Source organism: Schistocerca nitens, chromosome 3 (assembly GCF_023898315.1).
Source record: "Schistocerca nitens isolate TAMUIC-IGC-003100 chromosome 3, iqSchNite1.1, whole genome shotgun sequence".
NCBI lineage: Eukaryota > Metazoa > Arthropoda > Insecta > Orthoptera > Acrididae > Schistocerca > Schistocerca nitens.
In genome coordinates, this window is record NC_064616.1 from 616833706 (window position 1) to 617122063 (window position 288358).

General features: G+C 41.9%; 1 protein-coding gene and 2 non-coding genes across 3 annotated transcripts; 1 reads left to right on the forward strand and 2 right to left on the reverse strand.

The window, feature by feature from the left end:
• Positions 1-63893: 63893 nt before the first annotated feature.
• Positions 63894-63968, reverse strand: Trnat-ugu (transfer RNA threonine (anticodon UGU)). The gene has a single exon. It is a non-coding gene; the product is annotated as a tRNA-Thr (tRNA).
• Positions 63969-64334: 366 nt separating this feature from the next.
• Positions 64335-64409, reverse strand: Trnat-ugu (transfer RNA threonine (anticodon UGU)). The gene has a single exon. It is a non-coding gene; the product is annotated as a tRNA-Thr (tRNA).
• Positions 64410-84510: 20101 nt separating this feature from the next.
• Positions 84511-190829, forward strand: LOC126248552 (uncharacterized). Its single transcript, XM_049949628.1, has 4 exons — positions 84511-84706; positions 152603-152643; positions 160022-160261; positions 190150-190829. Exons 1-4 carry the CDS (start codon positions 84703-84705, stop codon positions 190222-190224), a joined length of 360 nt encoding a protein of 119 aa, XP_049805585.1. The 5' UTR covers positions 84511-84702; the 3' UTR covers positions 190225-190829.
• Positions 190830-288358: the final 97529 nt, after the last annotated feature.

Here is a 288358-nt window from a genome sequence, read left to right on the forward strand (position 1 = left end):
CTACACTGAATATATATCAGCTGAAATTTATAAACGTTCCAAAAATATAACAGTATTATTTTTGTACCATCTTACACTAATATCATGTGAAAATTTATTCTTAAAACCACAAAGTGTTTATGCGACACCTTGCTTACTTAATATGACACAAAATTTTTGCTTCGGAACTTTGACTTTTTCATCAGACGTTTAAGAACTCAATTAAATGCACGACTTGTGAACCATTTTGGCCAATCTTGAAAATTTTAACATGTGAGAACTACGCATATGTAAATAATTTAAAATGAACGAACAAATTGTGAACCACTTTGAAACCTTTTGAAAATTTATCAGTAAATAATCGGTTAAGGAAAAGAACAACTCGTGAAGCATTTGGTTAGCAAGTTAAGTATTGGCTCATTTCTAACTAATCACGCAATCAGATACCTTAGACCCTTAAAAAAATAACATATCATGGAACTGAAGATAATTGTTTTTCTCATTTCTCCCAGAATAAAGTTAGGTAACAGCTTGTAAACCCTTTTGGCCACATTACGGTTGGAATGCAAAAAGGAGAAATTATATCAGGTAAATACTAATACCACACAGTTAACTGTACTTTAGGTTTCTCACCAGCAGCAAAATCTAATTCTAAGAACTTATATGTATCCCTCCAAAATTCTCGACAAACTGTTAATGACGGATTTTTTTTTTTTTTGTTTTTTCTCTTCCGCACATTTGTCAAATTCTAAATTACGATTGATATTCCCCTACACTATCTCATAATTCGGTATGTTTCCTAACAACTATTTAAACTTCATAAGGTCTTGTGTTTGCTGAGCTTTACTTGTGTTTCGCTACAAGCAGATATTTTTAAAAATTTATGCCTCAGGACCTGATATATACAACACGAGTCTGTTTCACTCTCATGGTTCTCAGCCTAACAAATTATCTTATCTACTAAGGGAAGACTTCTTTAATCTCCGCAGTCCTTCACAGTTACCATACTTATTGTTAGGAGAGGAATTTATTTATCTCTGGAGTCCTTTACAGTTAAATTTCTTAACTATTAAGAGAGAAACTTACCCGTCTCTGCAGTTCATTTTCCAGGTATATTTCTTAGCTGCTAAGGGAGAAACTTATTCATTTTCGTAGTTCATTTTTCAAGGGCTCCTAAACCAACTAAAGTGTAAATATTCCTGATATGAAATTTTTCACTTCCCCAACATACACTTACATTTACTCTGACACTAGTTAAATCATCTATACTTCTCATTTACAGACATTTATTCTTCATCAAATTCAAACTGTACTTCCAGTTCTTATCATACATTTCACGAAAGTTTTTGTGCACATCCAACTTATTAATCCAATAGTCTACCATAACTGTGCAATCATCTCTAAGATTAAAATTAGTTATATGCTTGACCATAATATTCATATAAGCTCTTTCTTGCGCTATTCAGTTACAGGGTGATAAAATGATTCATTGACTAACACTTCCCTTGTTCACTTACCTTGAATGTAATAGTCACAGCTTTCATCTATTTGCAAAGCTCCATTGAAACACGTTTGGCTTCCAGGACTTACTGAGTGAATTAAAAAAAACTGTTCTTGCTAGATGAATTTTACTGGATTGCATTGGTATACGCCCCTAACTTTCCCTATCAATGAATAGCAAGGCGTTCCCATTCCTAATTTTATCTGGTGATATGTGCCTGTCTCAGATTACTTATCCCATACCTCCTTATGTCGACGATTTATTTCGCTCCAAGCCATTTCGTAATTACAGTTGATGATTTATTTCGTCTGCAAGAGCTGTTTCATCATTAGAGTTCCCTAAACAGTCCTTCCTTCCTCTATATCCTCACTTTACTCCATTAGTACTATACATTTATTTCTAAATTTTCTCTTATTCTTAGTTGTTACTAACATCAGTCTGCTTACGTTTACGCCGTATCACCTTTTTCTTTTGGGTCATTGTACTCTGGTCTTTTACAGTTTAACCTCTCTTGCTCTGGTGACTGGCATAATACATTCACTTTAAATCAAAGCAGTTCATCTCTCCTCATCAGATCATTATTTCTTACACTTCGCCTCCGTTGTATTAAACCATTTTTTCTCACACCACATTTCACACATATACTAGGATAACTTTACATAGGTATATTAAATACCTGAAACTTCTATATTCTGACCAACCTCAACCAAGAAAAACGCACATACTGTTACTGTTCACATGCCACGAAAGTACTGCTTCTTGACCTACTAATCTCCTACGTTCCTGATTGTTGTAATACAGAATTATGAATCTGCTGCTGTAGCACAGCAGTACTCTGGTTACGGGGTAAGGGTAGAAGAGTGGGAGACGAATGGTTGTGACAGGTGAAGAAAACCATCTGACAGCTGGGACACATGGGAGCCAAACCATGTATCAGTCACGGATCGATCGATCCCCTACGTATTTATTGCTGTAAACTGAAGTACGAAATCCCTGCTACTTCGTAGCAGTACTATAGTTATGGGGTAATGGTAGAACAGTGGGGGAGAACAATGGTTACGATGGACGAAGAAAACTATTCGACAGCTTGCGATGCACGGCCACCATACTTTGTATGTCACAGAAAAACTGATACCTTTCGTATTTAATTCTTGCTACTTTAACTCCACGATGTTCCTAGTACCAAATATATTTTTATATCTCGGATAAATTAACCGATAAACATTTTCAGGGAGGCATGTTCCACTGAGAAAGGACCGTGACATGCTAAACGAAACTTTTTAATTTCATTGCAAATCTTCTTTGATCCCTATTTTGTCTTCACTGGGACAACAACACCTTTCTTAGGTATTGCAGCCTTAGCTCTTCCATTATGCCTTGTCTTCCTCTCTTGGGCCTTCTTTTCGCCCTACCCATAACTAATACTTCTGTTTCACCTTTCCTCAACACTTGCGTCATAGGGAAATCCGCATCCTCTGTAACTATATTAGTCGGCTTTTGTCCCAGCATTAACTTACAGGGCCCGAATCCGATTGCGTCATGCCACAAGTTATTGATCATCCCTTCAAAATGAGATATGAAGTTTTTCCAGGCTGAGTTTTTCTGATGGAAGAAAGTGCGGCAGAATCTATTCATCTCCTTCATAACTCTTTCACTAGGGTTACCCTGAGGAAAATGTGATACTCACGTGCTCTACTCTTTCAGGTTCCAGGAAGCACTTGAAAACTTCGCTGACAAACTGATGACCTGGAGACAAAACAACTGTTGGCTTATCAAACGTTTCGAAGAAAAACTGTAACTTCTATTCCAAATTCCTACCTGTTGCCTTTTTGATGGGGGAAAAAGTTTGCAAATTTACTAAATACGTCGAGTGCTACAAAAATATACACGATATCGCCTCTTGATTTAGGTGAAGCCCTGAATAAATCTACAGTCAAAAGTTTAAAAAAAATTCTGGGGTAGGGTACTTTGCCTCAGTCCCTGAATGGAACCTGCAGCAGCTTGCACTTCCTGACACTCGTCACATGCTTCTACTAACTTTTTCACTCATGTCCACATGTTATCAGAATCACTTTATGCTGCAGCTTTTCGATCCACTCGCATACACTTTAGTGCCCATAACTGTTATGTATCAGTTCTACTAATTTATTTACGTGTTGCTCAGGGAAGAATAATTTCCATCCTTCTAAATTGGCCTTTCTCATCCCAGACAGCATCAAATTATGAAGCTTGTAGAACGTCTTCACCTTTGGATGTTCATTGGAATTCAAAATTTGCTTCACATATTTCTCTGGGCATCGTTATTCTATTCCCTGCATAATTCCCTATATATTTTTCTAATGGCCACCTCCTTCTTAGTTCTCCTCACATATAAAATCCTGAGGCCATCTGATGAAGTTACTTGCCTCTCTTCTTGTTCTAATTTAGACATTCTGGACAAAGCATCCACAATGAAGTTCTCTTCACCATTAGCGTATCTTATTTCTATGTCAAACTGCTAATTTGGATGCTTCTGACGACAGCATTTTATGAAGTTGAAGGCCTTCGGTCAGTTAGCAATATAGTTTTGTTCCCCAAAAAGTATCCTGCAAACTTTAGGACCCCAAATACGATTGTCAAGGCTTCCTGTTCAGCTAGACAATAATTATATTCAGCTACTTTAATGGTTCTGCCGGCAAAAGCCATAGTATGGTGACCACTCGGACCTTCCTCTTCTGCTTCCTGAAAAATCTCAACACCAATTCCATGACGACATGCATCAGTTGACATAAAAATTTTTTTCCTAAAATCAGAGTGGTACAATATTCTGCAGCTGGATAATTCTGTTTTCAAGTGCTGGAAGGCTTCCTCAACTCTTCCGTCCATACTCTTACTCTTGAGTAAATGCTTGCTTCGAAACAAATTTGATTTAAAATCTGAATAAACCAAACAGGGATCTTAACTGCTTCTTATTCTTAGAGTTGGGGAGCTGTTGTATGGCTTCTAGTTTAGCTTCCTCTGACCTCATACCCTGATCATTAATAATGTGCCCTAATAACTTTATTTCCGTTTTGAAAAACTCTGTGTTGCTCAGCATTAATTTCATTCCCACTTTTATAAAACCGCTCAATAGTACGGTTAATAATTTTCAATTCTCTTCCCAAGCGGAAGTCGCTACTCGAATATCGTACACATAGACCGCCAATCGTTCCATTATCAGGACCAAAAACCTGTCTCATGGCCCTAACAAACGCAAGCCCAAATTGCTCTACTCAAAACTGTTAATAAGTACCCTCCTGTAGAAATGCTGTGTATTTGCTAGACTCAAGAGCCAGTCTTAAATTCCAATCCATGTGGCATCCAACGAGGATAGAAATTTAGCACTATGAAACTTTTGAAACAACAGAGCCACTTGCACTGTTCGTCACTGTCTCCTTCTACTATGTCACAGAGCTTCCTTGTGTCTAAAACTAAGCGTACACTTCCATCTCGTTTAGAAACAATTACAAATGGATTGATGTACTCACCCCTAGCTTGCTCAATACCTACCCAAAATAATATCCTATCTAATTCTCTTCTTACTGTTTTTCTCTTTGTGTGAAGAAAAACGTATACCTTTGCCACAAATTTGTCATGTGGCTTTATAGTTAATCGTCATTCAAAGTCCTTAACTTCCCCTGGGGGCCGAACCGCACAATAACCCTGGGTTCGGTGTGGGGCGGCGATGGAGTGAGTGGACTGCTGTAGCCTTTTGTGTAGTTGTGAACCACTGAGGGCTGTGGCGGGGTCGAAGCCTTTCCGTCGTTTCTAGGTCCCCAGTTCCATACAATACAATACAATGTAGAACTACTTGTCGAATGTGCCCTCGACATCACACGTTGCAGGATGTTATTTGTCACACAGACATGGAAAACATAAATTGAAACTTCGTGGAAACACACGTGATTTTTTTCATTATGTTACGCCTCAAATTTCACACAAATTAAATAAAGGAACCAATGATAAAAAAATATAGATTAAAAAATTTATGTCTCGTCCCCGACCCTTTTGCCATGCGCGATCGTTAATCAATAGACCACAAGGAATTCTTGCTACCGGCACCTTTGCACAGACACATTGTTGACATAATAAACGCGTAGAACTCCTCTTTGATTTTCTCGGAACTGCCAGGGTAGTGCACCTTATTTCTTTCACATTACGTTGTTTTAATGGCCTACTAAAGGTGTACAAAGTTTGAAGTAAATCCGTGATCCCAACGTCGTGGCCTCCCCTTGTGAGTTCGACTACATTGCCAGTACAATTGCCTGCTTCACTCTTGGGCTGTGCACGATTTCTTGGGACCTTAGAAAATATGTCTTCTTTCTAGTCGATCCTGCACTGAGACATTCCGTATTTTAACTACATGTCATGTGTAGAACTGTCATTAAAATTGTAATTACGCACGGGCAGTTGCCAGCGAGGTCCGCGGCCACTCTCTGTGCGTCCTGCATGCGAGCATCCTGTTTACCTGCCTAGGTGACTCCCACGACGGCTGCCGATCTCGTAGGCTTCTGTTCTGCATCTGTAAACGCTCTACCCGAACAGCCGGCCGGAGTGGCCGAGCGGTTCTGGGCGCAACAGTCTGGAACCGCTCGACCACTACGGTCGCAGGTTCGGATCCTGCCTCGGGCACGGATGTGTTTGATGTCCTTAGGTTAGTTAGGTTTACGTAGTTCTAAGTTCTAGGGGATTGATGACCTCAGAAGTTAAGTCCCATAGTGCTCAGAGCCATTTGAACCATTTTCTACCCGAACTAGATAACGCAGATGATTCTCATACGTGTCTCGCGGTGATAACAGCATAGCTTCTTGCACGGCGTGAGGCGGAAGTCGCTCCAAATTACAACTGAACAACTTGACATCCATGCCGGTCTCTATTAACTTTACTTTTTCCCACCGATGTTCACAGAAAGAAACTGATGACACTTACCTTGACTGATAAGGCTCTACGTTAAATAAATCTCTAACCAATTATTCCTGGAGATTTTCTAATTCATTACTTCTGCAAAACCTTCTCCTGAAATACCTCTACAGATGTACAAGCATTTGTGACACCGTTCGCCTGTAGAACGGCATCTTCCCGCAATAATAAAGGATATTTGCTCGTCTACTGCCCAAGATTTTGGCAAAATATTATCAAATATATGAATGAATACTTTTGGGTGCAAGTTTCCCTTAGGAACAAAATAGTGAAATTTACTACATCTAACTAGTGTCACATCTGCGGATCCAGAAGTTGAACTACGCCCAACGTTACGAGAGAGTCTACTATTTTCCTCAGAAAGACCCGAGATTTGTTGCCCTACCATAACGTTGTGAGCAATCTGTGTGATCTGAAACGATTCCCGGGTGTGGTGTTCTTCTCCAAACATGCGATTCATCTCAGACATTGCCCCCTTAAGCATTTCAGTATTTCTTTTGACACTTAAGTATGCAAAGTAACTAATTTACCCTCAACAGCCTGCTCATGCGCAACCTGTTCAGACATAACTAATTGTTGAAATTCATCACATTATTTTTTATGCGTATCGAAATCTTTCAGTTCTGCAGATGTAGAAGTTGTAACCAACTGTTCACATTCATTACGAACCACTTTTATCCCTCCCCGCAATTTCTCCCCTGTATCGGTAAATTCTGACCCCCATTCTTTTTCCATTTGTTTAGGATGTTCCGCAAAACGTTTATCTAATTCGATTCTTAAATAAACCGTTTGACTGAAGTTTGCTTTCTTCCTTCTTCAACTCTGTTTTTACCGAGACTTTTACAGATTCCACTTTTGAATCTACATTTGAATTTACAGATTTCTGACTCTGCACTGGACTTCACAAAACTTCTCTGAGTGCTCATCGTACTCAAAAACAACATAATTTGGGTATTTCCATACCCAGAAAGGATCTGTTCCTAGTACTTTCAGCATGATAATGGGTTGAATAATCTATTGTTCATTCCTCAATTTCTTGCTTCTTAATCTGTACACTGTGGTGACTAAAGTAATGGGATAGCGATAAACACATATACAGATGGCGGTAGAATGGCAGTGCATTGAAGGCGCTATCCTTTCTAGTCAGGTGATTCATGTGGAAAGGTTCCTGACGTGATTATGGCCGTACGACGGGAATTAAAAGTCTTTGTACGCGGAATGGTAGTCAGGCTAGATGCATGGATCACTCCATTACGTAAATCGTTCGTGAATTCAATATCCCGAGATGTGCCGATAATACCAAATATCACACATTACCTCTCACCGCGGGCAACACAGTGGCTGACGTCCCTCACTTAACGACCGAGAGCAGCGGCGTTTGACTTGTAACACCCCACCCGTCACTTAGCTGGTTTTGGCGTGTGTTCATCCCAACTAATTGTCTAACAGATCAACAGAGAGTGCAAAACTGCAGCAATATCAGATAACGCAAAAAAGTAATATGGCCCTGTGACTCCTGATCGAACTGCGGTGGCAGTGTTGACATTAATTTATTCAGAACTGATCACTTTTAATTAAAAAGGGGTGAACATTGATGTTATATTCAGCTATTGAACACCAGATGCGAATGTTGAACATAAAATTAATCAAGAAAGTGGCTTGGGATTTCAACTACTTGACTGAAAACAGATGCAGTCGATTAGCACAAATTTATTTTTTTACTCCCGACCTTAAATCATCACATTACAAGACTCTCCTATCAGACAGTGGTAATAAATTGCGTTTGCGTGGAGTAAAGCGTGATAACTCAAAAGTAATTCCTATCGACTGACCCAGGCGTAATGCAAAGTGCGAGAAGAATTATACAATACACGGCCCATGAAATCCTCATGGAAACTTTGCCGACGTGATCCAACAAATTAATCAGTGGCCGGAGCGTGCGTAATATCACTGAATACAGCGTGGCGGAGTGGCGTTGTTGTGTGGACGTCGGCCGACCTCGTGGTGCTGCAAGGCTGCACTCGTCTATTCACTCCTAGCTATCTTGCTCAGTACATAGCTGAACCAAAACTTTCTATCTCCAAGCTCAATCGTTCCATTTGCTAAATCCTTAACTGCAGAGATGCTCACTCTTTCTCAGGCAAGCTGAGTAAAGAACGCCACGTCCGCACTCTAGGCAAGCTGGGAACAGAAGACCTCCTCGGAGACTTCTCACAGTCCGCTCTTCGCCTCGGTTTCCCCTCCAGCAAAATCACTTACGCCAATTGCAGTGCAAGTCGCGTTAATTATGCGTTGCTTCCCAGCGCCGAACAGTGCCTGCTCTGGGAAGTGAACAAATTCCCACAAAATTTTCCTTTCTCTCAACTTCTGTTATTTAGCTCCGCCCAGGGCACCCATCAAGGTTAGCGTCTGCACAAACACCAATTTTTCCGGAATTCTGACTCCCAGGAGAGTACTTCAAATTCCTCGGTCCTACGTTCCCATCGGAGGCCGGCGTATTTCATTCTGTTGCTCTTCACCTGATTTACTTCAGACTCTGCGGACCGTGAATTCAGCGTGAAGTTGCTATAGTCACGAACACGCACATTTTGACCTCTGTTGACCGCTCCCCGATAGCTTTGCGCGGCTTTCTCGCATGTTTCCCTGAAAACGGGATGACGGACATTTATCAACAGGCGTACAAGTTCTCTGTCTGCTTCCCGGTGCATCAGCATGGGGTCGGGGTCAACCACCCATGCTGTCACTCATCTTAAGGCGGCTGGAGGCCGCGCCGCGTTACCGCTTTCTAAGAGCTTGAGCCGCCCTAAGCTGCATATTGTCGCTTCCCTTCGCCATTCCACAGCCGGCCACGGTCAACTCTAAATACTTCCCTGTGGCAAACTGGCGTCCAGTAAATCGACTCATTTCCACAAAGTTTTCATGTCGTGTGAATTACTTTAAAACCATCACCCAACATTAATTATTCCAATACGTCCATACTATACCCTCTACAAGATGCATTGTGCCTTGTCAGTCATTTTGTTCAGCCCTACTGTTCGCGAATTAGGTGATCTTTAATGACTTCATGTAAGGGGCATAGTTCTTGCCATCTTACAGACTATAGTTGTCAGTGCTAACAGACAAGCAACACTGCGTGAAATGACTGCAGAAGTCAGTGGGGGACATGCTGCGAACGTATTCGTTAGGACAGTCCGGCGAAATCTGGCGTTAATTGGTTACGGCAGCAGACGACCGACGGCAGTGCCTTTGCTAACACCGCGACATTACCTGCAGTGCCTCTCCTTGGCTCGTGAAGATATTGGCTGGACCCTAGACGACTGGAAAATCGTGGCGTGGTAAGATGAGCCCCGATTTCAGTTGACAAGAGCTGATGGTAGGTTTCGAGTGTGGCGCAGACTTCCATGAAGTTGTGGATTCAAGTTGTCAACAAGGCACTGTACAAACTGGTGGTGGCTCCATAATGGAGTCCGCAGCTCGTGGTCGTGCGGTAGCGTTCTCGCTTCCCGCGCCCGGGTTCCCGGGTTCGATTCCCGGCGGGGTCAGTGATTTTCTCTGCCTCGTGATGACTGGGTGTTGTGTGATGTCCTTAGGTTAGTTAGGTTTAAGTAGTTCTAAGTTCTAGGGGACTGATGACCATAGATGTTAAGTCCCATAGTGCTCAGAGCCATTTGAACCATCCATAATGGATCGGGGTGTGGTAACATGGAATGGGCTGGGTCCTCTGATACACCTGAACCAATCATTGACTGGAAATGGCTATTCCGTAACCTGGAGACCATTTGCAACCATTCATGGACTTCCTGTCCTCAAATTACGATGGAATTTTTACGGAGGACAATGTTCAGTGACACTGGGCCATAACTGTTCACGATAGGTTTGAAGAACATTCTGGACAATTCGAACGAATGATTTCGCCATCCATCGAATGTTTATGAGACACAATCGAGAGGTCAATTCACGTACAAAATCCTGGACCGGCAACGCTTTCGCAATTATGGACGGCTATAGAGGCAGAATAGCTCAATATCTCTGCAAAGGACTTCCAATGACTTGTTCTGTCCATGCAACGTCCAGTTGGTGCACTGCACTGGGCCAAGGGAGGTTCGACTCGATATTCGGAGATATCCCATGACTTTTGTCACCTTAGTGTATATTGGGGTCTACTAAATGTACACTCTCCATTTCACCGCCTGCCGCGCCCACACTACTATCAAGCGGCTCCTGTTTAATCTTAATATTGCTATCATAAAACTACTGGAGGATTCACTCATCATGAGGTGGAAACATACGCTTCTCTACTTTCTCAGCCATTTTTTTGCTCATTCCTTAAGACACTTCACAGCAAACAAAACTCTTTTCTAACACTTAGCTTTTTGTTGAGTCGTCTCGCAGCGATGTCGCGCCTCGCAGCTATGTCGTCACGTTGACACGCGCAGCTGGCCCCACTCGACGTATTCCGTGACTCAGCCTGCTGACTGCTCCGCTGCTGCTTTCCGCCGGTGACTTGCGAAGAATTGCTGGCCGTCTGTTTCCACGTCGAACTCTCGTGGCTGTTGTGCCTCGCCTTCTGCTGGTCGCCGCTGACGTACTCCGCTCTCGGCGCGCGATCGATCTTTTGACGCAGTCGGCTGCTGCTCAATATTCTGTCACACTATACGATAATAATTCAACGTATTGTCTCGCACTGACGAATTCTGATGTTTCTCTTTGCTGATTCCTAATAATTACTCACAACTTTTTTCTGACTAACGTTAACCTACCTTTCTCGTATTTGATTATACAATATGGGCTCTACTTTCTGTAAATTGGTTTCTCGACCCAGATGCATTCTTTAGCAAGTTATTTGACATACAGTCGTAGCATTTTCGAGCGTTTTCCCAGAATAATGCATCATTTCGAAACTTGGCTCGCACAGTGGAGGATTATAAAATCTACTAATCAAATCGCCTTGACTATCTCGGTAACTGGTAGAATGATAATTGTAATTTCACAACCTAAACGTAGATGTGTTTGAATCGTATTTGTTGGATGCTAAGTGACCAGTTATTTGAGTACAAAGGCGACGCTTTCCTCATTAACCATGGTTGGCAGCATACAAACGACCATATCACGTTTCTGAAAAAGTGCTCTGCGATTTGATATGGCCGATAAGCAATGACGTCACGGCAGTTGAAAGATTCGAGTCCTGCCACTTTATTGACTTTATTAGAATTACATATTAATACCTTCACTGCTGACGGGCGTTGACAGGTGAAAATATGTGCCCCGACCGGGACTCGAACCCGTGATCTCCTGCTTACATGGCAGACGATCAGGGCCCTGAGGGCGCAGAGGATGGTGCGACTGAGGGGACTATCTCACCCACATTAGCACCTTATATGTCCACACACTACATGCGTAGTGTCCCTACACAACACACTCATTACTCGTGGAAGACGTTCTTACCAAGTCCCGTAAGAGGTCGGGTAATATGTGTGCATCTGCACAGAAGAAGGAGGTCCTGGCCGGTATTGCCCGAACTTCAAAATGGTTCAAATGGCTCTGAGCACTATGGGACTTAACATCTGAGGTCATCAGTCCCCTAGAACTTAGAACTACTTAAACCTAACTAACCTAAGGACATCACACACATCCACGCCCGAGGAAGGATTCGAACCTGCGACCGTAGCAGTCGCGCGGTTCCGGACTGCAGCGCCTAGAACCGCGTGGCCACCGCGGTCAACTATTGCCCGAACTATATACTAATATGGATATGCTGTCTGTTCTTTGGGACAAGCTGAAGGTTTTAATATATAATTCTAATTTCGTTCCCGTCTGCTGCAGCTCATCAATGGCGTCTCTTCTTTCGGACATGTCCGAAAGAACAGACAGCATATCCATATAAGTTATCGACTGTAGGTCCTTGAACGAGGGCTACGGTTACCTAGCCATTACCTTGCTGATTAGTGTCATTGTTGCTAAGGGTAAAGTTCAAAACTCCATCACAGAAAACTGGTGGACCATGCAGAACGACTTGGGTGACTACATAGTTCTCGGTATTAATAACAATATTGTCTATGCCTTTTACACCGTAGGGTGGGTACGCCTTCTTCTCCTAATATAACGTGGCATCTTCTGTGTGAGTGATCGATGCTGCTGCACGAAGACTGACGCCTCTTTAACAAGGTCATTACTTATATAGATAAAGCTGTTGCATCCTTGAGCCCCCGGTTCGCGATGTACGACTACCGGTTCTCGGCTGACGCTAGCGGTCAGAAATTTTCAAAGTCCAACGTCTGGGTGTTATGCCGTACGCGTGCTATAGTCACTTTAGCAGCACTCGTCCCCGTGGCTTGTTTATAAACACAGAGCGATAAGCTGTTGCGTAATCACTGAGGTCAACGCTCACACAGAATGCATTACGCACAGTAATTAAGTAAGAATTGTGTAGTTTTTTTTTAGTAAGGATAAAGGAAGGGAAAGAATTTATTAATTTCTATGATAGCGAGTGAGATCACCCGCGAGTTCATTTTTTTAAAGTAGTCATCACCTTTAACCCACACTGACACAGATTCAGATTCATTTGTTTTACGATGATTCCTGGTCCTCAGAACCATATCCGTCGTCTATACCTTTGGTTCTGGCAGGACGTCATTGCTTATCGGACATTTCAGATCGCAGAGGTCTATAGTAGAGATATGGGTAAATCATATTACGTGTCGTCTATGCCTTTGCTTCTGAGGACCAGGAATCATCGTAAAACAAATGAATCTGAATCTGTGTCAGTGTGGGTTAAAGGTGTTGACAACAGTAAAAAAATTAAACTCGTGGGTGATCTCACACACTATTATAGAAATTAATAAATTCTTTCCTTTCGTTTATCCTTACTAAAAATACTACACAATTCTTACTTAATTACTGTGCGTATTGCATCAGCCACATTGGATGCACTCTGTGTGAGCGTTGATCTAAAAAAAAAAAAAGGTTCAAATGGCTCTGAGCACTATGGGACTTAACATCTGTGGTCATAGTCCCCTAGAACTTAGAACTACTTAAACCTAACTAACCTAAGGACATCACACACATCCATGCCCGAGGCAGGATTCGAACCTGCGACCGTAGCAGTCCCGCGGTTCCGGACTGAGCGCCTAGAACCGCTAGACCACCGCGGCCGGCGTTGATCTCAGTGATTACGGGACCGGTTATAACTCTGTGTATACAAATAAGCCACCGAGGACGCCACCGCTATTTCACCCATCTCGTCGAAAACGCACTCAAGGATAGCAATGATAATCTGCTTTCGTAGGTACGCACAGCAATTAGCTAAATCATAATTATACTGAGGTGGCCTGGGAAGTAGGATTGGTTAGCCATGAATAAAAATAACAAAACCATAGTTCAAGACGCGAGCACACGAAAGACGGCGGTATCAGACGAATGTCTTCCCTTACGTGCCTTGTATGATACCTCCATCAGTCACGTTAAATACAATTCTTCTCACAAATTATGTTCTATGAATAGAATCTTTACTCGCGTTAGCTATTTCTAGTACTCCAGAAAACAACCTCAAGAATTTGGTGCTTTAACATAGTTACCACACGGAAAAATAATATGTAAAGACACTTTCCCATGCATTAATCACTTTTGCACTGCCACATAGGTCCTTCAATGATTCTAAACTATACTTTTTTTTCTTGTGCACATAACAAACGGAAAAAAGGATCGAGAGTCTATACTTCTATCACGTGACCAGTCAGCCATCTGCGTGTTTAAAAGTCTGAAGACGCATCCATCAGAAATTTCGCAAGTGACAACCCATGCGCCGAAATCATTTACTCATCATGTTGAGACAGCAGTAGTTTGCAAATGATATACACATTCGAAGTCACTTCCTACACGTTCACACGACTTCATGTAATATTTGCGGGATAACAAGTCGCTCCGCCGGCCGGTGTGGCCCAGATGCTGTTTCAGACACTCGCAACAGCGTCCGAAGAGCGATAGTACTCTGAAAGTACTATGTTACATCACAAAATGAACATTTTTGCCGAGCGTTCATCTACGTGACCTACCACTCAGGCAGCCCTATAGCGACTTAATCTTCCGAGCGCGCAAACACCTTATCTGGCCCCCCTTTCGCTGAACACATGCTTCCACGCTTGTGAGTCATAGAAGATAACGCCTTTGAAAATGAATGAAAACACATGAACTGCAATAGAGGAATCTGACCAATTAGGTAATGTCTTCAATTACCGTCTTAGTTCACAGTTGAAACAAATGGATCTGGTTGGCTCAAATGGCTCTGAGCACTATGCGACTTAACTTCTGAGGTCATCAGTCGCCTAGAACTTAGAACTAAGTAAACCTAACTAACCTAAGGACATCACACACATCCATGCCCGAGGCAGGATTCGAACCTGCGACCGTAGCGGTCGCTCGGCTCCAGACTGTAGCGCCTAGAACCGCACGGCCACTCAGGCCGGCCAAATGGATCTAACCCGATGGATTTGATGTCTTTGTGCGATATCTAGATCTCTTGCATAGCAGACCAGTACGGGGAATTCCCTTTGGTATTGCCGTTCCGCGCGGCTTTAAGTTGACCGAAAGTTTTATCTACGCGAATATCGTTCTAGAATTTTTGAGATCCTTTCCGTGTTCCTGCGCTAACGACACGCCCATACAACTTCCGACTACTTCGCTCTCGCCTTCCGGCTCTAAGCTACTCACCGTTTTCTTTATGTAACGTCCAGTCTCCACCTGCCTAGTGTCATTTCACATGTTCCCTCTTATTTTAATTGGAGTACAAATTAAACAGTTTATTTCGCCTCGCTTTATCGATGGTGTGAAATTTTGCTCCTCAAATGTTGGTGAAGTCTTTAGTTATTACTATTATTGTCAAATGTAAGTAAAAAGAAAATTTGGGGATATGTTTATACATTACTATGTAACGTAGTTGCTACGTTACACACTGGTGCTCGTGTTTCAACCCTACGTCGGAATACTAGTACCGACGCCTAAGGAAAATCATGTCATTAACACTACTAACAACGCAAATTCTGCTGCACACAGTCTGAACATCATTCCTGTAAAGTTGGTTACTCATGCGGTAAATCGTTTTCTTCTACAGCGGGTCAGTTAGCGAAAATCTAATTATAGCCACCCATTATTGGCCCACCAATGTTTTCACAGGCTGGCACTCATTGTCACGTAGGGCAGGGAGGACCCCAATGGCGGGCCAGGTCGTATTGTAAACCCTTCGGCGTTACTACAGGCTGATTTGCCACATAGCGGGTGATCAAAAAGTCAGTATAAACCTGAAAACTTAATGAACCACGGAATAATGTAGATAGTGAGATAAAAATTGACACACATGCTTGGAATGACATGGGATTTTATTAGAAAAAAAAAAAACACCCCATACTGCTAGACGCATGAAAGATCTCTTGCGCGCGTCGTTTGGTGATGATCGTGTGCTCAGCCGCCACTTTCGTCATGCTTGGCCTCCCAGGTCCCCAGACCCCGGTCCGTGCGATTATTGGCTTTTGGGTTACCTGAAGTCGCAAGTTTATCGTGATCGACCGACATCTCTAGGGATGCTGAAAGACAATATCCGACGCCAATGCCTCACCATAACTCCGGACATGCTTTACAGCGCTGTTCACAACATTATTCCTCGACTACAGCTATTGTTGAGGAATGATGGTGGACATATTGAGCATATCCTGTAAAGAACATCAGCTTTGCTTTGTCTTACTTTGCCATGCTAATTATTGCTATACTGATCAGATGAAGCACCATCTGTCGGACATTTTTTGAACGTTTGTATTTTTTTGGTTCTAATAAAACCCCATGTCATTCCAAGCCTGTGTGTCAATTTGTACCTCTCTATCTACATTATTCGGTGATTTATTCAGATTTCAAATTTATACTGACTTTTTGATCACCCGGTACTTGCACTGTGGCAGCGGTGTTAGACCTAGACGTGTGCTAACTTTGCGTACGGCATGGCCTGGACAGCTGCTCTTGCTGTATCAGCTCTGATGCTTCTTGCCAATGAAAGCCTTGGCCGGCCTCTCCCTGTCATGCTTCCCTAACGCTTCTTGCGTCAAGCGGTGAGGACGTCTCTCGTTAACCCAGCCTCGCCCAGCCGTTGTACAACACCAAAGCAAGTATAACGCCTGTAAATAACTGTACACGAAGTACATTGATATTATTACTAACCACAGAACTTGAAGTCTGTGAAGCTGTACAAAGCCGGTCGGGGTGGCCGAGCGGTTCTAGGTGCTACAGTCTGGAACCGCGCGACAGCTACGGTCGCAGGTTCGAATCCTGCCTCGGGCATGGATGTGTGTGATGTCCTTATGTTAGTTAGGTTTAAGTAGTTCTAAGTTCTAGGGGACTGATGACCTTAGAAGTTAAGTCCCATACTGCTCAGAGCCATTTTAAGCTGTACAAAACTTAAAAATAAACAGGCATAGACGAAGTACCGTAATGTGTGTTGAAAGAATCTCTTTTGACAGACATGATTACAGAGTCATTCGCATAAAGGGAGTTTCCTGACAGATCTTTGTGCCTAATGCCGTGAGCCGGGGGCTGCTACAGCAGTGCCTCATTCCTGATGTCATGGTCAGGCCTAGTGGTGAAATATTAATCCGTCACTATGCGCATCACAGTCAACGTGTTAAAACAGACAAACTTTGTGTCTCTGATAAAAAAGGTAATGTACTGATCAGAAAACTACAGGCCCGTTTTCCTGCTGCAATAATTTTTAAAAAAACATAATAGAATCAGTTATGAAAGACACATTAACAAATTACATGAAGAAATACAACGATCTAAGTGAATGACAGTCTGGATTCCGAAGAGAGAGATCTCCGGAATCTGCCCCGGTAGGATTCATAAAACTGGTACTAGATGCACTTAACAAGGATCAACATGTCGCAGTCATATTATTAGATCTATCTTGTACCGTTGCCCATAAGATTCTACTACATAAGCTAGAGCCACTCGGAATAGGAGGTGAACCTGATGAGTGATTCCATTCAAACAGAGAAGACAGGGTACAAAATGTGGTAAAAACACAAACTTCGAATGAAGCACTCTTTGTGAAACACTTATCAGGGCAAAGATACATTAATATACGTTAATATATTAGTTCCTCAGGGTAGCATATTATGTGCGACCAATGCTGTTCTTCATAAACGTTAAGAACTTCCCAGTAATATTAGTTATGGGGAAAAATTCTCTTTACTGAAGACAGCAATATTTCAGTCAGTTATAAAACAAGAGAACTCCTTGCAGGGAACGAAAATAAAACTCTCAAGCAAGCTTACAACTGGTCACATTACAATAAAGTTACATCGAACATAAACTAAACCAGTACTATGAATTTCAGTCTGAAGAGGCAAAATTACACCGTTACACTAAATATAGATGGTACATCTTAACAAACACGAGGTTTCTATTAATGAATTTTGATCTGGTAGAAAATGCAACAGAAGTATACTGAAGCGCCAAAGAAACTTGCATAGGCATTCGTATCCAAATACAGAGGTATACAGTATAAACAGGCAGAATACGGCGCTGCGGTCGGTAACGCCTATATGTGACAAGTGTCTGGCGCAGTTGTTAGATCGGTTGCTGTTGGTGTAATGGCAGGTTATGAAGATTTCAGTGAGTTTGAACGTGGTGTTATAGTCGGTGCACGAGCGATGGTTCACAGCATCTCCGAGGCAGCGATGAAGTGGGGATTTTCCCGTACGACCATTTCACGAGCGTACCGTGAATATCAGGAATCCGGCAAAACATCAAATCTCTAACATCACTGCGGCGGGAAAAAGATCCTGCAAGAACGGTACCAAAGACGACTAAAGAGAATCGTTCAACGTGACAGAAGGGCAACCCTTCCGCAAATTACTGCAGATTTCAATGCTGGGCCATCAATAAGTGCCAGCGTGCGAACCTTTCAACGAAAATCATCGATATGGGCTTTCGGAGCCGTAGGCCCACCCGTGTATCCTTGACGACTGCACGACAAAAAGCTTCACTCCTCTCCTGGGTCCGTCAACACGGACATTGGACTGTTGATAACTGGAAACATGTTGCCTGGTCGGGCGACTCTCGTTTCAAATTGTATCAAATGTTCCAATGTGTGTGAACTCCTAAGGGACCACACTGCTGAGGTCATCGGTACCTAGGTTTACACACTACTGAAACTAGCTTAAACTAAATTACGCTAAGAACAACACACACACCCATTCCAGATGGGGACTCGAACCTCCTGCGGGAGGGGCCGCGCAATCCGTGACATGTCACCTCAAACCGCGCGGCCATTCCGCGCGGCCCAAATTGTATCGAGCGGATGGACGTGTACGTGTATGGAGACAACTTCATGAATCCATGTCACCAGGGGACTATTCAAGCTGGTAGAGGCGCTTTAATGGTGTGGGGCGTGTGCAGTTGGGGTGATATGGGACCCCTGATACGTCTAGACACGACTCTGACGGGTGACGCGTACGTAAGCATCCTATCAATCACCTGCATCCATTCATGTCCATTGTGCATTCCGACGGACCTGGGCCATCCCAGCAGGACAATGCGACACCCCACACGTCCAGAATTGCTGCAGATTGGCTCCAGGAACAGTCTTCTGAGTTTAAACACTTCAAACTCCCTGGACATGAACATTATTGAGCTTCTCTGGGATGTCTTGCAACGTGCTGTTCAGAACAGATTGCTACCCCTTCGTACTCTTACGTATTTGTGGACAGTCCTGCAGGATTCATGGTGTCAATTCCCTCCAGCACTACTTCAGACATTAGTCGAGTCCATGCCACGTCGTGTTGCGGGACTTCTGCGTACTCGCGAGGGCCCTACGCGATTTTAGGCAGGTGTACCAGTTTCTGTGGCTCTTCAGTACAGCTGATAATAATAATAATAATAATAATGAAACGTCTGTCTTTTACTCGACACTCTTGTTTTACAATGTTTTTTACTGAAAAATCTAACTCTGACACTCTCCAATGAGTAATACTAATTTTACCATTTTTCTGATCTCAAAATCCCGCTCAGTGTTGAAGAACGCTGACTCAGCGTATAGGTCAAGCAAATAGGAAGCTTTGGTACACAAAACGGAATCCAAACATCATCACCATGATCCTGATATCAGCAGTTCGGCGAACTGCTGTAAGTACCGCCTGTTGTAGCCTTCTATAGTTCCATGCAGCACACGTTCTGTGTAATGTAATATCCAAACATCTGATCACATCCACTTGAACCCTCCTGGAAGCAAAGACTGGCAGAGACTCTACCTCCTGGAAGCACCTTCCAATATGCAACGCCACCGATTTGGTTACATTTATATGGTTTCTCGCTGCCAATCGATATCGCTTGATCCATTGAAGCACGGAGCGCATCTCGTCACCTGATCGAACCAGTAGTAGAAAGTCATCAGCACATGCTCTGGAGTGGAAGGCGTGACCCATCAACGTAATCCCCGAGAGTCTGCGTTTCAGCCATTCTATGAGCGGTTCTAGTGTGATCACGTAAAGAATCATGGTTAGTGGAAATCTTTGCGAACCGAACGTCGGATCGGCAAGGGGTCCGCTGTATGTCCATTTGCCAGTATACAGAATGATTCTCCGCGTAAGAGGCGCGAAACTACGTCTAGGAAGTTGTGTGGGAATCCAGGGGGAGGGGGGGGGGGCAGAACTGACGTGAGAAACTTGTAGTGCATTCAATCGAAAGCGTGGTCGACGTCAGTTGAGATCACAGCAGCTGAAGGTGACAGTATGAGGTGATAGCTATCAAATCCCTACATTCACCGGTGGTCGTTTGCATGTGTTGAATGTGTTTGCCGTGTGTCGTTTGTTCCATTGAAAGGAATCGCGGAAGGACCTCGTTTATGAGCGCCGCCAGAAGCAGGGCGAACATACTCCGAATTTAACACTGTAGTCGGGGGGTGGCCCTCGATCGTCCGACATGTGAAGGCTTGCATATCGGCAAGAGTAGTCCATTGACGAAGGCAGGTGGTACGAAAAATCTGAGTGACGTCAATTCTCGTTACACAGCGATCCGAGTTGGCATCATCAGGATGCGGGAAGTCCGATAGAATTCGAGCGGCAGTCCGTCTGGCCCGGGCGACTTGTTAAACGCAGCGCTGTCTAGGGCGTCCTCAACATCGTCCTGCGTAATCTCCGCTAAATGCGAAGATGCTGCTATGTTGTCGAGAATGTTCTGCAAAATGTCGTTATCGTCCCACTACTCTCTATTGTCCTCCCGGTAAAATCGTCGATAATGGCCTGTAAAGGCTTCCACAATGGCCGTTTGAGTCGTTCAGCATCGACCATCCGATAAAGTGAGGTGGATGATTAATTGTCGTCGACGTCGAGCACGATGTGGAGAGGTGAGATATCGCCGCTCGCTCGGTCTTCACGTCGCGACCACACGACGACCTCTTTAAATTTTTGCCGTGTAAGACACAATATTTTGGTTTAAATCCGGCGGCTTGCCAAATGTCGGTCTGGTGACGGTGGTTGGGACACGAGTTCGCGAAGCAGGGTATAATAAAAGCCCAAAACATGACGATGCTATGCAGTGATGTCCTTTCCATGTTGTATTAGAACCCGCCGGAACACTGGTTGTGCACATTCCATCCACCATGCCAACGTGGAACGGTATCTTCGAAGACGTCTTTCGCAGCCCGCCCATGTGGGAGCAATAATCTGACGGCATCCCGGGTTGTCGAGGTGTGCCGAGTACATCTTCCAGATGCTACGGTTGTGCCATACCAATTGTCGCTGGAGGGTGACAGTGCATATGAAGGTGATGTGGTCTGAGAAGGCAAGTGACCATCGTTCGGGGTTCAACATTGTGTTATATACAGACGCGATTAAGACAACTGGTCGAGTGAGTGGTAAGATATATGTGTCCGACAGCAATGGAGATACTATCGAAGACAGTGCTGCCAAAGCAGAGTTACTAAACACAGCCTTCCGAAATGCCTTCACAAAAAATACCAAGTAAATATTCCAGAATTCGAATAGAGAACAGCTGCCAACATGAGTAACGTAGAAGTAAATATCCTCGGAGTAGTGAAGCAACTTAAATCACTTAATAAAAGCAAGTCTTCTGGTCCAGATTGTATACCAGTTAGGTTCCCTTCGGAGTATGCTGATGCATTAGCTCCATACTTAACAATTATATACAACCGTTCGCTGGACGAAAGATCCGTACCTAAAGACTGGAAAGTTGCACAGGTCACACCAATATTCAAGAAAGGTAGTAGGAGTAATCCACTAAATTACAGGCCCATATCGTTAACGACGATATGCAGCAGGACTTTGGAACATATATTGTGTTCGAACATTATGAATTACCTCGAAGAAAACGGTCTATTGATACACAGTCAACATGGGTTTAGAAAACATCGTTCCTGTGAAACACAACTAGCTCTTTACTCACATGAAGTGTTGAGTGCTATTGACAAGGGATTTCAGATCGATTCCATATTTCTGGATTTCCGGAAGGCTTTTGACACTGTACCGCACAAGCTGCTCGTAGTGAAATTGCGTGCTTATGGAATATCGTCTCAGTTGTGTGACTGGATTTGTGATTTCCTGTCAGAGAGGTCACAGTTCGTAGTAAATGACAGAAAGTCATCGAGTAAAACAAAAGTGAATTCTGGCGTTCCCCAAGGTAGTGTTATAGGCTCTTTGCTGTTCCTTATCTATATAAACGATTTGGGAGACAATCTGAGCAGCTGTCTTCGGTTATTTGCAGATGACGCTGTCGTTTATCGACTAATAAAGTCATCAGAAGATCAAAACAAACTGCAAAACGACTTAGAAAAGATATCTGAATGGTGCGAAAACTAGCAGTTGACCCTAAATAACGAAAAGTGTGAGGTCATCCACATGAGTGCTAAAAGACTCGTTAAACTTCGGTTACGCATAAATCAATCTAATATAAAAGCCGTAAATTCAACTAAGTACCTAGGTATTACAATTACGAACAACTTAAATTGGAAGGAACACACAGAAAATGTTGTGGGGAAGGCTAACCAGCGACTGCGTTTTATTGGCAGGACATTTAGAAAATGTAACAGACCTCTTTTAGAATATTGCTGCGCGGTGTAGGATCCTTGCCGGCCGGTGTGGCCGTGCGGTTCTAGGCGCTTCAGTCTGGAACCGCGTGTCCGCTACGGTCGCAGGTTCGAATCCTGCCTCGGACATGGATGTGTGTGATGTCCTTAGGTTAGTTAGGTTTAAGTAGTTCTAAGTTCTAGGGGACTGATGACCACAGATGTTAAGTCCCATAGTGCTCAGAGCCATTTGAACCATTTTGTAGGATCCTTACCAGATAGGACTGACGGAGTACAACGAAAAAGTTCAAAGAAAGGCAGCACGTTTTGTATTATCACAAAATATGGGAGAAAGTTTCACAGAAATGATATAGGATTTGGGCTGGACATCATTAAAAGAAAGGGGTTTTTCGTTGCGACGGAATCTTCTCACGAAATTCAAATCACCAACTTCCTTCTCCGAATGCGAAAATATTTTGTTGACACCGATCTACATAGGGAGGAACGATCACCACGGTAAAATAAGAGAAATCAGAGCTCGTACGGAAAGGTATAGGTGTTCATTCTTTCCGCACTTTATACGAGATTGGAATAATAGAGAACTGTGAAGGTGCTTCGATGAACCCTCTGCCAGGCACTTAAATGTGATTTGCAATACTTCTGTTTTTGAAATCTTTAAAAAGTGATTAGCGGAGCGACAGAGAACAGCAGTGTGTTCTGCTCTATTACTGAATACAAGTACGACTCACTGCGACCTATGGTAGAAAAAGAGTTCAGACACGCGCTTTACGTACCGCCGAGCGACAGCCCTCTTTGTGATCGGACGCTGGGTGAGAGAGGAACGAAGGAATGTTGCCCGTCGGCAGGTAAGCAGAGCCTTTTGGAGGGGGAAGCGTTCTGTGGAGAGGTCGGGCACATCCCTTAAAATGTGGATAAGAGGGGAAAGATGGAAGGGAGTGCGTGTATTCAGTTTCCGGCAGGGAGTGTGACTTGACGTCTTTGATGGTGTGCCGTGAGGGCACCGTACGGCTCTCTTCTACCGGCAACGACGCTTTCACACCTAGGTGTTGGGTACTACACACATTTTCCCTTAAGGCGTTGTCAGCTCTTGTTTTTAACTGTAGATGTTTATAATAATCTAAAATATGGTGTAGCGATTTGTTTCAAAAACTATGATAGTTTTTAGTGTTTTTATTTCAATTCGCAATTGTCAATGGAAGTAAATGTGACTGTGACACATTTGCTAGAAAAACCGTCTTCCACGAGAACTGTTTAGTTTCAGAGCATTAGGCCAAAAGATACATTAGTAATTTTTCTGTTTCGCAATATAACAACATCGATTGGTGGACGGGTGGTCCCAATTCAAATAAACTTTTCTGTTGAAGATCGTTGGCTGTTTTCCAGATAAAAATCAGCTTGGAATGAACGCGGTTTTTCTGATTTAAATCACCTGTCATTCGGTCAACAAAGGCATTTGAAATAAAAATATCACATTCAGTCATTTTTGTAGTCTAAAATGTTTGGAAATGGCAGAGTTGACAGCTTATGAAACGAGCAGTACCGCAGTAATATTAGCGAGCACAACGAACAAGTTGAAAGGAACAGGGAAAATCTGAAAAGACTCACTGATGCAATGTAATATTTGGCTAAACAAGAACTCCCATTTAGAGGACATAATGAGTCAGATGCTGGTATTAACAAAGGAAATTTTCTAGAATTACTAAATGTTTTTAAAAATTATGACTCGTTGTTAGAGGTACACTTGGGTGCCTCTACAGTATTTCGAAGAACTCTCGCAACCGTAAAAAATGACATTATTCAAGTTATTTCTGAGGTAGTCAAGAAATCACTGAAACAGGAAATAAAATCTGCTGACTTTGTAGCCATTATGCTTGACGAAACTTCTGGCATACGTGTAAGTTTCAACTGTTAACAATTTTTCGTTATGTTCATAAAGCCAATGTGAACGAAATATTCGTTAGTTTTACTGATGTCAGTGCAGACAGAACGGCAATGGCTTGTTTGCTCATGTGGAACGCATAGTTGATGAATTCGCCATTAAGAGAGGAGTTGGTTGGCCAGACGTATGATGGAGCATCAGTAATGAGTGGTCGGTCATGTTAAGGGCCTATAGAATAACCTTCTGTCAAGATATCCGAAGGCTCTCTTCACTCACTGCTACATCTATGTATTAAATATGGTTTGCAACAAAGCATATGGAATATTAGTAAATGAAAAAGATTTCTGCGAACTCTAAGTGGTATTTCTTCATTTTTTCCGTGTTCTAAAAGAAACTGTGCATTACAGGAATTTGTTCAAAGTTGCTATCACTTGCCTCACCTAGGTGGAACTTCTCAACCAGACTGGTCCTCATAATTAATTAAAGATCACAGAGTAGAACTACCACAATTCTTTGACAGTGTTTTGGATATCGGTGATAACTGGGACACCGATGCACTGGTGAAGTCTCAGAGTAATTTGGTTTTTATGAACAATTATCAGCCAGTTTCCTCACTGTAAATATTTTCTAAACTGTTCAGTTACACTGTTGTCTTATGTAACATACTGCAAACGAAAAATTGTAATTCCAGAACAGCTGCCATTTGACAGCAGACAAACTTTAAATATTTTCTGGAAATCGTCTGTGACTCAAAACCGTGATATAAATTGTAAACAGAGTGTTAAGAGGCTGCGTTCAGATGAAGTAGAAATGGACATTTATCGTCGTCTGTATTTTGAAATAACTGGTCATAGTTGTGGGATAGAGCAAAGGTTCTCTTCTTTCGATATGATGGAATTCGTTCTCCTGCTTTACATTCAGATCGACGAAATTAACCAACTAAAATTTCCTGACCATATTTTACATAAACGGTCGTCAATTTATGGACCACTCTTAGACTATGTTGCTTTGAAGTATGAAGTCATGCTGCTATACAGTTCACCCAAGTTCTCTCCATAGAAAGTGTGTGAGGTACTTTCACTAATGAACGAGTATGGCTCGATATCGGGGTTCAGTGAAGTGCGTAAATTATCAGGTTTGACACTGACATTTCAGTGATCTACATCTTCCGTGGAATGATATTTCTTGGCACTTAAAAATGGTTCAAATGTCTCTTAACACAATGGGACTTAACATCAGAGGTCATCAGTCCCCTAGAACTTAGAACTACTTAAACCTAAATAACCTAAGGACATCACACACATCCATGCCCGAGGGCAGGATTCGAACCTGCGATCGTAGCGGTCGCGCGGTTCCAGACTGAAGCGCCTAGAACCGCTCGGCCACACCGGCCGGCGGCACTTAAAAGAATCAACACATATCTAAGAAGCACACAGTCACAGGAAAGGCTGAATGACTTGCCAGTAAGTCTACTTTCCGTAAGTAAGTAAATTCTTATCACCCTGAAGAGCAAACCCCTGTCTTACGACAACGTCATGCTTTTTCCCGGAAAGAAGAATTGAACTGATGTGCAAGTGACGTTTTTGTACGTAAATCTACACATTTATAATTATTTCTCAACACTAATTCTGCAGTAGTAAAATTTTGCCACAAAGAGACTGAAAAATGTGTTGTTGATGTGGAAAGTATTTTAAAAATGGATGTTATGATTCACAACTTGTGCAGCATTCTGCATTATGGTGACTTCCTCAGCACTATTATTTTCAGTTTCAGACGCTGCTTGTGATCATCCCCGCAGTGTAGAGATGTAGCTGATCACTACTCTGCTTCTTTCCTGGTACCTCCAAAAGGTCTGAAAGATACTAACATGGATGCCCAAATGGTGCCGTGATTAGAAAGGTCTAAGATTGTAATTTTTCCGCTGTTCGTCTGTAATTTCCAGAAGAGTCTTATTCTTTAGCCACCAACGTTTAAAGTATTGTTGTTAAAACCTCACAAACTACGCAAACTATTATAACAATGTTCAAAAGTTCGTGATTACTTTTAAAAAAATGTGTGTCGCTTTTTAAAAGAATTACAAATGTGCTTCTACCTAATTTTGACTTCTCATCATGTTTTTACAACGTAGAAAATATTGTCAAATGTTTAAACACTATTTTCGGAAGTGTTATTGCAACAAGCTGAAAATGTCGATGTATAAATGACTAATTTTAAGAGTAGATGCCAATTTTCAAAGCGTGTCTTTTGTAATTTTTTCTGAACGGTGTTATTCGCTAAAAGAATTCACCATTCGGTTTTCTTATCGATTAAATGAACTAAAAATGTTTCGCAGTTTAAAAAAAATATTTAAAAAGAAGTTTGCTATAAAAATGTAATTACTCAATTTGAGTAATAAATTGCAGGAAAAAAGTGCTGATGGCTCAGTAGTAGCCAAACAGGCGGATATAGGTCCGAAGGCGCTTTTTGAAATGATTATTGAAAGCTGAAAAAACCACAAAACTGACTCATTGTCCGAAACATCGTTCGTTAAGCGAGACAGTGTTTTACAGTTTGTTCTACTCGTTGTAGTAGGTGATCGCTGAGCGAACTTTGTACTTCCGTGTCATATTTTTTACCATGCAGATGACCGTCACAAAACGCATGTTGTAAGTACCGTCGCAACTGATTCCCCTCTCAACACCGAAGTCTATGTGCTTCACCCCTCCGCCCTCCACCCACAATTTGACGCCACTGGTGTCCGGGGTGGTCATCTTGCAATTTCTACCAAGTATGGATGAAAAGCAGGCCTCATATCAAATACAAAGTTCTTGACAAGTCGAAAAATGGGGCACCTAGCCTTTGAGGTAAAGCATAAGTTAAAATCGCCGCCGCAGATATATTGATCGTACCCATCAAGGAAGTGGGGGGCGGAGGGGGGAGGGGGCGGCGGGGGACGTGATTTCTTTTAAGTGGAACTGTAATCTCTCGCGGCATTTGTCATTTAGTGATGGAACTTAAACGTTAATAATACGTGTGCCCAGCTCTATGATTAGCCTGCCCCCTGGCTGAGGAGATGTAAGTCACATCTTCGATTTCAGTACCGTCACGCAGCAGTACCGTCGTACTGCTGCCAGTCACGTCACCCGGTGTCATATATGCCACATAACCATAGAAGTCGGGAGGAGATGCTAAGCGCACTCCTTGCAGTAAAGCAAAGTCAATATCCAATGTACAAAGAACCTCTCGCAGCAGATGGAGCTTCACCGTTGTTCCAAACGTGTTGAGGTTAATTGTGGCGATAAGATAAGCCTGTCGTTGAACTGCGGGTGCCAAGTTATTCATTATGTCGGAAATACCTATTAAGCATCAAGTTGCATTGTCACCGCAGGCCTCTCCCTGCAGCTCGGCCGGAATAATTCCTAAGTGCCGCCGCCACCGTCGTAGGCCCTGCCCGTTAACTAAACCCCCCTTGAATGCAGAGCACCGTCTCCTCAGGCCACGGGATGGGTGCTCGCTCTCCGGCATGACGGGGCAGCAGCCGCAATGCGTATCGATGTCTGATCGCTCAGTTGAGGGTACGTACGAAACTTCCTCAGTCCCATTCCGTGTTCGCACGCTGCAGCCGGCGGCGGCTGCCTCTGTGGGACCATCGTCCGGGCGGGTGGAGTCCTCGTCCTCCAGCTGCTGGTCTTCAACCTGTTCTGAAGTTGCCCTCCGTCTCAACTTACCGTGCTTTGGCGATCGTTGCTTTCGGGTGTGTCCTTCTGCGCTAGACGAAGGCAGCGATTCAACATGTTCTGGCACAAAGACCGCAGTTAGCACGATCAGAAAGTCTGTCACCATTCTATCGTCATCTGCCGATGGGGGCAACGCTGTCGGAGTGGAGTCTGCGACACGGAGAATGGGCCTTTCATCTTCCCGCCGCATTGGAGGGTCCAGCGTTGGGTCATCAGAGCGTGTTGGATGCCGTGGGGAAGAAGCAGCGGACGTGAAGGCGACAACGTTAAGTCATGGGAAGCAGCGACGGCTACGGCGGCGGAGCCACGTCCGCCAGCAATAGTTGCGTGATGAGGCGGTGGATGCATTCGGACTGGAGGTGCCCCTCCTTCCCACATCTGGAGCAGGGTTTTGGTTGTCCGTCGTCAATGACGATGGCACGCCAGTCTCTGATAGATATATATGATGGAACATGTCTTCTACACTGAAGAGTCAAAGAAACTGGTACATCTGCCTAATATCGTGTAGGGCCCCCTCGAGCACGCGGAAGTGCCGCAACACGACGTGGCATGGACTCGACTAACGTCTGAAGTAGTGCTGAAGGGAACTGACACCATGAATCCTGCAGAGCTGTCCATAAATCCGTAAGAGTACGAGGGGGTGGAATTCTCTCCTGAACAGCACGTTGCAAGGCATGCCAGATATGCTCAATAATGTTCATGTCTAGGGTGTTTAAACTCGGAAAACTGTTCCTTGAGCCACTCTAGCAATTCTGGACGTGTGGGGTGTCGCATTGTCCTGTTGTCCGTCGGAATGCACAATGGACATGAATGGATGCAGGTGATCGGACAGGATGCTTACGTACGCGTCACATGTCAGAGTCGTATCTAGACGTATCAGGGGTCCCATATCACTCCAAATGCACATGCCCCACACAATTACAGAGCCTCCACCATCATGCACAGTCCCCTGCTGACATGCAGGGTCCATGGATTCATGGGGTTGTCTCCATATCCGTACATGTCCATCCGCTCGATACAATTTGAAACGAGACTCGTTCGACCACGCAAGATGTTTCCAGTCATCAACAGTCCAATGTCGGTGTTGACGGGCCCAGGCGAGGCGTTAAGCTTCGTGTCCTGCAGTCATCAAGGGTACACGAGGGGGACTACGGCTTCGAAAGACCATATCGATGACGTTTCGTTGAATGATTCGCACGATGACACTTGTTGATGGCCCAGCACTGAACTCTGCAGCAGTTTGAGGAAGGGTTGCACTTCTGCCACGCTGAACGATTCTCTTCAGTCGTCGTTAGTCCCGTTCTGACAGGATCTATTTCCGGCCGCAGCAATGTCGGAGATTTTATGTTTTACCCGGATTCCTGATATTCACGGTACACTCGTACAATGATCGTACGGAAAAATCCCCACTTCATCGCTACCTCGGAGATGCGGTGTCCCATCACTCATGCGCCGGCTTTACACCGCGTTCAAACTCACTTAAATCTTGATAACCTGCCATTGTAGCAGCCGTAACCGATCTAACAACTGCGCCAGACACTTGTCACATGTAGGCGTTACCGACCGCAGCGCCGTTTTGTGCCTATTTACATATTTCTATATTTGAATACACATACCTATACCTGTTTATTTGGCGCTTCAGTGTAAGTTCAATTCGAACCTGTCGGTTTCTGTTCAGGATATGTTCAGAATTGCGTCCATCTTTCCGCAACATTGGCTATACACCGTGACATAGTGGCAAACTGCCGACTCGACTTCTTATGCTGAGAGTTCAAATGGAAATTCAAATATCCTGGTTGTACAGAGTCCCAAACCAGAATAATCGACGTCCACAGTCCCCAGATTGCCATGAACGTGGCAAGAGCGGAGGTCCTGTTTCGTGGCCCACAGGATCTGTTTGCATGTTGCGTTGTCAGTGAGCAGTAGATAGATTATACTGTTCACGATGGATAAATGTATCTGGATGATGCCGACTGCTGTGGTTTTGACTTCTCCTAAAAATCATTCCATTTCGAGTGCTTTTGGTCGTGCAAATTCGGAAGCTAAACTTGAGCGTCGGTATTCTGTACCGGTTCGCTATTCTGATCGGTGTGTTTAAGCCGGCGCGAACGAAACAGCCGAGTAGTGAGTAAACAATACAAGCGATCACTCCACGGGGAGGACACAAACAGCACACCCACACCGCTGCACTGCCAAAGGCAAATTTTCGCCTCTGCCATCCGAGCACGCCTCCCATCCATCCCAAATTCCCACATTCCACACATTACAGATGTTACAGGTGTAGTGTCCTCCGTCTATTATCCCCTATTTGCTCGCGGCTATTCAGCTGAGTCCCGCAGTGGTTCGGACGAGTGAGTTCATCCACACAGAAGCTATAATTTCTTTGTCAAGGAGTATTTGTGCACATATTTATACGTGTCATATCTATTTTTTCAGCTACGTACGGTATGCCATTAAATGCAATGGCGACATGTGAAAATTTGTGCTGGACTCGAACTCAGATGCTCTGCTTCTCTGGAGCGTTTGCCTTAGCCGCCTCTGCTATCCGAGCATGCCTCTCATCCAGCCCAAATTCCCACATTCCGCACACTACAGATGTAGTGTCCTCCGTACAGTACTCCATGCTTGCTCGCAGCTTTTCAGCTGAGTCCCAAAAGCGTTCGGGCGTGTGAGAGTTTGTTCTTTGGACGTGTCCAAAAGGACAGACACCACGCATTTAAATATATAAATATATTCGCCCTTGACGGCGAAATGCCATCTTCTGTGTGGATGCACTCACTCGTCCAAACCGTTTCGTGGCGCAGCTGAATAGCTTCGAGAAAATAGGGGATAATGGACGGAGGGTGGAATTTGGGGTGGATGGGAGGCGTACTTGGATGGCCGACGCTGTAATTTAACCGTTCTATAGAAGCAGGGCATCTGCGTTCGCGTCTCAATCCGGTACAAATTTTCATATGTTGCCGTTGCATTTAATGCAATGCCCATATGGAGCTAAGATCTGAAAATTTCTCTTTTATCCTACATATGCAGCCGCTGAATCGTGCAAATGGTGTTGAAATGTCTGTTAGATTCGATTCACACTATTTAACTTGTATTTCGTGCTATCACGCTGAATCATTTGTAATTTAGTTATTTACTTCATCTTTGTCCCCATTCAGTGGTACACAATTGCATTAAAGTATCTGTTTTTCCAGTAAGCACCTAATCCTATGTATATTATCTACATTTTGTGCTCCAAAATTACCTTTCTCTTTGTATGATCTGTATGAATGAGTGAGTGAGTATGTTTGTTGAATTTGCCTTTTATATTGTAGCAGTACAGTATCAGGCTACCTGCTGTAGTAGCAACAGTGTAGTCAACGAAGCTTTCTCAGTCAAGGCGAAGATATTTGTAATTTTAAAATTCGGAAGTTAAATCCTTATATTTTTCAGACTGTACTCAAGAGTATATTTTCTGTATTTAGTAAGTTTTTCCTGTCCTTACTTTGTGTAATCAGAACACGTGGTGTAGGAAGTTCGTTACTCGAGCACAGGTTTTAAAATTCAGTTGCCTGACTTCTCGTTTAACTGGAAAGTATGTGTGAACTTTTCTCGTATGTGTGTGTTTTTTATTTCTTCTACTTTTCATTTCATTTTAATTTTAGGATTGTGAAGCTTTCTTCATCCCACGTGGTGGTGATTTCATCGTGTGTGATTTCAGTACCATGTTGAATAAGTTTTATTCTTAATTCTGCGTGATATTTTATTGCTATTTGTGCCCATACGGTTTACATTTGTGTTCCTGAAGTTTTCACAAGACTTAGTAATTTGCATTGTTCATAAATATTCACGACATTTGCAGGTGTTTCACGCCAGTGTGTCTTAGTTTCTCGTGCAAGTTGATGCAGATAAATTTTTTTTGTCTTAAAGTATTCCATAGTATTCGTATTCAGAATAATCCATTCATAGGGATAGGGATGAACCTCTGAGCCTTTGACTTATTGCAATGACATAGTTCTTTTTATCTCTATTCTTGTGTGTATGAATCGTGTATGTTTGTGTGAACTTTTCCCATGCGTGTCTAAGATTTCCTGTTCGTTTATCACCGCAATGCACCTCAGCACTAAATATTATATTATAAGCGAGTTAATTAATTAAACAACAGGCAACGGCAGATCATAGTTTAGAATTACTTTGCGAAATTTTAATATGAAGTTTTATTTTAGTAAACTACTGTATGTTAAACTGTGATGGCTGTTTCACAGACAAATCCGTCTCCTTTTGTAAGATTATTTTTAATACATCGCACCTGGCGTTTCTGAAGCTCAAAAGATAGGTCATATATTTCAATACTTTTATCTGATCATCTTTTTATTGTTGAGGCTAAAGTTTCTGCTTGCTCTGAATTATTTGATTTACCGTTTGTGCTTAAATTGTTCCCATATGTTCATTATATATATTCACTTGGACTTTTTTATTAATCTTAATACCAATTTTAATTAAACTAGGTGGCGACCCAGCAAAATTATATGGCACACGAAACTTATAGTAGTCTGCAGAGTTCCACAGTGACTAACTTCCCCCAATTTCTGTTTGCAAATCACTTTCTAGATAACCATTCACCCACTAATAACCATTTAATGTCTGTGTGTGATGTCTGCAAGAACAGACACCTCACATAAAATTATGTACATCTTTATTTTTCCCACCCAGTACATTATGAAATAATGCGTGTGTAGCGTGTGCAGTGCCGCTATTAGGAAAAGAACGAACAGCCTAACATAAACTTTTTGCATAACTAAGTGCAAAAACCTATAGGCAAAATAGTATTGTACACTAAGGATGAACCAAATGAGGGAGTACTTTTTTAAACAGAGTGGCATTATATTTGGGGCGTGGAACGCTCTAATATTGATATGGCCATATAGATTTAGGTTTTCTATGGTTCCCCTAAATTACTTCAGGGAAATGCTGCAATTGTTATTAATATGAGACCAACTACCTGTCCCATCCTTGTCAAACTATACCCAGAAGCATGTAATAAAATCTAGATATGGAACATGTTTACTTTTGTAATTCCCCGTCATGTCCAACATCCGTGTAAACGTGAGCTGAAGGTGAATAAAATTCCGACCTTCTCTCTCTCTCGCTCTCTCTCTCTCCCTCTCTCTCTCTCTCTCTCTCTCTCTCTCTCTCACGCACTCATCCACCCAGCCACACACACACACACACAACAAAAACGACAGATAAACACGCAGTGACAGTTGACAATACTACACAGCGAAAACACACACATGTCGAACACAAAATGCGAAGTGCAAATGATGTACGCGATGTGTTGAATAAAATGTGGGTGAAAGAGCGTCGCAAATCGGCCAACTGGAGCATGAAGTCTAATGAACACATCTCCAGAACCACACGCATGAGCGTACAGCGGTGGAAATCGTAAGTAACACCGAACGAAAATTTCACATCACGAAATCTGTGCTACAAAAGTTAATTCTAACCTAGAAAACAAAAGAAAAATACGACGAAATGTAACATAGCAACATAATGTAATTAACACACAATACATTTATTATATGTATAAAAAGTAACATCTGTTACAGGCCACTGAAGATGCTTCGCAAATAAATGAAGTGAAACGCGTATGGCAGTAAACAAACTGTCTTGAATTAGTTGCGTAGACGGAACATACCTCCACTAATTTTAAAGCAACTACGGAACGACGGAAAACAGAAAAGATGACAATAAAAATTATTTATCATTGTAGTGTGAATTCCTGTGCGAAAATCTTCGCTAAACCAAATGAACACCGTCAAGTAACAAAAATGGTCTGACCATTGCCCATACAGCATACAACCTGAGGAATATCGTGGTATGTAATCTATCATTACGGTTAAAGTTCACCCCAAAATATGAGGTTAGCACATTATTCAATGCAGGATTAGTCGCTGCAGGGATGACAAAAGTTTCAATACAATTCACCATACCTGTCTATATCGATTTGTGTCTTCTGGACCTCACCAAACTTCACATCTATATAGCGTGCACCGCGGCTTTGCTGCTCGTTGGCGCGCAAGTTTCTATGAGTGTATTTATCAGTTGTAATTTTTTATTCGAAGTTCTGACATTTTTATTTCAGTTGTTGTTGTTGTGGTCTTCAGTCCTGAGACTGGTTTGATGCAGCTCTCCATGCTACTCTATCCTGTGCAAGCTTCTTCATCTCCCAGTACCTACTGCAACCTACATCCTTCTGAATCTGCTTAGTGTATTGATCTCTTGGTCTCCCTCTACGATTTTTACCCTCCACGCTGCCCTCCAATGCTAAATTTGTGATCCCTTGATGCCTCAAAACATGTCCTACCAACCGATCCCTTCTTCTAGTCAAGTTGTGCCACAAACTTCTCTTCTCCCCAATCCTATTCAATACCTCCTCATTAGTTACGTGATCTACCCACCTTATCTTCAGCATTCTTCTGTAGCACCACATTTCGAAAGCTTCTATTCTCTTCTTGTCAAAACCGGTTATCGTCCATGTTTCACTTCCATACATGGCTACACTCCATACAAATACTTTCAGAAACGACTTCCTGACACTTAAATCTATACTCGATGTTAACAAATTTCTCTTCTTCAGAAACGATTTCCTTGCCATTGCCAGTCTACATTTTATATCCTCTCTTCTTCGACCATCATCAGTTATTTTACTCCCTAAATAGCAAAACTCCTTTACTACTTTAAGTGTCTCATTTCCTAATCTAATCCCCTCAGCATCACTCGATTTAATTTGACTACATTCCATTATCCTCGTTTTGCTTTTGTTGATGTTCATCTTATATCCTCCTTTCAAGACACTGTCCATTCCGTTCAACTGCTCTTCCAAGTCCTTTGCTGTCTCTGACAGAATTACAATGTCATCGGCGAACCTCAAAGTTTTTACTTCTTCTCCATGAATTTTAATACCTACTCCGAATTTTTCTTTTGTTTCCTTTACTGCTTGCTCAATATACAGATTGAATAACATCGGGGATAGGCTACAACCCTGTCTCACTCCCTTCCCAACCATTGCTTCCCTTTCATGCCCCTCGACTCTTATAACTGCCATCTGGTTTCTGTACAAATTGTAAATAGCCTTTCGCTCCCTGTATTTTACCCCTGCCACCTTCAGAATGTGAAAGAGAGTATTCCAGTTAACGTTGTCAAAAGCTTTCTCTAAGTCTACAAATGTTAGAAACGTAGGTTTGCCTTTCCTTAATCTTTCTTCTAAGATAAGTCGTAAGGTTAGTATTGCCTCACCTGTTCTAACATTTCTACGGAATCCAAACTGATCTTCCCCGAGGTCCGCTACTACCAGTTTTTCCATTCGTCTGTAAAGAATTCGCGGTAGTATTTTGCAGCTGTGACTTATTAAACTGATAGTTCGGTAATTTTCACATCTGTCAACACCTGCTTTCTTTGGGATTGGAATTATTATATTCTTCTTGAAGTCTGAGGGTATTTCGCTTGTCTCATACATCTTGCTCACCAGTTGGTAGAGTTTTGTCAGGACTGGCTCTCCCAAGGCCGTCAGTAGTTCTAATGGAATGTTGTCTACTCCGGGGGCCTTGTTTCGACTCAGGTCTTTCAGTGCTCTGTCAAACTCTTCACGCAGTATCATATCTCCCATTTCATCTTCATCTACATTCTCTTCCATTTCCAAAATATTGTTCTCAAGTACATCGCCCTTGTATAGACCCTCTATATGCTCCTTCCACCTTTCTGCTTTCCCTTCTTTGCTTAGAACTGGGTTTCCATCTGAGCTCTTAATATTCATACAAGTGGTTCTCTTTTCTCCAAAGGTCTCTTTAATTTTCCTGTAGTCAGTATCTATCTTACCCCTAGTCAGATAAACCTCTACATCCTTACATTTATCCTCTAGCCGTCCCTACTTAGCCATTTCGCACTTCCTGTCGATATCATTTTTGAGACGTTTGTATTCCTTTTTGCCTGCTTCATTTACTGCATTTTTATATTTTCTCCTTTCATCAATTAAATTCAATATTTCTTCTGTTACCCAAGGATTTCTACTAGCCCTCGTCTTTTTACCTACTTGATCCTCTGCTGCCTTCACTACTTCGTCCCTCAGAGCTACCCATTCTTCTTCTACTGTATTTCTTTCCCCCATTCCTGTCAATTGTTCCCTTATGCTCTCCCTGAAACTCTCTACAACCTCTGGTTTAGTCAGTTTATCCAGGTCCCATCTCCTTAAATTCCCACCTTTTTGCAGTTTCTTCAGCTTCAATCTGCAGTTCATAACCAATAGATTGTGGTCAGGATCCACATCTGCCCCTGGAAATGTCTTACAATTTAAAACCTGGTTCCTAAATCTCTGTCTTACCATTATATAATCTATATGATACCTTTTAGTATCTCCAGGATTCTTCCAGGTATACAACCTTCTTTTATGATTCTTGAACCAAGTGTTAGCTATGATTAAGTTATGCTCTGTGCAAAATTCTACAAGGCGGCTTCCTCTTTCATTTCTTCCCCCCAATCCATATTCACCTACTATGTTTCCTTCTCTCCCTTTTCCTACTGACGAATTCCAGTCACCCATGACTATTAAATTTTCGTCTCCCTTCACTACCTGAATAATTTCTTTTATCTCGTCATACACTTCATCAATTTCTTCATCATCTGCAGAGCTAGTTGGCATATATTGCAGTTATATATATATGATTTTAAAAATTCAAAGTTATGTGTGCTGTTTAACATTAGAAAATTGAGTGTCAGGTGGAAAAAGTCTAGCATTTAAGACATATTGTTCGCTATATGTTTAATAAATGGACGAAGGGATCAGAGGCATTTGCAGTCAATCGACCATGTTTGTTGGTGATGAATTTCCCTTTCACGTTTATCTGTTTTGTTCAATAAAGTAACGAAAAACATTATAAGACTTACAATGTACCAACATGTAAAAATTAATAACAACTTGTCATAATAACCTTGAGATGGAAATCCATTATAAAGAAACGAAACGTACCCTTGAAACGAGCCTGCTCGTACTTCGCGAAATAGTGAGATATTGCGCACTCTTGATCTCGAAACGGTCTGTCTACGTGCTGCCCTGTGTCATACTGAAGTATCGGTTCACACTGTAGATTGCCATACTTTAGGGACAGTCTTGAAATTATACTTGAGTAAGGTACAGAACTCCACGTAGGGACTGACCATTTAGATGTCAAAATTTCGTAATATTTTACTAATTCGTGAAATTTTGGTAGGCTCGTGGTACGAATACGCTTTATTCATTAAAATAAACTTTTGTTGGAAGATCTTCATGATAATTTGTAATTCATTTTTATTACTATACTGCGTATTGTTCTTCGTTTTACGTTACTTAGGTGAAAATAAGAGGGAAAATAATCGCCGACAAAATATTCTCTTACTTTATCTACAGAAGTCTGACAACGCTTTGGTACTTTTAGATTATACTTTTGTAGAAATCTACTGTTTTAAGAGTTAGATGTGTTGTCAAGCCATGTTGGTCGTTCAATAACGAGCGAGAAACGTAAAAGCTCGAGAGCAGAAGATCAGGAGAAGAAATGCAGTTGGGGATAATTTCTGAACAAGCTCGTGGATAGCTATTTCTATCATACCAGCAGAATGCAGTGCTTGAAGCAATCTTGTTGGTCGTTTTCTTGCACTGCAACCCATAGACGTCCTACTTGTTAGCAAAGGCCAGCTGCGATTTACACACCCGTAGGAAGCAGTTTGTAATACACAACGCCCTGTTAGTAACACCAGATGCATAAAATTATCTTTAATTTTCTGTTGGGACTAGGCCTTTAAATACTTTGTATACCATATCTCGTCACTTGTAAAGGTTTCTTGAAGTAAGTCATTCTCCTGCATATGCTGTTATTTTACTTCGAAATAAACACTTCATTTCAAAATTTAGAAACTAGCTAATTTTTCTGTTGAGTATTATCGAGCTACACCACAGTAAAAACTGTTGTGTATATAACAAGATATATTCCACATGTTCATGTGGTGGAGCCACCATTTCTTTTGCTTTGTTGTTATTGTATTGTTCTCGTCCCAAATGGTCAGAGTGTTTGTTGTCAGCAGTACACAACATTACGCTCTTCAGTCAAAAACTTAAAAATATAAATAAAGACGAAATAAAATGAGTGCAAGGTGAAAATTTTGCACACGTTTTTTAAATCTACAGAAGGATGACTTCTGTTAGTGTTTACATAGTATTAAAAGTGTTGATTTCCTTTTTTTAATTAGCAAATGGAAGGAAAAAAGATTAAGAAAAAACAAAATAATATATATTTACGGAATCTATAAAGTACTTTTAAAAAGGAGCATTGTACTTTTTCTGTAAAGCTGATGGACCAGCACTTGGAAAGAAGGATTCTGGGAGGGGAATATGTGCTCTATTGGTTTGAAGAATGTAGATATAAATACGGCGGTCCGTTCGGTAGTACCTATATATTTGCGGAATCGATAACGTGCTTTTAAAAAGGAGCATTGTACTTTTACTGTAAAGCTGATGGACCTGCACTTGGAAAGAAGAATTCTGGGAGGGGAATATGTGCTCTATTGGTTTGAAGAATGTAGATATAAATACAGGGGTCCGTTCGGTAGTACCTATGCAGACAAAGGTCAGTGTTGGGATGGATAGTGGGAAGACACAAAGTGACGAGGCACTACGGTCAGGGCTGTGATATCAAGAGGAGACAGGATGAGGAAATATGGATAGGGAAGATGGACGGAGCAGCGCTGATAAGTGGAATAAATTGGAAACAGCTATAGTTATAAGGAAGGATAAATATCGAGGTGGATTTCTTTGTCTCGGAGAGGAAGTCTGTTGAAGGAGAAATATTTTTTCCGTCATTGTTATTTCGGGCCCCTCGCCCCATATGGGCAGGAATTGGCTGTCAGCGGTACAATCAGTCCACTCATCAGCCAAGGGAGATGTACACAAAGGCAAAAAACAATAAATTAAAAGGTGAGATATTTGCAAGTCATTTTAAATTTTTGTTAAGATAAATTTATTGAAGATTTTGTATAAAAGAAACTTGATATTTGAAGTGTTCCTGGCTCGGCCCACTCCGAAAAGAAAACGTGAGAATGAAGTTCTATCTCCATCTGGCAACAAAATGCTTTTCCTCAACTTAACACAAAAGATCTTCTTAAACCGATACTGAACTCAACACAGACCAAGTGCAAAAATGTCAGTAACGTGGAAGGAAATCTTACACTAATTGGTAAGTTCATTGAATGTTTGATAACACAATCCTTTTATTACTGGAACACCCAAAAATATTCTCTATGATACGGTACAGTCCCCACTCTTGACTGAATGCTTGAACTCTTAGTCCACGCTACCACTGGGAGGCGTTAAGTCTGAACAGAGTAAAACTTAAGTTTCCGTCAACACCGGTATAATTTCATAGTACCTTCAATCCCGCCGGAAGAGTCTGATGGCAACTAACGATACAAATAGTTCCCGCGAGCAAGTCGCCGAACTTAGAGTTTTCCACTGGAGGAGAAGGCAGCGTGCGGTCGGAAGCAGTGCGGGGTCCGTACCAGAAGACATCTGTTAACTGGCTGGGACAGAACTGCCTAAATACTCACATGGTGGAGGTAAACTTGCACGTAACACGGCGGATGCACCAAAAGGTCCCCAGCAGGAGCAACCCCTGTTGCAGTTGTGCGCATCACCTGTTGTCATGTCTGGTGTTAGCGAAGGCCCTCTGCAGGTCGAGCTGCAAATTTCTTGGCTCGCTGGACAGTACAGTCGTTGAGCTGCAGGGGTTGTGCTTGCTGCAGCCCGCCTGGCAGAGGTGTGTTGCAGAGTGGCGTCGGTTCCTAATGACATCCGCAACACGCCAGTATTATTTGTTTTTAATTAAATACAGGAAAACGAAAACAACAAGAATACGTTTAAAACATTTAAAAGAAGGTGTAGAACACTGATCCTAAGAATGCGTTACTGCAGTATAACTATAAGTTGAAGAATCTTCCCTGGGAAAGAACATCTGCTGCTGGAGGGGGAAAAGTAGTTAGGGATGTCAGTAAGCCAATAACATGAAGGTGAAAACAGGGATTGGGAAAGGTGGGGAGGGAAAGGAAAGGAAGTTTGAGCCTTGATAAGGTAGATGGGTGTAGTGGAATTATAGTTGGTATGAAAGGTACATATAGGGACAGAGTTCATGGTCTGGGAAAGGGATACGGTTGCAATTTCGTTGGGAGCGAATATGGAGAATGTGGAGGGTGTACAGGGGCAGAGTCGGTGGAATGTGTGTATAGGCGCGGCAACAAACTAAGATTGAAAATTAGAGGGGAGGCTATAGAATTACTGGAGTCGAGATTACAGATGATGTTGGCTGTACAAAAGTGTTCAATGTGAGTGAGGAGATGAGGGAAGTTGATGAGATGGTATAAGATCCATGTCATGGAAGGTAAACAGATGCAAGAAAGGAAGATGGAATGCATGAAATTCAAGGATTTGGAGGGTCTGATAGAACTTAAGAGGAGCAGAAACCCATACAACATTGGTGTAAGAGATGATGGATCGAATTAATGTTTTGTTGGTGTGGAGAACAGTGGAGGGAGAGTGCGACCAGTTAATAGTTTTAGTCTATTGTGAGCTTTCTGCTGAATGGTTAGTAGATGAGGTTTCCAGGTTGAGAGTTAGTCCAATGTAATTTAGTGAGTTAGTTCGCAGGTTAGGGAGAGTGCAAATGGTGTGGTAGTAGTCCCTGAGTCGGAAGCTGCAGGTGGTTCCTCCTATAATTATTGTCATGGTTTTGTAAGGGGGGATCTTGAGGAGGTAAACTGATTAAGATAGATTTGGAGGCATCTTTGGGATTTCTGGACGTATAGTTGAAAGCGAGGAAAGCGGTGTCATCAGCATACTGAAGAAGGTGGACTAGTGGTGGTGGTTTGAGCCTATTGGCAGTATAGAGGAGATAAAGGTGAGGAGAGAGGATGGTACCTTGGGGCACACCTGCAGTGGGATACAATGTATGAAAATCGGTGTTAATACTAGTAACATGGGATGAGCAATTAGATAGTAATGATACAATAAGGTAGACATAGTTAACTGGAAGTACGTAGGTTTCGAGTCTGAAAAGAAACCAGAATGCCATGGAGGATCATAGGCATTCCCTATGTAGAGGGATAAACAAATATTGGATTGGTCGTTTTTGAGGTGGTGTGACAGGAGGTGAGTGAGTACAGGAGTTGGTCATCAGAGGAGAAGTTGGGATGGAAGCCACACTGGTTAATAGAGAGGAGGTGTTGCTGGTTCACGGGATGGATTTGAACACCTTGCTAAACAATGAGGTTCTGAAAGGTACCGACAGTGATGTGGAGCCATACGACTCCGGTGATGTGCTAGGTTTGTCGGTTGAGAGTCCACGGTGAGTACAGCCTGAGCGAGATGGTCCCACAGATTCTCAGTTAGGTTTAAATCGGGGGAGGGTGGCCAGGGGAGTACAGTAAACTCATCCTGATGATCTGGGAAACACTCACATACACTGCAAGCCGTTTGACACGCTGAATTGCCCTGAGGCAGATGGCAACACGCCGAGGAAAAACAAACTGCACGTAGGGGTATACATGGTCCTCAAGGACAGACGAATATTTGTGTTGATCAATTGTGCCTTACAGAATGACGAGATCACCCAGAGAATTCCACGAAAACATTCCCCATATCATAAGGCTTCCTGCTGCAACCCGGAACACTTTCCGACGGTTGTTGCAGGGTGTGTGCTTTAAGGCGTTTCGCACCGTACATGCCAACGGCTTGACTCATCTCAAAAGTCGATCTTTCACCACTCAGTGGACGTTCACCTACGGAATTGGCCGATGAATAACAGTCAGCATGGATGCATGAATCAGGCGCTTGCTGTGGAGGCCCATCCTCAGCAATGTTTATCGAACGGTCGTTGAGGAGATACTGCGGGTATCTGGGTGGTCAGATGCTCCACAGTCGCACGTCTGTTCGCCTGTACACATCTCTGCAACTGTGTTCACCCTGTCACCCATGACATGTGAAGAACCACAGTAGCCTCGGCACCGGTTTCGGATAACGCCATTTTGCCATGCACGGTATACTTCAACAACGGCGGCACGCGAACGCTTTATAAACTTAGCCGTTCCGGAAAATGCTACCATCCCTGGATTGAAAGTCAATGATCGTACCCATTTGGACGTCAGATAAATCATTTAGTTTTCACATTACGAAAAAGACTACTGGTTTTCGCGTCCACCCCCCACCCTCTCCAACACGCTTTATATAGCCTCCACTACTAGTGCTGACACGAGTCGTCAGTGATTGGTTACTGCACGTGGACGTCGAACATGGGCGGTGGTCACATTAACACCACAACATCTAGAGCGATAGACAACACTTCCTCTTCGAAACGTGAAGACCATTTTTGGCGTATATCACTAGTCTCGCATACTAAACAAATTTTTCGAGCTCGTCCACTGCCTTCAACCCTCCATTCAATCAAAAGCGAACGATACGCCGTAAATGTTTGACTTTTCTCTACTTGACACTCCAATTTCTATCAGTAAAAAGTGATAACAATAAAAAATACAAAATTCAATATGTAACTGCAATAAAAATATTAGATCTTCTAAAGCCGGCTGCAGACGCCGAGCGGTTCTGGGCGCTTCGGTCTGGAACCGCGCGACCGCTACGATCGCAGGTTCGAATCGTGCCTCGGGCATGGATGTGTGTGATGTCCTTAGGTTAGTTAGGTTTAAGTAGTTCTAAGTTCTAGGGGACTGATGACCTCAGATGTTAAGTCCCATAGTGCTCAGAGCCATTTAGATCTTCTAATAAAAAATTGCGACTGATAAAATACACTCTTAGTAGCATGTCAACCAAAATGCCAAACAAAAACGACGTGAACTTATGCGCAACACGTACTATATAGATCACAGGAGGAGTATGACGGGTCACAGTCATGTGGCATCCAGTGACCGGCATCCGATGACGGTTTCCGCTGCAGCGAGAGCAAACTCGTTGCTAGGGGAGTGGGTGTTTGTATTGACCTTATCATCTGATCTCATCTTCACCACAAAAACGCCCAAGTCGCCGAAGCGGTGTCATATAAAGACTTGTACCAGGAAACGAAATAACTCCAACGGAGTCTCTCAGCCAATAGTGCCTTACGGTCATTTCATTTCTGTAGGTGAAAGTATTCTGAGCTGGGCGGACAGCCACGAGCTCTTTCACGATTATGGGAGGTTTTACTTTTCCTGGAGTGTCAGAAAGCTTGTGCTTCCAGCAGAGGGGTGCTTCTAACATACAGACGAAATGCGGTTTAAAAGGACCTCATGATAACTGGGCTCGAACGTACTCGAACGATAGGCATTACTTCCTCCAGAAACACACACATCCTATAATGTTTCTAGGAGAGGAATATAGTATCCAGTTTCTGTTAATGTTAATATATTGGTAGTAGAGGCCAGAAGTGTGCACTGAGAATCCTTAGGGATCTGTCTAGCGTATGTTGAGAATTACTGCTCGATTTAGTAATGATAATTTCTGTGCATCAAAAAGTTTTGAGATTTGATGATCCTATTTTTTTGTTTCATGCCTCTGTTTGTTTTCTAGTGATGCTACAAATGTTTAATTCAATCCTATCTAATGACCCTCTTATTCCTGTCACGCGAAGGCTGAACACAGAGTGAGGTAAAACATGCAGTATGGGAAGAAAATCTTCTGCCAGCAAACTGTCAGCTCAAAAAGCAGTACAGTAATTTGAATGACGTTATAAAGACCTTGCAGGGGCTAAGTTAATATCTGCTTTGCTCTTTCCTCTAGTGGCTCCTCTAATGCACGGCAGGTTACGCTATCTGTATTTAACTTCTGATTCTCGGTGCAACTTTAACGGACGTTTCATTCTACCTTGCGAAGTGTATTAATTTTGTCAGATTTGTGAGGCAAGAATTAGAAAGATTTGATTGTTAATATAGGTTTGACTGCATACTTATCTTGATGGGGTGTGACATCCCATTCCGTAAGTCGAGTAGCAGCTACTTGCAGTGGCTTGGATGACGATAGGGCTTTTATTAAATTTATTTAGTATAGGAACCTGTATCTCAGAATCTTAGACAATTTGATTAGGATAGGGCAAAGAATCTGTTGGGGTAATTGGTACTTGAGTTCAGCTGGTGAAATTGTCGGCATGCATTAGATGAGACTGTTAACTCGTACAAGTCGTCACGTTTGAAGGTTGTGAATCGTTACGCAGCCTAGGGAATTGAGCTTGTAAATGATAGGTGTCTCCACATGGTGCGCAAGTGCGATGCCACCCGTCATAAATGACGAGGGCCGAGAAACCTACTACAGTCAGGTACGAGGGGATCCTAAATGGGTAGCGGGATAGGATTAGATTACTTTTACCTTTCGAGTGGGTTTACTTGGATACAAGGATCCTCGAGTAGAAGGCACTGAACTATTAGATTTCCAAACCTTTATTGTCACAACCCAAAATAACATAATAATAATTATTTTTACCGAAAACAAAAAAATATTCTTGTAACACATACAGTATCACGAAGAATTCATGTCTATGAACCAACCCTTTTTAATAACAATAATAGTTTCAAGAACAGAGATGATGGAACTAGGTAAATGACGCAAGTAAGCATTATACTTCTTCGATTAGCGAGCTTTAAATAGCCCTTAGGGATATCGTTAGCACTAGTGTGGTATACTGTACTCAATAAATCAAATTTGACAGCAAACAGTATGTTTTTGCATTTACACATAACATCGAACACTATCTCAGACTAACAGGCTAAATGTACCGTCCCACATAATTTAGCAACCAATAGGCGCTTTTTAAACATTAATCATTAATCAGTGAAATGGCGGGCATAGTTTGCCGCAAATAATCAGGCCGAATAGTCAGTAAACACAACGGCACGTGGCTCTAGGAAAATACAAATGGATACTCCAGCTAAGAGCACTAGCCCAATAAAATTCACAATTGAAAGTCATATAAGAGGGCTTGCTCGCATGAATTAACAAATTTAAAAGGTAATTTTTAAAGCAGTAACTTTCAATCAATAGACTCACAGACCTACTCCGCCTCAATTAATGAGGGATGAAACAGCTAACAGATTTGCTGCTACTAAAGAAAGCGTCAGAAAATAGTAAAATCTTTAAACTGACAACTGAAAATAACTTCTTTTTAAAAGTAACAGTAATCTTAAATCAATAGGAGGAGCTCGCGTAAATTAACGAATTCAAAAGGCAATTTTTAAAAAGTAGCATCTAACCCACATAACAGTGCATGTGGGCCTTAACCAATCTGAGAGGTAACTCTAACCTGTTTTGTGATAGAAAGATTTTTAAACAGTTTCTCAGACCAAGGGCGCTTGCCCACTCAAATTAAAAAACTTAAATGACAATTTTTTTCTTTTTAAACAGTGACAATAGGTTAGTCACTGACGGACTTAGTACTGTACAACCACTTTATAGCAAATAAATATTGCAATAAACATATTCTTGACGTACCGAGGACTCTTAGGAGGGATGTATCATTTCTTATTTCTGCAAGTACACTCAACTTACAGCTTACTGTACCATCAAATTGTTCAAATGGCTCTGAGCACTATGGGACTAAACATCTATGGTCATCAGTCCCCTAGAACTTAGAACTACTTAAACATAACTAACCTAAGGACATCACACAACACCCAGTCATCACGAGGCAGAGAAAATCCCTGACCCCGCCGGGAATCGAACCCGGGAACCCGGGCGTGGGAAGCGAGAACGCTCGACCACGAGCTGCGGACACTGTACCATCAGCCATGTCGAGCGGCGGAAATAATTAACGGCCGTTAGATAAACATTCTGCCATCGGCAGAGCAATAAGTGGCGTGAGCATGTATTTAGCAAGAATATGATACGGTAGCTAGTACGCCACCACACTCACGTACAAAACTGATCTTACGCAGCACTTTGACCCACATGTTTCTGTAACAAAATAAAGCAGGTTCATTCGTTCACAGAATTAGAACAAGGTCCCAAAGTTCGGAAAGCACGCTCTGTACAAGGTAATTCAAAGACAACCAAATCAACCATCGAGAACCAATTCGCACACAATGAGATGCAATGGTATTACTCAAAGCATGAAACTGTTACTAAGAAACTCTGCTCATAGTCATTTCCCACAACAGGCTCCGTCCAATTGTGCCCAAATACCCGACTTCACGCTGTCGCTAGACCGGGCGCAATGCAAAGAAGACAAAGTACAAACAATTCCTGGAAAAATAGCTCTGGACGGATGTGTACACAGCACTTGATTCCGATTAGAGCACTGTCTACAGGAGCCACATCTCCCATCCACGTCCGCACGCCAACTGTCTGCCGACTCGCACCGCCTAAAATCTTTTTCCTCTCGCGGCGCGCTGCCTCTGGGTACCATCCGGCGCAGCAGCCTCTCTGGTAATCGGACGACGGAGCGGAGTCGATACACACCTATTAGATATATTTCGTCACCACCACTCGTAACACACGAATCCCTTTTTCAATGTTAAAGTGGCGCCTGAGTTTCCAACATTCTTGATGAATCTGATATATCTGACCGTAGGTGATGAGCGACTGTTTAATAGTCTCATTCGAACTCCGTCCTATGTAGCTTAATAGATCTGAATCCTAATATTTAATAAGTGCGGTAACGTAACCTACTTATTTCGTCCTTAGATGAAACAAAATCTGCCTCTTCGTTAAACCGAGGGACAATACACATGCAAACACCATCGCTCAACTCCTTAACGTAAATCGTGTTCCTAAAGAAATAGCTATTTTGCCATGATTATTTGGAAAATCATGGTACGAAGTAGTTGGAAGAAACCCATCAGCCGGGTGGTGTGGCCGAGCGGTTCTAGGCGCTTCAGTCTGGAACCGCGCGACCGCTATGGTCGCAGGTTCGAATTCTGCTTCGGGCAGGGGGGTGTGTGATGTCCTTAGGTTAGTTAGGTTTAAGTAGTTCTAAGTGCTAGGGGACTGATGACCTCAGATGTTAAGTCCCATAGTGCTCAGAGCCATTTGAACCATTCGAATTTGAAGAAACCCATCAATGTGTGCAACTATGATGAACGTCTCAAATTTCTCACTGAATCCAAGTTATATATACTTACGCTGAAAATGAAAAGCGCTGAGAAACTGATCACTCACTCGAACAGGAGAACTGGATTTGTTACCGAGCGAGGTGGCGCAGTGGTTAGCACACTGGACTCGCATTCGGGAGGACGACGGTTCAATCCCGCGTCCGGCCATCCTGATTTGGGTTTTCCGTGATTTCCCTAAATCGCTCCAGGCAAACTCCGGGATGGTTCCTTTGAAAGGGCACGGCCGATTTCCTTCCCTGTCCTTCCCCAATCCGATGAGACCGATGACCTCGCTGTTTGGTCTCTTCCCCCAAACAATCCAATCCAACTGGATTTGCTGCCATCCTAGATCGTGTCTGAAATTTACTGTATCATCATTAGAAAGTTGTAGAAGATTATATTTCTGGTGTAGTTGTTACAATAACCTGTCTGCAAGGCAATTTCTGTAAGTGTAAAAGAAGGTTCTTATAAAATATGAGCTGAGAGAATCTAGAAAACACTATTGTATTGAACTTGAGTACGTACAAATCTTAACAGTCTCAAGACGTTTCCCGCGAGTGGTGTGTATCAGTTTGACTACGAACGGAAGCCGGCCGGAGTGGCCGTACGGTTCTAGGCGCTACAGTCTGGAACCGAGTCGCAGATTCGAATCCTGCCTCGGGTATGGATGTGTGTGATGTTATTAGGTTAGTTAGGTTTAATTAGTTCTAAGTTCTAGGCGACTTATGACCTCAGAAGTTAAGTCGCATAGTTGGTTGGTTGGTTTTTGGGGGAGGAGACCAGACAGCGAGGTCATCGGTCTCATTAGATTAGGGGCGGATGGGGAAGAAAGTCGGCCGTGCCCTTTGAAAGGAACCATCCCGGCATTTGCCTGGAGCGATTTAGGGAAATCACGGAAAACCTAAATCAGGATGGCCGGACGCGGGATTGAACCGTCGTCCTCCCGAATGCGAGTCCAGTGTGCTAACCACTAAGTCGCATAGTGCTCAGAGCCATTTGAACCATACAAACGGAATGTTTATGGTTCAAATGGCTCTGAGCACTATGGGACTTAACATCGGAGGTCATCAGTCCCCTAGAACTTAGAACTACTTAAACCTAACTAACCTGACATCACACACATCCATGCCCGAGGCAGGATTCGAACCTACGACCGTAGCGGTCTCGCGGTTCCAGACTGTAGCGCCTAGAACCGTACGGCCACCCCGGCCGGCTTGTGCCGAGGAAAAACCAATTGCATGTAAGGGTGGACATGATCCCCAAGAATAGTGTTAATGAGTTTGCGTCCCAGAATACGAGATCACTCAGGAAATACCACGATAACATTTCTCAGACAATAACGCTCCCTCCTCCAGGCTGGAACCTTCCGACAGTTGTTGGAGGGTCTTTGCTTTCAGACGTTCCGACCGTACACGCCAACGACCTTCAGCCCGTTGGAGAATGAAACGTGACTCACCTGAAAAAACCACCTGTCACTACTAAGTGGACGTTCAGATGCGGTACTGGCACACAAATTACAGCTTTCGTCGCCAATGAACAGCAATCAGCTTGAGTGCATGAACCTGGCGCCTGCTGCACAGACCCATGTGCGGCAACGTTCGCTGAAAGGTTGTTGAGGTTGGTTCATCTGGGTGGTCAGTTGCACAATAATTTCACGTCTTTTCGCTCGAACACATCTTCGCAGCAGTCATTCAACCTTGTCATTCGTGGCCCTTGGTACACCACGGTTTTATATTGCACCATTTATCCATGCACGGTACACTTGGTACGCGAACGGTTTACAAACTTAGCCCGTTCGGAAATGCTTACACCCTTGTCAATGAGCACGCCTTATTGGAAGTAAGATAAATCGCTGCGTTTCCGCATTACGACAACGACTGCACTCCTTTTCCGCGTCCCCCAACTCTCTTTATATACCCTCCATTGCTAGTACTGCCATCTGCCGTCTGTGAGAGGTTATTGCAGGCTTACATCGAACGTAGGCGGTGGTCACATTAATGTGACTGGGATGTGCACTACCGCTTCATACGGTAAGTCACTAAATGCATGAAACCATTGCCACCAGTTCAGGGTGCACTAGATAATGTAGTGTACATTGTTTGACGAGTTATAATTTTCAAGACATTCACCATTGTGGAATAAATGGTAATACGTGGATATAATGGCCGCCTGTAATGCGAACAAATGTTTTTTTCGTAGAAAATCCAAACATTTCTCAGCACCTCTGTGCCGCCGTCAGAGGGTATTCTTTATTCAGTTCTTGATTTTTACTTTATTGTGTTACGTAGGAACTGTTGTACGATATTGAATGTTAGTTGTTTGTCGTAGTCAGCGTTCGAAAATCCTTTCTCATCTGCATTCTCGTGTGTTGCTGATAGGCGCACACACAAAAATACTACACATATTCTGCTGACGTCACTCGTAAATAACACTGTTCCACTCTGCAAAACACAGTGATTAACACTACTGTGTGCCCAGTCCCTGTTCATAGATCACTAAATAGACAATATGTGTTCCAAAGACCGTATTTATTCAAGTCATATTGTTCTCCTATTCAAACAACAAAATAATTTTAAGACTTTGAAGACAGACCTCATCAGTCTATTTCAAACCGTCAGATGCATTTCAAAAGATTATTTCTCTGGAATAGCAAAACAAATACCTCGTATTTTTTGAAAATAAATGTCTAGACATTTGATTATAGATTTATATTTAAGATTTGTTGTATCTTACCAAATGAAAACAGATAATGCCGGATTAAAACTGTGTGCCGGACCGAGACTCGTGCTCTACCAACTAAGCTACCCAAGCACGACTCACACCCCGTCCTCACAGCTTTACTGCTGCCAGTACCTCGTCTCCTACCTTCCAAACTTTACAGAAGCTCTTCTGCGTTGGTAGAGCACTTGCCCGCGAAAGGCAAAGGTCCCGAGTTCGAGTCTCGGTCCGGCACACAGTTTTAATCTGCCAGGAAGTTTCATATCAGCGCACACTCCGCTGCAGAGTGAAAATCTCATTCTAGATAATGACGGTTGAAAAATGCAGTGTTGATGTCATCTAATAAAACTCATCCTCACAGTTTTAACATAGTCGATTGGGGCATGTTGATGATCTCGTCATCTATTGCGCACTGTTTGTTTCAAAGCAGCGACAGCCGGTACTGCTGTTAATGGCTTCAAGAAATGTGAGATCGCAACTTAAGAGCCCCTTGTGTTTTGTGAGCATCGTTTTTCTTAGGCAAAAATCACTGCTAGTATTCTTGTTATTGACGACACAGATAGAGGAAACTCCTGCTCAGGTTGCAGCTCCTAACGGCCAACCAACAAGAACTCTTAATTAATCGTACTTATTTTCCTGGATGATTTTTGTCTCCCATAACTTTTTTTTGCATAGTCGAGGACGAGCTGAATAGTAATAGCTTCGAATTTTTATTCTGTTCTCAATACCGGTTGAGGTATTACATGTTATTTATATTACTATGTCGATTTTCTCGCTTCGCTGACGCAAGTTGTACCCCTCTACCGCTAGAGGCAGTGTGTAACGTAACGATGGCGATGAGTGAGAAACAGCGTGCTGTAATCGAGTTTCTACCCACAGAAACCATGCTTCAAATTTAAATCTGTAGAAGAATAAAAGCTTTGTATGGCGGTGATTATGGCAGATGATGAACGCTAGGTTCACCATTCTGACCCAGAAAACAAGAGAGCATCAATGGCGTCCATCCACAGAGGATCGCCGACGCCCGAAAATTTCAAGACTGAACCTGGAAGTACGAATTTTAAGAGTTCGCCCCCACATGGTGCACCCTCTCCTCACCAAGTCAATGCCAGACGAGCGCTGTGAGATCTGCAGCAATCCGACGCCTTGGGTTCACCGTCATCGATTATCCTCCATGCAGTCCCGACTTGGTCCTATCCGATTTTGATTTATTTCCATAATTTAAAGAACACCTTCAAGGACTTCACTTTGATAGTGATGAAGCGGTGCAAGCAGAGGTGAGACTGTGGCACCGTTAACGAAGTCGAACATGGTACAGTGACGGTATCAACAAACTAATCTCTCGTTGGGAAAAATGCGTTCGTCGCTCGGGTGACTAAATTAAAAAATAAATATGCAGACACGAAGAATAAAGCTGTAAAAGTCAATAAAATTTGTTTTGTTTAAAAAGCTTAGAGATTTTTCACATAAAAATTTCGGAGGCATTAATTTTCAGCCCACCCTCGTAAAAGTACATACCGTTATCGTAATACAATGTCTAAAACATGATTTAGATAATGATCTAAAACACTGAAGTCTATCACAAAAATGCTTTTTTCCTCAAACATTTTAAACTCTCTTCTATCAGATATCAAAGTTCACATTAATATGTTGACTATATTTAAATATAAATTAAGAAAATACCTTCTTTAAAAGTACTTCTATTCTCTTTATGAGCACTTGTAGGGAAACCAGTGATTCTTTAGTATATTTTGTTTGCCATTACTACACTGTCTGACAAAAATTTGAAGCTCCCATAAGAGGAAGACTAAATGAAATGAAACTTTGTGTATTGAGAGTGTATGAGATGTTACTTCAGTCACAACAAAATCGAGTCAATTTTATAAAGGACTTTTCAATATGAGACCAATTATCAGTATAACGTTGCACTCCCTCTTGCCTGGATACATGCACAGTTTCAGTTCGAATGGGTGTCATAAAGCCGTTGTATCATTTACTGTAGCAAGCTGGCCCACAACTGTTGGAACTGGTCTTTGATATTCTGAATACTGGCTCTGGGATGGAATTGACGTCTAAGCTGGCCTAACACATCTTCTGTTGGGGACAGATATGGGGATCTTACTGGCCGAGGAGTACTTCAGCATCACGCAGCCTGTTCACAGAGACAAGAGCCATGTGTAGACGAGTATTGTCCTGTTGAAAAATAGCACCATAACACTTTTGGATGAGACGTGACATATGAGTACGCAGGATGTTCGTGATGTACCATAGTGCCATCAGAGCTCCCTCAGTCACTACGAACTGTGACGTGATGTCATACCCAATGGGTCTCTCACGGCGATGCCGGAAATAACATTGCTACCGCTTTGCAAAACATTGGAATAATGTGACCTCTCTCCAGGTAACCATCATACCAGTCGATGACGGTCGTCTAGGTTAGTTCGGAACCACTATTCCTCACTGAACACTGTGCGATGCAATTCATCAGCAGTCCATGCTTCCTGGTCATGACACAACTGCAAAAGCAGTTGTTTGTGTTGTAGTGTTAAAGATAACCTGTGCGTGGGATGGTAATTCCCAAGCCTGGCTACTGGCCAATGGTGCAAGATGGCAGAAAACATTGCAGGGAATCAATTACTTGTTCTCCCATGGCCGTCGCAGATGGGAAAGGGTACAAAGTGCTTGGTGCACAATACGGTGATCCTTCCATCTACATCTACATTTATACTCCGCAAGCCACCCAACGGTGTGTGGCGGAGGGCACTTTACGTGCCACTGTCATTACCTCCCTTTCCTGTTCCAGTCGCGTATGGTTCGCGGGAAGAACGACTGTCTGAAAGCCTCCGTGCGCGCTCTAATCTCTCTAATTTTACGTTCGTGATCTCCTCGGGAGGTATAAGTAGGGGGAAGCAATATATTCGATACCTCATCCAGAAACGCACCCTCTCGAAACCTGGACAGCAAGCTACACCGCGATGCAGAGCGCCTCTCTTGCAGAGTCTGCCACTTGAGTGTATTAAACATCTCCGTAACGCTGTCACGGTTACCACATAACCCTGTGACGAAACGCGCCGCTCTTCTTTGGATCTTCTCTATCTCCTCCGTCAACCCGATCTGGTACGGATCCCACACTGATGAGCAATACTCAAGTATAGGTCGAACGAGTGTTTTGTAAGCCACCTCCTTTGTTGATGGACTACATTTTCTAAGCACTCTCCCAATGAATCTCAACCTGGTACCCGCCTTACCAACAATTAATTTTATATGATCATTCCACTTCAAATCGTTCCGCACGCATACTCCCAGATATTTTACAGAAGTAACTGCTACCAGTGTTTGTTCCGCTATCATATACTCATACAATAAAGGATCCTTCTTTCTATGTATTCGCAATACATTACATTTGTCTATGTTAAGGGACAGTTGCCACTCCCTGCACCAAGTGCCTATCCGCTGCAGATCTTCCTGCATTTCGCTACAATTTTCTAACGCTGCAACTTCTCTGTATACTACAGCATCATCCGCGAAAAGCCGCATGGAACTTCCGACACTATCTACTAGGTCATTTATATATGTTGTGAAAAGCAATGGTCCCATAACACTCCCCTGTGGCACGCCAGAGGTTACTTTAACGTCTGTAGACGTCTCTCCATTGATAACAACATGCTGTGTTCTGTTTGCTAAAAACCCTTCAATCCAGCCACACAGCTAGTCTGATATTCCGTAGGCTATTACTTTGTTTATCAGGCGACAGTGCGGAACTGTATCGAACGCCTTCCGGAAGTCATGAAAAATAGCACCTACCTGGGAGCCGGTATCTAATATTTTCTGGGTCTCGCGAACAAATAAAGCGAGTTGGGTCTCACACGATCGCTGTTTACGGAATCCATGTTGATTCCTACAGAGTAGAATCTGGGTTTCCAAAAACGACATGGGGTTAGATGTGTTTGGCCAGATACTTCACAAGGGTGCCTGCCCTCACATTTCCGTGCAGTCCAACATCAAGCCCTGTAACATTCGAACGCCACACAAATCTGTGGATTCCATGATTCTACCACTCGGTCAAATGGGTACCCACAAAGAAGCCTATTAAACTCTGTCAGGTGCTGATAACAGGGTCTCACACGAGTGCACAGCATTTCTGAGTCCTTCACAGTGGTCACTCAACATCAAAGTCTTCGCACTCCTTATATACTCTGCCACGCCTCGTAACAACAATAGACAAAAACTACGCTAATATACTCTGGTGGCATTTCTACCTGTCACAGAGAGTTTACGTTTTAGTCACATACCCATTGATGGTGTGTACGTGTACAAAGCTAAGTTGACATTCAGCCATTTCTTCTGGGTGCTCCACTGTTTTGCTAGGTAGTTTATTTTATGTCAATGGCCTTGCCGCAGTGGTAACACCGGTTCCCGTCAGATCACCGACGCTGTCGGACTTGGCTAATGCTTGGATGCGTGACCATCTACTCTGCCGAATGCTGCTGTTGGCAAGCGGGGTGTACTCACTCCTTGTGAGGCAAACTGAGGAGCTACTTGTTTGAGCTCCGGTCACGAAAAGTGACAACGGCCGGGAGAGCGGTATGCTGACCTCACGCCCCTCCATATCCGTATCCATTGATGCTTACACTCTGAGGAAGACACGGTGGTCGGTCAGTACCGTTAGGGTCCTTCGAGACCTGCTCGGATGGATCATAGTTTAGTTATAGTGTATTTTATGCTTTGAGACTTTCTGTTTTTGATCTGTTAGCCAAAATTCGTTTTACTTGTGTATATTGGCGCTTGAGCCTAATGAAAGAGGGCTCGTTGCCATAGGCAGCCACTTTCTGCAATCTGCTGGTGCGGCATTAAGTCACGGCACCCATCTAGGCGCCACTGTCAACCTGTCGGTTGGTTACCGTTGTGTTACTGAAACGAAGGAGACATTAGCACATGACTTAATGACATTTGTGGCAGCTACACTACAAGGAATTACCTTTGGCGTGTATAATTACTGGCAAGCTGGCCTGGCTGTCAGCAGGATTGAACTGGAATGTCATCAAGTCAGCGTCCGCCGTAGTGCTGGCTTGAGTCATGAGGCCGCTATCACTCCACTGTCACCCTGACAGGACATTCTTCCAGGGTTCCAACTACAACACTGTTGGGTGGAGGTTCGTACTAAGGCCCTCTTGGCCACTTAATCACTGGGCGTCTGACAGTGCCAGATGCCAAACCGACATTTTCACGCCTGATACATACGTTGCCACTACTTCCCATAGCTGGGGTAGGTGGCCAGTGCATCCTGTACTTTGCCGCGTATGCCAGTTCACCACATTCGCCCTTGAGGACAGGAATTTATTGTGGTCATCACAGTCAAAGGCTTAAGCATAAACAATAAAGCAAAGATACATATCATGCTGGAATTCTCTTGCCTCCCCTATAATCACTCCGATGTTGGCACTTTGATCTCTGATCCCTTACGAAATCCAAATTGTTCTTCAGGTACCTCTCGGTCTATATATTGCGCGGCATACTGGTGAAAAGAGTGGAATGAATGAGGAAAGCCGGCCGGGGTGGCCGAGCGGTTCTAGGCGCTGCAGTCTGGAACCGCGCGATCGCTATAGTCGCAGGTTCGAATCCTGCCTCGGGTATGGATGTGTGTGATATCCTTAGGTTAGTTAGGTTTAAGTAGTTCTAAGTCTAGGGGACTGATGACCTCAGAAGTTAAGTCCCATAGTGCTCAGAGCCATTTGAACCATTTTTTTTTTAATGAGGAAAACTTAGATCGCATTTGAATATCTTGGAAGAAACAAACCTTTTGCTACTTACCGAGAAAGAATATGATGAAGACCGGAATTGGGCAATGTGTGGCTCAGATTAGATATTTGGCTCACTATTGTTATAGAGGCTGAGCCCCCATATCAGCTTTAACGCTCTGCAGTAGCTTGGCTGCGTAATAGACATCAATTGCAAGTGAGCTTACAGCCTAATTTACAGACATTAACTAGACATTGACAATAACAAATAACATGAAGTACAACTGGTTGCAGTAAATAAAATAAGTGGTAACAGGTGATGTCACAATTAAATGATGTAGTCGACCAAGAAGGTTTTAACTGAAATGATTGATTTATTCATTCAGTAGCTCTTTGGAATAATTAAAAGTAGTGGACCTATAAAATTATTTAAATAATTAATAATGAAATAAATCCCTCAGTGAATTTTACTATAGTCCATTAATGTGAAAATGTATCAGATTCCCCAATCCTAACTGTTCGTACAGCTCAATTCTAAGTTCCACATCACACGCATATTTTAAGTCCCGACAGTTGTTCAAGTATCTAATGCGATCGCATACCGCCTAAGTTAAATCATCACTTGAAAACTGTTTTAAGACTCCCCGAACGTAACTGCTTCTTCGCTCGTGTAACACTAACTCTCTTCTCCACATTGTTCGCTGGCTACTAGCTGGCTTCCGGCACCCCACTACCACTACTCAGCGCCAGTGAGGCGCGAGACCACATAAAACTCCTTTACAACTTAACAGTCTTTCTTTTTATAAAATGGAATACTTAATAAAATGGAATGCTTAAAAAAATGGACCATCATACTTTGTCTTATAGTGTTTCAATTTAAGTATTTACATTATACAAAAGTTCATTTGTTTCTGGTTCAGATGGTACGTGACAACATATATTACATTCAATAAATTCATATAAATAATTAATAATGCACTTCCACACAGTGCGGTATTAAAGAAATAATTAATAACTAGAATGCATGACTGATTGATGACGAACGTATTATGCTGGATTCACGATTGTGTTCATTTGGAGGGCGCGATATTCTGATCCTGGTATGCATTAACTCTACGTTATAACTTAACTATAGACTGCTAATGGCTAAGTAGCGTACACGACCAATAGCTGGAGAGCAATTCTACTGTCCGATATAATGTCTGTCTAGATCGTGCGTAATGCTTGCTCGTGATTAAATTTTATACAATTATTAATTGATTTGCTTGCATTCAAAAGCTAACTTCTGTATTACTAGAGACATCACAGATATCAGTATTTCAATAGAAGTGTTATGACTGCTTGGTGATTTCGGTGTACTCAACTTAGTTGTACGAAGTGAATTTGAATTACTATTGGGTCTTTAATATTTTGATATTCCTTCACTTTTAAAAGTAACAGAAATCTCAGTTTTTAGCGCTGGCCAAGCATCCTAAAAATAGCTCTGAGCACTATTGGACTTAACAGCTGAGGTCATCAGTCCCCTAGAACTTAGAACTACTTAAACCTAACTAGCGTAAGGACATCACACACATCCATGCCCGAGGCAGGATTCGAACCTGCGGCCGTAGCGGTCGCGCGATTCCAGACTGAAGCGCCTGGAACCGCTCGGCCACTCCGGCCGGCAAGCATCCTATCCGTCGCTGTCCCTTTAACGAGGATGTAATTGCCCGGTGCTAACTAGTCCTTTGTATCAACTCGCTAACAGCCGCTGGGTTAAGAATTTCCCCGCCACTCAAACTGGTAGACGGACCGTCGCCGCCGCGGCTGAATGATGTTTTCGTGCTCTCCAGATTTTAAAATCGTAATTTAGCTGGCTGTGCCTTCTCCAACATATGTGTTATGTTACAACTGGCGGAGTAAGCTATTTAAGATTATAAAGCATGGTTTTTCTAGCATGTGAGGTAACTGCGATTACTCGGTGATTCGAACATTCTTTACAGAATACCGTCTTTGAAATTGAGATGACTATTGAACTTTTCCAGTATATTCGCCACTGCTTGATTCTCCATATTAGCTGAAATACTGAATAAAACACTTTCACTGCATTCTCTCCAGTGATTCTGAACAATTCTGTGGTAAATTCATCATGTCCACTAACCTAGTTTTTAGCAATATTTTCCAGTGCCCATTTGACTTCAGTTTCTAAAATGTTTGGTTTTGGTTCTAAGCCACTTTAATTTCATCATGACCAGTACGCAATTCTTTCCTATATAGATCTTACACACATTCCGGCCATATTACTTTAAGGACCTATGCTTGAATTTTGCTTTCCTTCGTCCTTCTGCAACTTGAAATACACCCGGCCCTGCTTTTTTCTGCTGCCTCCTTTTTTTTAAATTCAGTTTATTGACTTTCGGGATGTGACCGTTCAACCATCGCGGTAGCAGAATGTCAGTGATGATACAAGTGTAAAGACAACACCACATCCAGTCCACAAGCAGAGGAAGTCTCTGACTCGGCTCGGAATCGATCCCAGTCCCCTTCACTTGACAAGCTGCCGCACTGACTCTGGAGCTACTGCCTCCTTGACAGCACAGGATATTTCTGTCCACAGCTCTTCTGGGTTTTTGTCTTCTAAATCTGATACATCAAATACGAGCCTGACTTCTACTGTATAATCAGAAGACACACTCTTAAGGCGGTATTTATAAGACAGAACTTGCTTTAACTACTTTCGTTAGGTTTAGCAGGAATTTTGTAGTTAAGAGCTCATAAACTGAGGTTCAGTCAGCTTCAGATATTGTTGTAGTTGACTGGGTAGCACTCATACACCTCTGATTTCAAAGTATGAATACTTGCCATCCCAAACCGGTCGTCAGTAAGTTATATCGTGCAAGTGAGACTGTATACTACGTACTATGTTCTGGCCACTTGCTGTTGTTCCTTGCCATCATGGCAATACACTTTCTGAGAAAAAGTACGGAGCAGCGGGAAGAGAAGGACGAAACGAAATGAAACTTCACGAGCTGAGAGGGTATGTAAAGTTATTTCAGTGATTAAAACAACGAGTCAAATATTTACAAATAAATTGCGGGTATGAGCCCACTTACTAGTATGACTTTGTACTTCCTCTGGTCAGGACGTAAGGGTACCCTTAAGCCACTGTACCCTCTCCTGACGCAAGCTGGTCCGTCATATCCAGGTTACTGGCACTAGGCCGGAGTTGATAACCGAGCTGGTGCCACACATTCTTCCGGGGTGAGATCTGGAGATCTTATTGACCACAGTGGTACCTCAACATTACGCAAACAGTTAATAGAGACACTCGCCATGTGGGAACGAGCGTTGTCGTGTTGAGAAATGACACCACTGTAGCATGGGAGGTAACGCATGAGGACACAGGATGTCCGTGACATAGCGTTGTGCCATAAAAATACCCTCTGTTGTTACCAGTTGTAATGTGAAGTCATACCAAATGGCAAACCACACCACGGCGCACTGAGTGACAAACACTGCTGCGCCTCCCTAAAACATTTGAAGAATGGGATATCTCCCCAGGTCGCCAACACCCTCAACGACGGTAGTCATCCAGTGCGACGCCATGTATCAGCAGTCCATACTTCCCGATCATGGCACTACGCCAAACGAAGCCGATTGTGTTGTGGTATTAACAGCAACCTTTGCATGGGACGGTAGTTCCCTAGTCCGGCATCGTTCTCGGATGGCAGGCGCGGATGTGAAGGGGTTACGACGTGCTTGGACAAATAGTCGTCGACAAATAGACCTGGACAAATAGTACTGGACAAATAGTGAGTATCGTGATGAATACAGGGATTAGCGACCACAAGGCAGTAGCTGCTAGGCTGAATACCGTAACTCCTACAACCATAAAAAAGAAACGCAAACTATATCTATTTAAAAAAAGCTGATAAAAATGCTCTTAACGCCTTTTTAAGAGACAGTCTGCACTCCTTCCGATCTGATCATGTGTTGTTGTTGTTGTGGTCTTCAGTCCTGAGACTGGTATGATGCAGCTCTCCATGCTATTCTATCCTGTGCAAGCTTCTTCATCTCCCAGTACCTACTGCAACCTACATCCTTCTGAATCTGCTTAGTGTATTCATCTCTTGGTCTCCCTCTACGATTTTTACCGTCCACGCTGCCCTCCAATACTAAACAGGTGATCCCTTAATGCCTCAGAACATGTCCTACCAACCGATCCCTTCTTCTAGTCAAGTTGTGCCACAAATTTCTCTTCTCCCCAATCCTATTCAACACTTCCTCATTACTTATGTGATCTACCCATCTAATCTTCAACATTCTTCTGTAGCACCACATTTAGAAAGCTTCTATTCTCTTCTTGTCCAAACTAGTTATCGTCCATGTTTCACTTCCATACATGGCTACACTCCACACGAATACTTTAGAAACGACTTCCTGACACTTAAATCTATACTCGATGTTAACAAATTTCTCTTCTTCAGAAACGCTTTCCTTGCCATTGCCAGTCTACATTTTATATCCTCTCTACTTGGACCATCATCAGTTATTTTGCTCCACAAATAGCAAAACTCCTTTACTACTTTAAGTGTCTCATTTCCTAATCTAATTCCCTCAGCATCACCCGACTTAATTCGACTACATTCCATTATCCTCATTTTGCTTTTGTTGATGTTCATCTTATATCCTCCTTTCAACACACTATCCATTCCGTTCAACGGCTCTTCCAAGTCCTTTGCTGTCTCTGACAGAATTACAATGTCATCGGCGAACCTCAGAGTTTTTATTTCTTCTCCATGGATTTTAAGTCCTACTCCAAATTTTTCTTTTGTTTCCTTCACTGCTTGCTCAATATAGAGATTGAATAACATCGGGGAGACGCTACAACCCTGTCTCACTCCCGTCCCAACCACTGCTTCCCTTTCAAGTCCCTCGACTCTTATAACTGCCATCTGCTTTCTGTACAAATTGTAAATAGCTTTTCGATCCCTGTATTTTACCCCTGCCGCCTTCAGAATTTGAAAGAGGGTATTCCAGTCAACATTGTCAAAAGCTTTCTCTAAGTCTACAAATGCTAGAAACGTAGGTTTGCCTTTCCTTAATCTTTCTTCTAAGATAATCGTTGGGTTAGTATTGCCTCACGTGTTCCAACATTTCTACGGAATCCAAACTGATCTTCCCCGAGGTCGGCTTCTATCAGTTTTTCCACTCGTTTGTAAAGAATTCGCGTTAGTATTTTGCAGCTGTGACTTATTAAACTGATAGTTCGGTAATTTTTACATCTGTCAACACTTGCTTTCTTTGGGATTGGAATTACTATATTCTTCTTGAAGTCTGAGGGTATTTAGCCTGTCTCATACATCTTGCTCACCAGATGGTAGAGTTTTGTCAGGACTGGCTCACCCAAGGCCGTCAGTAGTTCTAATGGAATGTTGTCTACTCCGGGGGCCTTGTTTCGACTCAGGTCTTTCAGTGCTCTGTCAAACTCTTCACGCAGTATCATATCTCCCATTTCATCTTCATCTACATTCTCTTCTATTTCCAAAAAATTGTCCTCAAGTACATCGCCCTTGTATAGACCCTCTATATGCTCCTTCCACCTTTCTGCTTTCCCTTCTTTGCTTAGAACTGGGTTTCCATCTGAGCTCTTGATATTCATACAAGTGGTTCTCTTTTCTTTCAAAGGTCTCTTTAATTTTCCTGTAGGCAGTATCTATCTTACCCCTAGTCAGATAAACCTCTACATCCTTACATTTATTCTCTAGCCGTCCCTGCTTAGCCATTTTGGACTTCCTGTCGATATCATTTTTGAGACGTTTGTATTCCTTTTTGCCTGCTTCATTTACTGCATTTTTATATTTTCTCCTTTCATCAATTAAATTCAATATTTCTTCTGTTACCCAAGGATTTCTACTAGCCCTCGTCTTTTTACCTACTTGATCCTCTGCTGCCTTCACTACTTCATCCCTCAAAGCTACCCATTCTTCTTCTACTGTATTTCTTTCCCCCATTCCTGTCATTTGTTTCCTTACGCTCTCCCTGAAACTCTGTACAACCTCTGGTTTAGTCAGTTTTTCCAGGTCCCATCTCCTTAAATTCCCACCTTTTTGCAGTCTCTTCAGTTTTAATCTACAGATCGTAGCCAATAGATTGTGGTCAGAGTCCACATCTGCCCCTGGAAGTGTCTTACAATTTAAAACCTGGTTCCTAAATCTCTGTCTTACCATTATATAATCTATCTGAAACCTGTCAGTATCTCCAGGCTTCTTCCATGTATACAACCTTCTTTTATGATTCTTGAACCAAGTGTTAGCTATGATTAAGTTGTGCTCTGTGCAAAATTCTACCAGGCGGCTTCCTCTTTCGTTTCTTACCCCCACTCCATATTCACCTACTACGTTTCCTTCTCTCCCTTTTCCTACTGACGAATTCCAGTCACCCATGACTATTAAATTTTCATCTCCCTTCACTATCTGAATAATTTCTTTTATTTCATCATACATTTCTTCAATTTCTTCGTCATCTGCAGAGCTAGTTGGCAATAAACTTATACTACTGTGGTAGGCGTGGGCTTCGGGTCTATCTTGGCCACAATAATGCGTTCACTATGCTGTTTGTAGTAGCTTACCCGCATTCCTATTTTCGTATTCATTATTAAACCTACTCCTGCATTACCCCTATTTGATTTTGTGTTTATAACCCTGTAGTCACCTGACCAGAAGTCTTGTTCCTCCTGCCACCGAACTTCACTAATTCCCACTATATCTAACTTTAACCTATCCATTTCCCTTTTTAAATTTTCTAACCTACCTCCCCGATTAAGGGATCTGACATTCCACGCTCCGATCCGTAGAACGCCAGTTTTCTTTCTCCCGATAACGACATCCTCTTGAGTAGTCCCCGGCCGGAGATCCGAATGGGGGACTATTTTACCTCCGGAATATTTTACCCAAGAGGACGCCATCATCATTTAACCATACAGTAAAGCTGCATGCCCTCAGGAAGAATTACGACCGTAGTTTCCCCTTGCTTTCAGCCGTTCGCAGTACCACAAAAGCAAGGCCGTTTTGGTTAGTGTTACAAGGCCAGATCAGTCAATCATCCAGACTGTTGCCCCTGCAACTACTGAAAAGGCTGCTGCCCTCATCAGGAACCACACGTTTGTCTGGCCTTTCAACAGATACCCCTCCGTTGTGGTTGCACCTACGGTACGGCTATCTGTATCGCTGAGGCACACAAGCCTCCCCACCAACGGCAAGGTCCACGGTTCGTGGGAGGGGGGGGGGGGAGGGGGGGCTGATCATGTAAGCGTAGAAAAGTAGTGGAATGATTTGAAAGAGATAGTATCCACCGCAATCGAGAGATATATACCACATAATTAATAAGTGTTGGTACTGATCTCCCATGGTACACAAAACGGGTCAGATCGCTGTTGCAGAAGCAGCGAAAAAAGCATGCAAATTTTAAAACAACGCCAAATCGCGAAGACTGGCAAAGTTTTGCAGAAGTTCGAAATACAGCGCGTATTTCAATGCGAGATGCTTTCAATAATTTGCACAACGAAACTGTCTCGAAATCTGGTAGAAAACCCAAAGAGATTCTGGTCATACATAAAGCACACCAGTGGCAAGACGCAATCAATACTTCACTGCGCGATAACAACGGTGAAGTCATTGATGACAGTGCCACTAAAGCAGTTATTAACACAATTTTCTGAAACTCCTTCCCCAAAGAAGACGAAGTAAATATTCCTGAATTCCAATCAAGAACAACTGCCAAGATGAGAAACATAGAAATTGATATCCTCGGTGTCGCAAAGCAGCTTAAATTACTTAATAAAAGCAAGGATTCCGGTCCAGATTGTATACCTCTCAGGTGCCTCTCACAGTATGCTGATATAATAGCTCCATATTTAGCAATAATTTACAACCGATCGCTCAAAAAAGATCCGTATTTAAAGACTAGAAAATTGCTTAAGTCACACCAATGCCCAAAAAAGGAGATAGGAGTAATCCGTTGAATTACAGGCCCATATCACTAACGTCGATTTGCAGTAGGGTTTTGGAACATATACTGTATTCTAACATTATGAAGTACTATATATGACGGTAGTATCTGTTCCCGAAAGAACAGTTACCGTCAATGACCATGCAGCTTTGCTAGAAATGAAATGATAATTAAATAGACACCCTAGCTGCAAGCAGACGTTGATACACTTCATTGGGGACATGTTGAAAATGTGTGCCCCGACCGGGACTCGAACCCGGGATCTCCTGCTTACATGGCAGACGCTCTATCCATCTGAGCCACCGCGGGCACATAGGATAGTGCGTCTGCAGGGAGTTATCCCTTGCACGCTCCCCGTCAGATCCACATTCCCAACATGTCCACAACACTACATTCGTAGTGCGCCTAATAGATGTTTGCCCATCATACTTAGTACTCGTGGCAGATTAATCTACCAAGTCCCGTACGAGTTCGGGCATAGCGTGTGCGTTCACACAAGAAGGTCAAAGGCCGTGAACCCATATTTTTAACTATATATGACGGTAGAGTCTGTTCCCGAAAGAACAGTTACCGTCAATGACCATGCAGCTTTGCTAGAAATGAAATGATAATTAAATAGACACCCTAGCTGCAAGCAGACGTTGATACACTTCATTGGGGACATGTTGAAAATGTGTGCCCCGACCGGGACTCGAACCCGGGATCTCCTGCTTACATGGCAGACGCTCTATCCATCTGAGCCACCGCGGGCACAGAGGATAGTGCGTCTGCAGGGAGTTATCCCTTGCACGCTCCCCGTGAGATCCACATTCCCAACATGTCCACAACACTACATTCGTAGTGCGCCTAATAATGATGGGCTACAACACCAGCGCTAGCTCAACATCTCCTGCAGGTCATCATCGTTACCTTGGCGTTAATCATAGTGTTCCAATAGTACTGTTTCGGGGCATGGACTAGTGAAATTACAAATTCTGCCAATATAATTTGTAAGTAGGCTGTTTAGGTTTTTTTATTGGTAACGCCACCTCTGTATGAAAACCACTGGCTGTGCTGTGTGCAGTCTGTGGCTGGTTTGCATTGTTGTAATACTCGCCATTGTAGTGTTAGGCAGCTGGCTGTGAACAGCGCGTAGCGTTGCGCAGTTGGAGGTGAGCCGCCAGCAGTGGTGGATATGGGGAGAGAGATGGCGGAGTTTTGTAATTTGTCATGAACTGCTATATATACACTCCTGGAAATGGAAAAAAGAACACATTGACACCGGTGTGTCAGACCCACCATACTTGCTCCGGACACTGCGAGAGGGCTGTACAAGCAATGATCACACGCACGGCACAGCGGACACACCAGGAACCGCGGTGTTGGCCGTCGAATGGCGCTAGCTGCGCAGCATTTGTGCACCGCCGCCGTCAGTGTCAGCCAGTTTGCCGTGGCATACGGAGCTCCATCGCAGTCTTTAACACTGGTAGCATGCCGCGACAGCGTGGACGTGAACCGTATGTGCAGTTGACGGACTTTGAGCGAGGGCGTATAGTGGGCATGCGGGAGGCCGGGTGGACGTACCGCCGAATTGCTCAACACGTGGGGCGTGAGGTCTCCACAGTACATCGATGTTGTCGCCAGTGGTCGGCGGAAGGTGCACGTGCCCGTCGACCTGGGACCGGACCGCAGCGACGCACGGATGCACGCCAAGACCGTAGGATCCTACGCAGTGCCGTAGGGGACCGCACCGCCACTTCCCAGCAAATTAGGGACACTGTTGCTCCTGGGGTATCGGCGAGGACCATTCGCAACCGTCTCCATGAAGCTGGGCTACGGTCCCGCACACCGTTAGGCCGTCTTCCGCTCACGCCCCAACATCGTGCAGCCCGCCTCCAGTGGTGTCGCGACAGGCGTGAATGGAGGGACGAATGGAGACGTGTCGTCTTCAGCGATGAGAGTCGCTTCTGCCTTGGCGTGTTTGGCGCCGTGCAGGTGAGCGCCACAATCAGGACTGCATACGACCGAGGCACATAGGGCCAACACCCGGCATCATGGTGTGGGGAGCGATCTCCTACACTGGCCGTACACCACTGGTGATCGTCGAGGGGACACTGAATAGTGCACGGTACATCCAAACCGTCATCGAACCCATCGTTCTACCATTCCTAGACCGGCAAGGGAACTTGCTGTTCCAACAGGACAATGCACGTCCGCGTGTATCCCGTGCCACCCAACGTGCTCTAGAAGGTGTAACTCAACTACCCTGGCCAGCAAGATCACCGGATCTGTCCCCCATTGAGCATGTTTGGGACTGGATGAAGCGTCGTCTCACGCGGTCTGCACGTCCAGCACGAACGCTGGTCCAACTGAGGCGCCAGGTGGAAATGGCATGGCAAGCCGTTCCACAGGACTACATCCAACATCTCTACGATCGTCTCCATGGGAGAATAGCAGCCTGCATTGCTGCGAAAGGTGGATATACACTGTACTAGTGCCGACATTGTGCATGCTCTGTTGCCTGTGTCTATGTGCCTGTGGTTCTGTCAGTGTGATCATGTGATGTATCTGACCCCAGGAATGTGTCAATAAAGTTTCCCCTTCCTGGGACAATGAATTCACGGTGTTCTTATTTCAATTTCCAGGAGTGTATTATGACTATTAAGGTAAATACATTGTTTGTTCTCTATTAAAATCTTTCATTTGCTAACTATGCCTATCATTAGTTAGTGCCTTCCGTAGTTTGAATCTTTTATTTAGCTGGCAGTAGTGGCGCTCGCTGTATTGCAGTAGTTCGAGTAACCAAGATTTTTGTGAGGTAAGTGATTTGTGAAACGTATAGTTTAATGTTAGTCAGGGCCATTCATTTGTAGGGTTTTTGAAAGTCAGATTGCGTTGCGCTAAAAATATTGTACGTCAGTTTAAGCACAGTCATGTATAAATTGTTCTAAGGGGACGTTTCAAATTGCTTAACCGTAAATGTATAACGAACTTTCTTCATTCCGCAGCGTTGAATATATGTGGAATAGGTAGCTGTATGTTGTCCATAAGTAAACCGAATTCCGTATTAAAGACAGTTACATTACAAAATTGTAATTTAAAGATAGAGACAGCTGTCATTGCTGAATTTTGAAAAATGAAATTTGAATGCTATGCCACTCACAAATTTATTCCATTTCGACATACAAACTTTTGCTGTAATTTTGATGTTTTATTGTAAGTACTTTTATGAATAAAGCTGAAGCTGTTTCTTTGTGCTATATTGATGGAAACAGCGATATACCTGCATTGATACGTTTGTTCCTAAATGAGTGAAGTATGTATTCAGATATTAATAGATAAAGTTCATGAAAAGGTGTTCTTCTCTGAGATGGCAGACAACAAGCATTTTTAGAAGTATACATTGACTTGAGGTCACATAATTTGAGTTACAATAATAAAATTCTCTATTATTAATTAGTTTCTATCTATAGAAAGTCTTAGCTCCTTCGAAGTACAAGGTGACCCAAAAGTGCGTCATCATTAAAAATTCAATACTTTATGCAATAATGTAAGTAGAGAGCTAAAAATTGACACACATGCTTGAAATGACATGAGGTATTGTTGAAACCTAAAAAGAGTACACAAAATGACCAACAAATGGCATCTCATAATTAGCATTTGATAATAATAGCAACAGCAATATCAATAATTAGCAATTGATTTTTCGCAAGACGGCGTTCTTTATAACAAATGCTCAGCCTATTGGCCGTCATGCATCAACAATACCTGTAGTCGAGGGACAATGTTGTGAACAGCACTGTGTAGTATAAAATTAGGTATGGTGAGAAATTGCCGTCGGATGTTTTCTTTTAGCATTCCTAAGGAGGTCGGACGACCGTGGTAGGCTTGCAACTTCGGATAGCCCCACAACCAGTAATCACAAGGATTGATGTCTGGTGGACTGGGAGGCCAACCATGAAGGACGTAACGTCTCAGCACGCGATCCTGACCAAAATATGTGCACAAGATCTTCCAGCAGGTGTTTGTCAGCCACGTTAGCTATCATGCAATTCTCTAAAATGTAGGCGTACCTCGCACACGTCGCGCTGACAGTTCGAAAAACATCATCCCTTGTTTCCTCTAAGAGAAAGGGTCCAATCACGTTTGATGTGGTAAATCAAACGACACTGTGACTTTCTCGTCATGCAGTTTGGTTTTCACGACAGTTCTAGGATTTCCGTTGGCCCAAATTCTACACTTGTGGGTGTTGACATACCCTCGGAGTGTGAAATGGGCTTCGTCGTTCCACAACACGTTAGACTACCAATCGTTGTCTTCCCCTATTTTTTGAAGTACTCACACTGGACATGCTCGCCGCGTCACAAAATCAGTTTCTAAAAGTTTATGATGCGACTGGATTTTGTACGGAAAGCGGTGGAGGGTACGCCTTAAAGCTCTCCAATCAGTAGTGCGTGAAATGCCGGGGCGACTTGCGACCTCACGACCGTTGTCTTTATCATACGGAGAGGAACCCGCTGAAGTATCCATTTCTTCCTGAACTGTCCGGCCAACAGTAGCACTTGTGTCTGGTCGCCAACTACGTGGCCAATCGCCTAAACAGCCCGTGCCTTCGACTTACTTCGTGATCATTTTCTTCACAGCGACACTTGTCACATGACCTCCCGTTCGAATCCCCTTTTATGGCGACAGGAGTGTAAAACTGCAGCAGCGTATGTACACTGATCGCTGCATTGCTGACTCCAGCTGGCGTTTGGTGTGCAGTCCGCCGTTCTGGCACAGTAGAAAATTTTAAGGTGAATTGTTACCGCCCACAGTGAGCGCTTTCAAACAGCAACAGTCGCTGTCCAATTTGAATTTCATGGTAGCTTGCAGCTTTGCGGTTCACAGTCACTGTCAACGAATCAATTTCGGTCAGATCACGTTATCCATAGTTAATCTTGGAGTACGATTTAATTTTCCATCCACTCCATAACTTCGTCAACCATACATCGCTACACACAATTTATTTCATTGTACAAGGACTTGGATATAATGGATGTTGCTTATGTCAGTTCATGTCCAATCTCATTCTCTGTTAGTATTATAAAATTGTAGTTGCTTGAAATCTCATCTGTTATTTCAGAAAATATTGTTACCTTAGTCATTTACTGATTTCAGTCATTGATGTGGTACTTGATTGGAATTATTATGGAATATTATACGTAGTGTCAACTTCAGCTTCACTGCTAAGGGCAAAAAACAGTTATTTGCGTGTTGTGTAACATTCCACAGTAGTGTAACTGAAGGGTAGTTCTGTGCCGTAAGGTATTCTGAGGCAGAAGCTAAGTAGAGGTACCCCAACATACTTTCCTGTAAAATAGACACGTTGTAAAAGATAGGTCTAATTTTCTCACAATTTTATTTTGTTCATGTCCAATGAATAATATTTGCCTGGTGATCTCCAGCTTCTCCCCCTGGTGTACAGACGAATCTCGTTGCCAGCGGTTTCGACAATCTTCTTAGGGTACCGGCGAGGATGGTATTTCACGAAAATAAAATCATTTACATGGAATTCAGGGTGATCAGGATGCCCTTGACATGGTCGGGGATTCGTTGTTGGTCTTGTTCTTTGTGTACCGTTGGCATCTTTTTTAGGTTCTCCAGGATTGGGGGGAACTGTCGAAAGAGAACCGCCAATATCAGCGTCATCTAGACAGGAGGCTGAGGTGAGAGCTCTTCGCCGTAGAAGAAAATTCACATCGAAGTTTTCTGGGAAGTTTTTTCTTCTTCGACTTGTCAACCTTAGACGTGTCCCCCTTAGTGACTGTATATGGCTTTTTCTTCTTATTGGCCCTTTCAGCCACAATTCCATCTTCGTTGGGACTGTCTGTTCGAATAGCAATAAACCTTATTTTTCGGCCATGATTGTATTGCTGTCGTGGTCCAACTGTGCCAAAGGGCGAATTTCCGTTGAGGTAATGGATATTTATTCTTTTTTTTATTTTTACAGAAATTATTTCTTTTTCAAGGAAAAGTAATGGAGGCGTTAGTTGGCACAGGTGGGGGACGATTTGTCATAGGTATGGCAACGGACCTCATATTTAACTATGCCAACTTTGCCCATGACGGTATGAAAAACGAAATGGATACCACACGATCTCAAACATCAGAAACAAGAAACAAGCACCTGTACTGTAGGAGGATGACCATATCCCACAGACTATACTGTAAGTGGCAAAAGACGCTCCCTGTGGCCCTGTGTCGTTGTTTGAAACATTGTTTTTTTTTCTGCTCTAACACCCTTTGTAGACTGCCATACATTTTGTTTTTCGGCCACGATTTCGAGATCTGCGTCAGGTTCTAAACTGACATTAACATGTTCTGATGCATTGCCTCTGGCAGAAAATTAGACGTCACATGGTGTAAATCATGTTGTTACTATGTCTAACATAGCAAACCACACACACTGAATGATTTTAAATAAAAGACAGTTACAAAATAAGAAAACTGGAAGAGTTTGGCAGCGTTGTGGAGAGTTTCCAAACTGCAGTCCGAAAGTGATTGAAGACCTCTACATTTAAACTCATCTGTCACAGTGACGGAATAGCTGATGACTCCGTGTTCCGTTTCGACTGATTCTTCATATTGCAGTCATGTACACTTGACTGCAAAAAAAGTGGGTCACTGCCGAATGCAACCAACATAACGTAGCTATGTTGCAGGTCCTCTAAACACCAAAACCCCGTGGGGTACAAAAAATGGCTCTGAGCACTATGCGACTTAACTTCTGAGGTCATCAGCCGCCTCGTAGGGTACAGTCGTTTTGAAACCTACCCGTCTCCTCTATATCTCTTTTGTTACGCAACCTTCCCTTCTACAATAACCTATGAAACCTTTCCTTAGGATTTCTATCTCTTGCTTAGAAATAACAAATGAAATCTTCCCTCTGAAATTTATTCTCTTTCTCAATCTTCACATACAAATTTAATTGCTGCTTATTAAAAGTGATTTTCTGATTATTTCGACGAAACATCGAATGTGTCGTCGTCGTCGCCCTCAGTCGTTATCTGCAATAACCTAAAACTGTTCCTTACCTTTTTTACTGTTACTGGATCACCATCTGACTACTACATCGAACTGTGACATGCATATACTTACTCTGGTTTACTATACTCTGTTAACTGCTGGTGGGCTGTCATAATAAGTGCCTGTATTTATTACCAAAGCTGACGTTATTCTTTAATTAATTTGACTGAAGTTACGTAAATCATAGTTACACTTTTTCTTGACAACAATAAAATTTTTGCAAAGTTTTACGTTGATGGTTTTTGGGATGGATTATAATCAGTAATGCAACATTGCTGGCAAAAATTAATTATATTCTGAAAACGTTTCTTCAAACATTTACCGCTGGCAGTGAAATGATTTTACAAATGTTCAAATGGGACTTACTTTTTACAATAATCTTACAACCAGCATTGCGCAAACATACCTTCAGTAGTCTTGAGTTTCCCAAAGAAAATAATTCAATAATATTTAGTTCCTCTTATGATAATAGTTAGCTGATGTCTCTGTACATCCGTTTATAATCTCTTGTAAATCATAGCTGGTGGCTTGCAGGCACACTGCTCCTCTCAACCTCTCGCTTCAGACCTGCTATCAACTCGCTTCACATCTCGTTTACTACTGACTTCCTATGAACGCTAAAGTGCGGTCTCTCCTGCCAACAATGCTTTCTGGTGCAGACAGTCCCTGCTACCATTACAAAATGTATCAATGCGCAGTCTTTCTCGCTCTTTTCTTAAAATGTATCCATACGCGGTCTCTCCCGCCCTTTTTAAAACTATATCAATTTGCAGTCTCTCTTGCTTTGGTGCAGACATTCGGTGCTACCACAATTATTTCCAACATGACAAATATTAATTATTCCTACTTAATCCTATTAATAAAATATAAGCATCTTTCATAAATTGTGGTTTGACAATAGGCAATAGAAATATACACGTCTTACAGTTTGACTACACACAATGGGTACCGCAAGAGACTACTAGAGACCAAAGGTCTTTATGGCAGTCAGTCTAAGCGTCAACTAATATCGTCATACAAAACAGAAACACGTTCTTAGCGATGAGACACCCCATAACACTCATAAACTAACCTTAATTACAAGTGACATTCCAAAAGTTCTGAGAAAACGGATTATTTTACATATATCGTACAGTAATCCTTAGTCAGAATTAAATACTTGAGACAATATATGGAGTTACAAAGCTGTGCGGCAATTGGAAAAACGTTTTTCGCTCTCGAAAAGGTGCCATACCACGTGCTGAACGTCGCTCAACGGCGAGTGGCTATGGAAAAAAAAAGAAAAAAAAACGAGATTAACGGCAGCAAGCACTCTACGGAAATCTCAACATTAACAGCGAATCACCATTAATATCACTGTTCTCGTAACACATCAACAGCTACGTGTACACAAATTTGAACTTTAAATGACATGACCAACGTCGTCATTCTGCCCCTGGATTCAAACCCAGCAGCTATAGCCATTGCTAACTAAGCTAAGCTTTGTTTGTGCCTTATTGAGACTTGATCACTAGGCATAAAGAGACGTGAACTATAGACGTTTGCACCAGTATCAGTTATCAATTCAGATCCTGAAAATAAATGACGAAAATGTTTGTACTGAACTGGGAATCCTGTCATAACAGTTACCTTCCTGGGAACTACCCCCAACGACGTTTAATATGGTATCATTCACAAGGAACAAGGTATGCTCATGTTTAAAATTGAAATGCCATCATGTAAAGCTTGTGACAGGGATGCGAACCCAGCACCTAATCGGATTGTTAACGAAGTACGTAAAATCAGAAGTTAAATATCAAATGTTTTCACCAATAGCAAGCTGTTTGAACCTTAAATGACGATAGAATTGTTTTGTCTGACTGGGATTCGAACGCAGCATCTAGCACCGTCGTTTTCTAGCCAGGAACAGATGATAAATAGGTATTGTTGGTTCACCAGTAGCGAGATGTGCGCATGTTTAGCTAGATATCAGGCGACGGAAAGTTCTGTGCTGAATGGAATTCAAACCCCGCACACGTGGTCATGAAGACACTTTAACTATCAAATTCTTTTCCAACAATAGCTAGGAGTGGCATGTTTGTACTTTCAATGATGTGGTGGAAAATACTCAGCTGGCTGGAAGTTGAATCCACAACATATCGTCGTTGATGATCACAACGAACACAACGTCATACCCAAATCTGTTTTCGCCAATAGGATGGAGAGGAATGTTTGAACTTGAAAAGATGTAAGGAAACGTTTGATCTTGTAATGTTGTGATAAAAAGCTCATCAAGTGCCTGTGAGTTGAAACGAACACGTTACAGCTGACAACGCACGAAGAGACGTTGAAAATGCAACTATTTTTCACTAGTAGTTCGGAGTGCACATGCTATGGCTTGAAATGAAATAATGAATATTTTGTGCTGATCAAGATTCGAAACCAGATAGGTGCCTTTTGAGGAGGCCTAGAAGAGTTTGCAATCTTGAGGAGCACAGTGAAATCGAATTCGAATCCCAGTCCAGCACCACAATTTTCAACGTCTCAGTTTCAAATAAAGTAAGAGCCTTGTGAACTTACATGGCCATTGGTTCATTAAATGAAATACGTTTTCTAGTTTACGACGGCTTGCTGGTGACAGAGTCTCTGCCTTCCTGGGTTTCTCCATCTGTCACAGCTCAAACGAATTCCGCTCTGCCCCAGTCGGCAGCGAAGGGATGTTATCTTTATTGCTGATATTGAACTACGGAGCTTACTGGCGTTCTGCACTTGGCGTTACTAGGGATGAAGGAGAGTTACTTGGGTGTCTTAAAAATCTACGCCTGACGTGAGATGTGAACCTACACGTTTTACACATCAATACAAGATTAATCCACCAGACCACAGAACCCCTGGCCAAGCACATAATTATGAATTGCAGAGTATTCATTTAGATGTAGATGCAGATGTCAAGGGACGGGTAACAGGAAGGAGGGCGGGATCTGGGAATGGATAGAAGTGCAAAATATAAGCGTGAAATGCTTGCAGAGTATTGCTTACTTAGATGTGTGCCACAGTTCGTTTTATCTTAGGACCGAGAGATAAGGAAGGACTGTTTTCAGAACGAAGAATGGGTTATAGGGAAGGGGAGATCAAATAATACCGTTTCATAGGTGTTGAGAGGAATGATAGAGAGTAAAGACAGCAGCAATTAAAAGAGAAAATGTAGCGTCAATGGAAACCGCTAGATTTGTTTATAAAGTTTTGGGGGAATGGAATAGAAGGGCACTTGCGGCGATAGTGTCAGAGACAGAGAGGGTGTGAGAGAGAATAGAGGATATATTAACAACGAGTAAACATAATATGAAATCGTTTGCGTATTGTGTGGAGGACGGAGGGTGTATTCATGGATGGAGGGAAAGAGAGAGATGTATTTGAAATAACAAAAACTACTGTGACAGAATCCATCTACGCTGATTAGTTTGTAAGTACCTAGACAGGGTATAGATGAAATCAAAATAGAATATTTAACAAACTGTATATTCAAAATAAACCCACTTGAATTAAAAACGCAACTCAAGGGAAAACTAACTCATATTGTATCTTTTCTGTTGCCACCCGATCTTCCACTAGCTCCCAATGAGGAAAAATGACGAAAAAGAAGACATAACAAAACATTTTAAGGACTCTAATATTTTATCCAGAATCCTTCATTATTTTGTACTTCTATCATGCGTCTTGGCATACAATGCATAAGCCGTCGGAAGTAACAGCCTGAAGAAGCAACTTCCTCCCAGGCTTCCAGAACGCAGTCCCAAAGAGCGTCCGCAGTAGTTGGTTGATTTCGTGGCTAGTTCTCTGTTAATGTTCTGGCGACCTCAGCCCACATGTTTTCCATGGTGTTCATACCAGCCGTCCGTGGCGACCAGTCCATGACGTTGACGCCGATCGTGGAGAGCCGCTGCTGAACAAATGCAGACTTGTGAATGGGAGAATGGTCCTCTTGCAATGTGACTTCCCCTTCTGCGTACAGCATTCGCACTGACGGAAGCATCACATTTTCCATTGTGTGGGCATACTGCACGCTGTCCAGAGTTCCTTCTATCCTGTGAAGAATTCCCGCCCCTCTCGCAGAAATCCAACCCCAGCAGGCCACTTCTTCTCGTCGTGGTTACATATTCGCGTCGATGGTGAGTCCCTTGCGGCCTGTATACGATTCGTGGACCGACGTTACTGGTGGAAAACCCCTTCTCATCAGTGAAAATGACGTTGTCCCACGACGCCCTCAGATGGAGCTCCACAAATGCTAGCCGGTATAAAACGTTGTCTTCGCTGAGCTCTTGTTTCACGGCGGATCGTCGTGCATGCAGTCCAGCGTCCCTCAGCCTTCGGCGAATCGTGTCACTGGAGCCGGGGAAGTTGGTCTCCCGCCGCAACTGCTTCGCGTTCAGAAAGGGATTTTCTCTGCTCCTAGACACTAGGTCCCTGTCTCCCTGCTGTGGGCTCACTCTCTTCCTGCCTGAGCCAGGAGCCCTGCTGGTGGTGTCTCTTTCAAGGCAGACCCTCCACCATCTCGTTGCAGTGGTATGTGGTATGCCATACCGTCTGCCAGCTTCTCTGATGGAACATCCTCCATCTTCAATGAGAGCGACGACTCTATCTCGAATAGACCTCTCCCAGTGAGCCATTACGGCAGACAGCCTGATGTGTATTTCTGCTTGCCGCTGTTATACTGATGCCAGGAGAGGAGGTAAACATATTTACGTCAAACGGAGCGGCAGAGGCATACGCATGAGGCGCAGCCGTGCTGGCTCGTCCCGGGCTGTGTGTGTGAGTGAAATCTTATGGGACTTAACTGCTAAGGTCATAAGTCCCTAAGCTTACACACTACTTAACCTAAATTATCCTAAGGACAAACACACACACCCATGCCCGAAGGAGGACTCGAACCTCCGCCAGGACCAGCCGCACTCGTCCCGGGCTGTTGGCCCACCAACGCCACCGCCAGCTCGCTCACTTTCGTCTCTCCTCGGCCAGCCTGGCTGGCCCGTAGCTCGCGAGCCGCGGGTAGTACAGACCCGGGCCGCAAGGCCACGATCACCCCTTGAAGGATCAAAAGTTACACCTAACCTACCCAAGTCTGTAGTATAAACTAACGCAGCTACAGCTGTTATGCTATAACATGTGCAGGCACACCTACAGTTGACGATTCATTCAAATATTTGACGAACAATACGTTCAAAAATACATTCATTTTAAACGTAGCTATCACAAAAATATTTCACCTAGCTAGCATTAGCATGACGCAGGAAACTATTCTTTCTTGTAAGCGCTCTGCATTAGATGTAGCCTAAAGGAAACGTGTATTCAACCACGACAACTAAGCGGAATGCAAAAGTAAACAGGTTTAGCGGCGGCAGCTTCTCCAAATAATAGTACGTATATACGTAGTATATAATACACGTTTTGTGAACTTATAACATGTACTCAATATCTCTGAAACAATACGTGCTGCACGACGGAAATTACTTTCTGCTGAGGCACTTCATTTACATCTCAATGATACACGACTACTAGAGAACATTGCTCTTTACGACAGTCAATCCACTTGTAAATTAACACCATGATATCGCAGATATTAGGCAACACGTTACTGGGAATGAGAAAGGCCTTAAGGTTTGCAACTAAATATGCTACTCCTAGCAACTACTGAATAAGAATTTGATTGTTAATATGTCTTCATAACCATGTGTGCGGCGTTCGACTCTGTCAGCATAGAAGTTTTCGTCGCCTTATTTGTAGTTAAACGTGCGCACATCTCGCTAATGGTAGACCAACATTGGACATTTATCGTCTGTTCCTGATTAGATAACGACGGCGCTAGCCGCCGGGTTCGAATCCCGATCAGGCAATACAACTTCAGTCGTCATTTAAGGTTCCAACCTTACTACTGGTGACAAACTGTGATATCTACTTTCTGATTTTACGTACTTATTCAACAATCAGATTAGGTGCTGGGTTCGCATCCTTGTCACCAGCATTACATGATGACATTTCAATTTTAAACATGTGCATCCTTTGTTCCTTGACAATGCAACAATATACAACATCTTTCGAGGTTAATTACCAAGAAGGTAATTGTCATGTTAGGGTTACTGGTTTCGTACAAACATTATCGTCATTTACGTTCAAGTTGAGAACTGATAACTGATACTGGTGCAAACGTCAATATTTGACGTCTCTTTCTGCCTAGTGATCGAGTCTCGATAAGGCACAAAGCTTTGCTTGGTTAACAAATTACGTTCTGGGTTTGCATCCGGATCCAGAACGAAGACGTTGGTCATGTCATTTAAAGTACAACTTTGTGTAGAAGTAACTGTTGACGAGTAATGTGAACAATGATATTACTTGTGATTCGCTGTTAATGTTGGGATTTCTGTAGAATGCTTACCGCCGTTAATCGCATTTTCTTTTAACTGCTTAGTATTACATAAAGTTGATGTGAAACCACTCCCCGTTGAACGTTGAACAACATTCAGCATGTGTTGGGTAAACCTTGAAGACAGCAAAGAACTTGTTTCCAATTACCATACAACTTTATAAATCCATATACTGTCTCAAATATTTAATTGTGCCTAAGGATTAATGAACGATTTATGTGACAAAATTAGTTGTCCCATAACATTTGAAATGTCACTTACTGTAATTAAGTTTAGTTTACAAACGTTAAGTACTGTCTGATCTCTTCTGTACTATCGTGGTATTACTTTACATTTGGACGGACTGTCATAAAGACCAGTGTTCTCTAGTAGTCTCTAGCAGTACCCATTGTGTATCTTACAACAACTGTACTGTACAGGGTTGCAACGATGTGCAACACAGATATGCTATGTTGGTTGCATACATTCAGGTGCAGCCTACACGTTGGAATTCAGGCGTGACCCACTTTTTTTGCTGTCGAGTGTACATGATCACTGTTTTGGTGCTATCCGTTCCCACAAGGTGTTGCCCTCCACCAAAACTCTTTCTCCAACTCAAGCATCGCTTGTCATTATGGACAAATCGTAGTTCCTTTTATTCTGAAGAATGTTGGGTTATCCCAACTGAAACCTAGGTAAATCTAGGTAAACATTGCAACTGAGACTGTTGTTAATTTAAAATTAATATTTATACAGTTGCTAACAGAGCTGCGAAATGTTGAAAATATTAAAATCCCTACCTGCTGGAGTTTGCATGTTTCTGCACTGTGCACCGAAATTATTTTGGTAATTTAGGAGTTTTTTGTGTGTCTGCAGAGCATTATTTCGGTAATTTACGAGTAGTTTACAGGTCTGTATGCTGTGTGGAGTGACCCCAAGCATGTCAGAACGTGTGTTTTGTATCATTGTGATAAATATACCATCTAAAATCCATCCCTAAATAAATTGTTCCAAAATAAATAAAGAGCACTTCTTCCTCTCTGTAGCAGCTCAGCGCAGGCTGAGTCATTTTCCCCTCCACACAGCCATCTTGGTCTATATCACAGAATGGGCGACAGTGCTCTCTGGTGGCGGTACTGTGTACTAGTTCAGTTGGACTCTGGACCGCATGGCGAGTACACTGTTTCCTGCCATTTCCCTCCAGCTCAGACCGCCATCTTGGATTATATCACAGAATGGCTGACAGTGCCCTCTGGTTGCAGTACTGTGTACGACATCAGTTGGACTCGAGACCTCTGGTGAACACACTGGATGGAGGTACTGCCTCTAATAGTTTATATAAAGACTGCATGCAAACTAACAACTTATGTCCAGCACAGGTTGAGTCCTCTTCCCACCATTTTCTAGGAAGATTTTACAGTCAGATGACTTAGGTTAGTGAAGGTAGTCCAAGTGCCCTTTCTTTCCTGCCAATTTCTTAGGTTAGTAGAGATAGCCCAAGTGAGCTTTCTTTACCGCCAGGATTCAAATTTCCCTCCAATCCCTAGGAGGAGGTGGTGGTTGGATGACTTACGTTAGTGGAGGTAGCCCAAGTGAGCTATTTTCTCGCCACTTTCTTAGATTAGTAGAGGTAGCCATGGTGTGTTGCATTGTCCTGATGGAATTTGAACTTCCTACCATTTTCTGGGGAAGGGGAGGAGAGGGGAGTTAGGTTAGTGAAGGTAGCCTATCTTCCCGCCAAAATCAGCCATCTTGGATGATGTTATGTACTGTTGCCAAGTCTACAGGCCGCTATCTTGGATGACGTCATCGCCGCCATCTTGGATACATTTGGCCACAGTGGAGAGTGGTGTGGCACCCACCTTTTTCCACTACTTAAGTGCGTGTACTTAATATGGAACAATAATACTCATAATTATTTTAAAATGCGTTACATGACACAATCAGAAGCACTTAACAAATCTTTAAAATACGCCGGCCGCGGTGGCCGTGCGGTTCTAGGCGCTACAGTCAGAACCGCGCTACCGCTACGGTCGCAGGTTCGAATCCTGCCTCGGGCATGGGTGTGTGTGTGTCCTTAGGTTAGTTAGGTTTAAGTAGTTCTAAGTTCTAGGGGACTGATGACTTCAGAAGTTAAGTCCCATAGTGCTCAGAGCCATTTGAGCCATTTTAAAATACGTCCTTCCTTATACCAACAGCATTGTATTATAACAGCCATATTTACATTTGTATTTCTTGCTAAAAAGAAGTAGGTTTACAGATCTGAAGATGACCTGTATAATGCGCATTCACGAATCCATGTTATTTAAGTTTGTTATTCTTAATGTGGCAGCTGATCGATAAGAGACATGCACGCCTATGAGTTGTCAGCACTGGAAGACAAAGAAGAAAATTCTCTCGCTCACATCCCGTCGCTTGCAGCGGCAATCTGTTAATACCTATAAACAGCATAGAATGGCTAAGGCCCAGTCACATTTTATGTTGATGAAATACCTCCTTGCTATCTACCTTTCCTCTGCACTCTGCACGCCATGGAGGTAACAGGATCGGACAACTTTTAGTGTGCCAATTCATAAAGAATTATAAACGATATGACTATCGATAGTTGAAGCAGACTACCAATAGTGTCGCTAGTTTAGACATTATCAACTAATGGATAGTTTAATGATGTTTACGTAAAGCTAATTTAAAACTTCTTGCATTAGTGACTGAAAGTATGTACTGCAGTAGACGGTGGTCATTTCGAACACATTATTACCTAAATGGAATTTTAAGGAAGTTTTTATGACCACATTCTTCTGTGGTGGTAAGTTCTATGGGACCAAACTACTGAGGTAATCGATCCATAAGCTTACACACTACTCAATCTAACTTAATCTAACTTACGCTAAGGACAACATATAATACACCCATGCCCGGGGAAGGACTCGAACCTCCGACGGGGAGCCGCGCGAACCGTGACAAGGCGCCCAAGACCGCACGGCTACCCCGCACGGCCACATTCTTCTGTAATTTACTTTTTGTTGCTATCACTGGTTAATCTTGACGTTGAATACATGACGAAACAGGACAGCTTCCTTTCAAGGCTCAGAGAGAAACAACAGCAGAATTGTTACCATACTTAATGTTAACTGTTGAAACATACTTAGATGCCACGTCCTCCACCCTCCACTCCAGTTGGTGTGTTGGACCAGCCACATGCAGCCAAGTGTTATTAATATTAGTTTTGAATTAATTTTTTCTTCACTAATCACATTTGTATGTGGACTCTCTCAGCCGCGTCAAGCTGGAGCTTTACATCAGCTACAGTCTGGAGCCGAGCGACCGCTCCGGTCGTAGGTTCGAATCCTGCCTCGGGCATGGATGTGTGTGATGTCCTTAGGTTAGTTAGGTTTAATTAGTTCTAAGTTCTAGGCGACTGATGACCTCAGAAGTTAAGTCGCATAGTGCTCAGAGCCATTTGAACATTTTTTTTTTTTTTTTTTTTTTTTTTTTTACATCAGCGAAACGCAACAGTTCAGTATATCAGCAAGAACTTGAAGAGCAAAACGACGTTGAATCTGTTTCTTTTAGAACTACGATAAAAGCAGCAGAAATTTCCGTAGTTAGATTTGAAACAAAGAAGTTGCCACCGATATCTCCGTAATTATTACAGCTATGAAAAGAGACTATACGTCGTTTAATAAGGATTTACTCACAATTCCTTCGGGTGAAAAGGAAGTTACGGTATCTTAAATGGTTCAAGAAATATTTGAGGTGAACAGCTTAACTGAATCAAGACAGTCTTGAATATATAGGGTGGTCAGATGCAGTCTGAAAAGCTTGAAATGGTGTTGCAAGGTAGGTTCTGCTGAGAAATAACTGTTAGAATGAAATTCGTTATGATGTGCAGTTTGCGAGTTAATTAACATTGAAGTTAGCCGATCAGGACGTTGCCTGCGCGAATACAAGCTGCCTGACATACAATTATTGTCAGTTGCTCTCATAGCGTAAGTAATGGCGCGCGATACTGCTTAGCCTTTGACTCGGGTTCGATCCTTACTACCGTCCCATGTCCAATTTTTATATCGCTCTCTTGTTCGGTTTTAGCAAACCAAACGAACACGTTTGGCAACACCGTCTCTGGCGGGCCGCTTGACTTTATGCGCACAACGGCCTGATTGGCTAACTTCAATGTTAATTAACTGGGAAACGGCACTACGTACTGAAATTTTTTCTGAACAGTTATTTCTCAGCACATCCTACCTCCGCAACATCCTTACAAACTTTTCATACTGTTTTTGACCAACCTGTAACTGTGTGTTGCGTTGCCTTACCTCTGCCTGAAACGTGGATGATAAAGAGTGCAGACAAGAAGAGAAAAAAAGTTTTTGGAATTTGATGCTTCAGAAGAATTCTCAAAGTCAGATGGGTTGATCGGACAACTAACGAATAATTAGAAAACTACTGAACAGGTTCATTTGGTAACGGAGGGCGAAAATATTGTAGAGGACGCTCCTATTTGGCGCAGTAAACAGAAACAAACGGATGTAGGTCGCAGTAGTTATAGCTGCATTAACGTCTTCAGTTGCGGGTACACAAACTGTATGTATACTTAGAGTTTTCACTTAGTAAAATTATTAAACGGCTTTTACCAACTAGAGACCTGTATGAAACGTTCATGTAGGCTGAGTAGTTTCTGTTTGTCCTGCTAGATCGGGCCACACTCCGCGTCCGCGGCCACTTACGAAAATTTGAAAATGCAGCTCAGCAGAGTGGTTATCCACAGCGCGCGTTCTGGAGGTATTTCGAAGCAGTGCGTTACTCTATACCTTAGATTTAATTTATTTGTTGCTTTTAATATGTGAAAAGAGTCATTTATTTGACTGATTTTATATATGCTGGAATTATTTCGTATGCTGATTACAGCAGACGTCGAAATTCAAAGTACAAATTGTGTACTTCAAATTATATCCTCAAAGATTTTCTGTATTTCCTATACGGTGTAAATAGTAGCTTTTCTATTTTGAGTGAGGAAACCCTCACCATAATGAAATGCTTTGGCTATATGTAACTTGACTGTTAGGAAAAATTGTTGTAATGTCAACAATTACTTTAGGTTACTATTTTCACTTAGCAACGGTGAAGAAATACTTCGCATGCTGGAGGTGAGCGATTTCAGTCTGTTATTCTGTCGTCCTTTGCTGGAGGTGAGCAACAGGTACTTGTGAGTGTCAGTTGTGCGCTAAAAAGATGTAGCTCCAGTAGCAGGACAAAGAAAATAGCCAATTAGATTGTTTAATTATTTTACTGATGTAGTTGTTAATTGTTGTACTATGTACAAAAAAGTCTTCTACAAAGGGAGGAGTACCAAAATGTAACGAATTATCCCTAATAAATTTTAGACTCAATTTGGTTAGTGAGAGAAGTATCTATGGATGAATGAGAGTTCTCTGACAGTAATTGATCTGATGATAGTACACTTGAGAGAAGAAGTGTTGTCCCCCAGACGAGAAACCTAGGTCGATGTGACCAGGTTGATCACCTTCCCCTACACGCAGAGGCAACGAATGTCTCTAAACGTCGCCATGGAAGGTGCAGAACAGTGTGCAAGTAAGTGCAATATATGTGCGAACTTCAACGTAACTGATTTTTAAAAGTCTTCGAACAAAAATCCAATGTTAATTTTTTTTCGTCCACTAGTTAAGATCTAAAGTACACGTATGTGTAACTTAAATATTTTACAAAATATACAACCCTGTCTCACTCCCTTCCCAACCACTGCTGCCCTTTCATGCCTCTCGACTCTTATAACTGCCATCTGGTTTCTGTACAAATCGTAAATAGCCTTTCGCTTCCTGTATTTTACCCCTGCCACCTTCAGAATTTGAAAGAGAGTATTCCAGTCAACGTTGTCAAAAGCTTTCTCCAAGTCTACAAATGCTAGAAACGTAGGTTTGCCTTTCCTTATTCTAGCTTTTAAGATAAGTCGTAGGGTCAGTATTGCCTCACGCGTTCCAATATTTCTACGGAATCCAAACTGATCTTCCCCGACGTCGGCTTCTACAAGTTTTTCCATTCGTCTGTAAAGAATTCGCGTTATTATTTTGCATCCGTGGCTTATTAAACTGATTGTTCGGTAGCCTCTCCCCGATGTTATTCAATCTGTATACTGAGCAAGCAGTGAAGGAAAGAAAAATTCGGAGTAGGTATGAAAATCCATGGAGAAGAAATAAAAACTTTGAGGTTCGCCGATGACATTGTAATTCTGTCAGAGACAGCAAAGGACTTGGAAGAGCAGTTGAACGGAATGGATAGTGTGTTGAAAGGAGGATATAATATGAACAACAAAAGCAAAACGAGGATAATGGAATGTAGTCGAATTAAGTCGGGTGATGCTGAGGGAATTAGATTAGGAAATGAGACACTTAAAGTAGTAAAGGAGTTTTGCTATATGTGGGGCAAAATAACTGATGATGGTCCAAGTAGAGAGGATATAAAATGTAGACTGGCACTGACAAGGAAATCGTTTCGGAAGAAGAGAAATTTGTTAACATCGAGTATAGATTTAAGTGTCAGGAAGTCGTTTCTGAAAGTATTTGTATGGAGTGTAGCCATGTATGGAAGTGAAACATGGACGATACCTAGTTTGGACAAGAAGAGAATAGAAACTTTCGAAATGTGGTGCTACAGAAGAATGCTGAAGATTAGATGGGTAGATCATATAACTAATGATGAGGTATTGAATAGGATTGGGGAGAATAGAAGTTTGTAGCACAACTTGACTAGAGGAAGGGATCGGTTGGTAGGACATGTTCTGAGGGATCAAGGGATCACTAATTTAGTATTGGAGGGCAGCGTGGACGGTAAAAATCGTAGAGGGAGACCAAGAGATGAATACATTAAACAGATACAGAAGGATGTAGGTTGCAGTAAGTACTGGGAGATGAAGAAAAAAAAATGGTTCAAATGGCTCTGAGCACTATGGGACTCAACTGCTGTGGTCATAAGTCCCCTAGAACTTAGAACTACTTAAACCTAACTAACCTAAGGACAGCACACAACACCCAGCCATCACGAGGCAGAGAAAATCCCTGACCCCGCCGGGAGATGAAGAAGCTTGCACAGGATAGAGTAGCATGGAGAGCTGCATCAAACCAGTCTCAGGACTGAAGACCACAACAACAACAACAATATAAATACAAATCAAAACAATGTAATTTAGAATGCAACTGTGTGGAACCACAATAAAAGACACAATGAAAACATTTTTATTTGTTGATTTCATCACCGGGACTGAAGAGGATAAACTAATCTTTGGACTGAAGACTATACCAACAGAAGAGTCGCTGAGATGGCCCGGACTAGTCCGGTGACAAGGTAGTGGCGTGTTGCGGAGGACGCGGAGCAGAGTGTTGTGTCCTTCTGTTCGCCTGGTGCTGGCGCCAAGTGCGGACTGGGGAGTGGAGAGGCCGTTTGGCGGTGGCTGTGTTCCGCGTGCTCCCACCACCGCGCCGCACAGGTAACGGGTCGCGCGCCGATTGGAGGGGGTACCCTGCACCGTGCGGCTTGGCCGTGTGCACATCTTTGGGCAGTAGCGTCCAGTGTTCCCAGGACAGCCGACGAGCGCAGCACTGCATCATGAGTGAGTCACACTTCTCATTCCTTCTCATTATCTGTCCCTAACTCTTGTCTCCGTACTTCATAAACGTCACAGAATATGTCATTCTTCTTTGGTGCAGAGATCACACTGGCTACTTCTGTCACAGCTTACTTTTATGTACGTCGTTGGACTGACAGCTCCAATCCAATGCATCCATTGGCCAGTACAAGCTTCTAAACGTCTCAGTACACGCTAATGCCAATCAGTCCCTAATTATTCTCTTTAAATATTTATTTGCTACAAACTAACATTCGGGCCTCAACTGCTCCATCTTCATATGGTGGTATTTACAGTACATTACTTGAAAGAACCGAATATAGATTTAGATGTTTCTGAAGTATTTAGATAGAATCTGTCACTGGAATACGTGAGATTAAACAAAATCGTCATCATTGTTAGGTGTATAGATGTGTGATGGACAGAAGAAGCACTTGAGAGACTTCCATTATGCAGCAGTGAGGAAAAATAGTGTGTATTACAATTTAACATTAGCTATTGTAAATGCCACCCACCAACAAAGATCCAGCTGATGACTGGAAGTTAGGTTATGGGGAAAAATGCGTAGAAAAGTAAAACGCGACTGGATCTGGTTCTGCTGGAAATGATTTATTTTCACGCCACATTCAAAATACTCAACAGTGTTTACAACAGACAACATAACTTCCTGAAAATTTTGTTTCCGTGATGGATTAGATGTGTCTTCGATGTTGCGTCTCTTCATTACACTTACCCTTGAATACTCACTCACCTAAGTATAAGGTCACTAGTAGTACTCTACAACTATTTTAAAGACAAATACTACTGACCGCAAATCACAATGATTTGCACAATGTCACGGGATGCCGTAAATATTTAAGCCTAGTACGGTACGTGCAGATGTTTATTATACTTATGACAATTCCTGTCTGAGTTGAAAAAGTTATACTTTGGAGCGAAATGGTAAATTTTCTGAAGAATAATGATTATATCTCACAGTTACTCACAATTTTATACCAAATGACTAAAATTTGACTTCTGATGTTATATTCGTGGCAAAAAACATTACGTATCTTAGAACATAGAACTATATTTGTAACCCGATGTCTAGACATACGTAACTGATAAAATATATGTCATTTTCAGCACAGAATGGACTGCACAATACCTCTTATAAAAAATTTAATGGAAATGGGGAAAAAAACCTCTCGTTTGTTTCTTTCATGGTTTCTGTTATCACTGAGGAGGTAATTTACATAACAGAAGGCAACTTCCTGTAAGGATTCCCTTGCGGAACTTACCGTGAGAGGCGGTGTCGTATTTAATCGGGAGGAGCTGAATCAATCTCCTCCCTCTCGATCTACGTTTCCCATAATTTCCTCAAATTACTTGTGGTGAGTGCCATGATGGTTCCTTCGCATACGTCATGGCTCATATCCTCCGAAACCGTGTCCCACCGAACTAGTTCTACGTCACTAACCGTCGGTGATGACCTTATGTCTACAAGACATTCTAATTTTTTTTTCCTTTTCCGTCTTCTTTGTTCTTTGCTTTACTAAGAATGCAGTGGGTACGTTCGTGAGACAATATCTGTAGGCGGTAGAAATTGGCGAAGCGTCTGAGAATATATCGCATACGAGACTACAATGTAAGATCAGTTCTTCCTCCATCCTCGTAGATCCAGAAACGGGCGGCTGTGACCGCTCCAGACACTAGCATTTATATTTCTTTTGCAAAACCAACTGGCTGAATACATATGAACGTCCCATCGTATTAGTAGATACTATTTGTCATAAAGACTAAAAGCCGTGAATAGAAGTTACATAGTGGTTCAGGAGTTTTTAAATTTTTGAAAAACTTTCAGTTCACTACCACACTGATACTTGCTAAAGAAACTACTTTCATATGCGATATCTAGCCAGGTTTGCGTATGGATGGAGGACGTCTTGATAAGCAGGTCGTATGAGATTATCCGGGATGGACACTCAGTCATATACACCCAAGTAATTTCGAGAATGTACCAGCGAAATGTGATGGGGAAATAAATGTTCGTGTTATTTGTTAATGGTTCAGAGGACACTGTTGTGATGACAGATTTTTCGCAGACGTCTCAGTTATCTGAGATGATAAATGTAATATCCAGGCAGCATACCGACACGACGCAAAGACTGATATCTAGCTCTTATGTACAAAAAATTTTAAGTTACTCACTTCAACAAAAATAAAATTGCACATTTATGGAGTCGCAATTGTGGCCAAACAGGTAAACAAAGTGACAAGATTCAGTCCATTGATAAGATACGTGGATATTGTAATTCATCTATTACAGGAATTGCTTGTAAAACAGTAGTAGGGGCTGTAATGCAATACAGCTCAAATTTGTCGCGTCCATATTAACTGCGCTAACAGAGGACACTGAACATATACGAAAAAGAATTAATCAGTTGACTTGTTTGATTAGCGAGAGAGGGTAATAGGAAAGCTACAAAACTCAGAGCTGGTTGGCTCTTAATGAAAGACGACTAATGCCTTGCGAACGTACTCTTAAAACATAAAGTACCGATTTTTAGGACTACGAATTTTCTTTAATGGTAGGAATCCTTAACATAAGGACCAGAAAGAAGGAAATTTAAGGTTTAACGTCCCGTCGACGAAGAGGTGATCAGAGACGACGCTTAGCATAAGGTGAATGGAAAGTTCTGTCTGTCACCCGCCACTCACCACACTGAGTATAAATGTGAATTTATATTTATTGCTTTAAATTCGGAAATATTCTCAACTTGAAGGACGCCGCTGGGATGTTGCCTGCCGTTTCTTTTAGCCAGTGCGGACAGCGGACAAGATGGCCGCACTGTTGGTCAAGGCATGAGTCACCCGCCACCCACGGGCCGCCGCCCACCGCCGCCGCCCCCACACTGGCTCACTGCGGCCTTCCAGATCGCGCCGTCACCGCTACGTGAGCGGTTGCGCCAGCCACTGCCACACACCTTCAGAACAGGTGTTGCTGTCCCAAGACTGGAGGTGGCATCTTGAATCTGCGATGTGTGTGTATAGAACGTCCAGCTCAAAACTAAACCGCTGACAATCCCCGATTCGCCTTAGGGCACGTGAACGAAATATACTCCTGGCTCTACCTCACTTGAGTAGAAACGAAAAATCAGTCCCAAGCTGATAAATCTTAGTGGGAAGCTTTTATAAGTGAGTTATTCTAGTAATGAATGCAACAATATTTCGTTCTCGGAGCGAGCACTGGCATGATTCCTCTCTACCTGTTTTCACCAAATCCTTACTCACCATATGGGGCGAGGGAGATCAAACAACAATAAAGTAAAATCAGTGTTTACTTATTGCACCGACTTCTACCGGCTCAACAGCCTCACCTCAGTGTTTCTAAAGGTCTTGAATCTGCCCTCTTCGCGTGAAACCCAAAAGACCTAGAGGAAAACGTAACCCTTTCTGTCAAACAAACTGGTTTCCGTCCTATCTTCTCGTCCCCCGAACTGCTCTTGTGTTTTACCGACCTCCTATTTTACCATCTCAATAATTATAAATTTGCCATTTTTATGTTCCTTGACGCTGAAAAAGTCTAAGATCTATGTTATTCCAAACTCCTTTTCCAGTTCCAAATTATGCACTTCTAATAAACTACGACTGCCCTATTGAACCTTTCTTGTCCAACCACACATCCCATGTAACCAAAAATAGCACCAATGCCCGTGTCTACCGGCCCATAGCGAGTGTGTCAAAGGTTTTATTCATTAATCAGTGCTGTGGAGCCTCTACACTGCTGATATGTTTAAACCTCCCTACTCCTTAGCCCTATACCCCACCGTCTAGACATCCCAACAATTCCTTCAACTCAATCTCAGACAATTTATCTGCTAATGTAATCAGTGATTCCTTTAGATGAACACTTCCAAGACCCAGGCAATAACTGAAAGACGAACCATCTTCAACTTCCACCCCTATGACTTGGATCTCGCAATTTACAACCATGGTATTATATTAACTACTACACTGAAATACCTAGCGCTAAAACTTGCCGAAGGTTAATACCTATGAACCACAAAACAAAACGGTAGCGACAGACTAGAACTATTAACCGGTCGAACATGGGGAATACGTCCCTCCACTATAGCTCACTACTAAAAAACTGTAATCCTAGTTATCCTCTTTTGTGCTAATGTTGTTTGCATTTCTGATGCAAGAATATTTCACTCCCTCAAAATCCCCGAACGCCATGCACTCCGCTTCACCTTCCTTAACCGACTACTTTCCCAATTCGAATCCGGTAAGAACTTAATGCCTTCTCGTCCCATCTCCTCTCCCACGCTGAACACCTTCGGGTTTCTCTCACGTCACGCAAACATGTCACCAAGTAGCATCCAATCTTTTCATCCCTGATTATCAACCCTCGTACTCCGATTCGCATGCAGCACCACATCCCTTCTCCCCTCCCCTCGCCCCCCCTCCCTCCCCTCACACACTTACACGCTCTCCGTTTACTATCCCAACGAAAATTGAATCATTTCATCCTACCTGACCGTGAAATCCGCCCACAGTTCTGCACTTCCTTTCAGCTTTAACAGAATATTCCCTTCCTTCTCCATATCGCGACACCTCTTTTCCTGACTTTTCCTTCCCCCATTTACAGTCACCTTTATTTCTGTAGCACATATTTTCCAACATATTCGCCCAAGAAAGCCTCGTCAGATATTGCTCAGTTTTTTTCCTCACACTCAAAAAATCTCATTTAAACTCCCACTCCCTTTCTGTCCCAAAACCGTTAATCACCAACGATGTCAAACACTGAACACCGGTGGAAGACATCAGTTTCATTTATGTATCTATACAAATTCCTTTTACCTTTTAAGAAAAGCTCAAGGAAACCATCGACATTTTAACTTACAAACCTTATTTAATGAAACAAATGTTAATGTTTTTTAATCATTTTTACATATTTTTAGATCTCTCTGACGGAAGAGCGGATGTCTTACCCCTAAAATCCTCGTGCGGAGGTTCGAGTCCTCCCTCGGGCATGGGTGTGTGTGTTTGTCCTTAGGATAATTTAGGTTAAGTAGTGTGTAAGCTTAGGGACTGATAACCTTAGCAGTTAAGTCCCATAAAATTTCACACACATTTGAACATTTTTTTTTCCTCGTGCGGAGTAACGAGGATGAAAGGAAAATAAAGGCAGAAAACAAAACATTACCTACTTTTGTTAAACAGCTGCATGTTAAAAAAAAATCCCCAAATGAAAATCAGTCCAGTGTCTTTAGAATTAGACTATCGAGAGAGAGACATGACGCCGAACGCTGTGGCCGAACGGTTCTAGGCGCTTCACTCCGGAACCGCGCTGCTGCTACGGTCGCAGGTTCGAATCCTGCCTCAGGCATGGATGTGTGTGATGTCCTTAGGTTAGTTAGGTTTACGTCCCATAGTGCTTAGAGCCATTTGAACCATTTGAAGAGAGATATGAGAGACTAATATCCAGCAGAAGCGGTGTTGAAATTCCCATCCGAACAATTTCAGGTGAATGTCGGGATGTTTCCACAACAAGGCCATTGGCCATACTTTGCTGCATACTCGTCAAATCCGAGCCCATTCCCAGTCTGTAAAGACCTAGATATCGTCCCGACATTAAACTTCTGCCTTCCTGTGCGAATCTTCGTCTGCAGCGGAGTGCACAATGTAAAGAAATTTCCTGCAGGTTAAAATTGTTTGCCGGACCGGGGTCTGAACATGGACTCTTGAATTTCGCTCTCACCAGCTGAGTACTCACAGCGCGATGCAAAGCTCCATTCTGCTAGTATCTCACCCACAATTCCTGAACGCCGTAGAGGTTCTGTTCCAAATCTTCCTAGAATAGTTCCCCTGAGAGAGAGGTTATGATGGAGAGCGGTGAAGCCACAACCTATTGGTCTGCTCCACATCACTGTCACTTTGTCTTGAACCACAATAATCGTCACGAGGTCATATGTGCGATATGACTTCATTTGATTTTAGTTTACTTTTCCTACAATACAAATTACTGAGCGTATGCGCTCTGTTAAATACGTGGTAAATTGTTTGTTTTCTCAGTGTACGATAGTTACGAAGTGTTTGTTCTGTGATGTCTATCCTAAATCTACTGATTCTACATGTTTTCATGTCTGACTGTTGATATGTTTTTATCCCGAAATATGCACTTATGTTGATAAACAGAACATAGGATGTGACTTCTGAAATTTTCCCGGCGTATTTCTTCTTCTAATGTCGACGGGATCCGGCTGCATACCCGGAAATTATTAGAAGAACATAGGATGTCCTACCCCCAACGGTCCCGTATGGAGTACCGAAGACGAAATGAATATAAAAGCAAAAAAACAAAACTTGATTTTCTTTTGTTAAATAGTTGTGTGTTGAAATAATCCCCAAATAAAAGTCAGTTCAGTGTTCTTCGGATTAGAGTATCGAGAGAGACACGCGCGAAATTGGTATCCGGGGCCAGTGGCTTCAAGTTCCCATCAGGATAAACTGATTTAAACAAGAGGTTGAATGGACTGGAAACAACAGCTAATCAGTTCCAAAATACAGGTTTGTTTAACATTGACCATGGTTTCGACAGTTTTAAAACTTTGTAAACCATAGCCAAGATGTAAAAAACCTGTATTTTGTAACTGGTTTGCTGTTATTTCCAAGTTACTGAAGGTCTTCTATGCACAGTTACTGAAGAGGTGCTAAAGAGTGGCACTAGTATCGGCACTGAGGATGTAAATCAGGTTTACCTTAAATACACGCTGTAATGGTCGTGAGCGTTAGTTACCTTTGAGATTGGACGTTGTGAACTGACGATAGTCAAGAATGCTTTTAAGGTGAAAAAGACTCCATTATCAACACTTGAGTTTCAACGAGGTCGTATAATACGGCTACGAGAAACTAGTTGTTCCTCCCGCTATACTGCAGGAAGACTTGACAGGAATGTAGCCACTGTACATGACTGCTGGCAATGGTGGTCACGAGAATGTACGGTCAAAAGAAGACCGGGCTCTGAACGGCCACATGGTAATACCGAGAGGGAAGACCATCGTGTTCGGCTATGGCTCTGGTGCATCGTATTGCATCGTAGCAGCAATGTGAGCAACTGTTGGCACCAAAGTGACACAACAAATTGTTACAAATCAGTTATTTCAAGGATAGCTCTGAGCCAGATGCCCTGAACCGTGCGTTCCACTCACCCCAAATTATAGCCATTGGCGACTTCAGTGGTGTCAAGCGAGAGCTTATTGGAGGGCAGCGTGGAGGTTTGTTGTGTTTTTTGATGAAAGCTGTTTCTGCCTCGGTGACAGTGATGGCCGTGTGTTGGTTAGGAGGAGGCCAGTTAAGGGCCTGCAACCAACCGCTCTGCGTGCTAGACACACTGGACCTACAACTAGTGTTATGACCTGGGGTGCGATTTCATGACAGCAGGAGCACTCTGGTGGTTATTCCATGCACCCTGACTGCAAATTTGTACGTCAGTCTGGTGATTCGACCTGTTGTACTGCCATTCATGAACAACATTCCAGGGGGTGTTTTCCAGTAGGATAACGCTCTCCCACATACCGCTGTTGTATCCCAGCGTATTCTACAGAATGTCGACATGTTTTTTTAGCCTGTTCGATCACAAGGTCTGTCTCCAGTTGAGCACATATGGGACATCATTGGAAGACAACTCCAACGTCATCCACAAACAGTATTAACGGTCCCTGTATTGACCGACCAAGTGCAACGGGCATGGAACTCCATCTCACAAACTGACATCCGGCACCCTTAAAACACAATGCACGCACGTTTCCACGCTTGCATTCAACATTCTGGCGGGTAAACTGGTTATTTATGTACCAGCATTACACACTAGCAATGGCTTATCTCGCGCTAACATAACCTGTGATCTTGCAATGTTAATCACTGAAATATGTTACCTAGTTAAATATATTCCCGAAATTTGATTACTTTACATTAATAGTTTTTTGATGTGCGACTTTTTTTCCTCAGTGTAGTTTTGGTGTGAAAAAATCCTGAGTATATGACCGTTGTCGCCATAGAAAGAATGTTACGATTTAATGTCCCTTCAATGTCGAGAAGATACGAAAAGTAACGTGGATTGGACAGTGATGGTCAGGGAACTGTGCTGTGGCTGTGTGCATATAGCTAGTCCTATATTCACCTGAAGTGATTTAGGAACGTACGGGAACACTAATTCAAAGTGGTCGGAAGTGAGTATGAGTCTTGCTATTTCTGAAGAGAAGATGGAAGTTTTAGTTTGAATTAAAGTCCTGTCGACGACGAGGTCATTAGAAACTTGGGAAAAGTTCGGATTCGGGAAGGAAATTAACTGTCTCATTCTGAAAGGAACTCTCCCGACATGTGCCTCAAGCGATTTAGGGAAACCACGGGAAACCTAAATGTGGATGATCGAGGGGTGATGTGAATTCTACTCTTCCGGAAGAATCGTTCAGTGGCTTAGCTACAGAGTCTTGAAACTCGCCTTCCTACTGATTAGGCCCGTAAGTAACCAACGCTCGTGTTTGAAGGTCATATTGGTCACGTACGTATAAAGTGCTCGGTGAAGCAAAGCGGTTTGCTGAGGGCGGATCATACGCAGGCGGACTGGAACCCAGAGCAGCGGCGCGTGTGGGACGCGACTGGTACAGTTAGGCGCTAGTGCCGCTTAGGAAATCAGATTTCCCCCACTCAGAGCCCCATCGATATAGCTAATTACTGAACTGCTATTGGAATGCCAACCGGGATCATCCTTTATAAGAAGAAAGAGTATTTTATTCTTGACGACTGGTGAACGAAAAGGTATAACAAAAAGGTAAGTCCAAAGTTTCAGGACACATTCCTGTCACATAGGAGGAGGAAAATATGTTGTATGGAATTGAGTCCAGAAGCACATTATTTTCGTGTTGGAAATCATTTTCTACAACTCTTCATAGTATATCAGTCACGGTAAACATACGCAAACAAAACTTGCCACCAAACAGTATGAAATTATTTCTTTCACGAAATGTTTGAAATACCCTATTTGTTACGTCTGGTAATTCACAGGTTAATTGCCAGCGTTTTGTATTCCATTTCGATCAAGGTACTGTTGACATGCGGCTTTCGTCATTGCTTGTACTGAGATGCGAGTCACTTCATTCCTTAACGGCACGTAATATTACCTGAGTTAGAGACCATTATGGACTAGGCGAGCATATAGCTTCTAAATAACAAGTTCTGTGGTAGGTACGTACGAGTAAGTGGACCATTTATCTCAATTTCGTGTTCTACGGAACTAAGCCCACTAGACTTACATTTATTAGGGGATTTGAATGCTCTAGTGTATTTAACCCCGGTACAAGATACAGTGTGTTCTTCTCCCGCTATTCGGGAAAACTGATTTTTTTTTCCTTTATTGCAATTTCATGCCCCTGCTCCTTATGGGCAAGGGGGGCTGACAGTGGCACAGTCCGCCGCTCTTCAGCCAAGTGGCTTCCTAAAAAAGTATAAAAATGGGAACTCACACATAAAAGGGGCGGAAAAAGGAGGATATAAAAACACAGTAAATGGAGACAATGGAAGTTAAAATATACGCTAACACGGGGACGTTCATTAGGGGACAGTTAAAAAGTCGACTTAAAGTTAAGAGCACAATTGGCGATTTGTGGGGCACTTAAATGACGCTGTGGAACACTGAAACCATATGCAGTATTTCATGGATACATCAGCATATCTGTGATTTGTTACGAGGACTATTGAAGCGTTTATCATTGCTAACGGAGGGCATTTTCGACATACTGTGTAAGAAAGAGTGAGATCCGGTATACTGGTACGTTTGTTGGTGTGTTTCCTATGATTAACGTGCTATAAAGAGCTGTAGGAAATGAATTGTAATCTGTCTTGCTAATAAGGAAGTACAATTTTGTTACACTATGTGCAGCTCCCTAACGACTTCATAATTATAGGAGACGTCGTTAAGTTATCAAGCTATAAATTTAGTCACCAAGTTAGCAGCAGACCAGCTAACAAAACAAGAATAGCGAAGAAAAACGATCTGTCAGTTTCAGCAAGATTGTTTATTCTCCAGGTTTATTGGAAGCCTTTAACTATATTGGGACAATAATTGATCTTGAAATAAGTGATGATGAGCCAAAACATTATTACGACTGTCCACCGCATGACTGAATGCCGCCTAGTGGCATTGCGGGCAGGTAACACAGAAGGAAAGTATATAAACGGAGCGCAGACGAACGGGAAATCATTCTAGGGACAAAATCCACTGACATAAGCAACGTTGACAAAGGGCAGATTGTTACGGCTTTGCGCCTGGGAACGAACATCCTGAAAATGGCGAAGCTGATCGACTGTTCGCATGCTTGTGTGCTCTAATGGAAAGTACTTGAATGGCGGTAAAACTACGAGCAGGCGACAGGGCATTGTAGGTCTACGCCTCATCACAAAAAGTGGAGGCTGGCGGTTTACACCCTCTGTAAAGCAAAATAGGCGGCGATATGTGACAGATCTGACGAGGAGTGCAACGTTAGTGCAGGTGCAAGTGTTACGGAGCACACCTTTTGGAGGGTGGTTGAACATGGGGCTCCGCAGTAGACGACCTCAACGTGTTCCCATATTGATCCAACGACATCGACAATTACGATTGAGTGTGCATGGAATCATCGAGATTGGAACGTGGATCAATAGAAACGTCTCGTATGGTCAGATGAATCACGTTTCTTGCTACACAGGTCGATGGTTATGTCCGGAATCGCCGCCATTCAGGCGAAAGGCTGCTGGAACATGCACTGAGCCACGGATAAAGGCCAATGGGGGAATATTCAAATTGGATTCTACGGGACCTGTGTTGGTAATAAAAGGCACCGCGACAGCTGTAGAATACGTGAATATTACTGCGGACGACCTGTATCTCTTCATGTTCGATGTCTTCCTCGTGTGTGAACTGCCTGATCTGTGCATAGACGTCTGGTGCCACATACCTTTAAAAACCCACAAAGCGCTCGTCGAATCCATATCATTGAAATCACTTCTGTATTGCATTCAAAATTGTACCTATACACTACCAAGCAGATAGTCATAATACATTTGTCCATCAGTGTGTATCCACTGAAGCCGCTTCCAGACAATTCCGCGGAACGAGATGGCACTTTGGTATGACACTCGACTCGTATTCGTGAAAACGGTAGTTCAAATGCCCGTCCGGTCATCCAGATTTAGATTTTCCGTGATTTCCGTTAATCGCTCATTGTAAATGCTGGGATCGTTCCTTTGGACGGGCTGGGTCGGTTTCCTTCCCCATACCTTCTAACTTCGAGATGGCGTTCTGGCTCTAATGACCCCGTCGTCGACGGGGCATTAAACGGCATTCATATTTCCTACTGGACATATCCGTCCATTACGGAATTCTTCTCGTATGAATCAACGTTTCACCTGCGCGTTTTCTGATGTTACTACAAATTTTATAATAGGTTGTCTCTCAGTCTTCTCTTATCTTTTGGAATCCAGCAACGAACTTCCTCTGTCCATCTACCGTCCATTCGTATGACCGCTTGTCACGTCAGCGGCATTTCATTTTCATCACAGCCAGGACTACTTCCTCGACCCCAGTTTTTTCCTTATTCCTTTTGTTTGTTTCCCTTTTTCTCCTGGTATTTTCCAACATGCATCCCACCATGGCTCCCTGAGCATTCTCATTTTACTGGTTTTCGCGTAAAACTTGGTGTCTTCTTGTTGCAGTTCAAAGCTGATTAGAGAGATTTTATAAACATCTGAAGCTGAGATATAGAAACCCTAGTTAGTTGACCAAAAGGACTCCATGCCATTTTGACTCTCTTGTTAATTTTCTCCTTTCCATTCAGTCATTACAAACGACTCTGTGGTCGGTGCTTTCGAAGCTGTGGTAGTAAATTTTGTAGCGAGAACTCCGCAAACAGCTGTAGTTAGAACCAATGCCGCGCGGGGTAGCCGCGCGGTCTAGGCGCCTTGTCGCGGTTCGCGCGGCTTCCCCCGTCGGAGGTTCGAGTCCCCCTCGGGCATGGGTGTGTGTATTGTCCTTAGCACAAGTCAAAGTCAGATTAAGCAATGTGTAAGCCTAGGGACCGATGACCTCATCAGTTTGGTCCCATAGGAACTTACTACAATTTGAACCAATTTTATTAAGGCAAACAACAAGGCGAAGACTGTAGAAGGCCCAGCCTTCTTAGTTAAAACCATAACGTCCGTAGTGCGGGGAGTCAATGAATAAAAAGTTGGACGACAGAAAACATCCACATACCAACATTAAAACTCCACCATATTTCTTACCGTGTTCTAAGTTCATATGTAGATGCTTTCCCTCGCCCAACTTTTTATTTATTGACTATCCGCCCTACGGATATTGTGTTTTTAATGCAGGACGTTAGGCCTTTTACGAGTGTACGCTTCGCCATGTTGTTTACCATGTTTTAATGTTTAGATGCCGCTGATTGTGTGGCTACAATCCACGTAACCGGCAGTGCCTATACAAAATTGGTTCAGAATATATATTATTCATTGCTTTAGACCTGCTGAAATTGTTTTTAAAGCCTACTTTCAAACTTTATCAGTTCTTCGACTCATTGCTGGGCTTTATTTGTACTAGAAGCAATCATTAAAATATGATCAGCAAAACGAACGTGGTTCAGCTGCGCTCTTCACTTCTTCAGTTAATGGATCTGAATGCTTTCTCTACAAATACCGTAAATAGTTTTGACACCATAGAATGCCCTTGCCTCACTACTCCTACAATTCTGAACTTCTCTCTACCCTGATAAAACCTAATGAAACTGTAGCACTCAGGTATATATTCTTCAGAATACTAACATGGCTGAATCAACGCTTTGGTTTTCAGGGATTGTCAATAAGACTTTGTTGAAACAGAGTCAAACACTTTCTCAGAATCTATGAACCCTGACAAAATGGTAACTCATTGTCATTGCTCAGTTGTACACTTCCGTTGACGAATTGCAAATAGACCACTGCACTATATCAGCTTCTAGAACTAGCTTATTCAGTGGCCTGATTAAAATCTAATTTTCTTAATGCTGTTGGTGATGATGTTTGCACACTACGGAGAGGAATCTGATTCAGAAAAATAGATTAAATGTGATATAGCAATGTATATGAAGAGTTATATGCCAGCGTAGTGAGCAGGAAGTGAAGTGTGAAGCGGCTACGATGGAGAGGGCCTGGCGGACCGGAACAGACCGCGGCGGCCGGCCCGTGACTGGAATTCTCCAGGAGCGCGCCTAACCCCTTTCCTCTCTTGATACTTCCAGCGCGTGGCAAGAGTAACACCAACTCCCACGACTGAAAACACTTTAGGTCACCGCCTTTAAGAAAACACAGTGCGTGTTCGTACTTTTAATACAGTGATGGAACAGTATAATAAGTGGCTTCTTTTGTTACCGTGGAAAGTACGTTCTGTTGCAAACCATCCACGTGCTGATACGAAAATGGTCAAAAATTGCACCGAAAATTTAGAAAACGTATGTCATGGGCTCAAATTTGATTACAATGATTGCGAAATGCAGGAAGATCTGCAGCGGATAGGCACTTGGTGCAGGGAGTGGCAACTGACCCTTAACATAGACAAATGTAATGTATTGCGAATACATAGAAAGAAGGATCCTTTATTGTATGATTATATGATAGCGGAACAAACACTGGTAGCAGTTACTTCTGTAAAATATCTGGGAGTATGCGTGCGGAACGATTTGAAGTGGAATGATCATATAAAATTAATTGTTGGTAAGGCGGGTACCAGGTTGAGATTCATTGGGAGAGTCCTTAGAAAATGTAGTCCATCAACAAAGGAGGTGGCTTACAAAACACTCGTTCGACCTATACTTGAGTATTGCTCAACAGTGTGTGATCCGTACCAGATCGGGTTGACGGAGGAGATAGAGAAGATCCAAAGAAGAGCGGCGCGTTTCGTCACAGGGTTATTTGGTAACCGTGATAGCGTTACGGAGATGTTTAGCAAACTCAAGTGGCAGACTCTGCAAGAGAGGCGCTCTGCATCGCGGTGTAGCTTGCTCGCCAGGTTTCGAGAGGGTGCGTTTCTGGATGAGGTATCGAATATATTGCTTCCCCCTACTTATACCTCCCGAGGAGATCACGAATGTAAAATTAGAGAGATTAGAGCGCGCACGGAGGCTTTCAGACAGTCGTTCTTCCCGCGAACCATACGCGACTGGAACAGAAAAGGGAGATAATGACAGTGGCACGTAAAGTGCCCTCCGCCACACACCGTTGGGTGGCTTGCGGAGTATAAATGTAGATGTAGATGTTTGCGATGGTCTGCCCTGTTTAATACACTCGTACGTTTGCTACGGGAGTAACCAAAGTAAATGAATTGTCATTGCAAACGAGAAGTTATAGTAGATGTATATCTGTACAAAACAATGTAGGCTGCCGCATATAAAACCTATATGGGATTGTGATACCGATTTGATTGATTTCTACATCTGTATGCACTTGTTTTACAACAAAACATTAGCAGTGATAAAAGATCTCACTGGTGATAGTACAGTAGCACTGTAAAGCATCTGCGCTGGAATAATAACAATAATAATAAGAAAACATTCTGTTTTTGAGCTTCAACAGCGCGCAAGAAGATTACCTGACGTTTTAATTAACACTATTACTGTGATTACTTTCACAGGCTAGACGAGTAGAATATATATATAAATTAGGGCTTTTTCTTATTTCTTTTTCTTATTTTAATTAACTAAACTGTGGTAACGGTTCCAGATACAACAATGTACACATAATGCTAATACATGTAAAATAATTTGTAGCAATTTTATGCGAAAACGCAAAAATAATACGTATTGATATAACGTATCTGAACCACATTCGTTTTGGTGATGGCACTACACTGTTTGCCTCTATGCAGATAAAGTTAACAACAAATGGAAGAACATTACTGAGGAAGTTTGAAAACAGGCCTAAAAGTTAATTAGGACAGTACTAAAGTAACATATAAATAAAACGTCGAAAATAAAATAGTGCAAATTACCCATGAAGTCATAGATTCAGTTAATGCGTTTTTGTATTTAGTGCACTTGAAGGCAAGACAGAATACAGACCAAAAGCAATAATCAGAAGATTAAAAATGGGTGAAATACTTTTGGTAAATTATATAAGGTTCTCAAATCGAAGGTTCCGACATGTCTAGAAAAGGAAGGAAAATTTACAATCAGACAGTATTAACAATTTTGGATGGTCTTACAAAAACCATCCAAAAATAGATGTTTACAGAGCGAGCATTGGAGAGATACAGTTTGGGAATGACAATGAGAGGCATGAAAAGCATGAAAACGACAAATGGATCAGGAAGCAGACTGGAGTGGAAGGTGTAATGAAAATGAAATGGAGTTTACGTGACAAGTAGATAGGTGACCGAGTTAGTTCTTTGCTTGATACCAAGAAACGGGCTAACATCGGAACGACAACGTAATTGAATGTGAGCAGACGACATCAGAAAGCTTACTGGATCAACATGACTGCTTGGAACGAAAGACCGAATGCATGGAAAAGTTTAAAGGGGGTCTTCATATAGGAGTGGATTCCAAACTGATGATAGATTTGAAAGGTCAGACAAATGCAGGAAATCATAACAGCTTTTTCACTTCATTGTTGAAAAAGGTAGGAAACGAAGAGTTTATATTTTCATCGACAAGAAGATCATTAGACAAGGAAGGGGTGGGGCAAGAATGGCAGAGAGACTCGTCCGTTATTTCGTTGAAAAACCATCTCGCTACTCGTACAAGAAAAACGCTGATAGGTACCAATCAGAATGAGAGGTGTGTGCACTATCTGGTCAAAAGTATCCAGACACCTATAAGTGCACATTAATGTTCATAAAGGCTCAGCCCTGTCCGTGCTGCTCTTTGTTACCGTAATGGATGCTATAACAGAAGTGTGTACCGTGGACAATCCTACATGCTGACGATGTGATACTTATGGCGGGTGCCATGGGGAATCTTGAAACTCAAATCTAGATATGATATGATTCCACAAGACTGGGCACGTCGAAAGGATTCCATCTCCTGGGACTATACAAATAAATGGAGCTCTTATTATCAAGGTGGACGTATTCCAGTACCTAGGTTCTCGACTACAGAACGACGGGGCTATGTGAATGAATATGTGCGAGCAAGAATCAAAGTGACCTGGATGCGATTCAGTGAAGTCAGTGGTATTTTTTCTGACGAGAAGATTCCTATCAACCTAAAATCAAAGTTATGCAGCACAACGGTATGGCCAGTTGGTTTATAAAGTACTAAATGTTGGACTGCACCTAGAAGTGCTGAGCACTCACTACGTGTTAGGGAAATGGTGATACTGAGAAGATCATTAGGCATTTCCTTGCTGGACCACATCAACAATATAACTATCAGACAAATAGCTGGAGTGGCTCCAGTCAATGGACAGAAGTAAGAACGGAGACTTAAGTGGTATGGACACGTCATATAGACACCACCTACTACAACCATCAGCGCTGCCTATTATCCGACTGTCGAAGGTCAGATATAACGTGGAAGGCCTAAATTACGGTGGCTAGACACTACAAACGCACATCTAAGCTCAAGAAAGCTAAATACACAGTAAGAAATCACGTGCATTGACCCAACAAGCAAAGCCCGATCCAAGAAGACGACTGCGCAAAAACTACAAGACATGCAAAAACAGACACAGGTCAGTGGATAGAGCACCTCTCCCAGTTTTTAAAATACATTACCGGTCAAAATTTTTGGTAAAATTTTTGGGGAACAGCTATCTTGTAATCTATATAAAATCAGTGAAAAAATAGTCTAGATCGCGATAGGTATTTTATTAAAGTTATCGGATTCGGCCTAGCCTGAGGCCGTCTGCAGACAGCACCATCAGCTGAAGTTGACGATGCGTTTCCCAAAACGAAAAGCCTGCAAGTATTTGAAAGTTTACTGGGGCTGCACCTGCCCGGTAGGAAGGAGCCCTGTATTAGTGCATTACGTAACTGGAGGGGGTATCTGATAAAAATAAGAGATTACAAGGTGTAACTGAAGCCAATAAATTAAATTTGTTTCCTTGGAAATTTGAATCATGGTGTTTTGCGTAACTTTTTAACGGCTGAATTTGATCTGTTACCCTCATAAATTGCTAGAAACCAGCTGAAAGCGATATACTGACTCTTACCGATGTAAGATTTCCAGTCAAGTGGTCGAATCTTGCAATTTTGCTGAATGCAGTTAGATAGCTGCAGGGCTTTCATCATAGGTGTTGAAACATGTTAACCATGTTTCGTGGGTCAAAGTGAAGCTGGCGACCTTTATTTAAGTGGATTTAAAAGAAACCCAGTGCAGAGACTTAATACGGGATCGCTAGTAAATGTTTCCTAAGCAAACCTTCGCAGCAATACATCGTGTAATTTCTCTCGCAAGCCGCACATCGTCAAGCGTGCTTGATTCTTGCCGAGCGCTCGAGTGAAACTTCGCGAGATTCCATGGAATCTCCTAGAACGAGAGGAAAGAACGCTTTAGCTTGCACCTTTCCTTTAGGAACGATGAAACTAAAGTCTGAGCAATAGCAGCTCGCCCAGTGATATATAAACAGGTATTCCCCCCGTGGTCTACCTATGAAAGGAGCGGGAAGGAACAATAATATGCTGTACAGTAAGAAGTACTGTCTTTGATGCATTTTACTGTGACCTGGAGACAACAGATGTAGATGTTATGGAGAGTTACATCTTTTCAATTCGTATGTGTTTCTGTCACGCACTTTCTTTTCTGCTGATGAGAATATATCCTGAAATAAATAAAATGTGGGATCGTCTTTTTATGTCTCAACAAGTAAGAAGTTTCATCTTATGGAACTGTAATAACAGTGATCATTGTTGCTGAGTGTAGTTCGCTCTGTTCTTTAAATGCGAATTCCGGTTGAACTAGAGATGAAAAGAACAGGACGGCAAGCTGTCTCAAAAAAATAACGGACACCTACAAAAAAATCTGCCTCCAGTAATGCGAAAATTAGTCGTACAACTGAAAACACTCTACGCAGCGGAGTGCATTTCTACATTTGAATTAGGACGAAGAGAAAAAAGAAAGGAGAATCTTTCGAAAAACTCTGGGGCCTACCGTAGAAGAATATAATAACTAAAAATTAAGAAGCAACAAAGAGCACTACCAAAATATTTCTAAATTCTCAGACCCAATCCAGAAAAGGCGGATCACTTCCTTTCGACATATGAAAGGAATTGAGCACGATAAATTTACTAAAAGAATCTAATATTTCAGCAACAAAAATCAATGGATCGAAGATACTGAGAGAGACTTAGAAAAAATGAACATAACTAAAAAAGACATTCAAAACAGAAAAATTCAGAACCAAAATAGCAAAATTCAAGGGTTTTCTGTAAAAGGAGAAGAATCGTGGAAGTTTCTTTACCAAAAAAACAAAACAACAACAAAGCGAGAAAATCAAAAAAGCGTTGGGAAGATATGAAGAGGAACCTCATTCGAAAGATCAACTTCTCTTATCTGTTTTATGTAGTCCACATTTGGCCGAATTCGATATAAGAAGAAAATACATAACAGAGAAATATCTTCAGGTAAAGAGCACAAGGACGTGGTGCAAAGAGTGAGACACAAGAAAGCTAGATATAAGAACAAGCATCACATGTAAGCATTGTGAAGAGCCATTATTGCTTTAAGAAATATAATAAAGCTTATATTTTGAAGAATTATATTTGACTCACACATTAGTAAAATTTATGCTTTTTGTTTTATTGACCACACCTCCTTTCCTCATAAAACGATCCCCGAAATTTATTCTGTGTTGAGCCCACTGGGACATTAAATTCCTATATACGTAGTGTTTCACAATTCACGTTACACACTTCTAGAGATTGTAGAGGGAGGATCCCTGGTTCGGAAACGAACGAGTCGAAAGGTACAAGCGAAAATCATTGACACTTCTGAACGTGGAATGCTTGCACTGGTTCTGTTGTTACTAAGCATGTAGGATATGGAACTTTCAGAAGTGGTAGTGTGGACCAAGAAAAGAAAAAAATTCTGTCAAACATAGGCTCTAAAATGCATACCTGAGGAGCTAAGAGCAGTTGTTCATCTTCCCTAGTGTGAAGCACATCTCCTCTATTGAACAACTCTAGAAACGTGTAACGTAAATTGTGAAACACCCTGTGGAATAATCATAAAACTATATAAATAATAGGTGGGACTTGCAAATACTGTCTTACACACCATGCATTCTAGAAAGAGTTCAAAAATTATTGCAGCGTTATGGGGTATAGAAATTAATTTAATCTTGAACACGTTAAAGTGTAATTTCAATGGGTCCATCATAATTCCCCCCCCCCCCCCCCTTGCTGCTTCACACTTTTTGCAGGCGTAGCTCGTCTCAGTCATTCTCGAGCATTTCTGGGCTCTGGCGACGGAGTTCGAAGTTAGGACGTGACACATAAGTACACAGACATCGCGTTCTGAGATTGTCTGATGCCATTAGAGACGATGAATGACAAACATTTAAATTTTTCTTCTTAACTACCCATTTATATTACTTTTGACTAAATTCGAGCTTTTAAGAGGGCAAGTGATTGCGACTAGACTAACGTGGAATGACGAAGAATTAGCTACGGCGTTTCTGGAGACTGGATCTCGTGGTTTGCAGCTGTAGGTCAGGGAATCCAGTGGTACAACACAATCGGGAGTGTCGAAGCGGCCAACATACCGGCGCTCCAGCAGCAAGGCTGAGGTGTCCTTCGGGCGGAAGCGCTAACCAAGGCAAAGCAGTGCGTAATGCCAGAGGTCTCGGCCGCACCTTGCTGTGATTAGCGGAGTTAGAGATAGATTCACAAATGCATGAGACTTCCTGACCCTCTGGCGGTAAGCCTTCATCTCTTCCTTGTTTTGGTCTTCCTCCTTTAAAACTCAAAGGTAAATTCTCACATGAACATATTTTTTGTCAGCGCAGCGTCCTTGTTGGAGGTACGTGTTTACAATGTTTCCCTGTAATGACTGCATTAATACCTTTCAGTAATCCGTACAGATGTTGGAGAAAACTATGGAGACACCGCGAGATATGTTTCCTTGAACAAAAATGCAGATGCTTGCAAAGCCTGCAGATAGCGCTGTTGTATTTTACCACGAGCGACATATGTGCAAATGTCATTTGTGGTGAGAACAGGGTTCTGTGTAGTTGTGAGTATATTATATAGGAGCTGAGTGAATTCGAACTTGGGCGAGTTGTTGGTGTTCGTATGGTTGGTGCTTCTGTTACCAAGGTAAGCGACGTGTTCGGTGTTTCAGGAGGCACCGAATCGAAGATTTATACCTCATACAGGAAAAGTAGAAAAACATCATCCGCTAAGTCACAACACGGACGAAAGTGAGTGTTGACTGATTGTGACAGTCGGTCATTGAAGAGGAGTGTGACAAAAAATAAGAGGACGACAGCTGTAAATGTCACAGAAGAAGTGAATGTCCAACTCGCGAACCCTGTGAGTATCAAAACAACACGAAGGGAACTCCGTAAGGTGTGAATTGCAAGGCGAGCTGGCATTCCAGAATCACTCGTCAGTGATGCAAATGCCCCTAACAAGAAAACGCGTTGCCGAAGCCATAAAACCTGGCCTATAGAGCAACGGAAGAAAGTCATTTAGTCTGATGAATCTTGTTTCTCACTGTTTCCAACTTCTTCTCGAATTTACGTCCCAAGACTGAAACATGACGGGAGTTCAGTGGTGATTTGGGTAACCATACCGTGGTATTCCATGGGCCCCATGACTACTCTGCAAGGTCGCATTACTACCAAGAATTCGTAAATTTTGATTCGCTAAAACTAAAACTCTCCCTCCCCATATAAATTTGTTCCGCAGATTCGGATAAGTTTTGTTTGTTTGGGTCAAAGTTTGTAAAATTCTAATTCCTCTCCCTCAAACCCCACCCTATGGGGAGAGAGGGAAAGTTTGTTTTAGACCATCAAAATTTACGAAGTAAATAAGTATTTTTTATTTAGCCGTAACCATTTTCCACGCAAAAATGAGAACGTGGTATTTCTTTAATTACAGCGCCAACTACCAAAAATCAAAATAAACGTTTAAGACAAAATGTGCGTAGTTTTTATGTAGAATCTGATTTTGCAATAAAAAATGGGGGTTCCCATTTGAAATTTTAAAGTTGTCTCCCGCCCCACCCCCATGGCTAATTTTAACACCAGCAGATGTCCCCCTCGCAAATAATAAACTTTGGATTCTACACATTTTTTCGTGTGAAGCTTATTTTTCGAGTTATTCTGGTTTGTCAACTTAAAATTTACACCATGTATAAACCACTTCTTTTGTGGATGAATTATTAGGATTTATATCCTTAGGATTCTACTGCAATCAGCTTAACGTATCTAAACAACACATATACTTACTTATGTTTATATTGTTTTTACGTAAGCTTCAACAAACCGATATAACTTAACACGCATAAAAATAGATTAAGACTATTGGCAATTAGAATTTCCCTTTTTTTTTTTGCAGTCGGTAATAGTAGAAGAAAAGCGACTTTCTGTCACTGTACGCATTATAATCTCTCATATTTTGGTTTCATGGCACGCGAGATTTGCAGTGGGACGGTAAAATCGTTTTGTACGTTGTCTCGACTATTGGTGTAGGAAACATTCCGACTACCGTTTGTCGAAAATAAGAACGCCTTTCTTCCAAAGACTCCCATGTACGTTCCCTGACTGTCACTGTAACACAGAACTAGCCTACTACAATTCTGGCAGCATGCCTCAGATTTCTTCCTATCTTCTCCGTTTAATCCGATTTGGTAAAAATCCCAACTCTCGAACTATATTCGAAAAAAAAGGTAACGCAAGGATCTTGTTCGTGATCTGCTTCATTTTCCTAAGACACACGTAATAAATCTGTCATCCATTGTCCTACCTGCAATTGATTTTCTATGTGCTTACCACCTGATATCGCTCTTTAATACTGACGTTTAATCACTGTGTGTTATGTCAGCGGCAGATTATTAATGCTGTGCTCATAACCTACCGAATTTTTGTACCTTCTCGTGGTACACGTAATTTTGAATTTTCCTATAGTCATCAATGTTGAAACTTTCTGGTAGTCTACTGAGTCGTCAGAATACAGTGCGAGTGCGTTTCTAACACGGTGCGACTGGTTTGTGTCTGTGCTGAGGATAATAGTGGTCCCATCACTCATTCTTGGGACACTCGCTACGTCACCTTTGTTTATAAAACTTCTGCAGTCTAATGAAACGCACCGGGTTCCATAAACAAAAATTCTTCGTGTGAATCAGATTACTGCGAAGATACTCGGGAAGTCATCCATTTGATATTAGTCGGCAATGTGCCACACTGTATATCTCTCGCACGCAGGGAATCACTCGGTTATTCCTTCGAGACTAGCAAATCCGTGTTCTGGAAATGAAAAAGGAAAACGATCGCGATTCGTGCAAGAAATATAATCTCAGATCCACACGCGCATGACCGCGCGACTGCTACGGTCGCAGGTTCGAATCCTGCCTCGGGCATGGATGTGTGTGATGTCCTTAGGTTAGTTAGGTTTAAGTAGTTCTAAGTTCTAGGGGACTGATGACCACAGATGTTAAGTCCCATAGTGCTCAGAGCCATTTGAACCACACGCGCATGTTTATCGACAGATTAAATTAAAGGTAAATGACACCTCCCACCAAATACCCTCATTGGCATCACTTGTGATCCAGAGCTATTGAGCGATTAACATCCACGAAGAAACACACAGTTACCAATTTACCGATTAAATTACATGGTCGAGCGAGCGAATAAATTTATAAGAAGCAAGATGCGTCAGAAACAGGCAACAGTACAGGCTGTATTGCAGGATACCTGTCAACTTAAGGACCCGCCAAGACCCAAACACTGTTAGACGCGACCTGAAGCAGGAGATAGCCTAAATGAATACTGGCAAGTGTATGCGTTCCTTAGACGCGGACGACCAGCAGAAAGATTACTCCTACCACAGAGCGTCTCCCAGATAAGGATGTGAAATTCCTTTCAATCTGTCTGCCTTGGATTTGGCCTCAATCGTGAGAAACTCGTTCCTGTAACATATGCATATTGTTCATGGGTGTTGAATAAATCTATGCTTTCAAATGTTCCCGTAATCAGAAATACGAAGTATTAAAGTCAGGAGAAAGGGGAACCAATACTACTTGACCCGCTTGGCCAAACCATTGCTGATGAAACATTTGTGTTGGGTACTGTCGTACGAAGCGTGGAAAATAGGGTGGTGTCTCACAGTGCATAAATCATGTTCGTTGTTTCAGTGCTGGAAATTTGTCGTGTGGAAATTAATAGATAGCACTTGCTGATGTGTTCGATAAAGCTCACGATCTTACGAGTACATCACCCACAACTCCTGCACAGATGTTGATACTAAAGCGACTCTTATACCTTGCCTCCATGATCTATTGAAGCTTTGCATCTGTCCACATGTGGCCATTACGTTAATTTATGCTCATTTTTACAGTCCCTCCTATCCTTATGATGGTGTCTCACGATCTTCGTACAATAGCAGCTGGAGAACGCTGACATATACTGAAAAATTTTAGAAGTGTGACGTAGATATCCACTTTTTATTTGTTGACATAAATACTTTTTGACAGACTTAACAAACAAGAATTACAAAGGCACTTAATAAATAGGCCAACTGCGCCAAATTAAGGAAAAAAGTAAAATCGTATGGCAATGTCGGCTGGGAGGCCCCGAAAGGCAGATTCAGTATTTTCTCTTTTTCACGCACACTGCACCTGGCCTTCGCGAAGCGTGAGTTGTGTGTTTAAGTGTATCTGGTAAGTGCGGGTGACTCTAATGGGCGTGTGTATTGTGTGGTGTCGTATTTTTTGTTGGATAATGGTGTGCGAAGGGAAAAGGTGAAACTCGCTGTCGGCATAAGCCCACTCCTCTCTCGTAACACCAAGAAGCCGCTGAACTTAACGTCCCCATCCGACGGACGGATCACCATCAACAGCGTTGCATGCCCTCACTTCATCAGACACTGCGGAGAGGTTTGGAATTTTATCCAGCACAGTGGATTAAGGACTGGTGATCGCGGGCTTCCTCTCCTTTACCGTAAAGGCAAAGGGAAGCAACCAACAGCACGAGGTGTACTCAGGCAGTTACCCATCCATGTGTTTGCCGCACGGGATTAGCGTAGCGGTCTAAGGCGCTGCAGTCATGGACTGTGCGGCTGGTCCCGGCGGAGGTTCGAGTCCTCCCTCGGGCATGGGTGTGCGTGTTTGACCTTAGGATAATTTAGGTTAAGTATTGTGTAAGCTTAGGGACTGATGACCTTAGCAGTTAAGTCCCATAAGATTTCACACACATTTGAACATTTGAACCATCCATGTTGTGGCAACGCCCATCGTTGCTTAACTTCGGTGATCTGGCGAGAACCGGTGTGTTCAATGAAACAATGTCGTTGGTTCAAATTAAGAAGATTACTTGAGTTGACAATGAAGGGCACAAGACAAAAATAAAGGTAAGAGAGCCGGCCGCGGTGGTCTAGCGGTTCTGGCGCTGCAGTCCGGAACCGCGGGACTGCTACGGTCGCAGGTTCGAATCCTGCCTCGGGCATGGGTGTGTGTGATGTCCTTAGGTTAGTTAGGTTTAAGTAGTTCTAAGTTCTAGGGGACTTATGACCTAAGATGTTGAGTCCCATAGTGCTCAGAGCCATTTGAACCATTTTTGAAAGGTAAGAGATAAAATAACCTAGAAAATTGGCTTTGCAGCTGGTGAGAAGCAGGATGATGGTTTTCTCTGCCGTCCTGTTTAACTTATCACTGCCTAGTCTGATACAAAAATAGACAAAGAGACACAATAAGACTGTCTTGGCTGGCCTTACCAAGCTGGAGATCCAAGGATGGTGGAGGAACGCGGAGAACAGAGATGTGTAGACCCAGACTGATGTGGAGACTAAAGCCCGTCAAGGGCCGTAGTGACAAAGAAGATGGAGAATGAGAAGGATAGGCGGCCGCATTGGCCGAGCGGTTCTAGGCGCTTCAGTCTGGAACCGCGCGATCGCTACGGTCGCAGGTTCGAATCCTGCCTCGAGCATGGATGTGTGTGATATCCTTAGGTTAGTTAGGTTTAAGTAGTTCTAAGTTCTAGGGGACTGATGACCTCAGATGTCAAGTCCCATAGTGCTCAGAGCCATTTGAGCCAATGAGAAGGATAATAATACCAAGATGATTTTTCCGTAGGGTCACGGCCGATTTCCTCTCTCATCCTAATGGTGAACCTAAATCACCAGATTTTCCTTACCGTTCCAATGTTTAGTAGTAAATTCAGCGCAGGACTCGAAGATCTAATCGGTGGCAACGTTCTCAACTTTACAGACTGGAAAAGCCGATAACCTTTCAACTGCAGCGCGTCAATGAACCTTGACGTAAAATCTGAGGTAAAAGGTGTTGCATCGGGGCCAAACGTTTGTTTGGTTGATGTATCCGTGCTGCATCTCATAACGTCAATAGCTGACTTTCAGAAACGCTGCGCTGTGTGCAAGTCCCTGGCTTTTTTTTACTGGTCTCGGATAGTAAGAGTGGGGGCGCAAGACGAAGGCCAGGTGTCCCGCGTGACGTAGCCTGGGGCACAGAAAGGCGTTGCAGAGCTGGCGCAACCAGCTGGCGTTCGCTGTGACTCTCTTCCAGCACGTCAGGCGCCGACCTACTCCTGCGCTGTGATGTAAGGACTGACCGCACGTGTCCAGCAGCAGGGCACCACTACAGAAAGGGAAGATTCGAAAGTTAAACTTGCACGCTTCGACGGGGCATTGGATCACTAGAAAAACGACAGGGAAGGATTCGGCAATGGCTTTACCAAAGGCAACCCAGTATTAGTCCATAACGATTTACAGGATCCATGTGAAAATCAAATCAGAAGAACTGAAAATCCACTTCCCCTGAACACGTATCGAAAGAAGATGGCTGTCGGAGGTCCCTTTAGCCATTTCTTGTCTCCAACTACTCGTGGTAGCTGCCTGACTCTACTGCAGCCTGCGACAGATTCACTATCATATACCAATTTGTAACTGGATTATACTTACACATTGATTAAAAAGCTTATTACAGCTGTTTAAATTACATACTTGTTGTCTCAGAGATCCTATTACAAGCTTCTAGAGGCTACAGAGCTGAGTTAGAAGCACCTAGTAGATAAAGTTTTGTTAAGGAACCTATATCCGTAAATGTACCGTTCGGATATAAAGTAACTTCGAAGGTCGGATCACTTTCAGATATTCCACTTCACAAAACACGCACATACTGAAGGGGACGTCGTCAGTCCAGGTTGTAATTAGGACATGACATTACATTTTCGTCCGACTATAACAACGGCTGCACGAAATTGTTACGCTCACCGCTACGTGGATTGACTGCAACGCTCCACGGACGCGCCGCACTCTCGGCTTTGTAGAGGACATCCTTCGTCACGCAGAAGAGAACCCGACGACGGGTACTCGACAAAACGGCTGTGCCATGAGCTCCTATGGAGCACAAAGGTGAGAGCTCATTATCTCAACTGTGAGCGTACCGTGAAGCGGAAGATCTGAGAGTGATACGATCTTAAAACTTATTTTACTTCCAAGCACTATATTTTCGGACATGGGTTCATAATCAAAACTTTATCTACCAAGTAACCCTCTAGAGCTCCTCTATACCTGAGTTCATACGACAGTGCCAAAGCGTTAGCAGCCGAGTATTGTAATAAATAAAAAGATAAATGTGTAGGAGGCTTGCTTACATAGATTCCGTGCCCAATAGAGGTGTAACATAGTATACACGTTACGTGACATTTAATAATGTGCACAGAAATTGATTCTGCTAAGAAATTTACCAGTCGAATAGAAGCAGCTGTCCATCAACAAATCCTTTAAGCCCCTGTTAAACTGTATTTTATTAGGAGTAAAATTATTTATGATTACATGCAAGCTAACGAATGGGTTTGTTCCTGAATAATGGATATTTTTCTGGACCAAAGTGACTTCATGAAAACTGTTCTTCTTCCTAGAATTGATTCCGTGAACTGAGCTTTTGGTTTGAACGGGAGATGTGTAACTTATGACAAATTTCATACAAAAATAAATGTAGTGCGAAGCAGTACCTAGTATACCTTGTTATTTCGATAGACCTCTGCAAGACGTTTTTGAATTTACACCACCCTATTTGCTATTCGACCGAGAACACATTTGTTTTGCTTGATAAGTTACTACAAAATATGATGCCGTATAACATCACTGAATGAAGGTCACGTTTTAAATAAAGGTTGTTTAGGCGTTTCAATACTTCCGTTTTACGCGTCTTCCAACAGAACTGCTGAAACAACTGAACAAGTGCGTCTGCTGTTCGTCTGGCACCTATACGAATATTTGGACATAAAATCTTCCCTGTTAAGTCTCTATTGTACAGGTATAGCACATTTATTTATCGGGGCTCTAACGGTTCCTATATCTGTTTGTATCACACCAGTGTATTCTATCTACCTACGGGATAACGACCGCTACGGTCGCAGGTTCGAATCCTGCCTCGGGCATGGATGTGTGTGATGTCCTTAGGTTAGTTAGGTTTAAGTAGTTCTAAGTTCTAGGGGGCTGATGACCTCAGATGTTAAGTCCCATAGTGCTCAGAGCCATTTGAACCATTTTTTGAAGATAGCTATCGTTGTACTACAGGAAAAGACGCCACCGGACTTTCCTCGTAATTACAAGTGTAGCACCTCGCTCGGTCATACTTCGTTTAGTACAGCAGTAATTACCTTGAGCAGAGGAAGAATTCAAAAGTTCTCACTTTCTTAAGTTGAAACACGTGAGGAAGACAAGTACTTTCTTTGATGTGGACATAGGTTTTCCTAAACCCCTTAAGATAAATGCCGTGTTAATTGCTTTCAAAAGGACACGACCGGTTTCCTTCCCCAACTAGAGCTAGTGCTCTATCACTAACGACCGCTTCGATAACGGAACGTGAAACACTAACCTCCTGTCCTTTATTTTTGTGTTATTTGTCTGTATAAGTTTCACGTTTGAGGAATTTTTTTTTGGTTCGTTTAAAGTCTGCAGAGCAATGGAGTCTGAAATTGCGAGCTTTATCCCGTACTTTGCGCTTTGATAAATCTGCTAAGGTGAACCACTTTTTCTGCACCGAGCTCGAGGCGGACGAATAACGGCAGGAAGTACTTGCGTTTTGCAGTCACCTCTTTGCAACAGCCTTGCAACTGGAAACTGGCTGACCTCGCACCAGCGGCGATATCCTTTCACACAGCGGAGAAAAGAACGTAGAAGCAGGTATCACTCCCGTCATCTGAGACAAGACGCCACTCATATGCATTGGAAATGGATCACGTTCCGGAGAAAGGTCACAAGCTCTGACCTATGCAGCAATAAAGAGCAGAGTCTTGGAGCAGCGCCTGGATTTTCCAGCAAACAGAGGGGGCGTCCTTGCAGGGTGCAGCATTCCACCTGCCTGTTGGCTCGCCATGTCAGTGGGGCGCACGCCAGCAAAAAACTTGCTCAAGGCTGTGCACCGCGTAGCAACAAACTAGAGTCGTGGCTTCTATCGTTCAAATCAAATGGTTCTGAGCACTATGAGACTTAACATCTGAGGTCATCAGTCCCCTAGAACGTAGAACTACTTAAACCTAACTAACCTAAGGACATCACACACATCCATGCCCGAGGCAGGATTCGAACCTGCGACCGCAGCAGTCGCGCGGGCTTCTATCGTAAATTTACATTACTGAACATTTTCAGCTCCAGATCAGCGGCAGCGACAGTTATGTCGTTCGCACGCTGTGATCGTGAGCCTAGTTAGCGGAATGCTAATAACTATTCGCGGCACTATCAACAACTAGATCATTATTTATATCCTATGGATCTCTATACGTCTCAGACTTTTAATCTGACACAGTATACAGTGTATGGGTTTGAAACATTTTCTATTACAGTTGTGCATGCATCGACCTGGCAGCTGATTACGATACTGTCAATCGCCATATACTGAGAAAAAAAATATTTATGGGCGTACCAAAAACTACTGTTTCACCAAACTCATTTAATTTTTCTTGGAGATATATATAGATGATAACTAACTGAAAACCTCAGCCGCCGACAGGTGTTGTTGATATACCTCGATGTGGACAGCTGAAAATGTGTGCCCCGACCGGGACTCGAACCCGGGATCTCCTGCTTACATGGCAGACGCTCTATCCATCTTTTTTTGTTTCTTTTGTTTTGTTTTTGTAAGATTCACTAATATCATGAAATTATGGGAACACATATGCGAAAGAGAAAAGAAATATAAATTCTGGTTAAAGAAAAAGAAAGGAAAAAGGAAAAGCAAAAAGAAATAAAATTCGCGCAATCTGCGACGCGCTCTCCCATCCGCGGAGGTCAGAAGTAGAATAGATCGTAGGCGGTTGAAACTCAGACACCGCCGGGGGAGGAGGGGTGGGTGCCCTCTGAGCCAGGCACCCCCCAACTCAGTGGAGGTCTAACAAAGACCGCTCGAAGATAGTTAGCAAATAATGTTCGGTAACGTGGCGTGTTTTCGAGAGCTGCATGGGCTGTTCGTAAATAGGTCCAGAAGTCGAGGCGGGATTTAGGTCCCTCATGAAAGAGATAAGCGACCGCCCACCCTTTGACCCACGTAATAGCATGACATTTGGCGGCGGGAAAATGTCGGTCCTCCGGGTATAGAAACATTCGAGGTTCGATTGTGTCTGGTGGCAGCCGGAGATAGCAGGCAATGATTTGCTGCACGAAGCGCCATACATCTTGCGATGAGGCGCATGTCAGACGGTGTTCATCAGTGTCCAGTTGCTGGCAAAGGAGACAAAGAGGGGATTCTGACAAGCCAATGTTGCGCAGGCGCTGCTTCGTGGCAAATTTCCTGTTGACTATGTGATACCACAGTGCCCGGACGTTTGTAGGGAGGAAGGGCTGGTGGACGGTAGTCCACACTATGGGCCACTGGATGGAGGGATGTTTGGTCTCCATCACATTCCGGGGAACACAGCGCAGCAACGGGCTGTAAAAATCCTTAGTCCTAGGTGGGCGTGTATCTGGGAGACTGGTATGTATGTAACTGTAGTCGACGAAAAAGGTCGAAATATGGGACAAATAAGGCACGATATGGCCGACAGATACCGGTGGTGAGGTGGAAGCAGGTAGGAGGACCTCAAGCAAGCTGCGTGTTAGAGATGTACCCTGGCCCATCCACTGTTTTCTCATGGTACTCATGTACAAGGCTGCAGCTCGCATACGGACATTGACGAGCCCGACGCCACCATACCGTGAGGGCAGGGTAAGTGTCTCATAACGGACTTTAAACATTGAACCAGCCGTGAGATAACAGCCAAAAGCTGCCTGAACGTTGCTCCCAATTGCAGTTGGCAGTGGGAGAACTTGCGCGATGTGAACCAATTTTGATGCCACATAAAGATTAATAAACTCAACCCGTTAAAGTGTGTCCTGGCGGCGCAAGAGGTTCTGGCGGACGTCGTTGCGGATGACGTGTAACAGGCGACGGAAATTCGTTGCCGCTGTGCGTGTGACCGTGGGGGTAAAGGTAATGCCCAGGTACCGGAAAGTTTGCACAAGCGGCAGGGGTGCCACTTCACCCTCCTGGAGGCCTTGTCCAATGTGCATTGCAGAAGATTTGGCGACATTCATGGCATTGCCAGCGTCAGCGCCATAACGGGTAATCAATTCGAGGACTTCCCGAATCTCAGAGCCGGAGCGAATGAGGAGGAGGAGGTCATCAGCATACGCCCGACAGCGAAAAGTGTGTTGGCGTAGGGTGAGGTCAGAGAGCTTGGTCGTCAAGCCACCAATAAGGGGCTCAAAGGCAATGGCATACAGGAGGGTAGAGAGGGGGCACCCCTGCCGTATCGAACGGCAGATAGGTACCGGCCCTGCTAAACGTCCATTGACTTGGACACGTGAACTGGCACTGTCGTAAAGACGCCGGATGACGTCGAGAAACGGGGGGGGGGGGGGGATGCCCATTCGGGCTGCCACCGAAAACCGGAAACGATGACGCACTTTATCGAAGGCGCTGTCGAAGTCTATATCGACGACCGCTGCCCGGAGTCTGCAGGCCGCCGCTATCGCAATTAAGTCGCGGCATTCCCCTGTGGCAGTCTGTATGTTAACCTGTCCGCCAGGCGTCGTTTGCTCTGGCGCGAGGATATGAGGGAGTGTAGTTCGGAGCCGCATTGCCAGTAAGCGCGCGAAAATCTTGTAATCGGCATTGAGTAGGGTGAGCGGTCTGTAACTCGTGACCATCGAACCACGGGCTGGTTTGTGGACTGGTATAATGATGCCCTCAGCAAAGGCGGGTGGGATTGCTTGGTCAGATGTCATCAGTTCTTGATACATAGTCGTCCACCGTGGTGCCATGAGGTCCCGAAAGGTACGGCAAAACTCAATCGGTAAGCCGTCAATGCCGGGCGACCTGTTGACTGCACCATTGGCGATTGCGTTGTCGACTTCGTCTAGCGTGACCGCCACAGTCAAAGCATCCGCCTTCGTATGGGGGAGGGTGCGCGTGACGTAATGAAAAATGGAGTCATCTGCTGCAGTTTCAGCGTCTTCATCACTATAAGTACGACGGTAGTGCTCGTCGAATGCGTGGACGATGTCATTCTGAGTGGTCACCTGCGTTCCATGAGGCTTGGTCAGAGTGCTGATGATCTGCCGACGACGCCTTCGTTTGTCGGACACTATATCATGCATGGATGGAATTTCTAAGTCCGCGTGATCGTGGCGCCGCGTCCGTATCACGACCCCTTGCAGTTTCCGGTGTGCCAGCGCAATTATCTTCGCCTTAGTTCTTTGCCGTTCCAACTGGTTGTTCGGGGTTGGCGGTTGAGCATCCAGATCTCGGAGAATCGCGTAATAGAAGTCAACAGTGGTGCGATGCCAGTCGGCCATGTCCTTCCCGTATCTCATCAGTGTCCTCCGGATCGCCGGCTTGGCGCAGTCCAACCACCATGTCAATGTCGAGTGGTAGCGAGGAAGACGTCGTTCGCAGGCTGTCCACGTTTCAGTGACTTGTTGGCGACACGCCAGGTCAATCTGAGCCACCGAGGACACAGATGAATAGCGCGACTGCAGGGACTTATCCCTTGCACGCCTCCCGTGAGACTCACATTCCCAACTGTCCACAATTCTACATATGTATTACCTTATAGGCATTTGCCCACTCACTCATTACTCGCGCACGCCTTGGCGATTCCCGTAAGAGTTTGGGCAACCTGTGCGCATTCGCACAGACGAAGGTCAATGGCTGGGTAGCCTTTAACTATATATACGAAGGCAGTAATTTGTTCTCGAAAGAACAGTTACTGTTGATGACCGTGCAGCTATTCCCTGGAATAAATAACTGAAAACCTCAGCTGCCGACAGGTGTTGTTGATATACCTCGATGTGGACAGCGTGCGCGTGCGCGGGTAATGAGTGAGTGGGCAAATGTCTATAAGGTAATACATATGTAGAATTGTGGACAGTTGGGAATATGAGTCTCACGGAGGCGTGCAAGGGATAAGTCCCTGCAGTCGCGCTATTCATCTGTGTCCTCGGTGGCTCAGATGGATAGAGCGTCTGCCATGTAAGCAGGAGATCCCGGGTTCGAGTCTCGGTCGGGACACACATTTTCAGCTGTCCACATCGAGGTATATCAACAACACCTGTCGGCAGCTGAGGTTTTCAGTGAGTTATCATTTAGTCCAGGGAAAAGCTGCACGGTCATCAACAGTAACTGTTCTTTCGAGAACAAATTACTGCCTTCGTAGATATATATAGACTTTGAGAAACAACGCCTCTTTTCTAGATCTGTATTAAAGAACAGCCACTTCCAGAGTACATCATGAATTTTCTTTATGCAGATGATTTGGCTTTGCCAACTCAGACTAAGTAGTTTGAAAAAGTGGGAGTTCATATGACAAATGTTTTGAAGAAGAGTATTTATTACTATAGCAGTCTAGTTCGACCAAACCCAGTTAACTCTACTGCGTGTTTTCCATGTTAAACACAGACAGGAGAAACGTAAGCTCTGTGCCTCATCGTAACGAGAGCCTACACCATGTCCTACGCCATACAGAAAATATTTGGATGTCGCACTTGACTGCGCTTTGACTTAGAAGCAGCATTGCCTTAACACAAGGCTGAAAGTGGAAGCCAGAAAAACATCCTAAGGAAGATAATTGGCAGGATATTTGTATCTCAGTTAAAAAATTTAACAATAATGCCATTATCAGTCTGCTACTCTGTGGCAGAATACGCATGCCCAGTCTGGTACAGGCCTGCCCATGCCAAAGAAGTCAACGACGCTGCGCAGAATTACCACCTTAGGGTGGGCGTTAGGATAGGAGGAGAATTTAGTGCTGATAAAAGGCATACTTAACACACAAGTGGTTTATTCAGAATGGGGTACAACGGAAAACTTCAGTCTCTTGAATGTCAGGATTTAGGACAGGTCCTTCGCGATCAGGGAAAGACAGAGCGAGCAGCCACTCAGGTCCACGATCTGCTTGGGGGGAGGTGGTTGGTTGACTGTGTAGAGCCGCACCATCAGTGCAGACACTACATCGTCAGCAGTGGCGATACGGCACGTGGGCGCCCGCTTCTCTGTCCTGGCATGGGTAGGTGGGTTAGTAGGTATCGAGACTGTTACAATAGTTACTAATAGCTATACATTGCGCAGCACTAAATGAGATGTGCAGGCTTATTACTCAATGTTTCCATCCTACACTACTTGCCAAAAGACGCCATATGGCAGGTACTGCTGCTTCAAACACCCGTTGTGAGGTTTCCGCCAGTGTGAAAGGAAAAAATTTTGTCACCAAGCCTAGCCATTCGTCACATGATTACGTGCCTACCGTCCAGAGATTGGAAAGTACAGGTTGCAAATGCTACCGACTGGTCTCAACCTTCTGAAATCGTCCTAGTGATCAAGACAAGTGGACTACGTAGCGTTCTCTCAGTCACCCATGCTCTGGATTCAGAAGATCTAGACATGATCTCCAAAATTGGGGATTACCAGTCAACGATGAACGCATCTAACATAGATAAGCTATTGGGGTCAGACATTCATTTATATGAACACGTAACTATACAATGCTTCAAGGAATAGGGTAGAGTGGAAGATGTAACTATGATTGTAATGAAAATAAATGGGAGGTGGCGGGACATGTAATTAGGCAAATGGCTATTAGCTAGGTTCAAAGAGCTAAGAGAAAAACGAGACGACGTCCTGATGGAAGGTGCATGTGAACCAGAAAACATGCAGGAATACGTGGATGCCTGTCGCTGCAAGTGGGTGGGGAAGGAGGCCGGGTTGGTTACCAATAAAGAAAAAAAAGCAGTTGACTAAATCCGCTTTCTCATTGGAAATATGGCTATTAGATATACAGCTGTTACTGCTGCAGGCTCGGTACGTAATGGATCAACAACATAGGCATATCGCTTTATTCTTCATCCGGTGTTCTCCTGTACTTAAGGTATATATCTTGTCTTCCCCCTTTCTACAGATGTTGATTTAATATTCAGTAATTCTGTCAAATTAAAACTTTATTGGAGTATTTTGGAAAACATTTACGCGTGGCATATACCAATGAAACGGAATATGTAGGTCAGTTTATCAGCCGTCTAAATTCCTGGAACGGTTCAACATAATTCCCGAAATGTTCTTTATCCAAACAATTATATCAGAGCGACATTGAGAACTAAACATAGTTAGAAAACACTTGTTTTGAAATCGAATGTGGTACATTCAAGAAACGCATTGGATCCTTCGTGTGCTGTCAGAGATTATAGCGATATAACCAATTTGGCTTCCACAATGAATTAAAAACCTGCCATGAAAAAAGAAGAGTTGGAGCAGCAACAACAGGAACGATATAACCAATAGTTTCCTTCAAGGAATTAAAAATCTCCAAAGAAAAAAGAAGAGTTGGAGCAGCCACAGCAGGAACACAGCAGCGTCGAGGAGCTGGTCACAACACGAACAAGAGCTCGAGGGCAGCATACAGCTACATGACAAGCGTAGAAATAAATCACAAAACCTGAAGAAGACAAAGAGTGCCTCTCATCGATCTACGGTTCCAGGGATCCAGACCTCCAGACCGGCATCGGTAGGTACGGTCGCAGGACGCGTCCTGGTGTGTTACGTGCAGAACCTTAAGAGAGAGAAGGCCACACCAGCCAGATGCGTGGTAAGACGAAGGACATAAGCCACCATGCGGATGACTGGCTGTCCCCTGGGTTCAACTTACTGTTTACTTCAAAATGGCTCTGAGCACTATGGGACTTAACTTCTGAGGTCATCAGTCCCCTAGAATTTAGAACTACTTAAACCTAACTAACCTAAGGACATCACACACATCCATGCCCGAGGCAGGATTCGAACCTGCGACCGTAGCGGTCTCGCGGACCCAGACTGTAGCGCCTAGAAGCGCACGGCCACTCCGGCCGGCTACTGTTTACTGGAGACGAACACAGTCTGCAGTGTAGGTGCAAGTGCAAGGATACGAAACGCAAAATTCATGTACAATACATACAATATTTTACGTTTTTTAAATAAATAAAAGTAAATTTAAATAAATACTTCATTTCATTGAGGAATCCCCACTATTTGCTCGAAAAAAACACCAAAGTATAGTGTTTCTCAAATTTTTAAGGCATAAGACATAAAATAGACCATAACTGACTTCCCTTCCCATCCTTGTCTGGGTGAACTAATGTAAATAATAAGCAGGCCCTAAAAGTAAACCGAGCGCGGTGGCGCAGTGGTTAGACACTGGACTCGCATTCGGGAGGACGACGGTTCAATCCCACGTCCGGCCATCTTGATTTAGGGTTTCCGTGATTTCCCTATATCACTCCAGGCAAATGCCGGGATGGTTCCTCTGAAAGGGCATGGCCGAATTCCTTCCCCATCCGTCCCTAATCCGATGAGACCGATGACTTCGCTGTCTGGTCTCCTTCCCCGAAACCAACCAACCAATCTAAAAGTAAGGGACCGATGACCTGGCAGTTTGGTCCATTCCCCCTCTCTTTTAAACCAACCAACCTAAAAGCAAGTATATGTGATAACGATAATACTTTTAGATGGCTGTGAAATGCTGTATGGTAATGCGCAAAAAAAAGTACATAAAAGAAAAACTTTTCGGCCACGCTCTTGTTTAAGGAAATCTCTCAGTGATTCGACTCAGGTAATTTAGGGAAATCGCGGAGAACTCGACTGTGGGTGGCCAGACGGGGATTTTAATCCCGTGCCAAACAAAAACGACTTAGAAGCGCTCTATCGATGCTGGCCTTCACTTCTACTTTCTGGCCAAAAAATGTTTTCCCGTTTCCTAAAAATGTATTCCATCCACTAATAAGTAGCAAACATTCAAACTTATGTCATTGGTGTCCAGGGACTAAATGTTGTTTCCAGAATGAACATTTCACTCTACAACGGAGCTGAAGGTTCTGAGTCCGAGGCCCGGCCCGCCACACAGTTTTAATCAGCAGAGAAGTTTCAGAATAGCGCTCACTCCGCTGAAGAGTGAAAAATTAATACTGGAAATAACCCTCAGGCGACCCCAAAGCCCACACGATAGCTTTTATTCCAGTAACTCTAGGCTTGCAAGGTATGCAGGAGAGAAGCTGTAAAGTTTCCAAAGTTAAGAGAACTTACTGGCAAAGTGAGGCTGTAGCGGCAGGTCTTCGGTTCTACCAGAATAGCTCAGCCCATAAGAGTACTGTGCGCGAACGATAAGGTTCCAGGTTCGAATCCTAGTTCAGCACACTGTTTTAATCTTTTTTATCTCTGCCAGAAAAAATTCATAGTAAAATCGTTCTTTGCTTTTCTGTGCTATCCGCGGATTACCGCTGTCTCCAAATCTCTGCACACACTTTACGTGAAGTAAATTAGGTGGCACCAAAAGACTTAAACATTTATCAGTGTACGGTGAATACAGACTTTTGTTATTCTGTCGAAATATTTTCATTGAAGTGAGGCAAGTTTTCTTTGGCTTTTTCTTATTGAGACCTACGTGTGAGACACTCTCGTATTCAGTACACAAAACCATTAAGCTCTGAGCGCTGTTATCGTTTAGTTTTATCTGTCCCGTCTCGTCGACTTTCCCAAAGTATGATACATTAACTCGCGTTTCGGAAGTAGCTTTCATAAGGTTCTGAAGATAATCTTTTCAGCAGAACAAGCTGCACTATTTTATTTAGAATTCCCTTTAAAGATTGTCCATTTAACGCTAATCCTCTGAAATTATCAGTATGCACTTTTTCACTGCATGTGGTTTTACCTTCCCTTTCCTCTAAGTTCATAAGTGTAGTGAAATGTCCATATGCTTGTGATGCCTGCTGTACACCAGCAGTTCTTTTAACTTTCATGTACACCGTAACAGCTTTTGTGTAATGGCATGTAAGTGTATGGCTAAATAATCATCATAGGATATAACGTGATAATTTCAACATACGCATAACGAAAAGCCAGTAGTCGCTTGGGAAGTTGCGCCAGAAATTTATCCGGATGTAGTGGCTGGTTGAGATAAGAAAACAGGTAGCAGGGACCTCATTAGGCTCAGCGGCGCATCAAACGATGTGAAAGCGGCTGCCACGTTCTCACTGTCTCCTGTACATGTCGGTACCTCACCCGGGGAGGCTCGTTATAGAACTGTATAACCTACTCTCTGTGTTTTCAGCTTCGTCGCGTGTTCGGCTCCAATAGTAAGCAAGTGTGAAGTTTTTTACACGTATATTTCGATTGCGTAGATTCTGGTCTGCGCTGGCCTTAGACAATAGTAAGTGTCCATAAATGAGCTTATCAAGTAAAGGACACACTGTGGTGCAGTTGATGGAGCAAGAAAGAGAAACATAGATAAAGAGCGAGAGAGAGAGAGAGAGAGAGAGAGAGAGAGAGAGAGAGAGAGCGTCTCTTCCTCCGACCTATGAACTTAATTATTCGGTCAGTTGCTGACGGGCCCATATCGCTTTTCTTGTTCCCGGACGGTCTATATAACAACGTGCTTGCCACACGGCTAGCTACCCTGTGTTCAAGAGTGATTTATAGTAACTACTGCTTTTGCGATTGCGTTAAGCCGGCCGGTGTGGCCGTGCGGTTAAAGGCGCTTCAGTCTGGAACCGCGTGACCGCTACGGTCGCAGGTTCGAATCCTGCCTCGGGCATGACTGTGTGTGATGTCGTTAGGTTTAATTAGTTCTAAGTTCTAGGCGACTGATGACCTCAGAAGTTAAGTCGCATAGTGCTCAGAGCCATTTGATTGCGTTAAGATGTAGTCAGCGCCATGGGGATTCAGTGAGTAAAGTAGCTGTCAAGATGAAAAGATACATTTTTCGACTCGGCTCACTAAAATCACTGAAGTCCTGCAAAAATCATGGATAAGCTTCGAGTTGGAACTGTGATTTATAAATTACCATTGTCAGCAGTGAATCATCTCATTGGCTGGCAGAAGAATTATGCTTCAGTAGAAAACAAATGGTTAGATGTGATAAGCAACAAATTGCGGCCAATCAAATCGACCATCCACACATGGCAGACCTCATGCCAACCACACTGATGGAAGGAAGTGGTGCTCACCAGAATAAGATCAGACACTGTCCTTTTGCACAGTTTATCTGAGTGGAAACGGTCTAGTCATAAGTTACTTCATTGTAATCGAATATTAAGTTCTGCTATCGTGCTTGCAGAAAATAATAATGAATTAAAGAAGGTCCGTCTTCTTATAACAACACGATTAATTTTTGTTTTATTTACTCCGAAATATACATACAAATTTTATGTAGGTTAGAAATACGTTGACATCAGATTTTGTTACTATTATATGTATATTGAGAATATTAATGGCCCCAGAACACTACCTTGGGGTACACTCGAGGTTAATTTTACGTTTTACGATTGTATTGGTAATATCCTTTGTATCTACGAAAAACTCTTCTGGTGTGAATTAGGTCTCTTGATATCAAGGGGAATGCATCATTGCAAGCTCGGAACGAGGAAGGTATCCACTGCTGCTGGAAATACGCTTAAGCCGCTCCCTCACAGGACGTGAAAGCATTCGTGGATGAGGAGCTGATCGAGTTTTGTGACGTCACGGCGTGGAATTTCACGTTTCACAGCATTTTGAAGCGTGAAAGACTGAATAAAACAAGTCAGGTTATTGCTTCATGGCGATTAACGTGACCAGTGAGATGCAAGACCATGCTTACGTCACAAGCAGGACTTGGAGACGCCATACTGGATTACGTCGTTTGCAGTTAAAGCCCATATTTGGTGGGTATTTTAACTTAAGTCCTATGCATATTTCCTCTTTAAAAGCATGGACACGTTGAGGATTTCTGGAAAAAGCGTCGTTTCTGTTATGATCTATTGTAACAAAATGGTGGGTACCTTGATGTTGGTGGTTTTTAGTAGTTCGTTGTTTTCGCACTGTAAATTGCTTGTTGTGAAAATATGATTTTCAAGGCAGCGCTGCATAGAAGATTTATCAAAAGCGCGCTATTTTAGGTACGATTCATTATAACTAAATGTCAGTGACATACAGCTGGTTAAGCCTTTTGGGTATGGCAACTATGAAGACATAGAAACTACGGTAGTACGATATGGTATAGTGGATATAAGTGTGAAGTTGTAACGTAGTTGGTTCCTTTCTCGCTACGTCCAAATATTATTTTATTCACCTTTGTGTTTCCTAAAATATTCCGGTTCAAAAAATGGCTCTGAGCACTATGCGACATAACTTTTGGGGTCATCAGTCACCTAGAATTTAGAACTAATTAAACCTAAATAACCTTAGGACATCACACACATGCATGCACGAGGCAGGATTCGAACCTGCGACCGTAGCGGTCGCTCGGCTCCAGACTGTAGCGCCTAGAACCGCACGGCCACTCCGGCCGGCCAAAAATATTCTGGTACTTGGTTATTAATTTAAAAGTAGTATGTTCTGTAATATTCGATGTTATGTATATATAGGAGCATTTCCTCTCAGGATTGAGTTTGTTCGGTGCTGAGAACTATCCACCTACAAATTGCAAGATTTCTTTGTTGCAGTGCGCTATTCTATGGCAGTTCAGTACTCATTTATTCATCCAAGATGATTTCCTGGTTGTGGGATTCCTTTGTAAATATTGTGACTGACTGAACACACACACACACACACACATACACACACAACACGAGCGCGCGCTTGCGTGCACACACCCCCTACCTACCCACTCACGTGAATCATAGAAAGGTGAGGTCTAGTTTTTTTTTCCAAGGTCGAGAAATTGAAACCACAATAAAAATCCGATTAAGCTTTGCGCAGGTAAGTTGCGCAATGTATCTATTACGCCTGTCAAATGCGTCACATCACATTTTTCAGTTCTGAGTGCACACTGTGCACGTAATAATGCCTCTAACAACAGAGTCTCTCCCCAAGTGTGAAGTGCTTGCTGTCATTCGATTTCTTCATGTTCAGGCATGCCGCCTGATTTCATACAGCTCACATAACATAACTGTCATGTGTGACAGCAAGGAGGTTGATTCGGTGGAAGAGACCAAACAGCGAGGTCATCGGTCTCGTCGGATTATGGAAGGATGGGGAAGAAAGTCGACTGTGCCCTTTCAAAGGAACCATGCGGCATTTCCCTGAAGCAATTTAGGGAAATCACGCAGAATATAAATCAGGATGGCCGGAGGCGAGAATGAACAGTCGTCCTCCCGAATGCGAGTCCGTGTGCTAACCACCGCGCTAGCTCGCTCCGTCTACAGCAGAGGTGTGACGACTATGCAGGACCTTTGAAGCAGGATGTGTAGACGTTCATGATGCAGGCGGCCAGGGAAGGAAGCGAGTGTCAAAACAAATGATTTTGTCCTGCTTCTTCACAATGCTCAACCGCACACTGCAGCTGCAACATAGACCCTCCTGCAGCGTTTTCGATGGGAAGCGTTTGATCACCTACCATATAGCCGGGCTCCCTCTGATATTCATATCTTTGCTCACATGTCGAGGGCATTCGAAAGTTGGTACCGCGCTACAACTGTGTAAGTCGTAGGGCGATTATGTAGAAAAAGAGCTGGAAGGTGTAGCTAAATGCTACAAATCAAACATTTCCGATTTTCACTGTGGTTTCAATTTCGCGACCGATGAAAAACCCAGCCCTAGTATTAACGGTCATTCTGCAGTAAAAACATGGCCTTTTTGGCTTTGTCTACAAGAGAGCTTGCACTACTTTCTGTAAAAGATTTTGCACTGTCTTGTTGAAAGTATTGTATTTTATAACTTCTATAAAATCTGTTAATTAATAGAAGTAGTCACAAAATAAGAATGACCTTAACGCTTTACTAAAAGTCAGATTGATGAAATAGTTTTTATTTTATGTGAAAAACTATTACAAATTTGCATCGCACTGTTTGTAATGGAAGTTTAAAAAATTTATGTCCTTACTGTCTGGACATGGAACTTTTCTTTCAGCCTCATGTCATGTTCATAGATATTGAAGTATTGTGCTACAGATTTTAAGCGTGCACAGACCACGATGGAAATCACATCTGTGGTGCTCTACGGTGAGAAATATGTCCCGTGTGAGAACAGGTTTAGCAGACCCGACGTTGAGATAACGTTTAATAACCCTTCTTTGCTTCAATGGAGAGTTGCCTCGGGCATTTACGCAGGGAAGCACGTCAACAGATGCAACAGCGAGGGACAAAAAGCGAATATGAAGGTAGAGTTGAGTCCTACGTTCCGCCATAACTCGCTTTCATGAAACGAATAGGACAGGTTACGAGTTGCGGTAAGAGAAAGGCCATTTGTGCAACTCGCCAGCCGCCACATGCGAGCGTAACAAGTGGTCGCCTGTTCGAGTGCAGGCAGTGGAGCCTAATAATGCCAACTCCTTGCGTCAGCAAAGTTTTTGATGAAGTGTAGTCACTTACAGTTTTATTAACTCGCAGATATGGCTAACATTGTGAACAGAAAATTAACATATCTCACTGTACATAACAAGAATACTTTTTATAATAGTTAATCTTCCACAATTATTCTTTATTACTAATTTTTATTACTTATTACTAAACTCCAATGGTCAGTTGGCCATTTACGAAACAAATATATAAACTTGGCTATGTTTTCAGGGAAAGGGCTAAAGATATTCCGTAGTAAGTTATTCTATTTCTTAACAACAAATAAGTATGTATATATATATATATATATATATATATATATATATATATATATATATATATATATATATAGAAACTATTAGGTCAGATCTGATGGTCAGGTAGAGGGAAGCGATTATAGTTTGGCTGGGGAGAATGTGGAGGGTGTGTGCGTATCACTTTTGGGGCGACATATTGGTTATTGGTTTCCTACTTTCACCTGCACTCTCCCATGCAATCAACCATTCCCTGGCATCCTCAATCCTCATTATCGCCAGGCCCCCCACGCATTATTATTGGGAACTGTCCATTATCCATTATTTCAATGTACATCTACTAACCGCATCCTCACACACATAGCAAAAACATTCAAAACAACACCATGCAAAGCCCATGCCCTTCGCACCAGCTCATTTTTAAAGACTTATTGCTGAAAGTAATCACGTGCTCTATTTTGATCTCGTCATTGCAATCCAGTAAAGGAAACTAGCAGTTCTGACATTTCGAATTAAGATAGGCTAATGAGCAACATACGGCTGTTACCAGTCGAATTCCATGTCAGAAAAGGAATTAGTGATATAGAAAAAAAGTCAGAATGATAGACATAGGGTGTTGCGATCATTGTGAATAAATTATGTATGTTTCTCGTGAGGAAATACAGAACACAGTCTCAGTCAAGAGGCTAGCGTCCGTGCTACAATCATGTTGCGCACAGTACCCTAGTACCCTGGCACTGCGTCAGCCGTGTCGAGGGCAGTAGGCGCTCTGCATTATTCTCAGCACAACACCTCCATTGTTTATTGAGAGCACAATTGCTGGCCCGTTCAGAATAGGGAACACGTGTATATTCAAGTAACTTTTCTCAGGTGCGGCTGTGAATATGCATTGATTTGTTTAATGTTGGCCATTCTCTCATTCTCCCCCCCCCCCCCCCCACACACACACACACTCACTCATACATAACTCAGTAACATTATTCAAAGGCACTCTAATGTCATACTGAATATTTTTACTACTTTTGTCAGTGTTTGCGAAAGTGCTTTAAGAATAAGTAACGAGAGGGCTTAGACTGCTTGCATAGACACACTAACAGGTATGTTAGACACATCAACGTATGTGAATGAAAAGGGAAACGAAGTGCTTTCAACAATGCTCGTAGCCCTTCTGTCCAAACACAAATGCCGATATAATTGTGGAGAGGTACAGCACCGTAGTAATAATTTACTATTCTGAAAACATTTGGAGACAGTTGACTCTTTACAGAAAGTAAATACATTGTGGTGCTAAAGCAACCATTCCTATACTTGCCCCAAATGATTTATAGACAACGTGAATAACTACGAGTAATTTGGGATGGTCAGACGGAACACCCACTCCTCCTGAGCACTTGTCTAATGGCAATGATTAGTGCCCCACTTTCTCAAAATTACTTCCACCCGTGGTTGACAACAGCCTACCTCTGAATTAAGCACCGAGGTCTTAGCCACGTCAGCTAAGGAGACAAGTATTACTCTTATGTCGTTGTTTCCTACTCTGTGTAAGTATTGACAGTATAGACAGTATCATGTTAAAAATGATATCGCGTATGGGGCCATCTTTGTGATTGAATTAAGGGTTTCCAAGTAGATAGAAGCCAACGCGTTGTTTTTTATGTAGCAAAATAGTCACACATAAATGCCCAAAGGTGTGCTATAGGGCTGTTATTGTTCAAGATGGTCTGCTGCATGACGTCGTAAGCTCCCTGAGAGTATCGAAACACCTGGAACACCTACAGAGGATCGACTATTGGTGCCAGGACCGGCAGTTGACCAACTTACATATATGCAAAGTGCGCGGAAAGACCCACTATTCTGCGATTACACTACTGCAGTAAGCCAATGAAAGTAGTAACAACCATAAGATATCTTGGAGTAACCGTCTGCAGTTATCTAAAGAAAGTGAAAAGACCAGCTCTTGGAAATGCAGATACCAGATTGAAATTCATTGGAAGAATGCCAAGGAAACGTAATTTAACAATTAGAAAAGGACTCACAAAATCATCGTTCTACCGATTTTTCATTATTGCTCGTCAGCTTGGAAACCTCACCAGGTAGGGTTAATAGAACAGATGGAGAAGATCCAAAGAAGAGCGGCACGGTGTGTCACGGGTTCGTTTAGTAAGTGCATGAACGTCATGGAGTTGCTCAACGAACTCCAATGGCAGACGCAAGAAGAAAGCTGTTTCTCTTGGAGAGGACTGCTGCTAAAATTCTGAGAGCGTACATTCCAAGAAATTCTTCCCATATGTTGTTGTTTCTGTAGTGATCTTCTGTCTGAAGGCTGATCTGGCGCGGCTCTCCACGCTGGATTGACGATTCCTCGATGCCCCAAGATATGTCATATCAACCGATCCTTTTTTGTAGTCGAACTGTGCCATAATTCTGTTTTTTCCTCAATTCTATTCAGTACCTCCTCATTAGTTACGCCATTTCTCAATCCAATATTCAGCATTCTCTTGTGTCACGACATTTCGAAAGTTTTTATTCTCGTCTTCCATGAACTATTTATCATCCACGTTTGAATTCCGTACGAGGCTACGCTCCAGATAAAAAACTTCAGAAAAGACTTCTTAACATTTAAATGTATACTCGTTATTAACAAATTTCTCTCTTTCAGAAATGTTTTTCTAGCTATTGGCAATCTACATTTTATATACTCTCTATTTCTGACTTCGTAATTTATTTTGCTGACCAAATAATAAAACTCATCCATTTCTTCAAATATCTCATATCCCACTCCAATCCCCCAACATCGTCTGATTTAGCTCGGGTATATTCCATTACTCTTGTTTTACTTTGTTTATATTCATTTCACAACCTAATTTCCAAAAATTAGCCATCCGCTTCAATTTATCTTCCAAGTCTTTTGGCGTCTCCGGCAGAGTTATCACGTCATCGGTAAACGCCAAAGCTTAATTTCTTCTCTCTGAACTTTAATTCCCTTTCCAAATTTCTCCTCGGTTTTCCTGACAGGTTGCCCGGCGACCAAATGGGATAATAGGATGCAACCATGCACCACTCCATTTTGAACTACACCTTCTCTTTCATCTCCTTCGACTCTTATAACTGCAGTCTGGTTTATGTACAAGTTTCCGCATTTTATTCCTACCTCCTCCAGAATTTCGAAGAGTCAACATTCCAGTCAACATTGTCGATAGCTTTCTCGAAATCTACAAATCCTATAAACGTACCTTTGATTTTTCAGTTTATCTTCTAAGGTAAGTCTTGTCATCAGCATTACGTCTCGTGTTTCTACATTTCTTCGGAACCCAAATTGATATTATTCCAGTACGGCTTCTATTCGACTTTTCATTATTCCATAAATAATTCGTGTCAGTATTTTGTGACTATGAATATAACTTGCGAAATGAACAGGGAAATTCGGCCTCACACAGAGAATTAGCGACAGTAGTTCTTGCCACGAACCGTTCGTAAATGGTACAGGGGAGTGGGCAAATGATAATTTTACCGGAGTGCCCTTACCCAAGCACTGCAAGATCGTTTGCAGAGCACAGATGCACAGGATGGTTATGATCATACTTTCGAAACTTGAGAAGGCTCCGAAGAAAAACGAATGAACGTAGGACAACGAAACTTTATGGAAACATCTGTAAGGACATGGGAAGAGAAATGACGAATAAACCATTGAAACAAACACATGTTAATTTCCACATGAGAGGGTACCATTTGTTAACTGCGTACCATGTTAACGTACCAAGTTACGAATTTTGCTCAGAGTGATGACCATGTGCACCCATGGCAGCGTGGAACCGTCTAGAGATTGCTCCTGCTGCCCGAAACATCTCAGGTGGGATGTTGGCTACCTCCCTCGATATGCTCCTCTTGAAGTTACAACGTGTGTTAGTGTCCTGTTGATGAATCTTGTCCTTCAGGTAACCCCATAACAAGAAATCACTCATCATAGCGTGTAGGCTTTCACGGCCGGCGTCTTCAGTAATTAAAACTTCCGGGCTAAGAGGCCGTGGTCCAATAGTAGAAATACTTCTCCCTGACGTTTCGTTGCCAGCTGCGGGCAACATCATCTGAAGTGAGTCTACGACTGGCTGCTAGACCGTGGAGGTCCTGTTTATATAGAGCGCGTAGAGGGCGCCACCACTCGTCACGTGTTGTCAACAGTAAAACTATCTCTGGCTGGCGTCATTACTCTCGATCGAAGGTAATCGATTGTCACATCTTTGGTACAGCGTCGATCGCCATATCTTATCTAGCTTCAAGCCTTCTTCTTTCCTGTTAAAATTATTGTGGTGTTTAAAAATCTCTACAGCCTCCCTATACATACGTGCATAATAATACGATGTCTTAGCTATCACGCTCGTCTCACTAAATTTTATTTCATGGTCACCCGTTTCAAAAACATGTTCCGCTACAGCCGCTACAGCCGTTGCTAATATTTTTATGGAATTTTTTGAACAGCAAGCACTGCAGTCAGCCAGAAAAAGGCCCTTGAAGTGGTATCGGTATGTGGACGACACTTTTGTCATATGGAATCACGGTGAAGAAGAACTGAACCGTTTTTTGAAGCATTTGAATAACATCAATTCCAAAATACAATTCACTATGGAGAAAGAACGTAATGGACAGATAAATTTTTTGGACGTCTCAGTAATTAAACGAGCAGATGGGACTCTGGGTCACAAAGTCTACAGAAAAGATACGCATACCGATCGTTATCTTCATAAGGATTCAAACCATCATCCCAGGCAGAAGAGAGGTATTATCAAGACATTGGTGGACGGGGCTAATAAAATCTGTGAGTCAGCTTATTTGCAAGAGGAACTAAACCACTTACGAACCGCTTTCCAGGAAAATGGGTACGCTGGCAAGGAGATAGATAGAGCACTCCATCCCAGAAGAAAAATGTCCGAAAACGTGCAACAACAACAACAACCACCACCATCGGTGGGGAAAGTTTTTCTTCCATTCATCCACAATATTACGGACCGATCGGGAAAGTGCTGGCCAAGTTCAGAGTTGAAACAATCTTCAGACCCACCAAGAAGGTTAGTGAATGCTTAAGATCGGCGAAAGATGCACGACACCCTCTAGCTACTCCTGGTGTCTATAAGATTCCGTGTAGTTGAGGGAAGGTTTACATTGGAACCACAAAAAGAAGTATCAATACTCGCCTAACTGAACATAAAAGGAACTGTCGACTGGGACACACGGACGAATCGGCTGTAGCGGAACATGTTTTTGAAACGGGTGACCATGAAATAAAATTTAGTGAGACGAGCGTGCTAGCTAAGACATCGCATTATTATGCACGTATGTATAGGGAGGCTGTAGAGATTTTTAAACACCACAATAATTTTAACAGGAAAGAAGAAGGCTTGAAGCTAGATAAGATATGGCGATCGACTCAGTACCAAAGATGTGACAATCGATTACCTTCGATCGAGAGTAATGACGCCAGCTAGAGATAGTTTTACTGTTGACAACACGTGACGAGTGGTGGCGCCCTCTACGCGCTCTATATAAACAGGACCTCCACGGCCTAGCAGCCAGTCGTAGACTCACTTCAGATGATGTTGCCCGCAGCTGGCAACGAAACGTCAGGGAGAAGTATTTCTACTATTGGACCACGGCCTCTTAGCCCGGAAGTTTTAATTACTGAAGAAATCACTCAGTTTCAAATCTGGCGAACTTGGTGGCCACGCAGTTTGAAACGATGGGTCAGTGATTCAGTTTCCTCCAGATGTGTTACGGAGTAACCGAGTGGCTTCACGAGCAATGCGTCGATTCTCACTCAGTTGTTTTGATAAAACAGCTTTACGAGTAAATTCCTGCTCACATTTTCCAGATCCAAGTTGACTGGCTGCAAGTGTACTGCACACTGATGCTTGTGTTTCGACCCTCCGTTGCCGTACCAGTACCGGCGCTTAGTGGCATGTCATGGCAGTAACACTACTAACAACGCAAATCCTGAAGCACATAGGTCTGAATATCATTTCTATAAAGTGAATAGTTTCCGTCTGCACTGGCTCAAGTATCGAAAGTTTCATTATACTCATCCTGTAGGTGTAGGCGTGCATGTACAAGCGGACTACAGAGACGCCCTCCCGTACTTCCGTTGTCCTGTGCACTGGCAGACGACATAATGAGCTCAGGAAGGTAGGCTTCTTGTTTGCGCAACTGCAGTTGAATAGGCCGTGCTCGTAGCGCTCCCGAAATGTGGGAAGTCGTTAGCTCGTTGTGGTGCCTGGCGCGTCACGCTTTCCTAATAAGCCACGACTCGGAGAAGAGAAGAGGCGCTCATAGATGCATTATCCAGCTACAGCCGCAGGAAAGTTACGCAAGCCGGCGGCCGGCTTTCTATCAGCGTGCGGGAGAAAGCTGGGATACTCGTCTGCGTTTCCCGGAGTCGCTGCCCGAAGTAGAGGCGGCTCTCGGCGTTAACTCCGCTATTATGTATCCAGGCTAACTGGAAATTTAGGGGCACCAGACGAGAAATTTCTTTGTGCCTTTCACTCCACGGCTTTTTACGGCAACAACCCTGAGCGACAGTTCGCTGTTGTACTCGCGACAGTTTTTCCATATTTATACACGGTGTCCCGGAAGAGGTGGTCAGTGTTCAGGGATATAACAGGAACGATCATTCAAAACGAAAAATTCTAGTAAACATGGGCTCTAAAATGCATGCCTTAGTACCTGTAAGCAGTTGTTCATCTTCGCTACTGTGAATCACATCTCTTCTACTGAACACGTGCTCAAATGGCTCTGAGCACTATGGGACTTACCTTCTGAGGCCATCAGTCCCCTAGAACTTAGAACTACTTAAACCTAACTAACCTAAGGACATCACACACATCCATGCCCGAGGCAGGATTCGAACCTGCGACCGCAGCGGTCGCGCGGTTCCAGACTGTAGCGCCTAGAACCGCTCGGCCAGTCCGGCCGGCCCAAAACAGGTGCTAGTAGCTCTTAAGCTATGCATTTTAGAGCCCATGTTTACTGAACCAATTTGCTCCGAATGATCGTTCCTGTCATACCTTGAATACTGACCATTCATTCTGGGACGCCATGTATTACATCGGTGCTTTAAAAAAAAGTGTCCCATATTCTTACATGGGGTAGTGATGGTCAAAATCAGAAAAAAACTATAGTAACGACATGTGCGGAAGTAAATGCTTGTTGAAATATCAGCCATTTTACTTGCTTAGGGAACGGTCAGTACTCAGCAGCGTTGGCTGTCTTCCTGTTGACTTTCATTGCTCTCTTGTTATTGATTGCGTCTGTCTCTGTACCTAGTCCTCTGACTGTGACTTCATTCTCAGACAGAGCATTTATAACATTTTCCTACACCAGTCATTCCATACCTAATGTTTAGAGCTTATGTTGGCATCAGAATTCGTGGAGTGTGAAAAACTAATCACTTAAATGGAATTCTATTACCTCAAGCTGCACTGCGTGCCTTGTGGAGTAGCGGTTAGCGTCACTGCCTGAGGTGTTGCGGGTGGTCTGTTCAAATCTCATCGCCAGCAATTATTTGTTCTTTAGTATTTATCATTTCTGAAAGAGTGTCGAAACTTTTATGTTTGGAATGTTTATGTTGTAGTCACTAACGAAAGTATAGTGTCCAATAACCAAGGTAACAGGAAGCGAACTTCCTACCGCAGAATAGTCATTGCTATACAAGTTAACTGGCATGCACGCCTTACAGCGTATGTGATCATGGGGCGTAAGCTCTAAAACGATTAATATGGGCAACACAATGCGAAACATGTTAGAAACATTTATTAAAATAATATATACAGGGCGTCCCAGGAGGGATGGTCAGTATACAGATCTATGACAGGAACGATCATTTTAAGCAAATCCGAATGCTTTCTGAGGTAGAACATATTTAATGTACACTGTTATTTATTTAATATATTATTTATTCAATACATTGTCAGGTTTACACATGTACACACGCACAACAGTTAGCGACTATTACAACATGTGTTTTACAAAAATCAACTGAAAAATACGTATTTTTATCAAATTCTCCTCTAAGCGTTATCGTACACGTCACATTTATGTCTGTTGTACAGTTAACAATAAACGTTCGAAGATCCCACCGTCAACTTCAGTGCAATTGTCAACTCTTGGGAGAACATTCTGTGTTGCTTGTCTGAGTGCCTCTGCAAGTTCCCTAAATGTGAGCTGCAGCATCCATGATGCGACCAAACAAAAATGGTTCAAATGGCTCTGAGCACTATGGGACTTAACATCTGTGGTCATCAGTCCCCTAGAACTTAGAACTACTTAAACCTAACTAACCTAAGGACATCACACACATCCATGCCCGAGGCAGGATTCGAACCTGCGACCGTAGCAGTCCCGCGGTTCCGGACTGAGCGCCTAGAACCGCTACACCACCGCGGCCGGAGCGACGAAACAGTTCATCTCGCGTATTGACCTTTCTTTTGTATACCTCAGACTTCATCCAACCCTATAAACAATAATGTAATGGCGTAGGCTGAGCTCTGGTGATCTTGGTGGCAAACTAATTGTACTACCTCGAACAATCTAGCTCAAAATGGCTCAAATGGCTCTGAGCACTATGAGACTCAACATCTGAGGTCATCAGTCCCCTAGAACTTAGAACTACTTAAACCTAACTAACCTAAGGACATCACACACATCCATGCCCGAGGCAGGATTCGAACCTGCGACCGTAGCAGTCGCGCGGTTCCAGACTGCAGCGCCTAGAACCGCTCGATCACAACGGCCGGCTGCGCGCTACTAGCCAAACAACAAATGTACATTAAATGTGATCTATCTGGGAAGTCATTCGGAATAGGGCATATGTCAACATGAGGTTTTTTTTTTTTTTTTTTTTTTTGCTTGAAATGAACATTCTTGTCCTATCCTTGAATACTGACTATTCTTCCTGCAACATCCTGTATATACAATACTCAACATGGAGTGGAGATAAGTGCGTGGTACTGGATTTCAAGTCCTATCGTCAAACCTAACACATTGAAAGTCAACTATCTAATCTATAGAGTTCCCACTGCAGCTGATACTTTCGTCACGTGAGAAAAGAAACTATACTGATATTTAAAAAATTCTAATGTCGTTCATTCTTTAGTCCCCGTTGCACATTTTTTACTAGTGTTGATCTCTCTGGATCATCTCCAGCTCTACACACACGACGGGCCGCTGACCCAACTACATAGATCCAGTGAGATCGAAACTCGTCATGTATTTAAAAAATGTGCAATTGGGACGGAAAAATAAGCTGTACATCAGAATTGTTTAAAATGTAGACTTCCGTTTGGTACTGGTCTATGGCAGTCATTGAACTGAGTTGATGAATCCGGCCGGCCGCGGTGGTCTCGCGGTTCTAGGCGCGCAGTCCGGAACCGTGCGACTGCTACGGTCGCAGGTTCGAATCCTGCCTCGGGCATTGATGTGTGTGATGTCCTTAGGTTAGTTAGGTTTAAGTAGTTCTAAGTTCTAGGGGACTGATGACCACAGCAGCTGAGTCCAATAGTGCTCAGAGCCATTTTTTGATGAATCCGAAATTCATTAGAAACTTGGTGTTCAACTGTCCGATGGTCACTCATAAATAGGGACTTGCTTTTACTGTAGCAACAGAGGATCAGCGTCGGGTGTAGCTGTAGCATGTAAAAACTGCATGAAGAGGCGACTGTGGAACTGCAGGAACCGTGGAAGAGTGAGGTCACGCTTCTCCATTTATCTCTGACTGGCAGAATAATCTTGCGTATGCGATCTCGTTGGCGAATCCAGAAACGTAATCAGTGCTGTCAGTGCCCTCTGTGGCGGCTGACACAATTGTACGTGCATGTAGCGAACTATTGGAAGATCGTGTCGGAAGTATGAATTGACACAAGCTTATGAGTGAGTGCCATCTAGGCGGCGATTCGTTGGAATTTTCAGGCGCCTGGAGTGAAGAGAGTCTGCCTGTCGATGCCCTCTAGTGATACTGCTGCCAATCACTAAGGAGACAGGTGTTTGCATATTATGGGAGAGCTAACGTCTGTTTAAGTGGCAGTACTCTCCGTCCAGGCTTTCAGTCTTGTTCTGGCTGTACGTTGGTATCTGTTATAAACGTGCTTTCAGTGCTAAGTATAATTCTTCACAGAGAGTCCAGTTTTCGGATGTGGTTACGTCGTGATACTATTATTCCATGCAGGAAATATCAGACATGGTATTCTGCTATGGTTCAACCAACGACGTTAATCGACAGGCACGTATCATGTAAGCCGCATTCCATCTGAAAAAATATTCAAGAGGTTTTCCCAGTGACTAGCGAACATGGGATCGCGGTAGACAGGCCTGGGCGAGCGAGTGTTGCGACCAGTATAGGATAAGCCAGAAATAAGAGTGCCAGGAACTGCACCTGCTGTAGATATAAACCACGCTCTCACGTTATCAGTTCTGCAGGATAATTGCCTTATCCGCATTACTTACAGCGCGTGCAATTTGCGTGAACAGAGGACTAACATACCCGATTACAGTTCTGCCAATGAATTCTTAGATGGACCACTGAAGATCTGCAATCCTCAGGTTGCAATTGAGGTGGGATCTAAACAGATTGGTATAATAAACTAACACAATAACGACGTGTGGGCAGATCCAAATACGCGAGCGATCATTGAAGCAAGGCATCGTGTTCTCTTTAATATTTACGTGTTGTTGGGAATTGTGGGCCACAGACTCATAGAGCCATACAGTTTACTGGACAAATTAACGGGTGCTGTTTATCACCAAATTCTGAGCGGCAAAGTATCCGCGCTGTTGGAGGACGTTGCACTTGGAGAAAGACAACGGGTTTGATTCATGCACGACGTGGCACCACCCATTTGCAATATATGCCTCGTAGGTCAGTATCTAACATCAAACTTGATTCAGTACCCGTGGCCGTCAACTACGCTTGTGCGGTAGCGCTCGGCTCGGAGATGAGCCGGTTCGAATCTTGATGGTGAATGAAATTTTTCTGTCACGCCGACAAGCGGAGGAGAGCTGGTGGCGTAAAGTTTCTGATCACCAATCTCCCCGTCAGTGTCCTGGATTAAATTCCAAACCTCTCTTCAGTGTCTCATGAAGTAAGGGCATGTGACATTGTTGATGGTGATTCGCCGTCGGAAGGGGACGTTAAGCTCAGCGTCCTCCTTGACACCATTCGAAAAGGGGTAGCTTATGTACCGGCACAGGGTTCCTTCTGTCATCGTCTCATCACCCTCATACAACACAACCATTACACTACACTACACATGCATCCATCACACTAACCTACACTCCACAAATACGCACGCAACACAACTATCATATAGCTGCGAGGAAAGGCTCCAATGTGCGCGGAGGAAGCTTTCAGCTAGGCGGCTAATTACCGCCCCGTGGGATAACCCAGCCAACAACGCCATACAACATTTTTGCTTACAGCATGTAAAAGCTCTCGGGGCACAATATTACCATGGCTTCGTAGATGGAGCGCTGAAGATGAGCAGTCCCCCGCCTGCATTTCATTTACAATGGATGAGGACAACGTGTAAATAGATGCAAATCCACGTCCGATCACTGAAGCAAGGCTTTAGGTTCGCCTTATTATCAGTCTGTTGTTGGGAATTGTGGGTCACAGGCATACAGTTTACTGGATAAATTTGTCGTCAGTTTTTGAGTGACAAATTATCCGCACTATTGGATCACATTACACTTACAGAAAGACAACGAGTGTAATTCATACGCGCGGGGGCACCAGTCCATTTATATGCCTTATGGGACAGTACCAAACACAAACGTTCATTGAGGTATAGAGGTCTAGCAGCATGGCCTCCCCATTCACCTGACCTTAGTTCCTTAGATTTCTGGCTACGGGAACATTTAAAGGCACTAGTCTATTCCACACCTACCTACGAGCACAAGTTACAGGAGTGTGTGTCCCATACATGTGCTTTGTGCCGGCCAGTACACCAAACAGACATGAGTTTCTTCGATTTTAAGAGGAATGTTGTTACCTAAGCTATTTGATAAATACCTGCTTTGTTTTTAGTTGAGCAAAAATAAAGATCGAAACCCACCCAGGTGAAACAGTCCCAATATATCGCACCACTTCCACTGAATTTCTCTGCCACGATTTTTCTTTTTCTTTCACAGTTTTAAACATTGTGTTTTTCTGTATAAATTTCTTGTTGTGAAAACTTCTAATTAGTGTTTGGGCCATAGTAACTGAATTCTACCAGACAGAGGAGCACTGACGTGAAAGTAACTGCAAACAAACAGGAAATCATCATTCGTAAAAGAATTACTCGGGTCTTTGAATCCCATCAAGACAATGCATTGTTATGAGACTGGTTATTAGTTGTTCTATAGTATTCATATACGAAACAGTTTTTACACAGAAGGTAACACATTTCAGTGTTGCATGCTCTTGAATAGTGAACGCGACGGTGTCACACGGTGTACATCTCAACTGCTCCGTTCCGTCACAACGGTTTCTGTAATCCGATAAGGCTGCCTCGCTAGGGATCCCACATCTCTAGGTTTCTGCAACGGCAGTCACCCGTAGACAGAACCGCACGAAACGTCCGCTCTCTTAAGCCTCGCAATCTCTCTCTCTCTCTCTCTCTCTCTCTCTCTCTCTCTCTCTTTCTTTCTCTGTGTATGTGGGGGGGCGGGGGGGGGGGCAGGCAAGCGGGGGGGGGGGGGAGGCGCAACATGGAGACGCGCGCGCACACACACACACACACACACACACACACACACACGCGCGCGCGCGCGCGCGCTTTTTGAACAGCAAATAAAAAAAATGTAAATGTCGAATGTGTATTCGTGGAGTGTAGGTGATTGTGGTTGATGCGTGTAAGTGTAGTGTTATACTTGTATTGTATGATGGTGATGATGATGATGAGAGAAGAAATCCGGTGCCAGCCCATAGCTTACTCCTTTCGAATAGCACCGAGGTGGCCACTGATCTTTAAAACCCCATCCGAAGACCGATCAGTATCAACAGTGTCACATGTCCTCACTTCATGGGACACTGCAAGGAGGTTTGGAATTTATCCAGGACACTGCCGCAAAAACTGGTGATCAGAAATTTTCCGTCACCACCTCTCCTTCCCTTGCCAAGATTGCAGTGAAAATGTCCACCTCCAGGATATGAACCGGCTTATCTGCGAGTTGAGCGCCACCCCACAGGCGTGCGTTTGCGACCCCGTCTGCGGCGGCGGGTTAATGATAAAATAATAAGATTCACGAGATTCACTACTGCTTTGCATGTAAGTACTAGAAAAGAAGTAAAGAAACAAGGGTACCACGAATTTATCTGCCCAGTATTCAGGTGACTGTATGATATTTCTGGTAAGATATGGTAAAGCTGTTCTCAGCTACGGCGGCGGGTTAATGATAAAATAATAAGATTCACGAGATTCATTACTGCTTTGCATGTAAATACTAGAAAAGAAGTAAAGAAACAAGAGTATCACGAATATCTCTGCCCAGTATTCAGGTGACTGTATGATATTTCTGGTAAGATATGGTAAAGCTGTTCTCAGCCTGGAAGTTGATTTTGCACAGGATGCGGAGCGGGACGCGTCGGAAGCGAGGTGATGAAATAAGAGTTCAGCTTACTGAACTTGGAATAAAATACAGAAAGGACGTGCCCTGGGGGCGCCGGCCTGAGTGGCCGAGCGGTTCTAGGCGCTACAGTCTGGAACCGCGCGACCGCTACGGTCGCAGGTTCCAATCCTGCCTCGGGCATGGATGTGTGTGATGTCCTTAGGTTAGTTAGGTTTAAGTAGTTCTAAGTTCTAGGGGACTGATGACCTCAGATGTTAAGTCCCATAGTGCTCAGAGCCATTTGAACCATTTTTGCCCTGGGGCGGAAGTAAAGGTTGACTGCGAGTCTACGGGTTTAGACAAAAATATTAAACGACTAATGGACGGGAGTTGTGGCGTTTACGCGTTCGTGTGTCTTATCTTGGGAAGCAGGGCCAGAGACACACGGAGGACCCGTCTGCTCCACCTAAAGGCTGAAGTGCAAGAGAGATGAGAGATTTGCTCTGTCTCAAAACTGGAAACCACGAAAGAGAAGCAATAGTGCCCTGCCCACCAAGACCCTGCAGCGCCCACACACGTGATTCACTTCTCACGTTCCCTATTGGTTAACACGGTGCAAAGCACGCCAGATTAGTCAGCAGATGGCTGAAGGCAACTTTTGTCAGCGGTTTTTGCTATAATGAACTGCTTCTATCCTGAAGGACAGGCTGGTTTGGCACGTAGGCACTGGTGGTATTATACTGGGAGAGTACTTGACTCAATGGAAAACCGACTTTGAAATAAAACTCTGCAAAAACTCCTAAATATTCCCAACTAGCTGACCATCCTGTGCAGCTGCAAAACTGCAGCGCTTTAATAGGTGTGGCACTGTTTGGAGCCCGTATTCCTTCGTCGTTCCCCGAACTATGAATTGAATTGCTTAGGCAGTTACAAGAGGACCCGAACCAAGGAGAAAATTTGCATTTTTCACACATACAGATCATGGCTAGTGGTGAAAGAAGCGGTAAGTTATAGAAAAAATCCTAGTAGCACTCAGGATAGAAACATGAACCTTTACATTTGCAATTTTAATACCTAGCTCATTTATACTGACTTGATGAAAGTCATCGGATAGCGATATGGACATATATAGAAGGCGGCAGTATCGCGTACTCAAGGTATAGAAGGGCAGTGCATTGGCGGATTTGTCATCTGTACCCAGGTGATTCGTGTGAAAACGTTCCCGACGTGATTATGGCCGCACAAAAAGAATTGACAGACTTTGGACGCAGAATGGTAGTTGGAATTAGACGCATGGGACATTTCATTTTGGAAATCGTTGGGAATTCAATATTCCGAGATTCACAGTGTCAAGAGCGAGCCGAGAAGACCAAATTTCAGGCATTACCTCCGACCACGGATAACGCAGTGGCTGACGACTTTCCCTTAATGATGGAGAGCAGCGGCGTTTGCTTAGAGTTGTCAGTGCTAACAAAGAAGAAACTCTGCGTGAAGTAACCGCAGAAATCAGTACGACGCACTTATCCGGTAAGACAGTGTGGCGAAATCTGGCGTTAATAGGCAATGGCAGCAGACCGCCGAAGCGAGTGCCTTTGCTAACAGCGCGACGTCGCCTGCAGCGCCTCTTCTGTGCTCCTGACCATACCGGTTAGACCCTAGACGACTGGAAGACCATGGCCTGGCCAGATGAGTCCCAATTAATGTGGTAAGAGATGATGGTAGAGTTCGAGTGCAGCGCAGACCCCGCGAAGCGGTGGACCCAAGTTGTCAACAAAGCACTGTTCAAGCTGGCGGTGGCTCCATAACGACGTGGGCTGTGTTTACATGGAATCGACTGGATCCTCTGGCCCAACTAAACCGATCATTGACTGTAAATGGTTATGTTCGGTTATTTGGAGACCATTTGCACCCATTCATGGACTTCATGTTCCCAAATAACGATGGAATTTTTATGGATGACAAAGCGACATGTCACCGGGCCACAGTTGTTCGCGATTGGTTTGAAGACTGTTGTGGACAATTGATGCGACTGCTCTGGCCACCCAAACTGCCAAACATGAATCCCATCGAACATTTAGGGGACATAACCGAGAGGTCAGTTCGTGTACAGTTCGTGCAATATTTTGGCAATTATGGACGGCTATAGAAGTAGCATGACTCAGTATTTCTGCAGGGGACTTCCAACGACTTGTTGAGTACATGCTGTAACGAGTTTCTGCACTACGTCGGGCAAAAGGAGGTCAGACACGATGTTAGAAGATATCCCATGAGTTTTTCACCTTAGTGTATAGCTCGGTGGCTTAGTAAGTGTCACATCAAAAAACCAAAGGTTGGGGATTATATCTGAGTTTTTCCTCGGATTTTATACTGCCTCTAATGTCACTTTTCACTTCTTTGGCAATGATTTGTGTATGTAAAAAATACATAGCTGCATCGTGGAACAGGATCCATGTAAAATTATAGGTGTCTCCAATAACTGACTGAAATAATCCCCTTCTTTTCCCTTTCCCTTCGTTCTCCTCCCTCCCTCACCCCCCCCCACTCTCTCTCTCTCTCTCTCTCTCTCTCTCTCTCTCTCTCTCTCATACACACACACACACACACACATATAAATGAACAGCATTTAAGATTCACGACTGTTAAGTACGTAAATGGTAATCAAGAGTTAGGTAACTTCAGATGAAGTTAAGAGCGTATTACCTCGAATGGGGACGTGTCTACTAAATCTCTGTAGCTTTCGAGTCAATCTGAGGACAACTGTACCTTATTCATTTACTTAGCCATGAGCTGTGTGATGGTATAGTAAACACGTTAACTAACGTTATTCGAAACTAAAAAGCCTGACAAAGAAGTGAAGCACCCAGAAAGGGAGGAGGAAACGAACTGAAATTTCACGGATTGACAGTGATTGCAAAATCGAGTCAAATTTATAAAGAACTTGACAGCATGATCAGACTTATTAGTATGTTGATGCATGCACTTAGCCCATTGGTAATGGTTTCATAAAGCTGTTGTATCTTCTTCTCAGGCAAGCTGGCCCAAAACTGTTGTAACTGGTTCTTCATGTCATGGATACTGGAATTAGGATGGAGTTTAGGTCCGAGCTAGTCCCACACATATTCTATCGGGGCAGATCTGGAGTCTTGAGGCCACAGAAGTACCTCAACATCACAAAGACAGTTCATAGAAACGTACCACATGTGGAAGAGCACCGCCTGGTTGAAAAATAATGTCACGATTCTCTCACATGAGAGATAACACATGAGGACACAGAATTTCTGTTACACACTGTTGTGCCATCAGAGTTCCCTCAATCACTACCAACTGTGACCTGGAGTCATACACGATGGCTCTCAACACCATGACACCAGGAGTAACACCACTGTGCCTCTCCAAAACAATGAAAGAATGGATCATATCCCAAGGTCACCACTATACTTGTCATCCATTAGGTAGTGCAGAACTGCAATTCATTGCTCAACACAACGTGACACGATTTACCATCAGTCCATGCTTCCCAGTTGCAGCCAATCCAGACACAGCTGCTTGTGTTGTGGTGTTAATGGCAGCCTATGCATAGGACAGTAATTCTCTAGTCCTTCTGTGGCTAGTCGTCAATCAGTGGTGTGAGATGGAACAGAATGTTAAGAAATCTCATTACTTTTTGAATGGCAGGTGTAGTTGTAAAGGGATTTTGGTGCACAATATGGTGATCCTCCATTGGGGTGGTCAGATGTGGTATACTTAGAACCTTGATGATAAGTATGCCTGTCTTCATTTTCCAATGCAATTCAACACTAGCCCACTGCCATCCAGATGCCTCACAAATCTGCATATTGCACGATTTGACCAGTCAGCTAAATGGTGACTGTGTCAGGTGCCGATAATGCTCTCTCGTGCGAGTGCTTCACGTTTCCATACCCTTCACAGTTATCACTCAACATCTGCTGCAGTTCATGCCCTTTTGTACACTTTCAGGCCTGGTAACAATGCTCAACACAAACAAGACTAATGCACTCTGTTGGTTGTTCTACCAGTCACAGAGAGCTGCACCTCTAATCACTTACATACCCACCAACGGTGTTTAGGTTTAAAAAGTTGCATTGACATTCAACTATCCCTACTGGGTGGTTACTTTCTTTGTTAGGCAGAGTAATTATGGACACTTCTGAGGATTCCTCTCACCTGGTGACTGAACTAAACAAAAGAAGAGAAGAAATATATCATACAAGCTATTCAAACACCACACCCATAGTGCACAGGCGCTGCTGGGTGCCCCTCAGCTTGCTCACGAGTAGGTTAGCCACAGGGCCAACCCTGTCTGCATGCACTCAGGCTTTGCAGAACTGGTGCGCAAGTTCTGGCCTGGCTGCCACAAGTCAGCCTTTTACCTAAGACTGCCCACCTGTGCCCATGGGCACTTTGCTGCCCGTCAGTAGTCTCACAGGCTGCAACAGTCAGTGATTGGTGCCGATGTTGTGATGTGGTGTATTTACTACAAGATCCTCATTGCCTTCAGTGCATGCTGTTACACCATCATACTGATAACCACCTCCTAGCTTGGGAGCACAGGGTTTGTCAATCCCTAATTCAGTCATTATGGACTAAGGTGCTGACACTGACACCACCTAAAAGGCATATGTATCTGATGCTCTAGTGACCCAATGTATCATAAGTACACTGAACAAAAAGTTAGTCATCCCTTGGAGAGATCATGCTAATACCATGTAACATCACTTCTAGCTTTGATAGTAACATCAGTTCAGTGGGAAAAATAATCCATAAGTTTCTTCTGGTATACTGTATCCAGCTGAGGTCATTCATTCACAATATGGACCCATGTAGCTACTAAATCATGGGGATGTTGTTTGCAATGTTTCACCTGCCATTATAAATAATCCCAAATGTATTCTGTAGGCTTAAGATTGAGTTATTTAGAAGACCACTGGAAACCAGCAACATGTGCATGAAGTGGAGTGATAATAAATGTTGCAATCTTGGAAGAAAGAAGTGTCCATAATATACTCATCGATAAGATGTAGAAGAAAGGGAAACAAGTGGTCACTGAATAGCTAATCTTAATGAGTGGACCCCAGTCATGCTATGAAAAACCCTCCTAAGGGATCATAGAACCAACTGAACTGCAACCATTACACGCTGCCTCATTGTTGCCATGGTAGATTTTGCTTCTTTTCCCATCTCAGTAGAATTTACAAAGATTCATCTTTTTAACATTCTATCCAATATCATTTTTGTCCCTCATCCACCTGCAACAAGTCATTTATTTTAACTGCAATGATTCCAGATGTAGAGTGTACGGATTAAAAGTAACTGCTTATGAGCTAGTATATTTCAGCATCTTACCACAAGGATCCTATTAACTTTGCTAATCCTGTAACATTTGTTTCCAGAGCAACTGAAAGTCTAGGTCTCGTTGTATATCGTATAGGAGATGCTGCAGGTTGTGTCCTTGGAATATTTCTCATATTCAAGGGGTCATGAGGTATATTTTGTTTTCTAAGGATTTGGTAACAGTCTATCACCTGAGTTGTAGTCATAATTTTGTATTTAATGTCAGTTATCATAAGGATGACTTACAGGAATATTCAACATAAGGTTTCAAAAACTTAAATGTTGATATGAGGAATGGATTTGGAGAAACAATGGTAGCATAATTTTGATCTTGTCTGGATGAGGGATTAATTCCTTATGACAGCTCTGAGGCACCTAACACAAATTTTAGGGATACAGGATTCAACATAATCCTCTATTATATATATATATATATATATATATATATATATATATATATATATATATATATATATATATATGAGGGAAACATTCCACGTAGGAAAAATATATCTAAAAACAAAGATGATGTGACTTACCAAATGAAAGTGCTGGCAGGTCGACAGACACACAAACATACACACAAAATTCAAGCTTTCGCAACAAACTGTTGCCTTGTCAGGAAAGAGGGAAGGAGAGGGAAAGACGAAAGGATGTGGGTTTTAAGGGAGAGGGTAAGGAGTCATTCTAATCACGGGAGCGGTAGGGGGAAAAAAGGACGGGGATACACTCGCGCACACACACACACACACATATCCATCCACACATATACAGACACAAGCAGACATTTTCCTTGCTGTGTGACTGAAGGTAATAAGACTCATCTGTCTTGATTAATTATGTCTGCTTGTGTCTGTATATGTGTGGATGGATATGTGTGTGTGTGCGAGTGTATACCCGTCCTTTTTTACCCCTAAGGTAAGTCTTTCCGCTCCCGTGATTGGAATGACTCCTTACCCTCTCCCTTAAAACCCACATCCTTTCGTCTTTCCCTCTCCTTGCCTCTTTCCTGACGAGGCAACAGTTTGTTGCGAAGCTTGAATTTTGACTTACCGAACGAAAGTGCTGGCAGGTCGATAGATACACAAACAAACACAAACACACACACAAAATTCAAGCTTTCGCAACAAACTGTTGCCTCATCAGGAAAGAGGGGAAGGAGAGGGAAAGACGAAAGGATGTGGGTTTTAAGGGAGAGGGTAAGGAGTCATTCCAATCCCGGGAGCGGAAAGACTTACCTTAGGGGGAAAAAAGGACAGGTATACACTCGCGCGCACACACACACACATATCCATCCACACATATACAGACACAAGCAGACATATTTAAAGTTTGGGCAGAGATGTCAGTCGAGGTGGAAGTGAAGAGGCAAAGATGATGTTGAATGACAGGTGAGGTATGAGTGGCGGCAACTTGAAATTAGTGGAGATCGAGGCCTGGTGGGTAACGGGAAGAGAGGATATATTGAAGAGCAAGTTCCCATCTCCGGAGTTCGGATAGGTTGGTGTTGGTGGGAAGTATCCAGATAACCCGGACGGTGTAACACTGTGCCAAGATGTGCTGGCCATGCACCAAGGCATGCTTTCACATGTGGCTCTGCCTTTGATCGTGTACACCTTCCGGGTTACAGGACTGGAGTAGGTGGTGGTGGTGGTGGGAGGGTGCATGGGACAGGTTTTACACCGGGGGCGGTTACAAGGATAGGAGCCAGATGGTAGGGAAGGTGGTTTGGGGATTTCATAGGGATGAACTAACGGGTTACGAAGGTTAGGTGGACGGCGGAAAGACACTCTTGGTGGAGTGGGGAGGATTTCATGAAGGATGGATCTCATTTCAGGGCAGGATTTGAGGAAGTCGTATCCCTGCTGGAGAGCCACATTCAGAGTCTGGTCCAGTCCCGGAAAGTATCCTGTCACAAGTGGGGCACTTTTGTGGTTCTTCTGTGGGGGATTCTGGGTTCGAGGGGATGAGGAAGTGGCTCTGGTTACTTGCTTCTGTACCAGGTCGGGAGGGTAGTTGCGAGATGCGAAAGCTGTTTTCAGGTTGTTGGTGTAATTGTTCAGGGATTCCGGACTGGAGCAGATTCGTTTGCCACGAATACCTAGGCTGTAGGGAAGGGACCATTTGATGTGGAATGGGTGGCAGCTGTCATAATGCAGGTACTGTTGCTTGTTGGTGGGTTTGATGTGGACGGACGTGTGAAGCTGGCCATTGGACAGGTGGAGGTCAACGTCAAGGAAAGTGGCATGGGATTTGGAGTAGGACCAGGTGAATCTGATGGAACCAAAGGAGTTGAGGTTGGAGAGGAAATTCTGAAGTTCTTCTTCACTGTGAGTCCAGATCATGAAGATGTCATCAATAAATCTGTACCAAACTTTGGGTTGGCAGGCCTGGGTAACCAAGAAGGCTTCCTCTAAGCGACCCATGAATAGGTTGGCGTTCGAGGGGGCCATCCTGCTACCCATGGCTGTTCCCTTTAATTGTTGGTATGTCTGGCCTTCAAAAGTGAAGAAGTTGTGGGTCAGGATGAAGCTGGCTAAGGTGATGAGGAAAGAGGTTTTAGGTAGGGTGGCAGGTGATCGGCGTGAAAGGAAGTGCTCCATCGCAGCGAGGCCCTGGACGTGCGGAATATTTGTGTATAAGGAAGTGGCATCAATGGTTACAAGGATGGTTTCCGGGGGTAACAGATTGGGTAAGGATTCCAGGTGTTCGAGAAAGTGGTTGGTGTCTTTGATGAAGGATGGGAGACTGCATGTAATAGGTTGAAGGTGTTGATCTATGTAGGCAGAGATCCGTTCTGTGGGGGCTTGGTAACCAGCTACAATGGGGCGGCCGGGATGATTGGGTTTGTGGATTTTAGGAAGAAGGTAGAAGGTAGGGGTGCGGGATGTCGGTGGGGTCAGGAGGTTGATGGAGTCAGGTGAAAGGTTTTGTAGGGGGCCTAAGGTTCTGAGGATTCCTTGAAGCTCCGCCTGGACATCGGGAATGGGGTTACCTTGGCAAACTTTGTATGTGGTGTTGTCTGAAAGCTGACGCAGACCCTCAGCCACATACTCCCGACGATCAAGTACCATGGTCGTGGAACCCTTGTTTGCCGGAAGAATGACGATGGATCGGTCAGCCTTCAGATCAGGGATAGCCTGGGCTTCAGCAGTGGTGATGTTGGGAGTAGGATCAAGGTTTTTTAAGAAGGATTGAGATGCAAGGCTGGAAGTCAGAAATTCCTGGAAGGTTTGGAGAGGGTGATTTTGAGGAAGAGGAGGTGGGTCCCGCTGCGACGGAGGACGGAACTGTTCCAGGCAGGGTTCAATTTGGATGGTGTCTTGGGGAGTTGGATCATTAGGAGTAGTACCTGCATTATGGCAGCTGCCACCCATTCCACATCAAACGGTCCCTTCCCTACAGCCTAGGTCTTCGTGGCAAACGAATCTGCTCCAGTCCGGAATCCCTGAACCATTACACCAACAACCTGAAAACAGCTTTCGCATCTCACAACTACCCTCCCGACCTGGTACAGAAGCAAGTAACCAGAGCCACTTCCTCATCCCCTCGAACCCAGAATCCCCCACAGAAGAACCACAAAAGTGCCCCACTTGTGACAGGATACTTTCCGGGACTGGACCAGACTCTGAATGTGGCTCTCCAGCAGGGATACGACTTCCTCAAATCCTGCCCTGAAATGAGATCCATCCTTCATGAAATCCTCCCCACTCCACCAAGAGTGTCTTTCCGCCGTCCACCTAACCTTCGTAACCCGTTAGTTCATCCCTATGAAATCCCCAAACCACCTTCCCTACCATCTGGCTCCTATCCTTGTAACTGCCCCCGGTGTAAAACCTGTCCCATGCACCCTCCCACCACCACCTACTCCAGTCCTGTAACCCGGAAGGTGTACACGATCAAAGGCAGAGCCACATGTGAAAGCACCCACGTGATTTACCAACTGACCTGCCTACACTGTGATGCATTCTATGTGGGAATGACCAGCAACAAACTGTACATTCGCATGAATGGACACAGGCAGACAGTGTTTGTTGGTAATGAGGATCACCCTGTGGCTAAACATGCCTTGGTGCACGGCCAGCACATCTTGGCACAGTGTTACACCGTCCGGGTTATCTGGATACTTCCCACCAACACCAACCTATCCGAACTCCGGAGATGGGAACTTGCTCTTCAATATATCCTCTCTTCCCGTTACCCACCAGGCCTCGATCTCCGCTAATTTCAAGTTGCCGCCACTCATACCTCACCTGTCATTCAACATCATCTTTGCCTCTTCACTTCCGCCTCGACTGACATCTCTGCCCAAACTTTAAATATGTCTGCTTGTGTCTGTATATGTGTGGATGGATATGTGTGTGTGTGTGTGCGTGAGTGTATACCTGTCCTTTTTTCCCCCTAAGGTAAGTCTTTCCGCTCCCGGGATTGGAATGACTCCTTACCCTCTCCCTTAAAACCCACATCATTTTGTCTTTCCCTCTCCTTCCCCTCTTTCCTGATGAGGCAACAGTTTGTTGCGAAAGCTTGAATTTTGTGTGTGTGTTTGTGTTTGTTTGTTTATCTATCGACCTGCCAGCGCTTTCGTTCGGTAAGTCACATCATCTTTGTTTTTAGATATATTTTTCCCACGTGGAATGTTTCCCTCTAATATATATATATATATATATATATATATATATATATATATATATATATATATATATATATATATATATAGTTTTGTCTAAACATAGTGACCAATGATAAAATACATAGGTGAATGTACAAATATTAAAATCCTTCTGTGTGTCAGCACTGTGGCATATAAATGGTTTTCCTTATTCATCTTGTTTGTATGAAGCATAACTGGGGCAGAAATGCTTACTCAGGACGTCATTAACTAGATGAGAGCAAGTAACTGCCTGAAAACCAAGTGAAGCAAATGAGCAGTGCTGGTTCAGTTACACCTGGGGATGAATCAAGACAAGATTTGCCTCCATGATCTAAGAATCTTGGCATTTTACTGTCTAGACATTAAGGATGGTTAACACTTTTCTTATTATGAAGGAACTCAAATAACCAAGTATCATGTAACTAGCTATGGTGCTTCTCTAAACAGTGACTTTTCCTTGCTGTGTGACTGAAGGTAATAAGACTCATCTGTCTTGATTAATTATGTTGCTCAGATAATGGTTATCAAACACCTATTGTTCATCAGTACTATGGGTCTCACATGATCTTAAATCAGGCCTGGGTACATTATGAGTGCCAAGTCAGTCTAAAAAGTTTTAGCCTTGGATTAATAAAAAAACAGAGAAAAGTTAAGATGGTGGTTTTATTGCTTCAGGTGTTATATATTGACACTCATCCACCCTCTCCCCCATTGAGTACAATGCACAGGATGTTCGTAAAACCATATGAAATTGTTAGAAAAGTCCTTGTTTCAGACATTGCTCAACTCCCATATCACATTGGCTTGAATGTCAGTTACCTCATCAAAGTGTTGACCTTTCATGTGACTTTCTGCACTTTGTCTTTTTGTGGCAGGTTCATATTGATAGCACAAAGTCTCATCAGTCCTGATGACATTTTTCAGAAAAGAATTGTTCTCGTTTTGTATTCCAGGCTCATATCCACTACTTAACACTGCCCGCTCACGACTGAGTGGCTGAATGCACATTTGTTGTTTACAGTCGTTAGCTGAAACTGGCATTGTAATTTCTGTGCAGACATCTCTTATATGCCAGGAATAAAATCTATCTCAGAACATTTTGGATGGACGGTATACACAAAGAAAGGCAGTGTGAATGGTCACAGGCTTAATTTCCTTGCTAGTGAGTTTGAGGGAAATACCGAAAAGTCTCAAACAATTGACACTCGACAAAAGATGTTCAGTGTAGTTTGAAAATTCCAAGAAAAGGATTACAACATAAAATCTACAAATACTCCAGAGCCCCATAGAAATTGGTTCCATAGAGATCAAGAAGAATTTCCCTTGACATACATTTAGCATAAGATAATTGCTACTAACATTGTGATTAGAAGGACAGTAACAAGTAGAGGCCTTGAATTGCTGCTGTGTCAAAGAACATGAGATAATGACAAATGCAAGCTTTTTGGTAGATTAGTAGGGATGCATCTACCAACCACTGACTTGTAGACAAAATCAAAGTGATTTAAAGCCACTTTTCAGAATTTACATAAAAGAGCTTGCCTGATTCAGAAGTCTTGTATGATCTGCTCCATTATAAAGGTGCATAATGTAAACTGTCTTTTTTCACTTTTATGATGATGATGGCTGCATAAACAACATTTATAGGAATGTGAAAGGGAAAAATAACATTTATTTTGCATTTAGTGTGAGTAGTAACTATCATTTGCTTGTATCAGTCATTGCATGGCCAAAATGATAAACCCACTTAAAATAAATCACCCCAAAAAAACATCAGTGATAATTAATCCAAATTGTAGAACATATCATGTATTTTGAAAAGTTCTTTATAAAATAGCTTTCCATTTGATTTCAGTTTTCTTGATGGTTTGTTTAGAGTACACACTGTGAGCTGTCTCCTATTTTTAGCACAATAATTTTTGTTATTGTCAGAATTCTGTATTAAGCTATATGTTGCATCACACTGATCATCATAATTAATTTACTGATGTTTGCAATTACACTTACAGAAAGAGTATAACTTTCTCTACTAAATAATGATAAAATTAATAACAGTATGTTTTCTTCTGTTACAGGGTGGTTAACAGTTGCTGCTCTTCTGTTATTTACCATACTTGTAAGTTCTGGTACTTCTTTCTGTTCTAGAAATACTGAATTTTTCAATAAACTAATGATCTCCATAACTTAGTTACTATAACTGTTACTTGTACTCCTCTTGCTATATTGATCACATTCTTACTCTGAGTACGTTTTACCGGGGGAGGGCTGTTTTATAAATCTTTCTTTCGGCATTGTTGAAAGTGTGGCCTGTTGAATATTATCTACTTAAAAACTGTTCTGCACATAATTCTTCTGCTCTTGATGCATTTTCATGACATTCTCCATAAGTGAGAACCACATGATCCAAGTCTTTTTTGTAAAAATGATTGTATTGTAGAAAGCACACCTCATACACACATGACCGCCAACTCCAGCATCTTGGCCCCAAGAAGCTCAAGTTAGTGGTCATATGTGGATGAGATGTGCTTGCTTGTTTGTATGAATGGTGTGTGTGTGTGTGTCTCTTTTACTAATGAAGACTGTGGCTGAAAACATTATGTAAGTGTCTTTTAATTGGGTCTTCTTTACGGTATGTAGCGATCTGTCTTTTCCTACATTGTTGATATTCCTGCCAGAGTTTCCATTGTCAATATTGTAGAAAATTATTTAAACAATAATTATGATTCAATATTGTAAATGTTTTATAAAGATCATACAGCTCGTTGACTCAGGGCCAGCCCTACAGTATACGCAAACTGCAGGCCCCTCTGGTTCCAAAATTTAGTGAGCACTAAATTTTGAGCAAACATTTTAACAAATTGGATTTTCTGTTTATTTATGAGGGCATACTCAAAAGTAATGCTTTCAAATTTTTTATTCTGTTCTCAGTATTGACTGAGGTACTCTGTGTCAGGCATATTACTCAGAAATCTTTCCAACTTTGCTTATGCAAATTGCAATCCTCTACTGTTAGAAGGCTCTGAATTATAGCACGTATATGGCAGTGTGTAATGTAGCTATTTAGGTGTGTGAGAGACCCTCAGAAAGCTGAAAGCATGAATTTGAAGAGTTCATCCAGAAATGGAGCATCCTCCCCATCAGCATGCCAATGGAAGATCACACATGAGTGCTGCAACATCTGCAATGATCCAGTGCCTTGGGTTCACTGTTATTGATAATCCTCCATAGAATCTAAACTTGGCCCCATCCAATTTCCATTTGTTCCCAAAACTCAAAAAATACCTCTAGGGACTTCACTTTGATAGTGATGAAACAGTGTAAGCAGAGGTGAGTTTGTGGCTCTATCAACAGAGTCAAACACTCTACAGTTACAGCATTAACAAACTGGTCTTTCATTGGGAGAAATTGTTCATCACCAGGGTGATTATGTTAAGAAATAAATATGTAAACTTGAAGAACAAAGATGTAGAATATTAATAACATTTGTTTTATGCAAAGAACTTTAAGGGTTTTCACATACAAAAATTGGAGGCATTACTTTTCAGCATGCCCTCATAAATTGTAGTGGACTTGCCTCCTGACTATCAAAATAATATAAAGACGAGTTTCATGGCCATACAGCATCCACATGCAGTGTCATCCAGCAGGGAAGCATCCCAGTGAAAAATAGCCTATAGCAGCCAGGACATTTCTACCAATTTGCTGCAGTGACAAAGAATACACTTCTGCTCAAACTGACAGGATAAAGAATGTAACATAACACAGTGTGACATCCTAATTAAGAGACAAGGCAATAATGTGACTCTTTTTCCTTTAATTTATAATTCTGGCACTTGGTTTTTATCATTATTTCGCTATTACTTCTTTTTACGATTAAATATCGCAAAAGTATAATATTGCAATATTGGTACAGACAAGGCAATACTGACCCTACAACTTATGTCAGAAGAAAGATAAAGAAAGAAAGACTTATGTTTATATCATTTGTAGATTTAGAAAAAGTGCTGACTGGATTAAACTCTTTAACATTCTGAAGGTAGGAGGGGGAAAATACAGGAAGTGAGAAGTTATTTACAACTTGTAGAGGAACCACACGACAGTTCTGAGGGTCAAAGGACATGAAAGGGAAGCAATCATTGGGAAGTGAGTGAGACAGGGTTGTAGCCTATCCCTGATGTTACTCAGTCTGTGCAATGAGCAAGCAGTAAAGGAAACCAGGGAAAAATTTGGAGAAGAAATTAAAAGTTCCAGGAGAAGAAATAATAACTTTGAGGTTTACAGATAGTATAGGAATTCTGTCAGAAATGGTAAAGGACTTGGAAGAGCAATTGAACAGAATGGACAATGTCTTGAAAAGTGGTTATAAGGTGAACACCAACAAAAGTAAAATGAGTGTAATGGTTTGTAGTTGAATTAAATCAGTTGATTCTGAAGGAGTTAGATTAGGAAATGGGATGCCAAAAGTCATAGATGAGTTTTGCTAACAAATCATGGTCCTAAAAGAGAGGTTATAAAATGCAGACTTGGCATAGCATGGAAAACATTTCTCAAAAAGAGGAATTTTTTAACATCTAATGAAAATTTAAGTGAAAGAAAGTCTTTTCTGAAAGCATTTGTTTGGAGTGTAGCCTCGTATGGAATTGAAACTTGCACTACAAACATCTCAGACAAAAATGAAATAGAAGATTTTGAAATGTGGTGCTATAGAACTGCTGAAATATGGATGGGTAGATCGAGCAACTAATGAGAAGGTACTGAATCCTATTGGGGAAAAAGAAATTTATGATGTACCTTGATTGAAAGAAAGGATCAGTTGATACTACATATCCTGAGGCCTGAAAGAATTGTGAGTGTGGAAATGGAGGGAAGTGTGAGGGGTAAAACTTGTTGAGGGAGCCCAAGAGATAAATACAATAAGTAGCTTCAAATGGATGCAGGTTACACTTTTTATACAGAGCTGAGGAAACTTGTACAGGGTAGTGTACTGTGAAGAGCTGCTTCAAATCAATCTTTGCACGGAAGGCCACAACAATAACATTGCAATTTGATATAAAAGTAACATTTGATACACTGTAAAAGTTACTTTATCCACTTAAGCACAAAATGTTGTAATGCAGTGGTATTCTTTTCCGTAACTGGGGGAGGGAGGTGAGGTTGGACTGAATGACAAGGATTTGTGGGAGGAGGAAGTGGGAGTGATCAGAACACATTACTCACCAAAGGAGTCACAAAATAGATATAGCCAATCCGGAACCCACTGCCACTGATTACACAAAGAGTTCATTAGCAATGCTACCCCATATTGATTCTTATGTAGTACTGTAGTGCTGTGATCATCAGCAGCTGTTATTCCACTTTGTGATTTTTTATATACTGACCATTCACATTAATGTGACCATCCATCAAAAGCCAGAACAACCACCTCTTGCAGCAGCCACCACTGTGAGACATGCAGGAAGAGGGTCAGTGAGGTTCTGGAAGGTACAGACAATGATCTGGAGCCATGTCAGTTCCAGTTCTATGGCCAGCTCTGCTAGGTTTTTCAGTTTAGGATCCATGACGTGTACAGCCTGATCAGGTGGCCCCACAGATTTTCAATTGGGCTTAAATCAGAGAAGTCTGCTGGCCAGGATTGTACAGTAAATGCATCCTGGTATTCTTTGAACCACACACATACACTGTGAGCTGTGTAATATGTTGCACTAACCTGCTGCTAGATGCTGTAATGCTGCCAAGAATCAAACTGCATGTAGTAGTGGCCATAGTCACCAAGGATAGATGCATATTTGTGATGATCCAGTGTTCCTTACAGAATGATGAAATCACCAAGGAATAGCACCGAGCAAGGTGGCGCAGTGGTTAGCACACTGGACTCGCATTCGGGAGGACGACGGTTCAATCCCGTCTCCGGCCATCCTGATTTAGGTTTTCCGTGATTTCCCTAAATCGTTTCAGGCAAATGCCGGATGGTTCTATTGAAAGGGCACGGCCGATTTCCTTCCCAATCCTTCCCTAATGACCTCGTTGTTGGCGGGACGTTAAACACTAACCACCACCACCACCAAGGAATAGCACATGATAATAGTCTCTTCTGTGGCCTGGACCCCTCCGATGATTGCTTTCAGACATTTCATGCCATATATGCCGATGGCATGATACACCTGGAAAGGCCACCTGTCACCACTAAGCAGACACCCATTTGTGTTGGGTGGCATGCAAATTGCAGCTTTTGTTGCTCATGAACAGCAATCAGCGTGGGTGCATGAACCAGGTGTCTGCTGTGGAGACCCATACTCAGCAGCGTTCACTGAAAAGTGAATGAGCAGACACTGTTGATAGCCCCCTGGTTCATCTGGGTCATCAGTTGCTCAACAGTTGCATGTCTGTTAACTTCTACAAATCTCCATAGTCATTGTTCAACCCTTCATCTGTGGCCTGTGACGAACCACATTTGCCCTGTGGCCATTTTGGATAGAACCATTTTGCCACACACAGTATACCTTAACCATGGGAGCAGTATACAAACTTAGCCAATTACAGAAATTCTTTTATAGTTGACCCAAAAGCCAATGATCATGGCCTTTTGGACAGGAGATAAATCACTCCATTTTATGCATTATGATGACGACTGCACTGTTTTCTACATTCCGTGGACATGCTTTGTACACCCTCCACTGCTAGTGCTTCCACTTGCCATCTATGAGTGATTATTACACATTGACATCAAGCATAGGTAATGGTCACATAAAAGTGACTGGACTGTATATACGAAAGTAATACCATGCCTGAAACTATTTTCAAGAATGCTGCTACTTTTTTTATAAAAATTCAAAAAGTACCTGGTTTACATGGGTATGTATTTATTCATATTACATTATTCCATTTCCTCCTTCCCCCTCTTTCTGTCCATCTTCTCTGCCCATCTCTCTGTCCATCTACACCTCTCTGTCCATCTCCCCCTCTCTATCCACCTCTGTCACCCACCACTCTCTGTCCATCTCCTCCTGTCCCTCTCTCTGGCCACCTGCCATTCCCCCCTCTCTCTGTCCTGCTCTTTTCCACCCTCCCTATCCATCTGCTTCTCCCCCTATGCCTATTTTCTCTTTCATCCTCTATCCATCTCCTCCTCCACCTTAGAGTCCATATCCTCCTCACTCCCATTATCATCCCCTCCCCTGTTGTCTGTCTCTCTCCTCCTCTCTCCTACCTCTAAGTTAATCCAGGGTTTTAGGAGGAGTTTCTTGCCCATGGATTTGCCTGCATATGCACATATCCCATATATTTAATGTATTTCACACATACTTGTACACATTTTTCACTGCTATCTTTAGCAACTTTCTCCCTGCAGTTTCATTTTCATGCAGCTAAATGATTATGATGTTGTATCTCCGAAACTGTGTGTCATACAATGAATCAATTACGCAGGTACATTCACTGGAGTGTGTGAACATTGTCTGCAAAATGTGTAATGAATACAGTTAGTAGTAAAGAAGTAAAAAATTAAACCATCATGTATGATGCAGCAGTTTTAATGCATGAACAATGATAATGTATTAATGGCTGTACTTGTTTCCTTTTATCATTTTGTGAGGGTTGTCAGTAAGAAAAGGTTTTAAAAAGGTTTGAAATTATGTGTAAAGTTCATCCCAAGTTGCTAAGTACTCTTTCTTAAGTACTGGCTGAATAAAGTCTGGGTGTTCATGCATTGTGGGCTAAACTTAGTTTTCATGTCCAACCTCTGCACCCCTCCCCACGATAGATAGGTGGTTCTTATCCCTATAAACATTGTTTCCAGACAGTAAGTGATATGTGTACCAGGTTTGTTTGAAATCAGTGCATTGCTTTAGGAGGAGATGTGGAACATGCATACGAACATACATATAGATAACCATTTTTATAATATGAATGGATCTATAATAATTCATGATGTAATGACACTAGATTTTTCAAGCAGCCACTTGTTGGATAGCGTGTGCCATTATAAAAATATGCAGAATGTTATAAGAAATTTGGCTGTGTTTGTAAATAAAGTGAATATAGGTGTTGCTGGTATTTGATTTGCCTTAAATGTATTAAGGATTCCATGGAGACAAAGAGAAGTAGATGACTTAAGTGAACATAAGAAGATATTGTAGATAAATTACATATTAATTTGCATTGTTGTCTGCTTGTAGAAATTATTTAGCTCTGTCCAATAGAAATGTTAGTAAAAAATTAACTGTCATAGAGATAAAAATGGAATGTGAAATTTAAAAGTTTTCCTGCATATAGATTGTCCCATTAAATTTCAGGTAATCTACTGGATGTCAATAACTTGCTGTCACAATCTTTGGTTTAGAGTATTCTGGTGTTACTAGCATCTGAAATAATGGTGGAATGAACAGACATAACAACTCACTGTGTAGTGAACCTATTTAAAAATACTAAAAGGTAAAACTGTCAGGCACAAGGTTGGTTTGAACACCACAGTGCTTCACTAGGTGCAGACATATTAAAGGTGGTATCACCTTGTCTATCTCAAACATTTGAACTGATGGACTCAACAATTTTTAGGGGACCTAGGGTTTAATTTGGACTCCTAATCACAGGAATTTTTCATATTAATAAAGCATTGTCAAACTCTTGACAGAAATAATACTAAGAATGACTGGGGTTCAACACTGAACCTTTAGACTTGCAGTCTGCCACTCACACATTAAGCCAATTACATAGGTATGAAAATATGAATTGAGACATAGTAGCTCAGCTTACATACTTGTGTTCTGTTTCAGAGCATGTGTACATGTGGGTGCACATTCTCTCTCTCTCACTCTCTCTCACTCTCACTCTCACTCTCACTCTCTCTCACTCACTCACTCACTCACTCGCGCGCGCGCGCCCACACACACACACACACACACACACACACACACACACACACACACACACACACACACACGCATTGCCTGTTAGTGACACCTGACTCAGTGCTGACACACTGGAGCTTCCATGCACATGGAAGAAAGGTGCAGGTTTGATGTTGAGTTACCACCTTCCATTTTTTGTTTGTAAAGCTTAATGTCTCCACTACATGGTGAGCAGTTATTTTTACTCATTCTGCTGTTTGTATTTCACATAAAATTTTGCAGTTTCTTAATTATCACATTCAACTGAAATTTTTGGGATGCATCTGATTAAATGATATCTTGATAACTCTTTTATATTCTACACCATTGGAGTTAGAAAGTAATAAGACTTTCTGCATCAGTTTATTTGGAAATGATGAATTAGGAGACTTTTTTTTTTTTTTTTTTTTTTTTTTTTGAGATGTGCAGTAGAAGAGAATTCTGTTATCCATTTTTTGTACTTCTCCAATGCATCATAGTGTTTTCTTCATGAGTTATATGTAAAATCAATACCAATTTTTTCTGTACACCTGTTTTTACGGTTTTATTTTTGAGTGTACAATCTGTATGCACACACTAATGATATTTAAAATGCCTGTGTGATTCTAGGCCCTTGCAGAGGCAGGAGATATGATGAGGAAATCTATTGTGTTTGACAAGAAAACTCCGGATGTATTTTACTGTCCACAACACAAACCAACAGGTTTTGATAAATTAATAGTGAGGGCAAGACCTCTTAGTAAGCTGTGTGAACATGGTGGGAAGGCATTACCAGATGATTACAAGTCAGACTGTTATAATGATGTGGATGAATCAGAATATGCGTGCAAAGAAAAGAACCGTATCATGGTGAGTGCATAACAAGTGTCAAATTATGGTGACATTCTGTTGCAAAAAAGTGTAACCTTTAAAGTTTTTTTAAAGAAATTAGCTCCTAATATTATTTGAAACTGTGTTTATCATGTAAATATACCTAAGATACACTATTAATTTGTGTATTTTTCAAATGATAGATTTTTATTATTACTGAAAACAATAAACAAATTATTTGGAACATATCATAAAGTGCATATGATTAGTTATTGTACAGTTTTATTCTTTAACAAGTATCTTACAGACTGGGAGTAAGTTTGTATTGAAATAGAGTAATGTTAAATAATGAAAAACCCACTATAGACTTGATTTGTACCTTCCCAAGTTGATTTACTTAAAAAACACAGCAAAAGGCTCTTACATCTGTATGTATTTTAAATATGTGAATGTCTGTAATTGAATTAATTGTGATTGGTACACACAGTATGCAAGGAAAGGCAAGTATGCTGTACATGTACAACACTGCGTTATGACACTCAAAATGTTATTGATTAAAAATTGCAAATATTTAAGCCAAGAACATTTTAATTCCATATGTGAATTGAGAGATTAAAACAACCAGTGAGTAGAATTTAACAACAAACCAACCTAATGAGAAGGGAAATCAGACACTTCATGATAGAGCGAATTATTAGTTTTGAAAGATTTGTATCAGAAAACAGTGAATATCTTCTTCATGAATCATGATCAGCAGTCACTAAATTCACTCAAACTCATCATAAAAATATTCACTGTATCCATCTGAGAAAATAAAAATTTGTATAATACCTTTCCCCCCACTAAAAATCAATCACATAAAGCTAAAAGACCCGAACTGATGGTAAATTGAATAGAAAGATTGTAAATGCTTGTCTTTTCTGTTCTTTGAGCTTTAGATTCATAAAAATTGGGATATTTCATTTCAGAAAGCTCATTGGAAGGCAAAGTACCTTTTCTGAATTTTAAGACATTTTTCTTCAACACTAAAAGTTACTGTAACATTAATTTTAGTTTAGAATATAGAGAAAGTTTTTTAATGGAAGTACTAACTGTTTCATTTCAGAAAAGACTTGTTCCAAAGAAGACAAGCGGATCCACCGATGCAGACTTCTCAGCAACAACTGAAATATTTACAGTAGAAGAGTATTAAAATGGCTTTTGTTAATTTCTTAGAAATTAACATTAGGTATTTAGGTATTTTATTACAAATTTCCTTTACAGCTTCTTCATTAAACTGTCCGGTGGTGTTTCCTCCTATGTGCTCTGCTGTCTTCACTGCCTGCTACTGTTCTCATTTGTTTATATTTTCAGCTTTTATCCACTCATTCTTCACCTGTTGTAGATTTCTTTACATTGTCTCTACCTTACAGTTTGTTTTTGCACATACATATAGTTCATACACAAGACACCATACTTTTTGTACATTCTTGTAATTCAGCCTGTAAGCTGCTGCAGATTTTATGGATGTTCTGTTTCTACTGTTTTATTTTCAGCTTTACTTACCTGTATCTATGCTTATTTCATACATTACTTTTCTTTTTTTGTAACTGAATGTGTATAACAGCATTTTGTAGTACAATTTTGGCACTTTAACTATAAGACTAGTTAGACTATTTTCATAGACTGTACAAATTTTCATTAGTGAAAATGTGTAATTATAAATACTGGTACTAAATTATAGAAGTCAATGAAATATTATGTAAGTAAGCTGTGTGATATTGCTTGTTATTTAATTTTCATTATATATGGACAGTATTCAGCAAGAAAATTGATTGCTGACAATTTTGTGCATGCAAAAGACTAAAAAATGCAAGTAACAATAGAAACTATGTAGAGTAGAAATTTTTTCATCAATAAGTATTTGGTTTTAGAAGGAAATATACTTCGTAGTAAGTCTTTTTACTAAAAAATTTTCACTCACATGGTAATCTCCTCTGCTGATATGAAGATTGGTTACCAACATTGTGACTTAAATGCTACTTAAACTCTCATCTGAGAGTACGTGGGTATTGTAGGAGGAATTTGAACTGTGAACAAAAGCTGGCTGTGATAATAATATATGTCCAAGTGGCTGACAAGTATAGTAAGCATTGGAATAGACTTCTATTTCAGTGGTAACATTTTCACTACTGTACATGGATGTGCCAAAGAAATAATACAAGAAAATAACTTAAAAGGCACACATTTTAAATTTACATGTGCATTTACTGAGCTGAACATCTAGCTGTATTTGTATTCAGATCAACAAAAACATCCAAGTGTGACAAATATCATTATAAGGAGCTATCAGAATTTTATAGTAGTTCCAGGAAGATTAGGGGCTTAATATTTCATTAATTACAAAATCAGAAGGGTCAGAGCTCAAGACAAAATTGAACAAAGATTAGGGAGGAATTTGACAAAGTCATTTTCAGAGGCACCATCTCAGTATTGACTCTAAGTCATTTAGGAAAACCACAAAAATCTTAAAATTTGATGGCTGGACAGTGATTTGAAACATGTTGCACCTGAATCTGAGTCCATGGTCAAAGTAGTTTACAAGCTAAACTGGGCACTTCCTGATTCTCTGCAACATGTTTTAACAGAATTAGTTATAGTAACACAAAACAATTATTTTGTTTAGTCCTCCAGTTCTTTTAGTCCTGTAACATCTTTTGACCTAGGTCCACCTACTATTGCCAATAATCTCAAGCTGTGCAGGAAATATCTGATGTCTGGCTACATTTATTGCTCTACCTTAAAATATTCCTTCTGATAGAAAATTAAATAACTTTTTGTCTCTTAAAATTTTCCCTTTGTCATATCAATCACTTTTGTAAAGTCTCTTCCAAGATTTTTTTTTTCTTTGCTGATTTGTCTGTTGTACATTCACTTGGAAAAAGTGTATATGGAATGAACCAACCAAAAGAATAAAAAGTTGGATACAGTATTATTGTGGGTTGTTGTGCTACCGAGTACATTTCTCTTACTCTAACAAAAAAAGGAATACAGTCAGATATAAAGATCTGTCCCCTTCATGAACAATGGACCTTGGCATGGTGGGTTGACATGTTTGCCTCAGTGATACAGATAGCCATACTCTAGATGCAACCACAACATAGGGGTATTTTTGAGAGACCAGAGAAACATGCAGTTCCTGAAGAGGGGCAGCAGCCTTTTCAGTAGCAGCAGAGACAGCAGTCTTGATGGCTGACTGATCTGGCTTTGTAATAGTGACCAACATGACCTTAGTGTGCTGGTACTGCAAATAGCTGAAAGCAAGGGGAAACAACAGCTGTTATTTTTCCCAAGGGCATGAATGTCTACTGTATGGTTAAATGATTATGGCATCCTCTTGGGTAAAGTACTCCAGATGTAAAAGCCCCAGGTTCAGATCTCCAGGCTGGGACTCTTCAGGAGGATGCTGTCATTAGGAAAAACAGAACTAGCAGTCTATAGGTCAAAACGTGGAATGTTAGATCTGTGAATGAGACAGATGTGTTACAAATTTAAAAAGGGAAATGGATAGGTTGAAGTTAGATATAGTGATGATTAGTGAAGTTTGGTGGCAGGATGAACAGTCAAGTACAGGGTTATATATACAAAAATCAAACAGGAATAATGCAGGAGTAGGTCTAATAATGAATAATAAAATAGGAATGTGGATAAGCCCCTGTTAACAGCATAGTGAATGCATTATAATAGCCAAGGTAGACATGAAGCCAACACCCACCACAGCAGAACAAGTTTATTTGCCAACTAGCTTCACAGATTATGAAGATTGAAAGAATGTACAATGAGACAAATGAAATTATTCCGATACTTAAGGGAGAAGAAAATATAATTCTGATCGACTGGAATTTGGTAATATGAGGAGGACAAGAAGAAAAAAATAGTAGGTGAAAATGAATTGAAGAAAAGGAATGAAAGAGGGAGCCATCTGGTAAAATTCTGCACACAAAATAATTTAATCATTTCCAACACTTGGTTTATAAATCATGAAACAAGATTGTATACATGGTCCTCCACATAAAATAAAAGTTATTTCCTCACTTTTACTGTCTTATAAATACCTAAGGGCATTCTTGTTAGACGACTGCTTCTATTCACTGGCAGAATTTTTAGACCACACAAAATACAGCAGACTTGAAGCAAGAAAATGCAAAACTGCCTACTGCTCCTAAAGCAATATCTAATCAAATTAATTTCTTGCACTATTACAATATATTTATTTTGATGTTACATGTATCTTTTGTGTGTGTGTGTGTGTGTGTGTGTGTGTGTGTGTGTGTGTGTGGGCGCGCGCACATGTGCACTTGCGTGCGTGCATGCGTACGTCTGCATGCGCATGTGCACCATGATGTTTGTATGTATGCTAGTGTGCATGCTCATCTGCAGATGACATCCCATAATCTGTGGATATTTACTGAATGAATAAAAAATGAAGAATGATAGAAAATAATTATAGAAAGGGAAGAGTATGTAGATGAAGCTGAGATAGGAGCTATGAAAATTCGAGAAGAATTTGACTGAGTGCTCAAAGGCCTAAATCAAAACAAGGCCCTTGGACAGACAACATTCCTTAAAAACTAATGATATCCTTGGGAGGACCAGCCATAACAAAATTATTCTATCTGGTGTGCAAGATGTATGAGATAGGCAAAATACCATCAGACTTTAAGAAGAATGTAATAATTCTAGTTCCAAAGAAACCAAGTGCTGACAGATGTGAATATTAGTGAACTATCGGTTGCAACATAAATTATTTATACAAGAATGGAAAAACTGGTAAAAGGTGAGCTTGGTGAAGAGCAGTTTGGATCCTGGAGAAATGTAAGAACATGTGAGGCAGTACTGACCCTATGACTTACCTTAGAAGATAGGTTAAGGAAAGGCAAAACCTATATTTATAGCTTTTTTAGATTTGGCAAAAGCTTTCAACAATTTGAGCTGAAATGCTTTCTTTGAAATTATGAATGAAGCAGGGGTAAAATACAAGGAGTGAAAGGTTATATGAAACTTGTACAGAAACCAGATGGCAATTATAAGAGTCAAGGGCATGAAAGGGGAGCAGTGGTTGAAATAGATGTGAGACAGGGTTGTAACCTATCCCTGATGTTATCAATCAGTACATAAAGCAAGTAGTAAAGGAAACCAAAGAAAAATCTGAGGGAAAAGAAAAACGACTGGAGGTTTGCCAGTGACATTGTATTTCTGTCAGAGACAACAAAGGACCTGGAAGGGCAATTGAATGGAATGGACATTGTCTGGAAAGGAGGATATAAGATGAACATTAAAAAAAGAAAAACTGGAGTAATAGAATGTTGTTGAATTACATCAGGCAGTGCTGTGGGAATTAGATTAGAAAACATGACACTAAAAGTAGTAGATGAGTTTTGCTACTTGGGCAGCAAAATAACTGATAACGATCAAAGGAGAGAGTATATCAAATGTAGGCTGACAATGGCAGGAAAACTGTTCCTGAAGAAGAGAAATTTGTTACCATTGAATCAAGACTTAAGTGTTAGAAGCCTTTTCTTAAGATACTGTTCTGGAGTGTAGACTTGTATGCAAGTGAAACATAGACAATGAATAGTTCAGACAATAAGCAAATAGAAGATTTTGAAACATGGTGCACCAGGAGAATCCTGAAAATTTGTTGGGTACATCATGTAACCAGTAAAGACATATTGAATAAAACTGGGGAAAAAGGAGTCTGTGACATAACTTCACTAAAAGAAAGGACTGGTTGTAGAGACAAATTAGAAGACATCAAGGGAGTGTCAATTTAGAGTTCGAGGCAAATGTGGGGGTGTAAAAATTCAAGAGGGAGACCAAGAGATGAATACTGCAGGCAGGGTCAGGTCTTTGGACTGAAGACCACCACAAAAGCAAACAACAATTAAGATTTGTAAATAGATTTGAAGGAATATGGAAAGTAGGAAATGTTTCAGAAGAGCAGAAGGTTGCCCTAATTCCCCAGTTGCATGCAAAGGTGATCAAAATACACTCCTGGAAATTGAAATAAGAACACCGTGAATTCATTGTCCCAGGAAGGGGAAACTTTATTGACACATTCCTGGGGTCAGATACATCACATGATCACACTGACAGAACCACAGGCACATAGACACAGGCAACAAAGCATGCACAATGTCGGCACTAGTACAGTGTATATCCACCTTTCGCAGCAATGCAGGCTGCTATTCTCCCATGGAGACGATCGTAGAGATGCTGGATGTAGTCCTGTGGAACGGCTTGCCATGCCATTTCCACCTGGCGCCTCAGTTGGACCAGCGTTCGTGCTGGACGTGCAGACCGCGTGAGACGACGCTTCATCCAGTCCCAAACATGCTCAATGGGGGACAGATCTGGAGATCTTGCTGGCCAGGGTAGTTGACTTACACCTTCTAGAGCACGTTGGGTGGCACGGGATACATGCGGACGTGCATTGTCCTGTTGGAACAGCAAGTTCCCTTGCCGGTCTAGGAATGGTAGAACGATGGGTTCGATGACGGTTTGGATGTACCGTGCACTATTCAGTGTCCCCTCGACGATCACCAGTGGTGTACGGCCAGTGTAGGAGATCGCTCCCCACACCATGATGCCGGGTGTTGGCCCTGTGTGCCTCGGTCGTATGCAGTCCTGATTGTGGCGCTCACCTGCACGGCGCCAAACACGCATACGACCATCATTGGCACCAAGGCAGAAGCGACTCTCATCGCTGAAGACGACACGTCTCCATTCGTCCCTCCATTCACGCCTGTCGCGACACCACTGGAGGCGGGCTGCACGATGTTGGGGCGTGAGCGGAAGACGGCCTAACGGTGTGCGGGACCGTAGCCCAGCTTCATGGAGACGGTTGCGAATGGTCCTCGCCGATACCCCAGGAGCAACAGTGTCCCTAATTTGCTGGGAAGTGGCGGTGCGGTCCCCTACGGCACTGCATAGGATCCTACGGTCTTGGCGTGCATCCGTGCGTCACTGCAGTCCGGTCCCAGGTCGACGGGCACGTGCACCTTCCGCCGACCACTGGCGACAACATCGATGTACTGTGGAGACCTCACGCCCCACGTGTTGAGCAATTCGGTGGTACTTCCACCCGGCCTCCCGCATGCCCACTACACGCCCTCGCTCAAAGTCCGTCAACTGCACATACGGTTCACGTCCACGCTGTCGCGGCATGCTACCAGTGTTAAAGACTGCGATGGAGCTCCGTATGCCACGGCAAACTGGCTGACACTGACGGCGGCGGTGCACAAATGCTGCGCAGCTAGCGCCATTCCTGGTGTGTCCGTTGTGCCGTGCGGGTGATCATTGCTTGTACAGCCCTCTCGCAGTGTCCGGAGCAAGTATGGTGGGTCTGACACACCGGTGTCAATGTGTTCTTTATTCCATTTCCAGGAGTGTATTTGTTGATATCTAAGGAAAATTTCTCCTACCATTTCCTATAACATGTTTTCAAAAATTCTGGCAAATAGGAATTAAAAAACTTAAAACAGACAATTAAATAAATATCAAGTGCAGATAGTTGGAAAGAGTACATTGAAGGCCACTATGAGAAAGAGGACTTGTCTGGTAATGTGACAGAAGAAGAAGCAGTAGTTGAGAGCAAAGACGTAGGGGATTCTATGTTAGAGTTAAAATTTAAAAGAGTTTTGGACACGTTAAGATCAAATAAGACAGAAGGGATGGATAACATTCCACCAGAATTCCTAAAATCGTCGGAGGAAGTGGCAACTGAATGACAGTTCAAGTTGGCATGTAGGATGTATGAGATTGGTGATGCACCATCAGACTTGCAAAAATGAGTAGCAGTTCTGACATTGTGGTTGATAGTGGAAGTAAGACTGAAGAACAATCTAGACACGTTCATAGGATATGTTGGCCTTGAAAAAGCATTTCACAATGAAAATGGTGCATGATGTTTTAAATTCTGAGAAAAATAGGGTTAAGATATAGATAAAGAAGGGTAATATATATTATGCATGAGAAACAAGAGGGAACAATAAGAGTGAGAGACCAGGAACAATGTGCTTGGATTGAAAAGGGAGTAAGACAGAAATATAGCCTTTTGCTCCTACCATTCAATCTATACATCAAAAAAAGGACAGAAATAAAGAAAGTTTCAGGATTGGAATTAAAATTCAAGATGAGAGGATATCAATCATGCAATTTGCTGGTGACATTGTTGTCTTCAGTGAATGTGAAGAAGAATTATTGGATCTGTTGAATGGAACAAACAGTCTAATGAATGGACTGAAAGTAAACCAGAAAAAGAAAAAAGTAATGAGAAGCAGCAGAAATGAGAGTAGTAAAGAACTTAACATCAAAATTGGTGACCAAAAAGTAGACAAAGTTATGGAATTCTACTACCTACGCACCAAAATAGCCCATGACAAATCAATCGAGGAGAACATAAAAATCAGAATAGCTCAGGCAAAGAGAGCCTTCCTGGCCAAGAGAAGTCTGCTAGTACCAAACATAGGCCTTGATTTGAGGAAGAAATTTCTGAGAATGTATGTTTGGAGTGCAGTATTGTAGACAGTGAAACATGGTTTGGGGGTAAAGTGGAACAGAAAAAAATCAGAGTGTTTGAGATGTAGTGCTGCAGAAGAAAGTTGAAAATTTGGCGTACTGATAAGGCAAGGAATGAGGAAGTTCTCGATAGAACTGGTGAAGAAATGAATATATGAAAAACACTGACAACAAGAAGGGACAAGGTGATAGGACATCTGTCAAGACATCAGAGACTAACTTCCATGCTACTAGAGGCAGCTGTAGAGGATAAAAACTGTAGGGGAAGACAGAGATTGGAATATGTCCAGCAAATAGTTGAGGCCATAGGTTGCAAGTGCTACTCTGAGATCAAAAGTTTGGCACAGGAGAGGAATTTGTGGCAGGCCACATCAACCAATCAAAATACTGATGACTCAAAGGGTAATAAAAGTTGATCCTGCTCAGAACAGATATTCAATTGCAAATTTATAACCCATCATAGACAACTGAATTCTGAAAATACAGTAGTAACATTTGTGGATTTCTAGAAGGCTCTGTGACACTGTTGACAGAGAAACCCTAAACAAAGTCATCTGAGAATTTGATCTTAAACCTAATTTGGCGAATCTAATCCGTAAAGTGCATCTTCATGTTTCCATGGCATAATAACTGCTCCATTAAATTTTGGTTGTGCAGTACACTACACACCTGAAATTTAATGGAGCTAATCCATGAAATTTTTACAGACTTAAAGTTCATGGTCAAATTCTCTAATTCATTTAAAATACATACAGGTACAATGCAGAACCAAAGAATGGTACACTTGCCTAATATTGTGTACTGCCCCTGTGAGCATGCAGAAGTGCCTCAACACGACATGGCATGGACTTGACTAATGTCTGAAGTAGTGCTGGAGGATATTGTCACCATGAATCCTGCAGGGCTGACCATAAATCTGTAAGAGTATGAGAGGGTGGAGATCTTGTCTGGGGAGTCTGGTGGTGAGTGGAAGTATTTAAGCTCAGAATAGTGTTCCTGGAGCCACACTGAAGCATTCTAGATGTGTGGGGTGCTGAATTATCCTGCTGGAATTGCCTAAGTTTGTCAGAATGCACAATTGACATAAATGGATGCAGGTGATCAAACAGGATTCTTACGTATGTGTCACCTGTCAGAATCTTATTCAGATATATCAGGGGTCCCATATCACTCCAACTGCACCCCCCCCCCCCCCACCCCCCCGCACCTTCCACTACAAAGCCTCCACCAGCTTGAACAGTCCCCTGTTGAAATGCAGAGTCAATGGACTCATGAGGTTGTCTTCGTACCTGCACATGTCCATCCACTCATTACAATTAGAAATGAGACTTTTCCTACCAGGCAACATGTTTCCAGTCATCAACAGTCCAATGTCAGTGTTGATGGGCCCAGGTGAGGTGTAAAGCTTTGTGTCATGCAGTCATCAAGGGTACACAAAAGGGCCTATGGCTCCGAAAGTCCATATCGATGATGTTTCATTGAATGGTCCACATGCTGACACTTATTGATGGCCCAGCATTGAAATCTGCAGCAATTTGCGGAAGGGTTGCACTTCTGTCACACTGAATGATTGTCTTCAGCTGTCACTGGCCCCCTACTTGTGGGATCTTTTTACAGCCACAGTGATGTCAGAGATTTAATGTTTTACTGTATTCCTGATATTCATGGTACACTCATGAAATGGTCGTATGGAAAATCCCCACTTCAGCGATACCTCGGAGATGCTGTGTCCCATAGCTTGTGTGCCAACTATAACACCATGTTCAAACTCACTTAAATCTTGATAACCTGCCATTGTAGCAGCAGTAACTTATGTAGCAACTGCGACAGGCACTTGTTGTCTTATATAGGCGTTGCCGAGTGCAGTGCCATATTCTGCCTGTTTACATATCTTTTTATTTGAATACACATATCTATACCAGTTTCTTTCATCCTTCAGTGTATAAGACAAGGTAATGGCTTTTCTCTGGTACATTAAACTGTTGTTGTTGTTGTTGTTGTTGTTGTTGTTGTTGTGGTCTTCAGTCCTGAGACTGGTTTGATGCAGCTCTCCTTGCTACTCTATCCTGTGCAAGCTTCTTCATCTCCCAGTACCTACTGCAACCTACATCCTTCTGAATCTGCTTAGTGTATTGATCTCTTGCTCTCCCTCTACGATTTTTACCCTCCACGCTGCCCTCCAATGCTAAATTTGTGATCCCTTGATGCCTCAAAACATGTCCTACCAACCGATCCCTTCTTCTAGTCAAGTTGAGCCACAAACTTCTCTTCTCCCCAATCCTATTCAATACCTCCTCATTAGTTACGTGATCTACCCACATTAAACTGTGAATAAGAAAAATATCACACCTATAAAACTGGGAAGAGAGGAACAATGAAATAAAATAAAGTGCAAAATACTTGCTGTGCTATTTGAAAAAGTGACAGATGCAAAAATATGTCAGTCTCTTGAAAAAGATAGCCACTTGGGCAGGTTTGTAAAACTTCCATGAAAAAAAAATTTACTAATATACAAAATTCACAAAAATTTCTATTAACAGGCAATGATAGGGTAAAAGGAATTAAAAATTCCAGTATCTAGGAGAGATTATTTGAGAAAATATATTAAAATAAAATCAGCCACAAACTGTAAAGAGCATATGGAATAATTAGAAACATTTATAATAAAAATTGGATGTTAAAGGAAAAAACTGCATCAAGTAAGCAAATGTAGAGCACCAAATTATAAACCAGACACACTAAAAGTATTAAACAAAAAGTTATGAGTAACATTCTAGATCCATCAAGAAGAACAAAAGCCTGGAAGCTAAGATGTGATTATGAATATAACAAAACAAAGAAATATAACAGAAAAGGCAACAAAGGATGATATTCTTTGTGCATTTATACAGAATGAGTGACAACAGGTTAATAAGACAGGTCTTCAAATATTCTGTAAAAAGAAGTAAACAGCAAGCTAGGTCCAAAAAGTTGGAAAAAATTTAGAAATACACAACATAAAAGAAGAGGAATGAGCAGAAGGAATTTTTTTCAAATATTCCAAGGAAGTAGGAGAAAAAACTAACAGTTTGCAAAGATAAAAGAATATTGGGAACATTGGCTGTTTTTCAAGGAGTCCCTCGAGGAGTGGGGGAGTGGCCATGTATGTAAAAAACAGTATTCCATTAGAGTCCACAGATGTATCACAGCACTGCACTGAACAGGTATTTGAATGTTGTGTAGGGGCAGTTGAATTTAGTGGAATTAACTTCCAGTTTTTGTTGTCTAAAGGACCCCTAACTCTGACTTCAGAGCATTTCTGCTCAAGCTAGAGAGGGTTCTTGATTCACTTTATAGGAAGTACCAGAAATTAGTTGTATTTGGTGACTTTAGTATTAATTTTTTTTTATGATGGTGCAAGAAAAAGGATGTTGGTAGATCTCCTACATTCATATGATCTGATGCACCCAGCTAGGGTTCAGGGGAACAGTAGCACAGCCATAGACAATATTTTTATTCATTCTTAATTACCGTTAGTAAAAGAGTGAATGGCATTTCAGACCATGATGCACAAATTTTAACACTAAAAGGCTTTTGTACTCAAACAAATGTCACATATAATTTCAAACTATGTAGGAAATTTAATTCAATGGCAATAGAGAGTTTTTTTAAACCTCGTCATGGAAAAAGAGTGGCGGGATGTTTATAGTGCCGACAACATAGATGAAAAATATAATGCTTTCCCTAACACATTTCTCATGCTCTTTGAGAGTTTATTTCCATTAGAACATTCTAAATGGGGTACTAGCAGTAAAAGGCAGCCTGGGTGGCTGACTAGTGGGATAAGGATATCATGTAGCACAAAGTGGGAATTATATCAAAATGTAAGAAGTAGTCACAATCAAGCTATGGTAGCCCATTACAAAAAGTACTGTAATGTGCTTAAAAATGTTATTAGGAAGGCAAAGAGTATGTGGTATGCAAACTCCTTACATTGAACTAATACAGCTGAAAATGGTAGATAGCCATTCATTTCCGATTGCATGGTAAATCTGATATTTTCATGAATGGAGCTAAAATATTCAAGGCACCATCAATTTGTCCTTGCTATGAGGCAAAAATATGAATACGTAATTGACATCCCTACAAAAAATTGTTGGTTTTGAAACTGCAGATTTATGCACCTTTTCTTCAGATATTCCATAAATAAATTAGCGATTATGGGGGAGGGAAGGCCACTGTAGGTGACACCATATCATGGGTGAGTGAGGGCTACCTATGGTGACACCATATCATGGGCAAGTGAGGGCTACCTATGGTGACACCATACCGATTATAAAATAAAAATTAAGTGGAGGTTAGTGCATATTTATATAATGCTGCTACATCTTCCTCATATTTGCTGCTAATCAATGACAAAGTGTAAAAATTATGTACTTTTATAAATAAGGAGGTGCCATCAATGCTAAAGCATTAATACATATGCAAAAGATGATGGAATATTGTACTTGTTGGAAAAATTTCATAAAAATGTAGGTTTGCCTTTATTCAATGTATCTTCTAAGTCAGTCAGTATTACCTCAGTGTTTCGCAACTATAAACTATTAAACTGATTTTTCAGTAATATTCACCCTTGTCAGCACTTGCTTATTACGGCCTTCTTGATGTCTGAGTTTATTTTGCCTGACTTAAATATCTTACATGTCTTACATCCCAGGTGGAATAGTTTTATAATGGCTGACTGTTCAAAGGATCTCTTTAATTTTAAGGGGATGTTGTGTGCTGCAGTTTTCTTCTATTGACTTCAGTCTTTCAGTGTTCTGTCAAATCTTTCCCACTGTATCACATCTCCCATCTCATCTTCACCCACTTCCTCTTTCCCTTTCCCTTTCTTTCTATATATTCCTTCCACTTTTCAGATTCCCCTCCTTTGTTTAGCACTGGCTAGTCATCTCAGCCCTTAATATTTATGCAGGTACTTCTCTTTTCTACAAAGGTCTATTTAACCTCCCTATCTGTGGCATGTGTGTTTTCCATAGTCACACATGATGCCCCAGCTTTCCATATTTCCTATTTTGCTTCCCTTTTTTCAGTGATACTCAATATCCCTTGTGTTATCCAAGGATTTCTACTGTGTCTTGTCATTTTACCTACTTGATCCTCTACTGTCTTCTCTGTTTCATCCCACAAAGAACCCATTCATCTTCTATTTTATTCCTTTCTCCTGTTTCAGTCAGTCTCTGCCTAACGTCCCTTTAAGACTTTCAACTGCCTCTAGTTCTTTCAATTTATCCAGGTTCCATTTCCTTAATTTCCCACCTCTTTGTAGTTTCTTAATTTTTAATCCACTGTTATGATCAATGAGTTATTGTAAGAGTTCATATCTTCCATAGAAATATTTAGCAGTTCAAAATCCAGTTCCAAAATCTCTGTTTTACTGTCGTGTAATCTATCTGACACCTAACATTGTTTCCAGGTCACTTCCACCTATACAGTCATCTTTACTTATATTTTAACTGGGTGTTAGCAATGATTTAATTGTGCTCTGTTGAAAATTCCATCAGTCAGTTTTTCTTTTATAACTTTTGTGCACTCCATGTTCTCCTAGTGTTCTTCATCCTCTTCATTATCCTACTATCAAATTCTAGTCCCTCACCACTATCACTCCATTAAAGTAATGATAATTTCCTTTAATCCATACATTCTTTAAATATCTTCATCAACTTGGTGTTATGGATGTATAAACTTGTTACTGTGTGTTGTGTATTGATTTTGTATGTATTACAGTTATTATATATTTTATTACTCATTATGAAGCATATTCTTGCTTTACCTCTGTACTGATCTGTACTTCACCAATTCTGACTGTATTTAATTTCAACTTATCCATTTCACTTTTTAAATTCCCTAACCTACCCAGTTAAGAGTTTTAACATTCTGTGCTTTGACCCACAGAAAACAAATTTTGTTTTTCCTGTTGATATAATCCTTCTGGGAAGTTCCCTCCCCAAGATCAGAATGGGGGAGTATTTTACATGTAGGGCATTCTATCTACAAAGATAACACCACTATTAAGCCAGAGTAGGATTTTGGAACATATACTGTATCTGCGCATTATGAAATACCCCAGACGAAATGATCTGTTAAGACACAGTCAATACAGAATCCGAAAATATTGTTCTTGTCAAACACAAATGGTATCTTTTTCACACAGGAAGTAATGAATACTATCAGCAGGGGATCTCAAGTTGATCCTGTATTTCTGTACTTTCAGAAGGCTTTTGACACTGTTCCTCAGAAGCAAATTCATATCAAATTGTGTGCCTAGAAGATATCAGATAGATTATATAATGGCAAGACAGAGATTTAGGAACCAGGTTTTAAATTGTAAGACTTTCCAGGGGCAGATGTGGACTCTGACCACAATCTATTGGTTATGAACTGTAGATTAAAACCGAAGAAACTGCAAAGAGGTGGGAATTTAAGGAGATGGGACCTGGATAAACTGAAAGAACCAGAGGTTGTACAGGCTTTCAGGGAGAGCATAAGAGAACAATTGGCAGGAATGGGGGAAAGAAATACAGTAGAAGAAGAATAGGTAGCTTTGAGGGATGAAATAGTGAAGGCAGCAGAGGATCAAATAGGTAAAAAGACGAGGGCTAGTAGAAACCCTTGGGTAACAGAAGAAATATTGAATTTAATTGATGAAAGGAGAAAATATAAAAATTCAGCGAATGAAGCAGCAAAAAGGAATACAAACGTCTCAAAAATGAGATCGACAGGAAGTGCAGAATGGCTAAGCAGGGATGGCTAGAGGACAAATGTAAGTATGTAGAGGCTTATCTCACTAGGGGTGAGACAGATACTGCCTACAGGAAAATTAAAGAGACCTTTGGAGAAAGGAGAACCACTTACATGAATATCAAGAGCTTTGATGGAAACCCAGTTCTAAGCAAAGAAGGGAAAGCAGAAAGGTGGAAGGAGTATATAGAGGGTCTGTACAAGGGCGATGTACTTGAAGACAATATTATGCAATTGGAAGAGGATGTAGATGAAGATGAAATGGGAGATATGATACTGCGTGAAGAGTTTGACAGAGCACTGAAATACCTGACTCGAAACAAGGCCCCCGGAGTAGACAACATTCCATTAGAACTACTGACAGCCTTGGGAGAGCCAGTCCTGACAAAACTCTACCATCTGGTGAGCAAGATGTATGAGACAGGCGAAATACCCTCAGACTTCAAGAAGAATATAATAATTCCAATCCCAAAGAAAGCAGGTGTTGACAGACGTGAAAATTACTGAACTATCAGTTTAATAAGTCACAGCTGCAAAATATTAACGCGAATTCTTTACAGACAAATGGAAAAACTGATAGAAGCCGACCTCGGGGAAGATCAGTTTGGATTCCGTAGAAATGTTGGAACATGTGAGGCAATACTGACCCTACGACTTATCTTAGAGGAAAGATTAAGGAAAGGCAAACCTATGTTTCTAGCATTTGTAGACTTGGGGAAAGCTTTTGACAATGTTGATTGGAATACTCTCTTTCAAATTCTGAAGGTGGCAGGGATAAAATACAGGGAGCGAAAGGCTATTTACAATTTGTACAGAAAGTAGATGGCAGTTATAAGAGTTGAGGGGCATGAAAGGGAAGCAGTGTTTGGGAAGGGAGTGAGACAGGGTTGTAGCCTATCCCCGATGTTATTCAATCTGTATATTGAGCAAGCAGTAAAGGAAACAAAAGAAAAGTTCGGAGTAGGTATTAAAATCCATGGAGAAGAAATAAAAACTTTGAGGTTCGCCAATGACATTGTAATTCTGTCAGAGACAGCAAAGGACTTTGAAGAGCAGCTGAACGGAATGGACAGTATCTTGAAAGGAGGGTATAAGATGAACATCAACAAAAGCAAAACGAGGATAATGGAATGTAGTTGAATTAAGTCGGGTGATACTGAGGGAATTAGATTAGGAAATGAGACACTTAAAGTAGTAAAGGAGTTTTGCTATTTGTGGAGCAAAATAACTGATGATGGTTGAAGTAGAGAGGATATAAAATGTAGACTGGCAATGGCAAGGAAAGCGTTTCTGAAGAAGAAAAATTTGTTAACATAGAGTATAGATTTAAATGTCAGGAAGTTGTTTCTGAAAGTATTTGTATGGAATGTGGCCTTGTATGGAAGTGAAACGTGGACGATAAATAGTTTAGACAAGAAGAGAATAGAAGCTTTCTAAATGTGGTGCTACAGAAGAATGCTGAAGATTAGATGGGTAGATCACATAACTAACGAGGAGGTATTGAATAGTATTGGGGAGAAGAGGAGTTTGTGGCACAACTTGACTAGAAGAAGGGATCGGTTGGTAGGACATGTTCTGAGATATCGAGGGATCACCAATTTAGTATTGGAGGGCAGCGTTGAGGGTAAAAATCGAAGAAGGAGACCAAGAGATGAATACACTAAGCAGATTCAGAAGTATGTAGGCTGCAGTAGGTACTGGGAGATGAAGAAGCTTGCACAGGATAGAGTAGCAAGGAGAGCTGCATCAAACCAGTCTCAGGACTGAAGACCACAACAACAACAACAACAACAACAACAACAACAATGGAGTATTGTCTCAGTTGTGTGACTGGATTTGAGATTTCACGTCAAAAATGTCATAGTTTGTAATAATTGATGGGAAGTCAACTAGCAAAACTCAAATGATATCAGGGGTTCTCCAGGAAGTGTTATAGGACCTCTGCTGTTCTTAATCTATGCAAACAACTTAGGAGACAATCTGTGCAGCCCCCTCAGACTGTGTGTAGATGATGCTGTCATTTATCATGTAATAAAGTTACCAGAAGATCAAAATAAATTGTAAAATGATTTAGACATGATATTTGCATGGTTCAAAAAGTGGCAGTTGACCTTAAACTATAAAAAGTCTAAGGTCCTCAACATAAGCTCTAAAAAATTTCATTAAATATTAATTATACTACAAAAACATGAATTTAAAGGTTGTAGATTCAACTAAATACACATGTATTAGAAAATGTTATAAGAAAAGTCAACCACAGACTGTGTTTTATTGGCAGAGCACTTATAAGATGCAACAAGTTAACTAAAGAGACAGCCTGAGCTACAGTTGTCTGTCCTCCTCTGGAGTATTGCTACATGGTGTGGCGTACATACCAGGTGTAATTAATGGAGGACATTGAAAATTTTCAGAGAAGTGTAACTCATTTTATATTATCATGAAATAGTGGTGAGGGTCTCATGGATATGATGAACAAGTTGGGGTAGCAATCATTAAAACAACAGCGTTCTTTGTTGTAGTGATATCTTTTTAAGAAATTTCAGTTACAAATTTTCTCACCAAAATGCCAAAATAATATGTTGGCTCCCCCTACATAGGGACAAATTACCAGTGTAATAAGATAAGAGAAATCAGAGTTCAGATGGAATGTTAATTTTCCCCTTGAACTATTCAATGGTGGAATAATCAAGATATACTCTGAAAGTAGTGCTAAGAACCCTCTGCCAAACATTTAAGAGTGATTTGCAGAGTAATCATGTAGATGTAGATACAGCAGAGCTGCACGTGCTCAGGAAATATAATGGTTGTATTTCCTCCTTGCTTTCAAATGTTTGCAGTACCAATATAGCAAGGTCATATTAGCCAATATTACTATGCCAAATCAATAAATCATCCAGATTGTTATCTATGACACCATCCATTCTTTTCAAACATTGATTATCAAATAAGAAATATGTAAAGTAGGCACGTGTTTAGGCAGTGCTACAATGTTTTCCTCAAACCTGCCGTTAATAAGCTCTAAAGGTATCTGTGAAACACTTTTGTACTTGATGATACAATGTCAAAGTTAACCCAAAGATCCAATGGTTCAATTAATCCTCTGAATTCTGAGTATAATGGTCACATTTGCCTACAAGAGGGCATAATAGTTATGTCAGCTATTCAGCCAAAAGAAGGTAGAAACTTAGGACCCATCCTTCATCTCCAGCAGGCCACAGAGTCTTTGGCGTACCACAGCCTGTTGGCACAAACCCCTGATGACGTTACCTGGCATACAGCTCATCTTGAGGAGGCCTAGAGTTTTCTCTGAATCCTATGAGCCAAATTGTCTCTTAGCTTCCAGTATTCAGGGTCATTGAGCAATGTATCTATCTTTCTATTATACTCAATTCATGAGATGAGGACAATGGTGTTTCCCTTGTCAGCAGGTATAATGATGACGTCTTTGTCTGCTCTCACAACTCAGTGCCTTCATTCTAGCTGAAGTAATATTAAACTTCATCAGCAGGACCCAGATTAAAGTATGGGAGGTGGCTTGCCTAATGTCCTCTGCACATCACCAGAAAGTTTCCAGATAACCCTTCTATTCCAGAAATCATACCTAGCATGGGGAATTCCAAAGTACAAACTTTTTTTGAGTACCAAAACCACTGCATCATTCAAGATCTTGTCCATGAGGTTAAACATGGTGCATCTTTATGGGGGTATTTTCCTGCACTTGTGCTTCAAGTTGGGAGTACTTTGTCATTCTGTGAATGTTTGTTTGTTGTTTTTTCCCAGTCAGCTAGTGCCCAGTCAGTGCCATCTCTTCAGTCTCAGGATACAGCTGAAAGGTTCAGTGAGATTTCCAGATGTAGTGGTAGTATTTCATGGACACCATGCACAATTACCATCACATATAACTAACACTCTCCCTCAAAAGTGCTGCACTTATCCGGCACATAACAGAATGTTAGAGGGAAAGAAAATAATATATTAAATATAATTACTGCAATTATAAACTGAGTTCTAACTGATATGCTATAATTTGTTCTGACCATTTTCATACAATAGTTTACTCTATAGTAATGCAGGAAACTGGGTAAAAACCTCAACTAAAATTAACTGAAGAATGAGGCCAGAGCTATTATGAAAGATAGTTATAATCAAACTCCCTTGAATTATCCCTCTGTAAGTGAAAAGTGAGTTACTATACAAACAGGAGCCATGTTAATACTGGTAATGGCATGATATGGAAATGCCATGTAGCTATGGCCTCCCGTTGGGTAGACTGTTTGCCTGGTGCAAGTCTTTCGAGTTGATGCCACTTCGGCAAATTGCGTGTCAATGGGAATGAAATGATTATGATAAGGACAACACCCAGTCCTTGAGTGGAGAAAATCTCCGGCCCAGCCGGGAATCAAACCCGGGCCATTATGTATGACATTCTGTCGCACTGACCACTCAGCTATGGCTTGATAAAGAGAAATAATTCATAATTCCACAGAATATTGATTAATATGTGTTTCTATGTCATATAGTATTTCTGGTTTTATGAATGTTTTGTCAGTTATACAGCAAGTTGTGTTCAATAAGACTCATGTAAGTATTCAGGGCACTCTAAAATCATGGAATAGAATACTGTAAAATGGCATAAAAATCTCTATCTACAGGGCTGTAAACACTTTCACCATATGTCTTCTGATTGGTATATGTGCAGGCGCTTCCTTACAAACCCTTTTTCAGATATTCAGAATTTTTTAAGCATCTTCCAAACAGTGGATTGCAGAGGGCTCAGCTACTATAATACTACATTTGCACTGTTTGTGAGTCAACAGTTGTACTTATGGTTGCCTACAAAGCAATGTGACTTTGTTAACCACTTCTGGGGTGAAGTCAGTCACCCCCGTGCGGGATTAGCCGAGTGGTCTAAGGCACTGCAGTCATGGACTGTGAGGCTAGTACCGCTGGAGGTTCGAGTCCTCCCTCGGGCATGGGTGTGTGTGTTTATTCTTAGGATAATTTAGGTTAAGTAGTGTGTAAGCTTAGGGACTGATGACCTTAGCAGATAAGTCCCATAGGATTTCACACACATTTGAACATTTTTGAGTCAGTCACCACTGTTTTCCTGAGGAGATTGTCAGCTCTCCATTTTCTTCTTCAAACTTCTTCTTGAGATTTTGCTAAACAGGTTCTCCTGTCAAATGAATTTTTGAAAGCACAACTACTGCATTGTTGTTATCTTGATAAAAGAGCCTCATCCATAATTCCCAACTATTATTGTCCAAGACAATGTTAACTTTTCAGCAACTACACATTTGATGATCAGTTGTGCTATTAGCATCTGTGATCAATACTGGCTGGAACACCATGGTGCAGTGTTGAAGCAATAGAAGCAATGGAGCAAGAAAATCATTTATTACATGATCTGATATTATTCTTACCGAGTTTGCTACCAGTACCATAAATAATATTCTGTCTAGTATGGTTTAATTTGGGAAAGTTAAATACCATACCCTGTAAACATTTTTCAGTAAACTGACAAATGGTACATTGGCTAGTTACACTGCAATTCCTTGGACCTGAAGTGTGAAGACATACAGATGTGAGTTAGTAATTCCTACCCACTGCCTTTTACACATTACAACCATAGAAATTCTTCTATAGAATAGAAGGAGTTGTCAAGGAGAAACTTTCTCAGTTTGTCATCAAATTTTACTTTGCTGTCTGTCAGACATTTTGTATCACTGGGTAAATGATCAAAAATTTTTGTTGCAGCATTGTGCACCCCCTTTCTTGCTAAAGACAAGCTTAACATGGAGCAATGAATGTCATTTTTCCTTCTGGTGTTGTAATTATGTTCCTCATTTTTCCTCTTGAACTGTAGTGGATTATTTACAACAAACTTCATGACAGAATAAATATACTGAGAAGCAATAGTCAGAATGCCCAACTCCTTAAACAGATGTCTACAAGATGATCATGTGTGAGCACCACATATTATTCTCATGGCACGTTTCTGCGCTATGAAGACTTACTTTCTTAAAGATGAGTTGACCCAGAACAGTATTCCATATGGCATTATCAAATGAAAATATGAAAATATGAAAAATATGTCAACTTCCTGATTTGCCTCTCCCCATGATTTGCAATGATTCTAAGTCCAAATGTGGCTGAACTATGTTGTTTTAGGAGTTCCCAAATGTGTTTTTTCCAATTTGAATTCTCTTCAATATGGTCCCATAAGAATTTTATAGTTTCCACTCTTATTTACTATTTCCTCACCATGTCTTACAATTATCACTAGTGTAGCACCTGTAAATGTGCAGAACTGAATATGTTAGGTCTTTTTAAAATTGAGGCTGAGACCATTTGCAGAAAACCAGTCAATGATACTTTTAAGAACTTTGTTTACCATTTCTTCTGTTTCTGTATGTATACTTGAACCGATTACAATACTAGCATCATCTACAAAAAGAACTAATTCTACTTGTTGTATACTAGACAGAAGACTGTTTACATATACAACAAATAGTAGTGGACCTGAGACTGAACCTTGCGTAAACCCATACATGATTTCTCCCTTGTCAGAATTATGTCCCTGGACTACACTGCGTGCCGGCCGAAGTGGCCGTGCAGTTAAAGGCGCTGCAGTCTGGAACCGCAAGACCGCTACGGTCGCAGGTTCGAATCCTGCCTCGGGCATGGATGTTTGTGATGTCCTTAGGTTAGTTAGGTTTAACTAGTTCTAAGTTCTAGGGGACTAATGACCTCAGCAGTTGAGTCCCATAGTGCTCAGAGCCATTTGAACCATTTTTTTGACTACACTGCTTAAATTACTAAGTACAACTTACTGCATTCTTGTGCTTAGATGTCACATCATCTATTGATTGGCTGTAACATCAATCCTCTAAAATGTTAATTTGCCTAGGAGAATACTGTGATTCGCACAGTCAAATGCCTTAGAGAGGTAGCAGGAAATACCAATTGGTTCAAATGGCTCTGAGCACTATGTGACTTCTGAGGTCACCAGTCCCCTAGAACTTAGAACTACTTAAACCTAATTAACCTAAGGACATCACACATGCCCAAGACAGGATTCGAACCTGCGATTGTAGCGACCAGTTGGTGCTATTTTATTATTTACTGCTTGTAAAATCTGGTGAGTGGATGTGTAAATGGCATTCTCAGCAGAGAAACTCTTTGAAAACTCAAACTGTGATTTGCTAAGGATACTATTGTTGCTAAGGTGAGATAGTATTCTAGAATATATCACCTTCTCAAAAAATTAGGAGAATGGTGTAAGCAGTGAAATGGGTCATTGATTATTGACATATCTCCTATCACCTTTCTTAAAGAGGGGTTTAGCAAAGGCATATTTCAGTCTCTCTGGAAAAATGCATTGAGTTAATGATGCATTAAGTATTTCAGGTAAAACTGAGCTTATTATATGGGAATAAATATTAATACTCTATTGGAAACAACACCAAAACCAGATGAGCTCTTATTTTTGAGAGAATGTGTAAGTTTCTTAATTTCAGAAGGAAAAATTGGTGATACAATCATATAATTGAATTTTATGACAGTAACATTTTTGGCATACTTCTGTGGACCATGGCATGTGTCTTGTGATCTAAGGATAGTTGATGATGGCCAAAACTGGTAATTGTGGATTGAAATTTTTGTGATTGTGCTCGACAATCAGGCATCTAAATGGGTATTCAGAATAGTCTGCCTCATTTAGATGCAAAAAATGATACCCTATGAGATTTCATGTCCACTCGGATACAAGAATTGGGGTATATGCATATGTGGCACTTGATTTCCAATAGAAACTGACCATAATCTATAAAGGTGAATCAAACTATTTCTTCTTTTTCTCTTAAAAAGACTTTTAATAGAATTTTCTGCTAATTGTGTACATGGAAATAGATGTAAAGCTATCCAAGGTTTTCCCTTGTCGCTCCTCTAATTTCAGTTTCATAAAAGCAACTCAGCTGAGACATGCGTGTTTCTCTGCCTTCTTTCCCTTGTTTTGTTGGTGTTTGGCAGTCTTCTTGTCTTACATTGTTACACAAAAGCAAAGTGATGGAGATCAGAATGTTAGTTTGAGACAAGAAAACTTACCAAACATATTCATGACTTGATACTAGTACATAGTGCTGGTATCTTACCACCCATGCAGAAAGTCATTACAATAATTTCTTAGGTGATGATCAAGTATTTTACATCACTAACATTGTTCGTGTATTACCAACAGTTACATACTTCACCTCATTTAAATGCCAAAAAATTATCACAAACAGTAGCCTCAAAATTTTGCTTGACTTTCATCTTTCACATGTTAAGTTTGATTATAATTCAATGTTCAAAATAAACACTTGATGTTCACATATTGTGATTACATCTAATAAACCATGTAAATGCAAGCTGTTTGCTTTACTCATTCAATAAATTTCTGCAGTTGTTTCATATTTCATTTGTCAGTTAATGTTATGGTGGCCTCCTCAAAATGCAGAAAATTTTGTTCATAAATACATTCATTTTGACAGTTAATGAGTTTCTGCAGACATTTCAACTCATGAAAATTACATTTTTCAACATATATTTTACAACCTAACTAGTTTTGTATGGGAACCTATTATGAGATAATCATGTGCATTCATTGAGAATGTTAGAATGTACTTATTGCATAAATGTTCCAATATTCATTCTTGCAAATTCAAATAAGCAATGAATTAATACATAGAAGATATGAGTATTGGAAGTGATCCACAAAACTACCATCCAATATCACCGACATCCAACTATTGTAGGAACTTGTAACAATATACTGAGCTCAAACATAATGTGGTATCTTATACAGAATGATGTCACTCAAATCAACCAGCATGGATTCTGAAAACACTGGTTAAACAAAATTCAACTCGCACTTCTCTTGCATGACGTCCTGAAAGCCGTGGTTCAGGTCAGTCAGGCAGATGCAAGTGTGAGGTCAGTTTCTGCTGTAATGCACTACCAATTTCAACTGCCCCTAAGCACTCTCATTCTGATTCATCTCAGCAGATACCACAGGCCATTCCACTTGGTTAATTCTTATTCCTGGAAGGTGTTACAATGTTCATGTGATGTGCTCATGTATTATCATCTTGCAAGATGAATCCATCACTGAAATGCTGACTGTAGTGTTAGACAGTTTGTTTGAGGGTCCTCCTCCAATGCTGCACAGCCATCAAACTCCTCATGATAGCAATGAGAGGTTTTCAACATCTGTGCATGATACTAATCCAAAACATGACTGACTCACCTCATATTAAACCACTGGAAATGCGTATCAGAGGAATGCATTGTGGTAGTAGTAGTATTGTCCATTCATTTACCAATTTTACAAGGATGTAGGACATGTCACCTCCAAACTCTTGTATGATGATCATCCAGCAGATTTTCAATGTTTTGTGCCTCACAATACCATGTGAATGTTCAAATGATTCACTGTGATATATACTGATTTGGCAGATTACTCTCCTTGTTGATAACCTCTCTTGCTGTAAACTGAAATCACATGTATGGTTGGCACTCAAAATGAAGATCTGACAAGGGAACATTCTCAGGTGTCAATAAATGATCTTGATGAAACTTGGTGGGTGTGTAGAGGTGGCAAAATAATGTAATACATATTTTTTGTTAGTGCCCAGTTTCACTTTTAAGGTGTAAAACACAGCCAAATAGGTACTCTGGCATTTTAGGTTTAGAGGGAATATCTTTGAAATGATGATATATAAAAAATGTTTCCCACATACAAGTTCATATGAAATTAATGTTCTTAAAAACTGTATAATCAACTTTTTTAATAATCTGAAATTTTGCAAAATACCCCATTGATATTAATTAATTTGGAAAAATGAAAACTTTTGTTACAACATAAATTAAAGCAGCTTTCAAGCGACACACATTTTCTGAAATATCATTTGTTGAAAATAAGCTGTACACAATGTGCTGTAAGAGTATTTTCAACATTCCTAACTAAAATACCTAAACACTTATTACTATTGTAATTATTTATTTTACGTATATTCAATTCATGATTTACATTCATGGTTCTTTTTGTATTTTAGCTTATCATTTCACACACATGTATCTTGTTAATTGAAAATAATAAGTAACTTACTATTATAATAGAGAATAATTACAATAATGATAATCTGCAAGAAAACATTTAAAACATAACGTTTTGTACACCAGGTATATAAAATGAATGAAATTTCTTCAGATAATGTACACAACGAAGAAGCCAATTTGAAACAAAATTCAGTAAGATATCAAATTGACTTGGGTGATTCTCTAAATATCCTGATTTGTATGAAGCATATTTCAGTGCATTAGTAAGCCCCAGTGAAGAAGTCGAAGAGAAATTATTATGTACTGGTGACCGCAACTTGATTGTATTGTTTCTTAAGTGGAGACTGACATCATAATCATTCAACAAAACTAGATCTGAAGACCTGTCACAAGGTTCTTCCAAGGTCAAAAGCCGTATGAGTTCCACAGCTGAACTTGTGCCCCATTGAGCCCTTTGGGTCACCAGATATTTCTTGTCCGTGGGTACAATGCTGAAAACAGTTTTATCACACTGATAACCTGAATTTCATAGTTTTAAAACAAAATTACTGGTGAGTTTGGGCCCAGAATTTGAGAATCTCACTTTGAAGCCACAAACATTGATGTGACAGCATCAGAATCTGGTAAACAAATGGTTTGATCAGGTTAAAATATATTTGAAATGTGATTCCTTTCCTAGTGAGGGTGAATTACCTATGTTGTTACTAGATTCTTATGGTGGTGAATATGAAAGAACTATTTAGAGCATCATACCTGAAGACAAGGAACATGTTCAACTGGTGATCCGAAAGGATCAACAACATAGGTACCGCCATGGGAAGTATACAGCTTTTGATGTTGGAAGAACTTTGCAAGAGGACTTTCAGATCTAGTTCTGCTGAATGATTTTAATTTCAATCTCCACCAGAGAAACAATACACTGAAGCTGCAGTGATGAGTATGTAATCAATTCTCTTCACTGAGGCTTACCAATGTACTGAAATATGCCTGATACAAATCAGTATATTTAGAGGATCACCTATGACAGTTCGAAAGCCTGCTTAATTTTTTTTTTATATTGGCTTCTCCATTGTGCATATTATGTGAGAAATTTTGTTCGTTTTTTGTAGATGGTGTAACAAAATTTTATGTTTTAAGCATTTCTTTACAGATTATCATTATTTTAATTATTTTCTATCATAAAAATGAGTTACTTATTATCTTCATTTAACAAAATATGCATATGTGAAAAGGTAAACAAAAAAGCCATGAATCTAAACATAAAATAACAATTAAACACAAAACAAAGATAAGTAAAATAAATAATTAGAATAGTAATGAATGTTTAGATATTTTAATTAGGTATATTTAAAATACTCTGACAGCGCATTATGTACAACTTATTTTCCAAAAATGATATATCAGAAACCAGCTTTATTACACAGGGATGTATGTGGATTGAAAGCTTCTTTAATGTACATTGTAACAGAAGTCTTCATTTTTCAAAATGGTGGTGGGGTATTTTGCAAAATTTCAAATTATTACAAAAGTTTATTATACAGTTTTCAAGAACATTAATTACATGTCAACTTTTATATGAAAAATATTTTTATATATTATCATTTCGAAGATATTCCCCTCCAAATGCCAAATTACTTTTTGGGGTGTGTTTTGTCCCTTAAGAGTGAAACTCTGCACAAACAAGAAAATATGTATTGCACTACTTTGCCCTTTCTACAACACCCACCAAGTTCCATCAAGATCGTTTATTGACACTTGTGAATGTTCCCTTGGGAGGTATGCTGGAAGACAAAACAGTGTTCAAGATTGGAGACACAGTACACTCAACTGAAGTGCACTGAGAATGCATATTTAGTTTTAGCTCAATTACACAGAATGGTTGGAAGTGGCAATTTCCTGTGGGCGAAATGGTAGTGAGAAACAGAACACCAATCAAAAAAATAAAAACTGTGCAAGGCATGAGGATGGTGCCAAATGATTTCTTGAGCAATTTATTATATAAATAATCAGACTCATTTTTCCTTGAAATTATCTGATTTGCTGCATAACAAGATGATGGCTACATAGATGTCTAGGAGAATGACCATTAAAACCTCCAAAGTTTTAAATTTTAGTTGACATGAATCCCTCAAATATGAAGTAAATATGTTCCCATTACTTTTTTAATATGCTTCAGTATGTGCATTAAATTACTGGAACTCTACATCAGTACCCACATCTATACTCTGCAACCCACTGTGAAGTGGGTACTTTATATTGCAATAGTTATTAAGGCTTCTTCACATTCCATTTGTGTATAGAGTGACCACGTAATTGCCTCTCTACATTTTGTAGTAAGTCCAATCTTGTCTTTGTGATACATCATGGGTTGCTGTATATTCCAAGATTCCTCATATGGCTGGCTCTTGAAACTTTGTTTGTAGCTTTCATGAGATAGTCTGTGTCTCTCTTCAAGCATCTGCCTGTTAAATTTTTTCAGCTTCTTGGTGAAAATCTTCCATAGGTGGAACAAACATGTTACCATTTGTGGTACTCTGTTTTGTGCAAATCCCATATCCCCTATTAGTCCTATTTGTTACACGTTACACATGCATGACCAGTATTTCAGGATGGGCAGCATAAGTGTTTTGCAAGCAATCTCCTTTGAAGACTTTTTGTATTTTCCTTGTATCCTACCAATTAATCAAAGTCTGCCACCTGCGGAACCTACAACTGAGCGTATGTGATCATTCCATTTCATGTCCCTACAGATTGTTGCACCTAGGCATTTGTATGAGCTGTCTGATTCCTGCTGCGATTCATTGATATTGTAATCATAGGGTACTACATTGATTTCCTCAAAAAGAAATGCAATATTTCATAACTAACTCAAACAACCATGAGAGGCTATTTTCCATAAATCCAAATCCATGTCATAGGATAATATTAATACTGCAAATAAAACTACATAATTTACTTGCTAGCTACTGATTGTGCATATTCCAGCTCAAATTCATATTGATATTTAAAGCAAGAAATTAACATACTCCACTTCTGTTATGTATTTGTTAGTTAAGGACTTATTTCAGTTTTTTTGGGATTTTGACTGTTTGATACCAAGCATAGTGATGCAGTGGTAAGACACAGGATTTACATACAGAAAAATGGTGGTGCATGCAGGATTAAATTTTGTTTGGGATGTTTCCTCTGAAAAGGGTGTGACCAACTCCTTTCCCCAATCGAGGCTTGTTCCTCATCACTAGTGGCTTTGTCATAAGTGGGGCAGTATACCGTAATCTTCCTTAGTTCACTGATTGGTACTGAAATGTACCATAAAGTTTTCTGAAATGTACAGAGTCAAGTCAGCTGGCTGGATCCATTTTCTAAGCTATCAAGTGTATAATCATGCAGTCAAAAAAAATTCTGCTGCTTTATTTTCAGTTATCACAGTTACGTATCATTTGCAGACAAGAGTCACATGGAATTTAAAGTGATAGACAAATGGCTAAGATAGAACAGAACAATACCAGGTGCTAAATGTAATGCTGGCTGAAAGAGCCAATTAAAAGTTTATCTTCTGGAAGTTAGTTTATTAAAAATATTTTCAGTATTAGTTATTGCATTAAATGTAGGCAGTATGTCACTTTTCTCCATTGATGTTTCATCATTCAACCCGTATTTCCAATTTGCACCAAAGTATTTCATTACCATGTCATTTTGACATACAGTATGTTTCATAAAGATGTTTTAAAAAGAAGTTGATCATAAAAAAAAGTTGTACCATTACAGAGCAAAACTTATGCCCAAGGACACACTAAGCTATTCCAAGGAAAACAAGATGATGAACTGATAATCCACAGTTGCTGGGGGTGAACAGGGAAAGGTTTTGGGTGATCTCCCTCACTGTTAACACAATCTCTTTTACATATGTTTGTGCAAATTCATAATTTCAACACTGTATTTAATTAAACCAAAAATAACTAGTGAAGAGTGGCCACAAGTAACCACCATAAGAAAGTATCTGACAGCAGATTCTTCTCTTCATCTCCATAGGCACTCAGAGGAGACTGAGTAAATGTAAACTAAGTGTATATTATCTGTAAATGTTTAAATCATTTAACAAAAAACAATAATCTAAGAGCTGTAAGATACGCATTCTAATACATTATGTCAGAGTAAGATTTATTTTCATTAGTTGCATATGGAAACTGATTGCATTTGTAAATAAATTATGTACATATGGCCTGTAACTTAATAGAACATTATAACAAACATTCTGCATGGTATACATGCTTATCAAAAGTGAAATGATATCTTCCATGCTTTTTTTTTTACTATTATAACTAGTTACAACATGTTCAGTACCTACTGAGAAACAGATTTATAAAAGAATGGATTAATTTAGTGGTACATTTATTTCATGTATTTAAAAGTTAATTTTATGAGAAAAGCAACCCTGCATTCTGAGTTATTGTGATATTTTAAAGTTTTATTTCATTGCTTTATTTCAGATGAGGCTGCATCCTCCAGGGATGGAAAAAGCAGAACCATACAAAATAAGAGGAAAAATCCTCAAGAAACCTTGAAAAATTGCATCTTTCCTTTTGAATTAATTTATTTACTGTGAATGACTGGACTCTGTGATTCTGTGGCTTTCCTTTACAAAGAACAGGAGGCTAACAAAAGTACTGAAATACTACTTATTTATGACCTTTACTGGTTCTGTGATGATTATAATATAAAAGTGACAGTAACAAATTGATAGGTGGGTGAATAGGGATTCATGTTACATATTTTGTTCAGTTTTGTTCCTCAAACTGATCTGATCCCTTTATATAAAATACTTTGTTACATCTAATATTAATCATGATAATATTGCTATTAAAATTACTAGAAGAAGTCTGATTTAATACTGTTGCTTTTTTCACATTTTCAGAGATATGTACAAGTTTATGTTGTGAAGTAACACTATTGCACATGAGAGATTTATCCTCACAGCTCTAAAAATACATGGTGACTGAAACACTAGAGATTTTGTCTAATGTTTATTAAAATGTTGTATACTTTTGCTTGCCATTATTTGTTAATAAAATACAGTCATATTTTTAAAAGACCATTTTTATATCTAATGTACAGAGAAGCTATTTTCATTCAAAAAAATGATGATAATAATAAAGGCATTTGAACATAACATACATATCACTTGTATGAAACACTTGGGCATAAAGATAAAAATATGCCTTCTTCACACAATAACATGGTGTTTAATCTTCTGTCAGCTGTGAAATCAGTTTGAAGTACAATTTTTGTTTTGTAAGTACACCGGCAGTACTGTTTACATATGAATATGATTTTAATTGAATGTATACTCTACAGTGGTTACACATTAGCTATGTGACTGTTGTGTGTTATTACAGCTAATAGGACTATGGCAACTTTCATTTATGTACATTTTAGATAATACATGTCACAGTGATGCCTGAAATAATATTTTCTGATTAGTACCCTTTACCAACTGCAGCTTTTCTCATCACCTGGGAAATGGTTGAACCAGTCAAGTGTCAAAACTTTGAGACTTATAATGCAGACTCAGATGTCACTGCTTTCAAATGGCTCTGAGCACTATGGGACTCAACTGCTGAGGTCACTAGTCCCCTAGAACTTAGAACTAGTTAAACCTAACTAACCTAAGGACATCACAAACATCCATGCCCGAGGCAGGATTCGAACCTGCGACCGTAGCGGTCTTGCGGTTCCAGACTGCAGCGCCTTTAACCGCACGGCCACTTCGGCCGGCTCACTGCTTTCAGTGAATTATTTTGTGTACATGAAAAGATGAACTTCAGTTAAAGAAAAGCTAGAAGGCTAGTAATGTGAAAGAACAGTTTCACACTGACGTTTAGTAAGAATGAGTCTATCATTTTATACAGCATAAAGGAAGGAAATTCATGAAATACAAAGACACTATACCTAACCTGTGCTGGTCACATGATCAAATTTTCACAGTGCATCTGAGGATTAGATTAGTTTAGTACTTGTTCTATAGATCATGAATACGACACTTTGTAATGATGTGGAACATGTCGGGTTAATGAAAGGTATCTATACAAGATATTACATTACACAAAATATTACATGACACTTAATATTTTTAATTTTTTTTAACTTGTTTTTATGTGGGGGTTGGGGAAATTACCCACTTGCTATACCCAAAAATTCATCTAATGAGTAGAAGGAGTTACCATTAAGAAATTCTTTTAATTTCCTTTTAAATGCTATATGGCTATCTGTCAGACTTTTGATGCTATTAGGTAAGTGACCAAAGACTTTTGTGGCAGCATAATTTACCCACTTCTGAGCCAAAGTTAGATTTAACCTGAGTAGTGAAGATCATCCTTTCTCCTAGCGTTGTAGCCATGTACATTGCTATTACTTTTGAATTCGTTTGGATTGTTAATAACAAATTTCATAAGCGAATATATATATTGTGAGGCTACAGTGAAGATCTGTAGCTCTTTAAATAAGTGTCTGCAGGATGATCTTGGATGAAGTCCAGCAATTATTCTGATTACACGCTTTTGGGCAATGAACACTCTTTTTCTCAATGATGAGTTACCCCAGAATATGATGCCATACGAAAGTAGAGAATTAAAATAGGCATGGTAAGCTAATTTACTGAGATGTATATCGCCAAAATTTGCAATGACCCTAATAGCATAAGTAGCTGAACTCAAATGTTTCAGCAGATCCTCAGCGTGTTTTTTCCAGTTCAATCCCTCATCAATGCATACACCTAGAAATTTTGAATATTCTACCTTAGCTACCAATTTCTGATCGAAGTCTATATTTATTAATTGTGTCATTCCATTTACTGTGTGGAACTGTATATACTGTGTTTTGTCAAAGTTTAATGAGAGCCCTTTTGCAGAGAACCACTTAATGATTTTCTGAAAAACATCATTTACAATTTCACCAGTTAATTCTTGTCTGTTGGGTGTGATAGCTATACTTGTATCATCGGCAAAAAGTACCAGCTTTGCATCTTCGTGAATATAGAATGGCAAGTCATTAACATATATTAAGAACAGCAGAGGACCCAAGACCGAACCTTGCAACACCCCATTCTTGATTGTTCCCCAGTTTGAGAAATCACCAGTTTTTTGCATATTAGGTGAACTGTTTATTTCAACTTTCTGCACTCTTCCAGTTAGGTATGATTTAAAAAACCATTTGAGCACTGTCCCATTCATACCACAGTACTTGAGCTTATCTAGAAGTATTACATGATTTACACAATCAAAAGCCTTTGATAGATCACAAAAAATCCCAACGGGTGACTTCCGGTTACTCAGAGCATTTACTATTTCATTATTGAAAGTATATATAGCATTCTCTGTTGAAAAACCCTTCTGGAAACCAAACTGACATTTTGTTAAAACTATTTTTACAAAGGTGTGAAGCTACTCTACAATACATTACTTTTTCAAGAATTTTGGATAAGGCAGTCAGAAGAGAGATTGGGTGGTAGTTGTTGACATCAGATGTATTGTGACAGTGCCACGATATTTAAAAGTGCCGCTATGTCAGTACGCGAACACGGCGATAGAGGCGCTCCGCAACTCGGCTGAGCGCGGGAGCGCCACCTAGCTATGAACGGCGCCGGCCGCATGTCACGAGACGGCAGTCAAATGACAGATACGGCGTTAGCAGCGTGTAACCCGCTATTGTTTCTACTTTTGTATAACACGCTATTTATTAGTGATTAAGGGTTATAACACTTTTTGGCGACGAGGATGGGATATTTTTTTTCCTGCGTTGTGGAATTGTGTGTTCGTGTCAGGGCAGACATGGAACAGCTTATGCAAGCGCTCATTGAACAACAAACACAGCTGACGGCTGCTATTCAGGCACAACAAACACAGCTGACGGCTGCTATTCAGGCGTTGTCGACGTCGCTTACTCATCGTCTGTCTTCCTCTTCTCTGCCTCCATTCCCTCCTTACGACGAGGCCGCTGAAGACTGGGAGGATTATGAGAAGCGTTTGCGGCAACACTTCTTGGCTTTCGGCGTTGTCGACGCTCCTATGTGTAAGTCATTATTTCTATCTTGGATTTCCCGACGGATCTATCAGCTGCTATCTCAGTTAGCCCCTCTGCGGGAACCTGGCTCTCTGTCCTTCCAAGAAATGTGTGACTTATTGTCTACCTATTACCGAAAAAACACCCACGTCGTTGCCGCCCGCGTGGCATTCTACCGGTGTCGTAAACAGCCCCATCAATCTTACCGGGCTTGGGTGGCGGAACTACACGGTCTGAGTCGGAAATGTCAGTTTGTCATGGACACTCATCATGAGTCTTGTGCTGATTCAATGGTTAGGGATGCTATTCTATGGCTTTCTCCTGATAAAGAAGTTCGGCAACGTGCCTTACAACTGCCAAACCCATCATTGTCGGAAGTTCTAAGCATCGCTCAATCTTTTGAAGTGTCTCATGCTGCTGGTGCGCAAATAGACGTGTGGTGTGATGTAGGCGCTATACAGACAACTTTCGACACGGACAATTTGCCTGTTTCCCAGGGGAACGACGATGTGGTGGTGGTCCAATCGCGTCAACAACGTCGCGTTGGGCCGCCACGCTCGCAGCGAAAACAACAACCACAGAAGCAGGTTCGTTCCGCACTTCCTTCTTGTCCACGTTGTTTCGTACAGCATGACAGGGCCGCGTGTCCAGTTGGGCCACGTGTAATTCCTGTAGGAAAAAAGGCCACATTGCTTCTGTGTGTGAGTCCCCTAAAGTTCCTGTCAACGAGGACGAGGCATCGGACATGGATGTTAACTGTGTGCTTTCTCAAACAAATAAGTTGTTTGTTACTGTTCGTGTTCTGGATAAAGACATTTGCATGCAAGTGGACACTGGCTCTGCAGTGACTCTTATTAATTCTCGCACGTATTTGGCGTTGGGCTCCCCTCCCTTGTCTCCAGTTACCCAAAATCTGTGAACTTATAATAAGCAGAAAATTCCTATCGTTGGCCAGTTTGATGCTTCCACTGCCTAAAAGTCTGTTGTTAGGCCCCTCACGTTTTATGTGGAGGATCATGCGGGCACTGAAACCTGTTCGGTTATGATGCTTTCCAGTTGTTCGGGTTCTCCATTGATGATGATGTGCACCTCATATCTGAGGATATTCCGTATCAACAGCTGGATGGATTGTGTTCTGAATTCTCGTCCGTGTTCTCTGCTGGTCTGGGTCGTGCCAAGGATTTTGAAGCCCACATTACTCTTAAGCCTACAGCTCGCCCTAAGTTTTTCCAGGCATGCCCTATTCCGATGGCATTGCGTGCACCTGTCAAGGCTGAGATAGACAGGTTAACAGCTTCAGGGATTCTCCTACCTGTTACCTCCAGCGAATGGGAATAGCCAATCGTGGTGGTTTCTAAACCAAACGGGAGTCTGCAATTGTGTGGTGATTTTAAAGCCACTGTCAACGCTCAGAGCCTCATTGACACTTATCCTCTTCCGCGTCCTGAGGAGTTATTTACCAAGCTCGCTGGGGGCCAGTTCTTTTCCAAACTTGACTTATCGGAGGCGTACCATCAGTTGCCATTGGATGCATCTTCCAAGGAATTTCTCGTCATCAACACTCCTTGTGGGTTGTATCAGTACCAGCGGTTACCATTTGGCGTCGCTAGCGCGCCGGCCATTTTTCAGCGGTTTTTGGAACAGCTCACGGCTTCCGTTTCCGGCTGCATCAACTACCTGGATGACATTGTTGTCACGGGGGCCTCCACTGAGGAGCACCTTCGCAATTTACGTTCACTGTTTCAGGTTCTGCATTCGGCTGGGTTGAAGTGCAATCTGGACAAGTCACAGTTCTTCCAACCCTCCATTGTGTATCTTGGTTTCCACTTGTCCTGTGAGGGTGTACGTCCTCTACGACAGCATGTTGCGGCCATTACCGCTCTACCCCGGCCGTGTATGGTCAAAGAACTTCAGGTGTTTCTAGGCAAGATTGCTTATTATCACAAATTCATTCCATCCGCGGCGGCGGTAGCTCATCCTCTGCATCAGCTGTTATGCAAAAACATTCCTTTCTGTTGGTCCAACGAGAGTGAGCAGGCTTTTGTCCGCCTGAAGGCTCATTTGCAGTCGGCGCCTTGTCTTGCCACATTCTGTCCGGGTCAGCACTTGGTTCTGGCGACTGACGCATCACAGTATGGCCTAGGGGCTGTTCTCGCCCATCGGTCTGAGGATGGGTCGGAACGACCCATCGCCTATGCTTCCAAGACCCTCAACGATGCCCAACAGCATTGCTCTCAAATCGAAAAGGAGGCGCTCGCTATCATTTATGCTCTAAAAAAGTTCAGCGTTTTTTTGTATGGTTCTAAGTTTCACCTCATCACCGACCACAAGCCGCTGGTCTCTCTGTTCAGCCCATCGGCGTCGCTTCCGGATAAGGCAGCTCACCGCCTGCAACGTTGGGCCTTATACCTGTCTCGTTTTCACTATGAGATTCACTATCACCCCACGGCCCAGCATGCCAACACTGTGACGCGTTGTCGCGTTTGCCGATGGGCCCTGACCCGGTTTTCGATCGAGATGAACTACTCTGTTTCCACATTGATGAGGAAGAACTTCGTGCGGTCGAGGGTTTTCCACTTACAGGTTCGCAGGTCGCGTCGGCTACTACGCAGGACCCGGTCCTGCGTCAGGTGATTGGTTTTGTTCAACGGGGTTGGCCGGACAGGACCAAGGGCCGGGCATCGGATCCCCTTCGCAACTACCATGCCTTGCGCCTTCGTCTGCCTGTTCGTGAGGGTGTTGTTCTTCTGGCCACGGATGGCGCATCTCCATGGGTCGTGGTGCCAGCCTCTCTTCGCAAAGATGTTCTCAAACTGTTGCATGAAGGCCATTGTGGGATTTCTCGGACTAAGTCCCTGGCCCGCGGGCACGTTTATTGGCCCGGTATTGATTCGGACATCGCCCACATGGTTGCTGCGTGTGGTCAGTGTGCTCAACAACTGGCTGCACCCCGTACAATGCCCTCTCTGTGGCCTGATCCGGCGCAGCCATGAGAATGGGTGCACGCTGACTTTGCCGGCCCCTTCCTCGGCACTTACTGGCTACTGTTGATTGACGCCTTCTCGAAGTTTCCATTTGTTGTTCGATGTCCGTCGCCCACCACTGCGGCGACGATGCTGGCTTCGTCCAAAATCTTTGCGCTAGAAGGTCTTCCATCCACAATCGTCATGGAGAATGGCCTTCAGTTCTCTTCGCAGGCCTACCGTGATTTTTGTACTGGACAAGGGATTCATCATGTTACAGCACCGCCCTTCCATCCGCAATTGAATGGGGAGGTTGAGCGCCTTGTCCGCACTTTCAAAAGCCAGATGAGAAAATTCCTTAGTGATTTTTCTACAGATGACGCTCTGTTGCAATTTCTGAGTTCTTATGGCTTCACGCCTCTGGGTGATCACAGCCCTGCTGAACTCTTGCATGGCCGCCAACCACGCACTCTACTGCACCTGCTTCACCCTGTCAGGCCTTGTACTGTGTCCCCTAGTGCGGGAAAATACTCGGTGGGCGCCAACGTGTGGGCACGAGGGTATGGATCTCGCCCTAAATGGATTCCAGGGGTGGTCAAGGCTCTTCGCGGCCGCCAGCTTTGTGAAATACGTACGGACGACGGCATGGTTGTTCGCCATTACGACCAGATGCGCCCACGAGTGGTGGCCACGCCGGTGCCACCGCCCCTTCTTTCGCCTCCACCAGCCCGAGAATCCAGTCATGTCGCTGCTGCCGATCTTCCATGCGTGTTGCTGCAGCTGACGGCGCTGCCGCTTCAGAGTACGCCGGAACCGGCCCCAGTCGCGACGCCGCCTTCTGCGGGACCCATCTCGCTGGAGCACACCCCCAGGTCTATGACTCCTATGGATGCTGCTCCAGAGATTTCACCCATCATCTCGTCCAGGAGGCTCGTTCCACGCACAAGCTTCTGTCCTCGACATTTTCGACCATACTCTCATGTTTCTCCGAGGGACCTTCTCGGGGCCTCCCAAGAGGCCATGGATGTCTCCGCACTGTCCGTGTCTCCAAGGAAGTGAGTTTTTTTTTTTCAAGGGGGAAAAGTGTTGTGACAGTGCCACGATATTTAAAAGTGCCGCTACGTCAGTACGCGAACACGGCGATAGAGGCGCTCTGTAACTCGGCTGAGTGCGGGAGCGCCACCTAGCTATGAACGGCGCCAGCCGCATGTCACGAGACGGCAGTCGAATGACAGATACGGAGTTAGTAGCATGTAACCTACTATTGTTTCTACTTTTGTATTAGTGATTAAAGGTTATAACAAGATGTATCCCCTTTTTTATGCAGTGCTTTAACAATGGCATATTTCAGTCTAGCTGGGAAAATACCCTGCTTCAGAGAGCTATTACATATGTGGCTAAGAATCCCACTTATTTCTTGGGAACAAGCTTTTATTATCCTGCTGGAAATACCATCAATTCCATGTGAGCTTTTATTCTTGAGAGAGTTTATTATCTTCCTAATTTCAGAAGGAGAGGTGGGTGTAATTTCAATTGCATCACATGATGTGGGTAAGGCCTCTTCCATTAACTGCTTTGTTTCTTCTAATGAACATTTGGATCCTATTTTCTTTACAACATTTAAAAAATGATTATTCAAAATGTTTTCGACTTCCAGCTTGTTTTTTTATCAACTTTCCATTCGCTTTGATGGTGATTCCGTCATCCTGTAGTCTTGGTTGTCCTGTCTCCCTTGTAATAATAATCCAATTTTTTGTTTTTTTTGTTTTGTTATCAGAGGTATTAATCTCAGACATGATGCACATGCTTCTGGACTTTTTAATAACCTTTCTTAATGTAGCACAGTAGTTTTTATAATACTTGGCTGTTTCTGGGTCATTACTCTTTCTTGTTGTTAGATACAGTTCCTTTTTGTGGTTACAAGGTATTTTTATTCCTTTAGTAAGGCAAGGTTTTTTGCATGGTTTCTTATAATTAGATTTAATTACTTTCTTGGGGAAACAGTTTTAAAATTCTCTTACAAGTGTATCATGAAATAAGTTATATTTTAAATTAGCATCAGGTTACTTTTACAACTCATCCCAGTCTAACTGCTGAAGATTTTCTCTGAAATTTGCAATTGTTGAGTCATTAATTGAACGCACAACTTTGGAGGGTAGTTTTGAATTACTGAATGGAGCTATGTCATGTCAAATTGAAAGAACCGAGCAAGACTTCCAGGTCATTCTTCCTATTACACTCTTTCAGTGTATCAACAATGAAGTCCCCACAAATAATAATTTGCTTTCCCCTAACTGACAGATAGCACAGCAAGGCATCCAAGTTTTCCAGGAATAAATGAGTTTCCTGAATGGGACCTATATACTGTTACAATTATAAAAGAGCCCTCCTTCAGTTTAAGTTGACAGGAACATGTTTCTATATGTTGCTCTAGACAAAACTTTTTTGTATCTAAGCTTTCTACACAGTGATAGCTTTTGACATATGTGGCAACTCCTCCTCTCACCTTATTCTCTCTACTCATATGTGTACTAACCTTTCTGTATACAGGTATATTCTCTATAGATCACTGTACAAGTGTTTGATAAAAGACCCTTTATTACATCATGCATTCATGTTTATTCCCAGTCTATTCCAAGACAGAGGATAGGAAGACCATTCAAGTTTTTATCTTTCTGAATGCATCTTGATAATACCTGCGGTAATGAATAGACTAGACTAGACTAGAATAGAATGGAATCTTTATTTGCCTTTTGGTATATTCTCTATACAACTGGTTTTATCAGTGTCTTCAATACATAAAACAATACATTATTATTTTAAATAGATATGCATGTGAAGGACAAATAGATATATATGCTAAAATAAGTCATAATACAATATTCATACATACAGTGGTACTATACAGTGTTAATATAACAATAACAATTACAACAACAACAATACTAATAATACAGTATAATAATCACATATATAATAGTACCACATGTAATTATGTTTTAACTTAAATATCCATCTAAAAAAAATTGTGCAAATAATCTATGTTTATACCTTATTGTCACACACATATAGATGTAGTTCAGACTGTAGTTACTGGCTGTTTATTGCATATCTCTTTTATGTCTGTTTACAGACTCATCAGTTGAGTAGTAATGTGTACATCTGAGCCAAACTTCTATTGTAACATTAAAACTATTCAAGGGTAGATCACTCACCAACTTTGGGAGTTTGTTATAAAATTTACAACTTATGTACTTACGAGTGTTATGTATTAATGTCAGTCTTTAGTATGGAAGATCTATTTTATTATTATTTTGAGTATTATGGACATGCACTTGGAATCTTGAGTTAAAATTATTTGTTTTCTACATCTACATCTACATGGTTACTCTGCAATTCACACTCAAGTGCCTGGCAGAGAGTTCATTGAGCCATTTTCATACTACTTCTCTACCATTCCACTCTCAAATGGCGCGTGGGAAAAAGGAACACCTAAATCTTTCCATTCGAGCTCTGATTTCTCTTATTTTATTATGATGATCATTTCTCCCTACTTAGGTGGGTGTCAACAAAATATTTTCACATTCAGAAGGGAAAGTTGGTGACTGAAATTTCATAAATAGATCTCGCCACAAAGAAAACTGACTTTGTTTCAGTGATTGCCACCCCAACTCGCATATCATATCAGTGACACTCTCCTCCCTGTTGTGCGATAACACGAAACGAGCTGACCTCCTTTGCACTTTTTCGATGTCCTCCGTCAATCTTGCCCAGTAAGGATCCCATACTGTACAGCAATATTCCAGCAGAGGACAGACAAGTGTAATGTAGGCTGTCTCTTTAGTGGGTTTGTTGCATCTTCTAAGTGTTCTACCAACAAAGCGCAGTCTGTTTCACCTTCCTCACAATATTATCTATGTGGTCATTCCAATTTAAGTTCCTAGTTATTGTAATTCCTGGGTATTTAGTCGAGTTGACAGCCATTAGATTTGTGCGATTTATCGTATACCCAAAATTTATTAGATTTCTTTTAGTACCCATGTAGATGACCTCACACTTTTCTTCGTTTAGTGCTAATTGCCACTTTTCACACCACACAGAAATTCTCTCTAGATCATTTTGTAATTGGAACTGATCATCTGATGATTTTACTAGGTTGTAAATTACAGCGTCATCTGCAAACAATCTAAGGTGGCTGCTCAGATTATCACCTAGATCATTTATATAAATCAGGAACACCAGAGGGCCTATGACACTACCTTGCAGAACACCAGATATCACTTCTGTTCTACTCGATGATTTACCATCTATCACTACGAACTGTGACCTCTCTGAGAGGAAATCCCGAATCCTGTTACAAAACTGAGATGATACTCCATATGCACACAATTTGATTAATAGTCGCTTGTGAGGAACGGTATCAAAAGCCTTCCGGAAATCTAGGAATATGAAATCGATCTGAGATCCCTTGTCAACAGCACTCATTACTTCATGGGAATAAAGAGCTAGCTGTGTTGCACAAGAATGATATTTTCTGAATCTGTGTTGTTTATGTATCAATAAGTCATTTTCTTCAAGTGATTCATAATGTCTGAGTACAGTATATGCTGTAAAATCCTACTGCAAATTGAGGTCAGTGATATGGGTCTATAATTCAATGGGTTACTCCTATTTCCTTTCTTGAATATTGGTGTGACCTGTGCTACTTTCCAGTCTTTAGGAGCAGACCTTTTGTCAAGTGAGCAGTTGTATATGATTGCTAAGAAAGGTGCTATTGTGTCTGCATACTCTGAAAGGAACCTGGTTGGTATACCATCTGGACTGGAAGATTTGCCTTTCTTAAGTGATTTGAGTTGTTTCGCAACACCTAAGATATCTACTTTTATATCACTCATGCTAAAAGCTCTTTCTGGTTTTGAATTCTGGAATATTTACTTCATCTTCTTTCGTGAAGGAATTATGGAAAACTGTATTTAGTAACTCCAATTTAGTGGCACCATCATCGGTAACATTTCCATCGCTATCGCGCAGTGACGGTATTGACTGTTTTTTTCCGCTGGTGTATGTTACATATGACCAGAATCTCTTTGGGTTTTCTACCATATTTTGAGACAATATTTAATTGTGGAAACTATTAAAAGCATCTCACATTGACATCTGCACTAAATTTTGAGCTTCTGTGACACTTAGCCATTCTTGGGGATTTTGCGTTCTTCTGAATTTGGCATGCTTTTTTTGTTGCTTCTGCAACTGTGTTCTGACGTGTTTTGTGTACCATGGTGGATCAGTTCTGCCCCTTATTAACTTATGCGGTATGAATCTATCTATCGCTGTCAATACTGTATCTTTGAATTTGAGCCATATCTGGTCTACACTTACATAATTAGCTTGGAAGGGATGAAGACTCTCTCTTGGGAAGGCATCAAGCGAATTTTTATCTGCTGTTTTAAATAGATATATTTTGCATTTATTTTTAGTGGTTTTGGTTGATATGGTCTTGAGCCTCGCTACAATGACCTTGCGTTCACTAATCCCTGTATCCGTCATGATGCTCTCTATTAGATCAGGATTATTTGTGGCTAAGATGTCAAGTGTGTTTTCTCAATTATTTACAATTTGTGTGGGCTCATGAACTAATTGTTCAAAGTAATTCTCAGAGAAAGCATTTAGTACAATTTTGGAAGATGTTTTCTGTCTACCACCGGCTTCGAACATGTATTTTCGCCACCAAATCGAGGGTAGATTGAAGTCTCCATTAATTATAACTGTATGAGTTGGGTACTTATTTGTAATGAGATTCAAGTTTTCTTTGAAGCGTTCAGCTATTATATCATCTGACTCGGGGGGGGGGGGGGGGGGTCGGTAGAAGGAGCCAATTATTATTTTGGTATGGCTGTTGAGTATAACCTCTACCCATAGTAATACACAGGAACTATCTATTTCAACTTCACTATAAGATAAACTACTACCACCAGACACAAACACACCACCACCTCCATTATTTAATCTATCCTTTCTGAACACAGTTTGCGCCTCTGTAAAATTTCAGCAGAATTTATCTCCAGCTTTTTGTTCCTGTAATTTCAGCTTGAGTGCTTTCTATCAGCACTTGAAGCTCTGGTACTTTACGAACACAGCTACGATAATTTACAACTACAATACCGACTGTTGCTTGGTTGATTCTCATCGTTTCTTTGCTCTGTACCCTTTGAGACTGGAACCCTTTTTGATCTTTCCCAAGACTGTCTAACCTAAAAAACTGCCAAGTCCATGCCACACAGCCCCTGCTACCTACGTAGCCACCTCCTTTGTGTAGTGGACACCTGGCCTATTTAGCGGAACCCGAAACCCCCCCCCACCCTATGGTGGACATTAGGGATGTTAGTGCAGAGGGACATGACATCAATAATGACGAGCAGGGTACTGTGTGGTAAAGGAACAGGAACTGTGGTGGTGGTGGTGGTGGTGATGATGATGATGATGATGATGATGATGATGATGATGATGATGATGATGATGATGATGATGATGATGATGATGATGATGATGATGATGATGATGATGATGATCACTTTCCTGAATGATGAAGAAAACAAAAATACCCAGTCCCTGTGCAGAGAAAATCCCTGACCTGGCCAGGAATCGAACCTAGGCTACATGACACAGAGGCACTAGACCATGAGCTGTGGCCAGGAACCATGGAGAGTCAGTGGAGGAAGTATCTTTTATATAGGAGAATAGGTCACAGGTGACATTCAAGATTTTTTAGGTAGTGTAGTACATTCAGCCAATCTACCACCTACAGTTTATGTTTCAATTGCTCAATATTGCTCTCAATTAATATTCTGTATGTGACAACCTGTTTAGTACTTCCAGGGTTAATATTGTCTGTTCTGACCCATATCCCATTATGATCAGATAGCTCCCCAACTTAATAACACCATACTTTAGTTGATCTTTATTTGAGGTTTATTCAGAAAGTAAGATCCAATTTCTTGTGAAACATAAACCATCACAGATTTTTCAAAAAACAGCTGTTATTTAATTCCTTACATGTTTCTCTATTTTTCTACATAGTTTCCATCTTTGTTTAAATATTTTTTGCCACCTCTGAGGACAACCAGTCTTTAACTGCTTTATTCACCTTGTCATCTGGCACTGAGAAATTCCTTTAGGTAGTGGAATAAATGGAAAACACTCATTGCCAAGTCTGTTGTGAGGCCCTTGCCTCTAACAAACTCCTTTAGGTAGCAGAATAATGAAAATCGCCCAATACTGGGTTTGGCCTGTATGCTGGGTGGACATTCTGCTCCCACGCAAAAGATATGATCAGACTTTTGTTGTGAATGGTGGAATAGGGTCAGGCATTGTCATGCAGCAAAAAACCTCCAGATATAGGAAGGCCACACTACTTATTGTGTACTACACATCAAAGTTTAGTCAGGGTAGTGCAGTAATTGGTTGTATTTGCTGTTGTCCCTTGCTGCATGAACTCAACTAACAAGACTCTATGTCTGTTCCAAAATAAGGCTGCCATAACCATGCATGTTGAAACTGTTGGCTTGGCCTTGACTTTGACTGGTGATGTCTACATCTACATGATTACTCTGCAATTCACATTTAAGTGCTTGGCAGAGGGTTCATCGAACCACAATCATACTATCTCTCTACAATTCCACTCCCGAACAGCGCGCGGGAAAAACGAACACCTAAACCTTTCTGTTCGAGCTCTGATTTCTCTTATTTTATTTTGATGATCATTCCTACCTATGTAGGTTGGGCTCAACAAAATATTTTGCATTCAGAAGAGAAAGTTGGTGACTGAAATTTCGTAAATAGATCTCGTCGCGACGAAAAACGTCTTTGCTTTAATGACTTACATCCCAATTTACATATCATATCTGCCACACTCTCTCCTCTATTATGTGATAATACAAAACGAGCTGCCCTTTTTTGCACCCTTTCGATGTCCTCCGTCAATCCCACCTGGTAAGGATCCCACACCACGCAGCAATATTCTAACAGAGGACGAACGAGTGTAGTGTAAGCTGTCTCTGTAGTGGACTTGTTGCATCTTCTAAGTGTCCTGCAAATGAAATGCAACCTTCGGCTCACCTTCCCCACAACATTATCATGTGGTCTTTCCAACTGAAGTTGTTCGTGATTTTAACACCCAGGTACTTAGTTGAATTGATAGCCTTGAGAATTGTACTATTTATCGAGTAATCGAATTCCAACGGATTTCTTTTGGAACTCATGTGGATCACCTCACGCTTTTCGTTATTTAGCGCCAACTGCCACCTGCCACAACATACAGCAATCTTTTCTAAATCGCTTTGCAACTGATACTGGTCTTCGGATGACCTTACTAGACGGTAAATTACAGCATCATCTGCGAACAACCTAAGAGAACTGCTCAGATTGTCACCCAGGTCATTTATATAGATCAGGAACAGCAGAGGTCCCAGGATGCTTCCCTGGGGAACACCTGATATCACTTCAGTTTTACTCGATGATTTGCTGTCTATTACTATGAACTGCGACCTTCCTGACAGGAAATCACGAATACAGTCGCACAACTGAGACAATACCCCGTAGGCCTGCAGCTTGATTAGAAGTCACTTGTGAGGAACGGTGTCAAAAGCTTTCCGGAAATCTAGAAATATGGAATCAACTTGACATCCCCTGTCGATAGCGGCCATTACTTCGTGCGAATAAAGAGCTAACTGCGTTGCACAAGAACGATGTTTTCTGAAGCCATGCTGATTACATATCAATAGATCATTCCCTTCGAGGTGATTCATAATGTTTAAATACAGTATATGCTCCAAAACCCTACTGCAAACCAACGTCAATGATATAGGTCTGTAGTTCGATGGATTACCCCTACTTCCCCTTCTTAAACACTGGTGTGACCTGCGCAATTTTCCAATCTGTAGGTACAGACCTATCGGTGAGCGGGCGATTGTATATATTGCTAAGTAGGGAGCTATTGTATCAGCGTAATCTGAAAGGAACCTAATCGGTATACAATCTGGACCTGAAGACTTGCCCGTATCAAGCGATTTGAGTTGCTTCGCAACCCCTAAGGTATCTACTTCTAAGAAACTCATGCTAGCAGCTGTTTGTGTTTCAAATTCTGGAATATTCCATTCATCTTCCCTGGTGAAGGAATTTTGGAAAACTGCGTTCAATAACTCCGCTTTAGCGGCACAGTCGTCGGTAACAGTGGCTTCGGCACTGCGCAGCGAAGGTATTTACTGCGTCTTGCCGCTTGTGTACTTTACATACTACCAGAATTTCTTCAGATTTTCTACCAAATTTCGAGACAATGTTTCGTTGTGGAACCTATTAAAGGCATCTCGCATTGAAGTCTGTGCCAAATTTCACGCGTCTGTAAATTTTAACCAGTCTTCGGGATTTCGCGTTCTTCTGAAATTCACATGCTTTTCCATTGCCAATGCAACAGCGTTCGGACCTGTTTTGTGTACCATGGGGGATCAGTTCCATCTCTTACCAGTTTATGAGGTATGAATCTCTCAATTGCTGTTGCTACTATATACATGTGAATCCATTCCATTGACTGTCATTTAGACTCTGGGCTCATGCGAGAAACCTTTGTCTCATCCCTTGTGACAATGATCTCTAGAAATTGATCACCTTTCTTATGATATTGGTCAAAAAATTCAAGAGCACAAGCCATTATTTACACTTTGTTTTTCTCAGTAAGCAGCTTGGGAACCAAATGTGAGCACAATTGGCAAAATAGAAAATTTTCAGAGACAATTTTGTATGAAGTTATTCTACCTACATTCGGAAATTACAATGCTGAAGTTGAAATTGTGAATCACAAGTTTTCACAAATCTTTCGGTCCATGACTTTGACCAAATATACTGAGATCACTGATAGTAAGCCTGATTGTGGTTCATTGTGGACATTTTCCTACTAATCCTTGAAAGCCCTCACCCATTTTTGCACTTTGCTGCCACTCATCACATTGGGGCCATAAACTTCATTTACCTGTTGGTGAATTTCTGCTGCTGCAACGTTTCTTGCTGTCAAAAACTGAATCACTGACCATATTTTACAGCCAGTGGGCTGATCATTTGTTTTAAATGTTTTGAGCTGACACTGTAAACAGCACACACTGACAATACCAATGCAAATTGTGTCATTTGACAAGAAAGGTATGCCGGTAGTTGGTGCATATGTGGGTTTCAGTATTCACATGAGATTTGATTAGCTACAGTGAACCAGATGTTACTTCCTCAGATATCCTTGTACATTACTAATTACATTGTCAAGGCAAGCATCTAATCTAGTAGCTTTTTCATTTATGCATTAGCAGTTTAATATATTTAGGCAATTATTCATGTGATTTACATTTTCTCTACTTTCTGTTATGTCTATCTTAAAATCTTCTGCAATAAAATTTTTGTGATTTTTGTTTTTAATGAACCATTTATAATGCATTTAGTTTATCTATAAAATATTACTCATCAGAGGCAGGTATACAGTAAGCAGAATCAGTGATAACTTTTTGTGTATGCAGTATTATAGCTGCTACTTGAAATGCATCTTCAGTGCAGTGCTTGCTTAGGTCTACCACTGAATGCTGGAAATTTAGTCTTTCTTTGATATAAATTGCCACTCAAACATGTGCAATATATGTTGCAATAATTTGTGGCTAATATGTAGCCATATTGCACATGTAAGTCTATTTGTAAAAAAAGGGAAAGACAACCACTCACCTATAGTGGATCAATGCATGGAATGCATGGAATAAATAAATAAATAAATAAATAACTTAGTAACACTTAACTGAAAGCAGCATTCACACTAGCTTTTGAGCACAAGCTCATTTTTCAGCAATAGTACTCATATTCACACACACAACCACGCAGATGCTCAAACACACACTTGTGTGGACATGGCGAAACTATTTGTTGATGCTGGAGATTATGCTGTTTTCTGTTACATGTTACTGTGCTCCATGTATCAATCTGCAATAGGCAAGTAGTTGCCTTTCCCTTATTTTGCATATCGCTCCAGCCAGGAATTTTGATTACTGTTATACATAAGTCTGTTCCCGAGTTTTGCTGCCAGTGTTCATTAATACACAATACGATGCAGCTTATTTTGTCTGACTAGTACTGAAATTCATTAAGCTTACTGCTTAGGAACTGTGCATTAACATTTTTGTTAATGAGGGAATACTAATCACTTCTTCTACTGTATTTTCTTTTCTGCTCACTGCATACAGTTGTGACTGACTCCAACATGTTTCAGACTTGGTCACTGCTGGGTGTTTTCGTGTACTGTCTCTTTAAACTGAAATCTATGTATTTCTGTATTTGTGCAGTTTTTTTTTTTTTTTTTTTTTTTTTTTTTTTTTTTTTACAGCCTCAAGTAATTTTTTTCTATAGAAGTGAATCTCAATCTTTATTACATTTTTGAAATGTTTATATATTGAATCATAGAGCTTATTGGCTATTTTTATTTTGTTATTCACAAATGATTGTTCTCTTAGATCATACTGGTAAGGTATTTTAGCCACTATGGAGAGTAAATGGCAAAAGAATCTTTATAGATTCCACAGTGAAAACAGCTTTTGGGTATTTTGAAGAAAGACTTCACTCAATATTAATCATCTGTTTTAAAGCATTTCCTAGCTTAACTTTTGCAACATATTACTCAAGACTCGCTGACCATTTTTGCCACCTGGTTTCATCACTGTGTTGACCTGCAGGCAGTACTGCATACTGTCACTTGACACTATCCTATAGCATGATATTCTGGTCAATTTAGCTAGAATAAAGAAAAAGTATTTATTTTTCAGAAGAATACTGTGGAAATATTGTACAACATCAACAACAGAACATATTATAGAAGACTCATCAGGGACCTTAGAATACATGCAAGAAAGGAAGGAAGATTGGGGTTTAACATTCCATTTATAAGGAGGTCATTAGAGATTGTTAGGATCCTTGCACTTATGGGAACAAGGATACGAATAGCAGTATACAGAGTAAACTATACCCACTAATATCTGCACATACATATATTTGGACAATTATCATACACGTGCACACAGTACAAGGTATAAGAACAGAGTGAATTAACATGGCGGCTTGTATGAGTGACCTGAGTCCCAAAGATTAATGTTGTCTGTGGTCGATACGACATATTGACGCCACACAGCCCCCCCTCCCCCTCCCTCCAGCAGTACGCAGTACGCAGTATGGAGTACTGCATGTGAGTCTTGAGGGAAGACCATGTCAGCATCGATGCTGCTGGTAGTCGTATGAACTGGTAGATGCACAGCCGGGACCTCCACCCCGACCAGGGCGGGGTGCAGAGGCGGAGTGACGGGAGGCAGGTCCACCTCGAAGCTGTTGAGACAGCGAGGATGGACGATGCAGCGGCCAGCCCAAGAGCAGGCGGGTTGAACGGCACATGGCGAGGTGTAGGTGTGGCAAGCTAGGATGCTAATTGAGCTGTCAGGCGAGATGGTGTGAATCGTCGTTTGGTAGCACTCACGAGGGAGTGGGAGGCTATGCACAACACTGACATTTAACTGATCGTTGGGTGGCGGGGCTACGGTGTCTGTGAGTAGAATGAGAACTCAGTTGAAGAGAGTGTAGACTGAAATGTAGTCCAGGTGGTGTAGGGGTACGTTGCAGAGCAGGGTGACTATGGGAGAAGGTGTCTCCATAGTCGATGAGGTAGCAGCGAAACCCGCACATGGGGTGGAGGGTGACATGTCTGAGAAACCTGCGAAAGGTGACAGGGAGATGTCGGGTGAACAAAACGGCATGGTCACCATAGGAGAAACATTGTCAGACTCCACGGTGGGAGGGAGACTGGTGGGAGAGTCATTAGGAGAATCAGACTGAGCCAGCAGAGGGATGTCCGGGTCCACGAATGCCGGTTTGAGTCGGTGTAATGAAACAGTTTGTGGACTGTCTTTGACGACAATGTTGGTACTTGTATCATCCCACCGGAGGACTTTAAAGAGGCCAAGATAAAGTGTTTGCAGAGGTTGTTGGACCGAATTGTGTCTCAGCATTACATGGGAGCAAGTGTTGAGAGCAGGTGGCACGCAAGTGTCTGGTGGCGAGTGGCTGATAGGTGGGTGCAGGCATGCATGTTTGAAGTGGGTGTGCATGTGACTTAAGAAATCTGAGGAGGGGGGAAGTCTTCAGGTACCTGAGGCTGAATGAGTTCTCCTGGTAGGACGGGTTCTCCCCGAAAACGAATTCTAACATAGTTCCCTGTAAGTCGGGCTTGAAAGTTGAATGGAAGCCTAGCAGTACCCATGGAAGTGCTTCAGACCAGAGGCAGTCGTGGCACCTGAGCACCGTTTTTAGAGTGCAGAGCCACCGTTCCACTAACCCGTTGCTTTGTGGGTGGTAGGCTGTGGTGTGAATTTTCTTTGTGTCACAGACATTACATAAAATAGTGAACAGGGAAGACTGAAACTGCTGACCCTGGTCAGTGGTGATGGTGGTCGGACAACCAAACCTAGCAATCCATGAGGAGATAAAACCCTTGGCCATGGTCTCGACAGTGATGTTAGGTAAGGGGACTGCCTTTACCCAGTGGGACGTGCGGTCAATTGTGGATAGAATGTATCTGTGGCCCTCCGACAGTGGAAGAGGACTGATAAGATCGATATGTACATGACAAACTCTTCCTGGAGGGATGTCGAACTTTCCCAGTGGTGGGATGGTGTGGTGGCCGATTTTGTTGCATTGGCAGAGGACACAGCAGCATGCCCAGGTCTGACAGTCCCGTTTTGTATTTTTCAAAACAAAACACTCGGAGATGAGCTGTGTAGTGGCACGGATGCCAGAGTGTGTGAGGTTATGCAGAGCGTTGAAGGCCTGCCGGCACGGGGGGGGGGGGGGGGGGGGGGGGGGGGGGGAGGGAGTAACAGGTGTAAGGTACCAGTAGAAGAGTTCCACCACACCTCATCCACAACGCCAGGGAATTTAGCTTTAGTAAACACAAGGGATGTTTGAGGGTCCGTGAGGAGAGCTTGAGATTCCTCATCAGAGGCTTGTAGGGTGGCCAGGTTGGATAAGTCAACGATGCATGAAATAGTATTGATCCAGGAAAAAAAATCTGTGGTGATGTTGTCCATACCTCTGATGCAGCAAACGTTGGTTGTGAATTGGGAGACTGGATCAAAGTGACGGAAACACCGAGGGGGTGGGTTCTCGAGGGAGTTGCAGAGAGCGTCTACGAGTGGTTTGTGATCCGTGAGGATGAAGAAAAAACGACCCTCCATCTCGGGGTGGAAGTGTTTGACGGCCTCGTAGACCACAAGGAGTTCTCTATCGAAAGTGGAGTATTTATTCTGAGCTGTTCATAGTTTTTTAGAGAAGAAATGAAGAGGGCAAACCGTGTCTGCCTCGTGTTGCTGTAGTAATACTCCCACTGCGATGTCACTGGCATCCATAGCAATGGGCAACTAGGCTGTGAGGTCAGGGTGGGTGAGTGTCATGGCATGAGCTAAAGAAGTCTTTAATGCATTGAAAGCCTCCAGCACAGGTGCAGTCCAGCGAACGGGTTTGAGTCCTGAAGTCTGTTTACCTGACAGTGAGTCTGTCAGTGGGGCATGCACGGTCTCGGCAGAAGGCAGGTGACAATGGTAGTAATTTATTGTGCCCAGGAAATGTTGGAGTTCTTTGTAAGAAGCCAGGGGCGGCAGTGATGTGATGGCATGCACGGGGGATTTGGGAGGCTGTATTCTGTCGGTGGAGACTGTGTAGCCCAAGAAAGTGACAGAAGGCTGACGCAAATGGAATTTTTCTTTGTTGACCTGGACACCATTGGAGTTCAAGGTCTGGAGGACCATGGATAAATGATTTTCAGTGTTCCTCAGCTGACTTGCTGAAAATGAGTATGTCATCCAGATATGCAAAGCAAAACTCGAACTGTCGTAAGATGGAGCCAATGAAACACTGCCACATTTGCACCGTGTTTTTTAGGCCGAATGGTATGAAGTTGTGTGGGAACAAACCAAGCAGCATGATAATAGCTGTTTTAGGGATGTCATCTGGTGCTAAGGGAATCTGGTGCTAGGCATGTTTACAGTCAATAACACTGAAGATTGTAGCGCCCAATAACATATGAGTGAAATCATTTATGTTAGGCATTGGGTAATTGTCCATGACAGTACGAGTGTTTAAACGTCCATAGTCACTGCACATTTGGAAAAAAATCGTCATGTTTGAGGACTTGGTGGATCGGTGAAAACCAGTTGCTGTCTGAGGGCTGCAGGGTACCTGCCTCCAAAAGTTCGTTAAATTGCTGCACGCAACTTAATAGGGTTGAAGCGTCTAATCTTGTGCCTAATAGGAGGGCCAGCAGTGGTAACTATCTTGTGTGTCATTCCATCAGTGATGGAAGAAACTGAGAACTGCACACGAGACTGATCAATGTCCTGACACGAAGTTTTTGGACGAGTACGGCACAACGAGGCATAGCCGTTAGTGCAAGTGGGAAAAGGCAGCAAGAAAGTCACATGTCTAGTACGTGAGTGTGCGTGCGTTTGTTTGGAGGGGAGGCTGCGTGCACAGTGTGGAGTGGGTCAAAATGCGCAGCAACTGTCTGCTGTCAACCTTGCACTTGGTACCCGGCACGGGCGAGAGCGGTGTTGGCATCGCACACGGAACGGCGATGGCTGCTGAGTCATGTGGCTGGCATGCGAGAGGGGGGGAATGTTTATCGACACTTGGGGCGGCTGCCCGCATGGTGGGCGTGGTCGTATCACGTGCACAACTGTTGTTAGAAGCACTGTCTGACACATAGGGCAGTGAACGAGGCGAGCGCATCAGGGATGCGGAGTCTACTGGACGCGAATTGTCACACACAGCTAATGTTTTTGGACTAACCTGATGAGTGTCCAAGCTGGTGTCTGCTGGAGAAACACGATTAGGTGGGAGGACTGTGGAATGCAGTTTCAGCAGTGAGGTAAGAGCCACGATGAGCTCATTGTAAGTGTGTGCTAGTCGTTGTTTTAGCTCGTCATTTTCCCAGCGAACTTGTGCCGCCGAGTTGTATTCTGACAGTAGGTTAGTGACACAGGTCACAATGTCACCCGCGAGGATGGAGCACTCGTGTACCAACTTACATGTTGTGAGAGAAACAAAATGTAGAACTTAAGTGTGGGAGCACAGTATCTGTGTGTTAGTGAGATGTTGTAGCACTGAGCCCTGAGCTACGTTCGGAAAGAGTTTATAATGGAACAAAAAATCCATACCAAGAATTGGTTCATTGATGTTGGCAATGTAGAAAGTCCATGGAAAACCCAGAGAAGGAGATAGGGGCACCATAACGTTAACAGAGCCTAGGGTTTGTAACGTTGATGCATTGACAGCTCGTACAAGTGACTTTGTTGGTCGGCATTTGGGTACTGGCAAGGTAATCGGCACTTCTTGGCATTATCGCCAAAAATCTTGTGGTGAGAGCCAGTACGGATGAGCTGTATGTGGTGGTGGTGGTGGTGGTGGTGGTGACTGCAGCAGCTGAGGAAACTTGTCCTCATTGATTTTTTCCGGCATGTATACCGGCACGTTTGGTGTGTGGGTGATCCTGGAGCGCTCGGATGGTGGAGAGACCAAGCGGATACTGCCAGACGATATAGAGGGTGTGGAGGCAGAGCGAGCCCTGCCTCTGCCAGCAGACAGCCAGTAAGCAGGAGCAGTTGTGTCAACTAGCGGTGAGTGGTGAGCTGGTTGGTGTTGTCATAGCAATGAATATAGTTGGTCTGCGATGCAGAGATGAGAGACAATTGACTCAAAGGAGTGTGGTAGCAGGTGGATCTGTAGATCGGTAGGCAATTTGGCAGACCACACTGCCCACAGAGTGATGTCCAGCATGGTATGCTCACTCACAAGTAACTGAAGGCGGCACCAGAGTTGTGATGGAGTTCGGTCCCCCAGGTGTTCCTCATACAAGATCTCGATGATTAATTCTTGTGGTGAGCGGGCGAGTCATTCCATGATCATTTTCTTCACAAACTCATACTTCGGTGGAGGTGGTGGCGAGAGGAGTAGATTGTGAATTAAGTCTGAGTGATCATGGAGGTGCGTGACAATACGCAGGAATTTAGAGTTATCATCGGACACGTGATGCAACTCGAAAAGATGCTCGACAAGCGCAAACCACGATAGAGGGTTGTCTTTGTATAAAGGCGGCAGCTTCGGCAGATGACCTGGGGGGAGGGGACGAAGGTGGCTTCGGTGTCCCTTCAAAAACTGGCTGGTCCATGGCAGGAGAAGCTGTACAGCAGGCCAGCACAGTAGGCGTGGGTGTGTTACTGGCAAGAACATCCGTAGCAACGGCAGGTTGCATTGTACTTGATGTGTGTCTCTGTGTGTGTGTGTGTGTGTGTGTGTGTGTGTGTGTGTGTGTGTGTGTGTGTGTGTGTCAGTTCTCTGCACATGTTGAAAACATGCCACATGGGGTCAGACTACAAATTACCGGTGGAACTTGCGGTGTGGTAAGACGCCCCTGGAAGGCGAAACACCGAAAGATGTACTTGAACCCACGTGGCTGGAAAGTTGAGCAACAGGTCTGGGGGGGTGAGCAAGGAGAATTTTGCGCACGAAAATGTCCATGCAATGTCTGCAAATGAGGGAAAACTGGAACAGGTCGCAATTGATAGTGGCCAGCTGCATTTTGCACAAATGGTGGCATTGCACACGGCATGGCAGTAACTGTTGTTGTGGCTCGTTGAGAGTCAAAGTACGTGTGCAAATGAAGATCACTTTGAACATTATACAATCTATCGGTAGGTACACAGTTCTGAATATTATCCACTTCACACTTCACATGTCGGCGAGCACAGTCCGGCGACATGATACCCGAGTCCATTGTTTGAGTTAACAGTGTAGCACTCAATTGTTGTAGAACAACAAAGACTGAGATTAATGTGGTTGGAAATCATGAATCACTATGGAGTAATGGAGAGCTGCCTGTTGGCAAAGGATTGAATCTTTGAACAAAGCATTGGGTGAGGTGGCCATGGCGGCATGTCCATAACCTATTGATTTTGAACATATGGCGTGGAAGATGTAGAAACTTCGGGGTCACCAGTATGGGAACAAGGATATGAATAGCGGTACAAGGAATAAACTCTCCCCACTAATGTCTGCACATACATATATTTCAACAATTATCATACATGTGCGCACAGTACAGGGTATAAGAACAGACTAAATTAACATGGCGGCTTGGATGAGAGACCTGGGTCCCAAAGATTAATGTTGTCTATGGTCGATATGACCTATCAATGCCACACACTCAAATGCAAATATTTTTACTCTATAATTATATTTGTGATTAACAATAGCAGTGAATACAGGCTGAAATCTGATATTTACAGCCATGATACTGGAAGTCAAACTGGTTTCCATATACACTCTGTGTCCCTGTCAAAGCTTGAAAACACAACTATTTATTGTGGTGGAAGGGTCTTTAACAGGTTGCCAGCAGATGTTAGGTGGGGAACTAGAAATTGCCATCTCTCAAAAAATAAAGTGAAAAAGTACCTCTCAATACATTCACCATCCATAATTTGATGGAATATTTGGACTTTTGGATGTAAATTCTGGTTAAGCTCATAGTACACTGGTTCCAACTTTTCCAGTATACAGGCAGATAAGTGTTCTCTGAAGTCAATAAAGTTACATATATGCTTAGGGTGAAATAGTAGATGAAGAACAGCAAGTGAGTAGTGTAGGAGTGAGCACTGTGGCTGTTTTCAAAGGGGCTTCTGGTTTAATGATATGCATATTAAAGAAGTAATCTAGTTTTATTTACATTACTACAATGTGAGCAGATGAGGACTAGTAATCAACTGTTAGCATGCTTAACAGATGTTGCCTGCAGTGGATTCTTGTGCCCATTAATGTATAGGGTTGCTGCATAAGTTTGTAGCATTTGTCCAAGTTTAATAAGCACAAGAGGAGAAACATAACAGGGACTTTAGTCATCAATAACATTTTCTCCTTCACTTTTTGCAACTATAGAAATCATGTGGTTTTGAGGTGAAGACCTTACTGAGTCATGATCAAAGTGCATTTTCATCTGGAAAGGAAATCCAACTCCTGTATAGTGTTTTTTGTCAGTCTAGCAGAATGCAGGGATCATGTAGTAGCATCACTTCATACAGTCTTCCTTGTTGTTCTTGGATTGCATGTGCCGGATGTCTCAGTTGCTGACAATAAACCTCTGAAGTGGTGGTTAGACCTCAGGGAAGCAATTCTTAGTATAAAACACCATTGCTGTCCCACCAGATGCATAACATTATTTTCTGTGCATGTGTGCAGGACTTTGTAATGGGTGTTGCTGCTTTGTTTTAGCTCAACCATTTCTTTCTTTTCCTCATCCTAGCATAAAGATACCATTTCCCTTCATCAGTAACAATACAAGACAGGAATGGTCAGTGTTGTTTGCAGGCCAAGTGATGACAAGCAAGCAGAGATGCATATATGGCCACCCACTGATTTTTGTGATTTTGGCTTAGAGTATGTGGTATGACTTAACCCAGTTTTTAAACCTTCCCTACTGCATGATATCACACAATGGTGGAATGCTCACAGCTCATCACATCTGTTAGTTCTCGAGTACAGTGACATGGATCATTGTGGATTAATGCTTAATGATCATAAAACCCCAAAGGGCTTTCTGAACATGGAGAGTCACTAATGTCAGAATGATCCTTCTTAAAATGAGAGAACCATTTTCCTGCCATGCTCTGTCCAATGGCACTACCCTGTACATGGCACAAATGTTTATGGCTGCCTCTGCTACTGTCACCCGCTATTGAACTCAAAACAGAAGAGTATCTTGGAGGTGTTCTCATTTTTCCGTGTGCCACTCCGTTTCCTAGCATCCACAACTCCACTCACTATCTCCAAATGACATATTGTCATATATGTAAACTCAAACAGCAACAGTGAACTACAAAGAAAAAGTGACAATTGATAAATAAACCAATAGCAACTGGAATACCAACATGCAAAACAAGACTGCAACAAACTTATGCACCAACCTAATATAACTTGTTCCACACCCTCTAAAAGATCTCCTTCATGATGAGAATAACTGCACATGTTGTGTGAATGAATAAACTAACTGGTTTCCACTTATGTACTTTATGTACCCTGTGAGTTTAACCTGACATGGATCCCATATACTTTAGCAATCATAGAAGCTTTTCATAAACCAGTTCTTTTAGAGGAAAACAGTAATTCCTCATTACCCTACCAATAACTTCATATCTTATATCTTTCCTATCATTATGGGGCAAAAATTCCATGCATCCATTGATGCACATTTCCAAGTTGCAATATAACTAATTCACAGTGTGAAGGAACTCTATCTCTTACATTTAACAATTGAAGAACGTATTTTAAGTTCTGATAACTAAAGCCAGAATTTCTTTTGGTTTTTCCTGAAACTTTATGAATGATTAGTGGTAAAATTTTGGATAAATTGTCTGACACACAACTGATGCTCAAAACCTTTGTTTAAAAAAGTCTCAAGAGAAGATATGAGGAACTACCACCCAGTTCTTATTCTCCCAATTTTTTCCAAAAATATCTGAAAAAGTGGTGGTAACACAAATTTAAAAAAATATAGAGAAATCAAACATAATTTCAGATAGTGAATATGGCTTACAAAAAGGCAAGAATACAATAGAGGCTGTTAATGACTTTGTGAAAAAAATCAGTTTCGCCTTAAACAAATCCAGAAAAATTGCAGGATTATTCTGTGACATCACGAAAGCATTTGAGTGTGTAAACTGTATAAAATGGAAAGATACAGAACTGGGGGTTGTGCTTTAGAGTGTTTTAGGTCATAGGCCTACCTCATGAACAGAAAACAAAGGGTAGTTATATCATCAAGTAAGGGAAATTCCTTCTCTGAGTGGATGATTATTTCGCAAGGTGTTCCACAAGGCTCGATTCTGAGTCCAATTCTATTTTTACGTTATGTAATGATCTACCCCTGGACATAAATTTACGCTCAGTTTTATTCGCTGATGATACTTCTGCCCTTGTTGAAAGCAATGACCCAGAACAAATTCAAATCTTTTGCAACTGTTGCAAATCACAGTAGTTTTATTATTTTTTTACTACCACAGAGATAGCATCTTCCACCTCTTCGTTCCTTACAGAGATTGATCGATAGGGTCACAGAAATGCTTTGTTTCAACTGGCTTTCCAGTATAGCCAAGGACAGGTTTGTTGGTACGTTGTTCTTCTGAACCTTTTATCTGGATTATTTTCGAAGAACAGTACTTGGGAATTAATTCCAGCAGTATCCACATACTGAAAAAACAAGGTCCAGGGCCATCTTGTTGTCCGCTGAGTGGAGTAGGATGTACACATGTAACCAACACTATCTACGCCACCTTTGGTGCATTGTAGTCCAGATTTACAACAGACTTTCCTGTAGAAGTGTCTATTTCATCAGTATCATGCTCTGATGACAGCAAAAGCACAGCATTGTTTCTTTTTGTTTGGTACGAAACAAGACAGAGGTCATCTTTAAATCCAAAAAGACAGTTTCCAGTATTTCGCAACCTGTTTGGCAAAAATTCCGGAGGAATTTTTTTCTTCTTTTTCAGTGCCCCTGTGAAGGTTAGCCCATTTTCTAGAAGATACTGTCCTAAAGCATAACTGCTATAACAGTTATCCCTACTTACATTCCTGTGAGTGTCCTTGACTGGTTCAACTGATCTCTTCACAGTATCCATATGTTGGTTGGACGCAAGATAAGTTCCAGGATTTGTCTGCTGCAGTATACTTCAAACTTTAAAGTGTAACATGTCTTGCTATCGCACAATGCATACAACTTCAAACCATATTTGGCAGGCTTATTGGGCATGTTCTGTACAAAACCACGACGTTTACGAAAAGAAACACACATTTTGTCTAGGGTTGTGAAGTCCACTGGGCTGTAGTTTATGCAGTTGTTCCTAAATGTAGAGTGGAGATCACGGATGGCAGCAGTTCTGTCACTTGCAAGTCGCTCTTTTCTCATTGAAGTATCATCAAATTTCAGCGACAGGAGCGAGAACAGAAAGCGCTTGCAGATAAATCACCCCTGTGCCATTTGATGCCCACAGCTCTAATACCTTTATGCGTCCTCGTTTCTGTACAGCAATGAGAAACAGTGCTCCTAAGAGAGTCATTATTTCAGAAGCAGAAATATTTCTGCAGTCTCTGTCCCTGGCGTAATTCACAGATGATCTCTCGTTATTTTTATCTCTATTGTGGTTCGCGACAGCACAATCAATTATCCCAGGGTAAAAAAAATTGAGAAAACTTTCAGGTTCAGTTTTAGTTCCTGTAGCATTGCGTTTCGGGCCAGGTAAGACCTTAATTATATTCTTACGTTTTGTCTTACTCGGCACCACTAACGGAGGCCTTACATAAAGTTTCCTGGTCCTTACCAATATAAAAATGGCACTCATCACTCGATAGTTCGTTCACTTCATTGCCTCTATCACACGATTGTTCAGATTCACTGGAATAATCTGCAGCCTCGATTATTTATGCTTTATCATCGCTGTCAAAGAAATGAGCATAATCCTCTTCGTCAGATGATTCCAGAAGGAGACGCTCTATTTCGTCTGGCGTCAATCCTTTTCTTTGTGCCAACCTTCAAGACAATAGAAAAAGTATGAGACTAATCTTCAGTAACTAAATAATCATTCAGTCGAAGTGCTTTTTGTAAAATATAGCTTCTTATCTTCAAAACATTCAGCAGAGAATACGCAATATTTACTTACGTCACCTGGCTCATCCGGTATATAGTGTAGTTGCCCACTCTATAGATCAATCACGGTTATTATGAAGGGTCTTATAATGCAGCAACACTGAAACATGTCGCCTGACAATGTTATCGAAGCGTATCAACCACTATTGTTGTGTGCTTGGCACGCTAACTTACTTACGGACAGAAAACTGAATTGGCTCTACTGTGTGCCATCACGCTCAGGCCGCAGAGTAAATAACAGTAGCCATTTTAGGTAAAACATAAAACCAATGTTGCCCTATATAATTATACCTGGGAAGAAACAGTTACAGATACTAAAAGATTATACTTAACTTTTCTGGTTCTCTTGCAGACTCTTTGCTCTTCATTGTCTATTGGGACGAGTTTGTTATTATAACAATTGAAACATTTTTCTTAATTTCATTTCTAGCCATTTCTGTTCTTCCACGCCAATTTTCAAGGCATAACATGTTAAAAAACTTAGCAAGAGATGTTGACACAAGATAAGAATCTGAACACAAGTATGAATGAATAATTGAATGCATCATAAACGAGAGGCAGATTGAACTTGCTTTGCTCTATTTACAATTTAGTATTTGGTGCCAGAACCTTCTCAAAAATATTAATTTTTAAATTACTACAGCTTTCTAAAAGCTATCTGGATGTTAACAAAAGTAAAAGTTTTTGGGGACTACTACTTTTGTATTACAAAAATATGCTCTTTGTAATTTATATTATTATCAAATTTATCAAAGATTCCAACATTTGAACCTTACTTCCTTTAATAACTTTCCAAACAAAATATTTTTAAACACAACTTTTTGTTCTTTGCTAAACTGCAAACAGAATGATACAGTTGAGATATGTAAAAATTAATCTAAATAGCTTTTTAAAATGTAGAAATTTTATGCAATTTCTGTTTTGTTAGATTTTTATAATTGAAAACTTCTGTTTTGAATAAATAAATAAATAGCTGCCAATTTATGTTTCTCATTACCTCTTCTGTTTCCAAAATAACAGTGAGATGATGAATTTTTATTGGCATATGTTATACAGACATACATACTGCACTCAACAATAACCCAAAAGAAAACTTTCTATCAGTTAGAATACATACTGAATGAAATAATTACTTATTTGTAATCACCTGTATGGTATCACAAATATTTAAAACTTTGAGTACTACATCAGTAATATTACATTGTCTTCAATGTTGGAATAAAATGCCATGTCCGTAATATTACAGGCATATCATCATATTGAGGAGAGCCACACTCACTATATTACTGGCATGGCATGCCTTACTAAGATTTTATGCTTGTAATATTATGGGAACGATATTCTTTAAAAATTGAAGATATCATAATATTACAAGCATGGCACTTAGTGTTAAGTCCAGTCTTGCCACCAGCATGAGGGTGTACATTTGCATCTCTATATGGTTGTGTGTGAATGTGGGTACTCTCACTAGAAAAAGAGAAAGATGTAGAAAGCTAGCATTAAATGTTTTCTATTACATGTTTTTGTGTGCCATGCACCAGTCCTGTATAGGCAAGTGGTTGCCTTTACCTTATTTTATGTAAATATTTTAAGTTTGTATCGTAAACTGTACCTGATACTATGATTGACTACTATAGAATTTTGCCTTCCCCCACAGATACACTTTGAGCTCCTGTCAGAGAAATGACAAGACTGTGTGCCTATATAACTTAATTAACAAGTAGGTTTTTCTGCTGAATTTTAGTAATTTTTGTAGCTTTGGTATTACTACTGCAGCTACATCATTATCATAGATTGACATGACTGCCTGAATAAACTCAAGGAGGTCAGTTCTGTTCAGTACTGAAGAACGTAAAATATTTTTATTGTGGGTATTTTAAAAAATAAAATAATGTGGGCAACTTTCAAAGAAAGTTTGTAGATTTTATAATCACACAAGGGTTTGCCTTATGCTGTGCTTTTGAATTTTTATTTTACCTATTTATTTTGGACTGTCATTGTGTCCTCTAACTAGTATAGTATGACTTAAGAGCAACTTACTTAACTGGTGATTTGGGATACTGCAGATCATGCACTGACCTTACTAACTGCTTCCACCAGATCCTGTCATGTACAGCTTCCTGACAGTTGCAGATTTTTCCATAGTCCATCCTGCAGTTTTGTTCTTAGTCTTCCCTCTGGCCTACCTAGCAGCACTATTAGTAGAATAGCATCATCTGTCATCCCTGAAATATAAAAACAAACACAGAGGTGAAATGAATTTTTCAGTTACTTCTGTGAATGAATCTGGTGACTTGCAGAAATAATGCTTTAGCCCACTCTTGGTAATTAATCTTTTCTCAAGAGGTTTCACTATGAAACTCATTTTCCATTTTAACATATCTGATCTTATATGTACTGTCACCTGGAACAAGAAAACTACCTCTATTTATCTCTAACTTATGTTTCTTTTATAGTTCTCACTGTTATTAATTTGACATATAAGTGAAGTTTTTGTACTGTTTATGTCATCTCCATTTCCTAACAGATGTGCTTGAAACTGTAGTGCTTGTTTCTTAAATGCTTCTGTGGATCATCACAAACACAATAATATTTTCAGCTGTTAGAAGCATTTCATGGGATTCAATGCAAGTATATCTTCATTCCAACTGCATGCAAGATAAACTAATTTAAAAAGAACTCTTTGTGCATTCCATCTACAAATAAGTAAACTTGTTACTATCTCTGGTGTACAATCCACCCCCCTTTGGCACTTAGTGTGCTCTGTAACTTTCAACCATGTGTTGCAAGTCTGAGAAATCACAAACCAGATTGTCACAGAATTACTGAGTCTCTAGTTCAGGTCTTCAATACTGCTCAAAGTGGCTCACAGTGAGTTCTGGAGAAAATGCCACAGTTTGTGATATAAAACAACATATTTATCCATCCTTAAACATTTTTAAATTCATTTAATGATTTTGAAAAATTATGAGATCTTAGTCATCTCAAACTGTTCTAATAAAGGTCAAGAATGACCTTGATGGCCAGTTGATAGGAATAATTTGCTTCAAAGTGGAAATCACAATTCCCACTAAGTGGAGGATGTGTAATCAATCACACCAACTTATGGCCATTGCAGAAGCAGTGACAATTATTGTCGCTAGAAGGTGATTTAAGATGTCACCAGGGTAACTTGTTCATTTCTTATTTGTGAATGAAACTCCCTCACCCTTAAAGAAAAATTAACTATGTGAAAATTCAAGCACAGCTGAACTATTATTAACTTTCCAGAATGGTACAGCACTTGCCCGCGAAAGGCAAATTTTCCGAGTTCGAGTCTCTGTCCGGCACACAGTTTTAATCTGCCAGGAAGTTTCTGTTATTAACTTTGTTACAACACAGGTAACTTGTTTAATTTCACTAATGAAATCTTTCCTGGTCATAAACTAACTAACAATCATATTTTAACAAGCTACCTCCTCATCATCTTCAGGCAAACTGATGAGTGAAGTACATATGAAATATAAATCTTGATTACACAGTTTATTTTAGTTACAGTACTGGTACCACTATATGAACCACTTTAGTCAGCCAATCATCTTCACATCTTTGGAACATAAAAGAAATTAACACAGTCTTGTGAAATGGAAAATAATGAAACTTATAAGTACTGAGAAGAATAGAGGTTTCATCAACACCTGTTAAGTACCACAGGTCTGATGATGGTTGGCTGACTCAAAAGTGTCATATAATGATAAAAAAAATTGTTGCAATCTTAATTAAATGATCATCAGCCACTTTTAACACTTTAGTCTCAGATTGTTAAAAAGTACTAGGCTCTACAGTACATGAGCTTTTATACATTCTAAACTGCACTCGTCCTCTCCCAAAGGTGTACTAGGCAGACCTATCACAGCACAGAGTACAGGAAGAATATGTCTCAGCTGATGGTGTTGGATGTGTTACTAGAGCAAGGTATTGGGTACTTGCACTGCCTGCTCTTTCTGTCAGCTGGCTGCACTGCTCTCAGCCAGAAACATTCGCCTGGGTTTACACAAATGTAGTTCCTTAATTGGTAACCATTGGCACAGTTTACATGAACATCATTTATCATTGTTTTCACCACTTTTGTGACCACATATTCCCAGAACCCATTGCCACAACCCAAAACATTTGTCTGTCCAAAGCCAAACATGTGTCTTCTGTTGCTGTGTTTTTTCATTGCAGACTTGTCTGTCAGATGAAGGCAAATGCTTTTTATGTGCACTGCAAGATATGGCATTGCATCTGGCTTAATTATTGGTATCCACATTTATATACTAGCATGGGCATCTGCAGAAATTTATATAAGAGGGGGCAAGTTTCTAAGATTGACATTTTTTGATATCAGAAAACTTGAGAAATTCCTGTTGATTATTAAGAATGGATGTAATGGATTTGGGTCCAAAAAATTGATTTTTCAAAAATATTATCTTAATCTATGGAGTTTAATCTATGTTGTGTGTGAATTTTATCATGATAGCAATATTAACATTGTCTTTAAAATATTAAACGGTTTAACTCTGCACTGGCAGACACTCACCTCTTTTCCAGTATTTGGGAAACTGCATGCTTCAGCAAAATTTTTATGAGCATAAAGCATGATGTAAAGGCCATTTTCTCTCAATATATCTGGCTGACATCATGCATGTGGTTTATTTATGTTTTGATAATACTGACACATATTAGTATGTGGAAGGCTGAATTACCAAATCTTTGTGTGGAAGTGAAGATATATGCATAATTAGTGGTGGGAAAACTGTGTTTAGGAAACGTAGGTTGCATGGAAATTGGTTTACCATGAAAAAAGAGGAAGCAACTGGAAATAATGAGCATAACCTCACCGCATCAGCATCAGCATCAGCATCAAAAATTGGGACAGGATATTTGATGTTAATATGGATGTCACTAGATTTAGGCTTATTGATTTAGAGCTTCTCTGTGAGGCTATGAAGCTTTCATGTTCATGTGTTAGCTGTAAAAATATGCAATGCATGACTGTTGTTGAAGAAAGAATAGTGGAGATAGCTAGTGATTTTAAATTAATTTTTAATTCATGTGGCTATGAATTTTAATTTCCCTCCTCCAAACAACTGACACTGGAACCTATGAAAGCATACACTCTGAGATGCCCTGTACAGGGTAGAGAAGGAGGCAATTTATTGTCTGGTTTTCTGAACATGCCTCTGCCTTTTGCAAGATTTGAAAAAAATATATATATAGAAGTTTCTGATGCTGTACATGTTACTGCCAAAGTTTCATTGAATAAGGCAATGAAAGAACTAGTAGAAATAAACCAAAAAGAAATAGATGCCATGCTGGATATTCATGACAGTGAATTTCATACAAATGTTACTGATGTGTGTGTTTCTGTAGACCTGGAATAAAAAGGGGTCACACATCTCTGGATGGTGTTGCATCTGTAATTGGTATTGATTCAGGTAAAGTTTTAAATGTGGAAATTATGTCCAAATACTGCCACCAATGTGCAACAAGAAAAATACCTAATAATGAAAACAATGAGAAATTGTGGTAAGAAAAGCATGCAGTAGCATGGTCTAAAAATTATAGTGGCTCAAGTGGGTGCATGGAGGCCTCTGCAGTTGTGAGGATTTTTCTCCAGACCTGAGGACCTGTATGGTGTTAGATATACTAAATACCTTAGTGATGGGTCTCCTCTTCATTAAAAGCTGTAACAAAAACCCATGTTGTTGTTGTTGTTGTTGTTGTTGTTGTTGTTGGTGTTGGTGTTGTGGTCTTCAGTACGGAGACTCATTTGATGCAGCTCTCCATGCAACTGTACCTTGTGAAAGACTCTTCATCTCTGAATAACAACTGCAACCTACATCTTTCTGAATCCGCTTACTCTATTTATCTCTTGATCTTCTTTTACGATTTTTACCACCCACACTTTCCTCTAATACTACACTGGTCATCCCTTGATATCTCAGAATGTGTCCCATCAACTAATCCCTTCTTTTGGTCAAGTTGTGCCACAAATTTCTTGTCTCCCCAATTCTGTTCAGTACTTTCCCACTAGTTAAGTGTTCGACCTATCTAAACTTCAGCACTCTTCTGCAACACCACATTTTGAGTGCTTCTGTTCTCTTTTTATCTAAACTGTTTATTGTCCGTGTTTCACTTTCATACATGGCTACACTTCAAATACCTTCATAACAGGTTTCCTAACATTAAAATCTATATTAAATGTTCACAAATTTCTCTTCTTCAGAAATGATTTTCTTGCTGTTGCCAGTTTACATTTTATATCCTTTCTACTTCAGCCATCATCAGCTATTTTTCTGCCCAGATAGCAAACTCACCTATTACTTCAAGTGTCTCATTTCCTAATCGAATTCCCATAGCCTCACTTGATTTAATTCTACATTCTATTATCCTTGTTTTGCTTTTGTTAATGTTCATCTTATATCCTCGTTTCAAGACACTGTCCATTCAATTCAACTTCTCTTGAGAGTCCTATGCTGGCTCTGACAGAATTAGTGTCATCAGCAGACCTCAAAGTTTTTTTTTTTCTGAATTTTAATTCCTGCTCCAAATTTTTCTTTGGTTTTTCTTACTGCTTGTTCAATGTACATATTTAATAGCCTCGGGTATAAGCTACAAACCTGTCCCACTCTCTTTTCAACAACTGCTTCCCTTAATGCCACTTGTTTCTGTACAAGTTGTAAATAGCCGTTCACTCCATGTATTTTATCCCTCCTACCCTTAGAATTTCGAAGACAGTATTCCAGTCAACATTGTCAAAAGCATTCTCTAAGTCCACAAATGCTATAAATGTAGGTTTGCCTTTCTTGAACCTATCTTCTAATAGCAGTCATAGGGTCAGTATTGCCTCACTTGTTTCTACATTTGTCTGTAATCCAAAATGATCTCTCCCAAGGTCCACTTCTACCAGTTTTTCCATTCTTCTGTAAAGAATTTGTGTTAGTATTTTGCAACCATGACTTATTAAACTAATAGTTTAGTAATTTTTACACCTGTTAGCAACTTATTCTTCAAGTCTGAGGGTATTTTGCCTGTGTCATACATCTTGCACAGCAGACGGAAGAGTTTTGTCAGGGCTGGCTCTCCCAATGCTATCAGTAGTTCTCATGGAATATTTTCTACTCCCGGGGCCTTGCTTTGACTTAAATCTTTCAGAGCTTTGTCAAATTCTTCTTGCAGTATCACATCTCCCATCTTGTCTTCATCTATGTCCACGTCTCTTTCTATAATATTGCTTTCAAGCTCATCTCCCTTATATAGACACTCTATAAACTCCTTCCACCATTCAGCTTTTCCTTCTTTGCTTAAGGCTGGTTTACCACCTGAGCTCTTGATATTCATACAGCTGCATCTCTTTTCCCCAAAGGCCACTTTAATTTTCCTGTAGGCAGTATCCATCTTTGCCCTTGTGAAATACTCTTCTAAATCTTTACATTTGTCCTCAAGCTATTCCTACTCAGCAATTTTGCATTTCCTGTTAGTCTCACTTTTTAAACATTTGTATTCCCTTTTGTCTAGTGCATTTGCTGCATTTTTAAATTTTATGGTTCATCAGTTAAATTCAGTATTTCCTGCATTACCCAAGGAATCATGCTAGGCCTTGTCTTTTTACCTATTTGATCTTCTGCTGCCTTCACTATTTTATCTCTTAAGGCTACCCATTCATCTTCTTTCATATTTATTTCCCCATATAGTCAACCATTGTATAATCTTCACTCTGAAGCTCTGAACAACTTCTAGTTCATTCAACTTATCCAGGCCCCATCTCCTTAATTTCCTACATTATTCCAATTTCTTCAATTTTAATATACAGGGTGATTCAAAAAGAATACCACAACTTCAAAAATGTGTATTTAATGAAAGAAACATAATATAACCTTCTGTTATACATCATTACAAAGAGTATTTAAAAAGGTTTTTTTTTCACTCAAAAACAAGTTCAGAGATGTTCAATATGGCCCCCTCCAGACACTCGAGCAATATCAACCTGATACTCCAACTCATTCCACACTCTCTGTAGCATATCAGGCGTAACAGTTTGGATAGCTGCTGTTATTTCTCGTTTCAAATCATCAATGGTGGCTGGGAGAGGTGGCCGAAACACCATATCCTTAACATACCCCCACAAGAAAAAATCGCAGGGGGTAAGACCAGGGCTTCTTGGAGGCCAGTGATGAAGTGCTCTGTCACTGGCTGCCTGGCAGCCAATCCATCGCCTTGGGTAGTTGACGTTCAGGTTTCGTAACTAACCTTTTTCGTAGGCCTCTCCATACAGTTGATTGTGGAATTTGCAGCTCTCTGCTAGCTCTGCGAGTCGATTTTCCTGGGCTGCGAACAAATGCTTGCTGGATGCGTGCTACATTTTCATCACTCGTTCTCGGCCGTCCAGAACTTTTCCCTTTCCACAAACACCCATTCTCTGTAAACTGTTTATACCAACATTTAATACACCACCTATCAGGAGGTTTAACACCATACTTCATTCGAAATGCACGCTGAACAACTGTCCTCGATTCACCTCTGCCGTACTCAATAACACAAAAAGCTTTGTGTTGAGCGGTCGCCATCTTAGCATCAACTGATGCTGACGCCTAGTCAACAGCGCCTCAAGCGAACAAATGTACAACTAAATGAAACTTTATAGCTCCCTCAATTCGCCGACAGATAGTGCTTAGCTCTGCCTTTTGTCGTTGGAGAGTTTTAAATTCCTAAAGTTGGGGTATTCTTTTTTAATCACCCTGTACAATTCATAACCAATTACTTGTGGTCAGAGTCCTCATCTGCTGCTGGAAATGTCTTACAATAGAAAATCTGGTTCCTAAATCTGTGTCTAACCACTGCATAATCAATTTGAAACCTTCCATTGCCTCCAGGTCTCTTCCATGCATACAACCTTCTTTTATTATTCTTAAACCAAGTTTTAGCAATGATTAAATTATTATCTGTGAAAAATTTTACCAGGAAGCTTCCGGTTTCATTCCCTTCCCCCAGTTCATATTCACCTACCACTTTTTCCTCTCTTCCTTTTCCTACTATTGAATTCTAGCTCACCCATCATGATTAAATTTTTGTCTCCTTTAACTATTTGAATAATTTCTTTTATCTCAACAGAGATTTCTTCTGTCTCCTCATCATCTGCAGAGCTAATTGGCACATAAACTTGTACTATTGTAGTAGGCATGGGTTTTGTGTCTATCTTGACTATGATAATATGTTCACTATGCTGTTCATAGTAGCTTAGCCACATTCCTATTTTCTTATTCATTATAAACATACACCTGCATTATTCCTGCATTTATAACCCTGTATTCACCTGACCAGAAGTCCTGTTCTTCCTGCCATTGAACTTCACTAATTCCCCCTACATCTAACTTCAGCCTATCCATTTCCATTTTCAAATTTTCTAACTTACCTGCCCAATTAAGTGATGTAACATTCCACATTCCGATCCATAAAACACCAGTTTTGTTTCTCCTAATGATGACATCCTTCTGAGTAGTCTGCACCCAGAGATCCAAATGGTGGACTATTATACCTCCTGAATATTTTACCAAAGAGAATGCCATCATCATTTAACCATACAGTAGAGCTGCATATCCTTGGGAAAAATTATGGCTGTAGTTTCCTCTTGTTTTCAGTTGTTCACAGTACAGGCACAGCAAGGTCATTTTGGTTTATGTTACAAAGCCAGATCAGTCAATCATCCAGACTGTTGCCCCTACAACTACCAAAAAGAATTATGCCCCTCTTTAGGAACCACACATGTGTCTGGTCTCTCAACAGATACCCCTCTGGTGTGGTTGTACCTACAGTATGGCTATCTGTATCACTGAGGCTCACAAGCCATCCCACCAACGGCGAGGTCCATAGTTCATGAGGGGGAAAGTCCATACATTACTACAATAGAAAAGTGGGAATATGTTGGCCACATCCAAAAGAGATTTGGTGGTAGACTTCATTACTTGCTGAAGGAGAGGAAAGGTGAAGTGCTTGAGGATGGAAAACCACGAGGAGGAAAAGGCAGGCTTACTCTGAAAGAAACTGATTCTGTTCAGTTATTTTATGGGAGAACTATCAGGAAAAACACAAACAATTTAGAGGTAATGAGATGTGCTATGTGGGCAATTTTTCCCACAAACTATCCACTGACCAAATACCAATTATCTGTGTCTGAAAGATGGTTGGTGTAAGTACAATAGAAGAAATGAGATGTATTCACATAAACACTCATTACCAGAACTGGTTATGAATGCAGTTAAGCCCACATTCAGGTTTCTTACAAACCCTGATTTACTGTTTAAGTACCTCCATTGGAAGACAATGCAGATGAAAGCCTCAATAATTTAATTTGGATTAGATGCTCAAAAATGACATTCTGTGGACTTGAAGAACTCAAAATAGGTGTCTATAATGCAGATTTATGTTTTAATGATGGAAATAATGACAGAATGGATGTGTTGAAGAGAGTTAGTATAGATTCAGGTGTGTTTACAACAAAAGCATTTTATACCTTTGATCAAAGCAGGGTTAAGACAGCTCACAGTTCACTGTCTTACCTCCAAATACAGGCCATGCAGATCCAAAGGGAAGAGAAACCAGAGGAGATGAGTATCAGTATTTTAAGATTGAGGTATGCTTATTACATGTAGATGAATGAGAAGAACATTTTTAAAACCCATTCTCTTGGTTTTACATTTTTTGCGTTATTAGAAGACTTTTCTCAATAAGTATACGTGCTGATGCTATGAAATTTTCAGGTACTGTTCAAAACATGTTACTGTCTAATTGTAACTAAAAAATATGAGATTCTAGGATTAAATTCTGATTTTTATAGGATTGTATATAGAAAAAAACTGAATTTTGGATGCACAAAATTCATAACTCTGTTAATAATACAATTTGTACCGTAAATTAAAGATTGCACTTCAGTGGTCTTACAACCTTGTAGGACATTTTCAAATACACTGCATGATTAGAAATTGAGTTATGGCTTTTTGTAAAAAACACAATAAAAAATTAAAAATTCAAATTTCTGCCAAAATATTATTCTTGCATCTCTTATTATATTTTCTTGTTAAACACAGCTATTTTTCTTCACACATGCAAAATTCTACATCTGTAAATTGATAATTATAGTTATAATGATTTTTTAAAATAAATGGTTACATTTTCAGTTACATCCCTCCTTAACAACAATTACCAGCAAAAATACCACTGATTAAAATACCTCAAAGTGTAGAAACAGGAAACACTTTTCAAAAACACTTATTCATCTTTTTCCACCACTGTCTGATTGCAAAACTTTACATTTGATTATGTTAATGGATTTTACTGCATTATTTTCCTGCCTTCTATTTTTAAAAGTTGACTGGCACAATTAAATACTAATAAAACTTGTTCTGAAAGAAACATTTTTAAGTTATTTCAGTAAAGTGTAATGTAAGCCAACATTTGACAAGACAATTGTGGAGGACATCCCAAAACAGTTTGCAAATTGCCCTGTACAATTGACTCTTAACAGCCTATGACTGAACCAAGATGAGTCTTATTCCTCACCTGAGACCCCCCCCCCCCCCCCCCCGTACCATCAGTTTGACAGATTGATGAGCTACAGTGCTAGCTGGGCTGCTGAATTTCTAATTCAATAGCTGCATCTTCTCTGTGTTGTATCCCATGGAGTTTGACAATATTCCATTCTTGAAATAAACTTTTTTAGCTTGTTTTCACACACTTTTCTTCCTATCTTCTAGTGCAGAAAATTGTATATTTTCTTTTGATTGATGATGCATTCTTGTTCATAGATGAGATACAGATGACCACATTGATAGAATAGCAAGACTGTCTTCTTCAGAGTCTTCTACTATTGCTCTGAGACTGAAAACTAAATGTGTTCTCAGCAAGCTATGATAGGTCTTTGACCACAGACGAATGATAAACTACTGTTGTAGTTAAGTTGTGCGGTAGCAGAAGGTAGTGTTTCCAGAATGAGATTCTCACTCTGCAGTGGAGTGTGCGCTGATATGAAACTTCCTGGCAGATGAAAACTGCGTGCCCGACCGAGACTCGAACTCGGGATCTTTGCCTTTCACGGGCAAGTGCTCTACCATCTGAGCTACTGAAGCACGACTCACGCCCGGTACTTACAGCTTTACTTCTGCCTGTATCTCGTCTCCTACCTTCCAAACTTTACAGAAGCTCTCCTGCGAACCTTGCAGAACTAGCACTCCTGAAAGAAAGGATATAGTGGAGACATGGCTTAGCCACAGCCTAGGGGATGTTTCCAGAATGAGATTTTCACTCTGCAGCGGAGTGTGCACTGATATGAAACTTCCTGGTAGATTAAAACTGTGTGCCCGACCAAGACTCGAACTCAGGACCTTTGCCTTTCGCGGGCAAGTGCTCTACCATCTGAGCTACCGAAGCACGAGTGCTAGTTCTGCAAGGTTCGCAGGAGAGCTTCTGTAAAGTTTGGAAGGTAGGAGACGAGATACTGGCAGAAGTAAAGCTGTGAGTACCAGGTGTGAGTCGTGCTTCGGTAGCTCAGATGGTAGAACACTTGCCCACGAAAGGCAAAGGTCCCGAGTTCGAGTCTCGGTCGGGCACACAGTTTTAATCTGCCAGGAAGTTTCAGAAGGTAGTGTCCTTGTGGAAACTGTGGAATGAATTGGGCTTGTGTACTGCAGACACTTTTATTTTATGCTGAGAATAGGTGCAAGAATTCATGCACTAGAAAGCTGGAATGATCCCTTTCTGGAGTTTGAAGAGGACTGTACGAAGAAGGGACAGAGGGTAGTTTGGGGACTGTATTTAGGCAATCCTCTGCAAATTGTCAAATCTTCCTTGAATGCAAAATAACACTGAAACCACCACTGCACACAGAAAGAACATAATTTCCCATGGAAAGCCTGTATTAGAATTCTGTACCCCATCCTGCTCTCCTTCCAAATCCCTGTGTACCCTATACTCATGTCCATTGTCCTGTATGAGCTTTGTAAGAACCTAATTCGTAAGCAATTTAGCAATTTTTGTAGAATATGGTCTTAATATGGTATTTATCCAACAGCATTGTAGTGTCTTTTTAGCTGCATGATATGAAATTAAAGGAACCTCATAATAAGGTAACATTATCAAAGGCAAGTTGCCACTCATTCAAAAAATTTCATTATTTGACAGTCTGTTCTCATCCGCCATGAATGTGAATTCAGTTTGTGTAATGGTTCACATTTCAGGTGGAAAGTGATCATTCAAACAATTTTACAACAGTGCAAAAGGCAAATTTGACAAAAGCTAAATTGCAACGACGGAAAGGGCCAGGAACAACACATACAAAAGATACTACATAACAATGACAATAATAATAATTTGCATTATTAAAACAATAACTAGCAGTAAACATAATAGTAACTCTAATAATAATGATAAAATAATGGAGGACTTAAGAATGATATAGATCAGTTACTACATAACAAACTCAATAAAAATAATTTGTGTTATTAATAAAAAGTAATAATTGGCAATAATAATAATAGTATTGGCAACACTAATAATACTAATGTAATAATGAAGGCATTAAGAATGAAATTGGTTAGTCTAGCACTTTTTAAACCTTGTTCAGTATTAGAAATGAAAGGGATAATGAAAGAGGAAAAGATTGAAATGTAAGTGACAGTGGCTGTCAGCAATGAAAAGAATTTCAGTAGATAACTCTGTAGATAAGGGGAGAGAAAGGTGGAGGGGGAGGGAGGGTTGACAAGAGTGAGCTCAGACAAGTATATGGCAGAGATATCTATTGCAATAGAAAGTGGGACATGAGCATTCTTTTGAAGTTTGCAAGGATTTTAATTTCTCTAATATTCTGAGGGAGGTTGTTCCAAAGTCAGATTCTTGATACAGAAAACAATTTAGAAAAGATGGCAGTGATGTTTAGTGGTAAAGAGAGGATTTGACTTTGTTGAGAATGAGTATTTCTGCTGTGTTGTTCATATAGTAGTGTAAGGGTTGAAGATAAATGAGAAGGAGTACAATGATTGAGAAAACAATAGAGCAAACACTCGGGATGACAACCTCTGTGCTTATTGGCATGTAGCCATAGTAACTGTTCATATGCCAGACTGATATGTTTGAAATAGCATATATCACATATGTGTCACGCACAAACATTAATTGCCAGTTCCAGACGGCATGAGCTCTCATGTGAAAGTCCTTGGAGAATAGGATCATCATGATCAGGGATTGGGAGTGATGTAACTATGAATTTCTTTTTAAGCTCAAGAGCAAATACTTTTTTTCATTTCTGTAGTGAGTGAAGTAATACCTTCTTACAGACTCCAGATGTGTGTTCAGTCTAGCCTAAGTGATATTCCACAATTTCCTCCAAGTTCCCTGCAGAAGAAGAACAGGTTATTTCCACAGTGTTTAGATTTAAAGGTGGAAGAGGTTCTCTGAAATGCTTGCATAAGAGCCAGAGGTGGAACAATGCTTTATTGACTTGCACTTTCTCTTGAATAAATCATCAAATCTACCAATTTTTGTCTCATTTGAATAATTTCTTCTTAATCTGTATTTATTTTTTAAATTCATAAAAGTAATGATCCCAATGCTTATCCTTGTGTGATTGCTGACGCTAAATCCCTACATTGTGACCTCTTTGTTCTGAGCAATACACTCTGTGGGCAGGATATAAAGTATGAGTGGAAGCAATGTACACCTCCTGAAGAAAAGTTTTGACTTTTGAGTTTAGCAATGATAAATTCATGTCAAGAGTGATAAATTCATGTCAAGAGTGTCAAAAGCTTTGCTGAAACCCAGAAGCACGAAATAGTCATCTCTTGTTTGCCCATAGCTTGTTTCAATTCATCAGTCACTTTTATAAGAGCAGTGATATAAGAGCTGCGATATTTGTGGAAAACAGACTGGTTTTATATGATGTGAAGTAATTTATAAGCTGATCATGAAATATGTATTCTAGAGCCTTAGATAATGCTGGTAGAATGTGAATGGACCTGTAGTCAGAGAGTTCTGTGGCAAATTTCTTTTTGGGTAGAGGTTTCATGTGTCCCTGCTTTCAGGCTATTGGGAAGATGCTGGAGGTCAGAGAATGGTTAAAAATGATTGTTATGGACAGTAGTGGATCAACAGAGAATTTGATCATTTGTATTGCAATATTGTTTAGTCCTGAAGCTGCCAAATGAATTTGTGCAATTGACTTCCTAACCGTGTTAAGGCTTACCAGCTGAAAAAAAAAAAAATTGTTTGTACAATACCATCCACTGATGCATTATGGGGATCCATGGTTTGCCTCCTTGAGCATTGGTCAAGTAGATGTGTAAGCTTGGCGATATACTCATTTAGATCCTCAATGGGAAATAGAGGTCCAACTGCAGATTAGGATTTGCCTAATCCTAGACTTAGTATGTAGATTTTCCCACAAGACAGAGGGGCTGTGAAAGTCCTCAGTTAATGAGTGGACATTTCTGAGTTTTGCATTTCTCACGGACTAACTCAGTATTTCCATCTTTTTATTGGAATCATCGATGTTGATTATTTTCAGGGCAAAATAGATTGATAGTAATACCTTACGTGAGAGAGTTTCTTTGTTGCATGGAAAAATTAATGCCATGAATTAAAGTAAATTTTTGGCAAAATGCAGGCTATAGGAACTAAACCCAAAGAACTTTACCCATGGAGGATGTCATTGCTGAAGCAGCCATTCTATCCTCTTTGTGAAAAAACCAATGAAGTAGGCACCGAACTGCCATGATAATACCTCAATCTAAATCACCAGCTTGGAACCTGAAAAAAGAAGAGCTAGAAGTTATCAAGAGCCTTAAATCTGGCAAGAGCAAATTAGTTCTGTCCAAGGGCACCGATATGATAGATTGTTGGGGAGGGGGCTAGACCTGGGGGTATGAAGCACTTTCAATATTGTGGAAGATCAATGGTGATTTGTAAGCAGCCATAAGAAAGTTACAGTTCTGATGTTGTTAAAAACCTGCATAACACCAACTTTTAAATCACTTTTCTTAAAAGAAAAACATGCTTCCCTGAGAACTGGTGGGAGGGGGACTGTGCCCCTCCTCCTTTCCCCCTGTATATGGGTGCTCTTGGTTATGTCTGCCAACAAGGGAGATGTAACAGTCATAAGAAGACAGATGATCATGAGTAGAAGATACATGATGAACAAGATCCAGTGACATACCAAAAGCTACATGGTGTATTTTATATGGAATATGCATTGGTTAGTCAGTATATCTTTTCCCTTGGCAGACTCACAGAGGAACCACTTCCAATGCAGAAGCCTTACCATCTCGAGAGTACAGGTCACCATAAATCAACAAAAATGGTGTACCATGAAGACCAATTGTAAGACCTCCAGACCCATCTACACTATGTGATCAAAAGTATCCAGACACCACCAAAAACATATGTTTTTCATATTAGGTGCATTGTGCTGCCACCTACGGCCAGGTACTCCATATGAGCGACCTCAGTAGTCACTACCCATAGTGAGAGTGCAGAATGGAATGCTCCATGGAACTGATGGACTTCGAACGTGGTCAGGTGATTGGGTGTCACTCATGTCAAATGTCTGTATGTGAGAGTTCCACACTCCTATACATCCCTAGGTCCACTGTTTCCAATGTGATAGTGAAGTGGAAATGTTAAGGGACATGTACAGCACAAAAGCATACAGGTTGACCTCACTGTTGACTGACAGAGACCGCTGACAGTTGAAGAGGGTCATAATGTGTAATAGGTAGACATCTATCCAGACCATCACTTAGGAATTCCAAACTGCATCAGGATCCACTGCAAGTACTATGACAGTTAGGTGGGAGGTGAGAAAACTTGGATTTCATGGTCAAGTTGTTGCTCATAAGCCACACATCAAGCCAGTAAATGCCAAAATACGCCTCGCTTGGTTTAATTAGCATAAACATTGGATGACTCAACAGTGGAAAAACATTGTGTGGAGTGATGAATTATGGTACACAGTGTGGTGATCCAATGGCAGGCTGTGGGTATGGCGATTGTCCGGTGAACGTCATCTGCCAGCGTGTGTAGTGCCAACAGTAAAATTCGGAGGTGGTGGTGTTATGGTGTGGTCATGTTTTTCAAGGAGGGGGATTTCACCCCTTGTTGTTTTGCATGGCACTACCACAGCACAGGCCTACATTGATGTTTTAAGCACCTTCTTGCTTCCCACTGTTGAAGAGCAATTCGGGGATGGCAATTGCATCTTTCTACATGATCGAGCACCTGTTCATAATGCACAGCCTGTGGTGGAGTGGTTGAATGACAGTAACATCCCTGCAATGGACTGGCTTGCACAGAGTCCTGACCTGAATCCTATAGAACACCTATGGGATGTTTTGGAACTTCATGCCAGACCTCACCAACTGAAATCAATACCTCTCCTCAGTGCAGCACTCTATGAAGAATGGGCTGCCATTCCCCAAGAAACCTTCCAGCACTTAATTGAGCATATGCCTGTGAGAGTGGGAGCTGTCATCAATGCTATGGGTGGGCCAACACCAGGTTGAATTCCAACATTACCGATTGAGGGGGCCACGAACTTGTAAATCATTTTCAGCCAGGTATCCAGATACTTAAAATCACACAGTGTATGTAAAAACAGACAAACCACATGGTGTCTCTACTTAAAGCATATGTGGTAAAAACTGATACATATATACAGGACTTGTGAAATTTTATAGAGAAAAGGAAGAAAGTAAACCATGTATCAAACGATGTCATTGTCAACTTTGATGTTTTCCTTTGTTTATCAAAGTGCTACTTAAATTCTCACTCAAGTACATTTCTTCTGTGTCCCTGCAGGGCATCACCAATTTGTTTCATGCATGTCTTACTCCTATCTACTTCATGTGGAATGGTGACTGTTAGAGACACCTGGAAAGCTTTGCTATGAGGAGTCCACTTTGTCTGGTGGTTGTCAGTTTCTTCATGTGGAGCATTGAAATGCAGGCACTGGACATGCCACCTTGTAAACCTAAGGTATGGCAGGGGTATGTCAATGACAGCTTTGTCATGTGGAGCCCTGGTGAGGAACAGCTCAGTCAACTCCTAAGACATCTGAACAGTCTCTACGCTAGCATAAAATATCCTATGGAATTACAAAGAACTAACAGCTATCCTTTCTTTTTGTGCTGGTTACAAGAAACGTTGAGAACCTAGGTCACAGGGTGTATTACAAATCAACACACACTGACCAATACTTGTGCAAATTTTCAAATCATAACTCAAGCCAGAAAAGAGATATGATTAGCATACTCTTAGTGCAAGAGACAAATACATAAGCTGTGGCACCTTGGAGGTGAGATCCAACATATGGAATACAGTCTAAAAAGTGATGAATACTTCGCTGGTGATATAGGAAGTGTTACAGATCCAAACACCTAATGAGGAGACACATTGGAAGAAGAAATATCAGGCATGACTTTTACACCTACTCCTCCATAGCAACAGATAGAATTGGGCATATGTTGTGCAAAAACAATATTTATAGGGAAAGTGGGGCAGAACTGGAAGCTTGGGCAATACGGAAAGTAATTATTTCTTGTTTTGTAATGTGGATGGCATACGCTGTCTGAGCAAAAGTAACCAGATACTCCCATGTAATGCAGAATGGAGGAGTAGATGTCATGGGAGGCAGACCTACAATGATAAAAGGAGGCAGGGAGTATTCTGTTCTCAGCAGAGGAGTAGTAACAGCACAGTGTTTTGGGCAGGAGAGCTTTGTGACTTCAAATGTGGACTAGTTACTGGATGTCTCCTGAACAACAAATCCATCAGGAACATTTAACTCCTTCTAAAGCTGTCCAGTGCTATTGTTGGTGATGTGATCATGAAGTGGAAATGCAAAGGAACAACAGCTAAACCAAGACTAGGCAGACCTCATGTGCTGATGGACACTGACTGTTGAGCACTGCAGAGGGTAGTTGTAAAAATTGCATAAAATCAGTGGAAGGAATCTTTCATGAGTTCCAAAGCACTACCAACAGTCAATGACTGTCTGCAGGAAGTTAAAAAGAATGGGGTACAGTAGTCGAGTAGCTGCATATGTCTGTAGTCAGTAGTAAGTAATGCTTGAGGTGATGTGAAGAGCAACACCACTGGATGACAGATTATTAGAGACAAGTGATTTGGAGTGGTAATCCAATGGAAGGGTTTGGCAAAAGCCTGGGTAACATTAGCTTTAATCATATGTAGTACAAACAGTGAAGTATGGAGAAGGTGGTGCTGCGGTATGGGGGTGTTTCATAGTTAGGGTGTGGTCCCCTTACTTTCCTTAAGAATACACTAAATGCAGAAGCATAGTAACATATTTTACGTCATTTTTTACTGTGTACAGGTCAGTAACAGTCAGGGGGTGATGGCTATTTGTACCAGCATGGCAAAGCACCCAGCCATAAAGCAGAATCTGTGAGACAGCAGTTATGGAAAATAATATTCCTAAAATGATTGGCCTGCCCAGAGTTCTGACCCAATGGAACACTTTTGGGTTGAGTTAGGAGATTGACTCCACTCCATACCCAAACATTCAATATCACTACCATCTCTGGTTTTAGAACTTGAGGAAGAATGGGTTAGCATTCCCTACAAACATTGAGACACCTCACTGAAAGTGCCCCCAGTCACTGATAGGTGTCCAGATACTTTGGATAAGATATTGTGTATATCACTATTCAAAGTTACACAGAACATTCTGTTGTATAGGGAAAAACAGTTTAAGATTTGACAGTGGCAAAGAGCTAATTTTCCCATCCTGTTGCTGTTTATGCATTTCAATGTAATTATAGACTGAATCATAACTTCTTCAGCAAGAAACATAGATTTAATTCCTGATGGTTAGTTGCAGTTATAGGTTATGAAGGCAGCATGGAAAGATAGTAATTGTGACAGTATGGAAAGATAGTAATGGGGGCAGTGTGAAAAGTATTCCACATTGGCTTCCCTGTCCATTGCAATAAATTATGTGCTTTATATGATTAGGAACCCAACATTTTAAGTATTATTAATATTAAATCTTATTATTAATTTGTTCTAGATGATACATAATTATGAGAGGAGAAGTGAATGTGGCAGTTAGACTAAAGTTCTATGTTGCGAGCAATGGAAGTTAGCAAGAAAACAAATATCGCCAAGGCATTGAGGTGTATTAATATTCCACTGGGAACTTTGCATCGACATCTTAAATCTGATTCTGCTAAGCGAGTACTTGCATGATTCAAAGAGGTATTTTCAGTAGAAATGGAACTGGAAATTCTTAGTCACGAGAAGGAACTTGACAAGTGATTTTTTGGTCTCACAATGGATTCTCTTCAGTGTTTAGCATGTTCATTTGCTGTGGAGAACAACATTGTTCATCCCATTCAGAATGGAGAACAACAGAATCAACGAGTATAAGTCAGTGTGCAGTATTCAATAAAGATACGGTCAACAGATTTTACAATAACTTATCTGAAATCCACGACCAGCCTTTTTTTCGGTGTTCCCTTGACGTATATATATCACGAATGACTCAGGTGTTATAACATCATCGAGTAAACTATTAAAAGCTATACCTGTAAAAGTAAAAAGAGAAGTTGTAGTTGTCAGCATGGCTGAGAAGTGGGGACTATGGCTGTCAGTACAAGAGGGACCATTGCTCACTGTATCTCTGCCAGTGCTTCAAACGAGGTCTGTGCAGTTATTAATAGCTCTTACAGCAACACTTCTACTGGCAATTCATCTGAGAATGCTTCAGATAGTGCAACTGCAAACAAAACTGCTATACAGAAGTCCTGATTGATTCTGTAATTTCAGAAACTGGTTCTAGTCCTTTGGCAAGGGTGCAATCTGTTGCTTTGACTGTTTCCCCTGAGGAAGTCTTGCCTCTTCAAAAAGTTAATCGCTCTAGACAAGTTGAAATCAACCATCATCATATTTTGCAGAAATCAAAACTTATAATACATGCTAAATACTTTTAGATTAATGAAGGCTACTCACCAAAAAGCAGAAGAGTTGAGTTGTCGATAGGCACACACGAAAGAAAGAAAACTTGCTAGCTTTTGGAGTTATCCTTTGATGAGCTAGAGTGAAGTGCACACACACACACACACGCACACCTGTGCCCCTGCATGATAACTTGGAAATGAAATTAACCTTTCCATTCTGCCCCATCTCCCCTAAATAAACAGGATGATGAGAAACTGTTTGAGACAGGTGAAGGAAAAACACTGTATGTAGACTATGTCACCTATTGCAGCAATACTGGAATGTGTAATGTGCGGTAAAATTTTTCTCTGATCGCATACAAAGGGTGGCATATGTTTTCTACACGATTTCTTCTCTATCCTTATAATAAAAATGTGTACAGATTAGTCTTATTTACATATAAGAAACATGAGTATTATAAACACCCTTAATATTACAAATAAAATATATCATCACCCAGTCACATATCCAATCACATCTGCAGTCCTAAACTATTATTACTTTACTGCTTTCACTCAGTGTGCATGCAAATGAGTATGAATTATCAGTACCACTCTGTCTAGGATACACAGATTTTGTAAAACTTTTCAATGAAGTTTGTGATAGTGGGATAACAGGGTTGAGTCTGGGACTAGTAAACATCAAGTGAGACGTCACTTCTGATGCTGTGATAACACTGTTACTGATAAGCAGTAGGTTATCAAGAAACGTTCTAGGGAAGATAACAATCTTATCTCAAGGTCACTGATAAAGACTTCTGGTGTCACATTACACACACAGGCGACATATAATCAAGATCATCCCCCTCCCCCCACTCCTCCCAAAGAACCACTGGGAATTGATCAAGGTCATTCACATGGATCTCCTGCCCTGCACACACACCTTAGGCAAATTCAAGGTCATGATGTAACTCAATACAGGTGACATGATATGAAACTGGTAGGAAACCCATGGACCAATGGGTCCACATTAAAATAGTGGGAAACCCCATGCACTAGTAATATTCAAACTAACTCCCCTCTCCCCACCTCTTATTATCCTTTATAATTAGCTCAACTGTATAGGTCCCTTCATTTGAAGTCTGAGCATCATGGATGAGAGGTTCAGGTTTGCTATAAAAATTATTACTAACAACAATTCTATAGTAGCAGGGTTTGTAAATAAAAACAATGATATAATAAATTAGTTAACAGTTTCTTATGAACAATACCTTTTTTGCAATATGTTAATTGCAATCCCTTGTTTATTAAAAATTTATATTCCTTTTTACAAGTCTATTTGTTATACATGTAGTGTACTCTTCTTATTTATGATTTTTTATTTACAGACTTATTTTTTCTTATTTACTACAATTTTCAATTTTTTGATGTGCAGGCTGTCCACAATCAAAGTTCCAGTTACAAAATGCTGTAGAATAAGAACCATCGCTCAGAATGACATCAAATTTGAAAAGCATATCGAAAAAGAATTAACAAAAACTTAACCAATAAATGGTGCTTTAAGCATCAGATTGTGCACATTAGCGGATGTGTGGTATACAGCTGTTACTTGGTTTGTATCTGAGATGCCTGACATGTCTGTCTCCACTGCTGGTAAGGCTCTCTTACAAGAATGGTCGCTGTGCGCCAGTAGCCCTGCAGAAGGCCTGAAGGGTGTGAAAAAAAGAATTGGTCCAATGTAAGCTAAGGATCTGAAGAAAACGATTACAAATTTAAAAAAGACAGGTTCTTTTGAACCACAGTGTGGCAGAGGGAGGAAAGCAGTTGATACACCGTCCATCGAAGATGTGGTCATAGCACTGCAGGAGGTATTGAGTGATGGCGTGCAAATATGCAGTGCATGGGGAATTGCTTGAACGATGGTCATACCTGCTAGAATGGTGCATAAAGTCATAAGAAATATCCTGCATTACTATCCATATAAAATGAAAGAACTTTCAGCATTGCAGCACGTCAGCAATTGTAAGTATCGAAATAATCACGAAAAGTCCGCCTCGATTGCACAAACTACCTGGTGTTAAACACCAGGTAGTTTGTGCAATCGAGGCAATGCTTGGTGTTAAACACCAGGTAGTTTGTGCAATCGAGGTGGATTTTTCATAATTATTTCATATAAAATCTCCCATGTTTTAGGGTTGCTTCCTGCTGACCTGCCAGCAAGATGAACGTTCACTCAGGAATTTCTTGTTTGAATGGAAAAGATCAATGAATGGTGAAGCCCATTTCCATCTCCAAGGACATGTCAAAAAACAGAACTGCAGAATATGGATCATGGAAAATCCGCCAGTACATCAATTGATTCTGCAAAAGATGACTGTGTGGTGATGGTTGACAGCATTGTTTATCATAGGGCCTTAGTTTTTTCGAGGAGCAGAATCCTGCAGATCCTATTACCTGTACCATCACTGGTAAATTTGTCAAAGGCTTTTGCATACAAGTGTCATTCCCAGCCTTCAATAATGTGGATGTGTGCCTATGCTTGTTTTTGCACAAGATGGCATTGCTCCACACATAGCACAACCAGTGAAGCAGTTTCTGTAGAGGCATTTTGGAAATGCTAGAATTATCAGCCATAATTCCCTACAGTCCATTCATCCAGATAACATGATCTGACTCCGTGTGACTTCCGGCTGTGACGTTATATGAAAGATATTGTTTTCAGTGCTGCAATTATGAATGTAGCTGAACTGAAGGCATGCATTGCACAACACATTCTGAACGTGATCCCAAAGATACTCTGATCTGTTGTGGAACATGAAGTTTCATGATTTCAGCTTATGGCATAAAACAGGAACAGTATATTGAATGTGTCTTGCGTCAGTCTAATTACAAAAAGTAACAAATGTCATTTTGCTTTTTATGTGGCTTTTGGCCCCAGGACAATTAAAAACTGATGGTATTTCGCTTTTTATGTGGTTTTTGGCCTCAGGATAATTGAAAACCCCTTTCCCCACCAGATGTAAAATGACCTTGCCACAGTGCATGGGCTTACTTAACTGACATACCATGTTGGCTTCTGTCTCATGTTCCTTGGCTGACATTTGTTTGATGAATTTTCTTCTGAGTTTCACCAGCATGAATGGCTGGCATTGTCAGAGCTTCACCCTCCATCGCTGGTGATTGAGTGGAGTTGATCTCAAAGCCTTGAGATCATATTATATAATTCCAAGAACTTAACCCAAGGAAGATATTACAGCTAATACTGCAGTGGTCATTCCAACCCTTCCTTGTGAAAGAGTTGAGAAAATATGCACTGAAACTCCCAGGATGCTATACTGAGCAAAACCACCAGTTTGCAACCTGAAGAGGGAAGAGTTACCAGCTAGCAAGAGTCTTAATGTGGACAAGAGTATATTGGTACTGCCTGCAGACAAGGGAAATGTGACCCTCATAACGCAGACCAAAGATTATGAGCAGAAGATCTGGGACCTATTAGATCCGATGACATACCAAAAATTAAGTGCAGATGCAATGCAGTAGATCACATGGAATATGAATCACGTAATCAAGATGTCTTCTCTCTTGGCAGACATACAGAGGCTCTATGTCCCTGGTTGTGCGGATTACCAAAGTTCCATCAAAATAGTGTTTAATTAAGACCAACTGTTAGTACTCCTGGCTCACCGATGTATAAACTGGAGAAACACTTGGCCTCTTTGCTCCAGCCACACATGATAAAACTGACACATACAAGGACGACTCAGGACATTTAATTGAGAAGCTGAATAAACTAAAACTTGGACCAAACAACATCCTGGTGAGCTTTGATATTTTTTTCTATGTTTATGAAAATGCTATTCAGTGATTTCTGTGGGGTATATTGGTTCAATTCTCCTGCAAGATATCACCAAGATTTTTCATGCATGTCTCACCATAGTACTTCATGTGGAATGGCAACTTCTATGAAAAGCTGGATGGCATCACCATGGGCAGTCCACTTGGTCTAATGGTGGCCAACTTTTTCATGGAATATTTCGGGGCATAGTCACTGGACTTGGAACCTTGTAAATCTAAGTTGTGGTTCAGATACATTGATCACACCTTCATTGTGTGGAGGCATTGTGAAGAACAGCTCAGTGACTTCTTAAGACACCTGAACAGTTTGCATGCCAATACCAAATTTACCTTGGAGGTAGAAAAGGACCAATAGCTATGCTTTCTACATGTGATGGTCAAGAGGGATGGTGAAAATCTGGGACAAAGCGTTTTTTGAAAACCACCACTCATGGGCTGATACCTGCACAAACTGTCAAATCACCACCCAAGCCAGAAAGGAGGCATGATTAATATGCTTGTATTGTGTGCAAGACGAATATGTGAGCCACAACACCTAGAAAGGGTTCAGAGGAACAATGGGTACTACACCAGTGTCACATAAGAAGTGTCACAGAATCAAACATTTGGCAAAGTGACACATCGAAAAAAGAAATGGGTGGGGGGAGGGGTATGGCCTTTTTGCCATACATCCCCAGAGTAATGGACAGTATCATCTGTATATCTATTTATAAACTGACAAAAATGAAAGAGTGTCTCAGACAGGTAAAGCAGAAAAGTGACACACCTGCAATGTCAGCAATATACCACATACCATCGCAAGTCTATGCTGGAATGATCAGTCAACATTAGGATCACTGAACATAAGAGGAATTGCAGGTCATTACAAGTGGAGAAATTGTCCATGGCAGAAGATGCACTTTGTGAGACTGACCGCATACAAATTTCACTGACATAGATGTTCTAGCTGTAGAGAAGAACTATCACACTAGTTTGTTTGAGGAAGCTATATAAATACACAAACATGACAGTAGCTTCAACAAGAAAGAAGAAAGTCTCGTGGTGAATGGATCCTGGATTCCCAAGCTACAGTGGACAACTGTTGAAGGTCCTAAGGGGAGAATAGCAGTGGTAATGACCATTGGAAAGCTGTTTGCTGTTGCCACGCCAGGTACATATAATCTGCAGTTGGGAACTTGACTTCAGTCCATCACTAGCTCCTCATACTGGCAAAACGTCAGAAGAAACCTATCGAACAAATGTCAGCTGAAGAACCTGAGACAGAAGCTGGTCGTATGCTGTGTTTCAAAAATGAACAGCATAGAGACAGACGTGATGGCACTTTCTGCAGGACCTGACCATCATTTTGCAGGACAATTCTCAAGCACGTACAGTGCAAGCTGTTACTGATTTGTTTGACTGATGGGACTGATAACTGCTATACCACCTACTGCACTCCCCTGACTTAAGTCCTTGTGAGCTCAACTCGATTTATAAACTGAAGGAAACACTTCACAGCATTCGCTTCAGAAGTACTAAAGATTCGTCAGGCAATAGACTACACCACTCGAACTGTCAACACAACTGGTACTGCTAAGAGTATCCTATGACTTCCACATTGCTGGCAACTAGTTATAAACAATGCTGGTGACTACTTTGAAGGTCAGTAAAACATTGAAACACGTATCTATTTTGTACCAGCTGTAAATAAATAGTTGCCACTATTAAAGTTCCAACCCTCATGCATCTTTCTCATTTAGATTCTGAATATTCATGCGTGCTTTTCTAACAGTAATAGCTTTCAGAAAAGGGATGAAACTAAACCCCACATTAAGTGGACCATAGACATGCTACTATACATTGAGGAGGAGTACAGAGCTAGGTGCCCTACTGACCCTCTTTCCTGCGTGGTGGAAAAATTGTTAAGGTTGCCACTCTTGACAATGGTTTGGTTGGTTGGTTTGGGGGATTAAAGGGACCAGACTGCTATGGTCATCGGTCCCTGATAATGGTTTCAAACCACTCTGTGACTAAATGGCCTCATGATATCACACATGTTCTCCCCCAGATTTGCTCGATGTTATTCTACTTGCCAGCATCACTGACTTCTTTTTGGTGATGCATGACGTCAGTATAAATAGCTGTGTTACGCTTAATGGCAGGATACCATGGATGGAGTTTGTAGGCCTCAGATAAAAGATGTACAGATATTGCATAAATGCAGGTGCCACCCAGAGGCAGACTAAGGGTGTGCATTATGCTGCCTCAAAGGCTGTCTCAATAGAGGATTACAAGATGTGTCTCCTTGAGGGTGTTGATGCCCCTCCACATATGGTGTGCCAGGTAGTTTATCAATTGAGAGGCCACGAGGTATGTATTGCATTGCAGTTCCTACAGTACTCACATGATTCATTGGAGTTATTGAGTGTGTAACTGTGTATTTATTTGTAAATAGAAGATGTCTACATGCGATCCTGTGCAGAATAGTTGGATGAAATCCTTGCGTTAGTTGTACATGCTTGGGTGTACGTTGCTGACTGCACATTATCTCTGCATATATTAGCTGAGTCTGGCATTACCTAAGTATGTAATTATTCCAATCTTCTATTAGTTCTCTGTCTATCCATCTCCTCCTCCACCCCCTCCTTGTCCATCTCCCCCTCCCCCTTACACTGTCCATCTTCACTCTCACTCTCTTGTCCACAGCTCGTTGTCTAGTGGCTAGCATTGATGCCTCTGGATCACGGGGTCCTGGGTTTGATTCCCAGCATGGTTGGGGATTTCTCTGCCTGGGGACTGGGTATATGTGTTGTCCTCATCATTTCATCATCATCATTTGTGATAGTGGCTAGATTGGACTGTGTAAAAGTTGGTACTTTGTACGGGCGTTGATGACTGCGCAGTTGAGTGCCCCACAAACCAAACATCATCATCTCTCTCACTCTCAGTCTATCTCCTCGCAAAGCGTATTTAGATCTATATTCAATTGGATTCAGTAACTCCTGAAGCAGGTTGTGCTCGAGGACAAGGGTATTTCCCACAAACGAGCGAAGTTTCTCAGGGATGGTTTCGCGAGTGTGTCGGCATCTTTTTTTAGAGTCCGTGTTCAGGTGCGATGGTGGTGGTATTCCTCGGAATAAAATGTGTATTTACATCGTAAATTGTTTAAAAAATGGTTCAAATGGCTCTGAGCACTATGGGACTTAACAGCTGAGGTCATCAGTCCCCTAGAACTTAGAACTACTTAAACCTAACTAACCTAAGGACATCACACACATCCATGCCCGAGGCAGGATTCGAACCTGCGGCCGTAGTAGTCGCACGGTTCCGGACTGAAGCGCCTAGAACCGCTTGGCCATCGCGGCCAGCAAATTGCTTAAATATTCTTGCGTCATCTGCAAAGATCTCTCTCTTTGTGCAGTGATACATTTAGTTCCTGTGAGATCTTAAACACCAGTGCCCAAGCAGTTAGTGTTCAACGACAAAGGATATCCGTGCACCAGAGATGGGAAGGAGGAAGGATGCGGGTATTTCCAACTCGACAGGAAGTATGCGGCCGCCCCTGCAGCTACTGCATAGCAGTGCCATGAATAAGCCCGTAGCCTCTCCTCCAGCAGACGCAGAGACCCTGTTGTGAACATGTTGCCTCTAATGCTTCAGAAGACTGACTGGATTTTATCGAATGATTTACAGTTACAGCGCACGCATTTATCGGCATGAGTTGCGAAGTGTAACTTAGTCCCATCGTACTGCATCTTCATTATTTGATGAAGTGTTATCATCTTCAGCAAATATCATTGCTTTTCAAACATCGTGCAGGTGGGTATCGACACGGTCCTCAGCTGGATGATTACAGCTGATATACCTTTCAAACTCCTCCTTCACTATCACAGACATCTCATCCATTGAACACAGTAACCAATTACGTCTGTCTTCCGAGTCCAGCTGCTAGACAGAGACTGAGTCCTTTTTCCGACATTTTTGCCCAGAACGCCATCTTGGATTATGTCACGGGAGGGGAGAGGGAGGGCTGACAGCTCCCTCTGGTCGTGGTGTTGTGAACTAGGTCAGTTGGACTCCGGACCTCAAGGTGAACACATTGGATGGAGCTACTGCCTATGAACTCAAATTATTGGAATACACCTATCCACAGAGAACTGTATCATCTATGTAAAATTAATTAATAATGCAGTGTGTCAAAATCATTAGAGATAGTAAACACAGTCTCAAATTTTGTCACTCCAAGAGACATGTTGGCTAGGTAACCATTCATCATGCAGGACTGGGTTTAGGAAGCATACATATCTTCTAACTCCCCTTTGAGATACAGCCTGACTTTAGTGATTGATGCAATGTACCGTATGGAAGAATGCTTAGTCACGTGGAGGAAAATTGGTCGAACTTCACGACCTACCATATTCTCAGTGGAGTGAGACAAATCAGAATAGAACTGAAGCAAAATATACCCTCTTACTTGTTCATCGCCGGATGCAGAGTAATGATCATTTATGATGCAGTGGAGGACTGTGCAAGTTCCAACTGACGAACCCGCGGCTATGTCGACACCGACGCCGTTGACACTAACGTATGTTGACATGCACTCAACAGATACTGTCCTGAAGACGGATTAGCTCCAGCTTCCTGACAGTTTGTGGCAACTGCATGCAGCGGAGACTGCCACCCCGGAAGAAATTACATACGCTGTGGCCTCTCCGGCAGCGACGCCGTTGACCGATAATGAGAGATCCGTAGGAGGCATGGAAATTCATCCCATGGTACAGCTGACAGCTGCTTTCGTCCATGAACGCCGGGAGTCACTCCTGTATTCAGGCATGGAGGCGCACACGCACAAACAACGACCACTGAAGCACCACAAGAAACGACAGCTAGCGCCATTGGACACTTACTTAATGAACTTTACATCAGAAGAAGTCTGCAGCTCGTGGTCTAGTAGATAGCGTTGCTGCCTCTGGATCACGGGGTCCTGGGTTCGATTCCCAGCCTGGTGGGGATTTTCTCTGTCCAGGGACTGGGTGTTTGTGTTGTACTCATCATTTCATCATCATCATCATCATCATAATTCGTGACAGTTGCTAGATAGGATTGAGTAAAAATTGGACTGTGTAAAATTTGGGACTCTGTACTGGCGCTGATAACCACGCAGTTGAGCGCCCCACAAACCAAACATCATCAAGAAGTTGCGTGCAGCTACAACACGATGAATTAGATTACACAACCGGAGATTTTTTTCCTCCTTCACAGCTCTAAGAAGCAAATCATACGAGGCAGAGGCTGAATGCAGAACCACCAGATGGAGATCCGTTGGTGGGAGTCCCTCCATGTACCGCAGAAACACCTTTCCCGTCTATCGGCTCAGCGGGAGAACCACGCCGAGATATGAAACTTCAGCAAGGGAACTGGGATATTGATCCACAGATCAATGACGCCGCCTCAACGATGGATGCGGCGTCCATCAGATGTTAGCCACGTGGAAGATGCAGATGGTCGAGCAGACACCAGGTTGCTGGGCGACAGCACACAAGTTCACATAAGCATTCATGTGCACTTTACGCGCTGACGGGCAGCGGCAGGCATATCGAACAGCCTCTATTAACATTAATACAATTAGAACGCCAGTCAAGTTGCAATTACTTTGGGATATGTTGCGAGAGCTAGATTTCCGCAAGAAGTATGCGTCGAGAGCATTCTCGATCTCTATGGGCACGATACAAACATTATATTCACTACAGACAGCGACAGCGATACTTCTGTGCGAAGGCACAGTAGCTGAGGATGTGGTGTACCTGCCGTCATTGCGATGACTGGTGCTAACAGTGATAGGAATATGAATGATTGATATCTACGCCACATCGTGGTCCGACAGAAGGAACGATCGTTCCCGATTTCACATGGAGGAGAATGTGCCACTATTCTCAGGCTGCTACGAACATGTTTTGTTCGCAGTTAGCTTCAACAGCGTGCTCACACCAAAGCATCAGTATCCGCATTACAATTCATGCTAGGAACGGTGACAACTTGTGCGGGAGATGAATCCAACCGATGTATGGGAGACGGTATGTGGCGACAGAATTCTACAAATTCTCGATCAAATTTACGTAACACGTAGTCTCGAATAAAACATCCTCGATGCGGAATTATGGCTTATGTCTTTCTCAGATCACATAGCAGACATATGCATTGTCTCCCTACGTTGTCAGCGGGTGTGTTGGAATTGCAGTGCTTAGAAATTTCATACAGCACACCTAAAAGTACCTGTGTGCCAACGCTTAATCGAATACACTTGGCACATATGTGAATGATTACTCCCGACATATCCGTCGACATTACAAAGGTGGCTGGAATGCGTGAAGCTTGAATTCTGCCAAGTCTTGATTGCAAGCGGAAGGGAGTAGACGACGTGGAGACGGCACACGATGAAATTTTACTTCACGATGCTCCTCAAGATTTCTGTACAGGCGCCTTCACAAGATCGGAACGCTGCCATAAAACGAGAGCAGGCCCAAATAATTTCCGTAACGCGTCGTCATCCAGAGGGCATCGCAGTCCACACGAGTGCCTTTGAACGAGCCCGTGGAGAATCACTGTCGATGTACCACGTTATCAGAGAAAAATAATGTAGACGCAAAACCTTAATACAGGCAGACGTCCTGCAGGGTGGTCCTCGTATGACATTTGCAAACAGAAATTGTCAACGCCTTCGGGTATCAGGAAGTTCATCTTTACGACGAAGTGGATCACAAGGCAGCCTTCCATGGTTTCCCACGAATGCTATCCACGTACCTCGATGCGACGGTCGAGCGAGTGTTAATGGGATAAGTCACAGAGGACGACATAATGAAAATGCTCGATAATGGAGCATCGAACAAGTCGCCGGGGATTTCCTTTAGAGTTTTATCGGACATTTAAAGATCTCATGACCCCGCGACGGCCTGCCATGTACTGCGAATTGATGTACCTAAATGTGCCAGTTCTACCTATCTATCCACAAACAATACTGCAGCACAGGGTACAGGCCGACCGGCCACTGACCCTTCGTAACTCTAACTACAAGATCTACAGTACGATACTTGCAGCGCGTTTCAAATGCGTACTTCGCCAAGTGATATCATTCAACCAAACCCGGCTGGGAGGGGATAGCAATATACAAACGGCACTCAGGGACTACCGCAATGTGATCACACTCGCTACAACATGTCTTCTCCGAGGTGTACTGGTGTTTATAGGTTTTGATTGCGCCTTTGACAGGGTGAGCCACGCCTACCTTGTAAAGTTTCCACAGTTTAGTCAACGTCGTCATGTGACTGCTCCATGGGTCTCATCAAAAGGGCTCGTCAGTGGACACCTGGTGGAGCCCATTACCATCTCTCAGTTGATTGTACAAGGGTGCCCGCTGTCGGCGATACTTTATGCTATCGCTCTCGAGCCGCTTCTCTGCGGGCTCTGGAACCGATTCCAAGGAATGCTCATAAGGCACCACAATTTTATATGCAGTACATATGTGGATAACCTAGTGTTTTTGGCTTGGTCGGGTGACGAGACAAGAATGGCTTTGCATTGCATTAATTTGTATGGTACGGCTACGTGTAACTGCATGAACACTGGGAGAAGACTCCCAACAGGAAGTGTGGTACCATTGCAGACGATAGTCAAGATGAAAAGCTTGGAAATTATCTTCACTACCGACGTTCGACGCGCAGTGTCACTCAGCTAGAAACGTTTTCTGCAGATGTTTTGTACGAGTGTTGGAAGTCACAGGTTAAGGACACTAGACATGATCCAATGTATCGCTTTCACCAACACTTTCCTAGCTTCTCGCATCCCTCGCATCGTCCTCCCAATACCGGTGGTGTTACGCACGGAATCCTGATGGCATTAAAATACTTTGTGAGCACAGGGCTGCTTTTTGAAGTCAGATACGAAACCTTCATCTTCCATAGTAGGCCTAGAGGTCTTGGGCTGTTCCACGTCCGCGAACGAGCAGTGGCGATCTATGTAAGCACGATGATCAAGATGTGGACACGACACCAGATCAGTCTGACTGGCACCTTGACAGAGGAACTGGCACCATCCTCACGGCAAGCGCCGTTAGTGGTGGCACACATCTCACTGTCGCTTGCCCACATATGAATCTTTTTTGCGGAACACAGTTAAGTACATATGGAACTAACGACTACCAGGACGACAACGGCACGTGATGAATGTATACCGCGCGTTGAATCGAGGACGGCCGTGTAATGCTGTACAGTGGCGGCAACCAACAGTGACATGCGAAGTGAATGGCGTACAGTGCACCAAGTACACCTTGATAAGGAAACGAGCTTTCTTTGATATTATGTTGTGACGAGACAAGAACGGCTTTGCATTGCATTAATTTGTATGGTACGGCTACGGGTAATTGTATGAACATGTTTTACAGTTCACATGACGGATACGCCACTGTGCCCACATTGTAGTGTTATAGACATAGATGAACGTCGCCTGACATGCGGGCCTTCTGCAGCAGTGTGGTGTTTGGTTCAAGAAAAATGATCGCCTTCCTCCTTCTAGTGGAGTCACAAGCAACCATAGATACTACTTCTCCCGAATATAAGATACTTTCCTGAATGGAGACCAATGCAGTGACTTGGACTGTACTTTACCTTTTCCAAGAAGGCAGTAAGAATGTGCTAGACTTTTGGGCCTTACTATAACAACATCTCCCATTGATTTTGCAAAATCCGCATTATCAGACATATTACTCCAATTTTTTAGGCAGTGCCTTGCTTGATCCTCCGTCCTGTTGGGGTGTACCGGGTAGGAGAATGTAGTTACTGCTTATGGAAATGGAAATGAGCGTTCGGCGTGATTGGCCGGGAGGCCCCTTGCGGGGCAGGTCCAGCCGCCTTGGTGCAGGTCTTATTACATTCGACGCCACATTGGGCGACCTGCGCGCCGGATGGGGGTGAAATGATGATGAAGACAACACAACACCCAGTCCCTGAGCAGAGAAAATCTCCGATCCAGAAGGGAATCGAACCCGGGCCCGTAGGACGGCAATCCGTCACGCTGACCACTCAGCTATCGGGGCGGACATGATGATGCTGAACAAGAAAGGACCAGGACAGTGGAGAGGATCCACCATCACATGCGAAGACATGCCTGCCTCCAACACGACGTGCACTGGGATCGTCGAGGAATGCGCCCACGTGGAGGAACGCGGTCCGTTATTGTTTTCTACTGAAAGAAGCAGTTTATTTATATTATTTGTCACACCATTTATGTCGTGTGACTAGGGCCTCCCGTCGGGTAGACCGTTTGCCGGGTGCAAGTCTTTCGATTTGATGCCACTTCGGCGACTTGCGCGTCGATGGGGGTGAAATGATGATGATTAGGGCAACACAACACCCAGTCCTTGAGCAGAGAAAGTCTCCGACTCAGACGGGAATCGAACCCGGGCCCCTAGGATTGACATTCTGTCGCTCTGACCACTCAGCTGCCTGGGGCGGACACCATTTATGTAATACCACTTGTTATCACCTTCTATTCCTTAATAATAATAATAATAATTAAAAGACCCAAAATTGAAAAAAAGGCATCTTGCTGGAGAATAGAGAACCTGTGTTCGATTCTCAATCGCATTCAAAAGTTTTTTTTATTTTTTTTACATGTAGAAATTGGTAGAAATACGAGGGTTAACAAGACACTCAGTAAGGAATAACAACGAAGTAGACAAATAAATGTCTCAAACGACTTTCATTAATAAAGTATTACAGTTTTAAGCCTCGTTGTATGAAAAGAGTCTGAAATAATACTTCTGTGAATTCATTACTAGGGATCACAGACAGCCAACCACACGATGCTTGTTTACATCGAGAATTAGGAGAAGGAGATTAGTGTTTAGCATTCCGTCGATAAGGAGGTCTTTAGAGGCGGAGCACAAGCTTGGATCAGGGATGGATGGAGAAGGAAACCTTCTGTGCCCTTTCAAATGAACCATCTCGGGATTTTTCTCAAGAGATGTAGGGAAATCAGAGAAAGCTTAAATTATGATGGCGGGACGCAGGTTTGAATCGTCGTCCTCCAGAAATCGCGTCCATTGTGCTAGTAGTAGTAGTAGTAGTAGTAGTAGTAGCTTCATTCATCTGTAGATCTCTTTTTACAAGTATGTAGGAAATGTCAAAGTATTTACAAGTTTAAACCAATTTAGAATAAGGTAATTCGCATACATATACATTTACAGACTTCTAGTTAGAGACAATCATTAGATTTACTCCTGGTATACAATGCTTTTTTTTTACAAAGAACTTATTAAATACTGTAACGCCTCACTGTTCACTCGTGTCTCGCTACCAGTCATTGCACACACTATACATACATTGTTTCATAACACACACACACACACACACACACACACACACACACACACACACACACTGGTGATCTCTGGGCCATTTTCTGTACCGCAACTTCCCATTTGCTATCCTGAAAAAATCCTTCAATGCATAAAATGTATTGCATAACGAGTACTTTTTAGCAGGCTTTTTAAATAAGTGTAATTTTGCAATTTGTTTAATCTCTTTTGGTAATTTATTGTACAGTTTTATTCCTTGGTAGAAAATGTTGTTTTGAGTTTTATGTTCATTTTTTCTTGGTAAATGTAAGTTGAGTCTAGTTCTTGTTCCATGGTCATGGACAGAGCTGTTTGTACAGTAATTACCAATATTATTTTTGATGTGTACAACTGACTGGTAAATGTATTCAAACGAAGCAGTTAAGATCCCCAGTCTTTTGAACAGATCTTTACAATGAGCTCAACTACTATTTTTGGGTATTATTCTTATGGATCTTTTCTGGAGTTTGAAAATTGTGTTCATATTTTGTGCATTCGTTCCGCAAAAAAGAATGCCATAGCTAAGAATTGAATGTACATATGAATAGTATGTAACTAAAAGACACTGCATGTTACACACTGATGGTAGGATTCTAATGGCATAACATGCTGATGACATTCTGCTTGCAAGTACCTTTGTGTGTTCACACCACTTCAACTGAGAATCAATATTCATTCCTAGAAATTTTGCATTTGTTACACACTCTATTGAGGTGCCATCTACATTTAATTTAACATTGTCATTTTCACTCTTCAAACTAAAATTCATGGCATTCGTTTTCTTTATGTTCAATATCACTTTATTGCTGCCGGCCGAAGTGGCCGTGCGGTTAAAGGCGCTGCAGTCTGGAACCGCAAGACCGCTACGGTCGCAGGTTCGAATCCTGCCTCGGGCATGGATGTTTGTGATGTCCTTAGGTTAGTTAGGTTTAACTAGTTCTAAGTTCTAGGGGACTAATGACCTCAGAAGTTGAGTCCCATAGTGCTCAGAGCCATTTGAACCATTTGAACTTTATTGCTTATTGACCAACCGTAAACTTTCTTGAGAATTTCATTGGCTTTCTCTGAAAGGAGTTCTCTTGTTTTCTCAGTGACTATAATATTGCTGTCATCAGCGAAGAGAATTTTTTCACCATGGGTAACACTACTGGGAAAGTCATTGATGTATATCGGGAATAGTATTGGTCCTAATATGCTATCTTGCAGAACCACTATATTAATGTACTTAGGTTCTGATAAGTGTTTTACTTAATGTTTGCATCTATTTGAAGTATGTGTTATCTCTGCTCTTCGTACCCTATCTGCTGGTTATGTTCGAAACCAGTCATTCGCTATTTAATTATTATTTAATAGAATCTTGTGGTCGACTGTATCAAAGGCCTTAGAAAGATAAAAAAATATGCCCGTGACACATTCATCTTTGTCAAGAGCATTCTACTATGGCAGACTCCGTATTATTGTTTTTACCACTTCGGAAACCAAACTGTGATTCGCTTAAAAGATTGTATTTATTCAGGTCATTTATTAATCTGTCTTTCATAATTGCTTCTATTATTTTTGAGATGGTGAAGTGGGCTGGTAATTTTCTATGTCTTCTGCATTACTTTTGTTAAACAAATGTACAACTCTTGCCTGTTTTAACTGCTCTGGAAATGTTCAAATGTGTATGAAATCTTATGGGACTTAACTGCTAAGGTCATCAGCCCCTAAACTTACACACTACTTAACCTAAATTATCCTAAGAACAAACACACACACCCATGCCAGAGGGAGGACTCTAACCTCCGCCGGGACCAACCGCACAGTCCATCACTCTGGAAATGTCCCTGATGTGAAGGATTCATTTATTATCTTTGTTAAGGGGCCTTGTATAATCTCTATGAATTGTTCCAGTACACACATTGGTACTTTATCTGAGCCTACTGACTTTTTATTTTTTAGTTTTTGAACAGTTTTATTGACCTCATTCTCTGTGGTTGGAAGTAACATCATTGTATTTAGTGCTACATTATTTACGGGTGTTATATTTGTTTTGGGGAATTTTTGCTGTAACTTCTCTGCATTACCTGAAAAATGCTCGTTTACATAGTTTGCCAAATGTTGTGGATAATTTATTACCTTATCCCCCCTCCCTTAGCAGTATGTTACTCTCTGTTTTACCGAGCGAGGTGGCGCAGTGGTTAGACACTGGACTCGCATTCGGGAGGACGACGGTTCAATCCCGCGTCCGGCCATCCTGATTTAGGTTTTCCGTGATTTCCCTAAATCGCTCCAGGCAAATGCCGGGATGGTTCCTTTCAAAGGGCACGGCCGACTTCCTTCCCCATCCTTCCCTAATCCGATGAGACCGATGACCACGCTGTGTGGTCTCCTTCCCCAACCAACCAACCAACCAACTCTCCGTTTGTTTGCCTCTCCCTGATTCCTTTTTTACAACATCCCAGACTGCTTTGCTTTTAGTCTCTGCATTATATATTATTTAGTCATTAAATGACTTTTTTGCAGCAATGAGCACCTTCCTACAGATCTTTTTGTATCTATGATAGAAATTTAAGAATTCTGGCTCATTGCGGCTCTTTTTCATGGAACTGAGTTATTTAATTGTTTGGGAGGACTTCGTAATGCCTGGTGTTATCCATCTGTTTTTGTGAGATGTTGATACAGACATGTATACTTTTGGAAATGTTCAATTTAAACAATGTGGAGAATTTAGAGAATTTTATATTCACATTGGTTTCCTTATACACTTCATCCCAGCTTTTTTTTTTTTGCTAGTTCTTTTGAAAAATCTTTTATTCTGATTTTTGATAGATGCCCTTTGTACGCTTGTAGTTTCGGGAATGATTCAATGCCTGGTTTTACTGTTGTTATTTGACATAGATGGTCTGATAGTCCGAGATCTTTTACAGCTACATCACATTTTTCCCTGTCCATATTTGTGGCCACATGGTCAATTACTGATGCAGTCATTGTAGTAACCCTTGTTGCACTATTGACCAATAGTGACTTGTCATGCCAAAGGATATTTATGAGGGTGCTGCTGGATTCATTTATGATATTAGTGTTGATGTTAATGTCCACACACAGAATTATGTTGACCTTTGTACTTGATATTTTATCTAGAACTTGCGTTAATTTTTTGAAAAAGGTGTCCACACTACCACTGGGAGATCTATACACACACACAAAATGATTAATTTCTTGGTGATAACAAGCCCAGTTAATTCAATAGCTGATATTTCAAAGGGTTTGTCTTCACTTACTGTACTGAGGTAATGTCTCGATTTGAACTGTGTTCCTTTTCTGATATAAATCCATGATCATCCACCCCTTGAAGCAGTCCTGCAGTAAGAGTTTGCCTTTTCATACAATGATAATACTACATGTTGAATTTCTGTGTCCCTACACCAGTGCTCAGTGACTCAAACTACTCTGCAGTTTAAATATTGGAGCTCATCTTCCAAAAGTTGTATTTTATTTTTTATTGATTGCATGTTTTGATAGAGGATTGTTAAGTCTGTGAAATGCCCCACGTTACTCTTTCCACTGGCTTGTTTTTCTTTGTGACATCTGGTATGCGTGATATTTGGAGTGTTGAAATGAGTCTTGTTAGTGATATGTTTCAGTATTTTTTAAACTGCCGGAGATACTCTTGAGACAGGGGAATCTATTGTGTGGATTTATCCTAAAATAGACTAACCACTGCACTGCGTCACCCGGTTACAAAGAGGTGCAGTTCAGAACTTCATTTGAAGGTTTGAAAATGGCAATTGTTTCTGGAAACCCAGTGGGGATTGCACAGCCATGTGAAAAGAACGACTCTTAGCATAACTCATGAACAACTTTCAGTACTGATTTTTCAGGCTTTGTTATCTAATGCATTAAAATTAGTTGCAGGAAAAGAAGTATTTTTAAATGTAAACCAAGTCTGTTTTCCGCCAAATCTTCATAAGGAACGATGAAGTTACTCGAAGACTTCATTCACTTGAGGCACTAGGCCCTGCGAGTATGTTTGTTTCGAAAGTTTATATGATAAGTACCAACCATGTAGTTGTTCGAAGGAAAGTAAGAACATTTAACAGAGTGAATGAAAGAGCCATTATAAATCACCCAGGATTAAAATTTTAATTGTTTACTAACCCAAGTGATTTGAGAAATTTATTTGTCTATCTTGCTATTATTCCTTATTGGTTGTATTGTGCATTGAACTGGGGACTTAGAAACGACGGAGAGGCTTCGTCCCGCCGTAGCCGGCAATGGTTCACAACGCAACAGGCCACAGCAGTGCACTCGGCCCACCGCCGCCCCACACTGAACCCATGTGGAACCCATCCCCACGCCCCCCCCCCCTCTCCCCCCCTCCGGGAATGTCTTGTACCAGACGAGAGTAACCCTAGTTGTTTGCGTGGTAGAGTAATTATGGTGTACGGGCACGTGGAGACTGTATTATCATAATGTAACAGAGGCGGAATAAGGGGATTCCTTACTGGTTGCCCTCTTAACCCTTCTATTCCTACCAACTTTGGTACGGAAAAATGTTTAAATGAAAAAAAACTCCTGCAGAATGTATTTGGGAATGGAACACAAATTCTCTCCTCTGTAGCCAGACACTGGACTCGCATTCGGGAGGACGACGGTTCAATCCCGTCTCCAGCCATCCTGATTTAGGTTTTCCGTGATTTCCCTAAATCGTTTCAGGCAAATGCCAGGATGGTTCCTTTGAAAGGGCACGGCCGATTTCCTTCCCAATCCTTCCCTAACCCGAGCTTGCGCTCCGTCTCTAATGACCTCGTTGTCGACGGGACGTTAAACACTAACCACCACCACCACCACTGTAGCCAGATGCCTCGATCGTTGCATCAGCGACGCTTTTGTAAACAAGCGTTTTCCTTATAGGTACATGAGCGGCAGTCGTAACAGTTTCTTTCCTCGATTTCTAGGAAAATGTACGTCTTCGTACTCCACATATGATGGTGAAAAATGTTCAGTTTTCAATTATTTATCGATATTGTCAGTTCTGATTCGATTACGCGTCATGAACTTTAGTGGTGGTTTTCTCAGAACGGAGTGGTGTTGAGCCAAATTATCTTAAAAGTTTTTCAGTTTACACAATACACAGGCGATATGCTAAATACAAATGTACTTCAGTCTGCTACACGTAGGGCCCACAAGACGATTATTATAGATATACAACAACAAAGCAATAAGGACAAAGAACACGAACACAGTTATTACAGTTTTAAAAAGGCTGGCTGGGAGAAAGCATTAAGGGGTTGAACACAGCGAAAATTACTTGGCACAAGCACTAACAGCAGTCATAACGTGACCGTCCCAGTAGAAACAATGACTAAACATCCAGTACGATGATATATAAATCGGCATCCCTGACACTGAAAGCGTTGAACACAAATAAGTTGCCAGGTTCAGATGGAATCCCAAATCGGGTTTCAAAGAGAGTAGTCTTCGGCACTGACCACTTAGCTTGCATTTATCGCGAACCTCTCATCCAGCTAAAAGTAGCAAGTGAGTGGAACAAAGGGCAGGTGACTCCCGTACATAAGGAGGATAAAGGAACGGATCAGCAAAATTACAGACAAATATCCTTAACGACGGTTTGTTACAGAGTTTTCGATCATACTCTAAGTTCGAATATAAAAATAATTTCCTTGAGACAGAAAAGCTGCTCTCCAGAAATCAGACAAAAAAGGTCTCTAAGCACGGCCGACGTTACCTGAATGACACCGGTCGAGGACGTTGGACTGGAAAAGGAAGGGCAGAAGAAGAACTTCATCGCCCGTGGCCTCCAAGTCTCCAGGCCCTACACCTTGTGACTTTTAGTTGTGGGGTTACTTAAAAGACAGCCTGACACTCTTGAAAGTCTGCGACATCGAAGTGTTGAAGCTGTGAATTCGATAACAAGAGACAAGCTGCTTCGTGTGTGGCAGGAAATGCACCACCGTTTTGATATTTGTCGAGTAACACATGGTGCTCAAATTGAATGTATAAAAGTCTGAACTTTTCTCTTTCGAGGAACGTTGGAACTGCGTTTCTATCTTTTGTAGTTTGGAAGCAATAAATGTCTGAAATCTGTTCCTTCTTTTTGAATAGCCTGTACAATGTGGGGAGTATTGGTGAAGTTACAATTAGGCTCCCATCATAAAAGACGTAACGGTACGCAAAGAATGAGTTTCAACTAGTCTGGAGCCAAAGTTCTGTTCTGTCAATGGATTATGTTGTAATGGATGCACTGAGATTGACGGCTGTCACTTTGAACTGTTGTTATGAACTTGATGTTGTAAGACGTCAATAAGAAACGATATTTCATATGGCTCTAAGCACTATGGGACTTAACATCTGAGGTCATCAGTCCCCTAGGCTTAGAACTACTTAAACCTAACTAACCTAAGGACATCACACACATCCATGCCCGAGGCAGGATTCGAACCTGCGACCGTAGCAGCAGCGCGGTTCCGGACTGAAGCGCCTAGAACCGCTCGGCCACAACGGCTGGCAACAAAATTTCATTGTCGATCATTAGGTCCTCATCTCAAAATACTCTATTTGATATATCCTCTGATCTGTGTAATTTAGACCCTAAAGTTTTGCGAAATCCTGTTTGCAGCTGCCACACTCTTTGAGAAACGTGAGAACATGAACTGAGGGCGAGCAGTCTAGATGAGGCAGTTAAACGTAGCGTCGTCGTGTGCTGGGGCGGGAAGGGTCGATCCACAGCACTTGCGCTTGGAGGCAGAGCGCACTTGGTTCAGGATTCCGGGCGAGTCCCACGGTTGGAGGCGCTCCTTACATATTCATCCGGCGTAGCATCTGGCAACTGCGATCTCCGCGTGAAGGGCGAGAGCCGCTGCCAGCAAGCAACGGTCGCCCACTCGATGTGGACACCGCGCTGTGGGAAGCCGTGGCGAACGTGCTGTCACCCTCCGGTCCCCACACCATTCCTCCGCTCCGACCATTAATCGAACGAGAAATCTACATGAGAGAAGTTCAGCTAGATAGCTCTTTTGTAGATCTGACAAGAAATTACGGAGTAAAAATACATGGTGACTCATGTACGAAGCAAATGCTGTGTTCAGCGTTGCGCGGGAACCAACACAGGGTGTTTAAAGATAAGTGTGACATATTCGTACAAAAGGTAGCAGTGATCAAAACTGGAAGAAAAGTTGCCATAATGGTCAATCCGTCCTCTACCTCCCATCTGTCTGTTAGACACTACAGGCAGTTGTAAACAAAAATCGCATTTTTCTTGCTGCAATGCATTGTATTTGCTCCAGACGCGGCCCGCCTTTTTCTTTAAAGTCTCTTTAGTGGAATTTAGAATGATACAGCCTTGGTTTGATACGCAATATTTGTAGATTATAAAACAGCTCACGTCTTATTTTTTGCATAAACAACTGATTACTTACAATTATTCGAGTTTTTGGTTGGCGTTTGCGTTGCCTCTTGTATGGTGACATGCTAGAGATGACACTATAACTTCACTTACGAAACGTAAGCATATTCTCACTTTAGGATCATTTTACTTTAGAGTTTTGATGTTCTTTTGTCTAACTGCTGTAGGACACTATTATTCTTCTGTCACTAGTTATAGATATTTTACCGAAAACTATAATTTGTTCATTTCTGTTCTCTTTATATCTGTATATGTGTGTGTAAGATAGACAAAGAAATAGAGAGAATATGGTGTGTGTGTAGCGAGCTGTAAAAGCTGAATGTGACTGTAATAGTGGTTGAGGGTGTTTCATTTTTGGTTTAAATGTCAAAATCATTATTGAATTGGAAGTACTTTTGTATTTTATTTAGAAGAATGTGAATTAGCGATGGGATCCCCAGTTTCAGGATGCTTCTCAAATATTTTTATAAACCACACTGAACAGATCATTTACATAAAAATGGCAGTAAAAGATTACAACATATTATACTGAATCAGGTATATGGCTGACATCCTCTGCTTAAAAGATGAACCACAAACAAAAATTGAGAAAATACATGCTGATATCAACAAGGTTCATAAAAATATAGAATTCACAACTGAAAGAGAATAGAATAACCAAATTAACTTTAACAATCAAAAAACAAAATAATAAGCATATGTTTGAAATTTACCCTAAACCCACAGCAATCACCCACACTCACAAAAACAAGCAGCACTTCGACACATGCTCCATAGACTCAACCCACATACTCAACACACTGCCACTCAGCAAAGAAAACTACCAAAAGGAGTTTGGCGTATTATAGCAGGTGGCCAAAAACAATGGTTAGAATAGTATCGTAGTCACAAAGCTAAACAACAATATTAAAAGAAAAATAGGAACAAGAAACAGAAAACCACAGACAAAAACGCAACAGAACCAAATACAATCATAAACACTCTTTTTATAAACCACACTGAACAGATCATTTTCATAAAAATGGCAGTAAAAGATTACAACATACATTCTGAGGTCATCAGTCCCCTAGAACTTAGAACTACTTAAACCTAACTAACCTAAGGACATCACACACATGCATACCGAGGCAGAATTCGAACCTGCGACCGTAGTGGTCGCGCGGTGCCAGACATAACAACTACACAGAATAACCAGGAAAATTTAAGAGAAGACACAAGATGGTACACTATGACATAAAAACACAAACTCACACATAAAATCACCAACATTTTCAAAAGACAGGGCATAAACATAGCATACACAACATACAGTTCTATGGAAAAATACAGTCCAAATCTGACAAAACACATAGACATATTCCAGAAAGCAGGTAAGTGTTAATTAATTATAGTGTAACACTTGTGATGACAGTTCCGTAGAACAAACAGGCAGGACGTTTGCTTTGAGATAGAAAGAACACTCGAGAGCCTGGAAGTATGGGACAAACCACTCCACATTTTCAGAAAACCTAAGAGAACACAATTATAAGCCAACCTCTAGAGAAGAAGAAGTAAAGAGAATTAGAATAAACAATAAAGAACACCCTCTAAATATGCAAGAAAATTACCACACAAAAAACCAAAGCAGAGAAGAAAATCCTGTTGAATGATGATGTGTTTACAACAAACAACCCACTGTTTACATTAACAGATAACACGCTAGGTTAACAGTTCATTATTATCATAATAATACCACTTAAGTCCTTTCTGTCATTCTTCCAGGAACCCCTCCAAATTACATTTGAATCATACTTCAGATCAGCTCAACACCAAAAGTTTCAGCCACTGTCTGACAGCTATTATATTCACATTGAACTTTCTACAACTAGCCCTGACTAACCTGCCCCCCCTCCCCCCCCCTCCCACACACACACACACACACACACACTAGTTACGACTTTAAATCACAAAATGGTTCAAATGGCTCTGAGCACTATGGGACTTACATTCTGAGGTCATCAGTCCCCTAGAACTTAGAACTACTTAAACCTAACTAACCTAAGGACATCACACACATGCATACCGAGGCAGGATTCGAACCTGCGACCGTAGCGGTCGCGCGGTGCCAGACTGTAGCGCCTAGAACCGCTCGGTCACACCGGCCGGCTCTAAATCACAGTTTGTGGTAAAAATCACAGTTTTTGGTAACATATCTACAGCTGGTGAGAGGAGAATAGTTAAGATCTGCGCTATTTTATATTCTACATATATCGGATATAAAAACAAAACTGTATCATTAAAGATTCCACTGAAGATGCCTTAAAGAAAAGGACAAAACACGTAGTGAACAAATAAAATTCGTTGCAGCAAAAAGGTGGCTTTTATTTACAAAATGAATATTTCTGTACTTGCTGCTGATGATGGCCACGCAAGCAAACTTTTGACTATACACAGTCGTGTGTATGGTTACCACGCATCCTGACACATCCTTCGCAGTGAATCACACACTATTTCAGATACACCACGCAACATTCGGATTGCGTCACATGCATTGGTCACACAGTGCTGTGAAGTCCGTACAGTATCAATGAGTTGGGAATACACCGATTCTTTTAAATGTCCTCATATTCAGAAATCCAACGGACTGAGGTCCGGTGAACTGGGAGGCGATGCTACCCGACCTCCTTAACAAGTCCATCGCTGGTGGAAGGTTGCGGTGAGATACTGCCGCACGATTCGCAGAAAATGCGGTGGTGCACAGTTATGTACGAACCGCAGTCGTTGTCTTTCTGTGTGTGTGACGTTCTCCAACAGCCCTGATAATTCATGGCGTAGAACTCGGTGATACACAGCACCTGTTAATCTGTTGAAGCGTATTGCTCTGTCAGTCTGTCACCAACAATTTCTATCCATACACTGATACTGATGCGATCCTGCTGCCTCACCTCCATGATTTCCCGTGGATTTGCATCTGCCCACACTTGTGTGTTGTGGTAATTTACCATATCATCTTTTGTCAGTCCTGCCTCATCTGTAAAATGGCCCATATCTCAACATGTACTGGTTTCTGCACATATAATGGTAGGAACTTTACTTGTAGTTGTGACCAATATTGCCTCCTGTAGAAATATGCGACACTTTTTAAAAAAACATCCTGTGTATTGGAGGCAGGATTTGAACGCCGCATATGGTCCAGAAAATTATTACATAACTCAATTTGATGGAGGTGATAATTAAAACCCATAACAGTTTGCTGAAAGTTCTCCATACCATTTTTACCCTTCTCCTTCATTTCTTTTTGATGTTTCAATTATACAATATTTTAATCTTATTATAATTAATTTTCATGACTTCTTTAAAACTTTCTTTGTTAAGTTCACCATTCGTTGTTGAAGATTGTCTGTGTGCTGGCGTAAGCTGTCGCTAGCACACCAGGCGGCAAAGAGGCTGCGAGAAGATCGATAGTAAGCACTAGAGCAAGTGGGCCTCTCAGGAGAGAGGCCAAAGTCAGACTCGCAAGAAACGTGCCGCCAACGCCCTCTAGGCCGCCAGGATTTGGATCGCCGCCACGGACTAGAGGGCCCAGTCAATCATTCAGTGAGTCACCGAGTCGAGTCATCAGCCACAACCCAGTCACTTGCTGTCGCAGTTGCAATCAGAGTCTCAGTCTCAGGCAGCACATAGCGACCCGAGTAGTGTACACAGAGGGACGTGTACTTCACGAGCACTGAGGCTAACATGGACTAGCTTAAGATAAGTAACTTCTTCATCTGATTAATAAAGAACCCCGTTAATAAATGCGTGCAATTGTGTTATAAAAAGAGGATACCGGCCACCAAACAACATTCTCTCCTTGCTTCCCGTGGTACAAGCCTACAGTAACAACGGGAGGACGCAAAAGTCTGCACTAGTGCAAACAGTAGAATATCATCAGCAAAACAAGTTTGTTACAGTCATAATTATTCCAATGACAACAATTCGTTCTTAGTTTTCCCATTTTGAATACCCGAAAAATTCCTGTAGGACTGCTTACAGTAGTTTTGGTGATTTGAAATTTCCTTGCTTGCACCTCTCTCAGTTATGAATTTCTCACTATCCTGTTGAAATCGTAATCGAAGCTATAGTGTTGACGTATATATTCTTCAGGATATCAGCACAGGGTGAATCAATGTCTTGTTTCTCAAGGAATGTCAGTACAGACCTTCATGCAACAGTGTAAAAAATGTTGAATGGTTCAAATGGTTCTGAGCACTATGGGACTTAACATCTGTGGTCATCAGTCCCCTAGAACTTAGAACTACCTAAACCTAACTAACCTAAGGACATCACACACATCCATGCCCGAGGCAGGATTCGAACCTGCGACCGTAGCAGTCGCGCGGTTCCGGACTACGCGCCTAGAACCGCTAGACCACCGCGGCCGGCAAAATGTTGAATCTCAGACAAAGTATTAACTCGTGCTCGCTTCTTCTTCTTTTACTTTGCATTAATCCTGCTTGAAGTATAGGGTCTGCTTTAGTTTTGTTTTGACAAATTTATTTTATTTAACTTTTGCAGTTGGGTGCCCTTCTTAAGGCCTCTGTTGTTAGTTACCTAAGGGAGACAAGTCGTTTGCGTCACTTATCTGTGAAACGCGTAAACTTCTCTGTGATCATATTTTAATATTGTCAGCAGTGTCACAGATGAGCGTGGGAAACCGCCTAAATAATACACTCAGGGCGGTCAGGTGTACCAGCCAGTCTTTAATCCTCCGCGCCGATTCGATTTTGGTCTGGCTCTCCTGCCATGCCTGTCTCGCAAGCTAGCGTGCTGGGCGGTACCCTATACAAGCAGATTAATTCATGCTCACTGCTCCAATTTATATTTTCGTACACAATTTTCAAATGATCCTTTGGGCTGCATCAATTTCTGAAGTCAGTTTGTTCAACAATGGCTTTGAGCACAATGGGACACAACAACTGAGGTCATCAGTCCCCTAGAACTTAGAACTACTTAAACCTAACTATCCTAAGGACATCACACACATCAATGCCCGAGGCAGGATTCGAACCTGCGACCGTAGCGGTCGGGTGTTCCAGACTGAAGCGCCTGGAACTGCTCTGCCACCCCGGCCGGCTCAGTTTGTTCCTTCGCCTTGTTAGCAAAATGGTTCAAATGGCTCTGAGCACTATGGGACTCAACTGCTGTGGTTATCAGTCCCCTAGAACTTAGAACTACTTAAACCTAACTAACCTAAGGACATCACACACATCCATGCCCGAGGCAGGATTCGAACCTGCGACCGTAGCAGTCGCACGGTTCCGGACTGCGCGCCTAGAACCGCGAGACCACCGCGGCCGGCGCCTTGTTAGCACCCAGTGTTTCTCTATTAAGTTGGAGATAAATTTAGTGAATATCCTTTATATTGCAGAGAGGAGGCTAATAGGTTTATAGTATTTTATGTATCTGTCCACTATCTCGTGATGGAGAATAACTGATACACTTTTGGAGAGCTGTCTTTTTTTCACTACATCATATTCAATTTAATAATAATACGATGTTAAAGCCGCCGTACCACCACAGTGTTAAAACTGTCAATTCAAGATTGTGTGCTTCCATTCACCAAGTATATTCTGACTTCAGAAGTGAGGAAAGAATACTTGCAGAGGAAACAGGATAACCTTAGCCCGATATATTCCACAATCATGAATAAATCCATTTACATCGTCGTAGCACCTCAATGACGTTGTGACTGACATAAGTCAGTCTCACGTAGCTGCAGACTGATTCTTTGGCGAGTTGCTATCGTGAGGAATCGCTCGCCATCAGCAGTAGGTCACGCCCTTTTAAATCGATATTGACCCCGGGTACGCCCTCTATTGAATAAAAGATGCTGCTCAATGAGGTGACACCGGGCTTGCGCTTTGGATACACTTCCATTCCCAGACAAACATTTTCTATTTGAATTTTTCGTTGTTCGCTGCCCAACATAATTGGTGGGCTGTCCTCTTTGAACGCCTGCTACGTTAACTCAAATTTATTCCTGGGGTTACCGGTGGCCCTATTATGTAGTCTGAGACCTCGATATTGAGCGTATGCAACAGTTATGTCATACTTCAGTTATGGGCCTAGAGTTCTTTCTGGATGACGGCGACCCGGTTGACGCCTTAGTCCTTGACTTGTGGAAAGTGTTCGATGTAGTTCCCCTTTGCCTCTTACAAAAACTCGAACATAGCCAGTATTAACTCTGCCTTGCGACTGGATTCAGGACTCGTTAGCAAGTAGAACTGAACACGTTGTCTTTAGTGAGGCGAAATCGCCAGATGTAAAAGTAACTTTGGGCGGGCGTACACCAGCGGAGCGTTATGTGGTCGTTACTTTTCAAGATATTAGTGATCTACTTGATAACGAAAGAAACTCCGAAGATAATGAGAACAGTAAAGTTGCAACGTAATAAAACTGTAGCGAATGCAAGGAATTCTGCAGATGACCCACGATTGGTGCAGAGACTGGTAGTTGACCCTTAACGTATATAAATATAACGTACTGAGTGTAAATAAGCGGGAAGGCCCATTACTTTTCGATTAAACTTCTGGCAATAAATAACGGAAATAATAAAAGCAGTAAAATGACTGGAATGACCACGTAAACCTAGTTGCTATCAAAGTAGAAAACAGGATAAGATTCATTGGAATAATCCTAAGGAAATGCAACTCTTCCAAGAAAGAAATGGATTACAACATATTATTTCTATCGATTCTTGAGAACTACTCGTTATTATGGGGTGGTAGGGGTTCACTTACCACGGGCAACAGGTTTAAAGGTTTAAATGGTTCAAATGGCTCTGAGCACTGTGCGACTCAACTTCTGAGGTCATCAGTCGCCTAGAACTTAGAACTAATTAAACCTAACCAACTTAAGGACATCACACACATCCATGCCCGATGCAGGATTCGAACCTGCGACTGTTGCGGTCGCCCGGCTCCAGACTGCAGCGCCTAGAACCGCACGGCCACTCAGGCCGGCTAACAGGTTTAAGATGTTCATCAAAATAAGGTGGCAGGCGCTACAAGAGAGGTGCTGTGCACCACGGAGGGGTTTAATGTTCATTTACTGTTTCAGTTACCTGCCTAGCAGTCGAACGGTGGCGCTATACTGGTACGTAGACGGTTTGAGTCCTGGTGCGTGAAGAAATTTTCACCACCGTAATTTGGATGGCAAGGGCAGGAGAGGTGGTGACGTAAATTTCCTGCTCATCAGTCTTTGAACCAATGTTATGGATTAAATTTCAAAGTCTCGAAGTCTCCTATGAAGTGACTGCATGTGGCACAGCTGATGGCGACCCGTCAGTCGAGCATGGACTTTAACGTCTGTCGTCCCCTTGGTGACAACCCAGAGGAATGGGCTACGTACTGGTACCGGATTTCACTATCTACCTTCTCTCATCATCGTACAACAGAAACAGTATATCACACTATACGCACATCCATTACCGCCGTCTGAACTCAGCATATACACTGAAGACGCAACTCTCACACATGGCGAGGGAAGGGATCTGTGGGCCTGGAGGAAGAAAACCCTTTCCTATCAGGAGGAGTAAGCTGCTGCTCGGGGTTTCTAAGCCAAAAATTCTATGGCATTTTCTCTTTACTATGTCAGGTGATTCTTTAAAACATATCGAATGTCGGAGTGTCATAGCGATGTACACAAATTTTACTTGTAATTGTTGGAGAGAATGTCCAACCAAGCACATTCAACGAGATGTTTCAAAGGCATACCAGTGGCTACAAATGTTAGTTTGATCTCGGAAGGTCAGACCTTTCGTCGTATTGCAGCTGATCTTAACATCTAGTCGTTGGTCATTCATATGTTGTCGACTCGATAAAATGACATTACAAGCCACGAAACAGGTTGGACAGGGTAAGCAACGCATTACGACCCGATATAATTAACGAAATCTGGCAATCCTCACAGCTACCCTGTGTACAAGCATTGCTACAAAGCTGGAACAACGAACTAAAAATAGGGCATAGGTCCTACAGTCAAAAAGGAGGGTCTCAAGACCAACGCGCTTATCTCACTGATGTCAGTGTCTTATAAAATTGTGAAACATACACTACCTGATTAAAAATATCTGGACACCTGTTAGTGGACATTAATATGGAACGTCTCCGCCCTTCACCTTTACGACGGCTTGAAGTCTGCTGTGAACACTTTCAGTGAAGTGCCTGAATGTCTGTTCAGGAATTTTATTTTTCACAAACCATTGCCTCTCAGATGCTGCTTTATGATAGGGTGCATTGTCATATTGATACAAAGACTCTCATCCCCGAACTGGAACTCTGCTGTGCGCAGTACACAATGCTGTAAAATGTGTTTATAGTCTTCCACATTTAGCGTTTTCTTAAGCGCAGTAGGGGAACCAAGATCTAACCGCGATAAACATCCTCATACGGAAATACCACCTCCTCGGTAGTTCACTGGTGGCACTGCAGACACTGGCAGGTAACGTTCTCCAGGCATTCACCAACGGGTAATCTCAACTGCGTGAAGACCCAAAATTTTACGTGCTCTTGAAGCCTTCAACTGCGGGCACGCTCACTTTTCGAAATGGTCAACTTCGCATAGTGGTCAATCTTTGAATCAAGTCCACCACGTGTGGAGCAAAACACAAGTTGCATTGGCATTTCAGCATTTTACTTCTCGTTAGGACTGTATGACTACTATGATAGAACAGTCTTAGACATGGTTAAAAATGCTTGATAAAATACACAAGCCCGTAATGGGGCACTCGTCAAGGTGTTTAGAAAGATACGGAAACTATTTTCATTCCTTTTGATAATAATAAGGAACACTATTTGAACAATTAAAACGTTTTACACTGTTTGAAGTTATTTGACTGTTGTAGTTATCAATGGCTGATTTCATTAAAAAGGAGAATATGGGCTGGAGACTCGTTCAAGTAAATACGTGACTTCCGTGTTTCTACTGTGTACCTCTGCGTTACTCCACGTTGTGTTTCGCTATCTTTCCGAAATTTATTTCTTCCAACAACGATAAACATATGGCCTCTTTCACTTGTCACAAGCCCCACCGGAACGTTACAATCCATTTCTAACTTTCTAGTGCCATACGACAAGTAGGAACTAGCACACACAGCACAGTTGTCGGAAAGTGACTAATGATTACACTGCTACCAACAGTTCAGTGTAGAAACCATTGCCAAGTAGCAAATGAAACACACGCGCGCAGTCGATCTGTTTATAACATGCATCATTGCTCGCAGTCGTCCTTTTTGCTGAGGTAATGCTGGACACGCTCCCACGCAATTGGGCAAAAAGTAAACTTTTCGCGCGTAATCAGTACTCACCCTTCGCCAAACCCATAGCCTTCCGTCGGACTGCCACACGGTACACCGTGATTCATCAGCCCAAATCACTCGTTTCCACTCACCTGTTGTCTAGTGACGTCGCTATTTACACCACTTCAAAAGTCGCTTAGCATTGACTACAGAAATGTGCGGATTATGAGGAGCTGCTCGATCATTGTACCCCATTTTTTTTAGCTCCCTATGTACAGTCGTCGTGCTAATAGAAGTGTAGGTTGTACTCTGGAATTTACAAGTGATTAGCAGATTTCATGTGATATTTTACAGTCGATGTCCACAATGCTTGACGGTACCGGTCCGTCAAAGCATCAGGTCTGGTCTAGAGATGGGCAAACTCGTTCATCCTTGGGAACTAGCTCACTGGTGATCGTTCTTTTTTGGGAATCGTTTGTTTTTATTCGTTCACCGTTCATTTGTGCTTGGTATATGGTTCTTATGAAAAATTGAAAATTAGTAGCATAGGCGACTGAAGATGGAAGGCTCCAAGAGGGGACACTTCCCTCCCCCCTGGAGAACAGAGGTTTTATTCATAACAGAATTCTCACACACTTGTAATTTTCGTGATTCTGCAAAACCTCCCGTTTAACCAACTGTAGCGTTATGTGGCTGATCACACGAAAAACCGGCGTCGAGTACAGACTGCTCGCCAATTAGGCACGATTTATTGACCGCCACGAGCAGAATACATACACATGTAATAATTAGGCAGTGAAGAAATAACAAAGAGGCTAATGCAAACACCAACTTCGAAACAACACATGACGATTGGTGATGGCTCTGAGTACTATGCGACTTAACTTCTGAGGTCATCAGTCGCCTAGAACTTAGAACTAATTAAACCTAAGTAACCTAAGGATATCACACACATCCATGCCCAAGGCAGGATTCGAACCTGCGACCGTAGCGGTCGCTCGGCTCCAGACTGTAGCTCCTAGAACCGCACGGCCACTCCGACCGGCGACGATTGGTGAGCGACAATGAGCAGTCTAGTACTCGGGGCCGATTTTTCGTGCGCCACCCTGTACCACTGAAATAATCTTGTAAAAGGTATCATATTCTCTTTACAAAATGTGACACCAGACACTCGATTATGGAGCGCGGGCTTCATTCTTTTGTAAGTCTGTCTGCCTTCCATAACTATGAACGTGCTCTTTTACCTAGGATCAAAAAAAGAAGGAAAATGGTGTGTGCCGTGCCGACTTCCCTTTGCATGGGTAATAACAAAAAAACTTGACTTTTTACAAGTATTTCTTCTGCTGATTTTTGTTACCTGAAAAGATGATTTATTACGTACCACGTAATTTTTATGTAATTTACGTAATTATAAAATACATTTTAATTACCAGTCATGGACACTGAATATAATACGAAAAGAACCAGAAGTTCAGAGGTCAAAACAGGTTTGAATCAGATCTAGAATGGGCGTGCGCAGCGAACGAAACGAACAACTAGATAGTGAACTATGAGCAGTCGGCAGTGGAACTGCGATTAGGGGCTACACGAAGAATGAAGAGTCCTGCCGAGCGAGACCGAGACCGAGACAAACGGGAACGGGACCGAGACTGGAACGAGACCTGCCGACGTGCCGTTGCGGGAACGAGACCGACCGTTTCCCGTTCCCGGGAACTATAAGTAGAAAGCCGCGACCGAAGTAAACTATAAAAGGCCGCTCCGTTCCTCGCTCGATCCGTTCATCTTGATGAACCATTCCTTTTGGACCCGTTAGTTTGCGAACGACCCATCTCTAGTCTGGTCGGTCTGGGTTTAGCTGAGGTTGTTCCTTCACGGTTCCACTGAAATGTCTTTTATATACTTGTTAGTTAGGTGATATCCAGTGACTAGTCCACGTTCGAAGTCAATGAACGCTCCTGACCGACCAGTTCTGCGGTTACTGCTTCTCCATACAACACAACACTCCCCACCTCCTTTTATACTGGCGTGTCCGACTTTCGTGATATCTAGTGGTCAGTTCCGCAACACATAGCGGTGTCTGGATACTTTCAATCAGTGTATGTCGTGCTCGCATATGACGAGTTTTCTTGATACCGAACAGCTTCTATGAAGGAATCAAAATAGTTTCAGCTGATTGTATGGTTCATTTGTCGTTTTTAATGGAGAAGTATCGTCAGAAGTGAAACTAGCACCCTCTGCACCTCAAGGTAAGGAGCTGTTCACGATATTTATACATATTATAAATTAAAGTCCCCCACCGCGTGCCGGGCCTTGTGGCCGAGCGGTTCTAGGTGCTTCAGTCAGGAGCCGCGCTGCTGCTGCGGTCGCAGGTTCCAATCCTGCCTCGGGCATGGATGTGTGTGATGTCCTTAGGTTAGTTAGGTTTAAGTAGTTCTTAGTCTAGGGGACTGATGACCTCAGATGTTAAGTCCCATTATGCTTAGAGCCATTTGAACCCCAGCCGCGTCTGTGTGTGCATGTGTGTGTTTTACTGGCAATCGCGGGATCTAACGTAGGGATTTTGAAACAGTTTTCACTAATAGACAGTATGATTCACGAGGAAAGCTTCAGCCATATAATTTATTTTTTTATAGCAATGACGAGTGTGTAATTTATGTTTTGTTAACGTTTGATACGTAATTGGTGTTTAGAGTTTCATCTCATGGCAATGATGGTTGCTAGGAGCTGGTCAGCTACAGAGCAGGCAGGATCAGGCGGGAAAAGCAGCAATGTAGAAGCCGCCACAACTCTAAAGAGCAGTGAAGCTTGACCAGAATATATACATATTATGAATAAAAGTTTTTTTGTGTATATATGCTGACTAATCTCAGGAACTACTACAGGGATTTTGATGCGTTGTTCACTAATACACTGACGGGAAAAACATCGCAGCACCAAGAAGGAACTGTGCGACATAAACCAAAGCTGGTAGGCATGTGTCTGCATCTGGAAGATGATATCTATTCAAATTTCTAGTTAGTTGTGTAAGAGTGGCGCTAGCAGCGCTACTATGAGGATGCGCGCTGTAAAGGTCGTGAGCGTCAGTTACCTTTGAGATTCGACGTGGTGAATTGATGTTAGTGAAGATTGCCTTTAAGGCGACAAAGACGCCGTTAACAACACCTCACATAATTTGAACGAGGTCGTGTAACAGGGCTACGAAAAGCTGGATGTTCTTTCTGCGATATTGCAGAAAGACTTGGTTGGAATATAACCGCTGCACATGACAGCTGGTAGCGGTGGTCACGAGGATGTACGGTCTCAAGAAGACCGAGCTTCGGACGGCTACGTGGCACAATCGAGAGGGAAAACCATCATGTTCAGCGTGTGGCCGCGGCGCATCGTACTGCATCTCCAGCTGCAGTTTGATTAGTAGTTGGCACCATACTGAAACAACGAACCGTTACAAATCGATTACTTCAAGGATAGCTCCAAGCCAGACGCCCTGCAGCGTGCATCCTACATTCTACTAACGCCGAAACACTGCCATTTTTGACTTCAGTGGTGTCAAGCGAGAAGTCATTGGAGGGCAGGGTGGAGGTCTGTCAGTCTGTGTGCTAGACACACTGGACGTACAGCTAGAGTTACGGTCTGGGGTGCGATTTCGTGTGACAGTAGGAGCACCTCGTGATTATCTCACGCACCCTGACTGCAACTTTGTACGTTAACCTGGTGATTCGATCTGTTGTGCTGCCATTCATGAACAGCACTCCGGGGGGTGTTTTCCAACAGGACAACGCTCTCTCTCATTCCGCTCGTGTAACCCAAGGTGCTCTACAGAGTGTTGACATGTTGCCGTGGTCTACTCGAGCACCAGCTCCGTTGCCGGCCGGAGTGGCCGAGCGGTTCTAGGCGCTACAGTCTGGAACCGCGCGGCCGCTACGGTCGCAGGTTCGAATCCTGCCTCGGGCATGGATGTGTGTGATGTCCTTAGGTTAGTTAGATTAAGTTCTAGGGGACTGATGCCCTCAGAAGTTAAGTCCCATAGTACTCAAAGCCATTTGAACCATTTGAACCAGCTCCGTCTGCAGTCGAGCACATATGGGACATCTCTCTCTCTCTCTCTATTCGTTTAGTCGGTTCCGACTCTTCGTGACCCCATGAACCAAATCACGCCACTTTTTCCTGTCTTGCACTTTCTCCCGTAGACCTTCCAGGTTGGAACACATTGCTTATGTGATACCATCGATCCATCTCATCCTCTGACGTCCTCTTCTTCTAGTTCCTTCAATATTCCCCAGCATTAATGTTTTTTCCAGCGAGGCATGCCTTCGCATTGTGTGTCCAACGTAGGTCAGCTTTTGTTTTAACATTAGACCTTCCAGGGAGAAATCTGGTTTATTTTGCTCCAATATTGATCTGTTGGTTCTCTTTGCAGTCCATGGAACTCTAAGAAGTTTCCTCCAACACCACAATTCGAAGGAGTCAATTCTACGCCGTTCGGCCTTTGTAATGGTCCAGGTCTCACATCCATACATCACAACTGGAAAGACCATAGCCCTCACAATACGGATCTTTGTTGTTAGTGTTATATCTCTGGACCTTATAACCTTGCCAAGGTTTGACAAATGGTTCAAATGGCTCTGAGCACTATGGGACTTAACTTCTGAGGTCATCAGTCCCCTAGAACTTAGAACTACTTAAACCTAACTAACCTAAGGACGTCACACACATCCATGCCCGAGGCAGGATTCGAACCTGCGACCGTAGCGGTCGCGCAGTTCCAGACTGTAGCGCCTAGAACCGCTCGGCCACCCCGGCCGGCAAGGTTTGACATCGCCTGTCTACCGAGCAACAGGCGTCTCCGGATTTCATGGCTGCAGTCGCCGTCAGCAGAGATCTGGGAACCGAGACAACTGAATGTGGTCGCTACCTCCATGGTTTCTCCTGCTATATCCCACGAATTGGTAGGTGTAGTTGCCATAATTTTCGTTTTATTCACATTCAGTATTAGACCGGCCTTTTCACTTTCGTCTTTCACCTTCAGTAAGAGTGTTCTCAATTCTTCTTCACTTTCTGCCAACAGCATCGTATCATCCACGTACCTGAGGTTGTTGACATTTATTCCAGCTATTTTAATTCCTGTTTCTCCTTCATCTAGCCTCGCATTCCTCATGACATGTTCTGCATACAGATTGAATAAGTACGGTGACAGTATGGAGCCTTGCCGGACCCCTTTCTGAATCTTTATCCATTTCGTTGTTCCATACATAGTTCTCACCGTGGCTTCTTGGTCAAGGTATAAACTACGTATCAGATGAATGAGGTGATCTGGTACACCCATGTTTTTCAGTACGTTCCATAATTGACATCATCGGACGACAACTCCAACCTCATCCACAAACAGCGCTAACTGACCTTATATTGACTGACCAAGTGCAACAGGCATGATAGTCCATCCCGCAAACTGACATCTAGCACCTGTACTACAGAATGTATGCACGTTTGCATGCTTGAATTCAACATTCTGGCGGTTGCACAGGTTATTAATGTACCAGAATTTCAGATTTGCAATGGCTTATCTCACACTTATATAAACCCGTGATCTTGCAATGTTAATCATTTAAATATGTTACCTAGACAAATGTATTCCCGAAATTTCTTTGCTCTACGATAATTTTTGGTGTTGCGATTTTTTCTATCAGTGTAGATACAATGATTCACGAGAAAGATTAAGATATATCACTACGCATTATAAACGAGTCATCCGGCCATAGATATCCGTGCGAAGCTGGGATCACAGGAAGTGTTGGAATCCCTAAACCATCAGTAATTGAAGTGCTGGATGCTACTTTTCTAGATTCGGAATTTCTTAGTTAAAACCGATCCGTCATTGTATCGGACTATCACCGCTGCCACGAAATTCGTTGGCAGCCGTTTTCACCACATCGACGTCGATAAAATGGTTCAAATGGCTCTGAGCACTATGGGACTTAACTTCTGAGGTCATCAGTCCCCTAGAACGTAGAACTACTTAAACCTAACTAACCTAAGGACATCACACACATCCATGCCCGAGGCAGGATTCGAACCTGCGACCGTAGCGGTCTCGCGGTTCCAGACTGTAGCGCCTAGAACCGCACGGCCACTCCGGCCGGCCCGACGTCGATAGGTCAGCTTCTCCTGCCACTGACGAACGCTACTTCCATCGCCGGACCATGCTGCTATGATCAAGACACCGGAATGAGGACATTGTCCAGAACCGCTGCCACATCAGCAACAATCTATGTGAGACCGCCTGATACCTGGACAACAACATGGGCAACTACCAATTGTCAGACGTTCACAGGGCCTTTCGACAACACTCTAACACCACCAACAGCTCCACCGGCCGCCCAGGCCAAAGCACTGTCACTATAACTGCCAGCTATCGCAGAGCCAGCCACATCATCGCCAGAAGAGTCATCAGCTGCTGCATCATCAGCAATAGCAGCAGTCACACCATCACTAGGAGCAGCCCGAAGCTGAGATCCACAACACCAGCTATGACGCATACACCAATGCTCGCTGGTAAACATTCGCTACACACAGTCATCCACAACGTCTGTTCCAAACTCAACCTGAACCTATCACAAAATCTAACAAAAGCACAGTACAAGTGAACGGCTAGATTAACCCAAAGGGACTCAGTCAACTCTCTGAGACACTGATTACATGCAGGTCGAAATCATTCCGAAACCCCAAAACCCAGTACCTTGCTCTTCCTTTTTGTTAAAAAGATGCAGTCCCAAATTACTCAATACTAAGACACTCCTCAGTCACATTCAGCTATGCATACCAGTATTGCAAATCCAGCAACTCATCCCCAGCGGAGACGCCATCATCATTAAGACCAACGACCCACATTACCATTCATCCCTACCCCGAATTATCCCTTCTTCTGGAGGAAATGCAACGATAACATCTCCCTTTAACCCTCTGCAGGTCCTGGCGGAGGTTCGAGTCCTCCCTCGGGCATGGGTGTGTGTGTTTGTCCTTAGGATAATTTAGGTTAAGTAGTATGTAATCTTAGAGACTGATGACCTTAGCAGTTAAGTCCCATAAGATTTCACACACATTTTCTTAACGCTCCGCAAAAATAATCACAGCCTCCTCACCGATCCACAACGTTCACAGCAGTAATCGGAAAGGCTCATGTTGAACACATGGATGAAGAAATCGAAAGTGAATTGAACTCGCAACCAGGAATCGTATTCAGAGCGATAATGGACCTCGATTTTTAGTACGAGTATTCTCGGAATCACCCGACACCATAGACAATCTATAAAGCATCGGAACCTGATCGAGTGCATGAAACATTCTGTAAAAGCATCTAGATCCACTACACAAGTGTATAGATGTCAACGATGCCTCCAATACGATGACCACCCAACTGAAAATTGCAGGAATCCGCCAACTTGTACTCATTGCAAGCAAAACGACCTTCATGAACACTGCCAAAACCTAAAATCTCCACCTACCTGAAAAAACCTGCGACCAATCTCTCCCCACCCACTCCCACAGTTGCAAATCCAAACCTCCTCCTCAAAACCCTGAACTAACGATCCCCATACACACAGCTGACACACCACTCCACACAAACAACTCCGTCGGTCCTCTACAGACCGTTTAAGATATAATCTGTTTCATAACCTACATCATGCAAAACATCCACACTTTTGAAAGAACCCACATCTTACATCCTACACCCTACAGCAAATAACCCTGCACCATCTTCCATCTCAGTACATTCGTCGCCTATTCCCAAAATCAAACCCATTTCATTTTTGATCGCCTCGAATGAGTAGTGTAATCCTATCCCTCAAACACCTGCTTGTTTTAATGAAAATGGCGGAGCAGACATACAACATCCTATTACAAAATATCTGTTTCCTCTGCTACAATAAACCTCATCTTATCCATGCCCTCCGACAATACAAATCCATTCCTTCCTCCTCAACAAAGCCTTTTCCAAATCCCACCAAACCATATTCATGTCACCTTACATCACACATCGCGCTGGTAATCCCAATCCTATTTCAAGGGGTGGAGCACCCATCGCCCGTCTCCAAACTACCCCTTCTACTCCCGATCTACTTCTAATGATTCGACTGAGCACCTCATCCTCACCATCTTCCCCCAAAACTTACATTGACCCTTGTTACTACCTAAATCCGCCCTAACCATCTCATCCCATTCGATTTTCTAACCCATGTAGAATGAAAATTTCATACCATCTTAATCGCAGATGACATTAACCTTCGCTCCCGCATACCTGCCGAGAAACAGCGGTGGCTTCAGTTTATCAACATCTTCAATGGCCATGATATTCCCATCACTGACACACCCATCCTGACACAGATAATACCCCTGATGCCATCATTGTCTCCCTTAACCTGTTGAGGCGCATCACAGTAGAAATTCTAGGTCCAACTGGGACTGATCACCTACCTGTTCATCTCCAGATCTCGTACCATATACCAAACCCAACTCACCCCACTCCTAGTCATCCACTCTGACAGATCCAGGACTATTCCTACGCAGACTGGAATGATACTGTGCCGAAATGCATACTTAATTGAAAACTGTGGTTCTAAGCTGGCTGACTTTGAACAGTACGCCGTCTCAGATGCAATTTCTAATCATATCCCACTCTAAACTATCTACTATGGCCGACTTACTCTCACTCCATGTTCGCTTGCCCTGCTCCAAGAATCCCATCTCGTCTACAGAGAATTTCTTCGTACTCTTAATGGGAGACGCTAACGTGCCACCCATAACTCCAGCGACATATTTGCAGTTACAAGCTAAGCGACGTCGTGACTGGCACATGAAATGCACTAAACTAAACGAAACGCCTACAAACTCTACAAAGTAATGGAAAGTATTCCATAGAGTCTTCAGGAACAAGTCCCCTCTCACCTACCTCATCCTATATAATAACAGACCCTTACTGACAACGTAACTAAGGCCAACAACTTTGCATCCTACTTGGAAGACACATTCACGATCCCACGTGATCCCAACTTTGATTACTGGATGGACCCCATTGTGAATGAGCGTGCCAACACAGTTATTCCACCTCTCGCACCAAACTTCCAGTACTTATAAAGTACTTCACTAACAGGACTAAAAACGTCATAGGTGAAGGCATTACACAAACACGCGCTAAAAAGCGGATCACTGCAACCGGTCACGATACAGTTACCTATCGCTACCTCAAGGTATGCCCTAGAGCCTATCGCGAAATCCTTGTCATAATTTACAATAGCATCATCAACACTGGTAATTACACAGAGCATTGGAAAATGTCCAAAGTCCTCCTCTTCCTGAAACCTGAGAACCACTCTGATAGACCTCATCCTATAGACCTATTGGCCGGACGTCAGTTTTCAGCAACATCCTTGAAACCATTCTTACCCAGTGGATCCATCAGCACCTTGCAACCCACCTACCCATTCCCAACATGGAATGCACATCTCCTTACGATTTAACACAACGCCCGAAAACGACTAAAACTACTAACAGGTCACACCTTATGTCTACATCATTCTGCCATTATCCTCATCTACAAATCCCTCATCCTCCTCATCCTCACTCACGCCAACGTTGCCTGAATCTCCGCCTCCCCTAAATTTCACAAGTCCCTTGAAATCCTGGAAAGACTTGCAATCCACCTTGCCTTCCGCATCCTTTATCATCTGATCCACTTCGCACATCTTATTCTCTTCCAAGAGCGCCTTCAGATGCAATAGATGCATCACAAAACCCAGTCCCGGCATCCCATGTCCCTTTGATTATTATCATTTTCATGTATCAAGATAGCATGATTGACACTATCATCAGTGACTATGTTTTAACAGTAATAACTTATAAAATCGTCAAACAAGTTTTAAAAGCATAATTATTTTCCACCTATGTGTTTTTAAAGAAACATGATTTACCTACTGCATGTTTTTTCTATGTAACCATCGTAAATACCGACCACCAACGTGTTTTTAACAAAAATCGCCTGTTAAAATGGTTCTGAGCACTATGGGACCTAACTGCTGAGGTCATCAGTCTCCTAGAACTTAGAACTACTTAAACCTAACTAACATAAGGACATCACACACATTCATGCCCGAGGCAGGATTCGAACCTGCGACCGTAGCGATCGCGCAGTTCCAGACTGCCGGCCGGCATCGCCTGTTATTGTCATAGGTTTTTAATTCTTAAAGCGTCTAATCTCTGGCTGAAGAGTGGTTTTTATTCGCTGCCAGTCCGTCCTCTTTTAGGGAACTGAAATAACAATAAAGGAAACCAAAGCCGGGGCGGACCGCTGGTACGAGTGCATAAATAATTTTGCAGATAAAATCTGTTGTCCAGTGAAGTCTTTTGCAGACGATGCAGTTGTGTACAGGAAGATGACATCGTTAGGAACTTGTTACGAATTGCATAGAGGCTTGTGGGTTATCTGTAGCTGGTGCAAGGAGTGGCTGCTATCCCTAAGCAAAAAGAAATAGATACGAAAAGATCTGATTTCATTTGACTATGTTATCGGCAATCGGTCACTGGAATCAGACACTGCCTTCTCGTAACCAGGAGTTTCTGGGTGGAGTGATTTAAGGTGGATGTGGGACGTAAATCTAGTCGTAGAGAAGGCGGATGCCAGACTCATATGTAATGATTGAGTCCTAATGAAATGCAGTTTTCCATGCCAAAGACGTCGCGTACAAAATTCTTGCATATTATTGGTCGGTATCGGAACATTACGTTGTCGAATTACCCGAAGAGCTAGATCAGTTTATGAGAAGAGCTACGCATTTCGTCACAGTTTTGGTTAGTCGATGCACGAGTGTTACAGACACGCAGTGAAAGGCGTTACGAGGAAGGCGATGTGCTCCGTGGACAGCCTTGCCCACAAAAAGCTTAGAGCCACGTTCCTAAGGGAATCAAGGAACATCCTGCATAAAAATCACGGGTCCACAATTTGGTACTCAAATGGCTGATCCATCTGCGTGATCTGAAATAACTTTTTATCTTTGCGAGAGAATCACGCGGAAATATTTAATAGAGCGGCGCAAATTCACTAAATATTCCTTAGGAGAGAAATATTAAATTTAAGTACGTGCTGAAACATAACAGAGCCTACTCAGTTAAACATTTTGCTAGTTAAAACATAATTGGTTCAAATGGCTCTGAGCACTATGGGACTTAACATCTGAGGTCATCAGTTCCCTAGAACTTAGAACTACTTAAACCTAACTAACCTCAGGACATCACACACATCCATGCCCAAGGCAGGATTCGAACCTGCGACCGTAGCGGTTGCGCGGTTCCAGACTGAAGCGCCTAGAACCGCTCGGCCACACCGGCCGCCTGAAACATAATTAATTGTGGCCATGGCTGCTAAGTGAAGTAAACCGAAACTGTGTGAAATAATTTTTTGTGTTACAATGCTACCAGTCACTCACATTTCTGCTTAATTTAGCGCTTTCATACGCGTTTCGAACCTGTTTTGCTACTTCTCAGGCGTGGATGTAGGCCAAATAACTGTTGCGTAATATTAAAATTTACTAATTACCCTAAAAGTACCAAAGAAATTATGAAGTTTCAATTATTATGTACACTGTTTTATTGACGGGGTTGCTGTTAGGAGCGATGGACAAAGAGAAGTGGTGGAGGCGAAGTGTGAGAAAGTGAGGTCCACTTATTCATATCAACTGTTGATGCTGTTGCATGGCGGTGTTTGTGTACTCAAAAAACATGGCTTTTGTAGGACACATGTTGATATTTTGGCATCATAATTTTTCCAAGAATCATGTAATGCAGTCTCAGTACTTCAGATATTTGGCTCACTATTTCGGCGTACCAGAGCTGCAGTTCAGCCATATTTCTTGCTCTAACCACTACACTATACTACTCTGCGACACTGCGCTATGATGCTGAAAGCAATTTGCCACTGAATATGATGACCTTCACTGCCAAATTTTTAAAAAGAATTTATAACATGATTTAAATATTCACTATGTGGTAGATATGTAGTTTGCGGTAGGAGATCGACTATTGATCCTGTCGGAAACGGTATTCACAGTAATAACTGCTACACAGTCATTTACTTCACACTGACGCGACCTAAATTTGTTGTTCTTTACGATGCAGCTCTTCACGCTACTCGTGTGCATGCCTCTTCATTTCCGAATAACTACTGCCACCTACATCGATTTCAAATTTCAACGTGCTTACTATATTCATCCTTTGGTATCTCTTTACAGGTTTACTTCCCCCCCCCCCCCCTCCGTCAACGCCCCCCTCCCAACTCACACACACAAGACATACATTCTGTAGAGCATGTTGGGTTACAAAAGCGGTATCTGAGCAAGCGTTATCCTGTTGGAAAGCACCTCTTGGAATGCTGTTCATGAATGGGAACACAAACGGTCGAATCGCCAGGTTGATGTACAAATTTACAGTTCGGGTGATTGGGATAACCACGAGAGTGCCCCTTCTGTCACACGAAATCGCTGGCCAGCTTCTAACCAACGCATGGCCATCACTGGTACTGAAGCAGAATCAGTGTTCATCAGAAAACACAACAGACCTCCACCCTGCCCTCCAATGAGCTCTCGCTTATCACCGCTGAAGTCAAAAATGGCGTTATTTTGGGGTCAGTGGGATTCACGCGTTCAGAGCGTCTGTCTTGGAGCTGGCCTTGAAGTAATAGATTTGTAACAGTTCGTTGTTTCACTGAGGAGCAAACTGCTGCTCAAATTGCTGCTGCAGGTGCAGTACGATGCACCAGACCAATACACCGAACACCATACTCTTCCCTCTCGGTTCTGTCACGTAGTCGTCCGAAGCCTAATCTACTTGCGACCGTACATTTCCGTGACCACCGCTGCCAGGCAGCATGTGCAGTGGCTACATTCCTTCCAAGTCTTTCTGCAGTATCGCAGAAGGAACATCCAGCTTCTCGTAGCCCTATTACACGACCTCGTTCGAACTGAATGAGGTGCTGATAATGGCATCTTTGTCGCCTTAATGACATAGTTGACTAACATCAACTCACCGCATTCAACCTCAAAGGTAACCAACATCCACGACCGTTAAAGCAAACCTCATCTGCGTCCTCACAGTGGCGCTACTAGCGCCACTCTTATGCGACTGGCTTCAAATTAGAACAGAATCATCTTTCAGATGTAGAAGGACACCTACCTAACTTCGTTTATATCGCACAATGCCTTCTTGGTGTTGCGATTTGTTTTCTGTCGGTGTAACACAACTCATTTACCACTTTTAGTGTCTCATTTCCTTCTCTAATTATCCCGGAATCGCCTGATTCAGTTTTACTGCATTCTATTATCCTTGTTTTGCTTTGTTGATGTTCATCTTATAACCTCTATTGAAGGCACTACCCATTCCATTACACTGCTGTTCCAAGTCCTTTGCTGTCTCTGACAGAATAACAGTGTTGTCAGTAACTTTCAAAGTTTTTATTTGTTCTCCTTGAACTTTAACTCCTTTTCGAAATTTCACCTTCTTTTCAAATGGTTCAAATGGCTCTAAGTACTATGGGATTTAACATCTGAGGTCCTCAGTCCCCTAGACTTAGAACTACTGAAACATACCTAACCCAAGGACATCACACAAATCCATGCCCGAGGCAGGATTCGAACCTGCGACCGTAGCAGCCGCATGGTTCCGCACTGAAGCGCCTAGAACCGCTCGGCCACAGCGGCCGGCGCCTTCTTTTCCTTCACTGCATGTTCAATGTATAGAGTGAATAACATCGGGGATAGGTTCTAACCCTGTTTTACTACCTTCTCAACTACTGTCTCACTTGAATCTATTGTATCAAAAACGGCTTAAGGCTATTAAAAATGTTGGCGTTTTTAAATTCTGTTTACGCAAACACGCCTGATGATAGGAGAAGTATGCTTGAAATGCGTAGCACTATTTTAAACTGGAGAGAAAATGCATATAAAACGAGTAGCAACAGTGTAAAAAATACTTTTATGCTTGTCTGTAACTGCCCATCTCGTCTCCCTATATCGAGGGTTGACAAAAGCTGGACTCGGATTCCTTGCCTGCTTCCTCTGATCTACGGCCCTGTATAAACCGAAGCTGCACCCTCTTCATTTGTAGCAGCCCCAGAGCGCGTATCCATCTCTAACGATCTGCATGTAAAGCAATACCACTTCAGAAGCCGGCTGACGCAGGGGCCTGCGCCTTCCTTTACATGTGCGCGAAATTTGAACCTTTTCCGAGATGACAAGCTGCGAGTAGATGTCTGTTAGGTTTCCACTGTTCTTTACGATACCGGGAAGCATAAATAACGAAATCGAGATGGGGAATGTAGCTGAAGATTTTTGTGGGCAAGTTATCTGATCTGGGACTGCTAGAAAGAGAGGGATCAATTGTCAGCGACGACGGTAATTTAGTTGCTTTGGTGTTTTACAATGGTTGGTTGGTTTCGGGGAAGGAGACCAGACAGCGAGGTCATCGGTCTCATCGGATTAGGGAAGGATGGGGAAGGAAGTCGGCCGTGCCCTTTCAGAGGAACCATCCCGGCATTTGCCTGGAGTGATTTAGGGAAATCACGGAAAACCTAAATCAGGATGGCCGGACGCGGGATTGAACCGTCGTCCTCCCGAGTCCAGTGTCTAACCACTGCGCCACCTCGCTCTGTTTTACAATGACGAGGCCTAATACCCATACTTCTTTTATTCAGATTAATATTAGTATTAGTGTTACTCATATGTGAATCACTTTTACAAGGGTATTGGACATGCCATGGTATTAATGTTCATGAACAAAAAGGGAAACATGATTGATATGTAAAAGCATTTACATACTTACAGGTGCAGCTTGAGAAGAATGGGATAGGTCGTCGCCCGCGGCCTTATAATAGTGACCATCTTGGCATTGTCCTGCAGTAATTTAGGGGAAATCACATAAAACTTAAATCAGGATAGTCAGACGGAGATTGGGGGATGGTCAGACGGAATTGGGGTCTCCATCCTTCTGAATAGGAGAGCAGACCGTTTATCCCTGGTGTACAATACTGGTTCCCAAAGTAGTTATTTAATTACGTAAGCTGGTGCTACTCTGTTCATTCATTTCTCAATACTAATCACCACACGCTGCACTGTATCTGTGGAATCTTCAATAAGCGTCTCTACACGCCTTCAGAAAAAAAGTAAGTGTGCCAAATTGGTAAATTCACAATGTGTTGGAATTAAATTTGCCACTATTGCTTACACTATACTTATTTTTGAAGAATCGTATGACTCACATAATCTCTATCTCGTGTGTCTCCCTACTCAGTCCAGCTACATGACAAAACAAAACGCAACGTAAGATTCATAACATCGAGATAGTATGAAAATATCTGTATTGGAATCTGGAATATGAATCATTAACAGTTGCAATGTATGTAGTTCATTAGTTAGTTAGTTAGATGTTCCATAGAACATCTGCAGGTGTTTTACTTAAATGGTGTGGAACAAGTTATTTTATTTTTTTGGGAATTTATTTGTGTGTATGGCTGTATGCAAGCCATTAACAAATTACTAAACAGCACAGTGGTTTAAAATTTAATAAAAATAACGTATTAGTCTTTATCACTACTCACGTTATAAGTGAAAAACAAATTTAATAAAAATGTAAACATCTTCAACCACTACGCCATCCGTGCTACAAATGTTAAATAAAATATTCGTAAAATGAAACAATTACTTTGAAATCAAATGAATTGATCTGAGGGGATAAAATCAATGAAGCTGAAAACGCATGGAATGTTATCTGAGATAATTGTTCGATTGTTGAAACAGCAATTTCATAAATACGTGGCAATAATTAGAAATTTAAGTGGGGATTTTCCGGAACGACCATTTCACGAGTGTATCGTGAATATCAGGAATCCAGTAAAACATCAAATCTCCGACATCACTGCGGCCGGAAAAAGATCCTGCAAGAACGGGACCAACTACGAGTGAAGAGAATCGTTCAACGTGACGGAAGTGCAACCCTTCCGCAAATTGCTGCAGATTTCAGTGCTGGGCCATCACCAAGTGTCAGCGTGCGAATCATTCTACGAAACGTCATCAATATGGGATTTCAGAGCCGAAGGCCCACTCTTGTACCCTTGATGACTGCACGACACAAAGCTTTACGCCTCGCCTGGGCCCGACAACACCGACACTGGACCGTTGATGCCTGGAAACATGTTTCCTGGCCGGGCGAGTCTCGTTTCAAATTGTATCGAGTGGATGGACGTGTACGGGTATGGAGGCAACCTCATGAATCCATGGACCCTGCATGTCAGCAGGGAACTGTTCATGCTGGTGGAGGCTCTGTAATGGTGTGGGGTGGCGTGTACAGTTGGAGTGTAGATACGACTCTGACAGGTGACACATACGTAAGCATCCTGTCTGATCACTTGCATCCATTCATGTCAATTCTGCATTCCGATGGACTTGGGCAATTCCAGCAGGACAATCTGATACCCCACACGTCCAGAATTGCTGCAGTGTGGCTCCAGGTACGCTCTCCCGAGTTTAAACACTTCCGCTGACCACCCAACTCGAACATTATTGAGCATATCTGGGATGCCTTGCAACGTATTATTCACAAGAGACCTCCATCGCCTCCTACTCTTACGGATTTATATACAGCCCTGCAGGATTCATGGTATCTATTCCCTCCAGAACTACTTCAGACATTAGTGAAGTCCATGACACGTCGTGGTGCGGCACTTCTGCATGCTCGCGGGGTTGGTTCAAATGGCTCTGAGCACTATGGGACTTAACTTCTGCCCGCATCTCGTGGTCGTGCGGTAGCGTTCTCGCTTCCCACGCCCGGGTTCCCGGGTTAGATTCCCGGCGGGCTCAGGGATTTTCTCTGCCTCGTGATGGCTGGGTGTTGTGTGCTGTCCTTAGGTTAGTTAGGTTTAAGTAGTTCTAAGTTCTAGGGGACTGATGACCATAGATGTTAAGTCCCATAGTGCTCAGAGCCACTTGAA

Coding starts and splice junctions, on each gene's coding strand:
- LOC126248552 (XM_049949628.1), top strand. Junction 152,644..160,021: donor TTCTGTTATTTACCATACTT/GTAAGTTCTGGT, acceptor GTGTGATTCTAG/GCCCTTGCAGAGGCAGGAGA. Junction 160,262..190,149: donor AAGAAAAGAACCGTATCATG/GTGAGTGCATAA, acceptor GCTTTATTTCAG/ATGAGGCTGCATCCTCCAGG.